Here is a 276,155-nt window from a genome sequence, read left to right on the forward strand (position 1 = left end):
TCTCCCAGCCCTGCCTGGACCTTTTTGCATGCAGAGCATGCTCTTTACCACTGAGCCATGACCATTTCCCAAAAGACAACTTGCTCACTACTGCTTATCTTCCCCGGCAGTGTACAGCTGCAGGAGGCTATTGAGTATGCCGAGGAATCACTCTTGGAGTTGGATAGAGAGCTCGCTCCGAGTATCACTGGAAATAGCTTCCGCTTTATAACTTACCTTGGGCTGTGGTTGTAATGATCACTCCCTGATTATGAGTCACTCTGGCTGGGGCTGTTGGAGTCCAACAACATCTGGAGGGCCACAGGTTGGGGAAGACTGCCGTAGATTAACGGCTATCCCATCATTTTGGCATGGAGAGTTTTCATCCCAGTTTTCTACCTGGATATCTTTCAAGGTGTATGCCTCTGAATGCCATATGCCAGGGGGAGGAACAGCAGGAAGGGAAACCTACTGTTTGTGGGTTTTTCATAGGCTTCTGCTTAGCCACCGTGGGAAGCAGAATGCTGGACTAGATCGGCTTTTGGTTGGATCCATCAGAGGTATTCCCACGTTTTGAAGTGGTAGCATTGGCATTCGCCACAATGGATGCCAGAGTCGTGTGGTGGCCGCTGGGTACACTTGAATGGTTGTAGGTGGGCAAACCATTTGCCAAGAAGTCATGTGTGATTTCGTGGTTCAGCTGATATAGTAATGAGGTTCAAAGGCCCTGGCCAGCGCTCCACCTGAAAGGACTTAAACCACCCAGAATTTTCTACAGTGTGCATGAGTTTCTCAGCAGTCAGATTTCAGTGTTGAAAGGGATCTCTGAAAGCAGAGAGCTTTGGAGCTGCTGCTATTACAGTAATTAACTCATTCATCCTTGGAAGAATCCTGCAAGACAGGTAGCTATTATTCCCAAGGCATAACTTAAACATCATTTTTACACCACTTTAATGTATCTTGGCAGGGTGATGAAAGTTCTCCGTTAGACATCCCTAGGCTCTCACTGAACTATGGCTCCCAGGAGAGAGGAAATTATTTAAGTCTGTCGTGTGTAGGCCTCCCACTCCTAGATAAGAAGCCTGAGAGGGGATGGCTCAACCAAAATCCCCTGCAATATACAACCTGCATCCTGCATGCAGGTGTGGTGCATGTATGTGTGGGACAACATGATCCTTCCTACTGCCAGCTGTGGCTACACCCACCATTTGGCCTCAAAGGGTAGGCAACAAGGGCATGCAGCTCCTGGGTTTCCCACCCCTAACACAGGTGAGTGTCAGGCTTGCATGTGCCTCGTGCTTAAAACATTAAAACTTTGGTGCCAGGAAAAGCAGAACACACCACTATGCTATGTTAATTGAATTAAGAAGAAAACTCTGAATTTGCCATTTTGCAGGGTGAGAAGGATACTGATAGACAACTGTGTGAAAATTGTTTTGAGAGAGATAAGAATCCTAACCCCACTTATCTGGGAGAAAGTGCCACTGAATTCAGTACTTCTGGGTAGACGTTTTTAAGATTGTAAACAGGGAAATGAAATAAAACAAGATGAATATTGGTGCAAACACACCCAACCTTTGAACATGCAAGTGTCTTTGTAGAGAGCAGTACCTGCTTTTTTCCTGATACATTTCCTACAACCTCAGGTGTGTACCTGAGCAATGAATCAGAAAAGATTTGTTTTCTTTCTTTCTTTCTTTCTTTCTTTCTTTCTTTCTTTCTTTTCTTTTCTTTTCTTTTCTTTTGAAAAAGTATAAACCACAAGTTCTCCAAGTGTTGTACAAATAAAATGATAGGTACAACATGGCTAAAGGCCACAAACCAATTCAAAACAAACATACATGACGCCGTCATCATTAAAAACAAAGACAAAATCAATAAAACCTTTAAAACAAACGTTTTTTAATACAAGAAAGATTTGGGAAGGGGGCCGAGGAGCGATGACAGCAGGGCAGCGTTTGAGCATGACATTTACCTCCAGCTGGCTTCTTAATGAGTCTGGGTTGCCCATCAGTCTTTGACTGTTGAATATTTCAAGACTTTCGGAGCTGCCGCAGTGAAGGTTGTGCATCAAGGAATCCACTTTGCAAAGCTGAATGAAAGCTGGTGGGTGGTTTTCTCTGTCCAAGCCTTTGTCGCAGAGAAATGCAGGATTGTGGCGGGTGGGTTTAGAAAAGCTTAAAGCCCTGATTCGTCATCTCCAACCGTACCTAGTACAGTAGGTAACTTGTGCCTGGTTTTTTGTTTATGTGTCCAGATGGTTGGCAGGGCAGTCCAAGTCATGTTTCCAAATGCTAACTGTCTGGCTGGCAAATTCCTGTCCTACTCAAAAACTAAGAGGCCAGTTTTCTACAGAATAAGCTATGAATCACACCAAAGCATTTCAGAGAGGGAGGTGATCTTCCAAGTTAGGTAAAAAGCAAAGCAATACAGCCCAGTATTTCATTTTGAATTCTTTTAACAGACAGCTAAGGAAATGCTGAGACATATATCATTGGTGGCTCTTCTGGTCCATTATTGGAGGGTGGGTCTGAATTCAAACCCACAATCCCCTTTATTAGTCTTAACTACAATGTCACAAAGTTGTGAGTGACTCCAAGGTTTTGTATTTTCAAAAATGGGGGAATAACTGTGATTGCTAGTTGGTTCCTATAGTCCTGGGTGCAACTGCAATCTGGCTTGTACCTGTATCTGAAGAAGTGTGCATGCACACGAAAGCTTATACCAAGAACTAACTTAGTTGGTCTTTAAGGTGCTACAGGAAGGAATTTTTTTACTTCGACTATGGCAGACCAACACGGCTACCCATCTGTAACTGGCTTGTACCTGGTGAGACTAATCCAGTTATGCTTGCGGTGGGTGTAACAAGCATCAGTCTCGTCTGCCTTTTGTCCTTGCTGTTTCTCTGCCAGTTTATTTAGCCTCTGGCCTGATGAAGGGTATGAGTTCTGGAGAACTCAGAAGCTTGCTCCTATAACATTTTGATTGGTCCTAATAAAGGTGCCACTACCCTCTCTCCTCCCCTGCCTGCCCCGTTTTATGTTGTCTGCGTTACAAAGATCCCAAAATTATCTGGGCAGCAGGCAGCTAAAGTGTCCCAAAGGGCCAAAACTGAACAGTAAGTGATTACCATAATCCCTGCCCTTTGATGCAATTTGTCTGTGAAGTAAGTGGCTATATTATGCTCAGTTTTAATGAAAACATGTTTGTAACATGACACCTTGTCAGCTGCAGTCTCTGTAGTTACAATGAGAGTAAGCCCCATTAACCTCAATAGGACTCCTGCGTAAATATGCATAGACTTGCAGCGTACGTTATTTTTGTGTGTATAGTACATATCATTTCTCCTGTGAGTTTTGGACAATGCAGTTTTTCATTCTTGCATTGCTCCTTAAAAACCACATTTTTGCATAGTCCATTGAAATTCTGTTATACGTTAGCCCTTTAGGCGCAAAATATGTGACAGCCCATCTGTCTCCTTAATCTGCTGCCTGACCACTGTGCAGGATCTCTACGCAAAGCTCCAAGACATTACAGACCCAGCTGAAAGAAGCCAAATGTGTAGAGACTGGCAGGGGACCAATGTAGATGGAAGCCATCTACACAGTGGGGTTCGCTCTGTCCCGTAAATAAGTCAGTGAACTATTTATTTTATTTTTCAAATTTTCTAATCCAAACTTAGTTTCTATTCCTTCATCCAAACATGGATTCCAGTGCATTGTACATAAAAAAATATCAAATATTGATACAGTATTTATTGAACAATAAAATGCAAAACAACGCAATAAAATCTGAAACACAATGAACTGGAAAAAACACTCTGTTTTTAGCATCAACCAGCATTCAAATTGCAGCACATGAGCTTTTCAGAATTCTTATTTTAGGCTGGATTTCCACCCGTTTACTTTTTTTTTTTTTTAAAGGGGGGCAGTAAGATGGAAGAAGTAGCAGAACTTGCAGACATGTTTAGGGTAAGGCTCAGCCAAGTGCTATGGTTTCGACTACGCTCACAAAAGCAGCACTGAGGAATGAGAGCTGGTGTGGAGTAGCAGCTAAGGCTGTGAGCTAGAAATTCAAATTTCACCAAGTGGCCTTAATGCAGCCACTTAGCCTTTCTCCCTCAACCCTCTGTTTGCAGTACATGGACACTAAGGTTGGCTTAACTAACAGGGTTGGTGGGAGAATATGCATATGAAATATACAGTGGTGCCTCACAAGACGAAATTAATCCGTTCCGCGAGTCTCTTCGTCTTGCGGTTTTTTCGTCTTGCGAAGCACGGCTATTAGCGGCTTAGCGGCTATTAACGGCTTAGCGGCTTAGTGGCTTTAAGAAAAAGGAAACAAACTCGCAAGAACTCGCAAGACGTTTCGTCTTGCGAAGCAAGCCCATAGGGAAATTCGTCTTGCAAAGCACCTCAAAAAACGAAAAACCCTTTCGTCTAGCGAGTTTTTCGTCTTGCGAGGCATTCGTCTTGCGGGGCACCACTGTACTTGAAATGCTCTATATCAAGGATAGCCAACATGGTGCCCTCCAGAAGTTGCTGGACTCCAACTCCCATCATGCCTGGCCATTGGCCATGCTGGCTGAGACCATAGGAGCCACCTGCTAGGGGCCAAGATACCTTCAGCCCCCCCAATAAAATACTTGAGTGGACCAGCCCCACCCCCAAGTTGATGGGCATTGCCATTCAAATGGTGTGCGTACGCTGTATCTTGCCTGGACTTCCCCTCCAAAAAAATATTTTATTCAAGTTGGCACCCCTGTTGGGACCAATGGTAGTTTGAAATCCAACAGCCTTGGGGGGCACCTTGTTGCCTATCCCTGGTTCAGTTCCTGTTGTTGTTGTTGTTGTTGTTAGAGAGGACTCCTTCTTAACTGTAGAAAATCCATGCAGCCTTAAGATCCACATCTGCTTGTGACTTGCAAATCTGCTGGAGAGCTGAAATTAAAGTGAAGTAGTCCTTATATTGGCAAAGGTTATTTGTTTTAGGATGCACATTACATAAAAAGTCAGTAGGAGCCCATTTGAGTGGGGTTGCCTCATAATTCGAGGACTAGATGGTGCACCTGTTTACACAAAAGAGCTGTCAGGATATACCTGTCGGTAGATCCGGTGCCTGCACTGAAGGAGCTGTGAAATGAAATCCAGTATTTGCTTATCTATACAGTGTGCACAATTCAGGCAAAATCAAGCACCATTGATTTCAACTTACCAAGTTTAAGCCTAGGCTTAGTTTTCCAGTTGAAATCAGTGGTGCTTCACAGTCCTTAACTTCGGCTGAATTATACCCACCGTATTGAACCTCAGCACTTTGAGACACTAAACTTTCAACAGCTAGGTGCTCAGCACAACTGGCCTCCGTGAAAAGGCACAGCACCCTCCCTGTGTCAAGGAGCTTACAATCCAAATTTCAACAGGGCAAGGAGAATGGGAGAGAAGCAGGTGGCCCTGGGGTGCATTAGAGCTTGCGCAGTTACGCTTTGCTTGGATTTCATTTGGGGATAGGGGTTAAGGGGCTAAGCCAAAGATTATGCACAGAAGAGGTAGGTCTTAAGTCGGGGATTTGAAAGGAGTGTTCTGGGAGGGAGTTCCAGGCTTGCGGGAAGCAAAGAGAATGCAAAATCACATAGTTGCATTTCACACATCAGCCTTCTCTCAGTGAGCTTGGGGTGTTCCCATGGAAAGACGAAAAGCCTTTCCCCAGCACACTTCCCACGCTCCTGTTCATGGGCAACAGCACCAAGTCAAGGACTTCACGGAGATGGTATCCATCTGTCCCCCCTGTATGTCTCCATAATTGCCATGTTGGTTTCTGGCAAGATGGGCATGATGCCACAAGGTTGACTTTTTTTACTGTGGTTTGTGAGTTCTCCATAAGGCCCCAGGGACAGCACCTTTCCTGTCCTAGATATTACATAATGTGCTTTTTAATAATACACCTCGAGGCATATGGCCTCTGGATTTTGGCTGTGAGAGCAATCTGCTCAGCTAAAAATAGCTGGCATGCGTAATGCAGTTAGTTGCGACACCTTCTGTTACTCAGGGAGTCAGGAATCACAGCTTCACTTTACAAAGTGGCTTGAAGCAGAGAAGATGAAGGCTGGCCTTGCCTTCAATTTCTTAGCTTACAGCAGATGGGGCCACTTGTGTGTGTGTGTTATGTACACTAGCAGTCTAGTGATGCTATTACCTATATCCTTGACCTTCCCAACTACCACCTGTTTTTTCAGTGTTGCCTTACTGCCACCCCAGTTGCTGACCAGCCAGCTGCAAATAAGGATGCAAAAGGGTGGCAGAACCTCCCCATGATAGTAGCACATGTGCCTAAATCAGCTGCCTTGGCCACAAGCCAATATGTTCTTTCTAAGTGAACATCAAACTGGTCACCAATGGAGATTTTTGAGTCTATCTCTTGCCATACCTAATTTTCTAAAAAGAGAGATTCTGCAGCCCATGGCTGTCTGGTCCTCTGTCTTGGAAGCCCTACAAGGCCTCACTGACATTTTACCCAACTTATCTCTGCTCATGTGACTCTTCAGCCTGGGCTTCTTCTGGAGCTATCTGTGATGCTACCAGTTTTGCTTGGATATTGCCTTACTATATGCTGACCTCCTCTTTGCTCAACTTGGCTTTATTGAAACCTGACAGGTTTACCAGAACTGGAACTTGGAGTTGCTTGACTGTACATTGCTCCCCTTCTTGGGACTTGAACTCATTCCTTGCAGCCCCCCTCTGCCCATGCTAGAACCTCACCCGACTGCCTGGACAAGAACACTGCCCTCTACCCTTTTGCCTATTTTTTGTGCCCATATTTAAACAGCACCTGTATTCACAATCTGCTGTTACTTCAGTGTCATTTTTGGCTGTTGGTGAAAGGATTTCTGGACCGTGTGATCCCAGCCAATCAGGTCTCCTATAGCGAGCACAAGGTCTCAAAGTGCCACATATTTAGTTGTGTGATAATATCATTGATGGCAAAGAAAACCTACCTGTTGCCTTTCCCTCCTGTTGAATGCCTCCCCATTGCCCAGGCAACCAGGCCAGCTCTCCTTGTTTTGTCATGCTGTGCTGATGGCTTCCAGCACTGATTGGGAATCCTTTGCCCTTGATGCTCATGCATCACTCTGAACGACCAGCAGGGGCTCGATGGGGGTAAAGGTGTGAATCCTATTAGGCAAGTAATGCTGTGAAGATGGGTGGGCATCCACATTTAGATATCCATGCATGTATTAAGAACATAAGAAGAGCCCTGCTGGATCTAGTCCAGCATCCTGTTCTCACAACAGCTGACCAGATGCCTATGGGAAACCAGCAAGCAGGATTAGAGCACAAGAGCATTCTGCCTCTCCTGTGGTTTCCAGCAACTGGTATTCAGAAGCATTGCTGCCCTGAACTGTGGAGGCAGAGCATAGCTATCATGGCTAGTAGCCACTGATTGTCTAATTCTCCATGAATTCACCTAATCCTCTTCTAAAGCCATCTAGGTTGGTGCCATCACTGCATCCAAATGCACGCCCCAGTCACCTTCTGCCTCGGCTAGGCATCAGGTTGACAGAGCGCCAGCCCAGTTCTCTCCACCGACAGGAGGCCCGCTTGTGAACAGCTTCGATTCCTTTCACAAAGGAGTGCCCCCCCCAAAAAAATCTGTCAAAGGAGAGGGCACATTTTGTGTGCTTGAAACATGCCTTCTCCATTTCAGCTCACATCTTCTCCTAAGGGCAGCGGAGCAAGAGGCAGATTTGACCCAAGAGAGCACAGTCCTTTGGGAAAGTTCTTCCTCTTGCACCAGCACCATTTGAAAGGAAATGGGAGCAACAGAGCATGGAAGATTCACGAGGGACTTGGCACTTTGTCTTTCTGGGACGTTAACTAAGTTGTCATTGTCATCTTTGTCATTTATCATTTGCAACGATCCCCGTGTTTATTAGACACCATACATAAATAAAAATTACCAGGCTGCTGTCGGCAAGCTCACAATCTAAATGAGCCCTCTCCTAGTTCTGGACTTCTTCCCGCAGTTGCCAACTCAAAGATGGAAAGGGAAGCATTGAAATGGAGTTGGAGTGAGGCTTGGTGGCATTGCTTTTGGCTTCTCCCCTTTACCTTCCTTGGAAGTATGGGGTTGGCATCGTCATTTCAGTGTGATGTGAAAGCCCCTCCCCATTTCCAAAAATGTTTGGCGTTAAGGTGTAATTTCACAGTGCTGTGGGGTGAATGCACTCTGCGTGTTAGCTAATTTTATCTTGTTAAGTGTGCCAGGGCTGAATCCTGGTGTGGCGGAGTGGGAAAACAGGCCCCTTACTGAAGCCTTGACACATCCCAGATTTGAAGGAAAGTACTCACAGCTGCATCTATTCATCCTGGTTTTCTCCTTTCCCTTGTTTGGACCTCTCCTATGCTTCATCCTTCTGCCTCACAACTGTTTTCCACGGCTGGCTAACGGATGGGCTCGGGCTTTAATATTTATATGTTTGCACACTGGAGAGCCATAATAACACCATGAAAAAATAATGATGGCAAGCTGTAATGATAAATCTATGCATCTTAACAGTCAGGCTTTTGCCAACCTGAGAGAAAAGGTGTATCGCCTTTTACAAATGCACGCAGAGTGAGACTTTCAACAGAAGGAGCAGCCTAGTTGCAAAAAGTATTGCTCGGACAGGGCTTAGTTTCCAAGCCAGCTGTCACTGATCAGGTTGACCCCCCTGATTGACTTAAAACCTCCCCCCCCCCCAAAAAAAATCCCACCAGCTGGCAGATTGAGTTCACAGAAGCAACAGGTTCCTGGGGAGGCTGTTTAGCATTACATAAGGGAGTGTTATTGTTATTTTTGTGTGTGTGTCCTATTTATCTTTGAGCTGTTTTTGTGCTTTTGAGACAGAAAGGCAGAGTCTGAAAAGGTTATGTTTTAATAGGCTGTCCTCTGTGCCACATCTGTAAAAGCCTTTTTAGAAGGAAGTTTAGTGGTGGAGGACTCGCACCCACCAGCACGGCCAGCTCATTGCTGCATTTCGTGAGCACACTGCTGGAATTATTCAAATGAGAAACAGGCTGGGTGTCAAGGGGGTTTGAACAAACATTGATCTGGAAGAGGGGTTTTTTAAAACATGGATCTTTGTTGCCAGAATGTGAAATAGAAACTGTGGCATCGCTTGCACAACTCTGCCATCTGCGACGCAGGGAGACAGCTGAACAACTTGGGGGGCTGCAAGAGGTGAATGCAGGCATTAAAAGAATGTTCCTCCAAATCCAAAAGCACAACATGAAATCTACACTAACACACACAAACACAATTCTGCAAAAAGCTAAGGCTGAGACCAATTTTAGGAAGTTTTATGTACAAATCACATCTTAGTGAGTTTTGAGAAGAATGACTAATGCTCCAACCAGACAAATTGGTGGTGGTGGTGGAATGGGAAAAGGATGTGTGAATGAAGGCTAGTAACCATGTTTCCTTGGTAATGTCTAGTGAAAAAGATGCATGGTGTGAAGTTGTCGTGTCCAGGGTTTCCTCCACTTCACTTTCTGCTACTTGCAAGGTAAGCTGGGGAAACCCCAGGTTGCACTGACACATGTGATGTGAAGGAAAACCTCTGTTCCGATTCAGTTCACAAATTTTTGCATGGAACCTGTTGATTGAATTGTAATTCAAAAGTTTCATGCTGCAGCTTCCCTTTGACTTGCCTTTATTCAAGGATAGTAGCTTTAAGATCAGTAACACTTGAGTGTCCTGGAGGCCTGAAACATACCCCCTACCTGATTTTGGATATTAACATTTCTGATGTCAGGAATGATAATGGTGTTGATTAACTCACAGCATTTTGAGTGTGGTTTTTTGTTTTCGACAAAAATCATTTTATTAATGAAAAATAATAAATGCAAATAAATGACAAAACCTAAAGTTACAAAACATAGGTGCAATACAGAGGTTGTGTTTCCAGATAAATAAAGAGCAGATAATATAGAAGAATAAAAGCAGCAAAACACATGATGGAAACCAGATTTCACAATTTGATGGGGGAAGAGAGTTTTGTATATCTGAATTTGAGACCTAAGAGATGAAATCCCACTGCAATATGGTACAGAAATGATTCAAGTCTTCCTTACCCTTCGAAATGTGTAATTTTGAGTTATTTCCTCTGTGATAGACAGAGTCCACACATTCTTGTCCTATAATGTCTTCCATTTGTGGGCCAAATAGAACTTGTTTGGCCCAGAAATGGAAGACATTACAGAACAAGAATATGTGGACTCTGGCTATCATTGAGGAAATAACTTAAAATTACACATTTCTAAGGGTATGGAGAAATGTAGCCAGCAGCTACATAAGAAGTTCCTTAGATTGGAAAATTGCTGTTTGGACAAGTTTGGATATTGCCATTTCTGATGGCAGGGGTGCTGATTATGGTAGTGATTAAGCTCATCGCCTTTCTGGGTGTTGAAAGCACAAGATCGTCCCCGACTAATTAACATTTTTTTCGTTCTCTTTGCAGATGAAACAACATTTGAAGCAGGAGTCAAAGTCCAGATCCACAGTCAGTCTGAGCCACCATTTGTTCAGGAACTTGGGTTTGGCGTGGCGCCTGGGTTCCAGACTTTCGTAGCCACGCAAGAGCAAAGAGTGAGTCCTGCTTTTCTCATACATTTCAGCATTCTGTAGTCATTCCATCTAAGGCCACAAAGAGAGGAGAGGCTGAGGCTGCCTTGGTTAGCTGCCATTTGAGAGAATACTATCCATAAGGCAAGGAGAAGTGGCCACTTGAAGTGGGAGATATTTTAGTAGCATGGACAGTGGCAGAATGGGGGAGAGGTCTGCCTGATGAGACTTAGAATGCTTCCAAACTGTTGCTGTTTTCGGGTGGGATTCAACCACACAAATTCAGGTTGTGCAATTCATCGTCCTTCCTCACCATCCTCAGTTTATTTGTATGCCACCTTTCCACTCAATTGTGCCCAAAGCCACTCACAGTGTATCAAGTGTACAATAACAATTCAAAGCAAATGAGAAACAGTTCTGTAGAAAGAACAGGATATTTTAATGCCATCATCATTATCACCATAGAGGTGTCTATGGAGGGGATATATTCATTGAAAATGCTGTATTGTAACTTTTGAATAATTTTTCTTTTTTAAAGAAAGAAATAGCCACATATCAATAAGTAAAAAAACAAAAAACACACAAAATCCCAGTCCATGCAAAACTGTGTAAAAGAGTAGAAATAAGCTAACCTGGTTTCAATAACAAAATTAACATTTAAAATGAAGGACTGGTGCAGCACACAAATACACAATCCGACTTTTTTGCAGTAAGGAAAATGACAGGAAATGTACTTGAAAGTGTGGGATAACATTTGATTGATACAATGTCATCTAACCTCCCCACAGACAGAATGGATAAATGGCCGACTGTCATCTAACTTCCCTGTAAACTTGGTGCAAATAAATCAGGATGAATGCTTAATAAAACAGGCAGACCAGGAATCACTACAATCCTTTAGGAAGTTCTGCACGACTCCCCTGAAACAGCAGGGGATGTCATTTGGAGTTCCCATCTCAGATGGCAAAATGTTTAACTGTTTTGTTTATTTTAAAATTTTATTTACATGTTTATAGATCACGCTGTCATATAAAATATCACAAGGCAGTATACATCTGAAAAATAAAAAAAACAACAATACTACAGTTGCAACAATAAAAGCATCTGACACATTAGCAAAAGCTGGTTGGCAGAGGATCTTGGCTTTGAGAGGCCTGCCTAAATAAAGCAGTTTTCAGAAGATGCCTGAAAGCGAGCAGGGTGGCAAGGGGCTCTACTGCAGGGCAGTCCCAGCACACTTAAGGGTCCATCCCAGGTAAATGCCAGCCAAGCCTGAGGAACATGTGGGACCACCAAACATGCCCCATCAGAAGAGCTCAGCGATTCAAGTGGAGGATAAGGAATGGTCCAGTCCTGACCGTAGAGCATTCAGCGCAGTGAACTGAATTTACTTAGAAGTGCTAACAAACTTTGCAACCACTGTGTGCATTGTCGGAGGCAGATGTGCAATTACAAACAGCAGCTGTGGGTTGAGGGCAGCGCGACAGGTTCCCTTGCACAGGGCACCAAACCAAGGGGGGGCCTTCCAGCCTCCTTCTCAAAGCCTAGTAAGGGCTTGCTCAGCTTTGGGAAGCAAGCCCTTACTAGGATCCAGAGTCTTGCCCACACAGGACGTCATATTACCAGGGCCCTCCCCTGCAAACAGTGGGGCTTATGATCCATAATTATCCCTATGCACCCAGTATTAGGTGCTGTGGGCCCACAACTAACCTCTGAGTCTCAAGACCTGTGAATGTAAAGTTACCACCTCTTCACTAAACTTGTTTTACCAGTCACACATAGAGACAGAGAGGGAGGGAGTGAAACTGACTCTGTTGAATTCTACACCATTTATTCATTCATCCACATGCAAATTTTTAATAATAAGCATTTGGATATATGTGTCTGGAGGGCAGGTAAGATCACTCTGGTCGCAATTAGGACCAATTACATTCGCCGTGAAAACTGTCAAGTTGAAATGTTGCGTCCCTCTCTGTCTTGGAGGAAACCTTTATGGCCATATTGATGAAAACTGCCCAGCTGCCAGACAGGAAAAGGGGTGGGGATCACAGGGCAGCTGGAGAGGCAGATTGCGGGAGGGCTGAGATGATCCATGAAAGGCTTTGGCACGGGACTTGAAGGAGAAGAAGAAACAGCAGGACAAGGACAGGGGCCAGTGCAGGGGCTGGCCGATATGGGAAAGGGGGAGGCTTTCCAGGCAAAGAGAGCAGAGAAGGAAGAAAGAGGTACCTGAAAAAGACAGTGGGAGATGAGGCTATGAATGTTTGAGAAAAGCTTTAAGCTGGACTCTGTTGCAGGAAATGGCCCTTCTTCAGTATACATTTAAAGCAGCATCATACCACTTTGATGCTTCACTTACCCAGCTTTGGGAAAGCAGCCTGAGGCGGGGGCATCAAATGTCGCCAGGGACCGCCAAAAAATCAAGACCTTGTGTTGCACCACCCTGCTCCAGAGGTTGTTGGACTCCAGCGCCCATCAGCCCCAGCCAGGGTGATCTTGGATGATGGGAGCTGGAGTCCACTGACATCTAGGGAGGGCCGCAGGCTCCCCATCCCTGCCTTTGAGCCTTTCATTATTTATGGTCATGTGATCACATGGAGGAAGCAAGCACAAGAGAGGCACCTGTGACATGAATGAGCGTTCTGACCAATCCATTTTTATTATAAAGAGATTTTCAGGTTTGAAATACTAATGATGATGATGTAGAAGAAGAATTCAAGAAATGTAGGTGCAGACTACTGTACAGTGGTACCTCGGGTTAAGAACTTAATTCGTTCTGGAGGTCCATTCTTAACCTGAAACTGTTCTTAACCTGAAGCACCACTTTAGCTAGTGGGGCCTCTTGCTGCCGCCGCCACACGATTTCTGTTCTCATCCTGAAGCAAAGTTCTTAACCCAAGGTACTATTTCTGGGTTAGCAGAGTCTGTAACCTGAAGCATCTGTAACCTGAAGCATCTGTAACCCAAGGTACCACTGTAACCTTCATGTGAAAATGCCCCCAAGTTTCCAATGTACTCTCTCCAGCACCTATATCACGTTGAAGGGCTTCTGGCTTTCTCTGTCTTCTCATGGCCAGCTCAGGGACATGCAGAACGAGGAGCAAGTCGCGTCCGGGCTGCGTCTGGCATGCAGTGGGAGGCTGTTGTTTTCCTCTGTCCATGGCACAGCTTGTCCTCATTACTTCTAACAAGGGGGTGAGGGGGGGAGAAAAGGACAAAACAGTTTCCACACAGGAAGAGCAGTGTGTGTATGTGTGTGTGTAAGGCTAAACCTTGCTAAGTGCTCCTACCCCACCACCCACAAACCACGAGCAAAGCAGCCCACAGGGCTTGCCTGATAAAAGCAACTGAAAGGGCCTCCAGGCGTTTGCAGGTGACTTTGTCAGGCGTGCAGCAGCTGGAGCAAGGAGGGATGCTGATAAAAGCCTCCTGCTCAAAAACAAAACAAAACAAATCCTTTGTTAGGGATGCAAACTGTCCACACCAGTTACAAAAGGAACGAACGCCTGGGCTCGGGAAACCTTTCTTCTATTGCTCCTCGTTATTCCGCCAAAGGCAGGCATGTTAAAGAAGATGAAATGTTCCCTAAAGCAGCCATTTCTGCCAATTTGGCCATAAAAATTTAAGAGGCTTCAATTAAGCAACAGGTTAGAGATGCTGTGGCAATATTGGGGAGGATGGCTGAAGTGCGCCTTGGAGACTCGTCCTGGTGAATGTTCAGAGCCTGAGGAAAAACGGAAAAGATCCTGGGATGCTGCGGGCTGATTTCTGGGGGGGGGGGGGGGAGGGAGAGAAATGGAAATTGGGATTCTGGTCCAGAAGGCCTACATTGGGCAGACGAGAGCTGGTGTGGGGCAGTGGTTATAGAGAGGGCCAGACCAGGACGTGGGTAGACCAGGGCTCAAAGCATCATTCTGGCATCACTCTTCCTGGGTGACCTCTGCTCACCAGCACCAGGCTCAGGGTTAGATACTTGGTCTGGCTTTTTAACCTGGGACTCTGCAGCTTCCGACTCTGTGTCTTGACTCTGAGGTCATGGCATCACCCCTTCCTTACATAATGTGTGCATTGTCCTTCAAGAGGAGGGGCTTGAAAGAAAAGAGCAAAGATGCTAGATGAATAGAGAGAGGGAGACTTGGGGGCATTAGGCAAACTGAGGCAATTCCCTCAAGCAGTAGGCTGGTAGATTATAATCGGGGCTGGGGGGCTGGGCGTGCAAGACACCCACTCACTAGCCTATTAACCCAATGGCTTCCACCGCCCCAGCTCCTGCGGGGCTCCCCAGGTCACCTGCACCCTCATCCCACACTTTGAGGAATGACCCCCTTCCTCACAGTGAGAAAAAGATAAGGAAGAGAAGCTGCCATAGCTGCTGCCACGTTAGCTCAAGAGCAGCGGTGGTGGAAGAGGAGTGAAGGACAGCAGCAGCTGCCTGTCAGTTGACGAGGATGCTGTGGGGCACAGGACGAACCATAGTGAAGGGCAGAGAAGCAGGGATTGGGGAAAGCAGCAGCAATGGAAGGGCTGGGTAAAATGAGTGATGTTACCAGCCACTCACATTTGGAGGCAGCAGTGTTTCTGAATAACAGTTGCTGGAAACCACAGGAGGGGACAGTGCTCTCGTGCTCAAATCCTGCTTGCATAGGCATCTGGTTGGCCACTGTGAGAACTGCATGCTGGGCTAGATGGGCCATTGGCTTGGTCCAGTGGGGTCTTCCTATGTTTCTTAGCAAGGCAGCTTTGGAGAAGCTGTAGCCCTCCAGTTATTGCTGGACTCCAGCTCCCATCATTACTGAGTATTGGCCATATTGGCTGGGGCTGATGGGAGTTGGAGTCCAACAGCATCTGCCAGGCCACAGGTGTTGCGTCAGCACCAGGGGCAGAGAGCCTTTCATCTGCTTCAAGCTCCTTTGTGATCCTCATCTCCATTATCCATCATCTCCAACTCTTTAGACCAGGCATAGGCAAACTCGGCCCTCCAGATGTTTTGGGACTACAACTCCCATTATCCCTAACCACTGGTCCTGTTAGCTAGGGATGATGGGAGTTATAGTCTGAAAACATCTGGAGGGCTGAGTTTGCCTATGCCTGGTTTAGACCCTTGGCAGAATGGAATCATGTTGTTTTCTCACACTATATTATCTCAAGGTGTGTACTGGGTTGGGGCAGGTTTGAATGGCATCCTGCAAAGAAGAAAGAAAGAAAAATGTATCTGTACATGGAAAAATAACATCTTGGGCACGAATCTATTCTCTGACATGCTATATTTACATCTGCAGGGAGATATTTTGGGTTGGGGGAAACATTCAGGCACACAACCCCCACTGCATCCTGCAGTGATTCAATCCAAGAACCGGTCACCACTTTGATTCTGCAACTTGTATAAACCGGCCGTCTCTGGTCTGTGCAGCAAAGCCAATTTTGGCAAGACACATTATGTTAAATTCCCCATAGAGAAGGAGGTGTGAAGGGAGGAAATTCAAAAGAACCTCGTGAGCTGCCTTCCTTGGGAGATGCTTAGAAGAGAGGAAGAGGGAACTTGCTTTGCTTCCAATAGCTCTGTGCCACAGAGAATGACAGCCTGAATGGCACGCTGAGAGGTGCGCGAAGGATGCTTTTGAATGCCTTAACAAGCGCCGAAACAACGCTTCTTGTGTGATCCCATCCGGTGTCTCATTAACGAACACAATTTCCTCGCCATTATTTCACTTCTGAGCAAAAGGCAAAGGCTGTCTGCTTGCAACTTTGAGGGAAGAGCGTGACAGGCAAACAGCTCCCTTCTGTGGTCCAGGCATGGCAGCGTGCAGAAGCCATAACAACATAAGAGAAGCTCCTGCTGGATTCGGCCGATGGCCCACCTGGTTCAGCATCCTGCTCTCACAGTGGCTGACCAGATGCCTATGGGAAGCCCACAAGCAGGACACAAGTGCAACAACACCTGCAGTTCCCAATAATTGGTGTTCAGAGACATCAGTATCATAATTCTCTATGGGGGAGAAGAATGATGGGCTACAGCAGAAACATGTCGCTTGTGAAGAAGCTAATTGCACAGTGGTATGCAGAACATGCATATTAGATCCCTGATGCTAGTTACTGTTTTTGGAAAAAGCAGCTTCAGGAGGGGGCGGGCAGTTGAAAGTGGAGAAGCAGGGAGGAAGGGTAATTAACCCGTTCTTTGCCTGTCATTTTCTTGTTCCAAGTTCCCCCCTCCTCCCACCAGCTTGAAAACATACAGGTTGCATCCACGCTACACATTTAAAGCACATGGCTTCCTCCAAATAATCCAGGGTACTGTGATTTACCCCTTACAGACCTGCAATTCCCAGTACCCTTAAACTGCAGTTCCCAGGATTCCTTGGGGGAAGGCCTGTGCTTTAAATATGTGCTGTGGACGTAACTGCAGTAGAAATGTTAGAGAGAGCAGCAAGACAGAAGCTATTTGGAGCATGGAAAGAGCAGCATCACTCTTCCGCTCTCACTTGCTGCCCCCAGAAGCGTATTATCTTTCTTTCTTTTTCAAAAAATTGAATTCTGGGCTGTAACACACGTTTGCGTATAATGTGTAGGATAGAGGATGTTTTTAAACCACCTTGAAATCATGACAAAAGGTGGCATGTAATGAAGAGGGTGAGAAGTAGCGCTCTCAGGTGAAAAGCTAATGTGCTGTGAACAAGCGGCGATTGTGCTGTGAATGGGTGTGGGAAAGTGAGGAGAACACTCTTCATGGGGGTGGTATGGATGTGGAGCTTATTGCACACTATGTGCAGGTGCTCATATGAAATTTCCCAGAGCATGGAGATGAGAAAAGTCACTTGTGGAAGGTAGCTTGGTACAGAGAAATGTGGATGAGGAAAGGGTTCAGTACCACCTCACCACTACCACTTCTCAGCTCAAAATAGTTGCCATGCTGAGCGCTGCCCAATGGTAGCCAATGAGGTTAATCCAAGGCATGATTGTTGTTAATTGAAAGCTTTCCTGTCCCGGCCTAAGACAGCACATCCTTTATTGGAGACACAGACTGCCCAGAGCCAGAGGACCTAGGAGAGCAGCCCGAGCCCCCCAACTGCAGCACTGAAAACCCCAGGTTTTTCCAGGGGAAGACCTGACCAGGCCTGCCTCCAGGAGATGCCCCAGAAGCATTCTTAAGCTATTTCCTATCTCACCTATTGGCAGAGGAGCCTCTGATCAAGCCAGAGGGAGAGAATCAGCTATAGAAGGTCCAGGCTCAGGCAGCTGCTTAGTGGAAGAGCACATGTTTATTTTTATTTTGTTTTATTTACCACTCTACTTGGTTTCCTTGGGAGTAAATGCATTCATCAACAGTAAAAGGTTATTGGAAAACACCTGCAGCTGAATTGGGGTGGAATCTGGGAGTCCAGGCCTTATAAACCCTCAGTTGAGGTCAGCAGCATTCAGCTCCTTACTCCTTCAGTCTATCTTTGCCCTGTCTTCTGACAGATCTTCCTACTGCTGACATCTGCCTTAAGCTTTACTTTGACTTGGGACTACCCTTGTTACTGTTCGGCACTAGGTAAAAAGTGAAGGACCTCTGGATGGTTAATGCTAGTCAAATTTGACTATGAGGTGTGGCGCTCATCTCCGCTTTCAGGCCGAGGGAGCTGGCATTTGTCCTCAGACAACTTTCTGGGTCATGTGGCCAGCATGACTAAACCGCTTCTGGCACAATGGAACACCGTGGCAATAGCCAGAGCGCACAGAAACGCCATTTACCTTCCCACCAGCGGTACCTATTTATCGACTCACACTGGTATGCTTTCAGACTGCTAGGTTGCCAGGAGCTGGGACAAAGCAACAGGAGCTCACCCTGTCGTGTGGATTCGAACTGCTGACCTTAGGATCAGCAAGCTCAAGAGGCTCAGTGGTTTAGACCAAAGCGCCACCCGCTGGTGCGATCATACTGTGGACCTGAGCCTGCAGTGGACCCTGTTGTGTGGTCTTGTCCCAGCCTAACTCAGGGACTGAGACCTAACCCAGTAGCCCTCTCCCAAAGCTAAACATCCTTATTAAAAGGGAAAAAAGAATCGAGGCACATTACACAGATTTGTGGACAGCATGCAGTTAAGATAACTTGATAAGGAGAAAGAGAGGGCCTCAGCTCTGGAGGGGCAGAAATGGGTGGGGTGTTATGAGATAGAGATAGGACACCAGGACTGAGAGAAGGTCCATGTTAATGTGGGCTCAGAAGATAGTGTGGGGTTGTACTTGGGAAGAGGTGGTACGTTAATACTGGATTATTTCTACAGGGAAATTTTGCCTTATTTATCTGTGGGTTGTTGCTGCTGCTGATTTATTTATTTATTTATTTATTTATTTATTTATTTATGCCGCTTAATACCCAGTTAGGCTTCTAAGCGGTTTGCAAGAATAAAAACCCAATTGCAGAAGCATTAAAATATAAGCCTCCATAATTGAAATGCACACCAAAACAGTCCTGTTAAAACAACACAGTAATTAAAATGCAGGATGTAAACACACTAGAAGTCCTGTACTATTTTCTCCTGAAATTTGCTTTAAAATGTTAAACTGCTCTGAGACTTTGGAATAGGATTGGATGATAATCCTGGGTAGCCAGGGAGGCAGGGACTTGGGCCGTTGTGGACAGAATAAGGGGCTGCTGTTTGCCTGTCGGTATTCAAAAATAAATAAATCATTCATTGCCTCAGCTCACCCCCAGGGAAGCCAAATAAGTGACAGATGTATAGAGTTGCTGCAGTGTCTTCAGAGTCTCTCTCTTAAGTCACCTGAAGTTAAGTTTGTCTCATAATCTGGGGAACTGGGTTCGCGTCTCTGCTCCTCCACATACAGCTGCTGGGTCACCTTGGGCCAGTCATACTTCTCTGAAGTCTCTCAGCCCCACTCACCTCACAGAGTGTTTGTTGTGGGGGAGGAAGGGAGAGGAGAATGTTAGCCGCTTTGAGACTCCTTAAAGGGAGTGAAAGGTGGGATATCAAATCTAAACTCTTCTTTGCTTTGCAGGCCGTGTCTCCACAGTGTGTGTGAGTCCTGGATTTAGTAGGCTGACACTTGGTGTGATGGGGAATTGATAGATGTTAGACATGCCTTTTGGGCAGTGGGTGTCACATTCTGGTCTGATGCCAGATCCCACAGAAAAAGCGGCAAGGCTGGCCAGTGGCCCACAAACTGGTTATCACCTACTTTTTATCATATTCAAAGCACTTTGAACGTGTTAAGATAGGCCATATAAATGCTAAGTAATTATAATTGTATAATTATAATTTTATTATTCATAGCTTAGTGGTATTGCATGCGGAAGGTCTCAGGTTCTCATTCTCTGGCAACTCCAGGAGTGGCTGGGAGAGACCCCTGCTGGAAGTCCTGCAGAACTGATGCCAGTCAACATGAACTAGACGTGGAGAACCTTTGGCCCTTTAGAGGTTGTTGAACGACAATCCCCATCATCCCTGGCCATCAGCCATGCATGCTGGAGCTGATGGGAGTTGTAGTTCAGCAACATCTGGAGGAGCAAAGGTTCTGCGCTCCCGCTGTTGGCAGCACTAAGGTAGATGGAATAATGACTCGGTATAAGGCAGTTTCTTGTCTTTCCCGCTGCAGCTGATGTTCAGGCTGTGAGTGCCACTGCTTGTGTAACCAAAATGACTCTGCCCACATATAATAGCAGACTTCGGACAGCCTGAAGGTTTGCAGAAGCACAAAAAATATATATATTAAAAAATTGATTCACAGTGTGATGAACCTCAACAACTGTCCCACGAGGACTGAGTGTGCTCAGTGGCCCTAGAAGGCCCGCTGTCTGGCTACTTGTGGAGAACAGAGCATGGGGAAGGGTGACTGCAACAAAGTGGCTGACAATCCTGAACAGCAACACTCTGCACTGCAGCATTTTGTTGCAGGTCCCATTTTGCTTGTTATTACTGCTTATTATTTTAAGGACCTCACTGAGCAGTCGTCCATCCCAGCCATGGGAATGTGTAATTCTTCAGAAGGGAGAATGAAAGGGCCTTGGGCAGCCTTTGCCAACTGGGTGCCCCCCAGATGTTTTGGACCACATCTCCCGTGAGCCCCAGCCAGCACAATAGGGCTTTGGTCTCTCTCACACCCCTCACCACCTGAAATGCTACCTGAACAGAGCACTTCAGCCCCAGCTAGCGGCTTTGAGGGAAACGAAGTGTCTCTCTGTCCTCATCTCTCTTTCTGCGAAGCTTGTTTAAGATGCTGCTAATGGAGACACGCTCGGGTGATAATGCGATTGCTTGAGACACGACAAGGGAGATGGCGAGGCCCATTGATCGGAGTACAATGGCAAAAGCAATGTAATTATTTGGGGGCTTGGCAGTGTGATTCCCTCCCGGTGGAAGCAGCTGAGTAGATAGCCGTCAGCAGAGGAAAAGTTGCCTGCCTTGGAGGCTGCGGGAACTGAGATGTGACGCTCCCCTTCCTCTCAATGGCTTATCTCTGCAGAGAGGATTACTTACACTTTCCCACTTGCACAGTGCCACCGTAGCAGGTTTCCAAATCGGGTCAATAAGAACAAGAAGCTGCCTTATGTGTGGTCACTGACCCTTCTAGCTCAGTATTGCCTACACAGACTGGCAGCACCTCTCCAGGTTTCAGGCAAGCGACCTTTCCCAGCACTGAGTGGAGATGCCTTGGATTGAATTCGAGACCTTCTGCATGCAATGCAGATGCTTTCCAGCTACAGCCCTTGACGTGATCCAACCCACAGTGCCATTAGTAGCAAGGATAAGATATTTTGCCAACACAGTTTGCAGACGACAAGATGGCAGCCCTCCCCTTCTGTGCACTGAAGCTGACTAGTTGAATCGTCCTTCAATATTGCGGTTGAAGCAGAGTCTTTCATGTCACCTGGATGCAGCAGGTGAACCCAGGACAGGCCATGTGATATATACACTCTATCCTCCATTGTCTTGTTGCCACTCCCTACCCCACTGTGTTTGTTGTCTGATGTGGCCACCTAACTCTGCCTAATGGTAGGGCCGGCCAAAATGCTGGACCAAGGCAGTGAGGCTTGGCCACCAACATAGAATTGTAGCTCAGCAGTAGTAGGGGCTTTGTTTCATACAGAAGGCTACCTACCAAGTGGCAGGTAGGTTGGTGATAGGAAGGACCTCTCATTGCCTGAGACCTTGAAGATCCACTGCCAGTTGGGGAGGCAGATAGTTTGGCCCACTGTAACAGGGTGAGGGAACCTCATGCCTGGGGGCTAAATTGCCCTCCAAATCTCAGGACTCTCCCCAACCCATGTCTCACCACCCTTAATTTGCATCCTCCTAGATCGTCATTGACTGGCTGGAATGTTCTTCTTAAGACCTCTTGCTTGCCCAGGTAGAATCATAGAATCATAGAGTTGGAAGAGACCACAAGGGCCATCGAGTCCAACCCCCTGCCAAGCAGGAAGCAGGTAGAGGACAGAGTAGAAAGAAGCAGGGGTTTGCAGTACCAACCTCTCTGATTGGCAGCCAGTATGAAACATTTGGATTGGCTGGGCCTTTTACCTTTGCTTGATTGACAGGTTGTTACTCCAGCTCGGGGAGCAACTGACCTCAGGGGCACCAAGGATACACACTTTAAGTGCAGACCTGGGCACAGCCCAGCGCCGGGAGCCATGTGCATCAGTGCATTCTCTGCAAGAGCAAAGCAAACTCCTTGTTCTTCCCACCTCTGTCAATCAAGGCGCATCGAGGAGGGTGTAATTAAGCATTCAATCTGCGCCTTCCCCACAGACGTTGGGCCGGCTCAGAAGCGACGTGGCTCAAAGCCAAGGCTGGCTAAGCGAGAAACACAGAAACTGAATATGTGATCATTCCATCATTTCCGATCCCATCACCTATGTTGTGAGTGCAATTTAAACAACTTAGAAGATTTGTGTGGAAGCAGGGCTGGTGCAGACGCTGAGGTCAGGAGAGATGGCAATTATTTATTCTCCTTTATCATGCCGTCTGCAACATATGGGTGTCGCTCCCCACTCCAGATGACTAAACGACGGCAGATGCCACACTATTAGCTTGGTGGAAAAACGCAAATGAGGTGTGGAGGCCCTCCGGTGGTGTTTTGTCATTGTCGTAAAGAAAATCTTGATTCTTCTATCTTGAAGAGACTCCCCATTAACAATTCAGACTTTGAGCCTTGAGCCAACCAGAAGTGTGGGGGTGTTGGGGTATCTCATTGCAGCCACTTTGGCCCAGGGCTGCTGTTCTAGCCCTTAAGAAATTGGGGGTGAAGTAACTCTCATATTTATGGAGCTGAGAGGATGCCGACCCAACTGTTAGGCAGAGTGAGGCAGTTGCCTCAGGTAGCAGATTTTGAGTTCACATCCACACCATCCATTGAGAGTGCTCTTCCACCAATATAACAGTCATGGAGAATCTTGGGAAGCATAATTTGACAAGGGTACTGGGCGACTAAGATTCCCAGGATCGTTTGGGGGAAGCCATGACTGTTAAAAGTAGTCTACGTGTTCTTTTAATTTATGGTGTGTATGTGGCCTCTGCCACATTTTTTGTTCATATTTTTACTTCTGTGGAGAGAGGCGCATATGGGGTGATGTTGTTATCATCACCACCACCACTACCATTTATCAAAAAAATCCCAGGGCTGGATCTTTTCTTGCATCGAATACCAAAATAATTTGCCTGATCTTTAGTATGCACCCTGACCTTTTTTTTGGGGGGGGGGGGGGTGCCATTTCCTGTTCCACTTCAGGCAGCAAAATGCATTGGGCCCAGTCTGAATCTAAGTTTGTGTAAATGCTCACTTCAGCACTACCTCTGAGTTTTGTGTGTGAGAGTGTGTGTTTTAAAAACAGCACTTCATTTGAAATCCAGGATCCACGTTGATATAGTAGCTTATGAGGATTACATTATATAATTTATGTCCTTTTAAAATCCTACCATCAGGCAACACCATTAATATGGGTTAAACCAATACGTTGCAAAAAAAAAAAAAAAGTGAGCAAATTCTCTTTCATCAGGCTCACCGTTTAAGCATTGCAAGGTGGAGTGGGGGGAGAGAGAGAGATTTTAAAAAGCCAGCTTGACATTGAAGTCACAAATAACACACTGTGGAGCTACCCTTTGAGTTGGTCTGGAGGCTAGAGCCAGTGCAGAAGGTGGTGGTTAGGTTGCTGGGGGGGGGGGATGATTTCATTTACTTGTTTGTTTATTTATTGCATTTATATCCCACCTTTTTCTCAAAGGAGTTCAAGGTGGTGTACATGGTTCTCCCCTCTTTATTTAATCCCAGCAACAACCCGGGGGGGGGGGGGAGAGATTAGGCTGAGGGGCAGTGACTGGCCCACTGTCACCCAGCAACCTTCATGGCTGAATGGGGATTTGAGCCCAGGTCTCCCAGGTCCTAGTCCAACACTCTAACAACTACCCCAGACTGGTTGCCATATATCACCCTGCTTGTGGGTGTTATATAGAACTCAGAACAGGTTACTTTAGGTAACACCTTATCCCTTATACACCCAGTAGAACACTCTGGTCTGTGGGAGAGTTTCTCCTGCAAGTTCCAAAGATCTCAGAAGCCCCCACACTCCCCAGTGACTCAGAGCAAGGCTTTTATCAAGGCTGCCTGTGGAATAGCAACCCTGTCTAGATATGACAGGCATCTACAACCTGCACTTTCTGGAAGCAGTCAAAGACATTTTTGTTCTGATAGGCTTTCCCAGCTGGAAAAATGGATCTTGACCACGAGTGTCCACTTGTTAGATGTTTAGCGTTGTTTATGGGTTTTTAATTGTTGATAATTATCTTAAGTGTAAATCGCCTTAAAGCAGTGCTTTAGAAGGAAATAATAATAATAATAATTGTCACAGTCTTTAGACAGAGTGTAGGAGATCACAGACTAGGGCTGCAATCCTATAGCAGGTTTCCTGGGAGTAAGCTTACTGAAAGTGGGGCTTACCTTTGAGTAGACATGTGTAAGACTACATGGTTTAGGCTCTAGTAGGTATCATGCAAGTTTAACATAGTGCCAGGTTGTAGATTACTGGGACAGAGATACGCACAGTGGCTGATCCACCAATTTGGAGAGTATAAATCCCAGAAGTTACCTGGATCAGTTTCCTACCTTAGGCAATACACCTAGCATGTTCCTTGTTAGGTAGGGGTCTAGGTAGAGAAACATAGAGGTTTTATGTTTGCAAAACTGAAGATTAATTTTAGGAGATAAAAAATATTAATAAAAGTGAGGAGGACTGCCTAAAGGTTGGATGGAGATGATGTCATCATGGAAGGTTCAATGTTCAATTCAATTTATTCTATACAGTGCCTTTTTCTGGGGGGGGGGGGCACAGGGGGACGCATACCCCTAAACGTTTTGTGAATCTAAGTTTGGCCTCATTGAGGGTCAGTATTTCAATATGAGTAGGAAAATGAGAGTACCCCTAAACACTTATAAAGGGGAAGAAAAGCACTGATTCTATATAGCCAAAGGCCTGCACAGGTTGGATGGAGTGTAACTCTCAAAAAGCAAAATCCTACCTTCAGGTGATAGAAACATCTGCTCCTGAATGGCTTGATTCATCATTCTCTGGGACACACAGAAATCAAAGGGAGCTGTATTGGTCTACTAGAAAAATGCAATTTCAAAACACTCCTCTATCCCTCATAGTTAAAAAGAAATAAAGACAGCCTTCTATATTCTGACTTGAGTCTCCATCTTTCTCTTGCAGCTGACGTACCTTCCACCTCCATGGGGTGAGTGCCGCTCCTCAGACTTTGGCCTGGACTTCTTTCCCATCTACAGCATCACTGCGTGCAGGATAGATTGTGAGACCCGCTACGTGGTGGAAAATTGCAACTGCAGAATGGTCCACATGCCAGGTAAGGTATTCAGGGGTGAGTTTGAAACAGCCTCACATGTGCTTCTCCCCTGGTGTCAGGGCTGGCTCTTGTCAAGGGGCCAAGTCCTGGGTGTAAAGCAAAGAGGAGGGCCCATAGGTCAGGGGGAGAGCACACAAACAGGCCCCAGGTTCAGTCCCTGTCATTCTCAGGTAAGGCTGAGGAAGATCCCTGTATGAACCCCTGCAGATCTGCTGCCAGTCATTGAATTATTATTGGGTTAGTTCAGGGGTGCAGAACTTTGTGCAGCCTGATGCCCAGATCACCTGGGTAGAAATCTCTCAGGGGCTGCATTTTGGGAGTGGGCGGGGCCTGATCCAAAAGTAGGTGGGGCCTGACACAATCACATGCCACCATCTTCTTTATTGCATACTCATCCCTAGCCTACGGATGCTCAAGAGGCCTCTTTGATGGCCTGGCTGAGTAAGTTTTTTGTTCTCACTTTGATGGTCTTGGGCTTGCTGATCGGAAGGTTGGCGGTTTGAATCCCCATGATGGGGTGAGCTCCCATTGTTCTGTCCCAGCTCCTGCCAACCTAGCAGTTCGAAAGCACACCAGCGCAAGTAGATAAATAGGTACCACTGCTGTGGGAAGGTAAACGTGTTCCCGTGCACTCTGGCACTCGTCACGGTCCTCTGTGGTTTAGTCATGCTGGCCACATGACCCGGAAAAAAGTCTGTGGACAAATGCCGCAACCCCATAGTCACCTTTGACTGGACTTAACCATCCAGGGGTCCTTTGCCTTTACCTACAGGCTGAATCTCTGCCTTGTCATCTCTAAGGCTCCAGATTTTGGACAGCATGTGGACTCGAGTCCTGACACATGTCCTCTGTTACAAACCTCGGTTTACATTATCCTTTTATGAAGACAAGCTCTTTCAGAAGTTGCTCAGGTTTGATTTTGAACTAGCCCTTTTTTAATGCTTTGGTGTCATTTTGGACCATGCCCTGGTTTAAACCAGCCTTTTGAAGATGATGTTCCATTTCTGGGATGAATGTATATGTGAAAGAAGCCGCTTGTGGTTGCCACCACACTTTCCATCACTGCCATAGGTAATTGATGAGCATGGCCTACAGTTGTGCTGTTCTACCACCTTCCGTGCATAACTTACTATAGATGTCCAGTGCCGTGTTTCTATGTACTAAGACTCCTCTGGGGGAAAAGAAATGTACTGGGTTCAGCATCCTGCCTTTGGGCACTGAGATAAGACAGTAGAAACTGCTGAGATAATGCATATGAAGATCACTTTAAAATATGCTATTACACACGGCTATTGCTTCTTGTACCTGTTCCCCATTCACTCCCTCACAAATAACCCTATTCATTCTCAACCACTAATTCATGTACCACTCTCTCACACACATAACATTTCACACATTGCCAGACAGATGGCTACTGATGTGATAGTTCTACCTCCTTCCATCTGGTCCCTTGGTCTGGTGCGCTGATAGATTGCTTAGGAGTTAAAAAACAAAAAACAAAAAACCCCAAACCCAAACAATTTGAATGTAAGTAAACATTCTGTTACACTAAAGTGAGAGAAGCCTGCTTTCAATAAATCGAAGCCAGGGCTCTTGCACTCAGTAGCTACAGAACCTCTATTCCTGGTAGTGGGAGTCCTCTTTTGCTTTATCAGTTTATTTGACTTTTGGAGGCAATTTGGCAACGTCACTATTTTGGTGAAAATCTGTGTGCTTTCAGCTATATGATCCTATGCCCATTTACTTGGAAGTAAGCCCCACTGAAGTCAGTGGGAATGACATCTGAGTAGGTATGCGTAGTATCGCTCAGTAAACTTGTTACGTCATTTGGTTTTCTCAGACCCTAGTGATAATAGTAAATCATTTTATTATTTATACCCCGTCCATCTGGCTGGGTTCTCCCAGCTACTCTGGGCGGCTTACAGCATATCTAAAAACATAATTAAACATCATACATTAAAAACCTCCAGATACAGGGCTGCCTTCGGATGTCTTCTAAAAGTTGTGTAATTCTTTATCTCCTTGACATCTGAAAGGAGGGCGTTCCTGGGAGTAGTAGCTCTCAGGTCCTAACCAACTATCAAAAACTGGATTTAGTTTTCATATATAATGTTGTAACTGCTCAGTCTTACTATATTACTCTTACCAGATTTATTACCTGCCCTTCATCAGGCAGGGGCAGGTGGACAGGTCACAACAATTTCTAATTCAAGATTAAAATCAGTCAAAACAGATTACCATCACAAGAATAGGGGGGACGGGACGACGACTCGAAAACACGCATCTCAGATGTCAAAGGCCAGGGTGAACAAGAGCATCTTCAGCATCTGCTGTATAGTGAAAGCTGTATAGTAAAGGTGCCATATGCACCTCTGGAGAGGAAATTCCAAAACTTAAGGGCTGCCATGGAGAATGGCCTCTGCTAGGACACCCCCCCCAAAAAAAAAGACTTCTGAGAGAGATGGAACTACCAAGAAGGCCCCCCTATGCTGATCTTAACACTTGGGAAGGAGGTGGTCTTTCAGATCTTTGGGACCTGAGTTGTTTGGGGTTTTAAACGCTACTGTGAGAACCTTGAATTTGGTTCAGAAATGAACTGGCAGGCAACCAAGCTTTTTTGGTTGTACGAGTTCTAAAGGCAACCCCAGCCAGTAATCCTTGTTCCATTCCCCGTAAAGCAGCCTTTCTCAACCTGTGGGTCCCCAGATGTTGTTGAACTACAACTCCCATCACCCCTAGCTAGCAAGGCCAGAGCTCAGGGATAATGGGAGTTGTAGTCCAACAACATCTAGGGACCCACAGGTTGAGAACAAAGCAAGGACTAGTTTCGTAAACTAGTCAGAAAGAAACTCACTGTTGCAAAGTTTGCATAAAAATGTCCCTGTGTGTTTTTTATTTCCTTTGTGTGCAGGAGATGCTCCGTTCTGCACGCCGGAGCAGTATAAAGAGTGTGCAGAGCCTGCGCTAGGTAAGTTCTGAAGGACAAAGGATTCTCTTACTGTCAGTTTCTCAGAATTATTATTATCCCCCCCCCCCACCTCCAAGGATCTCATTTCAAGCCAGGAATGTGTTTTCAGGGCCTGTGTTCTAGTAACAGCGGGATAAAAAGCACAACTTGTCGCGGGCTTGTTACATGCAAAGGAAGGGTGGGAGGAACCAGCTGGGGAACCCCCCGGGAAGAAGGCTCAGAGCCTGGGGATTGGTGGTGGGACGATGGATGAGTGGTCAGAGGAAGAAGAACGGATGGAGGAGGCGGAGGAAGCTGAAGAGGTGGCAGGGCTTAGTGAGCTTGGGAGAGTCTGTGGCAGAGGAAAGTCAAGAATTAGAGGCAGAAGCTTAAGCAGGAGAGGAGATTAATCCAGCTGGTGAAGAGGCATGCCAAGCACAGGGCTGTCAAAAAGCCCCTTGTGCTGTGGTTCCCAAGCGCCCAGCAGCCACTTGCCGAAGGGACTCTGACAGATGAGTTGTCCTGCCCACGTGTCAAGAGTTGGCCTGTGAGAAGGGGAACAGACAGCGATTTGCCCCATTGGGTCCAAAAGGTTCCCCCACGCCAGCCTAGAATGGACCCTTGATGATGGCGAGCAGAGCAAAAACTCCCCTTACGCTTGCATCTCTGAGCTGGTAGTTCCACAGATAACCCATCTATCTGGTCCCCACTTTGCCTTGCAGTGGTACTTGGTGAAAAGGACAGCAGTTACTGTGTGTGCCAAACGCCGTGCAATTTGACGCGCTACAACAAGGAACTCTCCATGGTGAAGATCCCCAGCAAGACCTCGGCCAAGTACCTTGAGAAAAAGTTCAACAAATCAGAGAAATACATCTCGTAAGTAGGCCCATTCCAGTCGGGGCTAGAATGATGCTAAGCAGCCCAATGAGAGGCTCTTGCTTGTGGGGTCCCAACACGGAGGGTTGTAGCCAGTGTTAGCCCTACTCAGAGTAGACCCATTGAAGCTAATGGACACGGCTGCCTTGCGTCCAGTAATTTTAATGGGTCTCCTCCACATGGAACTCCATGTACATGATGATTGATTGCCAGGCCTCAACTAGGTCAGTCTCTAGGCTGCCTTGTTTGGGAAGTCAGGGAGCTGGCTGCCCGTCCCCTCCAGTGGCCCAGGCAGGGTGCCTAGTCAAAGGCTGCCAGTAGTCAAGATCCAACGTAGCAACAGAAGGGGCTGAAAGCAGTTGCATTGTCCTTTTTTGTAAATAAATTTTTATTTGATTTTTAAAAATATAAACATACAACAAAAACCAATTCAAAATCCAAGATTACTCTGAATCTCCTAATTCCTAATCTCTGAATCTCCTAATTCAAAAACCAATTCAAAATCCAATCAAGATTACTCTGAATCTCCTAATTGCCCCTCATCCCTTCCATGGGTCTTGTTGATAATATTTTCAACCCCATATCAATACTTCTCTGAGTTTTTTGTCTTTCTAAATTATCCATACATTCCGTTACATTACAAGTGTGGTTAAAATCCTGCCAATGTTTTCACCTGCTTACAATGCTCTCGTATATAAATTATAAACATTTCCCATTCCTTTTTAAAGATTTTGTCTTCTTGATTTCTGAGCTTCCCAGTTGAGTTTTGCCATTTCAGCATAGTCCATCAACTTGGTTTGCCATTCTTCTCTGGTCGGGGTTGTCTCTTCCTTCCATCTCTGAGCCAGTAGTATCTGTGCGGCCGTTGTCGTGTACATGAACAGTCTTTTCTGGTACTTTGGACTCTCTGTACCTATAGTTCCTATTAAGAAAGCTTCTGGTGAAGCAGTTGCATTGTCAAAAGGCAGGCAGAGGCCACAATATTCAAGGCAGCAACGAGGCAAGCGGCACAGAAGCTAAGCGCAGTCATTACACTCAGGGCAAGTTACTGAGGCTGAGGAGCTAGCTCTGAGCTCTGGGCTTCTTCAGGCATGGTCTGCTCAGCCAGCCGACTGGATGCTGGTATTGCAAGCTCACCATAGGGACTGAGCGCCGATGGCACTGACACCTGGGAGTTCTAGAGTTACACACACCTACGTGCATGTTGCCCCCCTGGAATTTTGCCCTGTTAGTTTATCACGGGGCAAATGAGCAGCCGGAAAGTGGAAGGGAGAATACTGCCAACCTTAGGTGGCCGAAAGAGAAATCTGCACTATGGCTGTGTACATGCCATACACTTAAAGCACATCCTTACCATGAAGAATCCTGGGAACTGTAGTCTGTTCAGGGTGCTGGGAAGTGTAGCTCTGTGAGGGGTAAAGTACAATTTCCAGGATTCGGGGGGGGGGGGAGAGGTGGTAAATGTATGGTGCATACCAGCTGCGAGCAACTGGTGTCTCCCAACTGAAACTAGTTAGACAAGGGGCAGAAAACGGAAACCAAGATATTCATAGGATTGGAACACATTCCTTATGAGAAAGGACTTGGAAATTGGGGGTGAGCTGGAGAGGTCAGTGTAGTGGCAGGGAGGGGGGAAACCCAGGAATACATTTGGGTGGTGGGGTGCTTGACAGGGGCTTACAAAATTACGCAAGATGGGGAGAAAATTTAGAGAGAAACATTTCTCCTAATAGATTGTCAGGACAGGGCTGTTTTGTTTTGTTTTTTAAGGTACCCCTTCACAAAACACACATCTTTCTTTGGGGACTCGCTGCTATGAGCTACCTGGAGACTTTGTTTTATTATTTATTAAATTTGTATACCACCCTTCATCCATAGATCTCAGGGCAGTTCACAAGCTTAAAGATACAAGATGAAAACAAAACAAAAATGTAAAAAAAAAAAAACAACCCAAAGAACTACAACCCACAAACCATATTGGATCAATCTGTGGAGGAGGTGAGGTCTGTCAGGAGCTAAAAGTCACAAAGGCCATATGGATCTTTCTGGTTCAGAGATGCTGCAACACTGAATTCCAGTTTGGGGGTAGGTGGGTGGAAGGAAGGAAGCAGCTGAGGGGTGTTATTGCCTTCAAGCTCTGCTTAGAAGACTTCTAGAAGTGCCTGGTTGGCTGCTGTGGAAAAAAGAATTATAGAGGGACCTCTGGTCAAGATCTAGTGGGGCTCTTATGTATGTTAATGTATCTGGAATATTTGGTGCCTTGGTTTTCAAGTCCCAAAGGAGCTGGCAGTGTAGCAGCTTACAAGCAGCTTATGTTTTTTAATCAACCGAATATTGTTATTTATTTTTTGGTGGGCGGTGGGGAAGAGCCTTGAGGATGGAGGAGGTGTAAGTAAAAGCAGTACGCTGCGGTTGTCTAGAAGCCGCAAGGCGCGTTGACAGACTCCCTACCGATTACATAATATCTCTTTCCCTTGGGATGGCCTGACCCCCTGCTCAGGCATAACACATCCCTCAGGCTACCCATTTGGAATATGAGTTTTCTCTCGTCGCCGCTCACTCAAAAACGTGCCATGGCAGCAGAAAGCTTATTTGTTTTCACGGATGCAGCTCCTTCCTTTTGATTCTGTCTCTCGGCTGCCCGTGTTGTTTTGTTTTGTTTTCTCCTCAGGGAGAATATTCTTGTGCTCGATATATTCTTTGAAGCCCTCAACTATGAGACCATTGAACAGAAGAAAGCATACGAAGTGGCAGCTTTACTTGGTAAGTAAGAATCCTCTGTGTGTGTGTGTGTGTGTGTGTGTAAAATGAATGGAATTTGGGGGTTTCGGCCCAACTCCCTTCCAGTGGTGGTGGGCAATTTGAGGTAGAGGGGAAATGAGTTTAACGGGGGCGGGGAGATCACCCAGCAACTAGTCACAATGGCTATATCCTACCTCCAGGGTCAAAGGCACTCTTCCTCTGAATACCAATTGCAAGCATGTCCACAGCATGCTTGAAACAAGAAAGTTGCCAACCTCAGCAAGGAGCAGCTGAGAGCATGGGTTGCAAGGCCAATCAGTTTTGTGCAAATCGCTCCCTTTGTGTGCAAAGCGCTGTTCCCTCCCTGTTTCCCATCAGCAGATTCCCCCCCCCCACATGAGCTTATTACACATGCAAGACCCTTCAGCCGGAGAGATGCAGTCCTGTGCTGCTTCCCGTTGCCACCTGGGTTATCGCCTCCCTGTGTGGCATCTATATTCTGCCACTGGTGGCATGCTGTGTGATTTGGCATTGAGTCATCCTATATCCTGTATGCTCTGCTGTGGTGGCCTTCCTCTCATTGAAGTCAACAGGAGGGTAATGCTTTGTGCCATGTCCGTGGACTGGTGTAAAGTTGGCCTGTTGATGTGGCCTGCTCATGGATCAAAAGGGATATAGGGACCAACATATATGGGCATCTCCTTTTGGCGCACAAGGGCCCAAGTTCAATCCCCGGTCAGTGTGGACAAATGGTCTGATTCTGTATAAGACAGCTTCCTGTGTTGCACTGTGTCACCCAAGCCCTGTTTCAGTCACTCTGCTTGCATATCTTTGCCAGTAGAACAGCTCCAGCAATGTTGTTTACTGCCAGCCTACCTGGCATGTTCCACCAGAGGTGTAGCTGTCATGACAGTGGCTTAGCTACTGTTTTTCCAGCATAGTGAGGCTTCTACCCAAACCTATGTGTCATTCTCCTCACACTCTGCCAACAAATCTTTAGTATGTAGAATTACCGCCAGTAATTAGAAATATGAAAGAGGAGAGTGCAAAATATGGTTTGAAGCTCAACGTCAAAAAAACGAAGATCATGGCCACTGGTCCCATCACCTCCTGGCACATAGAAGGGGAAGAAATGGAGGCAGTGAGAGATTTTACTTTCTTGGGCTCCATGATCACTGCAGATGGTGACAGCAGCCACGAAATTAAAAGATGCCTGCATCTTGGGAGAAAAGCAGTGACAAACCTAGACAGCAGCAGGAACATCACCTTGCCAACAAAGGTCCGTATAGTTAAAGCCATGGTTTTCCCAGTAGTGATGTATGGAACTGAGAGTTGGACTATAAAGAAGGCTGATCGCTGAAGAATTGATGCTTTTGAATTATGGTCCTGGAGGAGACTCTTGAGAGTCCCATGGACTGCAAGAAGATCAAACCTCTCCATTCTGAAGGAAATCAGCCCTGCCTGAGTGCTCACTGGAAGGACAGATCGTGAAGCTGAGGTTCCAATACTTTCGCCACCTCATGAGAAGAGAAGACTCCCTGGAAAAGACCCTGATGTTGGGAAAGATGGAGGGCACAAGAAGACGGGGACGACAGAGGACGAGATGGTTGGACAGTGTTCTTGAAGCTACCAGCATGAGTTTGACCAAACTGTGGGAGGCAGTGGAAGACAGAAGTGCCTGGCATGCTCTGGTCCATGGGGTCACAAAGAGTAGGACAAGACTAAACGACTAAACAACAACAACAATTAGAAATATTTTAAAAGGTGAAAGAATGTATATCTGAAAGCAGGTTAGGACAATTTAAATTAGAGTTTATTTCCTACACGTATGCCTGGTTGTTAATTTCCATTCTGTTGTAGACCAGTGGCCTCAGTTTGTCTCCTGCTCCCGCCCCTACCCTGTCGACAGGAGTTTGCCTTTCTATCCATCACAATGAAGAATTATTGGCTCGCCTGACTTGTCAAAGTCAGAATCCAGCCCGTCTGTTATTTAGATGAAAGAAAGGAGAGTTTAATGTCTGTCTGTTTGTCCCAAGGCCTTTGTAAGCAGTGTTTAAGCATATACCCTGTTGTCATGGAGATGTAAGCCTTTTCTTTCTTTCTGAACAATAAGCAGAGAGATTCTTACCAGTTTATATAGAGAATAACTATGATTTTTACTGGCAGGGAAAGGATAATCTGTTCAATAACATATTCATCCCTAGATGCTTCATGGACGTTGAACAAGAACCTGAATCAGAGTAGCAGAAGTAAGCAACAATAACAATTGCATTTTTTAAAAATGCCAATAGAAGAGAGATTCCAGATTTTCAAGAGCACAATAACTGCAAGGCAGGTAGAAATTCAAAAGGAATTTGATCCTTGTATCATCTTCATAGATGGCATATAACAGTACACAGCAGGGCCTTCTTGGTAATGGTAGCAGATCTATGGCACGACCTTCCCAGTTCTGCTCCAATGGCCTCTCACCTTATATTCATTCAAGGATCAGCTGTCATATAGATTGTCATATTCTGTTGCTACTGTAAATTGTGGTTTAAATTTTTTTATTTTATAAACATTGTTTTCCACCCTAGTATCTCTATGAAGAAGGATGGGATATAAGAAATATAATTATTGTAATCAATGATCATTAATAACAATAGCAACAGCTGTGGGAGATTGCTAAAAGTTCCCAAGAACCAAGGAATCAGAGAGGATGGGCAGATAGCATCAGAATTAAAGCTATAAACCTGTACGTATATGATTTCCTGGAAATAAACTCTGTTGAATTCAGTAAGAGGTACTTATCAATCAGCAGTCTGGTGCTACAGCTGAAATGGCCAATGCCATTTTAAGTTGCGTTTAAATTAGCATCAGAAAGCTGTGAGAGGAAGAAGGCATCTCATGGATGCTTAACATGTTTACTGACAGTATGAAAGGAAACAATATGCTTCTCCAGGCAGAGGGTAGGTTTTGGGAGAAGTTGATAACTCTTCTCCAAGCAGCTCAGCCATCAGAACTGAGCTGACGGGTAGATGTGCTTTAGCTTAGCAGAAGGGACAGTCCATATCACCCTTGCCAAATCTGTAATTTTATCCGAGAGGACAGGTGCAGCCTGCTGGCTTAGGGTCAGTGGTGGACAGTGCAGTGGCAGTGCTGACCTGATTGCACCAGTGCACTTGCCCTTTGCCAACCTCCCCTCCAACTCTCAGTAGCAGCAGTGACTCATCTGCTGGGGATCAGGTAAACGCCACCACCTCACTATGCTATCCACTACTATCAAAACTGAGCCCCTCAACCACAAACATAGCTTCTGCGCCCGGACTTCCCACCCACCCACCAAACACACACAGAGCGGACATTCTTTACTCACTCACTTTTCATGGAGGATACGGATGCCCCTGTCATTCTGCTGCATTCTGGTGTTTTCTGTGTGGTCCTCAGATTTTCCCCACCCCCAAGACCAGAGTTTTAGTCTGTTGGGATTTGGGGTGTGTGTGTTATAATAAAGCACAATTGTAGAATTTCCCCTTTTAGTGTGGACAGATGAAGTGCTCCTGAGACTTTTTAAAGTGCTGCTGTGCTTTTAATTAGACCCTTCCTGTGTGCAGGTGGAACCCATTTTATTACTTCCTGATGAATGTGAATGGAGCCATCAATGGCATACTAATTCCTCCTTGAATAACCTCTCCTAATTGTTCCATCATTAGTTTATATTTCCACAGTACTGGCAATGGGGAGGATTTAATTGCCAGTTTTCTTGAAATAAGTTTACTTCACTGTAAAAGAAAGTGAGAGAGAGGAAGGGTCTTTGAACTATAATAGGCAACTTATATTGTTCTGCTGATCACATACAGCCAGGAGCCCAAGATCTCAGGAATGATGCTAGTGTTGACCAATTCAGAGGCTACTGCCTGCCAGCCACAGGAGCTGATATTGCAAATGCCCTTCTGTTTGGTGCCTGAAGAGTACTCTGAGGCCCAAATGCGCTCTGTTCCCAGTAGCTCACTGAGACAACGCCACACAAGACCTTTAAAGCATTTTCAATGCACACATCTGCCTTCCTCCAAAAAGGAATTACATTAAATGCATTTTTTTTAAAAAGGATGCTGGGAATCATAGCTCTGTGAGGGGGAAACTACAATTCCCAGGATTTTGTGGGGAACTGCTTTGAACATGCTTTGGTGCCTGAACAGCCTGGTTTTGTGATAGTGCAAGGTCCAGCCAATCCGCATTCTGCGAAGCTTTTTGCTGGAAACCAAGGAAGCCAGTTGTTCCTGAACTGGACTGCTTGAAGGAGGGTAGCATGTTTTGCCCCAAAAGGTGGTGAGCACAGATCCACAAAAGGTCCAAACTGTGTTATTCTCTACACCCCCATAAATTGTGGATAAAACGTCTGCTTCGGTTTCCTTTCCCTTCTCCAGGTGATATTGGAGGTCAGATGGGCCTTTTTATTGGTGCTAGTATCCTCACCATTCTGGAAATATTTGACTACATCTATGAGGTAAGTTGTGGCCCTCTGTTGTGGTGACATATGTAATCCTGGCATCCAGGTACCATCCAGCCTCTCCTTTCTGACCCCATCAAGTGCCCAGATACTTAAGCTTCCTTTGGCTTCCTTGTATTTTCTTTTTCTTTTGAAGCTGCCTCGAGGTTTTTTCTGGCTAAAAAGAGAGAGAACAGCATGTAAATGTAATAAATGACTGGGGCCTGCAACAAAACGTTGTGGTGTGAAGTGCCCCATTTCATTCTCTCTGCCTCTCCTGGCCTTCAGTTCCCACCCAGCTTTCTCTACAAAATTCATTCCCTGAATTCCCCAGCCTTCTCCTTCCAAGACAAAATACATTTGAAATTCTGCTATCTGCATTTCTTGGGATTTCCTGATTGCAATGAATTTTGAAAACTTGAAGCACAAAATCCAAACCCACATTTCAGGTTTCTGCTATAAACTCAGAAATGGTGAACCAAGTTACAGAAGTGTAAAGCCTGGGTCTTGTGTGCTATCAAGACCAAATTGGGTGCAACACGAACCCTCAGTAATAAATCTGGGCTGCAGAACAATAGCCCCCAAACTTAAATTAGGCTCCCTCAAATGTCAGATTTACAATTTTTAAGAATTGTATGACCCAAATAGATGTGCTGTTTAAATGCTTATTTGCATTATGCATATTTGCATGTTTTATTAAATGCAAATATGAGCCTGTGTGGGTGTGGGTGTGGATGTGTGATAATTATCAGGACTGCAGTAGGCGTGGTGGGGAGATTTAACCATTTCGTCCCCTACCACAGCCCTAATGGAAAATGCTTCTTCAAATCTGCTATTTGCATTGGGAGGAACTCCCACCTCCACCCCTTGGCCCCAGTCTTATAGCAAAGATAAGAAGAAAGCACAGCTGCCACCAGTGGGGGGATTTTTGGGCAATGAAAATAGCAGCTTCAGTGAACAATTTTCCTTTGGATCACAACAGGAGAGAAGAGGGATATAGACTCCCTTCCCACTTGCTGTAATCCCAGTAATTATTTGGCTAATAACCCAGCAATTTCTATTTGCATTTTTTTAAAGAGAAAGCTGAATGTAAAGATGCATTTAAACATGATGTCTAGCATGGCCCTTAGAGAAACCAAGACACAAGAGAGATGTAAAGGGCAGGGGGAGGCAGTCCCTTAGGCCTGGCTCTGTCCCCCCCCCCTTTTAAGTGGCAGCAACAGGAGAGGCTCCCCATTATCCATTGTTCATTCCTGCTTGCTCAGTTCTCTACGCCTTTCCCCCCTGTCTGGGCAGCCCAAGCTGGAGTGGCCAGGAAACTCTTGAGCAGAGGGAAAGATGGGAGCACCTTCCTTGCTCCTAGTTCACTCAGCTTGGTGATCCGCAGGCCACCCTCCTGCACATTACAGAGGTGGGCACTCAATTAATAGAGATAGAAAGTGGGCATAATACCTTTTTAGTTGTGGACAATTGTCCAAGCAATAGAGGTTATTATGTATCATCTGGTGTTTGTTAAGATTGTGATGATTTTAGCATATACGCTTTGACAAAGCTCTGTGGACTGTTTGGAGATGATTCTCTGATTGTGTGTACAGTGGTACCTCGGAAGTTGAACAGAATCCATTCCAGAAGTCCGTTCGACTCCTCAAACATTCAAAAACCAAATCGTGGCTTCCGATTGGCTGCAGGAATCTCCTGCAGCCAATCGGAAGCCCCAGAAGCCCCGTTGGATGTTTGGGTTCCAAAGAACATTCACAAACCGGAACAATCACTTCCGGGTTTGCGGCGTTCGGGAACCAAACCATTCGACTTGCAAGGTGTTTGGGATCCAAGGTATGACTGTAGTTCTTTTATCTTTGTTTTGATTTTTTTTAAAAAATTGGGGGGGGGGGGAGAAAGTGAGCATAATAAGAATACTTTTAATTTGTATACTGCTTTTCTATATTACTATACACAAGGCAGTACAAGCTGAAGAAACAGCAAAGAACACACACCTTATAACAATCTGATCCAATACAAAAAAAATGTCGTGATAAAAATATAACTTTAAAATAAACAACTTATATCAAATAAAGGCATATCCAACAACCTATTGGAATTTAATAGTACAAACTGAAATTAAATAAGGCCTACCCTGCTGTGCCGCAACTCCAAATACAGGGAGCTGCATGTGGATAAATTTGGGCATAGGATCACCTGTGAGGCCCCTGTCTTAAAATACGCTCTGCCCAGCTACCTTTGCTGTGTGCTAGTTCTGTCAGAGCCACTTAGCCAGGGGCCTCGTTCAGCTCAGCTGGATGCCAGCTCATGAGTTTGGCACGTGCGGCTAGGTGCTCTGGAACAAGCAGGCCTCCCTCTTAAAGCAGCTTTTTCTGAGGGGTGGACCGGGAACAGCGGCGGCTGGTGTTCACTGGGACTGGTAGGGTCAGCCAGCAGTAGGAGGAGCCAGGCAGGGCCAACAAATTCTAGTTTTGTCCCCATCACCCTCTCTGCTGAGTTCTACAAGGGCAACAGAGAGACGAGGAGGAGGAGGACGATGCTGACAGCCAGGGCCAGCACCTGGACTGGATGTAAATAAGTAGGCAGACAAGAGGGGTCTGCCTCTCCTTCATTGGAGGTTTTTTAATAGCATTTGGATGACCATCTGACAGGGATTCTTTAGCTGTGATTCCTCCCTTGCAGGAGGCTGGACTGGGTGGATCTTTGGGGTCCCTTCCAATTGCACAGTTCCATGATTTTTTTGGCAGACTGGGGCTGGTGGGGTAGTGCCCCAGATTCCCTAATGGAGCAGCTTTCACAGATGCTGAAGGCAGAAGCAGGCATGCTTCATGGAATCTTCTCTCACACATGCAGACCAGCAGCAGTCATCCTTTGCCTTCTCTTCCCCCAGGAACCCTCACAGACTTTGAAGGTTTTCCATCTATTTGTGTAAAACTGCGTAGTTACGTTTTGGGATTCCTTTCGGGTCGAGCGAGTGTCAAAACCTAAAGTAAAACAGGCCAGATATGAGCTCTGCAACCACCATGCACGCCACTTTCAGCTCCTGCAACACTTGCTTCCCAGTTCCCCAGGCAGTCAGGTCTGGGCAGCCATTGTCCTGCCACAGAACGTGGATTATGGTCCTTCTGCACACAGCGTGGTGCCTGCCACTGCTGTCTGATAACCTGTCTTCTGTTAAAAAAATGGGGCAAGTGTCTAGTCCTGATGTTGATGGGAAAATGAGAAAGGCATTTACTCAGAATTGTTAGCAACTGAGGAAAGGGTTGCTTTCACAGTAGGGACCTTTCAGCTGGAAGCATAATTGAAACAGTTAAAACAGCCCTGTATTCCTTATAAAAATCCTGCAACAGTCTCTTTTTTTGGTAGCTCCCTCCTTGCCCCTTTCTTTTAAAATGGCTTCTTCCTCTCTGCTTCTGCCCCTTTAATTAAACTTCTCCTGTTCACTCATATGACTGAATTCCTGAATCAACTTTTGATTAGCTGGTTCCTGTCCCCTTTCAAGTGAGGGGATCTCCTTTCTGCTTTCTTATTTGCAGCTATATTATTATTATTATTATTATTATTATTATTATTATTATTATTTTATTTTATTTTATTTTGGTGCAATTGCAATTCTAAAACAAGGGGAGAAATAAAAGTGAAATTGCTCTGGCTGTTAAGAAGAAACCTGTCATTATTGCCCTTCTGCCCCTCTCCCCGCAAAAAAGGAACAAGAATTGGCTATTGAAGTGGTGAATGTCAACCATGTGAGTAAACAGAAAGCCACTAATTAAAGGGGCAGAAGCAGCTTTAACATATAAAGGGTGGAATTAAAGGGACAGACACCCTGAGAAGCCTCAATGACATTTTGCCAGTCCCTCCTGAGAAGGTTGGCACTGCAATTGGTTTTTTTTAAACAAAAAAAATACAGTTCCCCAAATGAGGTCTAGAAACAGACACAAGGACAATATGGGAGATGCTGGAATGAAATGGGTCAGCAATCTGGATTCTACATAAAATTAAGCAAAAGGATGGCATCCACTTTTTAATTAAAAGGTCTGTGTGGCAACAAGGTTGGAAGGGAAAACCAACCTTCTCCTTACCGTGATACCCTGCACCTTCTCATCTCTCTTCCTTCCTCTCCCGTGTCTACAATTTCTAAAGTGTAGATCAGATTCCTGTGGTTTCACTCCATGCCTCACTTTTGAAAATTGGCTTCTGGTACCAGAGCTACTCCTCTCAGAGGTGCTGCAAGTTTTACAGTGCTGACAGCATTGAACAATGGGGTTAATGTGACCCACCGCTTGATTCAGCAAAAGTTATTCCATCTCCCACCCATAGTGGCCACTTGTAAAAATGTCACTGGGCCTTTATCAGTGGTCCTCTGACCTGGCACACGTGCTCCTGAAAAGGCAAAGAAAAGGGGGCAAGCTTGCTCGTTCCAGCACATGTGCTGGGGTCTTGGAAGCCGTAGCAAATCAGCAAAATTTCAGCACCAGGAGAGGGGGGCAGGGAGAAAGAGAACCATCTAAAAAAAATAAAGTAAAAGGAGATAGAGGCTGGAAGTATATATGTAGCACAGGAGTGTTTTTGACAATTACCTCCTTGATAAGTTTATTGGGTGGCCATAGGTGAGCAACTATTTTTTCAGCCTCAGTTCCATATCCGCAATATGATATGAACTATCTGCGTGGACTAGCAGAAGCAGAATAAATCATTAGTCTCATATAAAGCAAACAGGACCAGTTTCCCTGCATCTCTCGATGGGTGGGCTGTGCCAAGGCTCTGTTGGGACTAAGAGCCTCCCCCTTTCTCCCATTTCTTTTAGCTGATCAAGGAGAAGTTGTTAGATCTTCTTGGCCAGGAAGAGGAGGAAGGAAGCCACGATGAGAATGTGGTAAGTAAGCATGAGATTCCCTGGGCCTAAAGCAGGTGTAGGGCATACAAGAAGCCCTCGCAAACCAGACTGGTTCATTACCCTGCAATGCTCACTTTCCGTGGGTGGGTAAGAATTGAAGCTGTGATTCATTTCTGCCATGTGAGGCATTTTAGGTTGGAGTTTACCTGACACGGACTCATTGGTCCTGATGGGGTTTTGAAAGTTTGTCGGCTTTCAAGAAAAGTAAAGAAGAGCAAAAACTTTGGGGTATTTCAGGTCCTTGTGAGCTTAAACTAAACAAGCAAAAAGACACATCCATCATGCTGTGTCAAGAGCAAAATAGTTGTTAGCCACAGAAATAAAAGATAGATTAGACCTTTTATGGAATACACTGGAGGATGGAACTGTTTGCATCAGAGCCCTGTGTGCATGATTTATTTAGATTGTTGTTATTTAGCCCCTTCCCACAATTCAAAATAATCTTGGTTTGTTGACATTTTTTAAAACGCAGATGATAGCTAAATACATGTGTCTGTGTGTTTGTGTGTATGGATTTTATATCACCTTCTACCTCAAGGCAGGTCCCAATACGGTAAATAAATAAATCACAGACATGATCCAGCCAGAGTTAAGGACATATTTCTATGGAGTGTGAACCATGTTCTTAAATCCATCCCACTGAAATCAGTGGGTCTTTAAATCTGCAATCCTGTACATATTAGCTGACAATAAGACCCACTGAACAAAGTGGAACTTAACCCTGGAATAAACATTCTTTGGCTTGTATTGCACAACACTTAAACTTGGATGGATTGTGTTCTGTATTTTTACAGATTCTCCGCTCCCTCAGATTTAAAATTTTACCAGTAATTCCGTTTGAGCTGTCAGGTTTAAAGCAGAATACTGAACATGTTTACCCAGTGTGAGATATTTCTGAGTTCAGTAAGACTTACTTGCGTATTTTCAGATTGCAGCTGTTTAAACCCCTAAAGACATTTGCTTTTCCAAATTTGACACCACACACACGCCCACACAAAATGCACATTTCAAAACCGATTGTTTCAGATTTCAAAGCGTGATGGTTTCAAGGTGCAAACGTCAATACTCACAAGCTGATTACTTTGAGGTTCTGTTTATTTCAATGGAGAAATTGAAATAAGTGCTTAACTCACTTCTAGTGGAATGAACAGGCTTTAAGCATGTTTATGGCTCATGTCCAATATTAATGTACATTTTGACACTAATAGTATGATATTTGTTGCCGACGCAAACAAACACATATATACATATACAACACACACATGGTTGCCACGACCATTTCCGCTAGATTTGTTTTTGGGGGCTTAGACTGCCTTGCTGAAAGCCACAGTGCTGCTTTGAAATCTCTGGATTCAGTGTTTGAAAATCACAAGTGCAGCTGTTTCATCAAAAGTGGAAGCTAATCTTACATAAGCTCCCTCCACTCCAAGTTTCTTTTTCTAATCTGTTTCAGTTCTAGGCGCCTTAATAGTATGAGGAATTGGATTCTCCCAGCCCCTAGGGCAGATATTAAAGTAAAACCTAGCATTTGTATATCACTTCTCAGTCTGGTCCAAGCACTCCCCATGCATTGTCTCAGCAGTCCTTACAATGTCCCTGGAAGGTAGGCCAATGTGTTATCCCCGTATTGCAGATGGAGAGCTGAGACTGAAGGAAGAATTGGTTGCCTAAGGCCACCTAGTGAGTTCATGACTGAGGTGAGATTTGAACAAGGCCCTTCTGTGCTTACTGTCTCTTTAGCTCCTACGCTGCACACCACGTTTCCTTCCTTTCTTTCTCTCTCTCTTTCTCTTTCTCTCCTTCCCCAGAGCACATGCGAGCCCTTGCCAAACCACTCCGATCCCATCAGCCACACTGTGACGGTCCCCTTGCAGACGACCCTGGGCACGCTGGACGAGATTGCGTGCTGACAGCAGCCCCTCGGCACCATGGATATCCAGATGGCAGAAACTCTTATCCCCCCCTCTGCCCCCCACCCCCGGAAGCCAGGGAATCTTGCTCCGGTTCGCCGCACAGGGTGGGTTGGGGTGTGGACGACCACGGAGGAATTTGCTATGCATCCAACTCTTCTCTTTCTCTTCTTGCCAAAATCCAGCGAGAGGCGCTTTGGACTCAAGTCGCGTCCCTCTGTCCACGTAGGGAGGGGGGGAGGAGGAGGAGGGTGTGCAAAGGGACAGGGCAGGGTTGTCTTCGCCAGCGGACGCCGCGCCTCGGTTTTTTGTGGTTTTATTTTTTGAACTGTACAAATCCGACAACCAAGGAACCGTCATTTCATAAACTGCCAATGACTGTACAAAAGAAGCCTGCATGCCAGTCTTTTTGATGGCAATATCTCCCCCACTTTCTTCTTTCTTTACAAGCCGTGTCTTAACAGCTGTTACTTTTTTTTCCATGACAAAAGAGGAAGCCACGGCACAGACGTCCCCTACCCCTCCCTGTCTGTCCCATCCCGTCCTGTACCCCCGCCCAAGAGTTCACAATTACATGACACCACAGGCTGAGTTAGGAACAATCAGAGGCCTGACCAACCTTCAAAAAGCCACTGTTCCTTTTGTCTTCGTCTCAATCTGTGAAAGGGTCTCGGAGCCCTGTTTGAGATCCTTTATCTGGACCCAGTCACCGGCCACCAAGGTGAGCAGGCTCAGCTACAAAATGGCTCCCCTCATCTTACCGCTGCAGACCGCCCCCCCTACACACAGGCACCCACAAACACACCAGCCCCGTTGGCACTCGTAAGCCACAGCTTCCGTCTTGTTCAGATTGGTGTGTAACACAACATGTGTGTCTCAGGGCTGAGGGTGGGCCTGGGGGAGGCTGTGTTCAATCGACATTCTGACCTACCCTGCTTCCTCATTCTATTAAAGGTGGTCTTGTGGAAGGGGCCAGTTTCTGCTGCATCTGTTTATTTGCACCGTCGCGGATGCTTGACCAGAGCTGGGAACCTGCAGAAAGGGGGAGGGGTGCTCTTTGCAGACATTCTTTGTTTTTTCTTAACACCAAAAAGAGAAGCATGGTCCTCTGTTCAGACTATTAGTCAGCATGCTCTTAACATTTTAATTGGGTTTAATCCATTGCTGACCAAGTGAGCAGCCCTGCACTCGGACACAGTGGCCTGCTTTGTTCCTGTTTCATAGAACTGTAGTTGGAAGGGACCACAAGAGTCATCTAGTCATACCTACAATTGCAGGAATCTTTTGCCCAACGTTGGGCATGAACCTGAGATTAAGTGTCTCATGCTCTACCTTCCAACTACCTGCCAATCTCAGGTCGTAGCTACGTTGCTTAGTTTCATTTAGCTATGCTGTGGTTTGTTGGAATGTCCAGACCCAGTCCAGCAAACTCACCATGGTTTGTTTTCTGGCAACAAACTGCCATGGTTTGTTGTTAGCTTGCAAACCATGGCTTGTTTTAACAGTAGCTTGACTTTTTGTCCTGACCCATTAACTCTGCGTAACCGTGGTTTGTTTAGCCACTGCATTACAGATACTTGCCAAAATACAGGGGCACTAGGCAATAGCATCTGGAAAATAAACCACAGTTCATAGCAACAAGCTGTGGCTTGTTTGCTTGTCTGTGGCATCAGGTGGTTTCTTGAAATCACGTGATTTCTTCCATGGCTGAGACAAACCATGGCTTAGTGTTATGTGCAAACGCAACCAGTGAAACCACACAGCAACCATTGTTTAGGAATGGCATCATGTTGGCTGTGTGATTTCTTAGTGTGTTGATCAGTGTCATTTTCCTTACTGAAGTTTGATGGCATCCAGTGTCACAACATCCCTTCTCATGTGTGATGCTTTGATTAACTCTGTGGTCCCATGAGCTCTTGCTTCTGAAGTATTTGGTGAGCATTCCAATCTGATTTCTTTGAACAAAAAACAGAACATGATAGGATTTGCTATGGAAAGACAGCACCCAATTTCAACCCAAACAATAGTTCAACACACACACACACACACACACACACACACACACGGTCCTTTTCTGGCTTCCATTAGAAGTTTGAATTTCAGTAAGAAAGCAACACAATAATGCAGGAAACCCCTTTTTCCCCCTTTTCCTTTTAGGTCAGTTGTTTAGAAGGGAATGTCTGGACAAAATGAAAACTGCTTGCCTCTCATGTTGCTTAGGCTAGAAAGCCTACAGATAATGTGCCATTGTGGGACAAGGTGTGCTGGCACATCATAAATACTCATTGGAAGATGCACAGTGTATCAGGGAGCAGTTCCAGGAATAAAAGGCTATTTGATCTATTTCCAAAGAGACCTCTGGCCTGAACAGCTTTTAAGGATTGTGGGGGAAGGATTGCAGCAGGAAGCAGCTCAGGTGGGTAGATTGTCTACAGTTAATTTCCTAGTAAAGATGACACATTTTCCTCATAGAATGCCCAGAAGAATAGAGGAAAAGTGGAAGAGAAGGGGCTTGTGAAATAGGTATATATGAATTTGGTTTGTGCATTGTGTCTAACCAGCTGTGGAAAGAGCAAGCTTCTCTAATGCAGGTAATTTAACAATTGCAAAAGAGCTAGTAAGAAAATGAAGAGTGCAATTCCATCCCTGTCTACTCAAAAGCCCCACTGAGTTCAATGAGGCTTTCTCCCCTATATAAGGGAATAGGATGTGCAGCCTAAGTGGATAGCATTTCTGTATCTAGTAGGTCTTTTTTCAAGCTATAATTAGCTTTCAGGTCTTAAGCCCTAAACCTCAGCAAAACATGCCCAAGAACTACACACAACATGCCTTGAAGAGTGCCCTGCAGCTTCAGCAAAGCTGAAACACCCTTTCACCAAGAATGCCTCCTGTCACCTCCATTTATTTATTTGAAAACTATGTAAATACTACCTAATGTTTTGAAGCTGTGTGTGACACAAAACTATGAAGCACAATCAAAACAATAGATCTGTATAACGACACAAAGCAAAGCAGGAATACGTATGCAATCCCAGCTGATGGCCTGTGTTGTGTGCAAGTAAGGTCTGTGGTCAGCACATTGCCTGTATGAACAAAACATGTTTCCAGCACGTGGCGAAAAGGTAATACGTCTTTCTCATGGGGGGGGGGGCTGTTCCAGAGGGCAGGTGTGTCATTTCTGTAAAAGGCCTCTTACAAGTGGATTCAAAGTGGAACATTGACACTGTGGTGCCACCAAGAGGATTTCAGCTGCTTATCTCTGTTGAAGATATGTAGGATTTTGCCAAAGAGCGTTTGATGAATTGCCATTTTTTGCTCCTTTTAAAAAACAATCCCAGATGCAACATAGCAATATATAATAAAGAACCTCTGCACATATAAGTGCTTTCCCCTTGTGGCTATGCAACTGCACTTGGAATTATTATTATTATTATTAAATTTATATACTGCCCTATACCCGCAGGTCTCGAGGCAGTTCACAGAATAAAAGCATCAGGACTTACTTCCTTTGGCAGATGTGTTCCCCATATACCTGTGTCCTGGTGCCTGCCTTATTTTATATTGTATTTACTGCATTTATCGTGCTCTGCCTTTACTGTTGACATTCATATTTATACGTCCAATTTTATTATTATCATTTCACCCTGTCTAAAACAATGAATATATAACAAAAAGAAACCCTAAAATTATTTAATTGCACCTAACATGCATATGATCTTGTACATTTGAGTTCCAATATGTAAGAAAAGTGCTCCTTTCATCACTGAATATGTCATCAACCTTCCCTCCCTGACCTAGACAAAACGAGTTAAATTGATCATACACGCTATATCCCAGATACTCATTAGCCACTGTATCTCCCCCCCCCCCCCCCATTTATAACTAACAGGCATTCTAACAGCATTCACCTTTAATCCTATTCCAAAATTGCATGGGAGCTGCTGATCTCACTTGACAAAAAAATACAACTTGAGAGCCTAAGGAAAGGTTGCCTCCCCAAACCGTACCCACCTGACATGTGGCATCAGGTGGGTGGATTGGCTACAAGACCAAGTTCCTCATGGGGAGCTTTCTCATAGCCATCCATTCCAAAAGCAAGGCTGAAATCCTCACCCATCGGTTGATGCCCAACCAAGTTCCCCATGGAGAAGTCAGTTGTGCAGCTGATCCCCACAGAAAGCATCTTCGCCAGTTCTATGCTCAGCATGTTACTTCTTTACAGAGCCTCTTGGACTGCAGTTCCCATGTGCCCGACAATCCGCTGGCGGTTGGTGCTGTATAAAGGGCTTTCGACAGGTGGGTTGCCCAGCTCACCTGTCAAAAGTGGGGGCAGATCTGCCTGGCCAGAAAGGTTCCTCACCCCTGGTCAAAGGGAAGATTATAATTAAGTCATTTTCTCTATATTAGGAATTAATTAGGGATTTATTAGATGCAGAACTTTTGGATATTAATTACTTTATCTTTTGGCACGCCCAATAAATTTAGTTTGCATCTGCTCTAATTGCATTGCAGTGCCGAATATGTGTCAGATTTTGAGATAGGTTCAACTTAGTCTTCATGGGGTGATGTGCCATCTAAATCAGGGGGGGCTAACTTGTTATTGCACTCCAGCTTCCATCATCCCTGATTGTTGGCCATGCCAGCTAGAGCTGATGAGACTTGGATCCCTCACCCCTGTTACAGCTACTTGTGATAATGAATTACAAGAAGTTTACGGAGGCCCTTCGAGACCACGGCAGAGCCTTATGCTAGGACAATACTGTATACTTGGCCAAGACCATGTACTTTCATCACTGGTATTCAATTCCTAATTAACAGATTTGCAACCATCAGATTTCATGCACTTCCAAGGCAAACTGCAAACACTTCCAGTTTACTGAGCGTTCAGCCTGATTTGCCTGCAGAGAGATTAGACAATGTGGGCTATTTAATGAGCATTCATTTGGATTTGTTTGTGGGGAGGTTAGAAGACATTGTGTCAAAGCAAGTGCTATTCCCCACACTCCCAGTGTGTTTTGCAATCACTTTGTGATTTTTGTGCTTTTATATTGTAAACTGCCTCGTGATCCCTGGATGAAGGGCAGCCTAGAAATTTAATGAATAATAATAGTAATAATTTGCTCATTCCAAAGCAATCTGTGAACCGAAACACAGCCACCCTTTGAAATCCTTGCTTCACCCACAATTTGCAATGTGCTTCTCCTGCTGGATAATGTGTGCGAATTTGCATATGCTTGGATAAGGTGCGTGTAAAAAAGTATACATTTGCGAAATAACGTACAAAAATGCATTGCATTAGGGCAAATTGGTTTTGCAAAAATGTGTGGAACTCAGAAGAATTGCATGTAAACATGCAATAGGAGAAATTCACGGTGATGCGCTGATGAATTTTCATGAGGGTTTTAACAACAAATAATTTGCAAACTGGTGTGGAACTGCGAAGAGCTGAACTTCAGAATGGAAATGGTCACCCTCCTCTGTACATGTTTCAGCTTGTCAGTATCTTTCTGAGGGAGTATACCAGGGAAGAAGGGCTGGGAAAGAAGATGAGAAGTTCAGTCATGGATCTATTGATGAGTTAGTGCACAGCGAGCCATTATTTCAAACCTCCCTGTCTCCTGGCATCAGCAACTTTTCATGGGATACTGCTTGCCCTGTCTTATTTTCTAGTCCAAAACATTTTGGTACGTGAGACCAAAACAACAAACACCACCACCCAATGATAGGACCCTCTTCCTGATGATGGACTTGTGGTACAATCTAGAGGTTTGTGGACTGCCTCCCTAGGTTCATGTCAATCTGTCTGCAGCCCGGCTCACCCAAATTATGCTGCCTGAGCAGTCAGTCACCCTCACTTTCTTGGGCAGAGCCGTACCACACATTTAAAGCACCCCCCCCAAAAAAAAATCCTGGGTATTGTACTTTTCCCTTCATAGAGCTACAGCTCTCAACAATTATCAAACTAGAGTTCCCCTGATTCTTTGGCAGAAGTCACGTGCTTTAAATGTGCATGGGATGTGCTTTGGATGTATGGTGTCAATCTGCCTATTTCGTGGTGTTTCTGTGCCCAACGTATTTCTGGCTCTCTGTTTCTGTGCCCGGTGTATTTCTAATGGCCATGCATGATCTAAGGCTCCCACTTGCCTCCCCGCTCCCTCCACCAGCCTCTTGCTGCGTCTTTCAAGAGGCTTTAGGCTTCAAGAAAGCTGTGAGGTCCAGCTAATCGGCTCGCTCCTTTGTGACACTGATGTATGGGACATCATAAAGCAAACGAAGTACCCATCGGGGCTGGATTAATCTCCTGCCCCTTTTCAACAACAGGGCCCATCTCTGTGCCAAATCATTCGACGTTACAAGGACATTTTTCTCTGTCTCAGGGAGACATTTCATTTTCAGAGAAGACAAAGTAACTCTCTAGGTAAGTTACAAGCCAGCAGTAGGGGTTGCGAGGTTTCTTGGTCTGGTTCCAGAGCCTAGGGTGAGTGGGTGGATTAATTAACTCTTTGTAAAGCTTTCCTGTTGAGACAAGCCTTTCGGGAAGTGGTGGCCAGAACAGGTGACTCCGTTCACCTCTCCTTGGCAGCAAAGGAATCAATGCCCTAATGCCTAATAACCTGTGGCCATCCTGATGGTGATGGACTCCAGCTCCCATCATCCCTGACCATTGAGCCACACTGCCTGAGACTGAGGGAAGTTGGAGTCCAGCTACATTTGGTGCACCACAGGTTCCTCACTTCTGCCCTAGGTTCTCCAACTTGGGGCAGGCTGTGTGTCTCTCAAGTCATTGACTGCAGTGGCAGCAAGGGAGCCTCCTTTCTCCCTAGTATTTATTTATTCTTATTTATTTATTCCATTTATATCCCACCTTTTCTCCAGTGAGCTCAAGGTGGGATACGTGGTTCTCCCCTCGTCATTTACTCCTCGCGACAACCCTATGAGGCAGATTAGGCTGAGAGGCTGTGACTGGGCCAAAGTCACCCAGTGAGCTTCATGGGCATGTCAAGATTTGAACCCTGGCCTCCCCTCCCCTTTCTCTGACACTCTATAACCACCACACTAGCTCTCAGATGCTGGGAGCTGGCTGGCAGGCTCTTGAGGCAGAGAGGCTCGATTCCTGTCCTTTAGATCAGTATGGAGAGCCACAGTGGGGTGCTTTTTTCAACCTGAGGGCCACATTCTCCCCTTCAGGGAGGCAGGCACATGCTAGCAGCATGTGGGGTCAGAGGCTAAAATGGGCAGGTTACTTTTGTACCTTGGGCTTCTCAGATAGGCCCAGAAAGACCCCGGAGAGCAGCTGCTAGCCTATGTATGTAGACCCATGGTCATCAACTGATGGCCTAAGCAAAGGTGGGTCACAACAGGAGCACTACCACCCTGCAAGAATATGGTGAAAGATGAAGAAATGGGTACCCATATGGTGTTTGGGTTAAAAGTGAACCCTGGGTGTGAAAAGGACAATAATGAGCTAGGTAAGCCAGTGGTCTGACTTGGTACGAGGCAACTTCCTGTGTTCCTATGATGCTCTTGGTATGTTTGAAAGGCCAAACAATCCCAACCTGGAATTTAAAAAGAAAGAAAATGACTTAGGCCTACAAATCTAAAGCTTACAGCTCCCCCTGGTGGTCCAGAACCATTTGTACAGGCAGCTTTAGCTTTTTTCATAGAATTACAGAGTTGGTAGGTACCCCAAGGGTCATCTAATCCAACCCCCTGCAATGTAGGAATATCTTGCCCAACGTGGGGCTCAAACCCACAACCTTGAGATTAAGAGTAACGTGCTCTACCGATTGAGCTATCCACAGTTTTGGATTGTGGTGATTTGTTGCTTCTCCCCATATTATTATTTTTATACTTGTCAGCAGCTATCACAATGCTTTTGCCTGGGTTCTCATTGTGTGGTGAGCCTCTTAGGTTGGAAAGGTGGGATCACTACATGAGCTGGAAGTGAGCAGAGTGAGATGGATGGTGGTGATGTGTGGGCTCCTTGCTCATACTGGGAACTCTGGAAGCAGAAGGAAGAGCTTCTTAGTCCATCTCCTTCAAATCAAAGGCTTAGAGAGCATCTAGGTAGGTCACACCAGATAAGCAGATGGTGCAACAGGGGAAGAAGTAGGTGTAACCACAATGGCACCCTTTAGACTGTGATTCCTATCTGTGACCATTGAGGTTGGTGGAAGGTGGAGTCCAGCAATATCTGGAGGGCACCATTTTGGCCCCTTTTGCTGTAGGATGTAGTAAACAGAGCCTCCAGCTCATGGTCCAGATTTGGCCCTGCACAAGTCCCAGCTGGGCCTGCAAGACTCTTTTCCCCCAGACCATGCCCACCTGCCCCAGCCCTGACATGTGACATCAGGTGTGGGGCAGGTAGAGATCAGGCTCAATGAACTCTATCGCAGAACCAGTTCCTGCAGAAAGCAGCTTTCGTGGGCCTTTAATGTAGATTACTGCCTAAAGGTAAGAGTCACACCCACTGCTTAATTGTTTGTTAAGGGTGCCAAGAGTCATGAGGAGCAGTGGCGGAGCAAACCTGGGGCGGCGTGCGGGGCCTCCGAGCGGGCTGCCTGCCTCCTCCTGCTCAGCCGCCCTACAGCTGAGGGGGAGGTGATGGGCAGACTATTTGGGGCAGTGTGGAGCCTGCGGGCGTGCTGCAGGACCCACAGTGAGTGCCGTCCAGCATTTTGTCACCCCCCTCAGTGGTGACACCTGGGGCAGACCGCCCACAGTTCCCAGAATTCTTTGGGGGAAGCCGTGGTCTAGAGGTGCTTTAACTGTATGAGGGGGCTGTGCCCCTAGGTTCACATGGGAGAAGGCACCTGAAGTGTGCAGGGTGATTGTCTTTGGGGGTTCTGTGTTGGAGCCAGATGGGGATGGCCCTAGGTTGCGGGTTTCACCTATGCCTAGTCTACTCCATACTGCAACGCTCAGCAGCCTTATCTCCTTCCCTATCTCATCTCCTTGCTCTCTTGTTTTGCTGTCTGGCTAAGCTGATTTGTTTTCAGTTGCTTGGCAATCCTCTGTTATGAAATACCCAAGGCTGCCTGACACTGCAGATTCCTCTCCCAAACCCCCTTCATTGTTCCTATGAAAACCACAGATAATCAGAGGAAAGCCTTGCGTGATGTGAGGTTGAGAAAAGAGGACAACATCGTGTTCCGGGTTGACCTCATCATGGCCTAAATGTCGCATTCCCATCATTCTTGACTGCAGCAGCCCCCGACATACAAAGCATCAATTTTCTTAGTATGTGAGGCTTGTTCCAACCTCCTTCCATTCAGTCTTCTAAAGAGAATGACAGGAGCCTCATTTGATGAGGTTGTTGGCATTGGACATAACAAGGATTTGTATCCCGTGGAAGTTTGTGATAACGAGGGAGATGAATATTCATGGAAATGAGAGGTCACACATATCCCACAACTGTCCCAATTTAAGTGGGACATCCTGGAATCACAGAAGCCAATTCCAGCTTCTGATTGCATCCCAGAAGGTCCCGTTTTTTGGTCTGGCGCGAGTCAGCAGGGTCACACCAGAGAGCCAGACTGGAAGGTGCTCTGGCATGACCCCCCAAGTTTGGGGACAAAAATGTTGGAGAGTATGTAGTTCCATGCTTGCTTTCCTTCCCAATACAGGGCTACAAGAGACAGAGAGAGAAAGGTGTAGTGCTTAGAGTGTCAGACTAGAACCAGACCACGAAGCTCACAGGGCTACAAATCTCACTGTTCTTTTCAGCACATTTCTCCATCACTTTCCTAACTGCAAAAGTCCTCTTTTTTAAAAGAAAGAAAGATTTGTTGCAGTAGAGTGACGGAATCCTTTAACCCACTTTAAATACACAAGCCAAAATTTCTGGTATGTGCTTGAATCCCTCACACAAAACAGCAACAGTCTGGAGACACCCAGAGTATTTACTGCATGGGGTAGGCGATAATTTAAAATCAAAATAGAAGAAAGTGATCACTCAAGCTGGTACTGTTGCTGAGGCACCAAAAGTATGTGCCTCAGAGAGGTGTTAGAATCTTTATGTGTGTGGTAACACTGCGGGGTTATTACTACATTATTTTTGTTGTTGGGCAACCCCTGCCCGCCCCCAGCCCTGTGGTGCTTATGTTGACAAGGCACCTTTTGAACAACTAAAAGCCACCTGTCAGGCAGGCAGGGCCAGTGTGTTTGAGCACAGCTCCCTTAGCAACCAGCCTGCTTTGTTTCCTTGCTTGTTTTGGCTGCCACCAAGCAGTCGGGGCCTTGCAATGGATCAGAGGGGCCAAGGGACCGCCTCCCCACCAGTGCACTTCATTCAGCAACCAGTAAGTCATCGTTGCAGGCTGGGGGAATCGAGAGGGAGCCAGAGTTGCGCCCCTGAATGAGCAGCAGAGAGGAGAATCCCTTGGGACTCCGAAAGATCTGATTTATCCTCCCCACATCCCACAAAATAATCCCTAGGTTGCAGTAGGATGCTGGCTGCAGGGATGGGGTGCAAAATTTAAAAATTCTGGAACAGACTATTTTATGCTGTGTCATCACTAAATCTGCAATAATCCCCACAGCTACAAATTGAGGTTGGAAGAATAACCAGAGAGGGTTGGGGAGCTGGTGCTGCTGGGGCATTGAAACATTTGGGTCAGTTGCCCTGTGCTAAGGAAATTAATGAAGCTTTTTTAAAAATAAAAAAAGTTAATTACCTTTGGAGGGGATTCTGCAGGATCATCTAGCAGTTAAACCCTCCTGCCGTCTTCTGTCTCAGAGATAAACCCCATGACCCAATTGGGAGGCAGTCCGCAAACTGCCTCATTGGATCCTGTCAATGAATTTCCCTCCTTCTGCCCTGGACTTCGCATGTGGGAACTGACCCCACACAGCAATTAGGGGTTGGGGAAAACAGTTCCACCACCACCACCCTTGCCTTGAAAATCCCCCAAGGAATAGGATTACACAGCCTCCTTAGGCAAAGGGGAGAGCTACACAGTATATTTTAAAGCTCATTCAACACACATTTAAAGCACATGACTTTGTCCAAAGAACCCTAGGAAGTACAGTTTCACTCTAACAGAGCTGCAGTTCTTGACAAACTACAGTTCCTGGGATTTGGGGGGGGGGGGTGATACATAAAAGTATGGCTTGGAGCCGCCCCAAATGTTGCAGAGCAGAGCCTATGCTTCATTCCATACGCTCTTCTGTATGGATGGATGAGGAATCCAAGGGCAAACCAAGGCCAGAATCTTTGTAAAAGGTGTTCTTGCACAGAGTCACAACCTCCTACACTTAGTGCCAATAGATATATTGCCTCCCTAGACAGCTGCTTGGGTTTCTTGCACAGTCAGACCAGTATTTGGCAAAAGGGGGGCCTTCTCACACACGAAGCTAAGGGGGGCAGGTGATGTAGGGGACACATGAAGTGTCTCCTGGTGTGTGTGTGTGTGTGTGTGTGTGTGTGTGTGTGCACGCACACACTTTTATAAATGTTGCTGCCGTCGCCAAATGTTCCAAAAGGAATTCAGTTGGAAACAGGGCATGCTTAATCCACTCCCAAGGCTGATTTTCTAATCAAAAACCCACCTTGTTGTGCTTCCCCACCCAGAGGGGAAACAATGCTGGGTCCATGGTTTTCCCACCCCATGCTAGGAGAAAATCAGCAGGAGGGGAGGGGGATTATTAGGAAAGAAAAATAGGAAGCTTCCTTATATTGAGTCAAACGACTGGCCCATCAAACTCACTATTGTCTACACAGACTAGCAGCAACACCCCAGGATTTCAGGGTCTCTCCCAGACCTACCTGGAGATGTCAGGGATTGAACTAGGGACCTATAGCATGCAAATCATGTGCTCTGCCATTGAGTGAGCAGACAGTCCATGGGGAAAGGTTTAAGCACCCCATTGGCCCACTGCTGCCCTCATCAGATTTGGAGATCATCCTCCATTTGGTTGCAGAAAATTGTCTGTCTTGCTATCATACCCAGTTTGGCTCTTGCATCAAGACTTCTCATTAAATAAATGTGTAACTTGATGGTAGAAAAGAAAAGAAAAGAGGAAAACCTGGCCCAAGAGGGAGCGGTGAAATGACCTCCTAAGAAGAGACAGGATTTATTTGCGCAGACCGATTCTTTTCTCTGACATTAATTCTCAGATTCTGCAGCAGCCGGAGGTGACAATTCTCCAGCAATTGCCCTGGGCTACATCTGTTCCTCCGACATCCAGCAAGGCAGGGCACATCAGGGAAGGTAGGAAACCCAGCACAAGAAAGCCATGCCTGCCATTAGCAGGAGTGTTTAAAATTCTGCGCCAAAACCCACCCACCCCAAGGATCCGGAAAGGCAGGGCTGAATGTAAATCATCTGCATCCCAAGACAGGCTTTATAGCAGATTGGAAGGCAAAAAATAAATGCACCAACCTCTCCACCTACCCACCCTTTCTAAATACTCAGACCCTTAAATGTGCAATTTAAATGTTGGCTGAATTTTCGTTCTGTGGGCTAAGATCTACAACTAAATTTGCAGAGAAGGTGGTGAGTAGAGTTGCTGCTACCACCAGAGTAATAGCAGGAACAGAAGAAGAAATACTATGTGGACACATCGGGGGGGGGCAACAGCCAGAGTGTATTCGGGGCCGCAGCATTGGTGGCCTGTGCTGAGGGAAGCCTGTTGCTGGTCCTGTAGCCCAGAAAGGAAACAAGATTTACAAATCCACCAGCCAAAAGGAGCACAATATCAAGATGAAATATCACCCCACAGACTGCACCCACCTGCCTCAACTGGGTTTTCAAGGCCTTCTGAAAACCTGAAGTTTGATTATGACTTTACAGGGGTCAGTTGTGAGTCCCAGAGTTGTGGCTTAGACTGCCGTGTGCATAGATGTCTGTCATTGTGATATACCCAATCCTTGTTTGAGAAACTTAAAAGGAGTGATGTCAACTTCCCTTATTCTTTCAACTGCAGGGAAATTGTATTCCCATACAGTGCTACCTCAGGTTAAGTACTTAATTTGTTCTAGAGGTCTGTTCTTAACCTGAAACTGTTCTTAACCTGAAGCACCACTTTAGCTAATGGGGCTTCCCGCTGCTGCCGCGCCGCCGGAGCACAGTTTCTGTTCTCATCCTGAAGCAAAGTTCTTAACCCGAGGTACTATTTCTGGGTTAGCGGAGTCTGTAACCTGAAGCGTATGTAACCTGAAGCGTATGTAACCCAAGGTACCACTGTACAGTATATTAGCTCCTAACTTAGTTCACATAGTCTAAGCATTGGTATCTTCTTAACTAAGCTACTTCTCTTGTTTGTAGAATTTCACTTGGTTAGCTCGCTGTCCCACACTTCACTGTACTGAAAGTGGAGAGATTGTTTCACTGCCCAGCTAATTTACAAGGCTTATATCTGCCATTTGTCTTTGCAAAGTGCCATCTATGGCCCAGAACATTCATTTCACCCTTTCTTTCTGGCAGATTTAATGGATCTCATGATGATACAGAATGCCCAGATGCACCAAGTCATAATGAACAACTTGGCCATGTCAGCAGTGGCGCACTTTGAAAACAGCCCAGCCCAGTCTCTGGCACAGGTAGGTAACTGAAAGGGAAATGCTCTGTTCCACAGATGGAGGAGAATTTTGGTTAGTCCGCATTTTTAAGCAAAGGAACCTAATTTGCACTCCACCTAATTTGCACCAAACTAATCTGTAGGTTGGAATGTAATTGGGAATTTGCACTTCTCTGAATTTTGCAATTCAGCTCATAAACGAACCAAAATGTGTTTAACCTGTTCGTTTTAGGGTAAAATAAGTTTAGAACTGCATGCAACAAGCTAAAATATGCATTTAAGTACATATTTAAATATGAATTTTCATTTGGACTTTAAAAAATGCAGGCTAATGTGGAAATTACGAACAAACATGTGAGACACAGGGCGGAAATAGGCTGATCTGTTCATATTTTAAGTGGGAAAAGAGGTTGACATTTTCTCCTTTCCTAAATAATCCTTCTGCCTTGCACCCCAGACACAGCCCTATCACAGTCTAGCATGGGGTTGGAGGACTTGAGATCAAAGCTGGGATTGGGAGCAGAGGCCTAGCAGAGTGGAGGGTTAGCTTAACTTTTATTTTCTTTTGTCTGCTTCAACTCTGCCCCAACGACTCTTCTCCATAAGAGATAAAATATACCCGGTCGCCCTGGAGGAGGAAAGTGAGGTCAATGTATTCCAGTGGACATTTCTCAAGCCTTTCACCCTCTCTTTCCTGCAGGTATCCCACGTCCCTTGGCAGATAGAAGAAGAGGAAGAGGATGACCCAGCCCCCCTTGTGTTCCACCATCATTATGCCCCCTACCCAAGCATTATTCCATTCATGGGATGGCAGTCTCCATCTCGGGTTCAGCAACAACCTGCCATTCGCCATGTAGGCCCAGACCTTCAGGTGATGGGGAGGCAAGACAGGTCAGTGTAGCTGGAGATGGGTTTATGAGGAAAGGATAGCACAATCAAATGTGGAGGGGCACAGAACTTCACGGCGATGTTCATATCTGCAAATCAACACTCCAAACGTTGCATTCAAAAATATAACACTAGCACAAGTAGTGAGATAATAATAAACACTCGCCACAAGACTTCCGGGACAACGATGAACCTCACAGAGCTGTAATTCCCAGCACCAAACTACAGTTCCCAGGATTCTTTTTGTTGTTGGGGGGGAGTCATGTGTTTGCAGCCAATATCTCCCAACTTCTCATCAGACAGGGCAGAGCCAGCCCAAGGGATTTCACAGCAAATAGTGCTTTGCCCCTGACCCCTCAAAGTCAAGGTGAGCATAGTACCAAAGCCAGCCAGGTTATTCTGGCACGTCAGGCAGAAAATCCTGCTAGGAACCTCTCTCCCTACCTAGCCGTAAAATCACACAGACAATAAATTTAATAACTAACCATTTGCTGCCTTAAAACCAAGTGCCTGTGGTGGCCACCTAATGGTACGGCCAGGACCCTGCCCATCCAAGTTCTTCTGCCTGAATAAATGGCACAGATATGGATACGGGGCCTTTGTTCATGATCCAGCCCCCTTCTTTCAGTCCCGGAGAAGGACAAGGAGGTCTGTAGAGCCCTGAAACCCCTGCACTGTGCAGGCCTTCTTCCTTCGGCCTCCAGCATTTTCACCAGACAACTAGTAAGCATGTCCAAACTTAATTTTTGCTGCCATCATAATAAGGCCTAGAAAAGTGACTTGGGGGGGAGCAAGACATAAAAGATGATACTTTGGGGGTGCAGGCATCTGTAATTATTGTTGTTGTTGCTGCTATTATTATTATTATTATTATTATTATTATTATTATTATTAATTTATTATTTATTTATTTATTTATTTATTTATTATTTATTATTTATTTATTTATTTATTATTATTTATTATTTATTAATTTATACCCTACCCATCTGGCTGGGTTTCCCCAGCCACTCTGGGCGGCTCCCAATCAAATATTAAAAACACAGTACAGCTTTAAACATTAAAAACTTCCCTAAACAGGGCTACCTTCAGATGTCCTTTAATACTAGGATAGTTGTTTATTTCCTTGACATCTGGTGGGAAGGCGTTCCACAGGGCGGGTGCCACTACCGAAAGGCCCTCTGCCTGGTTAGCATTAGCTAAGCTGATTCTCCTACTTGCACTCCTGTGAGGAGTCCTGTGAGGCACACAGAATTTCCAGTGGAGATTTTCGCACCCCAGTTTTTACTAACTCTCCCATCTTGACTTGTCCCAATAGGGAACCAGTCCCTCCACCCCCACCACCAAGCGCCACTGGAACTGTGATGGCCGATGTCCCACCAGCTTCAGGTAAGGGTGGGTGCTGCAGGCTTTGAAGCATCTGTTTCTGAAATCCCCAGGCAATGCTATTATTTTCCCAAGCCTTTCCGTGCAAGTGGGCTTTTGGTATCTCTTTGTCCCAGACATCCTAATGCTGGCACCATGGCACCTTTGCCACCTGCTTAATGTCCTATGTCATTTTAGTCTACTGTGCTAATCCTTTCCCAGCCTGGTGCCGTCCATGTTTTGTTTTGTTTTGACTACAACTCCCATCAGCCCCAGTCATCATAGCCAACAGGATGATGGGAGCTGTAGTCTTAAAAGCCTGGAGGAAACCAGCTTGGGGACAGCCGCTCTACACAAACTTATTCCCTCCAGCTCCACCTGTTCAATACTACTTCTACACATTCCCTGCTTCCCCCAAAGTCCTGGAGCAGCACTACAGGATTTAAAACACTGGAAATAAGTTACTTTCATAATATTTGCTTCATCTACAGATATATAAAAGGAGAGCCTAGGTGGAGGCAAACAGGCACTTCCACAGCAGGCGGCCAATCCATCAGCCCTGCTTCTCCATTTGGCTTATTCACAGCTCACTCAGCGTTCTTCCTTCCTTTAAAAAACAACAACAACAACCCTGCCCCAAATTGTTTTCTAAATTGGCTATAAATGGTTTCTCTTCCTCCTCCCACCAGCGGGAGGATGCCACCTTCCTAAACCCTGATGGGTGCTACAATCCAGGGCTGTAGAGAGATTCCCTGCCAGACATTCCTGGCTGTTAAAGTCCATTTCAATTCTTTTGTTTCAGGACCCCGATTAAGATGGCTCAACTCACAATGCTATTAAATATATCTAAGATAGACAGTGCTTGGGGGGGTATCTGGGGCTACCTTTATGCACTGGCAAGGCTGACATAAGTGGTTCCTCCTTCCAGAATACTATGACTACACTGAGGCACGGAGGTGAGGTGAAAGTCTAACCTGCTTGAGGATTTACAGAACAAGACGCAGGCCTCAAACTCCGCCTGGCTGCCCCTTCAGCATCAGAGACTGAGCAAACCGCACTGCTGTGACATGGATAACTTGGTGGCATATTCCTCCCCTTGTTCGATCGAGGCCTCTGAGTATGTGCATTTGGAATAAACTTCATCAATTTGTCTGAGTTGCATTTAATCATAAGAACGTAAGAATAGCCTGCTGGGTCATGCCAAAGGCCCAGTTAGTCCTGGACTGTTCTCACAGCAGCCAACCAGAAGCTCTGTGGGAAACCCACAAGCAACAGCCCTCTGTAGATCAGTGCCAGTTATCTGAATAATTTATATAACCATCCTTCCTCAAAACTTAAGGCAGGGGTTGCCAACCTCGTGCCCTCAGATGTTGTTGGACTACAGCTCCCATCATCCCTGATCATTGGCCATGCTGGCTGGGGCTGATGGAAGATGGAGTCCATCACCAATGGGAGGGTGCCATGTTCCTACCAATGCCTTACGTGGAGATGGGACAATCTGCCCAGTTCCCCTCACACAGCTACAATTCCCAGGGTTCCCTGGGAAGAGGGACTGACAGCTAAACCACTCTGGAAATTATAGCTTGGGGGGGGGGAATAGGGATCTCCTAACAATTTTCAGCACTCTTCAAAAAACTATTGTTTCCAGAATTATTATTTGGGGGGGGGGCATAACTGTTTAAAGTGGTAGCACTGATTTTGGCAGCAGCAAAAAAAAAGAAAAGATAATTAAGGAGGGGTGAAAATAAGGATCAGCTGAAGTGGGGGCTGTGTGTATGGTACGTTTGTATCCAGCTTCTGTGTATTTCCTGTGTGTGTGTGTGTGTGTGTGTGTGTGTTGTGTGTAGGTGTCCTCTGTGTTATGTGTGCAAGTGAATGTGCATGCAGAATGTGGGATGGCCACATACCCTCTGCTCAAAAAAAAGTTTAGCCACTTCTGCTATAGTGAGTCCCAGCTCACCAACTGAGGACCAATGGACTACATCTTGTTAAAAATAAAAAAGACCTCCCTGGGTTTTAACCAATTTCTGAACATTCTGACCATTTTCAACGGACAAATCCCAGCGGACAAATCACAGGGAAATTCCAGACATATGGCAGCCTACCCCTCTTGGCCTCATTTAGGGAATGTCCAGCACATGGAATAAACTTTTACAAACATGTTCCTTTCCAGATGTTTTTGTTTAACACTGTTATACTTTCCGGTCCTATTGGCTGCATTGTCATATGATTGTCCTCTACATTTACTGGCATCTATTTCAAGTTCACTGAAGTAGTTCAGTATCAGCTCAGTCGTGCTTTCACCGGTGTGATCTTTAAGTTCAAAAAAAAACTCCAAAAGCATTCAACTGGCAATCCATCACTAGAAGAAACTTTATCTAACAATGACAGCAAGTTGATCAACATGGGAAATATTAGATGTTGAATCAAGTGATAATCTAAAATAACCTGCCTGTTTGATGTCGCTCAGTATTGCTTCTCAAACTGTGTTAGCCATCAGCTGCATAACCTCTTCACATGTAGTTTTGGATAAGTGTGATGACTGACTAGAGTCTTTGCCGCCATACTGATTTATGTGAGCACACAGGAAGGGATCAAATTTGGCAATTAATTCAAGCAGTCTAACAAATTTGCCATTGTTTAGTGAACCAAATGTTTCATCATCTCCCCTAAATGCCAAGCCATGTTCTGCCAAAAGGGATATCACTGAAACAACTTGCTGAAGTACATTCCTCCAGTAATCCTGCTCTGCTTTTATTTGCTTTTCGAGTTACTATGTGAGCGTTTGACCATGCTTTCTCATTAAGTGTGTTAGCAAAGAGTTCACATGATTTTTAAAATTTCCATGGGGTTGAACAAGATAAGTATGATGCCAGGCATCAAATCTAATACAAGCTAAAGCTGTCATTGGGGTAAGTTTGGTTTGCATACAGAACAGTAGACTTTTCCTTTCGAGGGAGAATGAATTATTTGAGCAGAAATGGGCTTAGTTTTTGTGTGTTCACTTTGAAGGGTAAAAGGTCCGTCCCAGTGCTGACATTCCGATGGGCCTTCCTCAATCCAGAATGATATTTCTTCATTGTGGCCCATAAGCCTATGTCATTATTGTATCTGTAATGACTAGTAGCAGGAACAGCTGGTATTTTTGTGTGTGCAATGCTATGATTTTTGCTGACATCATTTGATTTGTTTTCCAATTCTTTAAGATGCTAATGAGTTTGAACTGCTACTTTTGGTGCAGCTACCTTGTGGCATGTTCCTTCAGCGCTTTGTGTTAATTCTTTGGCTGTAGGTCTTAACACTTCATTGTCACTTTCTCCAGAAGTTTCTGTACTTGTAGTGGTAGTTACTGACAACAGTTCTCTCTGAAGTTCTTGGGTGGCTGCGTTCTGTATATAATCTGGTTGTTCTTCAGTTAGCTCAGACTGCTCAGCGTGATCTTCTTGATTTCCTTCTGTTTGCAAACACAAATGTTCTGTATCTGAGGGACTGGGTAGGGCTGTTTCTGCTTGTTGTACGAAGCCATATGACATGATTAGCTTTAAATGTTTGAGTATTTCCTTCTGTTCTTCTTCTTGTTTTCTTTTACTAGCACCACTCTCATATTGCTTACTCATTGTTATTTTCACAAAAAGTGAAAGTTAAATATTACTGTGATTCACAAGGATATGTCAGTCAGTCCTCAGTTGCTCTCAGAATGCGTGCTATAATGATAGACAGTGAACTGACCCCAAGTCCCCCTAGATTATGAGGCCTTGGGCCACAGCCCACACAGCCTGTGTGTAAATCTGGGACAGGTTGAGACTCTCCATTGAGCCATAACAGCCCATCCTTGAATTCAACCCACCAGCTCTTGTTCCCTGAGCCCCCTCTTCCTCCAGCACCGGTTGTAAAGAGTGCTGTCAACTCAAAATCAACATGCAACTCTCTAGTGCATGGGTAGGCAAACTTAGGTCCAGGGGCCAAATCCAGCCCAATCGCCTTCTCAATCCAGCCCACACACGGTCCGGGAATCAGCATGTTTTTACATGAGTAGAATGTGCACTTTTATTTAAAATGCATCTCTGGGTTATTTGGGGTATAGGAATTCGTTCTTTTTCTCTCTCTTCAAAATATAGTCCGGCCCCCCACAAGGTCTTGTGAGGGACAGTGGACTGGCCCCCTGCTGAAAAAGTTTGCTGACCCCTGCTGTAGTGAATTGTGTTGTTGCTGCTGCTGCTGCTGAATCATATCATTCTTCCAAGAAGCTCAAGGTAGCGTGTGTGGGTTGTCCTCCCCATTTTATCTTCATAACTAGCCTATAAGGTGGGCTGGACTCAGAGATTCAGCGATGTGGTGATCAGTATTGAAGCTCAGGAGCTCCACGTGACCCAGTGCCCATCTCCACCCCAAATATGCAGGCAGCTGTAGTGATCTTTTAATATATTTATTTTAGTTCCGTTTATTCCACTTTGACAATGTATACATTGCTTAACTATAATTGTCTCTAAGCGTTTGTTTTTTTTAAGGAAGGGTGCACACCACACATTTAAAGCACATTTACACCTACCACCACAAATCCAGGGAGCTGTAGTTTATTCATTACGAAGCTACAATTCCCCTTACAAACTACAGTCCCCAGGATTCTATGCAGCAACTCACCTGCTTTATATGTATGACAGGTATGCAGCCTTAGTTAAAACTAAAAAAATCAGAATAAAAACTGCTGGTTTTTTAAAAATATATATATTTTTATAATTTTCAATTTTAAACATTTCAATAATTTTTTACAATCATTTTAACATTTCAAAACCCGACTTCCTTCCCCCCTCTTTCTGTGGTTCCTTAAATTTATTTTTTATATTTTCCTCATATTCCAAATTAACTTAATCATTTATTCATCTACTTTAAGTGTATACTCTTATAAAACTGCAGGTTATTACAATAATCCTGCCAATGTTCTTATCTGTTTACAGTTTATTTGTAAATATTCAATAAATCATTTCCATTCTTTTATAAAAAGTTTGTTATCTTGATTTCTTACTTTTCCGGTAAGTTTCACCATTTCTGCGTATTCCATAAGTTTTTGTATCCATTCTTCTTTCGTCGGGACTTTTTCTTCTTTCCATTTTTGGGCAAGTAACATTCTTACCGCATGCAGGAATAAATTTCTATACAGTTTGGGTAGTTCTATCCCTATAATTCCAAAAAGGAAAGTTTCTGGTCTTTTTACAAACGTCGTTTTAAACATCTTTTTCAATTCATTATATATCATTTCCCAGTAAGCTTTAACCTTACTACAACATGAAAAGAGTCTATTTTCTCTTTCCATTTCCAACAATTATTTGATTTTGATTTATACATTTTTGCCAATTTACGTGGTGCTAGATACCATTAATATAACATTTTCATTTAATTTTCTCTTAAACCATAGCATGCTGTAAATTTTATATCCGTATTCCACAATCGTTCCCATGCTTCCAGATCTATATTATAACCAATATCTATTCCCCAATGTATCATTGAGGGTTTTACTTGTTCAACCTTTGTCTCCCATTCCAATAGTATCTTATACATTTTAGACAGCACTTTTACATTACATTCCAACAGATCTCTCTCCAGTTTTCATGTTTGTTCACCCAACCCTTGTATCCTATCTTTCTTAAATACTTTGTTCAAATGATGCTATTATATCCATGTTGTTAATTTTCCTGATCCTTAAAGACTCAGTAGGTGTTTTTCTCCCCAGATATCAATTAGACTTAAATTGTCTGTCATCTTTAAAAAAAAAAAGCCTTGGGTAGCTTCCCTTCTTTTGTATCGCTTTTTCTTATAGTCCTATTCCATTCCAGGGAAGCTACACCATTCACATCTCCCATCAAAATTACCTTTTCATTCATATATTCAAATGGAATTTCTTCAAGTCTCATAAAAGTCAGTTTTTTCCTCATTTGGTGCATATACACCTATTAGCAATAGTATTTCTCCTTGTGATGTTATCTGTATCATCAATATTCTTCCTTGCTCATCTTTAATTAATTACTTTGGATCTAATTCAGGTTTTATATACATTATCACCCCTCTCTTATTTTTTACGTCAGAGGCCACAAAGTCCCTTCCCAATCTTTTATTGATCAAAATTCTTCTAAGTTTCTTTCTGATGTGTGTTTCCTGAAATCAAATCACGTCCAAATTTAACCTTTTTTATCTTTATACGTCACAGAGTCTAGGACTTGCTGATCAGAAGGTCGGCGGTTCAAATCCCTGCAACGGGGGTGAGCTCCCATTGTTCAGTCCCTGCTTCTGCCAACCTAGCAGTTCGAAAGCATGTCAAAGTGCAAGTAGATAAATAGGTACCGCTCTGGCGGGAAGATAAACGGCGTTTCCGTGTTCTGCTCTGGTTCGCCAGAAGCGGCTTAGTCATCCTGGCCACATGACCCGGAAGCTGTACGCCGGCTCCCTTAGCCAATAAAGCGAGATGAGCGCCGCAACCCCAGAGTCGGCCACGACTGGACCTAATGGGCAGGGGTCCCTTCACCTTTTATCTTTATACGTATGGCCTGTATAGTTTTTCCATTGCGAAGCTACAATTCCCTTAACAAACTACAGTCCCCAGGATTCTCTGCAGCAGCTCACCTGCTTTATAGGTATGGCATGTATGCAGCCTTAGTTAAAACTAAACAATCGGAATAAAAACTGCTGAAAGTTTTTCTTTTTTAAAAAAAAAACTTCAGTCGGTGCCAGAGGTCTAGCAGGGAGGATGCGCAGAAAGAAGACAACACAGCTTCTCATTCCACTCCACCCCACTTCAGTGCAGAGAGAAGGACTGAATGTTCCATTCACCTGGTGAGCAGAGGATTAAGGGCTGCTAGATCCTGCGGTGTAAGTACATTCCTTACAGATGCTGCCCGCCTTGTCTTCTCCCCTCCTGCCCAAACACTCCACTTTTGGCCAGCCCTGGATCAGTTCAGGTGGGGTGATCTGGGCTGCCTCAATCCAATCTGGCCAAAGCTTGATCCGCCCTGATCGACCTGGTTTCAGTGCCTTCAGTGCATAGTCCTAGTTTGAACTGAATGCAAGAGGAGAACAAGATTGTAAAAGCTGTTAAGTGTAGGACTTCATAGGCTTTGGGGATTAATTTTAAATCTTATTATAATGTGGTCTTCATCAGACAAGGAGGCTCCCCTGAAATGATGCAAGATGGGTGTCAGTGAACATCTAAATAAACTTCCAGCCCCACCCAGTTTTCTCACATGGTTTCTCTTCTGAGGCAAGTTGTACCCTGACTGACCCCTTATCATTTATCCCTGGTTTGCTGTAACCTTCCTTCACCTTTTGTTGTTGTGGTGGTGGTGGTGGTTGTCATTATCTATAGTTTATTAGAGTTTTCACATTATTACAGCTAAAACATGATTTGGGTAATTCTGCCAGCTTACAGACTTATTTTTCATTTCCATATACAGTTAACAAGTTCTATATCGTTTTAAATATAATTTCCCCAAGTTTCATTACCCGGAAATGTTTTTCAGAATGGCATTTTACACGTGAGTAAGGCAACCAGAAGTATGGCATGCAAGATGACTCAGAATTCCCCCCCCCCCCTTCAGTTAAAGACTTCTCCAAGAAAGCAATAAATAGGTTAATGTCATTTTATTGTACTGATTGTTTTGCTTTCTCATTTGGTGAGCTGACATTGATTACAGAAATACATACTTCCCCCGCAGCAACAACAATGAAAATAAAAACCTATGTTTTGCTGTTTTTCTCTTATTTGAATTTCTTAGCATTAAGAAAATGTGTTGAAATATTACTTGCAATGAGTTTTACACGCAGAATTTCTTGTGACCAACATAACACCACAGTGTGCTACATAATGTGTTGTCATGTTTGTCATTTACATCTCTTTTTAGGACTGGCATAATTCCTTCCCTGATAATTTTATAAGCCCTATTATTTGTACCATACCATCAATTTAGTGCAGTGGTTTTCAACCAATGTGCCGTGGCACCCTAGGGTGCCTTGAATGATAGTCAGATGTACCGCAGGCAACACTGGCCTCTGTCCCTCTTTCCTTCCCTCCCTCTTCTGATTCCCTCTCATGTCTCTGCCTCCCAAACGCTTGTACAGCTGTTTATTGCAGCAGCCCTGGTTATAAGCTCCGCAAGCAAATGGTACCTCTGGGTGGCACCTCTATTTTGGACGGGAGGGAGGCAGCTCAGAGACCAGTGACGGTGGCAGCATCTGCCCGGAGGACTCCCAAGGAGAGGGGAGAGGAGAGGAGCCTGAGGGGACTCTCCCCAAGGGAGGGTGTTCGAAAAGGGGTGAGAGGCTGCCAGCTCTGCAAGCAAGGGGTGACATATAATAATAATATTAATAATAATAATAATAATAATAATAATAATAATACCTTTATTGTCATTGTACAACCTATATACAATGAAATTAAACGAACCTCCCCCCCCCAAACACTCAATCTCTTAGCAAACAACACACCACCTCGCAAGTCAATTTCGCTATGTTATTTTCCATTCTTAGACATAACTGGAATCCTAAGCAGAAACAATGTAGTTGGTTAAGGGAGCCATGGACTCAAAAAGATTGAAAACCTCCTTCTGAGGTGGGGAGGTGCAGGTGTTTGAGGCTTATTCTTGGTTTTTTATGTGAGAAGATGAAAGAGTGTAGTTTTCTCTGCCAACTGCGAAGTTGGGTTGAGGGGATCCAGATTGGGAGGGTTTGGAATAGGTAGGTTAGTTTTGGGAGTGTGATCATTTTGATCATGGCTATTTTGTCTGAGAGAGTGAAATTCATGTTATTCCATCTCTTTAGGTCTTTGTTAATTTGTCGCCACAGGGGCTTGTAGTTGTGGAGGTACAATTTATTGAGGTTTCTGGTTATTTGTACCCCTAGGTATCTGAACTTGGTGTGGCAAAGTTTTATTTTGGTGACCTTCGTGAGTTCTTTTTGGGTGTGAGGAGGGGTGTTGAAGCACATAGCTTCTGACTTTGTAAAATTTACCTGTAGGCCCGACACCATTGCAAATGTGTTGAGTTCTCTGATTAGGGAGGTTGCTGTGCTTATGGAGTCTGGTGTTGTGACCATTAGGTCATCTGCAAAGAGCCCTAATTTATAGGTTCTGCGTTTTATTTCCACTCCCTTGATGTCTTTGGCTGCTCGGATGCGGATTGCTAAGGGTTCCAGAGCCAGGGTGAATAGGAAGGGAGACAGTGGGCATCCTTGTTTCGTGCCTCTTTGGATAGCTATAGTATTAGAATCCATATTGTTAGTTCTGCATTTTGCTGAGGCTTGGGAGTATATTTGTTTGAGGATTTGTATGGTACCAAATAGTATGGGAAACAGCCCTACTAGAAAAATTAACTAATAAACTGAAACTGACACGGGGACAAACAGAAGAAGACGCCTTCACCCCGGTATGGCTCCCCTTTATCACATACACAGCCCAACAAGACAATGACAATAATCCACCAACAGCATACAAATCAATATGGCTAACCTGAGCCAAAACACCCACCCACCTCACTCACACACGAAAACAAAGATCACCACAGCCAATCACAAGCAAACAATCACACCCTAGGCCAACCCCAACCTCTCTCACCACCAAAGGAACACAAGTGAACAACACAAGCAACGCTGACACCAAACTCTTTATACATTAAACATAATAGAAACACCGCCACCCGGCCCCGGCCCCATCCATCTTCCCTCTCTCCTCCCCCCCTTTCTTTATTCCTTTTTTTCTTCTCCCCCTAATGCCTCAACAAATGAAACGGATTTGTAAAAATGTTACATGGGGGGGAAAATACGAGGCATTACACTTACTTCTGTAAAACAAGAAAATCCTTAATAAAATATTTTAAAAAAAGAAAAGATTGAAAACCTCTGATATAAAGCACGCCCCCCCCAAAGAAGTGCAAGTAGATAAATAGGTACCGCTCCGGTGGGAAGGTAAATGGCGTTTCCATGTGCTGCTCTGGTTTCAGTGTTCTGTTGTGCCAGAAACAGTTTAGTCATGCTGGTCACATGACCTGGAAAAATTGTCTGCAAACAAACGCCGGCTCCCTCGGCCTGTAAAGCGAGATGAGGACCGGCAACCCCAGAGTCGCCTGTGACCGGACTTAACTGTCAGGGGTCCTTTACCTTTACTTTTTAATCATTATTATTTATTGATTTTTCTATACTGCCCTCTATAAGCTTCATTTGGGAAGCTTATTCCATTTTAAAAGGATGCAATTCTTAATTACAACATATTAACTATAGATATACATTACCACCTCCAGCTATTTCCAGATTCTCTGATAAAAAGCACCTTAAAAATGATATTGTACAGCTGGGAAAAGGGCAGAAAAAGGGCAACGCCCTTTTTATTTTTAAATCACACAACCAGATTCAGGTCTTGGGACACTTAGAGTACACACTTGCCAAGATCTGTTTAGGTTCTTGTCTAGGATTGGCATGGGTGTTCTGATTCCTTCTATTCAGGCAATGTTCCTGGGTTGCTAACATAGGAGCCAACTCCTAGGGGCCAAGGTCCCTTCGCATGTGCCCCCATAAAATATTTGAGGGGCCTGGACCTTCCCAAAGTTGATGGGCAACACCATTAAAATGGTGTGTGCAGGCACATTATGTGATCAATTTTCAGGACGGCGCTTACTTGGGGCCCCGAAATATTTTATCCAAGCAGGGTCCCCCCTCCCGTGCTTTTCCCTGGAAAACCTGCACTTTACCTTTGAATTAGAGCAATCGACAATTGCTGTTTGCTCCGATTCAGCAGTAAAGTGCAGGTTTTCCTGGACAAAGCCCCAGGACCAAACAACAACATGGCGTTTTTAAAGCCAAGATCTGTGCCAAAGGAAATCTGGATGAGCCCAAACCAAAGTGTCCCAGTGCAAGGAACAGTGCCCCTCTAATCCCTACATGAACGAACCAGAAAGATGTGCATCCTCTGGCCAGATCCAAAACATACATTTCCGTAATATACTCAAGCAAATCCACAAAGGGCCCAGGAATACAGTTCTGTTCCTGTGCACTGCATCATTATAAGACACTGGAAACTGACACCAGATTGTCATAAACGACCCAAACTTTGCAGAAGTGTCCCTGACCCTGTGCTTTTCAAACATTCTAAAGCAAAATATTCACCCCATTTAACAACTACGTTAAACTCAATACAAATTGCTTTGGTCAGAATACTGGATAAAATCCTGATACAAAGTCAGACTGATTCAGTGTGCTTTGGCCCTCCTACACCAATACTTTCAATACTCTTGTACACGACACTCCCACAAATCCCTGGACTTAGGATATTTGCAGTATCAATATGAAGGCCATCCCTCTTCTCCACCCTGGGATGTTCAGCTGCTTTGAATGTTGCAACACTAAGAATATAAAAGCACTCGCTGACCTTCCTCAAGGCTGCAAATCTCCACGTTTGCTCTGCTTTCATCTGGCACCATCATGGAGCTGTTCGAGTGGACCCTGTTTTTACTCATCGTCTTGCTAATTGGGGTCCTTTTCTTTTCCCAAAGGAGTGATGTCTACTGCAAGATGGTGCTTTTCTATGGCTGGATTGTAGTGATGATCATCCTAGTGCCCCCTTGGGTAGCTCTAATCAGGGGGTCTAGAGTGGAAAACTTGAAGTGAGTAGGCAGCCTTGGCTGTACCCGCATCTTTTTGGGATGGGCACATCTCTGGGAACAAGGTGGTACTCGGTACCAGGCACATCTACCTGTTCCTCTTGAAACAGGCTAGGGATGCTTGGGAACAGGATAATCATTTGAAATACTGTGTATCCCATTCTGGTTGATACCAGTCAAGAAAGTTATGGTGGAATTAGAAAAAGTGCTGGAAAGGGAACTAGGCAAGGATGCCCTTTATCTCCTTTACTCTTTATATTGGTGTTAGAGATCTTAATGAATAAAATTAGAAGAGATGAGAATATAAAAGGGATTGTGATGGGGGGGAGAGTATAAAGTAAGAGCCTTCGCGGACAATTTGATCACTACTGAAAATCCAATAGAATGTATCCCAAGAGCAATAGAACGTATAAATGAATTTGGACACCTAGCTGGCTTTAAGATAAATTTTAAGCTAGTTGGAAAAATAAAGTAGCGTAACAAGAACGGCTGGAAGTCAAGTCACTTGGTGGGTGTCCGTGGCGGGTAAGTGTGTAGGTATGTTGATATGTACAGTATAGGTAAGTATTATATAGAATAATGTAGGTATGTTTTATGTTATGAAAATAAGGGAGTGTGTTGTGTATGTGTATTGTGTAAATGTACAGTGGTACCTCTGCTTACGTACATAATTCGTTCCGGAGGTCCGTTCTTAACCTGAAACTGTTCTTAACCTGAAATACCACTTTAGCTAATGGGGCCTCCTGCTGCTGCTGCGCCACTGCCGCATGATTTTTGTTCTCATCCTGAAGCAAACATAACCCAAGGTACTATTTCTGGGGTAGTGGAGTCTGTAACCTGAAGCATACGTAACCTGAAGTGTATGTAACCTGAGGTACCACTGTATATGTATGTGTTTTATATGTTAATGAAATTTTTAAAAAGAAAAAGTGCTGGAAAATAAACCAAAATCATCAAGAAGCTGGAGCAGCTCTCCTGTGACGAAAGGTTACAGCATGGGGGTGCTGGACTACAGCTCCCAGAATCCCTGACCATTGGTCGCACCGGCTGGGATTGATGGGATTCGGAGTCCAGCAACAAGGAAAAGCCGCAGGGTCCCCATCTCTATCTTAGTCTGTGAGACACTAACAACCGGCAGCTTTGGCAGCCATTTCTGGGCTGGGACTATTTCCTCAGAGACCTGCTGGGTGACCTAGAGATTCAACAGCAAAGTGGGAGTTGCGACAATTGAAGGTGGCAGGGAGGGGATTGTATTTCCTTCTTTCCACTAATTCATCTCTTTTATTGTATTTTGTACACAGTGTAAGCTTCCTCAATTATTTTGCCTAGAAGGCAAGGTATGAACACGCAAATAAATGCAGTTCCTTGTCCACACTGCCTGCCTGTTTTCTGCCCCCTGCAGGATTCTTTGCTTCGTTATGCGGCAAGTCAGATATTTACTTGGCGTCAAGATTACAGTTCAAGGCTCCGAGAATCTGAATACCAAGGGGCCGTATATGGTTGTTGCCAACCATCAGACCATTCTCGATGTTCTGGGTATGTTGCTAGCCTGTGGCTTTCGCAATTTTGCAGTGAAACGTATTTTGGAAAAGATGTGAATTTTATTAGGAGCATAAGCCAGGCCCAGATTAAAGGGACGGGTGTCCTGGGGGGGCAGGTTGGGGGGGGCAGAAGGCGATGCCCTGCTCTGCTTCCTGCCTATGATGCAGATGAAGTGTGGGAGAAGGAAAGGGAGGGTGTGCTGCAGGACCTGCTCAGTGACTCTTCATCTCCCCCCCCCCCCGCCACTTATCTAACCCCAGCTTCTCTCAGGGCTACCCCACCTCCTTCTTCCTCATCACTGGGATATCAATAGGCCCTCACAGACACCTCCATCAACCCCCCACCATCTTAACCACAAATCTCTTCTCCTGGTCCTCCAGGGGCATAGACACCAACTCTCTGGGGTCCTGGTCCCTTCGGCCGCCCCAATAAAATATTTAGCCCCCCCCCTTTTTCTGCAAATTTCTGCATCCCTGCCCTCATCCCTCTCTTGGGCAGCCAGGGGCCACCGTCTTTTCCTGGCTATCCTACCATTGTTTTTTGCTATTTCCAAGCTCATCTGAGCCAGAGCAGCGGGAGAGGTAAGCAGGCAGCAGGCAGGTGAACAGACAGAAAGGTCTTGCGTACAGGTAGGAGCCAAGAGGCAAGTGGGCAGTGGGGGAGTCCTGCGCCCAGTTGCATACAGCGGAGGAAGGTGTGATCTTCAGAAGTGGGGGGGGGGAGAAAGCAGAGGGTGCCCCCCAATATTTTGTTCAAGTTGGCACCTATGTACCAGGGACACTGGTTGCTCATCCTCCCATCCTGGCCCAGTCTACTGCTGTTCATGGCTCTACCTGAGCCCTGTATGTCTGCAACAGGAGAGGAAGGTGAAAGCATAGGCTTTTGCCCATTGTGGCAAAATTTGTAGATCTGTCACTGTTTCATTCCATCTCCAGCCTCAGGGAGGGAGGAGGCAAGATAGGAGCACAGTATGCATTTGAGAGGAGGCAAGAGATGCGAGCTTACGGCTCAAAATCAAATTAGGAACATTAAATTAAATGTTCCTAAATTAGAAACATTAAAGTCATTCGGTTTTTTTAGATTCTCAATTAAGATGAATCAGATTATCACTGATCATTGTGCTACGGAAGTAAGATGAATGCAGAGCTTTTTTTTTTTCAGCCAGAAGGTGTTCACCTATCAGGTAAACACCATTGCCATTCTAAGAGAACAAGGGAAGTGTTCATGGATGGCATGCCTATCTCGCTTACGAGAAGGCCAAAGTCCATAAAGATTTTACAAATCACATACTCAGGGATGCACTAGTTAAGGTCTGGAACAAATATAAATCACAACTGGAACCACAGACCCCTTGGTGGCTTTCGTCCCTAGAGGTGCATGCTGTGAAAAAACTTAATATGAGAACGAACTGGGCATCATATAGACAACTACCGGAAGAAGATCAATGAAAACTCAGAATAAAACCCTTTGAGGAGATACTACAATTTGTGACAGATAGATGGCAATACCTGCAACTAAGAAGTGTATTTAATTCAGATTTTAAAAAAGGTTTTGCAAAAGAGGATTCTATACTGAGCACCACAGTATTACAAAATAATTTAAAAAATTGCCTAAAATATATAATTTTTTATTGGATTGGGAATTGATGGATGAAGAAGTGAAAGAAACTATGGTCAAATGTGTTCAAGATGTCAGACACATGATATACTTAGAGCAATGGGAGAAATTCTGGCAAGAAGATATACTATTTACCACCTCGTATATGATTAAAGAAAATTTTGTTAAAATGTTCCACAGGTGGTATTTAACACCAGTTAAGCTGGCCAAAAGCTATAAACTGAAATCCAACCTCTGTTGGAAATGTGGCAAAGAAGCAGGAACAACAATACACATGTTGTGGCGTTGTGAGTAGATTAAGAAATTTTGGGGAGTAATACATGAGGAATTAAAGAAAATGTTGAAAATCCCAATTGTTAAAAAACCAGAGGCATATCTCCTAGGCTTGATAGGGAAAGATATACCGCAAGTGAAAAAAAGATTTTTTCTATATGCAACTACGACAGCCAGGGTAGTGATTGCTTCTAAATGGAAATCTCAAATCTTGCCCCCAAAAGAGGAGTGGATTTGCAAATTAAATGAATATTTAGAATTGGCAAAGCTAACCTCAATCATAAGATATCAGTCAAATCAAAAATTTAAAAAGGAATGGAAATGTTTCGAAGATTATATGTTACAATATTGTTCTAAGAAAGATATGCTAATATGACTAGAATAAAAATGTAAAGTATATCTATGAATTGGAAAAGAGAAGAGACAAATGAAAGACAAAGAATGATACATTTGGAGAATGCAAATATAAATGTGGAAATAGAGATTTAAAGAAGTATAATTGTGGCGGAGGGAAGCTGTGGTGGGGCGAGTATTATATGATAAGTATGTAATATTTGTTTTCAATGTTTTTGGATTGTTTTCAATCTTTTTTTCTTCCTTTTTTGTTGATGTTTTGTTTTTTCTGTATTATTTAAACAATAAATGAACAAACATGCAAATAAGAAAAAACATGGTGAGTTCTGGCACCTCTTTTTATAGGAAAATAGCACTGGCGAATGGCAATGTTTGGAATTCCTTTTTCCCCTACAAAAGCTGAATGCATGTCCAGGAAGGTGGGTTGGGAGCAGGGAAAATTCAGAAAGAATAATTTCTAGCCACAAAGCCTTCTCCACCTGGGGATGTCGGAATGACATGTCAGAATGCAAGTGACCCCAAAAGCCCCATTTATAAAGTATTTCTTCCTTTCCAAGGAATAGCAGAGGTACTTCCCGACCGCTGTGTGATTCTTGCCAAAAAGGAGTTGAAGTACATGGGCCCAATGGGCATCGTCTGCTGGCTAAGCAAATTCATTCTTCTCGACCGCAATAATAAGCGCTCAGCCAGAGAAACCATGGATCACATCACAAGGACCCTGCTGCAGCAGAACGTGAGAGCACATGCAGAGAGGGGTGCAGCTCTGGGAGGGGAGTAGCTGGGAAAGGATGGCTGGTGGGAGAGGAGTCAAAGGGACCCTATGAGACTGCAGCAGCCCCTGGGAGGGGCCATCGCTTGGGGTGGGGGTAGAGTGCATGCTTTGCAAACACAATGGCTCCAGCTGCTGGCATCTCCAGCTGAGAAATATTAATTTAAGTAGCAGCATTTGGTGGGGAAGTTTCTGTACCCACGCCCTTGGAGAGATCCTCACCTGGTAGAAGGCAGCTTCCTGGGCTCTGGGGTGGTGAAATATTTTGCTCTGCACACCAGATATTTGGAAGAGGATTTTGCCAGGTGGGTGAGTAAAGAAAGGATGTGTGCCATGCATGACTATAAGGAGAATGTGGAGCCATCTGCCCCAGGGAACAAAGGAGAAAAGAGTCTGCCCTACTGAGAAACTGCAGCTGTTCCTGGGGGCAGAAGGGCATTCAGGGTAGGCATATCCTCAGTCTTGATGCAGTCTCATATTTTCTAACTGGTTTCCAGGTAGACCGTTAGCAGATTAAGTGACAGGCCAAATTACACCGGAAAGAGTGAGGAAATAATAATATTTCACTGTGATCTCCAAAGATGTGGTCCGTGGACACATTTTAATCTGTGGCCGTTTTTCTCTGCCTGTTTCTTATGCAGCTGAGGGTCTGGGTTTACCCAGAAGGCACCAGGAACCGGGCGGCCACAGTACTTCCCTTCAAGCGAGGAGTCTTCAGTGCGGCTGTGAAGGCTCAGGTAAACGTGTGAATTGTGAAATAGATATTTGTCTCATGCTGGCGGATTTCATGGGCTTCCATGAGTCAATCATGCTACATTTTTGGTGGCAAAACGTGATTCATCACTCAGGTTTACCATTCCTGAACATTTGTCACAGTTCCAATCTGAGAGACTTATCAAAATGCCTACCAAATGGAGAGTCTCTCTCTTTCCCTTTCTAACCCTAATAGCTGCGCTGGGTTTTGCTCACCTCCACATTCCTGTTTGCTTCTAGGTCTATTAAAGACTGTGTGTCGGTTGCCAGCCATGCAAATAGATGTGAGATGATGGAGATTAGTGGGCAGGGCTCATGTCAAACAAACAATGATGGGGGCTCCCTAAAGCAAGGATAAAGTTTCATACCCCTGGACTGCTTTGGGGGTAAGAGGGAAGGGATAAGCATTAGCGGGACACTTCGGCAGTCATGAGATTTTAGGTTTCCCAAACATAATACTACCAGGAGTGGCTGGCGTGGTGCCTTGGAGCTCTTAATTTATAAACTGCAGTTGCAGAGGAGGTGGAGGAGGGCAAGGAGAAAGAACTTTGTTGATAAAGCTGGTCGTTATCTGTTTTATAGAGCCAGTGGGAGGCATTTCTTTCTGTTGGGCTCAATGCCATTATTTCAATATTTTGTGGGGGGAGGGGAGGGGAGGGTGGGTTGGCCAGCCCACCCATGAGGCAAGTTGAGGTGACCTCCTCAGATGGCAGGAAGAAGAAGAAGAGTTTGGATTTGATATCCCGCCTTTCACTCCCCTTCAGGAGTCTCAAAGCGGCTAACATTCTCCATTCCCTTCCTCCCCCACAACAAACACTCTGTGAGGTGAGTGGGGCTGAGAGACTTCAAAGAAGTGTGACTGGCCCAAGGTCACCCAGCAGCTGCATGTGGAGGAGCGGAGACCCGAACCCGGTTCACCAGATTATGAGACTACTGCTCTTAACCACTACACCACACTGGCTCTCGCCAGGGGCAGCAGATCTGGCCTCAGGGAACACATCACTCGCTTTTGTTATAACAAGAATACAAAACTGAAAAGGAATGCACTGCAGCTAAATATTATGTTCATTTTTCAGATGGTCTAATCCTTCCCCTGCCCATCCCTCTAATATTCTTAAGAGGGTCTCTTCTCCAGTCTTCGGAGAGTAGCTGGAAGTGGGGAGGCAGAAAAAGGTCCTTTCCTTCCACTCTGTAGTTTTAATCTGAAATCTTTGGCGCAGTACTGCACCCAGAGTTCAGAAACTGCTTGCGCGAATGAAATTCCTTGTCCCAAAATGTGCCTAGAACAATGGGAGTTTCGAACCCTGGCAACATCTGCCGCCTTCAATGCAATGTCGCCTCTTGTCAGATAGGAGGTGCTGCTGGTCTCCTCCAATCCCTAGGGAAGAAATTATGTGTGCCGCACAGTGCTTCAGAGCAGGCCCCTTTGCCCTCCACAGTGGCCTTTGATTCCCACTTCACCCCTGTAACGTAAGGTTGATTTGATTCCCCACCCTGTTCCCAATGTAGATCTTTATTTGCCCCAACCACCAGGGGTGCCAACTTGAAAAAAATATTGGGGAGGCCAGGGGACTTTGCCCAGCATAATTGACGAAGCACACACACACCATTTGAATGGCAATGTCTGTCAACTTGCAGGAGGGCAGCCCCCTCAAATATTTTATTGGGAGAATAAAGGACATCGGCCCCTCAAAGGTAGCTCCAATGCACCCCTCTCCTGCGCCTGATCTTCACTCACCCCTTCTTCTCTGCGGGGCTGAGGGCACCAGTTGGTGGTTTGCCTCACGCACCAAACTGTCTTGGGCCGGCTCTGGTTGGGTCAGCCCCAAATAGAACCCTTGTTCCACCTCAGGTAAGAGTCAAACTCTGAAAGGCAAGACCATCCCTGTAGGTTCACCTTCCCTGTTAAAACGTTGCTTAGCGCCTTCTGGGTCTCTTAATTTCCCACTGTTTTTTGATACACAGATCCCCATAATCCCTGTTGTGACCTCGTATTATCAACAACCCCCCAACCTGAAAGATGGTCAGAGGCCCTTTTTTTGTAGAGGTGAGTGAGTCTAAATGACAGTCTTGCTTATTTGGTTTATACACTTCAACGTGAAGTGGGAATGTATATTTTGCTTGAAAGCCTTTTCCACTTGCTTTAATTTGAATTTGAATGCTGTATAAAAATTACTACCTTAATCACTATATGACTTATTTCTGGGGAGGGGGGTGTTTAGCCACTCCTTTCTCCTCCTCTGTACAACACTGCCATTTTGGACCTGTTCTAAAATTTATTTAAAAATTATTCCTTTATATACTCATGTATAGACCACTGCTTAAGGCATAGGCTTTACAAGGCAATTTCAGCATAGAATTAAGTTACACTGTCTCTCTTTCTCTCTGTTGCTCCCTGCCACCTTCAGATAAGTGGACCATCCAGATTTTGCCCAAGATAGAAACACGAGGCCTTGGCCCAGAAGATGTCCCTGCACTTGCTGACAGCACACGGAAACTGATGCTGGATACTTTCAATGAGATCAGTGGGCACATAGTTTTAGAGAAAGATACCAGAGAATGAGAGCCTCCTTATCATGGAAGCCTGGGAGGACCCACCAACCAGGAAGCTAGACAAGAACTTTGCTTCCGTCCAAAGAAGAGGACAGAGGAAACACTTCACTCCACTCAGACCCAACTAAGACCAGGGCCAGCTAGTGGCTCAGCTATATGACGACAGGATCCAGGCATCTCTCCAGCCCACACCTTTTTTTATTTAAAGGAACGACAATCCATATAGCAGCACTATTGAAATGTCTGATAGTTCCGCTATTCAGTCACTCACCTCCGAATTTTGAGAGCTGTTCCCGGTGATATGAATAGTAAGATTGCTGTCAGTCTTACAAGGCTCAGACAGGACTTCAGAAGATAAGCATGGTTTTTCAGGCACTATTTGTGCATTTGGTGATTGTACTGTCTAAGGGAACACTTTGGTTTCTGCATTTGATCTCAACAGAAGATGACCTGAGTGTTTCATTTTCTCCTTGTCCTGTTGTTGGAATTGGCCCTGTCTTTACTCCAGCAAGTTTGAGATAAACACTTACTCTGAAGTGTGCTGCTTATAGAAACATAAGCTACCTTAGCCTGGCCATTGGCAGGTGCTACTTTGGGCTGAGATTCCTAGAGTTGGAAAGGTTGCTCTGATTTGTCGCCCAGCAATTCTGCAATTATTGTTAGCTCTCATTAATATCTCACCTTTCCTGTAAAGAGCTCAGTGTGATATATCAGATTCTTCCCTTCTCCTTTTTATCCCCACAAGAAACCTATGGTGTAGGTTAGGCTGGGAAACGGGTGACTAGCTCAAGATCAGCCAGTGAGCGTCATGACTATGTTGAGATTTGAACCCTGGTCTTCCACATCCTAGTCCAACACCCTAACGCTTCTCCTATATTCAGGAACTGCTGTTGCCCTGTAACTTCAAACAGCAAGATGTGGGGTCCTTCTCTCTCCAGATTTTGTTATTTCAAAGCCCTAACAAATGGACTCTACCGTCTTTATTTATGACTTGACCTGAATGCATCAGGTGAACACAACCTGTTTTGAGATTTGCCACATCCAATCATCTGCCCAGATATTGCAGCAGTCCAAGGTACCTGAATGACATAAGCTGAAACTTCATGCAAGGCCTGCAAGGTTAAGCCTGCTTCGCCCTCATCGGAAGATCTCTTAGCTGAGTGTGGGAGGTGGTGTCTGGATTTGAACCTGAAGCAAACGGGCAGGAGATTGCCCAACTATGCATGCCAATGGAGATTTCAGTCTGGTGCCAATGAAATGAGTGCAAGGTGGAAGTGGCAAGTATGACCATCCTTGCTAGGGAAAGCTGTGAAACTATTCTACAAATGCAGAGCAAATGTGAGAATCTAGGAAGCATAGCCAAATGCTTCAAAATCTGCACATGTGATTGGATGCCAGTATCATTCTGGCCTGCTGCACTGTCTGTGTGTCAGGCTTAGGCTACACTCACACCATTCATTTCCATAACCTCCAACATGTTCCAGGAGGAAACAGGGACGTGCATCTTTCTGGGCCCCCAAAAACAGGATGCTCCAATTTAATCAGTGGAGTATGCATTTAAAGCAGCATGACGCTTTAAAGTTCATGACTTCCTCCAAAGAATTATGGGATCTGTAGTTTGTTAAGGTTGCTGAGAGTTGTTCGGAGGACCCTGTTCCGTTCACAGAGCTACAGTGGTTTAGCAAATCAACTCTATTTCGCAGGGAACTCTAGGAGGAGAGGAGGCCCCAAATACCTGAAAGACAGCCTACAGATTGTCCTGAGTGTTAAGTGTGGCATTTCCACCCCCCTCAGAATTGTGTTAATTCCCTCCCCAAAGAGGTGAATCTGGCTTCTTCATTATACAGCTTTCAGACAGTGCTGAAGACGTGCCTCTTTCACTTAGCCTTTGACACAGGAAACATTTGTTTTCCAGGCACGCCCTATTCCAGGGACAGTAATTGGTTTTTAATTGCTATAATCTGACCTGGGGCCTGCTGGTTAAGGACATGTAAATAAAGATCTATGATAATAATGGGCCACAAGTTCCCCACGCCTGCTTTAAAGCCCTAAACAGCTTGATCCATTAAGGAACCTACTCCCAACATGCCTGGGATCTTGTGCCACACGTCTGTAATCAGGGGAATGTCAATCAAAGCCAATAACAAAGGGGAGAGGGTTGTTTGTCTTTGCTGTCAGCGCTACTGACAAGAAAAATAAAAGCAGCCAGAGAACAGTTCATGAGAAAACAATGTTTAATAACCAAGGGCAGACACCTTGAAGGGAGGTAACTCATGAAGAGGCCTCTCCACAGACACGCCTGGTGAGCTGCAAGTGGGCCAGGATAGCAAGAAAATGAGCCCAGGCAACGTTGTCCCAATGCACATACAGCTCACACCACCAGCCACCAAACCAAGTGCCAGGAATTCTGAAATTCCATGTGACATCTCAACAAACCTGGTCAGCTGCTGCTTGGAGACTCCTGGGGCGCAGTTTGAGATTCTGACATGTTCAAGGATGGCAAAAGGCCTGCTCGCTTAGCAACCACGAAGCAGCAGGACAAAGTGGTTTACTTCTTCCGCTGCCGGTGTTTTGGCTTCTGCTCCTTGCGTTTCTGGGCTCTCATGTCCTTCTTGAGGCGGCTGTCCACCACTTTGAAGTGGCCCTTGACTCCGGCAGGGCGCCGGACCTTCCGCCCAGCGCCCTTTTTGGCCACAAGGTAGGTCACCTGCCGTTTCTCCTTGCCTATCCCTGCCTTCTTGTAAATGCTGTTGTTGGAGAAGGGGGGAGGGACACAGGGAAAGTGGGGAGTTACGAGTGAAAGGCTTCTCTTCGAACCCTGAACAATTGCTCCTGAGTCTCCTGTGTTTATTTAGTTGCTATTTTACTTATTCAATTCATATCCCGCCTTTCCTCTGAAACAGAAAGGTTGTCGCGCCTTCCTTTCTTTTCACAACAATTCTGTGAGGTAAATTTGGGCTGTGAGACAGTGAATGTCCCAGGGTCACCCAGCAGGCTTCATGGCAGAGTAGAGATTTGAACCATGGTCTCCTGAGTCCCAGACTGTTAACATTGCACCATGCTAGCTCTCCAGTCTCTGTCTGGAAATCTGACCCTAGAAGCCTGGCCCCAACAAAACTAGTTTATCAGGTTCCAAGGGGATTGATTTAGCTACATCTGAAGCACAGCAGGCCTGGCTTTCCCCAGAGCCTGGGTGGTTCATTCGTTTGGGAATGCTACGGAAGCCGCTCTGTGATTGGTTAGGAACGGTGGCTCTAGTAGCCCTGCTGTGGGACTGCAACTCCCATCAGGCCCCACCAGCCTGGCCTGATGGGAGTTGTAACCTAGCAACATCTAGAAATGCCTCAGGTTCCCCACCCCTCCCTGCAGTTGGAAGAATATTGCGATATCTACACACTGCAGACCTCAAGAGGAAACAGAATCTCCCTCTGTGAGCCCTGTGGGATTCATGTAGCAACCCTGCTGTTCTCCACAGGAAGCACCCCCCCCCCAAGCTGAAGACCTACCTGCGCAGCTGAGCAGCTTTCTCACGCTCAGAGATGTCCACGGTGTTCACCACCGACTCTGCTTTCTTCTTCATCTGCTCCAGTTTCTTCAGCATCTGCGGAGAGGGACAGAGCAGTCAGGGCACTGAGGGAGAGGGCAGGCAAGCAGGGTTCCTGTGGGGTTTGGAATAAACCTGGAGATCTGCTGCCACTCAAGGCAATAAGGATGGAGAGATCCTCTGATCTGGAAAAGGGCAGTTTCCCACTCTGTGCGCGTGAACGGGCAGCTTGCTCTCTTGCTTACCCGCCGCTTCTTGCGGGCCTTGGCCTCCGCCACTTTCTTGATGGGCCGGGCATTGATCTCACGCCAGCGCTGGCGGTACTCCTCCACCGTCTGCCGATCCAGGGGCAACGGCTTGCGCCGGTGCTGGTGCTCTTCCTGTACAAACCACTCAGGGAGCTCGTCTTCTTCCTCATTGAAGGTGTATCTGGGGGCAGGAAGAGCAGTAAGCAGGCAGATCAAAACATGCACCTGCTTCCCTCCCCTCCCTAAAATTAAAACTGGAGGCACAGTTCACTCTTTATGATGGGGAAACTTTTCAAGTGTGCTTCTTAGCTCAAAGAAGGCAAGCTCTCAGAACAAGCACTCTTGCAGAGACTCTTCACAGCTTTACCACATCGGGGATGACTGGAGGACCCAACTGCAGCAGGATTACCTGCTCACAGGTGAAAGTAGCCGAAATAAGTCAAGATCAAATCAGCCGGCTCCAGTTAAAGCTGCAGTTGGAGCCCTTCTACCCCCACAAATATCAGGCTTTACTGTCCACCTTCTACTTGGCATTTAGTACCACCTGCTTTTTCACTCCAGTTGGGGCTGTGATGTACTGGTGATCTCTCCTGGTAATTAAAGTGTAACAGAGCATCTGTGCGTCAGGCTGCAGCTCTAGGTGCAAGGTCTTGAAGTATCACACTTCTGCGGCGACACATGCTCACATGCAAATCTCTGTGTTAAAAGGTAATGAGGGACATGTAGAAGCTTGCTAACACCTCCCTACTCTCCATTACCTGTTGAAAGAGTCATCAATCAAATCCCTCTTGGCCTTTTTGGAGGCGGCAATGACGGAGCCCAGTGCCAGGCCCTCAGGGTCCAGAATACGAGCTCGCTTCACTGCAGAGAGACAAAGGCTGCATTCAGATGTGGGGAATATCGGGTTAAGTCTTCCCTGTGGCTTTGGACTGATAAACCACCCCGCAGCACTAGAATCAGAGAACTCTAGAGCTGGAAGGGACCCCCGATACTCATCTAGTCCAACCCCGCGCAATACAAAAATCGCAACTACATAATCCCTAACAGAAGGTCACACAACCTCTGTTTAAAAACTTCCAGTGAAGGAAAGTTTATCACATTCTGAAACAGTCTGTTCTACTGTTGAATTATTGCCACAGAAGTTCTTCCTAATGCTTAACGGGAGTTTCCTTTCCTGCAATTTGAATCCACTGGTCTGGGTCCTACCCTCTGTAGCAGCAGAAAACAAGCAAGGTCCATCTTCACATATTTGAAGATGGCTGTGATATCACCTTCTCAAACTTCCTTTTCTACAGGCTAAACATACCTAAATTTCATTCAGATCACTGGACACTGTCACTACGCACTTTCTGCATATGTGGGCTTCTGTTCCTCTACGAGTCCCACATGAAAACAGCAGGAAAGAACTGCTGTATACTGCTCTAAATCTCTTCGAACTGCTGGGTGAGTGCATCTGCAACAACAACATTTCAGACTGTCTTCCAGGCGGCTTCTCCAGCTCCGAGGTTCAGAGAGGAAGCGGAAGCAACCAGGATACAAAAGCCCCCATTCTTGGCTCATCCTCACCTGGATCATCAATGGGGACCACCTCAATGCCTCTTGGCTCTTCCTCTGACCGGAGCCGTTTTGTTCCCTTGCGTGAGGCTGGCTGCTCCCTGAAACATGGAAAGAGTAGGGAGTTATGAGACGCCTTCGCTCCCACGTCCCATCCACGTCCTCCAAAATAAACCTTAGAAATGTCACATTAGGCATACTGCTCACCAAAATCTAAACAACATGGACAGCTGGAAAGGAACTCCCAGGAACTCTGGGATTTACTTCTCTGGGATCTCTACCAACGCTCCTGCTCCTGAATCCAGCTCTGTTAGGTGGAGGCTAAAGTGTCCTTGGAGGCTAGGAGTGTTTTTTAATGACCTGTTACTGTTGCAGGATTGAGATCCTTTGAACATAGCTGCGAATGCATTGCTAATCTCAAGGCTGGATTACTGCAATGAACTCTGTGTGGGGCTGCCCTTAAGGTTGGTCTGGAGGCTGCAGCTGGTGAAGAATATGGTGGCTAGGTTGCTTGTGGGGACAAACTACTGCCAACACATAATACACCTCACTTGTGCGATTTGCACTGACTGCTGATCCTCCACTGGGTCAAGATGGTTTTGGTACTAACACGTAAAGCCCTGTACATCTTAAGACAAGGGACCTTGAGAGAATACTGCATCCCTTGTTTACCCAGTGGGCCACTGCGTTCTGCCGGAGAGCTTCTCCTTCCAGCTCCAAGGTTATCAGAAGCCTGCTCCACAGTAACTTTTGGTGTGGCTGTTCTGTGGAGCAGCATCACTGCTGAGATATGACAGGTCCCCACAATCAGCACTTTCCAGAAATAACTGAAGACCATTTTGTTCCAACTAGCTGTCCAGGCCGGAGGAGTAGGTCTCTGAAGTAGGTGTCCCCCTTTTTGTGTTGTTTTAAAACTCATCTTCTGCTGTCTGTTGTGCTGTTTTGTAACTGATCTTATTACATGCTGCCTATGATGAGTGTCAAAGCTGAGAGAACCAAATGTTTACCAGCTGCGCCATTGCACAATGTTTAATCCTCTTCAGAGGTAAGGCAGCCTTAAAAATGAAATAATGAAGTAATGCATAGAGCGGCTAAGTCTCACTGACCAAATTAAGGAGATGTCTCTAAACAGACAGCACTCCGCTGCTATATTTTCAATTTAACTGAAAATATTTATACCTCACCTTTACTTGTAAAAAACAACAACCCAGAGGCAGCTCAAAACACAATACACAAACATAACAATAACCAAACATAACAATATAGCAGCAGATGAAGACAGTTGGGAACAGCAGCAATCCCACTGATCCTTGACCACAGCATGATTTAATAGCTGGATGCATGGCATCAGAACTAAAATCCTACTTTGATCTCAGCTGCAACATCATGGGAGGCGATGAAGGTGATTCTAAGAAGGATTTGTGTAAGTGAGGCAACAGGGATTAAGCACGAGAGTGCAATGGAAAGAGAGTGCGTAGAAACAGTGATTTTTAAAAAGAAACCTAGAGCAGCAGCACAAGAGAAATAGAGGACGGTATGTGCAGTCCACCAAAATATCATGACAATATGCGGAAGGACTTTTTGGGCTAAAACACAGGAATGTGATTTCATCTTCTAGAGCAGTGCAGTTGGTATGTTGAAAGATGTTCATGTGGGATGTAAAATTTAAAAATTAATTTTTTAAAAATGCATTTATTTTAAAAGGACTTCACCTTTCGTCATCACTGTCGCTGCTGTCACTCTCCCCCGTGTCAGAACCCTTCCCCTCAGCTGCACCTGTAGGACCTTCAGGCTTTGGGCCTACCTCGAGTGTCGTCTCGAGCGCAGCACCAGACCGGGGCTGCGTCTTTTTCCTCTTTGTATTTTTGGAGGCTGTATAAGAGAAAACCACAGACAGGGTGAGAACATCTCTCCCTCGCCTACCATCAGTCATCCTGAACTAACTGTCCTGGGGCAAGCGTGATGTTGGGGGGGACGGACGAAGAAGGAGGCTCAGCCCCAGAGAGTCAAGATTCACATACACCGGACAGTGGCAGAGTTTCATGCTCCAGTACGGGGGGGGGGGGGGAGAGCAGGTGGGGGCAGGGCTCGCGTGTGTCGTTGGGGCGGGGTGTTGCCACTCACAGGGGCATGGCACGCATCCTGGAGGCATGGCGCGCCGCCTGTGGGGGTGGGGCACGCAGCGCATAGGGGGGAAGCTGAAATGGCACCTTGCTGGCATTGCGTTGCCGGGGGCGGGGTGCTTCCCCCGCACTCCTTTCTCCACCAGTGTACATGGATGCCAAGCTTGGTATACGAAATTCCTTCTTATATGGTGAGAGAGTGAAAAACCAACAGCTTATCAGCAGTCTATATTCACAGGATTTTCTGCAATAGCAAATCAGTCCTCAATCCTGGATTCAATATTAGCTCTTCTGGTTACGGAAGGCAATGTAAATCCTACCACTGTTCAAGAAGTTGCTAGCTCTGCTGTCACCCCTGAAATCAGCAGACACTGGAAGTCTGCATGTAGTCGCTCGAGGACGGATAGATTTTGTCATCCTTCAGGCTCAAATATGTGGCTTACCTGGGGGAGGTTCTGCCCGGTTCTGGGACAGGACTTGTGCCTGCCCAATCTCTAGTGCCTCGTCAGCATCGTCGTCAATCCCAGCAAACGCTTCCTGGCCAGCAGAAAACATAAAAATCAAGGGCACAGCTAGAAGCTTCCCTTGCCCAAACAAGGTGCTGCTTCCTGGAATAGCTAGCTGCCTACTCTAGCTGCAGGGCACCCATCTGGAAAGCTGAGCCAATCTAACATGACACCCCAACAATGATGTTCTTAGCGTTCCCACTAGACCAAGGGGTGGGGAAGCTGCCACCCTCCAGATGTTGTTGTTGAACTCCCAACTCCCATCAGCCCCAGCAAGCCCGGCCAGTTGTCAGGGATCTATGGGAGCTGCAGTTCAGCAACACTGGGCAGGGCCAGAGGTCACCTAGTCCTGAGCTATGCCATCATTGGTCATGGAGGAGGCCAAAGAACCTCCTCCGTATCAGGAGATGCTCACCTTGCCAAACCACAGACTTGCTTGATGTTCCTGCCGCTCCTCCTTGCTCTCTAGTGCCACCAAAAGTGGGTTCTCTGCCTCTGCGCTCTCCTCTTCCTCTTCCTTGGCAACCCTGTAAACACATTGGCCAGAACTCCAGCAGAGCTCGAAGCACTGGAAACACAGCAGACCCACCTGTAGCCCACCGGCGATGGGTAGGAGGGAGATTGGTTGGACTCACAGGTGTATCCCTACTGCTGTTGGAGGACTAGGAACTCCCACTTGGGAGGGATAATGAAATCCCTCCTAAGAGGCATATTGAGGGTTAACAGGCAACTGAGGAATATCTGCCCACACCCTATTGCCTTGAGCATTTGGGGGGGGGGGGGGGAAAGGTTGTAGCTCGTTGACAAGAGCTTTTGATTTGCACGCAAAAGGTTCTGGGTTCAGTCCCCGGCATCGGCAGGTGGGGATGGGATGTCCCCTGCTTGAAATCTGACAGAGCTGCTGCCAGTCAGTGTAGACAATACTGAGCTAGATGGAGCAATGGTCTGACACTGTTTAAAGCAGCTTACAAAACAAAACAAAACCAAAACAATTCCTTTATCTCCAGGGATGGGAGCAGAATAAAGGCAAGCTGGGCTTTCTATGTCAGTGTTTTCGTGGTGTCTTTTTCCTTGTTTCTAGCAATCGTTCTAGAAAGCAGACCCTCAAGGTAGTAACTCCACCTGACTGCCCAGCGCCCCAGCTCCTGTCCTGTTCCTCCCCCCTTTCTCTCTTTCCGAATTCAGATCCTTCTTTTCCACAGAAGGGGGATACATGATCTTCCAGTACATTGCATTCACATTCAATAAATGACGTTGCGGAAAGGAGGTGGTAGTTGGCAGTTAATAGTTACTTGGTTATTTCAAATAATTCAATCTTGGCTGAGAAGGCGAGAGGACTTCATGCAGGTGCTGCTTGGAGGAGCTTGCAAACAACACTTACTGTTCAAATGTTGCCAACCTGACAAGCAGAGTTTTATCTTCAACTATTTGTGTGAGGCATTAAAAAAATAAAATCACAAATAGATAACAGTTTGGCTTTCGAGGTCAGCAAGGTAATAATTCCACCTGATTTTCCAGCCCCCCAGGTTCCTGCGCTCTCTCTCTCTCTCTCTCTCTCCATGCGGATCCTTCTTTTCCACAGAAGGGGGAGTCATGATCTTGCAGTAATTTTCACCCCCAGGTTTAGTGCTGCTCAGGTGAGGAGACCACCCACAGTGTCTTTCTCCACCTCCCTCCAGAATGTCAAGCCAACCTCATTCCTGGAGCCAACCCACCTTGCATCCTCCCACCCCCTTGAGTACCTCAGCTGTGGGGCCTGGGCCCGCTTCATCTGCCTTGACCGCTCCTCAACCTCCGCCATCTCCTCCTCGTCCAACTCGCTGGCCAGAGACATGTCGTCGTCGGAGTCTCCCCCTTCCGAAAGCGAGAGGTCGTCGTCTGCACCTGCTGCTGTCGCCACAAAGGTATCTGCGGCCGCCATGTCTCCCTTGAAAACCTCATTCAGCAACTAGAAGTGGAAGAGGCACAGGTGTGTGTATGGGATGTGTCAAAGGAAGGCGGGACCGTCTTAGAGGGCAGTTCTCCTTACCGCTGGGAGCTGCCGCCACTCTTCCGAGTTGCTCACCCTACGCAGACAGTGTAGTGCAATGGTTAGAGTGTCAGACTAAGATGTGGGAGACAAGGGTTTGAAGCCCCACTCAGGTGACCTTGGGCCCCAGGGCTGCTGAGACGATATTTTATTTTTTTGGTCGGGTGAAAAAGAACCATGCATACAACTTGGAGCTCCTTGGTGGCGTATAAATGTACTAAATGGACAAATATAAATGATACAAGTTCTCCTTGTTTATTAAGGCGTTTTTATACTGCCCTTAATTGCAACAGGCACAGGGCGATGTGCAACAAAACAAGACGCTACAAAACAGAATCATTAGCGTAGCAAAATCATTAAAAACATAGCAAAATCATTAAAACTTAAGACCCAAATATCTGAAGGATCCATCGTTACAGATCCTTTTGTGTGTTATAAATGGGGGAGAGGGACTTTTGGTAGTTCCATGCCCTCAGAAGTAGGAATTCTCCATGGCAGCTCCTAAATTATGGACTTCCTTCCAAGCACATAGGTGGGTCAAGCATCACGGGTTCAACAGGATATGTGAATTAGGAGGAACTTGTATCATACTTAGAACTGGCTTTACTCATCACACCTCTAGAAGCTTGATGAAAGAGGTGTGTCTCCACCCGCTGCCAAAACAAAGATGCTGTAAAGGCACATGACAACTGTGGAGCCACCACCAAAAAGGCTCTTCCACAGGCCCCTGCACTGGCCACCTTCAGAGCAGGAGCCACCGAGTGGGCCTCACCTGCCAGTAACAATGAACAGGCTCATTCTGGCTGGGGGGCAATGGCAGGCAAACACTATCTGGAGGGCATCAGGTGGTGGAAAGATGGACTAAGACGGATCCTCCAGGGCCCGCACTTTGAATGCATGTTTGCAACGCTTCCTGCTTACCTGACTTTTGCTGATGGCCCGGAGGGAGAACATGCCGGTGTCACCGTCATCGGCGACAGAAACGCCGGGAAGATCCATCTTGAGCTCAACACGCTCTCGCTGCCGCCGTCGCTCACGCAGGATCTTGCGTTTCTTCCTGGTGTTGGCGAAGAAAAAGATGGTGACATGGTGGATGGAGACCGCTGGAATGGCTGGGACGGAAGGCAGAGGACCCAAACAATAGTTGGAGCAGGAGCCAATGGCAGGCAGAGCCAACTAACGCTACTTTCATCCCCTGCTGAGTCCATAGAATCACAGAAATGTAGAGTGGGATGGGACCCCTAGGATCATCTAGTCTCACCCCCTGCAATGCAGGAATTTGCAGCTGTCTCCTATGAGGATCGAACCTGCAACCTTGGTGTTATCAGCACCACGCTCTAACCAAGTTAGAGCTATCCAGGCTGACAAGCCAGCTAACCAGCTATCCAGGCTGACAAAGAGTTCTACAAGGGCAGCAGTGAGAAAGAGGAAGATGGCCCACCCCCTGGGCCAACGTTTAAAATTCCCCAGACGCACTTGGCACCTGGCTATCGGTCACTTGTGAACAAGTGAAGATGCCTGGGTACCATGATGGCGCCTGATGTCTCCACCATTTGGAGTTGCATGCCTGGGGACACTTGGATCTTGACTGTTTTCACACAGTAGCAACACTTCTCGTGATATTTTATCTGCACAACCAGAATGAATTTCAGACACCAAAAAGTCATATTGAAAAATAGTACTTTCGAGCTGTCAACTAGGCATTCCGTTTCAGCAACTGTAATCCTGGTTTAAGAAGCCATAAGGGTGCGCAGCTTATATACCCGAGTTTCTAACACTGCTCTCTGGTGGCCTGTGCATGAGTGGCATCTCTTCCGTTCCAGGCTTCCCACAGCCCCCGCCCACCTGTCAACCAGCTTCCCCTAGAAGTTCTGGAACGCCACGCGGTCCCTCCTTGCAGCCCTTTGTCATCAGGCACAAATGGAGCTGGCAATTTGGGGCTGCAAAAACCACCCACCTCTTCAGTTCGGCCATCTCTTGGGCCTTGAGCTCTGCCAGTCTGAGCTCCAGCTCCTCCTCCTCTTCTTTCTCGTCTGGCTCCTCTCTGCTCGGGGTCTCTTGACTCGTCCGCTCAGGCTGCGGTTCGTCCTCTCCTTCGCCCTCCTCGCCAGAGCTCAAGCTGAAAACAGGGAAAAAAGGCTTTGCAAATCCAGCCCACTTTCTTCCCCCAGCCTATATAGCTGGCTGCCCTGTAAGCAGAATGTCACCAGCCCCCTCCCCGCCCCCTTACTTGATATCTATTTCCTTGGCTTGCTCTTTCAGCTTCTTGACAAGAAAGCGCCTCAGCCTCGTCCTCCAGTTCAGCAGGCCCCTGAGCAACGCAAAGAAGACGACAGTCAGACTCTATGCCTGCCCACCTGTTTTCTGGCAGTTGATGGTGATTGCAGGGCCTTGACCAGTAGCTACCATGGAGCTGGGACTTTCAGTGAGAGATTTAGAAAGTCCCTTCTGCTTACTTTTGTCCCAGTTTCCAGGGCTGGGTGTGTGTTTGTGCCACGATTCAGTTGGAGTGCAGAAGCAGTTCATAATGGGAACTGGGTGCATCATTCAATTTAGATTTTTCAAAACAGTTTCTAGCCTTTTTGACTGTGAACTGGAAGTATGTGGGCAATGCCTGGCAAACTAGATGGGTGGTGATCTAGCATAGCTGCTGAAGCTGCTTCTGTGACTGGGACGTGAAAGGTGCCATAATATATAGTTACTGAGTCACACTTGCACGCCTGAAAGAGTGAACCTGCTCAGGTTGCAAGTGGGTGTGGCTTAGCAGGCTCTCAGCTGGTTCTGCCCCCCCCCCGCCCCTTCCTCTCAGCTTACTGGAACAAGCAAGAAGCCATGGCTCTCGGCAAGTGAACTGAATCTCTCTGAAATGAGATTTTAAAGTCTGCATCTTTGCTAACTCAAAGATTGTTTGGAACCTTTTTTCATCTTCACTGCACTGCCAGTGGACGGAGACATGTAACACTGAGAAACTATTGTGAGTAAAACACTCACTTATTTGCAAAGTCAAGTGTCTGTTATTTATTCTAGCCTAAGTTTTCTCATGGGGAACATTTTCTTAAAGGTGGATGAAGGCAGATGCAAATCTAACCGAGATTTAATGTGCTTTGGAGCAACTGCCATTGTGTTTAACTCTTCTGCTGGAGAGTAGGAATCTCTTCAAAACCTCTCTCTCCAACAAAAGGTGGGCTTTGTTCCTCCATTCCCTACACCCCAAGTCCTACCCTTAAAGGAGGAACATACCGGAGCTCCTTACGGCCCAGAACACGGATGTCCCGGCAACAGTGACGCACTTCCTCAGTGGTAGCGCTGTGGCGTTCCAGCTCTTCGCTGTCGAAGACAATCTAGGAACAGCAAGGGGATGAGAGAGGCACCGATTGCTTTATCCATCCAAAGGGCTTTGCCCTATGTTAATGAGCCTCATCAGTAGAACCTGCTTACCCTGCACAGGAAGACCAAACTGAAGCCATATTAAGATATCATAAGCAACGGCAGGATTGGAGCACCTTTCAGGTTCTGGCAGCTAATAACCCCTCCAACTCAAAACCTCCAGGTTCTCCGGTGTCTAATGCTGCTGCCACCCTCCTGATGAACCAGCCGCTGCCACCAACATTCAGCCCTCCCCACCCCACGCTATGCAACTCTCCGGTCACGGCCACCTGGGTGCTCACCTCACTGGCCTTTGCCAGGAAGTCCACAGGGTTGGGGGCCTTCAGGAAGTCCGTCAGTGTGCAGCGGTTATAAAGAATTGTGGTGCCATCTTCGTATCCCTCTGCCTAGTTGGAAAGAACAGTAGATAAAAATGAGGAGAAAAGCCATGAGACTATGGAGCAGAGACGGGCTAGTCGTGCGCCTCCATGCCACTCACCTCAACCTCAACCTCCTTTTTCTCTTGACTTTCCTGATGCCAAGGATTTTATTTAACTTTTATATATAATTTTTATTACATTTTGTTTTACAATTTAGAATACTCATTTAAACATAAAATATCAATGACTTCCCTTCTTCTCTTTCCATGGTTCATTTTTCATATCAAAAAATGCCTGCGTATTTTACACAAACTAAACCATTCAGTATTCCATTATTACATCCATCAAAACTCAATCACCTTCTCAATTTGGCCCACGGACGGTCTGGGAATCAGTGTGTTTTTACATGAGTAGAATGTGTCCTTATATTTAAAATGGAACTCTGGGTTATCTGTGGGGCATAGCAATTTGTTCACCCCCCCCCAAATATAGTCCGACCCACCACATGGTCTGAGGGACGGTGGACCGGCCCACGGCTGAAAAAGGTTGCTAACCCCTGTTCTATATGTTAAGTCTGCAAGCTGAGCATATTCTGTCAACTTAAGTTGCAATTCTTTGGTTGGGACCTCGCTCATTTTCCATTTTGGGACCGCAGTAGTGGCATACATAAATAACCTTTTCTGACACCTGGGAATTTCCGTCTGAAATATCTCCAACAAAAAGGATTCTGTTTTTTGTTTTTTTTGGAAAAGTACTTTTAAACATTTTTTTCAATTCATTAGGATCATTTCCCAATACTCTTTTACCCTTTAACAGGTCCACCACGGGTACCAAGGATTTTAACAGAACCTTGCTGGATGAGGCCACTGACCCATCTAGTCTAGCAACCTGTTCTCAGCATCCAATTGTATGCCTGTGGGAAGCATACAATCGGGAATTGAGCACGACAGCACCATCCCCTCCTACTGTTTCCCGAAAATGGAATTCAGAGGCATAACTGCCTCTTGACTTTGGCAGTAGAGCATAACCCTATATCCTCCATGATTTTGTCCAATCCTCTTTTAAACCCAGCCAAGCTGCTGGCCATCACTGCCTCTTGTGGGAGTTAAGTTCCATAGTTTAACTATGGAATTTTTTTGTTCCCACTGATGCCTCAAAGCCACAGGTTAGCACTGTGCCCAAGCAAAAGCGTGGAAATTTGAAGTCAGTATCCAAAGTAGAAATCTAATGCAAGACGGTCAGACTTCGTAAGCAATCGACACTAGGGCTGGGTGATATATCATCCCAAACCAGTTTGAAGTCCATATTGTGATACTAGTTTTATAAATTTTGACCTGGCAATATACAGTATATCAAATCACGGTCTGTGCGTGCTGTGCAAAAATCGCAATGTGGGAAAAACCGTGAGGCTAGCCAATACAGTGGTGCCTCGCAAGACAAAATTAATTCGTTCTGCGAGTTTTGCCGTCTTGCAATTTTTTTCGTCTTGCGAAGCATGGTGTCGGGAAAGTTTTGGAAAAGCTTCAAAAATCACCAAAGTCTTTAAAAACCTCAAAAAAGGCTACCACACCGCGTTCTATGAGTTGCTCCTCGAAGTCAAGTCACAACTGTATTAACGGTGTTAAGAAAAAGGAAACAAACTTGCAAGACGTTTCCGTCTTGCGAAGCAAGCCCATAGGGAAAATCGTCTTGCGAAGCAGCTCAAAAAACGAAAAACCCTTTCGTCTAGCGAGTTTTTCGTCTTGCGAGGCATTCGTCTTGCGGGGCACCACTGTACTTCTCTTCCTGCGACCCCTGTTAACTGCTGGCCCAGCTTTCCCCCATCTCCTGTGGGGGGCACCGAATCACAAGAGCAGGCTCCAGCAAAATTCACCATGCAGGAAAAGCCGCAAAGCCAGCCAACGCCTCTGCATGGCTCCATCCTAATTTCAGACATTGCAATATATCAGTATACTGCAATGCTGTGAACCAGATAGTGCCCAGCCTTACTCCACTTCCTTTGCAGCTCCTTAACCTTACAAGGTCAGAGAAGGGCAATTCTGGAGCAAAATCAGAGAAGGCAAGGTGGTGGAGAAAGGTCCTTTGGAGGCTGTGTTTTGGCCAGTTAGCTATTTCAAAATGAAGATAAACTGATCTCCTTAAGGTTTGCTTGTCCACTAACCTTGGGCTTCTTCTGGGACACCAGCTCAGTGACGGATTTGGCCTGCACCTCCACTTCCTTGAAGGCGAACTTGGGGTCAAAGAACTTGTTGTCGATTTTATCTGGAGCCAAATAGCCTGGAGGGGGAAAGTGGAAGCAGAAGAGAAAATGAATTTACAGTCGTATCTTGGTTGTCGAACACCTTGGTACTCATCCGTTTTGACTCCCAAACGCCGCAAACTCTTAAGTGAGTGTTCCCATTTGCGAACGTTCTTTGGAAGCTGAACGTCTGGTGCGGCTTCCGATTGGCTGCAGGAGCTTCCTGCAGCCAATCGGAAGCCAAGTCTTGGTTTCCAAACGTTTTGGAAGTCAAACAGACTTCTGGAATAGATTCCGTTCGATGTCCAGGGTACCACTATATACTGAATTTTAGGTATTAGAAACTTCGTATTAACCTAACATGATTATATGTAACTGCATATTTTTGCAGTATTTTTAAGTTGTCTGTTGTCGCTTCGGTTTTCTGTATACATCGCTTAGATATTTTTAATGTATTAAGCAATACAGGAATGAAATGATCAATCAATTAATGCAGTTTGCGAGGCTAAAGCCATGATGCTACCAAGCCTCCCACTGCTCATCTTGTTCTGTGTCCGCCTTGTGCCCACTTCCCCCTCTCTGTGGACTCACCCTGGCAGACCACAAAGATCTCGGCAGACTCATTACGCGAGGCCTGGGGCTTGGTGGCCTGGACTTTGCGGAACAGCTGCTGGAAGATCCACAGGAGGGGCTGGTAGTCCCGGGAACGGAAGACTTTGCTGATGAACCAGCCGCCCTTGGCCAAGAAGTCACAGGCCAGCTTCAGCGCCGACAGTGTGAGGTTTGCTAAAGGGAGAGCAGAGGGGGAAAGGGAATGAGACGGTGCCAGGGAAATGGGTGGCAAGGGCAGCCAACTTGGCATTTAGCTCAATCCACCAGCACGTTTACGCACAAAAACACTCACCCCCCCCCAAATCATTTGCAACATATGGATAACAATACTTACGTATCTTACAGGGTTGTTGTACGGATTGCAAGAGAAATTTATTTTAAGCATCCTTCGAAAGCGCCATGCGCATGCTTAGCATTCAGCTGGCCAATAATAAATCTTTAAAAGCAGCCCCAAATATTATCATTATTAACTTGCTTTCTAAACTTCATGGATTAAGAGTCTTGTGCTCTACCGACTGAGCCACCCTTCATCCAACGACCACACGGCAGCACACAGCGATGAATAAAGTCGTACGCGGTCTCCAGTTTTCTACAGAGCCCCATAATCTCACTTCCAAATGACTGAATAAACAAATGCCCCTGTAGACGGCAGCCAAAAAAAGGACAGTGCTGAGAGGGAGGGGGCAACCAGTGTAGTGGGGGGAGTTCCAAAACTGCAGTAGTCTAACCTGGAAGCAGCCAGAGCATGGGTTTTAAACTACCGCAAGATTAAAAGGCCCATGCTCTGGCACACCCCATATGCTCTGATGCAGGCCTCTCTTTCTCAACGGCCAAGATCAGGGGAAGGAAGGGCAGCACAAGAATGTGACTTTACAGTCCCATCTGAGGCTGAGCTCTCACTGGTGTCAAATGCAGGGTCACAACTCCACCATGTATTATATGATTTGCAGCAGATGGACGATGTGGCCAAGGGGGTTCTTGCAAAACTGACACTACATGCACATTGGGACTCACACGGCCTGTCCTGTGCGCACGAGAATCATTGCTGCTCCTGTACCCAACAGTGATACACAGGTCAGGCGCTCTATGCACGCAGCTCTGGATATGCCGCTCAGCCACCTGCTTCTCCTTCAGGAGACAGCCCGCATGTGCTGCCGGCGAGAAGACCGCCTGCTCCCTCCCAGCACCCCTGGAAGGAAAGCTCCACACCTTGGGAAAACGCATCATGTACCCAGCTGGCTCCCATGTTGGGAGCCCCATCGTTCAGCACAACATCCACTTTCCACGTCTTCAGCTCCTTGCGTAGGGCCTGGGGGGTGGGGAGAGAGAAAGAGAGACTGAATTCAGGGCAATACCTAGCTGAGTATAACACAGAGAAGTATGTGACAGAATTCACCAAGGACAAAACATCTCCGCCTCATTGCAGAGGGCAGGATGTCACTGAGAAAGGAAGGCTCCTAGCCACAACTTCCAGGTGGGAAGAGGGCTACTGTACCCAGATCCTGTTTGCAGGGTTCCCACAAGCATCTGGTTGGCCACTGTGAGAACAGGATGCTGGGCTAGATGGGCCATGGGCCTGAAAAAGCAGGGCTTTTCTTCTGCCATGTTCTTGGTGTGCGTGAGAGAGCAACAGAGAGTGAGGTAGAGAGAGCAGACAAGAACACAGAAGAGTCTCAATCTGCTTTATTAACTTGGCATTTTGTTCTTGTCTTTTTAGACCTTGTTGCGTTTTATGCTTTTATCTCCATTTTTAAATGCTACCTGCCCTGGGATTTATTCATTGAAAAACAAATAAGTATGAAATCCAGTATGTAAATTCTCCAAACAAACAGATGAGAGATGAGGATGGCAAAGGCAGGTGAGACGGAAGACTAAAATTAGCTGTGCAGGGAATCAGGGCGTGGGTACCGGAAAAAGAGAGCAAGTTACCTGGCGACACTTCTCCGTGGTGATGTCTTCCTGCATTGTTACCACACTGGGAATGGGCTTTATGGGAACCAGGTCAACCCCTGAAATCAAAGACACGGGAGGAAGCAGGGAGGGAAATATGGGGGAAGAGGATTATTTAGGGGGGAAAGTGCCAGGAATCTCTCTGCCCAACTTCTGCAGCATAGCCCATTACAGGCAAAACTGCCTTATATACAGAGGGTGTTAATGCGTCACATTCAAAGAGTGTGCAATCAGTGTACACCCTAGCTAAGCTATACACTGAGCTGCAACATTCAACGAGGGCATAGTCTGAGCACAAGGCAGCTGGGCTGTACAGATCAATAAGTACATGTGTACATGTGAAGATACCTAAGCGGACAACAATCAGTGCCTCTAGACCAGTGTTTCTCAAACTTGGGTCTCCAGACTACAGTTCCCATCATCCCTGACCACTGGTCTTGCTAGCTAGGGATGATGGGAGTTGTAGTCCAAAAACAGCTGGGGACCCAAGTTTGGGAAACACTGCTCTAGATAGACCCCCAGGGGAAGCCACGTCGCCCAATTCTGCTGCCACCCTATTCAGGGAAGCAGCAGCAGCACTTGCGTTGGGAAGGCTGCTCTGTCCTACCGCAGGGGCTGCTATTGCACCTAGCCCAGTGCTGCCCACTCTGGCTTGCAGCAGCTTCCCAAGCCCTACCGCAGATGGTCTTTCCTTCTGCTAGAAATCCTTCTAAACAAAGGGTCGACTCTGGGACCTGAGGCACGTACTCTACCAATGTGCTTTGCTTTCACGTGTGAAGCATCAGGAAACCCCTTTTACGCTTTGCGGCAGCGATGAAGGAGCTGTGGCCCTCCAGTTTGCAGGAAGGCAACAACTCTCCTCAGCCCTGGCCACGCCAGCTGGGGGATGATGGGATCTGGAGTCCACCAAAGCCTGGCTCCCCAGCCCTGCTGTAGGGCAACTTGCTCAGTGCACACTCAGCCCCCTGCCACTGCTTCCTTTGCCTGCTCAGGAGAGCTGGCATGACCTGGCAATTAAGAAACAAGGGCTCTGAACCAGGAAATGAACCTGCTTCAAATACGCTCTCTTCCATGGACATAGAAGCCTAGAACTGTAGATTTGGGACCCCAGAGTCATCCAGTCCAACCCCCTGCAATGCAGGAATCTGAGTGGGGATCCTTTTAGGCAGGCCCCTTGCTCTCAGCCTCTCATCAGGGATTTTACTTACCTTACAGAGGATGTGCAAAAAGATAATGTATGTGGAGAGTTCACAATGTTCTTTACTATGCAAATGAAAAGCCATGATCCTTTTGTGTACATCACCCCCCCCATCCTCCCTCCCTTGCAGGGGTAGGGGACCTGTGGCACTCCAGGCTCTGCTGAATACAACTCCCATCATTTCTGACCCCTGGTCACGCTGGCTGGAGTTGTAGTCCATTAAATTTGAGTGAATCACGGGTTCCCTATCTTGGCTCTAGCCAGTGTGTCTCTGAACACCTGGGAGAGCAGCAGTGGCAGAGAGGTTGGATGGCCATCTGTCATGGATGCTTCAGCCGAGTTTCCTGCATTGCAGGGGGTTGGACTAGATGACCCTTGGGGTCCCTTCCAGCTCTACAATTCTATGATTCATGGCCCTTCTTGTGAGCTCCCTAGATACATCTGGGTTGGGAAATGGGAAGCTAGGCAAGATTAGGGCTCTCTTCTTCCCCCATCAAGGCTACTTACCAATTATAAGACTGGACACAGGCATAAACTTTGAAGCCACCTGCAACCTGTTGGAAGAACAGAATCAGGTCTACCTTTGAGCGAGTCAACAATGACACCCAAAGAGTGAGAACAAACCTAGTTCATTTGATAAAATCTGAGTTGCCTCCGCAACTCTAAACCTTTCCTGCTCTTACCCCAGCACCAAGACTTTCTGAATGTCAACTAGCATTATGTAATGATTAAAGATAGTGAGGTGTGATCCAGGAGGCTCTTAATTAAAATCAAATCTTATCTCAAATGAACGCCAGTTAATGTTGCACAGTGGTTAAAGACAGGCTGCTCTGACCCAGGAGGCTCTCTGTCCAAATCTTAAATTAATTATAATAAGACAAAGTACAATCTTCTGGATGCATGTGTGCATTTGTAACACAAAAATATTCTTTCCAGTCTGTTCTATAGGGCTGTTTCGAAGATTACTGATAATCTGTGCAAACACGGGCCTACAAAACATGCTCTGCGAAGGCAGTCAGGGAATCTTCAGGAGAGGGGTGGTCAACCTACAGGCCTGTGCCTAACTTCAAAAGCCCTCCGCTCTTCCCAGAAACCTGAACTGACAGCTAGCAATCTATCCCTCCTTCTGCAGCATGCTGGGTGGGAAGAGAGGTGGTGGCAGAAAAGGAAATAAAAGAAGGGTAGCTCCAACCACTTTTGGCTCTGGCTCTGCCCCACTGCAGGCATGCAGCCCCTGATGAAAGCCTCAAGAGACTTAGTGCAACAGGGAGGAGCCCTCGCCCTTCTCTTCTCTTCTCTTCTCTTCTCTTCTTTTCTCAGAACTGCAGAGCCGGGCAAGAGAGTCCATTTTCCCAGGAACCCTTTATCTTGAGCACAACCTGAAATCAAGCCAACGGCTTGCCCCTTCCTCTGGACTGGACCAAAGCAAGCAAATGTTGGGCAGGCTACCGATGCAAGGTATTTTGTGCCCTTAAGAAAAACAGCAAATATTTGTCTTGGCTGAGACAGAGTCGCACTTCACCTCAAATCCAAAGCACCCTTGCCTCATTTTCAAAGGCCTTTGGATATAAGATCAGTTAACTGATCTTATAACTACTGCTTTTTTATTTTTACTGTTACTACGATAATTGTTTTTGTTTCTGATGTTTTTGATCTGTTTTATGGTTCTATTTTGTAGGCTATCTTGAAAATCTAGATTAATAAAATTGTGGTTTCAAAAAAAAAGCCTTTGGATGTCTTCCCTACTGATTATAATGGGTGGGTGGATGGGTGTGGAGACCAAGAAATGCCTAGACCAGTTTTAGAAACTCAGGTATATAAGCTAATTGCCAAGTGCCACCTTAAACCTGGGTTATGGTCGCCACAACGGAATTTCAGCAGGGTGAGTGCAGAGATTAGGAAGTTATGACTAAAAGACTGCCATTGATCGCATTGTTCTGTTTTGCTATTTATTGAATTTAACTGAATGTTTTATTGATGACTTCTCTGTTTTTACTAATGTATGTCATTGCATTTTTTGTTTTAAACGTTGTATGTACGTTTTTCTTTTTAAGGTTATTTTACTGCATGTTCTGTAAACAGCTTAGGGGTTTTGCGTATTAAGCAATAAATAAATATTATTGCTGCTGGTGACCAAATATGTAGGAAAAGCAGGATACAATGAATAAAACTAAGTAACTCAGCAGAGGGGAAGTTGAGAGAAGTCCAGAGGAGGGGAGGGAGAATAATTGTATATAACATGATGAATGAGATTTGTATCATTATTTGCTATAAAATTCTATATATATAAAGAGAGAGAGAGATTATTTTACTGCATGTTCTGTAAACAGCTTAGGGGTTTTGCATATTAAGCAATATATAAATATTATTGCCTGGTGACCAAATGCTTTTTCTCTTTAAAAATGTTTTCTGCTTCTGACGGGGTCCTTTCTTTGCCCCTCCCAAAAGCACAGTGATTCAAAGTAAAAAATGGAGCCTTGGTGAAGGCATTTCTTGATTGGAAGCCAGTGTTGTCGCTCACAGAATTAGCCCCACTTCCTCTCTGGGTGGTGCTTTTTTTCATTAATGGACAGCTTGAGGGCAGCTGCAAACCTTGGGGTGGTTCTGAAGCCTCAGAGGCAGTCCGCTTCACCTTGACTTCCCCAAATATCTCCACAGTGGGGATCCTTTCATGGACAAGTCACAGGACCAAAGCAAATGAGTATCTTGAAATTTCAACATTATCACTGGCCTATACTGAACATATTTCACTCTTGTTTATCGGAAGCTCTTCCCCAGCTGTCAGAACCACACAGCCTCATATATGTGACCTGTACCAGTAACATGCCAGTAGCAAGACTTCTCTAATCCTGAACAAAACAACCTCCACACGCCCCCTGCCCTTCTTGCCAGTCACTCACCATCCTCCAGGAGCAGCGCACAGATCCAGCAACGCCCGAGACTTTGGAAGGAACTGGTATTTGCGGTTCAACTGAATGAGCTTGAAAGACGAACGGGAACGGAATCCTGGAAAAGGGATGCATGAGCACCATGCCATGCCCAGTTAGACCTTATTCATTCATTCATTCAACGCATTTATATCCCCCCTTTTTCTCCATGGAACTTCAGGTAGTGTACATAGTTCTCCCCCTCCCCCATTAATCCCCGGAACAACCCTGTAAGGCAAAGTCCTATTCTTGAACACTGTCTTATTTGGCCAAGATGAGGGTGGGCCACTAGGGAGTAGTATTTAATGGGCTATCCTGGAGATGCAAGGAGAATGGCTGCTCATTGTTCCAGGGGCTGATCAAGAACAATTGATCTATCTATCTATCTATCTATCTATCTATCTATCTATCTCACTATCAATCCAATACTCATACCCTTTAGTGCAAGACTGAAGTGTGCCTCAAACTTTAAGCCAGAAAAGAATGTGGCCCAGATATCATTTAGCTAACCCAACCTAGATAACATAGGAAGCCGCTTTATACAGCCTGCACCGGCCTTCGTACATCATTAGCCCAACCTCAACCAACTGGCTGGGACCTGCTGCTAGGTTGTAACTTAACAAGGTAGGCCACACCAGCTGCTCTACCACAGTACAAATATAATAGTTAAGATTGAAAGAGTGGCTCCCCAGATGCGTGTTTGTGCAAAAGGAAAGTCTTGGGACTCAAAAGGCTGATTACATTAACACTGACTGACAAAAAACAGCTATCCGGGGTGTGACGGAAAAGTTCGTTTTGCTGGACCGGTTGGATCAAAAACAAAAGAAAGTGTGGGGGGTGTTCTTTCCCTGCCAGCAAATTGTTAATGAATGGCAGCCTCTGATTGGCTGTGGTTCCAGGGGGGAGTTTTTAAAAGGAAAGGATTTGAGATACAGTGGGAGGTAGAGTGAGGTTGGGTGAGTGGGTTGGAGAGGTCGGGAGACAGGTTGAGGTAGAAAGAGTGAATTCGAGAAAGAGTTGGTTCTGGAAAAAGACAACTTCCCTTCTGAGTGTATTGTATAGACCAGAATTTTACTGGGAGGCAGAGGTTGAGCCAGGAGAAGTAGGAGCTGGAAAGGAACAGCCTACTTGGAACTCAAATCTATTCTGGAGGGGAGAGATTCTTCTTAGGAAAAGAAGAAACTCCCAAATCCAGTGAAGGGAGGGGGTGTGGAGAGCCCTTGAGTCTATTGCTTAAGGTACCTCAGGAGCAGGATTGTTAAAGGGGGTGGATAACTGAAAGAAAAGTATCACCAGAACCAAACCTAGAACGCAAAACTGAGGACGAATTAAAGTGTAATCGTACTGTACGCCTGAAGTAACCCAAGTTTAATCCATTTGTGTTATATACTATCTTGCCTTAAATAAATCTTTATTGTTTATTTAAAGAAAACCTGTCTGAGACTCCTACTTACTAAATATCCCCTCACAAAGGTCCCCCACAGGATACTCCGGGCTAGAATTTTAAGAGGAAAGAAAAAGAAAATTTCAAGTAAAGGGTTGTTCAGTGAGATGGGGGAAATTTATCTAAGTGAGAGTGGGCCCAACGGCGTGAGAGGAAAAAGTGCCGTCGTGTCCATCGTTCACACAAGCATCTTTCCTACCCCTACCTGAAGATGCCAAGGATGGAACCCTGGGGAGTGCTTGTGTTAGTCAGTGTAGACCTTTGCATGGAAAGCCTATGTTTTGCCACTGAATTATGGTCCTTCCCTTGAAGGACAACCTGTATCTAAAGCAAGCCTAATGGATACTCACTGCTTTTGAATCGTAACAGCAGCATTGTGTAGTGGTTAAAGAGACTAAGCTATGAATCAGGAATCCCCCAGTTCAAATCTTGCCTCTGTCATAAACTCATTAAGGTGGTCTTAGGTAAGCCACTTCCTCTTAGTCCCTTCCATTTACATTATGGGGAATAACACTTATTTATCTCACAGGACTGTTGTAAAGATGGTAACAAAACACTTTGAACATCTGATAGCACTTATCAAATGTCAACTGTTGTTGCTGCTATTGTTGCTGTTGTTATTAATAATATTTTGCCCTCTGCAAGAAGATTACACAACACCCCCCCCATATGCAAGTTATACCTAAGCATTATAAAGTTCCTCTTAAGAGTCATGTAAAGCAATGGTTCTTCAACAGGTGGGTCAGAATCTGATCCGACGTGTGTTGCAACAGATACACTGCCACCTTGCTAATATATGGTAAAATATTAATAAATCGGTCCCCAAAGTGGAACCTGGGTTTGGAAAGGTTGACGATGCTCAATATAAACTTTAACCTAATTCTACATCCCACAAGTTTAAGTCGGTTACTGTTTACCCAATCCTCAGCAGAAACCTTACAGCTAGGTCTCCCCGCCTCCTCAGGGAATCATAGAATTGCAAAGTTGGAAGGGACCAAGAGGGTCATCTAGTCCAACACCCTGCAATGCGAGAATCTTTCACCTAACGTGGGGCTTGAACCCACGACCCTGAGATTTATTTATTATTATTATTATAAGTCTCATGTTCTATCGACTCAGCTATCCCGGAGTGGAACAGTTTCAACTTCAACCACCCCTCCGGGGCCCCCGTTAATCCACAAATCAATCCCAGCCCAAGACTTAAGCCATAGTAACTACCTCACAGGGCAAAGAGAGGGGAAAGAGTGTCTCTGAACCCACACAGAGTGACTTTTCCTCTCTGTCGAGCTACTATCCCCGCGTATCTGGGAATGAGGGCAAGACATACACTGGGGTCGTTTATTAAGGGAATAAACAAATAAATTAATCAGAACTACACCCCAATTTTCTCACCAGTCTCCTTGGCCAAGTGATAGAACTTGTCCCTTCGGGTCTTCCCTACTTTGGGCTTCTTGCCCATCTTGAAATCAGCAGCTGGGGGTCCCTCCGGCGCAGAGAAGCTGCCACTACACGCACATGTGCTCGGAACTTGATCTGATCCTTCCTGTAGCCCGTAGCACTTCCTCTTCCGGTTTGTATCATTACGTTCGCCGGCATCATCACAGCCATCTTGAGTGTGGCAGAGCCCCTCGGCCCCCCCCCACCCCCGCTCGCCCGCCAAATGCAAACGGACAAGCTCCCGTTTTACCTCCTAGGGGACCATAGGGAATCCGAAAGACAACTGCTGTATGTCAAACTGTCATTCGGTTTCCCTTTTTTTTCCATCTAAGGTACTAAGGGCCCTACCAACATGGCAGCAAAAGTATGTAAAAAATGACTTGATCGGAAGGGGGTACGTACGCATGTGCAGCGCCTAAACGCCACAAGAAAACTAAGAAATATGAATACAAGACGTATCAACAAACGTCGCTTCCGGTTCTCGATCGTAAATTCGTAGAACTCGTCATATGGAGGGGGGGCAATTCTTGCTCCGCCACATATAGAACCCGGCAATCTAGAACTGGAGGTAGACCAATTAAACCTACTGTGGACCGGATCTCTTTGGAGCGGAAAGGGAGGGGGGAAGGAAGCGGCTTCCTTTTCCCAAGAAGGGCGCTCGAGCGTCGGCCATGTTGATTGAGGGCAAGCAACCGGAAGGAGGAAGGAGGCCTCCCCGCAGCTTCCGCCGTTGAGTGAGCGCATGCGCCTTTTAGTGAATGTGGATACCGGCGAGGGGGAAAATGGCGGTTGAAGGGCCGGAGCAGGTAAGCGGGTTCCCGCGAGTGCTGAGTCACTCCGGCCTCCGCTCTCTCTCACTGTTCTCACGGGGGTGTCTTGTTTGTAAAAGTGGGCGAGAGATGAGAGAGGTCCGTTTGCCACTTGCCTGGACAAAGGGGGAAGGGATGGCGGAGAGGCTTTCGTTAAAAATGGTGATGGTGGGGGGTATAAACGGGGAATGAGAAGGAAGTTCGTTTGTGTGAGGATGCAGATTAACTGCGAAAGTGACGGAGATGTTGGCGGGGCAACAGGGGAAGGAGGTGGCCTGACGTTAAAGGGCCCCTGATCCGACAGAGGCGCTTGGTGGTATGAAGGCAATCTGGGTGGGTGTACAATAGTTGCTACTCAGCTGCGTTATTATTATTAATTGAATTTATATACCGCCCTATACCCGGGGGGTCTCAGGGCGGTTCACAGTTAGAAAGCGGGGAAGGTGTGTCCTCCTTTGCCTGCCTTAAAATGATAATATGGGAGGGTCCACGTAATGTGGAGAGGTGGTTTGTAATGTCATGTGAAAGGTTACCGGTACTAGTAGTGATTGTGATATTTATTAAACGTACAAACTGCGGGAGGCAGTGGAAGACAGGAGTGCCTGGCATGCTCTGGTCCATGGGGTCACGAAGTTTCGGACACAACTAAACAACAACCACCGCCCTCTTTGCGTGAAGATCGCAGGGTGGTTTCATGAAAGATGAAGACACAAAATGTATAGCACAATAAAACATCAAAAGGACTGCGACCCATAGCTCCCCCTCCCACACACACATTTTTTAAAGGCCATAGAGTGTTCAGCCCTAAAGGACTTTGGTGTAGACTAGAGGGATGTTTTTTTGCTTGACACCTAAAGATATGTAACAATGGCAGCAGGCAAGACTGTCTGGGTGGGCATTCCACAAATGGGGAGCCATCGCAGAAAAGGCCTATTCTCGCTTGCTGTCACTTCTAGGTGTTGGAGAGGGTGTTACTGCCTATTTTAAACAGTTAAAGGGTGCCTGTTTCTAAATAGTAGGTGTGCTAGCTTATGGGCTGGGGAGAGGAGTGAAACAGCAAATTGTAAGGTAGGGGTGACAATTCATGGTTTGGGTAGTGGGCTGTAATTTAACTTGGGGGGGGGCGGGTGGTGAGCTGTGCCTCTTGTCCTTGAGCTTATCTGTTTGTCTTCTTCTATTTGCTGTCCCAAATCTTTCGGGCAGATGGAGTTGGATGAAGGCAAAGGTGGGACTGGGCTGCGCCAGTATTACCTCTCCAAGATTGAAGAGCTACAGGTGAGATATTCTTGTTTCCTGGAGTGGGAGGATCAATATAGGTTCTCACTTTCTAAATCCTTTCTCAAACGCAGACAACACAACTTTCATATACACAAGTTGTTTTAACATGTGGGGCATACTATGGCTAGTGGATCTTTAGATGATCTCCAGTCTCTTTATTGGCTCACTTTTTTATTTCTATAGTGCCTATGTTAAGGGCAAGATATAGGCCCTCCTCTCAGGTTTATAATTAATGGATGAAGATAGGCATGCATTCTATAATGTGGTTTTGACAAAAAGTTTGCCGGGCTATGGCATGTGTGTGTGTGTTCAAATACATTTCAACACACAGAGTATGTCTGTTTCTTCACTGTAAAAGATATGACACATAAAGGAAGGTGTTTGGAAGGAAAAGAGAGATCTCTTCGACAATACTGGGCGGGGGGTGAGAAGGTTGTGTATTTGCTACCCTTTTCTCACACCTTTCCTCCAGTGAGCTTAAGGCAGTTTACATGGTGGTTCTTCTCCCCCCTGCCCCACTCCTGCCTTGTGAGATAGACCGGCTGAGACAGTAACTGACCAATGCTTACTTGGAAAGCTACACAGCAAAGTGAGGAGTTGAACCTGAGTCTCCTTGACCTTAATCCAACGCTCCAACCACCACATGCTCCTGGTGTTTACATCATGTTTGGAGCTAGCTGCTTTTCCACTCCTTAGGAAAAGATAATGCAATTCTCCCTTGTTTGCCAGCTAGTAGCCAGAGTGCCCCAACTCGTATCTCGGTGAGAATAATTATCTGGTGGCTGGCGCAGGGGGAGCAAACACCCTTAGTTGATGGGGTACTATGCTATTTTGGCGTGAAGTGTCATCTTTCTCCATTTCTTCTTCAAGTTGATAGTCAACGATAAGAGCCAGAATCTCAGACGGCTGCAGGCACAGCGGAATGAACTCAATGCCAAGGGTAAGTTGGGGGTTGTTCAGCTCTCTGCAGTGTTGCTTTTGTGTTTTGGGAGAGGTTTGATGGCTTTTGTTTTTAAATTCTGTTTCTACCCAGCACCCACATTTTCCCCACTGGCAAAAACCAGTATGTTTGCTACCTTAATTTGAAGCAACTTTGCTTTACTGATTATATTTTTATAAAGTGTAATGCTTTTATGTTAAGAATCTGTGGTCACTTTATGTAATCTCATAAATAAAATATCAAACACTGGGTGTATTTATAACTTGAGATGTAAATACTTTTAAATGTAATCAAAATAGAAAGCAGCAGAGTTTTGTGTCCTAAGTTGTACATAAAGCATTTTGTTTCCTTAAGCTGGTAAACTAAGCTTTTGAACTGTTCTGAAACAGATATGCTACTTATTTTTATTTTCTTATTTCTTTTTATGACCCCCCCCCCCCAAGAAATGTTTCCTCCCTTGCTTCTGGAAATGTTGCCTCTCTACGGAGGGGCAGTCCCTGAGTTGTCCAAGATGATGCTGAATTGGGCGACTTCCTCTCCACAGGTGCTAATGCTGTTTTGTTTTCTCTGACCACCCTAGTGCGCCTGCTTCGCGAGGAGTTGCAACTTCTGCAGGAACAAGGTTCCTACGTGGGGGAAGTGGTGAGGGCTATGGACAAAAAGAAAGTGCTTGTCAAGGTATGGTCACCCCCTGCATGTGTGTATCAGATTTGTACATCTCTGTGTGTAGAGGAGGGTTGTCCTTCAAACAGGCTATGATTGTGAGTTGGGAATAATAACTGTTGGCATTTAAACAGCACTTTTCAATATTCAAAGCACAGTGTTAAAACTAGGACTGGGAAGAACATGGGTTCAAATACCAAACTGGCTGGGAAGTTCATCTTGGGCTAGTTGCCATCTCTCACCCGAGCCTCCGCCCCACAAATTTGTGAGCAGAAAATGGGGGTTGAGAAGAGATGCATGTATGCTGCTCTGAGCTCCTTGGAGGAAGAGCAGCATGAAAAGGACAGCTCTGTAAGGTTGAAATTGGAAGACAGTGACATGTCTGAGGCCCCTAATTACTTCATGGTAGAGAAGAGAATTTTAAACTGGGTTCACAACTCATTCTCTTGTTACTTTGATGTTTCTGGACAGAAGTAGCAAAAATGATTGGATATCCAGGTACTTCATGAATCCTGTGTGGCTTCCAAAACTTTTTAATCTGTTTTTACAATAGTAATCATCCTCAATAATATCTTCAGGTTGCTTTGCACTGTAAGCTAGAAGTGTTTTGCCATACGGGTGGAAGTGGGTATATTTTTCCTGTGAGCCATGTTGACTGTTGATTTCTTTGGCTTGACCTGTTTTGCCATTGATGCTGCAGGTGTTTGATTCTTACAGTAATAACTGGCCCTCTATTCCAGGTTCATCCTGAAGGCAAGTTTGTTGTTGACGTGGATAAAAACATAGACATCAACGATGTGAGTAATTGCTGGGCCATGTCTGGTATTCCACAGACATGGGAATACCAGAATGGGAGTAGTGGTGTTTATGTCTCTGTTGGATTTGCATGTGTGCTGTTTTCTTTCCTGCATCTGGGTTTGCTCTATCTTTTAAATGCCCCTGGGGAAACCCAGGGTGGAACATGCATCTCATGTGCCTCTATACCACACAGGTAACTCCGAACTGCCGTGTTGCCTTGCGGAATGACAGCTACACACTCCACAAGATCTTGCCAAACAAGGTGGACCCCCTGGTCTCATTGATGATGGTGGAGAAAGTGCCAGACTCCACTTATGAGATGATTGGCGGCCTTGACAAGCAGATCAAAGAGATCAAGGAAGTGATTGAGCTGCCCGTCAAGCATCCAGAGCTTTTTGAAGCTTTGGGTATTGCTCAGCCCAAGGCAAGTGAAAAGAAATGTTGTGTCCCCACCATATCATGCCTCGCTTTCTCACTAGACCAGACTTTAGATAAATGGATAGATGATTACTCACACTTGACATTAACTACAAATAAGTATTGAAATACTCATCCCACATGAAGAGAAGCAGTCCAGTTTGCTGTCGCCCCCGTTTCCTGGGCCTTCCTTAGGGAGGGGTGCATAGGCTATAGCACATGCCTTGATTCAGAAGGCCAAGGTTCAGCCCCTGACCTCTCCAGTTCAAGGGAAATAGCCTGTCTCAGAATGGAAAACAACTACTAGGGCTAGGCAGACCAAGGGTCTGTCTTGTTATAAGGCAGATTCTTGGGATTCCATGCCCACGACAAATGGAGGGTGGGTAGAAAGCAGGTCTCTATTAAAAGCCCGCAAAAGGATGCAAATTTTCTACACCTTTTGTTTCATTGCCCCAACTGACACCATCAAAGTACTAGACAGTCTGCAAGAGAGGTTGTCGGATGTGCTGTGCTGCCATGAGTTCCTTTCTCTTCCTCTCCACTAAATGGGTTTAGTTCCCTCCCCATACTAATCTGATGTTACACTTATTGCAGGGTGTGCTGCTGTATGGACCTCCTGGGACTGGGAAAACTTTGCTGGCCCGAGCAGTGGCTCATCACACTGATTGCACGTTCATCCGTGTCTCTGGCTCTGAGCTTGTGCAGAAGTTCATTGGGGAAGGTGAGTGAGGCGGGGTGGATGGGAGAGAGAAAGTTTTTATTATTTATCACATTTTTATCCTTCCCTTATTCTAGCCTGGAATTTAAGGCAGTGTGCTTTAAAAAAAAAATATTATACATTTTCCACAAGTTTTTTATGGAGTAGAACCTCTGTTTTCAAGCATCTCAGAAGTTGAATGTTTTGGCTTTCAAATGCCGAAAACCTGGAATTGTTTCAGTTTCTGAATGATTTTCGGAAGCTGAATGTGCCCTGCGGCTCCTGTTTTGAGTTTCCCTACTGTACTGAGGCTTCCACTTTCAGGTTTTAAACGTTTTGGAAGTCGAACGGTCTTCCAGAACGGATTACATTTCGAAAACCGAGGTTCCACTGTACATATATAAAACACTAACCATTACAAGTCACTTCTCTTAGGACTTCCCAGTCCATCTCTCCATGGCATTCCATTCAAACCTTATTAGGCAGTGTGCATGTTATTCTCAGGAGACCCAGCCATCCAGGCACTGACGAGACCCAGCCCTTCTTAGCTTCAGTAAGGTGGCACCTCATGTACCTTAGACCATACCTGGGGATCCATGTATTCTTTCTCCACTAGAAAAAGGTAGCTGCCTGTACAGTTTGGCAGATGACTTGAAAAAGACTGTTTACAATTTTGCAGAGCCTGAAAACGGGAGTTCTACGGTCCTCCAAGCACAGAATTGGTCACAAGATTCCAGTTCTGTGATCAAGTTGCCTCTTTGTCATAATTTTTCCAGGATATGCTTGTTAATTGAGCACTATTCTACCCGTCTCTTAAAAATGCAACTAGGCTCTCTGAGATGGGGCTGGCGGGATGGTTTGTGTTTGATAGAGGGGTAAGGGAGCATATTTAGATAGGGCTGTATGTTTGGGGGACGAGCTCATCTGGCTCTTGGGGCTCATCTACAGTAATTGCTAAAGGATCTTGGCTTGTTTCCTGGTGGCAGGTGCACGGATGGTGCGTGAGCTCTTTGTCATGGCCCGGGAGCACGCTCCCTCCATTATCTTCATGGATGAGATTGATTCCATTGGCTCCTCCCGTCTGGAGGGTGGCTCTGGTGGGGACAGCGAGGTTCAGCGCACCATGTTAGAACTGCTCAACCAGCTTGATGGTTTTGAGGCCACCAAGAACATCAAGGTATGTTGTGAAAGGAACAGAATCCACACCTTCCCATCATTCTGTGGATTATGCACAGGAACGTAGTTCGTATGTTTGAAGAATGTTGCTCTTCTTGACATATTTTTTTTTAAAGAAATACATAATCTGAACCTAGATTGCACTTAAGGCTACGAAACCTTGCTACCATCCGTATGTACATAACTATAGAGGGGCAGAAGAGGCAGAGAGGATTCCAGCTGCAGGAGGAAGAGAAGTAATAGGTGGCTTGGGGAATAATGTTTACTCTGGTCTGTTGATGGGAAGTGGGGATAGATGTAGCATCTGCTGGTATTTATTAGCCAAAACACTGCATATAGGCTTCTAGTGAAATGCTATTTTTGTCCTGTTTAGGTCATCATGGCGACCAACCGCATAGACATCTTGGATTCAGCCCTGCTTCGCCCTGGGCGTATCGACAGAAAAATTGAATTCCCTCCACCAAATGAAGAGGTAACGGAGACTTTGTGGGAGACAGCCATTGCATTTCTCCCTGTAGTAGGCTTTCCCTCGATAGCTTCTCTTACCCTGGCAGCCAAAGTCCCTGTTTGCTAAACTGCATTGTCATTTAACTGCTGCTTCCTCTCTCCTTCCTGTTACTCCACAGGCTCGACTTGACATCTTGAAGATCCACTCTCGCAAGATGAACCTGACACGGGGAATTAATTTGCGGAAAATTGCGGAGCTGATGCCAGGGGCTTCAGGGGCTGAGGTCAAGGTAAAGTAGCAAGTTTGCATCTAAGAATTCTACTCCCCAAGTTTGGCACCCCTTCTGTAACTACCACATGCAGCATTAAGGATCATTTGATTATCAAGGCCTGCTAGAAATTCCTGGTAACACTTTCTGAGGCTTGTATGTTTGCATCAGTGAGTAGAAGGGACTTCAGACAAAGATTTTAAAAATCAAGGATTTCGGAATCTCTTGTGGTGGTGTGTGCACGCACACATTCAAACTAGTTTGATACTCTTGGTTCATATGTACTAATCTCACACACATCCACTTTGACGGCTATCATTTTGTTATCCTTGGGTGGGGCAGAAGCAAGCCTACCTGAACTGTATATTCTCTTGGCAGTTGTGTGGGGCAGCTCAGGTGGGTCCCTTACATATCTGTTTTGCAGGGCGTGTGCACAGAAGCTGGAATGTACGCGTTGAGGGAGAGGCGGGTACATGTAACTCAAGAAGACTTCGAGATGGCTGTAGCAAAGGTATTGTGGGTTGTGGGTATGAGGGAAGGGCTATTCTTTGGGGTGGAAAGAGGAGCCCAAGATGTAGGGGATTTGCATTTTGTTGCTGTGATGGGACGATGAGCTGCTTGTGTGTAAAATCCTAGTCCCTCAGAGTTTGGTCAAGTTTGCAAACCTCTGTCTGTAACGGAGCCCCTTAAACATGGCTCCGTCAGTCGCTGGCAGATTCCGACAGTGGTTGCTTTCGGAATCGCTTCCAACATAAAAGCTCCTTAACGGAAACACGTCTTCTGGACTCTCTGCGTGACAGTTTCCGGCGAGGAGTGGGTGTCCCTACAGGAGGTCCTGAAACCTCCCCACTGTTTTCGCTGGAAGTGTCTCTGAGCCATCCCTCCAGCTCACTTTCCCTCAGCTCAGCTCCTCTCCCCCTACTGGTTCCCTCTTCAGCTGCTGAGTCTCTCCCAACCTGTGTGAGCCCTTTCACTTCCCTTCCTTCCGATGGCAGTTCCCTGACATCCACCTCCCCTCCAGGGCCCCCTTCATCCCCTCTCGCCCCCTCCTCTACGGGCGGTGAGGAGGCAAAACCCCGGAATGAACTTCCTTCATCTTCCGATGTCCCGAACACTTCTCTCCACCTGTTGCGGTTCCTGGTCTCGAAGTACTCCTCCTCCTCAGAGTCCATCTCCCCTTCCCCTTCCGAGTCCGAGAATCCTTCCAACTCCTCCTCCTCATCGGTGGTCCCAAAGTATTCCCTCCGGAACCTCTCCACAGGCTGAGGTTTCCTTGGGAACCTTTGATGGAACGTTTCTATCAATACCTCGTCATTGATATCTTCTGCCATTACCCAAGTGTTTTCTGACTCCGGTTCTCCTTCCCACGCTACCAAATACTCCACCTGATCCCCCTTCCACCTGGCGTCGAGGATTTCTGCCACATGGCTGCTGCATTCCCTTTCTTCTATGACCGGTCCCCGAGTGGCCATCCCTTCTCGTCCCCCCTCATACGGTGACAGTAACGACCTGTGAAATACTGGGTGCAGTTTCATGTGGTTGGGTAACCGGAGCCTGAAAGCCACTGGGTTGACCTGTTGAATGACCTCAAAGGGACCCAATCTCCTGGGTCTTAATTTCTTACAACCTCCTTTGAACGGCAACCCTTGGGTTGACAGCCACACCCTATCTCCCACCCTTATGGCTTCACCTTCCCTTCGGTTCTTGTCTGCCTGCCTCTTGTATTCTTCCTTCGCCCTTTCTAAGTTGAGTTGGAGCTGACGATGGATTGCTTCCATTTCTTCTACAAAATGCTCGGCTGCCGGGACGCTCCATCTCTCCCCTTCTCCCCCTGGGAAACCCCTGGGATGACACCCATAATTAGCCAAGAAGGGGCTCATCCCTGTGGACACATTCTCGGCATTGTTGTAGGCAAATTCCGCCAGCGCCAACTTTTCTACCCAGTCATTCTCTCTGTCATTGACATAACACCTCAGGTATTGCTGGAGGACACCGTTTGCTCTTTCCGCCTGCCCGTTGGTTTCAGGGTGCCGGGCAGTCGAAAAGTTGACCTCCACCTGCAGTAAGCTCATGAGCTTCCTCCAGAACCTGGAAGTAAATTGTTTTCCTCGGTCTGAGACCACCCTCAATGGCACCCCGTGCAACCTAAAAATGTGTTCTACAAATAACTTCGCTGTCTCTTCCGCCGTGACTGCATGCGAGCAGGCTACAAAGTGGCACATCTTTGTTAGTAGGTCTACCACCACCATGATGGCTGTTTTCCCCTTGGACTTCGGCAGATCAGTCATAAAATCTATCGACACTGCCTCCCAAGGTCGTTCTGGGGTTGGTAAGGGTTCTAATAGCCCCGCCGGTGCCCGCCTCTCCCCTTTGGCTCGCTGGCATTGCTCACACCCTCTTACATACTCCCGTACATCTTCCCTCACCTTAGGCCACCAAAATTCCCTGGTGACCAACCACATGGTTTTGTGTTGTCCAAAATGCCCCGCCGTGGGGCTGTCGTGCAACTGCTTGAGTACCCTCCCCCTTAAGTCTCCTTCAGGGATATACAGTGCCCCTTTGTAATACAAAGCTCCATTTCTTTCCTCGAAACCCCCTGGTTCCTCTCCCTCACCCCTAAGACCTCTGAGCTTATTCTGGGCGTATTCATCATTCTCTGTTTCCTCTACCAGTTCTCTTTGTCCCACCAATGCCGCTCCACACACCCAGCGGTCCTCTGGAATGACATGTCTCTCTTCGGGTGCTCCCTCCCCCTCCAAATATTCAGGTTTGCGTGAGAGAGCGTCCGCCCTAATGTTCTCTGGGCCTGGCACGTAACAAATCTCAAAGTTAAATTTGGAGAACTCCTGGGCCCATCTCACTTGCCGTTGGTTGAGCACTCGTGCCGTCCTCCAATACTCTAGGTTCTTGTGGTCAGTGCACACTTGCACCTTATGTTGTGCGCCAATTAGCAGGTGCCTCCATCTCCGGAACGCCTCATGAATGGCTAGTAGTTCTCGGTCATACACCGTGTAGTTCCTCTCGGATTTGTTCAGCTTTCGCGAAAAAAAGGCACACGGTCTCCACTCTGACTCCTCCTTCCCTGGCTGCAGAAGCACCGCCCCAATCGCTCTGTCTGATGCGTCAGTTTCCACTCTCATCGGTTTTTGTAAATCCACATGCAGGAGTTGTTGTTCCGAGGCGAAGGCCCTTTTTAGTTCCTCAAATGCTCGCTCCGCCTCCTCAGTCCAAACGAACTTCTTCTTACTGCTGAGACAGTCCGTAATGGGCGCCGTCAGGTGGGCAAAGTTTCGGATGAACTTACGATAGAAGTTCCCAAATCCTAGGAACCTCTGCACATCCTTCCTTGTTTTGGGTGTTTTCCATTCCAGCACCGCCTGGACCTTGCCGGGATCCATGGCCAATCCCTTGTCTGACAGGCGATACCCCAGGAATTCCACCTCCTTGGTATGAAACTGACACTTCTCCAGTTTCACCCACAGCTGGTTGGCTTGCAGCCTGCTCAACACTTCTCTGACGTCTCTCACATGCTGCTCCTCATTCTCAGAATACACCAACACGTCGTCTAAGAAGGCCACACAATTCTTGTAAAGCAAAGGCCCCAGGACGTGGTTCATAAACGATTGAAAGCACGCGGAGCCTCCTTGTAGGCCGAAGGGCATAACTAAATATTCAAATGCCCCCAAAGGGGTGAACATGGTGGTTTTCCATTCATCCCCCTTCCTTATTCGTATCAGGTTGTACGCCCCCCTTAGGTCCAGTTTAGTAAAAATCTTTCCCTTCCTGACCCTTGTCAAAATGTCGTCAATCCTGGGCATAGGGAAAGCCACTGGTTCTGACACTGCATTTAAGGCCCTGAAGTCACACACAAGCCTCGGCTTGTTCGTGTTTTTTTTATCCACAAAAAACACTGGGCTGCCCCCCACCGCCCTGGACTCTCTGATGAACCCTCTCTTCAGGTTCTTGTCAATGAACTCTCTTAGCTCCTGCATCTCTCTGTCTGACATGGCGTACAGCTTGCCTACAGGGAGCTGTGCCCCAGGGAGTAAATTGATTTGACAGTCAAAGGGTCTATGCGGGGGTAGTTGGTCAGCTTCCCTTTCGCTGAAGACATCGCGGAGATCTGCGTATTGTCGTGGTACCTTCACGTTCTCCGTTACTTCAGTCCCTGCTAGGGTGGCTTGGGCCCCTGCCAAACCCTTTCCCTCTTTGCAGTGTTCTAAGCAATGTGCTGAACCAAAAGAAACCACTCTCTGATGCCAGCCCACCAGCGGATCATGTAACGCTAGCCAGCTCATCCCCAATATAATGGGAGCTCCTCCCAAGGTGGCCACATTAAACGCTATCAGTTCGGTGTGCCTTGCCACCTTCATTATCATTGGGACGGTCTGCAAGCTGACTTCTCCTCCCAACAGCTCCCTGCCATCGATCGTGGTCACCTGCAGGGGGTTGCTTAAAGGGATCGTCTGTATCTGGTGTTCAGCTGCAAACTCTTTGCTCATGAAATTGCAGGAGCTGCCTGAGTCCAACAGCGCCTTTATCTTTAGAGGGTGTCCGTTTGGCAGCTCTAGCGCCACTTCTATCACTAGGGCGGGTTTAGGAGGTTCTGGCGTGGGCACTTTCACTGCTCTTTGGCCTGGCTGCTGTGGCCCGACGGTGGCAGCCAGGCGTTGGCTTTTACTTGCTTCGGTATTTCTTCCTCTCTTCCCTCCACAGCTCCTACCATCCCTTGCCATTCCTTCCTCTGGGGGCAGACTCTGGCAAAGTGACCTGGCTGTTGGCAGAGATAGCATTTCCGGGCGCCTTTTCCCTCCTTCTTTCCCCCCTCACTGGGCTTTGAAACTGCGCGCGCGCGCGCTGTTCCGATTTCCATCGGCTCTGCCGGCGGGAAAGTTGGCTCTGGAATGTCTGGAATGCGGAACTCCTTCCAACGTTCCCCCTTCCCTTCCCGCCTCTCCAATGCTCTCGCCTCCTGGCGCGCTCCTATGGTCAGCGCTGATTTGGTCAGCTGGTCCATAGACTCCGCCCTGGGCGCCCGGGAAAGTTCGTCTTTCACAGCCGAAGAAAGCCCTTCTTCAAAGAGCATTTGAATGGGTTCCGCCGATAGATCCCACCCCAATTTATGGATCAACATGGTGAACTCAGTCCAGTACTCACGGACAGATCGGCTCCCCTGTTTGCAAGCCATTAACTGTCTGCGGACCACTCCCTGTTCAATATCGCTGGAAAACATCAGATCCATGGCGCGAAAGAACTTCATCGTGTCCTTTAGGACGTCACTATTCGCTGCCATCAGGGGTCTAACCCAGTCTCTCGCCCCCTTTTCAAGATGCCCAATCACGAAAGCCACTCGTGATTCCTCGTCAGGGAATTCATCAAACTGCAGATTGAGGGCATATTGCATCTCTGTCCGAAAGCCATGATAGTCTTTGGGCTCCCCCCCAAACTTCTGCACCAATCCTGGTACCTTTCTGACGAGCTGGGTGTCTTTCCCCTTTTTGTCTGCATCCTGAGCCCTCCTCTCCTCAAGCCTCGCCGTCTGCAGCGCTAGCTGGACCTCCAACACCCGGTACCTTTCTTCCAGGGTTGGACCCGCTCCAGCTCCTGCTTCTCCGGTTCCGGCTGGGTTGCTCATGATGCCTTCTCCTGCACAAGCTGCTCACGGAGACTGTCGGAATGCTGTGATGGGACGATGAGCTGCTTGTGTGTAAAATCCTAGTCCCTCAGAGTTTGGTCAAGTTTGCAAACCTCTGTCTGTAACGGAGCCCCTTAAACATGGCTCCGTCAGTCGCTGGCAGATTCCGACAGTGGTTGCTTTCGGAATCGCTTCCAACATAAAAGCTCCTTAACGGAAACACGTCTTCTGGACTCTCTGCGTGACAGTTTCCGGCGAGGAGTGGGTGTCCCTACAGGAGGTCCTGAAACCTCCCCACTGTTTTCGCTGGAAGTGTCTCTGAGCCATCCCTCCAGCTCACTTTCCCTCAGCTCAGCTCCTCTCCCCCTACTGGTTCCCTCTTCAGCTGCTGAGTCTCTCCCAACCTGTGTGAGCCCTTTCACTTCCCTTCCTTCCGATGGCAGTTCCCTGACAGTTGCTCTTGTCATCAGTGTTTGTGTCAGAGCTTGCTTGCAGGTAACTGCCTTTCTCCTAAGGTGCTGCAGAGATTAAATGAAGGAGTGGGTAATAGTGGGGACTTTACTAATGCTGTACTTTTACAGAGAAAGCCTATGTGGTTTGTTCCAGGGCAGGGTAGCCATTACAAAAAAAAAAAAAAAAAAAAAGCCCACATCCATTTTTGTTGTGGGAGGGATATGGAAGGAATAGTGAGAGTTTAATGCATATATTCAGGGTGGGATTGGAGCTGAGACTTCATCTTGTCCAACAGGTAGTATACAAAAAGGTTACTAAATTGTGTAGAATTCGGGTAGCTATTTAACTGCTTGGAAGTTTGATCTCTGCTACTGGCCTTTTTGCCTTTCTGACTTTATTTCTAATGTTCTTTCTCTTTGGCAGGTTATGCAAAAAGACAGTGAGAAGAATATGTCTATCAAGAAGCTGTGGAAATAAGTTGCTGCCCTTACCCAAGCAAGTGAATTCCGACCTCATTCTCCACTGTAATCTTTACACCCCAATGTCCTTCCCCCCTCTTAATAAAACTTAATATTAACAGTTGTGCTTGTAAATAGAGGAAGGAGAAGAAAGCACAGAAATTTTAAAGACTTATCTATTCCTCCAGGTCTACAGAAAATTAGCTCCTAGAAGCAGAGACTTGTCTTTTGGTACAATAGATTTCACTCCACTGACTGTGGGAAGGTAACATGTTGAAGCACTGTTAAGGCCCAAGGTCAAATAGCTTTATTTGAAAAGCCTCTTTAATGCCATTCTTAATTGAATGCTATGTTAAACACCTTAAGTGTTGGTATTTCCCAGTGTATCTTTTCCCCAAATCATGATGAGTGGGCTTGTGAGTCTTTCGACCCATCAAATATCAATTCTCTGTCCTAGAACCCTTATAGGGTTGGTATGAAAAGAGAACCGCCGAGAGATTATGATTTATCATGATCTGTATGAAACAGTGTTATTGTTCAAGGAAGCCTGTCTTTGGAGCACTCAACTAGAAACTGCGATCAGGAGAAATTTTAAAGTGAACTGATTAAATTTGCTGGCCTTGGACTGTTACTCAGATCACACATTTCTATAATTCGGTGTCATTTTAGACAAATATGTGCAAGGGTGAGGAACCTGTGCCCTTCCAGATGTTGAGTGGCAGTTCTCATTGGCTCCAGCCAGCATGCCTCAAAAGGAGGAGTCCAACATCTGGAGCACCACAGGCTACCACTACAAGGCTGCTATACAGCTAAAAAGAAATGGCATTCAGTAGCTAGATTTTGTTACATATAATTTTTGAGTGCTAAAATGAAGCTGCGTAAAAGAAATCTTGGGAAAAAGTAATGCATACTAGGTTCCCAAGTGCTTCAAAGTGGGCAAATTTAAAGAAGTAGCTTGTTGTGAGACAGCAGGCCTACTTCTCTCCATTCTTCCACCTCCAAAAGCCAGAGCGCAGAAAGGTGGCAAGGGTGCAGCAATTAGCTGGAGACCTACTCCAAAGAACTAGTTGTCTGAAATTTTCACATTACGGAAAAAATCGTCACACTGTGGTAGCCAGGACTTGTCTGCTTTGTAGAGATTCTCGCAATGAATTTGGTATTCCATGTAATACTTGTTCAACTGGACCTTGAGTGTAAGAGCTTAGAAGTTACTTGTGTCTCACTTATAGCATGGCAGTGAACCTTGCATAAGCAGAGCAAGGATGTGGCAGCTGTGGTCCATTGGATATCACTGGCGTCCTAATTCGCATCAGCCCTAACCATCATGGCCAAAGATGATGGGCGCTGCAGCTCAACAACGCCTGGTGAACCACAGTTCCCTCATCCTGCTACAGCTGAAAGGTACATCTGCTCCTCGAGAGCAGCCTCCGTTTGTAGGGCAGAAGAGAAATCAGGCAAGCTTAATTCAAGCTGCTGCTTAAGAGTACTTTTATTAGAAAACATTCAACATAGAAACTGGTAACATTCTTGTTCATAGTGAGTGAACATCCCATCAGCTCCTACTTGGCCAACTACATCTCGAGAGGAGGACCAGAAAGCAAGGAGGATATATTCTAGATTTAAGTGCCGAGGGGCCAGGAGCTTGGGGACTGAAGGCACTTGGGGTGGGGGGTGGCAAGAAGGCTCAAGCAAATCTCCCCTTGGCTGGTGGCCTCAAATGTTTCCTGCAGTACATGTGGCCTTGACCGAAGAGGAACAGGTCTCCACTATTCACTTTTTAAACTTCGTGCTGGAGAACCACGAAAGAAATATCAACTGATTGTCATTAACAGAACAGCAAAACAAACAAACCCCTCTTCAGAACCATGCTGTTTCAGAGGGAGGAAGGGCACCAATACATATTAACAACAAACTTCCCATTGCAAAAAAACCAAACCTGCTCCCAAAAAAAGAGATAGTGCAAAGACTAAATGCCAGCAAGCAAGGCTGACAGTTTGGAATGGATGAAGCTTTGGTTAAAAATTGAGCAGCAGTAGCAGCCACCCAACATTGCAAGGGAGGCTGCTGAGACTCAGCTAAGAGGTAGAAGGCAACTCAAAAATTCCCAGTGTCCCAGAGGCAAAGCGCATAGGAAGGGTAAAGGGTGGGGGGTCTGAGGAAGGAGAGGAGCTCACTTTTCTCTCTAAAGGAGGTTTTAAGCCTTGTATAATCCCCAGGTGGATACTGAATAAGCTTCCCCCCTATCCCCAAATGAGTCAATGGGGGCAGAACTCCCCCAGCCCTGATAGAGGCAGAGGATTTTGGACAAGCATTGCCTGGCTGCTGGTCCATTCCAAAGTACCACAAGGTGCAGAAGGGGTGCTGAAGGTGGCAGCGCTAGGTAAGGCGAACGCCAAGCACTTGTTCCAGTTCTTGTCTGCGCTGCTGAACCTGGAAGATACAAGACGGTCACAGTGATGAGCAGGAGCAAATAAGCACAGCCAGGCATACGTTTTGCCTCCCATGGCAGAAGCACAGTGAGGCCTTCCTTGCTCTCCAAGGGCAAGAGTCTGATTCTCAGGTGTACAATCACTGAGGAAAGTAAATGGGAGAAGAATGGAGTAAGTGGAGGCTGCAGATCACTTGCTGGGATCAGCTGTTCAGCAGCAGTACAAAAGGAATCCAGGGAAGGGGCAAAAAGAAAGCCAGAAAGGCGATTATTGGGGTGTGGGGATGTGCTGGAACTGAAAATAACATCTTCCCTCCATGGCCAAGTCCAGGTTGGGAAGATGCCGCATGACTTTAAATAATAGGGAATGCCATATAAACACTTTGCAGAAATAGCCTCTTCAAACCTTGGCAAAGATGTGTCTCCCAACAGCCTCCTGCATCCACGGTTGTTGGTAGAACTCCGCACGCCTCTCCTCTTCAGGGTTCCCAACCACGTCGGTGATGATCTAGAGCAAAATGGGGGGAAAGGGGAAGCTATTTCCTGTGCTGCCAATGTTCAGAGAGTTTCAAAATGGAGACCGCAGCAAGATTACTAAAACTGCCTTGTTCAGTGTCACTATAACCCAGCAATGTGCGCAACAGGCCAATGAGATGCTCACAAACATGGCACTGGTATCTCTTAGTTTCAAAATACCACATTTCCAGCTGGAATACATCAATGATTTACTCTGCACATTTCTGCCAGAATCAAAACGTTCCTGAATTCTTTTAACTGGCAAAGGAGGAAGGGATAGACCAGGTGGACAAAAGACAGGGAACATGTTAGACATGGCTTACATATAGGGAATTGGGCTGAGCACGGAGAGAGACTAACATCAAAGGCCTGGGCATTCCCACTGTCTTGTCCTACAAGGGTCACAAGCGGGAATATAACTTAATGGGAACCCAGTGTTGCTTTTGTGGAACACAGAGATCTTTGGCCTTGCATTTGTGCTATTTTTATTTCTGTGCCAGGCTTTTATTTGCTCTTGTGTTTACTTTTGCTGTTGCATTTGGCCATTTTTTCCCTGTTCCATGGATTAGTGTGCTTGCATATTAATACTGATTATTTCCAAGTGTTCATATCTGAATTATATTTATTGCTCTTCATTTGTTATGTCATGAGATGCCTTGGGAACAATCTTGTGGAAAAGCAAGATGCAAATAAATGAATGACTTCGGGTGCAGCGAGTGGTCTGGGAGCATGTGAAGCTGTAGAAGCTGTAGCACCGAAGCTGTGTCATGCAAGAGGAGCCCCAGCACTACCATGCATATCCTTATGCTACAATCCTATACACACACATCCCTGGGGGTAAGCTCCATTGAACTCACTGGGATTTCCTTCTGGGCAGACATTCATAGAATTGTGCTGATAGTCCTTTTGCACACCCCTACCTGGTTTCTTCAGAGCCCAGTCCCTAAATTTACCTTCAAGTCCCTCTGCTGAGATCTGATCCACTCCTGGATGAAGTCCTGGGGATTGTTGCTGAAACTCAGCATAAAATCTCGCTGTGTCTTCAGCTGGTTGATCGACTCAATGGTTTCATGGATCTAAATGTGAATAAAAGATATAGGGGGTTCTGATGAAGGAAAAGAAGTGCTCCTCAAACTGAATAAGTCCTGACTACTGATTCAGGAGCCTGCAGGTTTGGGCCAGCACAGGGCGACAGGGAAGAAAGCAGTAGAGACAGAAGTATGACATTTGGAGGTAAGAGTAATGGAAGCACTTTCCACCATAAAGCAATGGCTTCATGTTGCCTGACAATTTGGGGTAGGGAAGGAAGACCTAAAGAGAAAGGAGTATCAGATATAGACACAAAGTATTGGAAAGATTAAGTGCCTAGTTTTCTATATCGTTTAACTTCCTCTCAAGCCTGCCCTCCTTTCTTTGTTCCGCCATAATCGCCAGCCCTTCAGGCACAGTCTCCCCCCCCCCCCCCAGGTCTATGTGCATTCACTGTAATTTTTACTAACCCCTTAGGCTAGAGCAAGCTATATAACCAGAGTTCTAGAATGAGGATCCCTGCTTTTTTTTTTTTTTGCAGTACAATACTTTTGCAAATTAGGTTAGCATGCTTAGTCAGCAATGATTATGCAATGGGTTTGCATAATTTTGCAGATGGGAGAAGGTAGAAAAAAGGTGGGAGGAAGAGAGCAAGATAAGGAAAAAATGTATAGAGTAAGGACTGGATGGTCTTGGAGGTGAGATGTTCTGCTGCCATCACTGGTCTCTGTTTGTCAGAGCTAGAAACCTTGTTTAAATCCCACTCCCAAAATCAACTCCATGTTCTGAACACCCTGAATCCAATCTGTCATGGGTTCTGTTGGTTGCCATGCAGATTCCTAGCCCACCTGTTTACAGACAGCAAGAAGAGAGCCAGCCATCTGCCTAGACTTCCAACTCTCCAGATGCCAGTCTTTTCACAGCTTGCCAACTGGCTCCTCCCCATTCCCCCTGCTCTTAAGAGACCAAATCCTACCTACTTGCTGTGTAACAGAGTCAATGCTTTTCTAATAACCCCCAAAAAAGAATTCAGAATTTCAGATTATACAAAACTACTTCAATATGCAGGAAAACAAGACGTGCAGCCTACTCAACAAAAATGGGACAACTTGCACAACCTTGCTTTACTTGCACTGTTTATTGCAAGTACAGAATTTGAAATTAATACAAAATATTAGATTGCCAAAGCCAGGTTGGATGGGTAAATGTCGCACAATCTTGAAAACAGGTAGAGGCATCCCCTGCTTATATTTTGGGGATAAGCTGAGTGCCCCTGCAGGGCAAGGCGAGCATTACAGCACCCCCAAAGTATGTGAGGTGGTATGCTTGATTCTGCTTCCTGCCCCAATGGTCACCAGGGACCTACCTTGACATCCAGGGAGGCAATTTCCTGCTGGTTGGTAGTGGAGGCCAAGAAGTTGCTCATTTGGGCCTTCAAAGGGTCATCCACTTCCACATCAATGTCGTAACAGGCAGTCTTCTTCTGATCATTAGGGTCCACACTGGAGGGGTGGGTAGGGACAGGAGGCTGGGATGAGGGCTGAGAATCTACATCTCCCCAAGAGCTGTTCCTTCACCAGCACCCCACAAACATTAGGGTTAGGAATTGACTCTCTCATACCCAACTGCCCCTGAGGGCTTCAACAGAGGAGAAACAGAGTAATCTGAATGGCAGGGGTACACCCAAATTAGGATGCACAAATACATATGAATCCAAGGAAACTAATATAGCATGTTCCAAAAATATTTTTATTTATTTGAAGTATGCATATGCTGCCTTTCCTGGACTCAAGGAAGAATTATAATATAGAAATTAAAGCAGACAATGAAACCACATCATAGCAAATTTCATAAGCAGGAAAACACATCAACCTCAGAAAGTAAAATAAATGGACCTCACAGTCTTTTCAAAAGGATACTACAGAAAAACTAAACTTTTTTAGGCTTGAAACTAGTTCTGACACACATGCACACACAAAAACCACATTTATATATGCTGCTCCAGTGGCAGAAATCTTCCATCACTTCCTAGATACATCAACAGCATCTCCTTCAGATGCCCCGGAGAAATACTCCACCCAACCCTGATACTAATTTTTATAAATATTTATTGTTTATCTTCTCAAACAGTTCTATGAAGCAAGCCAACATTATTCCCATTTCACAGATGGGAACTCAAGAAGCACATGGCTTGTCCTAAGGGCAAATATGATTGTCCATGGAAGAGGTGGGGTCCCCCCACATATTACCATGATTGAGATTATACTATCTCCCCTTTCTCTCTCTGATGGAAGCTGCATTCCAGAGAGAGATAACAACCAATCAGAGCACAGATGGGGAGCCTCTTCAGATCTGAAACCCTCCAGGTGTTGCTGGACTCCATCTCCCATCAGCCCCAGCCACCAAGGCCACCGATCAGGAATCATGGGAGTTACAGGCCACCAACATCGGTAGCCCCAGGTTCCCACCCCTGAATTAAGAGCTTGCTCAGTTTCAGCTCCTGCCATGCCAGTCCTACCTGATCACATGGTTGATAACAATGGGATCTGGATGTTGCAGGAGCCCCGCCAGCTTCATGGGGATCTCAGAGAATCGCATGCGGATGCAGCCAAAGATCTAGAATGGATAAAGAGAGCATGCCATGAATAAGCCCTGAGGCAAAGGGTGGGGTGGGAAGTAAGAAGAGATGGGGCAGGGAGGCAAGCCATGTATTGACTGACCTGGCGAAAGTATCGGTTGCAGTTGATGTACTCTCGCTCATGACTGTCCTGGAGCTTGTTGTGCTTGATGTAGAGCCACAGAGCCTGCATGATGCTGGCCCGAGTCTGGGTGTGAACGCCCAGAAGGCGAGCCAAACGGGGATCCAGCTTGTACTGGGGAGGCTGCAAGGGTAATATGGCCTGGTTAATATGCACTTGAAGTAGGGTCCTCTGTAACCTCAGACCAATCTGAGTGTTGCAACCTGCTTGCATCTCCGAATCAGGAATGATTAATGGAACCCATCTGAATAACCATCAAGAGAGAGAGACGATCTGTAGCCAAGTGGTTATCCCAGGCGGACTCTGGCCAGGCCTCCGAACCACCCACCCCACCCACCAGTTCTAATCCATAAGCAGAAACATTCATGAAAAGGAAGTCTGTTTTCATACTCCAAATGAATTACAGTCAACAGAAAGTCTGCAAGAGCACCAGCCTCTGAACCCAGTGCCTTCTCATTCTCAGTTCTATCTTCATAGTCCTACTTGGGCTGGAAACTTACTTTTTAAATCACAAGCACTGAGATTAATAGGAATCCAAATTCAGCACAATACTATGGTATCCTCAAGAAGGAGAACAGCTGTACATATAGCTGGAGGAAGTAAAGCCACACGATTTGTGATAATAAAATATGGAGAAAGAAGCTTCTGATCTAGTACTGCTGTATCTCCTCCCATCTCAAAGCTGGATTGTGCCATGAAAGTAATGTGGTTGGGAACCTGATAATTTCAGGGCACTACAACTCGCCTGCTCTCACCACCTACTGGCGCTTGTTCCCTGTTACCTGATGATCCAGCATGAGCAGAAGGGTGCATTTCACATTGACATCGCCCGGGCGCTTGACTTGGAAGCCATCTGTCTCTTGGGTTGTGGCCATCCGGTGCCACTGAGAGGGAAAAAGCCATATTGAGATAGTGCAAGACAAACATGGGGAACAAACTGGTTCATTTTACCACACAGTACAGTGGTGCCCCGCAAGACGAATGCCTCGCAAGACGAAAAACTCGCTAGACGAAAGAGTTTTCCGTTTTTTGAGTCGTTCCGCAAGACGAATTTCCCTATGGGCTTGCTTCGCAAGTCTTGCAAGTTCTTGCGAGTTTGTTTCCTTTTTCTTAAAGCCGCTAAGCCGTTAATAGCCGCTAAGCCGCTAATAGCCGTGCTTCGCAAGACGAAGAAACCACAAGACGAAGAGATTCGCGGAACGGATTAATTTCGTCTTGCGAGGCACCACTGTAGCTGATATTTTAATGGTTGGTTTTCATGTTTTACCCTTGCTCTTCTAATCAGGTGGGGTTACAGAAGTTTTTATACTATTATCATCTCAAATATCAACAGAACACAGATGGGAAACAGCCCAGCCTTATCCACTACCCTTACTCCATCCCCGATAGCTGAAGGAACTATGCAAGCCTCTCCAATGCTGTTCAATTAATCCAAAAGCACTTTAAATGAAGTCACTGAGACTGCCAAATATCGCAGTTTTAACAATGGTGCAAAAAGGCACTGAAGACACTTCAATAGCACCTGTGCTAAAGGAAAGTTCTTTTTTTATTTGTATACATGATGTCAATTTTATGGACACACACACTCGGGAACCTTTGACTACAGTAAGTGTGCCGTTATGTGTCTATGTTGTGTGAAGTGGTGGAGATCACCATATGCAAAGGCTTCTCTAGGAATACTAGCACAGGGCTCCACATAGACAGTGAGTAAACTGTTGGTTTGGACATGGGAGATGCAGTCATTAAGCTCCCATGGTAGCACAGAACCTAGTTTACCAAACAGGTTTGCGGTGAAGATAACCGAGACAGTACTGGAAGCATTCTGTATGCAATGGAAAGTTCTACAGAAATGAACACTGGTTATTGGTGGGGGGAACAGAACTTAGCTAGATAAAACCCCATGATGCCAGTACATAGCTCATCTTAAACCCAATCCAGGAACACCATCTGACCCCTCCTTGGAAACTGTTCTCTCCAGCAATTATGATTCCCGGACCTGACCAATCATCTGCAAATGAGGCCTATCATCCCTCTCGGTCAACAGCACTGTTCTCAGCCCCAGTTGTGTATTTCTGCTCCTCTGAGCTGCCTCCCATTTCCTAGCACGCAACATGCACCAAGTCACCTACCTCCACCAGGTGGTTGTCTGGGCCATACAGCTCTTTGTCCAGCTCAATGACCAAGCTCTTGAAAAAGGATGAGAACTTCCTCTTCTGTTTACTTGGCTGAGATAGAAAGACACAGGAGAAACTGAGCCCCGCCTTTCCCAGAAGCACACAGACAGCACCGCTGCCAAAAACACATCTCTAAAAGTGAAGGACAAACAAGCGGGGCCAACTCTGCCAATGAGGGACTTCATTTAGCTTGCGCAATGTTGGGAGCAATACAGCCACTACTGACATCATCACTGTTATTGTGCTTTTCTGAATAAAATGAGGGCCTTTCTATGAGACTGGGGAGAAAGAAGCTCTGGAAGAACTGGGAATTTTATAAAGTCTACATTCCATGAAGGTTGCCAGTTAAATGAGGAACAGTCCTTAGTGTTGTGGAGTCTGAAATAATGGACTTCTGACTTCCGGGGTGGCGCCATCGGCAATGGCGGACTCCCTCTGAACTGGAGGGACCAGCTCCACGGGAAACGGGTCTTTTCCGCTACGGCGAAGTGGGGACCCATTTAAAAATCACAGGCGGATGAAGCCTGTGACCATGGGACTCGGCGGGCACCTTTAGCGCCCCCCCAAACCCGCAAAGGAACCCACTAACGGGCTCCGGAGCGAAGAGGGGGAAGTGGCGCGGTGCTGAGAGTCAACTGCTTCTTCTGTGGAGCGAAGCTGCACAGCCGTTGCCGGAGAGCGCTGCCTTTTTCCTGGGACAATTTGGCTTTTAAAACAACCACCCGTGAGTACTAAAGTTTTGGACAATTGGACTCTAAATAAGGATTTGCGAGCAGAAAGGAAAACTGGACTTAAAAGTTTAATTTAATTTGGCACTGAAACGGGAAGGTCTAAACAGGAAGTCAGCCTTCCGTTTCTTTGTAGATAGATTAAAGCAAAGACACGGCAAACTAGAGTTCTGAAAATCGTTTCTAAAGGATTAACTTTCATCATTTAAAATTGTTGAACCCCCTTTGGAAGCAGGAGAAGAGGGGGGATTTTTTCCAGACTGTTTAAACCTGCAGAAGTGAGTGTAAAGTAAAGTAACTTTCCACTGTCTTGATCCTGGAGCGGGGTGTCAGGACTGACGTTTTTTGAAGCTCATTGACCAGAGATAAACGTTTCTGACAGATAGCTAAAGGAAGAGATACATAGTGATTCCATTGTTCCCCTTCGCATTTTAAAGGAACAAATATTGACAAAATATCTGAAAAAGGAAACTTTGTTGTTAGATCTGTTTTTAAAAGAAAAGAACAAACAGAAGTTCTTCCCCTAGAGGGAGCCTGTGAAACTGTAACCAATTTTGAATCGGGGAGCCCGCAGCTGTTACAGATTACGATCGTGGGAATAGACTTCTGACCTTGCAGGACAATGTATTCAGAAGCTCTGTTGAGTGCTTTCTGTAAAACAAGTGCCTTATTGGAACAGCTACATGAGAAGATGGATTTTATGACTGATGCGATTAGAAATTTTGGACAGGCAGTGGGAAATTATATAGAGGCCACCCAGGAATCAGATCAGGAGTGTGCCCTGACAGAACAGATGAGGGAAGAGGATGTTGCTGAATCTTGGGCGCCAGAGATGGAGGGAGTTGCGGCCCAGCAGGAATGAACTTGGAAAAAGCCAGATTTGGAAAGATAAAGTTTGGTTTGGCTTGGAAATGGGGGGTTGGATAGACCCCCCTATGCAGGGAGGTCTGGCAATGGGCCGTGAGATGTTTGGGGTTGTGGGGGCTCTCAATTTTGGAGGGACTTTGAAACATGTTCTTAAATACCACATGGAGCTTAGTGTGGACTATGGAAAAGGGGCTGATTTGTCGAGAAGGGTCAAAAGCATTCTCAAGCTGGAGTTCCCAAGAGTGAAAGAACTAGGAAACAAAGGAAAATACAGCTATAAATATGAAGAAGAGCTGCGGAAGGGACATGGAAGGGACTTAAGGGCCTCGGACATAAGGTTACCAGGTTAATGCGCCAGATTGATGGGATAGAAAGGACTGACAAAACCCGGGTCCAGGAGGAAGAGACGCTGGATGAAGATTGGATTGTTATTTTTTTATTATTATTATGATTGTTTTATAAAATTGATGAATGTTAGAAAGATGTTGAAACGAAATTATTTGGCTCTAGTAAAAATGTTTAAAGAATTATGTAAGAATATTATGGTTATGAGAAATTGGTAAAAATAAGATTTAAGTTTTAAGTTTTAAGGTTTTCATAGTAAGATAAGATTAAAATAGATTAAGGTAAAGTAATGACAGAATATTATGAAATATGGAAAGGATTTGCTGCGACAATTAACAACTAGGATACAAAAAAGGGAGGAGGAGGAGGTCAAAGAAAGAAGGAAATGACAGTTAAAGAGTTGAGAATATTGGATTTGTTTTTAAATGTTTGTGACATATTTTTGTTTTTTAATTGTGTTGTGTTATTTTTTGATCTTGATTTTTATCAATCTGTATGGTTTGATTGTGGTTTGTCTTTTCTCTGTTTTTTCTTTTTTTTTTTCTTCTTTGTTTTCTTTTGTAATTCTAAAATTTTCAATAAATATCATTAAAAAGAAATAATGGACTTCTGCTATGTTTTTCAGCAATGAGATCATTTGGATCCTTTCAATTAGATTTGTCAATCCAAACTCTGGGAGGTGGGGATTTATGGTGCTAACATGCGGCCAAGTTGAAAGGGAAACATCAAACTGTCTTTTTCCAGAAGGGAGTCGGAAGAGCTAAAACAAATAACTGTATCAAGAGATGAAGTTCCAGGTCTTACTGACAATTAAAAATTAGCAAATTATCATGTCCATATAGTATATACCCAAGAATTCTTAAGGAACTCAAATATGATCAAACAAAAATATGTAACTTGCCCCTGGAATCAGCTACTGCAGTCAACAAAAGACGTAATTTTTAAAAAATGAATGGGCAGGGGGCAGGTTCCAGGAAACTCCTGCTGAGAAACAACAGCAGGAGAGCTCTATTGCCCTCATGTCTGCTTGTTCGCTTTCTATAGGCATCTGGTTGGCTACAGTGGGAAACAGGATGTTGAACTAGATAGGTTTTGGGTTGCACAAGCAGGACAAGGTGAAGGGAAGACACACAAGACGACTCCTGTATGGACAACAGCTAAGGGTGCAGAGCTGGCTAGCTGAGATAATTGGGTGCGCCCATGTGTGCATGTATGAGTGATATAGGGGGTTTACCCTGAACCAATCTCCAGGGAAGCCTACATCAGCCACTTTCCACAAAGCTACCTATCAGCAGGGATGTTTCAGCCTTACATCGTCTAAGAGTTTGCCTTCCACACGAAGTTCCCACGAAGCGATGCGTTCACTGCCTTCAGATTCTTCCTTGCCAGGCGTAAAGGTATTGGAGATGTAAATGCGAAGCTTCCGCTTTTGCTGAAGTTTGGAGAGAAACATTCACTAAGGACAGCAATAGGATCAATTCAACCACACACCAATTCCTTTCCACAGGTCTGGTCCTTCTTCCCAAGGCAATCTGAGCTGGCAGTGTAAGTTGCTTCTATAACTGAAGCCTCAGGCTGCCAAGGAACACCCCAAAGGAACTGATCCTTTCGCTTTCTCCATCCCTGAAGGACTTGACTAACTCAGTCTCCTTCCATCCCTCCTCACCGTCAAAGGTTTCTTGATTGCCTCCTGGATTTCCATCCTCTTGCGGGCAATTGTCTGGTCCAGTTTGCGCTCAAAGGCCAGCAAATCCATGTAGGCCTGAGACTCTGGGACTAGTTCACGAATCTGTGAAGACAGAGTCTATCAGAATGCCATCTCTATCAAGACAAGCATCCTTTGCCTCTGAGTAATTACACAGAAGGGGAATTTCAATGTGTACAATTATCCAAGATTTGTATCATGTTCTCCATCATTCCCAGCACGAAGGCTGACCTATCCCTGCTCTGCATATCATTGGGAAAAGGGGACAATAAAGCTTTATCCCCCTTTAGCAAAGGGTCAATATCCTTCCATCTCACAATCACTATTGCCCTTTCTATGATTGTTTTGAGGATAATCAGTGAATTACTTTGCAAATTAAAGTTGATTAACAATTGTAATAATGGACTGGAATTCCCAGTGGGAACAGCTGTGACATATGCAGCAAAATGTTCCAACACCCTCTATACTGGGTTTATTATCCTCCCATTCCACAACTACATAGGAACAGCTCACTCAGAAAAACTGCACACCTGAATAATTTTTCTAGAAAGAGCTGGCATGGCCTTGAGCCCTGCAATCCGTTTCTACCCATTTCCACCACATGTGCCTACTGCCTGCATCCTTCATTGAGGCCAAGAGCTCTCTCAGACAAGGAGCACTTACCCTCTGTGGCAGGACCTTGTCTGCCATCTTCCTCCTTTTGAGCCTGCAAGAATTGTGCAAAAAAGCAAGCTGTTAAGAGGCCAAAAACAGTCTAGAATCTGGTGGCACATCACACCTAATATCCACATGTATGGAAAGCCCAAACTACGCAACTGGAATGAATTTCAAACATTTTACTTGTGTGTCCCAGGGAATTCTATAATATAGCTCCACCTGTATCAGCTAAAACATCTTCCCTGCTTTAAAAATAGTGATAAACAAACTCCATGTAGCTTGATTCAGAGTTGGCTTGCAAAGGAAGGAAAACAACTGGCATAAAAGGAAATTATTTTCAATGCATCTTCTTTCCTAGCTCCAGTACCAGCTCTAATAGTAAAAATAAAAATATGTAGCTCTAGTAGCAAAAGCATCTGATTTGCATTTAACCCTGAAACTCAGATGATGAACATTTGTGCAGGGAGTGGGGATCAGAATACACTTGATACCAATCTCTGTTCTTGTCTCCAGGAGAATGTGTAGCTATGTCATCAACGGGGATAGTTTTTTACTACACAATAAGGGGGAAAATCAGGAAAACAGAGGCAGGAAGGATGATTTAGCAAGCCAAGAAAGGTCCTTTGCTTATGCAGCAGGTCAGTCAGATTTGAGGCGTTTCCTGTTGCCTAGTCAGATAAACCTAGGGACTGTATAGCTTTGCTATTCTCATCACTTGGCAATCTCCCTGCATTGTGTTTTGTGGACCTGTAATACACCATTCCCCACAGCTTTGCCTTTTTAAAAAAATCGGGGGGGGGGGGCATGTCTTCTGTCTGAGCTAATATTAGTGTCCAAGAATGGAAGGAACAGAAACCACCATCAATGGTTGTGCGATTTGCTTGGATGTTCAGTGAAATGTTCGATTTCATTAAACATACTTTTTGCACATGTGCAGAATCTCATTGTACATTCCTTGATGGAGTGGAATGTCAGAAAAAATGTTTGAGTCATAATATATCTGAGCATTTTGAGATGTTCAAATTCATATTATGAACCAGCTAACTTAGTACTTTGGGAACATTATGGCTTTTGTAATATTCCTAATAAGTGCCTGTCCTACCCTTCCCTCAAAAATACCGCAAGGGTCATATGCTTTGGCTTTATGCAGATTTCAGCTGATTTATCATTTTCGTGTTGAGAATGATACTCTTTGAAGACTCACTGCCACATTTCAAACTCTATTTTGTAACAGGCCAAACTATTTTTTTTAAAAAATGCATTCACATTTCACCATGTGCGTATTTATTTTTATTTTAAAAAATAAAATAGCTGCTGCTACTCCCACCCGCATCCTGATCTGGATCATAACCATAGCACAGTTGGGCTTTCAACCTCCCACCCACCCACCACCCACACTGCAGCTCCAACAAAACTGCCCCCAATGTTGAAATTTTCCTTGGAGGGGAACTCCTAGATACCAAGAGCAACTTCCCTTCCAAGGCAAATAGCTTCAGGGTGTGTGCAATTTATTTTGTGGCTGTTGTCAGAGTTGTGTTATTCGAAAGGAAATGATTAACCTCTCTTCTACTGCAAGAGGGTGAAGAAGGGGGGAAAGGAAAGGCAGGAGAGAGCATATTTCAGACCCATACAGTGGGAAATGAAACCTTGCCTGCAGCACCACAGAACAGAACTGCGCCTTTAACCCACCACAGAAGGAAAGGAACAGCTACGGAGCTCAAATTAACAAAGGGATCATATTCTGGCATCTGAAATGGCAATTCAACAAGACAATAGACGTACTCCCCCACTTCTACCATGTAGAACATGGCCCCTGAAGCCTGGATGCCAGATGTGTGCAGCTGCTTGTTTCTCTATGCATCTCCTTCCTTGGATTAAGCTGGCCGAGGAGGACTTGCCAAGAAACTGAATGTCATTTGCATCCCATTTGTTTTTAAAAACAGCTGGTAAAATCAGGCCAAGCAGGACTTGTGAGGAGCATGAGAGAAGAACAGATGAAAGTCAAGCTCAGCAGAAGTAGCTTAGCAGAAGGGGAGTGGAGGATATAGTAGTGAAGGGAGTCAAAAACCCCTATCATAATGAGAATGGGGGTGAATGGGGTGCTGCTTAATCTTAGCTATCTGATTTTCCATCAACAAAAAAACATCTGTAAGAGCCACAGAATCTGGACCCACCGGGAGCTGATAATATTACGCAAGTCACTCTTCTTCCACTCTCCCTTCTGTAACAGGAGGATAATGCTGGGATACCTTGCAAAGCTATTTTAAGGATTGCTGAAATAAGTTGTAAGGAGCACTCTGAACACTGGAAATGTAGCCTATAAATACCAAATACGTATATTGTTTTTCAGCTTTTTCTGGGAAAGTACACAGTTATTGCTTTTGAAAACTGTGTGCAGGTCAGGAAATTGGTGGAGACAAGCAGAACCTGCAAAGAAACTGCTGAAGTATCCCCACCCCCTAAGACAAGTACCAAACCAAGCTTTCTCCCAAAAACTGTTAGCTGTTAAGGGTTCAAGAAGGCCAATTCCCTCACTTCACCCCTGGCTTTCCAGCTGACAACTAAAATTATATGACTCCTTGAAACCAACGAGCATACTTGGTCCACACTGGGCTGATCGCCAGGGGAGGGGGAACTTTATGTTCTTTCATTGACAAAGCTTACATACTTCTGCATACCTAGAAGTCTTCCAAGTATGTAGAAATAGCTGGCTAGCTTGAAGAAAGCAGGCAGCCCGAGCTGCCGTTATTCACAGTAACATTGAGCTTAAAAGACAAAGGCAGAAAATGTGCACATAGCAGTCTCCCTAGGCTTAGAGGAGAGGGGTGTACTACAGAGTTCCTGAGATAGGTCACAGAGAATTCAGATTGTCATTAGTGCATTTCTCACTCTCGTTTTGAGTCATTCCATTTTAAACATGCTTCAATTCCAAGATAGATCAGGGGCCTAGAAGGGGTTGGAAAGGCCTGGCAAGTGACCTTGGTTCTAGCTAACTGAAAACAGAACTTGGGTGGATTCAAGGCCCCCAGGCCAACCACATCGTGATGTCTCAGAAGTCCCACCCTTCAGTGCTGGGAACTAGTAGTCACATACAGTATCTAGGGGACGGGGGAAGTGGACATCCAGAGAGAGAAGCAATTTGCACACAAAGAACATTGCCCTAAATCTTTTGGTTCACCTCAGTTGCTGCTATCATGAACAGGTAGAGTATTAAGTCCCAGTATCATTCCTACTGGGGTAATCTGTTCAAAATGAATGGGACACTGCTGGACTTCTCCGCTGCTATTTCTAGAAGCAACTGGGTTTTTTTTTATTGTGAGGGGAAATCCTTGGCTGCTTCATCAAAATGGTCTGTTCTACCCAAAATCGACAAAAAAATGCTTTTTGTGGAGATGCTCAAAGTTACTCTGTTGTCCCCAACATGCTGTTCTTTAGTATCGCTGACAATCTAAGAGTCTGGATAAAGGTAGAGCAGGGGTGAAGACAACAGATTGGGGCTGGGTTAGACAAAGCACTAATTACGGTCCATATGAAGACCTTCTGTGGCAACAAGGACAGCAAAGCACACATTCCTCTCCATCTTCATTGCACTGGCTCAGTATTGTCTAGCGGAGTCATTCCAAGCAATATACGGTTTAATTAGTCCTAGGCTTCTATACTGTACCCTTGACTGCTCTGTAAGCTATTGATATGTTTGCTTAGCATTTAGCAGACAGAATTTCCCACATCCACTCCAATCCGTAATCCCCTTTAATGACAATGCCCCTAGCCAAGCTGCCCTCAGTCTCGTCTTATTGTTCTTGCTTGGATGAATTTCTGTGGGTGTAAGCAGAGTTCATAGTCAAGATCCTTGCAACAGTCCAACAAACGATCTGTGCTTTGGAACCTTGATGTTTTTTGCTAGTTCTAGCTAACTGAGGGAGGCCAGCTGCGCCTATCTGACTGACCATTTACACCTCTTTGTGCAAAGTGTGGTTCCTGGTCCTCTTCACAAGGCTATATTACAATCACTCCTAAAAGAAGCCCTCCTTGGAGCTATGAAATTGTCTACTTGCCTGGGACATGCCTTTTAGAACAATGTTAAGGAACAAGTGATGGTGGTTCAGCTCAGATTCTCTGGATTAGAATGGTTTTCTGAACCCATTTCAGGTGGTAGTTTTGCCCCAATGTGTAGCTTCTTGACTACATTGGCTCCCAAGCTGGTGCAGTCATGCCCTGGCATAAGCCAGCTCCCAATCCAGCAAATTCTTTTGCATCCCGGCTCTGCTCCTTCCCCAAATGCTCTGTTTCAGCTGGTGGTAGCTTTTGCCTACTCTCCTGTCAGCAGCAGAACTGTTCCACTGGTGAAGACTAGAGGATCTGGGCAAGACCATTTTAAACCTTGCCATTATTACCTATTTTTGTACTGTTAAAGGTATTTTACTGGTTTTATTGCCTCTTATTTCAATCTTTAAATTTTCTCCAAGTAGTTCTGAATAAAACATAATATACAGAAGCTGCAGGAAATATTTTCTTTTTGTACATCTTGGGTTAAATCCTTTCCTTTTGGGTCCTACGCACCTTTCTCTGAAAACATCCAAGCCTGCTTCTGTTAAAAAATTAATTAAGAACTGCAAGCTATAAGGCAAGAAGTGGAAAGATAAAGAAGAAAAAGGTGTTCAAGGAAGGAGAGGAGGGTACGTGTGGAGTTCTCTAAAGGTTGTTAATTTGGTGCCCAAATAATCAGATTTGATTTTGTTGCTCCTCCTGTGTATCATTTGTACTTCTGCTGCTGTCAGCTGCTGCAATGCTACACACACTTATTTGGGAGAGTCCGAATGAACTAAGTGGGATTTACTTCCAAGTATATATGCATATAACTGGGCTGCATGTCAGCAAGTGTAGGCAGTAACTAGAGATGAGCAAGCCATCAAGAGCCTAGAGACCAGAGGAATAAAATTGGAAGTCAAGACCAGAGTCAAGTCAGGCTTAGAGGACAAACCAGGATGCAGGAGTGAAGAGTAATATCAGCACTATATTTTTACCACTAGATCTGCACTTGGTATAAATGTGATAATGCCTCAGTCAAGACCCACCATCTGGTAGATATAAGGTGTTGGAATGAATGGTGCCAACAATTATATGAATATACCTCATAACAGCTAGCCAAAACTGCACCATGATCTTGACACATGGCTAGTGGATAACATTGCTGTGTGTGTTTCAATATGCACCAGCATCTTATGGTTTGCAACAACCCTCTTTGTTCTAGATACCAAAAGGTCTGGTAAGCTCCAACATAGCACATTTTTTTGGTATTCGCTCAGCCTGTCAGCTAATAGCCAATATCTGCACACTCCCTTCTGTTTTGTCCGGCTGAGAAGTGTATTTTTGCTCTTTCTAAACTCTGTACTTCAGTTAACAAGTTTAATCAACAAGGAAACACTTTTGCACCATGGAATTTCTTAGATTTTTCTGGATCTCACTGCAAAAGCATACCACAATGGCCAGGAATATAATCAACTTCCAAAATGGACTGAGAGAGGATTACTAGTGGTTATTAAGGGGGGTCAGGGACATAAAACAATCTCTCTTCTTGAACGCAAACCCAAAATATTAAGCAGTGGTGTGGTAAAGTAGTGTGTGTGTGTGTGGAGACACTGGAAGTTGTCTAATGAAGAATGGGAGCTGGCTACTTTACGTATGTTGTAGAGACAGGATGGCTAGGAAATTGATCTTATTTGGAAATAGTACCAATACAGTCTCACCCTATATTCTACATTCACCCCCCTCAAATCACTTAGACACATATGCACTTACCCTCGCCTTTGGGATAGTGATGGAGGCGGTTGGGTCTGTGGAACAAGCAGGCGCTTCCGGAACGGATCCATCATGGACTGTGGCATTCCAGGTCTCATTGGAGAAGGTGATCCATACAGAGGCCCTGAGGGGGATCCCACTTGCAATCCTGCCATGGGCATCCGGCCACCAGGCAGAATCCCAGGGCGCTGGCAAGAGAAAACAAAAGACATTCTAGGAAACTAGGCACTGTACGCACCAGAGTTCATTGGCAGCCGCTTGGCTGAAGTCACTCTACTTCCCATAGCAGGGCAAAGTGCAACAGGCAGAGGCACATTAAAAACGCAAACTGTTTTAATGGTATTCCAAAGAACCGCTTGGGAATGTAGATCACGGACAGAGAGGAAAGACAGGCACCTTTAAGAGAGTTCACGGAGTTCTTATGAAACTATAGCTCTTAGAGCATCCATGGCAATTAAACCAGCTTTAAGTTTGTAGTACAGATGAGTGTGAAGAGAAGAAATGACGGAAGACTGCAAGAATGCTAAGTAACAGCTGTACTTACCTTTGCCACATTTACTTTGTGCCGTTAAAAATTGTACAGATGGCAAACATTTGAGGTAGGCATATTTCTCACATCACCATGATATGCCAGGGGAAGATGCACTTCCCAGCATTCATCCTTCTGTGTATAGGAGGAGGTATAGGAACCCTCTCCTGAATTTAGCAGACAAGCCCAGCTGCTATGTGCTCAAAAGAATGACATGAAAGAGGAAGCAGGCACTCTCTTAACCTCTAATCTAAGTTGGTGGCCTACATGGACAATGGAGCAAAAATGGTTTTCTGTTGGGAAGAACAACCTCAGCCCACCCCGCCCCGGCACATCTGGTGGCTTTCTGCTGCTGGTGGTACAGTTATAAATATAAGAACATGAATAATCAGTTGGGTCATTAACCCACATTTAAGAATCTCAGATTAACTTGTTTTGATCAGATAAAAACAAAATTTACGCCTAATGATGGATGGTATGGAAAGGTGAGTGCAAGAGGCTACAGCCCTCTAGCTCCAGTTTCAGGTAGCACTTGGGGAGAAAAGTCTAAAATGCTTTACTATTCTTGAATGCACTCAGATGAACGTTCCTCCACAAACATTCACACCCTTAACACTTTCCAGTGTCCCAAGAACATTACCATTGAACCAAAGCCAAACAAAAACTGCAGGCAAGACCCTCCCCTCTACCCAACAAGTGAGATTATTCCTCTTGCACAAGAGAGGTCCCTCTGCAGATTCCTTTACAGGTTTCCCCTGCCTAGACATTCCCATAGAACCCTTGGAGATGCACACACTGTGGGTGTAACATACTGGCTAAGAGCCTGAGCTGTGGACTAGGAAAACCCCAGTTCAAATCTCATTTCAAACCACAAAGTCAACAGTAGCCTGCCTGCAGTATGTGTGTAATACTGAACTACTCTGAATGGCTACTTTAAGGAATCCCAGGAACATGCACAAAGCACTTTCAACTTTCTATAGCACTTTATAAGTTACTATTGCAGAGACTTATTGCAAAGCTTTTTGAACTCACCTGAAACATTTGCACAATAGAAACTGCCAACCATACTAACAGAGGATAACAATACCACCAGGATCTTTTGTAAGTTACACAAGTCAAACAGCAGAATCACATCAGGTGTTTGTAACAAACTTGGGTCATTTGGCAAAACATTGTAATTCACCACCACAGATTTTGGCCAGCCTTGATCATCACTCATTGTTTCTTGCACCTAGTGAGGATCAGCTTTTTTACTTTCTGCTCTACCGAGGCACATGACCCTAAGTCTTCATTAAACCAAACCAAAGTCCCATAAGCCAACAAGCAATAGCTTCAGACCAAGGTATGCTGGTGGTAAACAAACCATAGCTTCCAGGTAGGGTTCACACATAACACTATGCTATGGTTTAGTCTAGCATTATATGCAAATTAGGTCACTGTCAGCATGCTGTACCCTATCTAAGACTTTGTTGGCATCCATCTGTTTCAAGAGACAATGGAGTGCACCTCGGGGGTGAAGTCAAACTGCTGGAGAATCACAGTGCCTGCTACGGCTGCAGGGACTGGTAACTCATAATTGCTGCCTCCCGTGTTGTTTTTGCTGTGTTGGCAGTACTGAAGCAACCTCCCCGGGACAGCCTAGGCCAGGCATAGGCAAACTCGGCCCTCCAGATGTTTTGGGACTACAACTCCCATCGTCCCTAGCTAACAGGACCAGTGGTCTGGGATGATGGGAATTGTAGTCTCAAAACATCTGGAGGGCCGAGTTTGCCTATGCCTGGCCTAGGCAGTGTGTATGGAGGTCCTGGGCTGCCCAGATGACAAGATACCATCCAACCGCCTCTGGGACTCCACTCCAGATTTGTTTGGGTTTACACCTTAGTCTTTTCTTCTCCTGGAGATGTTCTGCAAGGCAGCAATCTAGGACTGCCAGGTGATTTAAGTAGCAGAAGCAAAAATGCTAGCACTTATAATTACATTTAAGTAAGTTTGCCTGTTGTCATCCACAACTTTAATGACAGAGTCTCTGAGCCACTCTTTGCCACCAGTACGCCATGGAGCCATTTCTCTAAGGACTAGGCCCAGGATCACCAGACAAAACTTGGCTCTTCCACACTTAATAGTTCTGTGCAGAACTGCATAAAAAGGAGAAACTCTGCCAACTGTTGGGCTCATTATCAAGAGAAGCTACACTGCTCACATTTCTCCGGCCCTTGTAATTATTAAAGGCTTGTCTAGGACTGAATTCAGCAACCCGACATCTGGGGGCAACTGCTAATTTGATTGGAAAAGCACATGCTGGATCTGCCATGATTCACAGCTGCACTTAGCTCAGGTTACCTATGCACAGGGCTTGTTTATTAAGTCCTTAGAGGGGCATTTGATTGTGTATGCGCACACATACACACCTGCCCTCTTGAGCCTGCTTCAGAAGGGATTGCACTCCCTTGCCCTGTGGGATCTGAAACAAGCGTCTGCTGCCAAGGAGCTAACGCAGCTGCCAAAGCCACCAAGCCAGCAGGGCAACATTTCATCCTTCCCCAGCAGGCCCAGGCAGAGCCTCTAGTCCACTGCCACTCCCAAACAGAACTCAGGCAAAGGGGGTTGGGCAGCACCATACAAGTCCAACAGTGAAAGGATTGCCCACAGCAGCGAATACTGGAGAAAAACATTCAAAGGGAACATTATGAGCACGAGAACAGGCAGGAGACAAGTCATGCATAGAAAGGCTGCTGGAGGAAATGGGTATGCTCACTTATGGAAACAAAGATGAAAGGAGATATGTTGACTGTTTTCAAGCATCTGAAACGTTGTCAGGCAGGAGGGAGTCACAGTTAACTAAATCCCACCTCGGCCATGAATTTGTTCTGTGGGTCAGATTAAGCCACACAGTCTCAGCTTCGGCTCCCTTCCTCCTTTCTATCTACAACAGGGGTATTGTAGACTCTACGAAAAGCGATGCTAATAACATTAGCCTACTTAACAAGGTAAAAATTACGACGATAATGTACTGGTATGTGAAACATGCTACATAAATGCTGATTACTGCCATCCACGGAAGATGCTACAAGTGGCAATGGCTGTAAAGCACCAAAAGGCAGATATAGGTTGCAACTGGAGATAAACTTCCGAACTAGGGGAGCACCAAGTCGGTGACGGAATAAGTTGCCCAGAGAGATTGTGAAATCACTTTCCTTGCAGATTTCCCAAACAGAACTTGCAGCATGTATACAGGTCTATAAGTCTCTGGACTGTTATTTTGCTGTTAAATAAACTCCACTTACTACCAAAGATTTATAAAGCATGTTAATATGCTACAAACAACCAAGCATCTGTTACCCCTCCAAGGACCTTTGAGGTTCAATTCTAGCAAGCAGATTCATAAATAACCAGCATCCTCCCAATTTCCCAGACTACCCCTCTTAACAAGAGGCTCCTCCCTCAACACAATTATTTCTTCCCTCCTTTCTCTAATCAATTACTACATATTCTGGGCCAGTGTTGACTTTGGCTGAGGAAAAGGACGGTGTGCAGTTAATCCCCAGCATTCTTCAAACAAATGGAGCAATATTCATTACTCCGCTGTTGCTTGGCTGTGTCATTTTATACACAACATTCTCTCTTCACCCCCTCTTTTATCAGCTACATCACTGCCCACATTCATATAGTTAAAGGCAACTGGACCCTTTGAAGTGGTCATTTATGAGAGATGCCTTTTGTATCATCCACATGCTTTTAAAAAGCAAGTTCTCCTATTTGCTACACAAAGGTCACGCTCTGTGAAATCCTGCTGAGATCCCATACCTCCACACCAATGAGAGAATTTCCTTGGGAAGACTTTGCAGATGGGTTTTCTGTCACGGGCAGGAAAAAGCCTCTCCACATATTTCAATTTTAGGGGCACGTGCAATAAATTTTAAGTGTGCATCTAAACATGTACAGTGTCAGTGTGATAAACATGTGTTTGCAAACATCTGCATTGAATAGGTAAGCTGAATGAATGTATAATGTGGCAAACTGTGCAGTGTGTGAAATGGCTCCAATTGCAACCACTTGGGGGAGGGGGAACCTCCCCAGGTCAAATGAAATCCTAGAAACAGTAAGAGAAAGGATGTGCCAGCACATATGTACCTTTCCCAGCAATGTGTGACTTACTTGCTTGAACCATTTACAATGTATTTGTTTTCTCCTTGTAATATGGAATGTGAGAGTTGACACATAATAAGATGTGTGTGGATGATTCTGCCTTGTTCTGTGGAAGATGAATCTGATGGTCTCCTATAATTTTATGGACTTGAAATTATTCTGCACAGCTGCCTAGGTAGCTTAGATGTGGCTATTATACGTACATAGGCAATTTATATATTTGTCTGCTTGTTATTGTTCAACATCCACTGGGAAACAACGGTCTTAGCTACGTGTTCAGCTGCAGCCTGTTTTTTCTTACCCCCAAGAGGAACACTCAGTTCAGACAGGAGTAGGTCTCAATTGCCACCACATCTCCCCCAAGGAATTAAGACAACCATCTGCAGTTTTAAAAGAGCTGCTACTTTCTTTTACAAGTTTCTGATTACAGCAAATGCTTAGGACCATTTCCTTGGCTTAGAATGTGGTCCTTCCTGGCCACAGAATCATAGGGCTGCAGGTGACCGTAAGTCACTCGTCCACTCCTCTCTGTGTAAAACTACACACACACACAAATACCATCTCAAGCACAGCATCTGATATGACAGCACAGCTACTGAGGAACTACAGTATTGAAAACACTGAACAGAGGAAAAGTGGGAAGAGATAGGATTTAAAAGGCACAGAAAGAAAACTACTGCCCCTGATTACTGAGGACAATCTCTATTTTCCGTACCAGTCTCTCATACAGCACTGTCTTCATTTGTCTTTGGGAATGATGTTGAAGAAGCCTGTGAAAAAATTCTAGAGTGTCCTTACGGTTTCAGTCCCCTTCTCCCTCTAGTCTCTGGAACATGTAATCATTGATGGAAGAACAGGGAGTTTACTAGTACACAAGACAGCTCTTCTTTTCATCTGCAAGTTGTTAGAAAGTGTGAAAGACACTGAACACAAACGTCACACAAAGTGGTTTATGCTGAAGTTTCCTTAGAAGGTGCATCTACACAGCAATAATATGCCAGTCCCATGGTAGGTAAGTCTCAGTCCTTCTCCAACACAAAACCACAGCCAGAGATTCTGCTCGCCATCTAATAATTGCCATCTAATCTAATTGCCACCCTGTGCATTTACTTAAGTAGCAACACGGGTGAGTCAGCATTCAGTTGCCATTAACGGTTTTCACAGGTTTAATGCAATCCAAAGTCACAGCAGGAAGACCAAGGAAAGAAGAGAAAAGCGAGTAATAAAATACTTGACATTAAAAGGTTAGCTCACTAGACACTTGTGTATGGTATCAAACATTTGAGTCATATTTAAAACTCATCCAAGGAAATGCATTTCCAAGATTCTGCTTACAGAACTGCATCTTGTGAATTTCAGCTGGGACTTAAAAAATATGTCTGGCCCTCATAATGAAAATATGCAAGTACTCTCTGTTAAAGGCTTCAAGAAGCACCCATGCCTTCAGAAACGTTCCCTAATGCATGTACTAATTCATCTTCCCTATCCCACGTAGTACATTTATTTCCTGCTTCATCCCTCTAGTCAGAGGCTTGCAGAGCACAACATAGCAGGTTCATCAGGCTGATACTTGCTGAAACTGCTGTACTTGGCTGCTTCTGCTTCCGGCTTCCTTGTTACAGAAGCATTACCACCTCCAAAGGAAGTGCAGGGACTTGAAGGCACAGTTTCTCTCACTGCTAAAAATCCACACCAGACTTTTGAAACTGTCTCCATTTGAAAAGCAAAGCTAGCACTCCTCACATGGGATGCACTCAATATTCACAAGGTGTGTACCTCCCATTGTCTGAAATTGATGCAACAACTAAGCCAATGTCCTCAAATTCTAACCACTAGGGATGCTTGTCTGCTGGTCTTTGTTAATACTTTCACAGCATGAAGAGACTGCTAAGAAGCCAGTTCCAGTTACAAAAGAATAGGGCTGGAAGGGATCAGCAGGCCATTACCGTAAGTCCAGTCCCTTACCCCAGTATCCCGTGCACAATAATTCACATTATGATGAGATACAAGCATAAAATCAGGAGACCACACAGCGTACTACAAAAAGCGCCATCTAAGCCGAATGCTAACTGCGGTGTCATAATACAGAAAAATGCTTTTTTGAGGAAAAGTTAAACCCAAATCTTAAATTCATTCAATACTCTCAAAAGAAAGTTATTGGGACATATCTAGGATTTTGCTTGGAGTTAAGCTAACAGCAACCAGTGTTGATTCAGATGATCTTGGGGGAGGACCCATGATCTCTGGTAGTCAGAAAGTTATTTCTGAATGAAATAAATAACATAAAAAAGGAACTGGCACTGCAATTTTTACAAACTAATATGGGCTTAAAGACAATGTGATTTTAAGGGTTTGTGGGGTGTGAGGAGCTATTCTTACTTGCCTGTAAAGGTGGTGACCATTTTGCATTTGTCCAATTGATGTGCAACTGCTGACGCATGGTTCCTTTAGGACCTGGAAGAGTGGGGCAGAATGGGCTTCTGGGCAGTGGGAGTGGGGAGGAATAGAACCCCAACACAAAATGGTTTATTTTAAGGAGGCAGACAACTCCAGAGAAGGACTGTCATTCCTAGGTGTCTAATATATCCACATTGCGCGCATATGTGTGTGTGTGTGTGTGTGTGTGTGTGTGTGTATATATATATATATATAATTATTATTTTGAGGGTTGAGACAAGGAGTCAAGACATGTCATTATGGACATTTCTCCAGTCCTATCAACAAGAGGACATCTGGAGACTCAAATGGCCCACTCAACACTCATACATAAATGTTTTGAGCTATCTTTTTGAAAATGCAGGTCTTGTTTCCCTGATTACCTATTTTGAAGGCTGTTCCTAATTAGCAATATCCAACCAAGTCAATACTCAGCACAGAACCATTTACATCAATGGTATGGAAATTACATAAGTCCATTGATTTCAGTGGGTGTGCTCCAGGTATGATGTGGCTGGATACCACCCCGCGGTTTTTACCTTCAGTGTTCTGAGGTAATAATCTTGCTATACAAGCTCTGCACAAGTTCAGCAACTCCTTATATTTTACTTCCCTAATGCTTTAGTTTGAACTCATTCAGTCATCTGACGCTACTCATAAGTCCCCAGAACTCTTATTCTATCTTTTTCGTTCCATGTTGTTCTTCCTCCATCAAAACACTTTATAATTTTTCATCTACACTGTATTAGGTTAAAATTAAAACAATATGTTACACAATTTAAATTGCTTCATGGTTTAAAGCGTTTCTCTCTTTTAAGTAAAAACAACAATAACTGAAAGCAGCTTGTAGAGTTTGGAACATATAACTGGCCTCCAAAGCATACAACAACCATGGTCAGAAATAAACCATGGCTTACCATAAGGAGTAATCTGCTGGCAGTTGCTGCTCTTTTTTCTTTCTTTCTTTTTTTAAAAGTAAGAACAGAAAGAAAACACACAATGCCACAATAACAATTCACTATTCCTAAATGTGGTATGTTAAGATAGACAATTGATATGATATATAAATGGGCACAATATATGCTCAAAGGCAGAAAGGGCAGTAAGATCTTCACACCACTGAGTAATGGGTAGTGGGTATTTATCTTTCCAGCCTTGGAATATAATTATCTTTTCAACTATAAGGGCTCAGATGATCCACTTTTGTTGTCCGTTAGTCCCCACATCATAGGAATGTTAAAAGCGCACAAACATCCTCATGTACCAAAGATTTTTCCAAAACAAAAGTTTCTGACCCAAAGATTGAGCATGTTAGCTCAACCAATCCATTCTGCCTCTGACAGAACCAAACCACGAGGCTTCATCTGGCATTAGGTGAACCGGACACTTACAGTTTGTTCAGGAGTAACAAACCATGGGTGGTGGTGAGCCATGAACAAACTACTTGTGGGTTGTTTGGAAAAAACAAACATGAGTGTCAGTTCACACATAACACTAAGTAAAGCACTGTGGTTTGTTTCTCGTGGAGGCAGACAGGGCAGAGCAAAGCGGGAACAACAGACTAGCCAGCACCTGCACTGCTTGTCCACAGTAACTCATGGCTTATTTCTGACAATGGCTTACCATTATGCATGAACTGGGATACTGTGTGCATATTTCTGCCATTCCTTCTTTCTTTTGTATGAAAGTTGCTTCGAACAAATACCTGCTTATCTTTGCAGAAGTGCCTAGCAGACTTTTAGGCACTATTACTTTTGGTTTTAATAGATTACAGTTTTAATATATTTTATATATGTATATAGTTTTAGATTCTATCCATGTTTAATTGTTTTTTAATCATTGCTTCTTCTATGGTTTTAGCGGTTCTTGTTCTTATCTGTAAGCTGCCTTAAGTCAACACATTTTGGAGTGGAACTTCCTTCTTGAGGAGCAAGCTTGGACATTCAGAAGCAGCTTACACAAAGATATTGGTGCCTATCTGTCACTATAAGGAAACCGTTCCTTTGGTGCCAGATAGGCAGCAATATTTGTGTAAGTTGCTTCAAACAGTCTAAGTTTGCTCCTGAAGAAGGAAGTTCCACTCCAAAATGCGTTGACTGCAATAAACATTCAGAGGAGCATTACTTGAAAAAGCTGGTGCCATATATCACATCAGAAGCTGAGCTAATGAATGAACCCATTACGTTATGGATTATTATTAGGCCCTATAACAGAGTTTCCTGGGAAGGTATGAGGACACAATTGGCATGTTTGCTGCAGAGTCTGGACCCTGTGATTGTGTCTGTGGCCTGGTGTTGCTGGTAAGTAGCTGCCTTAGGTTGTCTTATTCCTGGGTACCAGTCCAACTTCATTAATCTTTTTTTAAATTATTATTTCAGTGGGTGAGTATTATTGCAGTCTCAATGCAAATCTGCATGTTGCAAGTGTCTGGACAAATGCTCTTTTGCATTCTACACAGGACTAACAGTTCAATATCTATTCAACAAAATAAGGGGACACAAATCCAACATCAGAAATGGCAATATCCACAAACCAGTTAGAGAACATTTTAACCTATCAGAATACTCTTTAACTGACCTTAAGGTGGCTATCCTTGAATGTTCAGTGTGAAACTGCTGAATTCTGAGTTATCAGGCAATTCAATCCTGCCACCTGGGACTTGACTCAAGATTGTGGTTTTTTTAAAAAAAGAAACACACGTGTATATGCTAATTAGCTAACAAATGTCAGGATGACTGTGTTATCACAAACAGTGCCTAGTTAATTGGTCACTACAATTATTTTGCTTTTAGGTAACTGTCACTGCTCTTTTTGCATTTTATTCCATCGACTTCACTCCCATGCCAACCATGGGTAGATATGCTTGCCCCTTTAGGACTGCATTTCATGTACCTTATGAAATAGACTGTGGTACGTGAAAGCTTTTAGCCTTACACCACAACAAATGTGTTGGTCTTTAAAGTGACACAAGATCCTTTGTTATTAATACCACTAGTAATTACAGTATAGGAAAATAATTCAAACAAAATGAAGCAAATAATAGTTGGCCTACTACAAATTTATATTGCATCCTTAGTTTGCTAAATTCTGTACCAACTGTATTGTGCTCACTCCTACAATTTATATTTTGCAGAAGAGGAACTAAGGCTCAGTGTGTGTGTGTGTGTGTGTGTGTGTGTGTGTTGCCCAAGACTGCAAAATGAATTAATGGAAGAAGCAAATACTGAAATCAAGGTCTTTTAATCCAAGCCCAACTGACCCTGTGGCCCACACTGACTCTGTCAAACTAAGGCTGCAATCCTGTGCATACCTTCTAGGTAGCAAGTCCCGACAAAATCAGTAAGACTTAATTCTGTCTAAACATGCATAGGATTGCTCTGTGAAGCACTTATGTGGTTGTGTGTGAAACACACACACAGTGCTGATATAGAAGACAAGGCAGTATTTTCCTTTTAGTATCATAGCCAAATTTTCCCCCCTAAGATAAGACAGCACAGATCAAAACGACCTCAAAAACTGTGACTGTCTGAATGACAAGTCTTTACCTTTTTAGGTGGTTTATGAACAGGTCCTGCTGACTTATCTCAAATAGGAAGAAATCTTTTAGCCATGAGCACTGAAAAGACTTGTAAAGGAATTTCCCCCTTTAAAAAGTGTTTTATTCAACACATTTGTAATGCAAAAACATTGTATAGAGAACCATATGGTGTTTTCCTACTTTATTTGTTGCTACTTTGATTCCCTTGGGTGATTTTGGGCGTCTTTTCTGGCCTTTTGAAAAATGGAATCGACTAACAAAATTCCAAAAGGAAAGCATCAAAAATAAAAGGAGCACCCTGGACCATACTTTTGTATTTTGGGCAAATTAATCTGCAGTAACTACCATTTCCTGATTCTGTATTAACAACAACTAACACATATTACAGGCCTACACAACTGATGGCCCACCAAGCTGAATGCAGCCCCCCCCCCCAATGCCCACGTACTGTAGCCAGGCAGATATTCACTACACCACGCCAGTTCTTGCAGTTGAAAGCACAGAGTAGGACAAGGTACTTTGGCAAATCTCTGGAGGGCCACTATGCATGGCTGGTGGGCTGCATTTAGATTAGTGGTTTAGAAATTGTACAGGCTTGATGTACCAAAATCCCTACTTTTATGCTTGCAGCATGCTTTTAAAGCATGTGACAAAATCCCTCTTGGCACTCTTTTCATCCTATTTGGAAGCACAGGAGAGTGCTTTAAGCTGCATTAAGGGACAACTGATCTACATCTGTCAGTCTTGAAGATGTACCCATAGTGTGCTTCTCTAAACCAACAAAATATTTTTAACCTCCAGAAGTCCCTCCGCCTTTGTCATTATTGCTGCGTGTCATTGTTCCCTCCCCCGCTCCCCGGTCTGCCACCTAAGATTGTAATACTATCTCCTTACTTCAAGAACTGCTGAGAATACAACTCTTCTAATATACAAAGACTTTTATAATCAAAGGTTGGGTGGTAGGGAAAGCGGAATGCGGCTGGGAATTCTGCTCCAGACTGAGCCACAAGCCAAAAAGTACAAATTCAAGCTTCAAGGAAAATATTTCAGATCTTTCTCTAAGTGACATTATGCTTTCCCTATATTTATTTACCTACTTAATTTATATAGCTGCCCTATAGCAGAAGTACTCTAGGAAGCCAGTGTGGTGTAGTGGTTAAGAGCATCAGACTAGGACCTGAGAGATTAGGGTTCAAATCCCACTCAGTTATGAAGCTCACTAGGTGACCTTGGGCCAGTCATTGCCTCTTGCTTAACCTACCTCACAGGGTTGTTATGGAGATTATGGAGGGGTGTGTGGACCATGTACTTTTTGGAGAAAAGGGTGTGATATAAATGCAATAAATAAGCTCTTCTCCTTACCTGCTTAAGAAAGCCCATGTGGCTCTTTACATCAAGTTCTGATAAACTCAATCAACAGATACAAGCTCTGCCTTCATAGCTAGTTGTCACACCTGGTGCTTAGAGAACAAAAACCAGCATTTTGATTGTACGCTTTCTACATCTCCACACAATCCAAGCCTCCAGCTGCACAAAACCATTGCAAGACTTTCACAGGCTGGAAATCTAAATCCCACCTGGAGTCATACACAGGATTTCATTGAGAAGCCCTCAGTTTGCATAGCAAACTTTCCCCCACCTCCGTTCAGAGACACCTACTTTTGAGTGTCAACCTAAGACCTCAGTTTCCTTCAATGACCCGTCCCCCCTCCAATTTATGTTTAGATTTTAAGCACCACTATGAGAGTTTGTCCTGCCATCCTAGCAGTTCGAAAGCATGTCAAAGTGCAAGTAGATAAATAGGTACCGCTCTGGCGGGAAGGTAAATGGCGTTTCCATGCGCTGCTCTGGTTCGCCAGAAGCGGCTTAATCATGCTGGCCACATGACCCAGAAGATGTATGCCGGCTCCCTCGGCCAATAAAGCGAGATGAGCGCCGCAACCCCAGAGTCGGCCATGACTGGACCTAATGGTCAGGGGTCCCTTTACCTTTACCTTTATGAGAGTTTGAGGGTACGTAAGACTTTAAAATGAACTACTTAAGCCATCATAAACTAACTGGCTAGATTATATATATTTTATATATATTAAAAGCACACCACACATTAAAAGTACAGTACATTAAACAAGGCAACTTAAACTTGACCAAAACACGTTGGGTTTAAAAGGAGAAGAAGAAAGGAAAGAAAAAGAAAAAGTACAAATTCAGATTCCAGCCGGAAGTTTCACAGTTGCTTCTCTCCCACAACCCCCAAATGCCTTTCCGTCTCAGCAGACGCTATCTGATATTGCTCCAACTTCTCGGACTCAGCAACCATCCCAACACTGGGACGTCCCTGCCAAATACAGTCCAGACCCTCTCCATGTAGCCGCACGCACAGCTCCTAAACTCGCTTCTGCCAGGAGGCCTTTTAGATAAAAACTCTTCTTACCTGCTGCCCTCACCGATCTCAGTCATACCCAGCCATTCACACGTTCCTTTTCTCCTCCCCGCAAGCCGCCCCCCTTGAACCCCCATATCCGACTCCTGGAACGGCAACGTCTCCCTTCCAGGGAGTTAGCTATCCCACGTGTATTCCCCACCTGCATTGCTCCCTCCCTCCTCCTCTCTCTCACGCACAAACTGCCACGATCCCTTCACGCGTTTCGAAACCCCGACGTCCCCACGTGCTTGCTCCTCCACCTCGCGCTCCTTCCGCGGCACTTTCGAGAGCGACCCGCAACAACAACACAACACAACACACAACACGCGCGCGAGCACGTGCCCCGCCGCCCCCGCTTTACCTGGAACGGAGGCGCGTGCCCCATGGCCCGGTACGGGGTGGCCCCGGCCGGGCTGGGTCCCCGCAAAAGCCCCGGAGCTGGCGGAGGAAGGGCGGACAGCGCCGCCGAAGCAACCGGAGGGGGGCCCCCGGGCTGCGGCGGCGGCGGCGTGAGAGGAAACCCCCCGCGGCCGGCCATGGGGAGCCGAAGTGAGGAAGTCGGTAGAGGAGGCAACGGCCGTCAGGCGCTCCGAGCGCGCCCCACAGAAAAAAAGGGAAGCGGCGCTGGCTGGCTGGCTGGCTGACGAAGCGGGGCGGCTCTCAACGAGCTGCCCGGCTCCTCCTCTGGGACCGCCTCCTCACAAGCAACCGCCAGAGCCCAGCCTGGGAGGGAGCGAGCGAGCGAGCGAAGCGCCTCTCGGGACCTTCGGGCCCCTGCGCGCGAGGCGCCACTATCGAGCAACCGCCTCCCGAGAGACGGTCGCGCGGGGCTGGGCGGGCTCGCTTCTCCTTCTTTCTCTCACATGGGAACCCTCCTCCCCAACTCCGCATCCAGAGGGGCTTCACACCCTCAAGAAAGTGCGTCTGCGAGGGGGGGGTCCCCTCAGCCTTCAAAGTGTGCTGACCGCACGACCCTGGAGCATTGTGTGTTTTCGGAAGCAACTCTTTCAATCTCGCACTTCACTGCCTGGCACATTTCCTGGGGAGTAAATAAATAAGTAAACAACAACAATTTATTATTTCTACCCCACCCATCTGGCCAGGTTTCCCCCAGCAACTCTGGGCGGCTTTCAACAGAACATTAAAAACAGAATAAAACTTCAAACATGAAGAATGCACCTAAACACAGCCTATCATTTAGTTACCCTGCCACACATCAAATTAGTGTGAGGTAAAATAAAAACAAATACTCGATCCCTTCGACAGCAAGATATCGGTTGGCTAAGCCTGAGCCACCCTAGGCAGTTTTCTCATCTGGCTTCACTGGGAAATTCCCAGTGGCAGAAATGGGACTTGCTTTTTAACGTCGCATGCAGACCTGCCTGGTTACTAAGGTCATGAGGAGCCAGTGAAAGCTCATCTCATGGGATCAGTCAGATAGAGGGCATTTTCTGTTTTGGTGCCCACGGTAGCCTGTGAGGCATGATGTGCCAACTAGGATGTGGTTTCTACACATGTTAAAAATGTACCTGTTTACTTAGGCCTTTGCTGACCACTGAGGCCAGCCATTTTCTGTAATGCAGTTAAACGTACTGGCTGTTAAGGCTGCTGGTGTGTTTTTTGCTTGGTATTTTTAATGGATTTTACTGTAAACTGCCTTGAGATGTTTTCATAAATAGGCAGCCTATATTTTTAATAAATAAACAACCTGGCATATTAACGGAGGGCCCACCTGTTCACCTGTGCCAACGTGCCAATGAGGCAAAACGAGAAAGGCATCCAATCGGGTTCTCATTGCCACTACCGGTGTTTCATCACGTTTCTTTTCATTATTTATTGAATAAGGTGTTGGAAAACAGGTAAATAGCATCTAACAGAGACTGTAGGCCTTTCACATTCTACATGGCCATTTCAGTTTTGAGAATGGATATTATCCTGTCGTTTTGTGGCATGTACTCATTTATTTTTGTCTGGGGAAACAAGAAGGCCAAAGCAGATGTCAGGCAAGATGTCAGGCTGGTGGAGACCATGCCACCAGCAAGCCCTTTTCCTCATTGCTCTCTCCCTCAACCCAGATGGCCGGAGGACCCAGATGACCCTGTGAGCCAGTGTAGTATATGGTCAGAGTGTTGGGCTAGGAGCTGGAATAGAAGACCAAGGTTCAAATCCCCACTTAAAGTGGCCTGGGCCTATATCTAATATATATGTTTATATCAATAGCAATTTTAATTAGGGTTGCCAGGTCAGGATTACCCCAAACTCTTTAAGATTTCAGGCCCCAAACCTGAAACTTAGGGTGATATAATGTTGGGTGGGCCCTGGAGATGGAGGTTAATTGGGAGAGGGTAGTGGCAGGATGCCCGCCCACCCTAAGTGTCTATGCTCTAATTTGCAGTCAGCTCTTGCTGAGCTGAAGTTTGCAAGCTGCCTGTAAATGTCTCCCCTACCTCCCAGACCACCTTTGCCTTATGTGATTGTCTTGTCAGAATGGTATTGCTGTAACACTCTTTTCCTCCAACAGCATGGAGCAGTGTCTCTTACACAGAGGGGAAGCATTCACCCTCACAGGTAGGTAAGCTCTCTGTTGGCAAAGGCCAGGCACTCTGCTTCAACCACTGCTGGCCATAAACTCCTGAGCACTTTGGCCTTGTGGGGTCACAGCTCAGATACAGGCAGCTGAATAAGCTGCTCCTGCACACACCGAGTTCTTCTGGGTATGATCACAGTCCTTGCAGTCTCTCCCTTCACTTATGCGGGTGTGCTGAGACACCAAGCACCGCTCATTCTTTTCTCTCATTGTCAAAGGCTCAGGATAAGGCATTGCTAGAGTGACTGGTTGACCGTGTCACACATCTGTCTTTCCCTTTCACAAATTCCTGCATCCCGGATGCCGGTCAATAAAGTTTATGACATTGCCACACATTGTGGCTTTACTGGGAGTGGTAGATTAGGATCCCTTTGCCACAACCTTCAGGAATATCTGTATATTTGAATACCTACCAGATGGCAGAGCGCAAGTAACAGGAAGGCTGGCCAGATGTACTGGACTAGATGGAGAGAAGTTACTTGCCCAAAGTCATGAACAGAGTACAAGGCAGAGGTGGGAACAGCCTCACTGCATTAAAAAAAAACCCTCATGATGTCCCCTTCAATCAATATCATCCTCAAACCGTTAATTTTCCTCCCTGACCTGTCCAAATAATTTCCCTTTCCAAAATTATTTTTGACTCTCTTTACCCCCACATGTGTTCCATGTTTCTGCCGCCTACATTACAGACCCTTTAGGTTGGCTATTATTATTTATATCATTTATGAATCACTTATTGCGAGGGACCTCAAAGCAACTGGCATTATAATGACATATATAAAACATTTTTTAAAAACTACACACACACACACACACACACACACGCAATTGCATGCAAAACCACATATTTAGCAGGCATTGAAAAGCCAATAGGGTAGGTTCTGTCTGATATGTGGAATGGAGCCCCTGACAGGATAGTACCTGCACTGTGCCTACTCCTACAGAACTCAGTGATGGGTATGTGTAGGATGAGACAATCTTTTAGGTATCCTGCTAGGCTGTATAGGGTTTTGTACACCAATACCAGCATCTTGAACCTAGCCTAGTAGGTCATTGGCAGGCAGTGCAATTCCTTCAGCAGCGCCCTAATGTGATGGTGACGTTGGCTCAAAGTGAGTACGTACAGTATTTGTCTTTTCATTCCTTCCTTCAGGAGGTTTTGAGCTGAAGCTGCCAAGTGTCTATGAGACTCCATAGAAACTGAAAGTGAGGCGTCATCACTGTCTCAAGACACCATCCCTGGCCGGTTGCCTCCACGTTGGGAAGACAGGTATGCAATGCTACCCGCCCCTCCTGCTCTGCCACTGTACCCTGGTACTCCGTCCTATTAACAATAGCTTTTAAAATAAATAAATAAATAAATAAATAAATAAATAAAGTTTTATTGAAGCATAATGACCATTACCGACAACGTAAAAGTACAATAGCAGAGTATGACACCATAACATACCGTATGTAAAAAAAGAGGTCGGGAGTAGTAACACACTAATATAAACCAAGACATCCATTTTTCCTGAGCTGGTGTAGATGGTGCACGTTGGCCATCTATGTCCAAAGCATAAGAAATAAAACCCTGTCAGAGGATGTAGAAGCATTCTGGGTTTCCAATCCCTCTGGAGACCTGCAATTGGTGTGTTATTTTTTCCCACAATAGCCAAAGTCCGTAAGTTCTTATGCCACAAAGAGAAATGTAGTTTCCCCCCCTCCAAAGTTTTCCGTCGCTGGCCTGTTGAAATCCCAGCAGCAGCTAGCATGGATGTCAAAGGTTCTTTAGAGTGCCAAGCTTTTGTGATATCAGTCTGCATATTCAGTAATGACAGTTGTGGAGAAACCTGAACAGGTAGAATCATAGAATCATAGAGTTGGACGGGGCCTTGAGGATCATCTAGTCCAAGCCCCTGCAATGTGGGACTATGCAGCTGCCCCATATGGGGATTGAACCTGCAGCCTTGGCGTTGTCAGCACCATGCTTCTAACCAGCTGATAAGCTATCCAGAAAGTTAACGATTTTAGATATTTCTTGTTAAACTTGGGACCAGAATAATGAGAAATTCCTACCAAAGGTGGGGGACTGTCCTTTAACAATAATATTCTGTATACTTTCATACTTTATATGTTAAATTTGAGTCATTGTACATCTTAAAACAACAGCACGTATGTACGGCCTAAATAGGGTTTGATCAATACAGTACTGGGTTTGTTTTTGTGGAGGATATATTTGGTTTTTTTACGAAGTATAAGGATTAAGCGGCTACAGCATGGCTCCTGATCACTCGGATCCACATGTTGCATTGAGTCTGATCTATACAGTATGTGGAACACAAAATGACTTGGTAGAATCCTTAACCCACCAGTTTCCAAAAGAAGGACAGAAACTTTGAGAAGCAGGAAGAGAGAGCGCCGGCCACCGAGTCCCTTATGCAGGAGAGAGACCCCATCAGCCACAAGAGGGCCTGCTTAGCTGCCGAAGGAGAAAGGGGAGGTCTTTCTCTCTTTATTCTTTTCTCTAGCCAGGATGTGGAATTGAGCTTCCTGGATTTTGCAGCTTGCAGCTGCTTCCCCTAAGACCCCCCCCCTCTCATCCCAGCTCCCTGCAAGGGGGCGAGGATTTCTCTGTAATCGGCCTTCACCATTCTCAGGCAGGCCGCACGTTGCAGTCCCTGGCTAGGTGCAGGTAAATGATCGGGGGTGGGGGGTGGGGTGCAAAAGATCAACCCGGCCTTTACGATCTCCTCTGCCCCCACCCTCCCGTCGCCGCCTTTGCAAGGTCCGATTCACAAGGAGGAAACAATGGAGGCTGTGCAGGACATAGATGGACCCCGAGGTGGAGGGTGCGGGGTGGTAACAGCATTTCGATGCAGCCGTTTCCCCCTTTGCTGCCAGGACTTAAGACATTGCACGAAGATCCTGGACTTAGAAGGGCGGGGGGCGATGTTTCATGCAATGTGGGAAAGAGAGTCAGCTTGAAGGGTGGCAAGGACGGCCCAGTTCATTGCGATTGCCTTTTGTAACCTTTGCACCCATTTGCCCATGTCCCCCTTACTCAATTTTCAAAAGATGCTACCTCCCAACAAAGTACGTCCCTCCCCATAATTTATGGCTTCTTTCCCTCTCTCCGGCTCCCACCGCGCCCCCAGGAATTGCCCCGATTCCTCTGTAACACCCCCACAGCTTTTTGCATGGACTTCTTCTCATAAGTGAGGTAGCTTTGTTTCCACGCTGCATTTTTAAAATTATTTTTAAAGTATCCGTAGAGAGTTAGAAGACATTTAACACTAGCTTGGGCCCTTTGGGATAACGCTCCATGCAGTCGAGGAAGTGGTTTCTAATCCACGAAAGCTTGTGTTACCGTAATATAATTGTTTTGCCTTTAGGATGCAACAAGATTTATATTTGCCACAACAAACTCCGCTGCCCCTCTGGCATTTGCTCATATTTTGTCCTTTGAACGTGCATGTGTTTTTTCACCACCAGACAAGCCAACTGGCCTGGAGGGGATTTTGAACCATGATCTAAAATATAACTAAACAAACAGTTTTGGGGACACAAAGTACTAACAGTACAGAGAAATGAAGAGCTGTTTTGCACATTACACAGAAATCCAGGTTTCCAACCCCCCCCCCCCATAGGGAGCTGTGGTCAGTCCAAGCTTTTCAACAACAAGGTGTGTGATTTGTGTGTTTTTAAACAGTTGTTCATCACATTCACACTTTCGATTTTTAGATGTATACTTGAGGGTGTGTTTTTTAAGGTATATACCTAAAAACCACAGGGTTGTATCCTGTTTTAGTCATACTCAGAGCAGACCCATAAAAATTAATTGACATGATTTAGTACATTAATTATGGAATTATGTAAACAAAACATGGTTGGATATACTGTAATGTCCAAAGTGGCCCAGGTTTCTTTACAGGCATTTTTTTTTACAAATGTAAACAACGGAGAACAAGTCTTAGGTAACTAACTTATTCCCTGTAATTACTTTGTGTCTTATTGCAACATTCCCTTGGTCTGATTTTCCAAGGACTAATAATGTGTAGCGATATATGGACATGTTCATGGTTCAGTTACCTTACAGTCTGGTGGAGCCAGAGACAGCACAGACTTTTGTAGTGTTTGACTGCTGTACAGTGAGATAGTGCACTGTGTATATAACAAAGAGCATCTAACCACATGTAGGTGTGTCAAATGTGTAATCCCATCACGAAGTGTAACATGCTCTTCCCATTCCTTCCTCAAGGATGCCACAATACAAGTTGTGTAATAATAGCTTGTTGATTAGTTGGTTCAGTTCCATTCCCCTTTTTAAATCTCTTGGTGTATTGTATGGTGTACACATCTCAGTAAAAGTCACTGGTTTTCCATGCTGAGCAGTCATTTATTTAAATTTATATCTCTACCCTTGTCCACCAGCTCAGTGGATCCCCTTAAACAAGCCGTTACCTCTCAGCCTCAGTCTTTTCCCCAGCCCATCTGCAACATGGGGATAACGAAGCTGATCTTATATTACCGGATTGTTATGTGGATTACCAAGAGGTTAATGAAGTGCTCTGAAAACTCTTCAGGAGCCATTTAAATGGTATAGTGATTATAAAAAGAAAAACCTAAAAGCCACAGAGTAGCTTAGAAACGCTGTGCAAATATGCTCTGCCAGTCCAACAAAATTAAAAATATAATTGTTCAAAAGAATAAACAGGCCTTAAACCTGGGGACAGAAATAAGACATGACTGAATCCAGTGTTAGTCATACTTAGAATAGATTGCTAAGTGGTGCCCATTCATTTCAGCGGGTCTGCTCTTGAGTTTGACTAACATTGGAGTTGCTTCTTGGTAGGCCTCCCTGGGAGTGCTGTTCCATAATTATGACTCATCTCTTGAGAAAGCTTGGCACCAAGCAGCCATAGAATTCACCTCCCTAGGGGAAAGCACCCACATTAGGGCCCTTCCAGCATATCCCAGAAAATGTACAGAAGGATGCAATCCCAAAGTTTTGCAAGGCCCAAGCCACTTCATCAGACCCGTCCCCATCTCAATACGACAGAGTTTGCCCCTCCCACAACATCATTTTCTCTTTCTGCCCCACCTGCCTCCTCCAATCTCACACCCTTGCTACATGGATATGATTATCAAGAACACTGGGTTGCCGTAGAAAGGTTTCTAAAACGTGACGTGGCACAAACTCCTTCAGTTCTTTTTTTTTATTTAGGTGCTTGTCAGGAGCCTCTTTTGCCAAGAGAAAGAAGAAGGACTCCAGGCATTTCTGGCGAGAGAGTACCCGTGTGTGCCGAGATGCAGGAGAGCTATGAAACAGTGATCTCGCTGGGTAAGGGATCCCACTGCTTAAAATGTCTGTGCCGCCGGACTTGAACTCGAACCTTATCTACCCAGAACTAAAAATAGCTCTGTGGCATCTCAAGTCATCACATGGAAATTGTGTCATGATGCCAGTTTGCCTCAATCACCGACTTTACCTCCAATGGCGCTCTCTTCCCTTGTCTCCCAAGACAGATGAACGCCAACAAAATAGTGGGGACCACATATTGGTTTATATACATTTTTTTGCGGTGGGAAAGAGCTGCTGATTTTTAAGGCCATATAGAAGTCACTACCTTCTCCCCTATATAGGAGGGTTTCCCAAACTTGAGTCTCTAGCTGTTTTTGGACTACAACTCCCATCATCCCTAGCTAGCAGGACCAGTGGTCAGGGATGATAGGAATTGTAGTTTCAAAATAGCCGGAGACCCAAGTTTGGGAAACCCTGCTATATAGCATCCAAAGGCCACTGCCTAACCAAACATTTTATCCTCCAGAAATATCTTGTTTGGTTTATCAACCTGTTTTCTGCTCTTCTCCTCTTAGCGGAAGAAATTGCCATTAGCTGGCCCCGGATAACTGCCTTCACAGAGACCCGAGGGCGCCGAGGCTTGGCTCCTGGTAAGTCCTTTATTCGATAGGATTTTAAGAAATTGTGTGCTACAAATCCTTCCTCTGTTCAACTACCTAAAAGAGTGGAACTCATTTCTCCCTTGTGAGCTGTAAGCCTTCCCTTCTCAAACTGCACTGAAAGGGAAGCTAGAATTTGCTCCCACGTTGCAGGGCAGCAGGAACTTTTGGCTACAACCTTCTGAGGGCCACATGCCAGTAGTGGGTGGGGCCAGGCAGAAGCAGACAGAGCGATGGATATGACTCTTACCCTTGCGTACAGCGGGTGATGCAGAAATCAGGAGTTTATACACGCACACCCCACACCCACCTCTCCATCCAGGCAAACAAGTGGTCAAGGGCACATTCCAGCCAGGCAAAAGCATTCAAAGAGGACATGAAAGAGGGCCGGTGTGGTGTGCAGCCTTGGAAGAGGTAGTATGGCCTGAGGAAATTCCTGAAGGCCCAAAGAGAGCTGAAGGGCCCTGGTGTTCTCCACCTGTGTTTTGCTGTATGAGTTTCTTCCAATCGTGGTCCTAAATATTTCAGTTTGTTAATAGTTGTAGACAGTGTTTGAAATTAGCCAGGCACCAGGTGCATTTGGACCTGACTAGTGGCCACTAGCAGCCAAGTGAAGATGCCTAGGAGCCAGGATGGTGCCTGACATCTCCACCATCTGGAGGTGCATGCCTGGGGATCATTGGATCTGGGCTGTTTTCACACACTAGTACCCCATCCTGTTATATTTTACCTGCACAGTCAGAATGAATTTTAGGAACCAAAATGCTTTTTCTGTGCCGCCTGAGAAGGAGCAGTGACCAACATTACAGTTAACTGCTTTAGCTTATCTTCACTTTCCCAACTCCCACCGCCCTGCTCACAGTTGTGAAGAATATTCTTATGTTATGAATGGTCCATGTCACCATTAAGAAAAAGAGGTAGGGACAGGAATGTATGTGGACTATTCTTCTTTTAAGTTCTCAGAGTTCTTAATCTAGCTCAAGGTTGTCATCTGAACTAGCCAGATGTTTAACTGATAATCACAGTCAGTCAGTCCTTTGGAAAAATAAGACTTTAGAGCCGTCTTGTCCCAAAATGGCAACTAGACATTCCATTTTGGCGACTGTAACCTTGGTTTATTTGAGTTTCTAACACTGGCTGCAGAAAGGATGGAACCTCATTTGCAAACTGTCGGGTACTCTGACTCAGGTGGTGACAAGCGCTCACAGCAAAGTCTGCTACAGTGGTACCTCAGGTTAAGTACTTAATTCGTTCCGGAGGTCCGTTCTTAACCTGAAACTGTTCTTAACCTGAAGCACCACTTTAGCTAATGGGGCCTCCTGCCGCCTCTGCGCTGCCGGAGCACGATTTCTGTTCTCATCCTGAAACAAAGTTCTTAACCCGAGGTACTATTTCTGGGTTAGCGGAGCCTGTAACCTGAAGCATATGTAACCTCCCCACCCCAAGCGAGAGCAGAGAAATTCACCTAGAGCAGAGCCTCTGAGCTGCTTGGCTAAACCGTCAAATTCTCCCTTTACCATCCTCACTCTCCTGATTGGCTGTGTCTCCTCCCTGCCACGAACAGCTCTGGGTCTCCAGGATGACGACCCAACGGCCTGTCCCATTGCAGCAACCCTGGAGCAGACAAAGACAGCCGTCTTGTCTTAACTCACGCCATTTGTCCCAAGGGCACAATCCTCCTCCAGCGTTTCGCAGGCCTTGCCCCCGTGTAAATTAGCTCACGCCTAGAATAGGCAACGGGGCTCCTAGGGCCCTCCATTCACAGCGGAGTCTGGCATTCCTTTCACTTTGTTTCTCTCCCTCTTCCCAGGGCTAGAAATGGAACCTGAGCAAGGGCAACTGGCACCTTTGCAGGGGCAGGCAGCAGCAGCGGCGGCAGCAGCAGCTACAGTCGGCTCGAGTGAAGAAGGGATCCTGCCGGACTTCCGGAGGCAGCTCGGGGTGATCCTGCAGACTGTTGGCAAGGCACAAGTGGAGAAGATGCTGAGGGAGCTGGTGAAGGAGCAGGAGCAGCAGGGGAGAGTCAGGCGGCGCAAGAGGGTGACCCGGAGCCCCCGCCTTGGAGGTAAGGGCATCAGCTGGGGCAAGTGGAACGCTGAGGCCTGGCCACCTTGCTTTGGGCAGCTGAAAAGGGGTGTGGCAGGCAGGATCGAGTTTTGCAGCAATCAGACACTACCATTTAATTCTTAACTGTTTTTAAGATGTGCGGCCAAGTATTTGCCTGCTTTTATTTCAAACCACGATGTGATATTGCTCGAAACCCTCTGCCATCGTGTGCAGTGTGAGCTTTTTCTGGCTTAGCCTTTCCCCTTGGACACCCATCCTTCTGCTCCCTGCCACTTAAACCCTTCTTTTCTGCATAGCACCTCTGCCCTCAAATAAAACTTAGTCATACCTTGGAAGTCGAATGGCATCCATTCCAGAAAGTCCGTTCGACTTCCAAAATGTTTGGAAACCAAAGTGCAGCTTCTGATTGGCTGCAGGAAGCCCCTGTAAGCAATCGGAAGCCTCGGAACCCCCATCAGATGTTCAGCTTCCAAAAATCATTTGCAAACCGGAACAGTCACTTCTGGGTTTGTGGCATTCGGGAGCCAGAACATTCGAGAACTAAGCTGTTTAAAAACCAAGGTACGGCTGTAGTGGAAAACTTCCAGATATATTCAGATTCACCAAATTTACTGCAAATGTGTTGACTTTTAACCTACCCTGGGGTCAAATTTTGGTTTGGTTTGGTTTTTGTTTTTAAGCAAACAAACAGAAACCCAACAATAATTCAGAACAAAAATATCACTAATCCCTGTCTTCTCCTGCAGTGTGGGGAGGAGGAGGAAAAATGCCTTTATTGATAGTGCTTTGGGCCCTGAGGGGTATGGACACCCATGCGAAAGTAGCAGTTAATGTTAAATGCAGTATAAAGGCCTGGTTTTAACCTATGGGGCCTAAATGATGTGAGCCCAATGTACCAACTGCCTCCACACATTCCTAAAGAGCTGTCTTATACCAAGCCAAACCATTTAACCCACATCTCTGCTAGGATGGGGAACCTCAGGCCATGGGAACAAATGCAGCCCTACAGACCTATCTGGCCCAAAGGACTCTCCTCAGACCCCACCCCTCCTCCCCCTGGGATCCCCACACATGTCACCAGCCCTGCTTTTCACCCTCCGTGAGAGTGTTTGCCTGGCTAGAAAGTATCCTTGAACTCTAATAACGAAGGATAGAGCAGGGTGTGATGTGTGTGGAAAGAAGGCTGTTATTACTATAATTTATACCTGCCTTTCACCCTAAGGTCCCAGGGCAGCTTACCTTCACAGAAATAATGTAGGTCCTAAAAACAGGCATCTCAAGTGTCAAAAGCCAGGGTAAAGAGGTACTTACTTGCTGTACAAAGGTAAAATCAGTGTTTGTTGCTCTGCCTCGTTTTTCTCTGGCCCAGACAACCGCTGTCAGCTGGCCCCTGTAGGCTTCCCTAGAAGGGAAAATGGCCCTCAGGGTGCAAAGGGTTCCCTACCCCTGGTCCAGCCTGTCTTTTGTTTTCAAAAAGGTTTTCAGGGTCTCTGCTGGACATCTTTATTACCTGAGATGTTTTGATGGAGGGCTTAGAAATTGAACGTGGGCCCTTTTACATGCAAAGCATTCACACTGCTGCAGAGCCTCTCTTGCGATCTGACCACGAGCACCTTCTCAGGAATATGGAAGAGTGAGTCCAGCTCCCCCTTGTAGACATTATTGCGTTCTCCCCCCGCCCCAAGGTGCAGAAATTTATCCACCTTTCTGTCTCAGCAGGTGATGAAGCAGGTGGGCAGAACAACTCAGAGGCCTCACATGCTGGAACATTGGAAGCACCCACCATCCTGTCTAGAAAGCCAGTTGCGAATGAGCTGCAGGTGCCCCTCTTGTGCCCAGGGCTGGTGGCAGGCCAAAAACAACCCATTTCAGGGAAGATTTTTCATGGGGACGCCAGAGGGTGTAAGAACAGCCTTGTCCACCAGCAGAGCCCTCTGGGAACGAGATGGGGGGCAGGCCTTGAGCCCCGGGAGAGCGTTGGCTGCAGCCCGCACCACAGCATGAGCCGGGACTCCCAGGATGCCGCGAGACTCTGGCCGCCTTTTGGCGAAAGAGCCCAGTTCTTCTCAGCATGGCAGAAACCACGCTTCACCCAGAGACGCCGGCGCCCGCCTGCAGGAGAGAAACCCCACCGCTGCGGGCCATGCAGGAGGACCATTGTCGTCCCGCCGCAGAGATCCAGCTCACCTCCAAATTCCGACTTGGCTCCTGTCCTGGATTCTGCCTCCGCCTCTTCTCTTGCCTTGCCTCTGAACTCTGTAGGGGCAGCAACTACCCAGCTGCCAGGCGGGAACTCTGTTTCAGCCCAGCCCCGGAAACCCCACGGCTGCGAGGAGTGTGGCAAGCGGTTCCGAATCCTCGCCAACTTAGAGCGGCACCAGCAGCGCCACGCAGTGGAAAAGCCTCACCAGTGCCGTGACTGCGGGCGCCGTTTCCGCTGGGGCTGCCACCTGGAGCGCCACCGGCGGTCGCGCCGCTGCGTGGAGTGTGGCGGGGGGTTGGCCACGCCACCTCCACCCCCTTCCCCGCCCCCAGAACCCGACCGGCCCTATTCCTGTGGCGAATGTGGGAGGCGGTTCACCCAGCGCTCGGCGCTCAGCAAGCACCGGCGGCTGCACTCGGGGGAGCGGCCTTATGGCTGCGGAGAGTGCGGCAAGCGCTTCCTGCAGCGCTCCGACCTCACCATCCACGTGCGCTCGCATTCCGGGGAGCAGCCCTACGTGTGCACGGAGTGTGGCCGCCGCTTCAGCGTCAGCTCGAACCTCAGCAAGCACAGGCGCATGCACCGCGGGGAGCGCCCCCACGCCTGCTCAGTCTGCGCCAAGCGCTTCCTGCAGCGCTCCGAGCTCCTCATCCACCAGCGTGCTCACACCGGGGAGCGCCCCTACCCCTGCACAGCCTGCGGGAAGCGCTTTGCTCGCCGGGCGCACCTCAAACGCCACCAGCGCACCCACGGCAGCGTGCCTGCCGCAACCACTGCCTCTCGTCACCAGAGTGCCCGTCTGCTGGCCCCCTCCGCAGCAGATACCACACCCCTTCTTGAACACGAAGGGGCGTCCGATGCCCTGGAGTCACGCCCCTGCTCCAACGCACATGTTGCGGGCCCACGCCCACCAGCATCCGAGCCTGTCTTTTCAGCAGGCCGAAGTCCTGTGGGTGCTGCTTCGCTGGGCCTTCCCTGGGCCGTGACCTCCTCCGCCCGCCTCCCCTTCTGTTCCAGTTCTCTTTGATTTTGCTGTAGCTTTCCTGTATCCCTGCCCTTTGTCACTCCCTCGCGACCAGCAGGCTCCTCGGTTGAACCTCAGAGGCCCAGCTCTGGGTAGATGCAGTAGGGGCAGACCAGTTTCCAAAGGAGCAGGGGAGGCAGCAGGCAGTAGCTCGTATTTTTGGACCCAACCCTTGTTTGCTTGGAAGCCTGGTGGTTTTCTTTTGCTTCCCCCCCCTCCTTGGAGCCTGCTAGGCTCTGCGTAGGGCCCCGATTCTGTGGGTGAGATGGAGGGAGTAAGGTGGGCATGCCAAGACCCTGGGTGAGATGTCAGCTATGTTCCCTGGACTTTTGACTGGGCTCTTTAGCACCAATCAGTGTGACCCTGTTGGGCACATTATTTAAAGTCTGCGGGAGAGGGGTTAGGTAGGCTACCTTTGTGGATTTGGGGAGGGAAGCACCCCGGGTTGATCGCAGCTAACCATTGCAAGCCGTCATTGTTGCTTGCGAGACACAGTAGGATCACCGGCATGCACTTCTGAGACAAACACGCACGGATACTTGCTCTCCTGACATCGTCCAAGCACATGTTCACCTATCCTCCCCCCCCACCCCACCCCTATAATTTTGTAAATGTCATTAGGGCTCCTCCTGACACTCTAACCCTGGGTCTTCTTGGCTGACTGTCTCTCCTTGACCAGACTGCCTTTGTTTCCTTTTGCGGGAAGAAAAGCTCAACAAGGCTTCTCCCAAGTGCTTGGCCCCACTTCCCGAGACGAGATGGCACTCTTGGCCATGCTGTTGAGTCCCTCTCACAGAAAAAAAACGCTGACTGTGGCATAATCTGGGAAGTGGGTTGTGTGTGCAGCTTGTGGGACCCAACACAGCTCGTGCTGCTCTCTTCTGCCTGTAAAGAAGTTTCATGGCAAGGCCCAAGCCCTGGAAGATCTGGGACCACAGTGTAAGAAACAAGCCAAAAAGCAAGGAGGATGTTCACTGATTCTTCAGAGCAGTTCAGAAGCAGAGAAATGGTCCATTCAGTTGTGTCAGGATTTGAACTCGGTTCTTGCTTGTTGAATATGGGACAAAACAGCTGGTGCCTTCAAAAGGGGCTATAGTGCTTCCTTCACCATTAGCTCCCGAGAAAGCAGGCTGACGGAGGAGGAAAAGCAGGAGGGATCTGCTTTGATCAGAATTGTGGACTAGAACAATGGCGGAGTTAGGGGTGGGTGGGGAGTCTGGTTTTTACAGCCTCATATGTTTTCCAGCTCTAGTGAGAATGGTAAAGTTGCTGCTGAGTTGGGCTCAACCCCACATGGCCTGTACCACTCTCTAGGACTGTTTCCAGCTCTATGGTAGTTTACCAGACCAGTGTTAATTCTCCAGTTGCTTGTACATTCCTGGTACCTTTTGGACTGGTGTTTCATGGCTAGGGGTGGGATCAGAGGGCTCTAGAGTAGGGAGGGGGTTAATAATAACTGATTTAGGACTAATACAGTAGAACTTTGTTTTATCAAATCTTAGCATGGAGTGTCTTTAACCAACACAGAAAAACGATGAATCCAAAACTATAGATGTAAATGAATCCAATAGAATATTTTGCAACTCCCTTCCCCCAAAGAAGATATTTTGCACCTCTCAAGACTTAAATGTGAATTTTGTACAAGTATTTCGGGTTTGGTGAGGACAGATCCTCAGAACCCGGGTTTTGCTAGGTTCAAGGTCATTTGCCTCCATTTGACAAGTGTCTGGATGTGGGAAAATGTGTCACTTTTTGAATTTGTGCAGTTTTCTTTTTTTTTTTTGAGGGAGGGGGGTCAAAGTTGTCATTACAGTTGCAACTGTAATGCACATCTTCTGCCACTTTCTGACCTATGTGCGTTTTAAAAACATGAATAGGGAAACAAGTGGTCCTAAGCACAGCTGCAGGAATGGCATTGCTAGCTTGATAAAAAGTGAAAATTTGGGTTCTGTTCACGTACCTTGGATTCCATTGTTTTGGAAGAGTTTAAAAGGTTAGGCTGCAAGCCTTAACCCCACTTATCAGGGAGTAATCCCCAATGGATCCAAATAGGAGTTTCTGAGTAGGTCTGCACCAATTAGCTAAAGCCATTCTGATTGGCTCAATTCTCTCTCCTGTCCTTTAACTGATCTAGAAAAGTAGGGAAATGGAAATATTGTGACAGAGCATTGACAGACATGTTTGTGTTTTAGTGCGAATTGTCAGAGCAAAAAAGTGGTGCTCATCAGCTAGGCTTTGCAGGGTTCTTGGGGAGAGAAAAGTATTCATTTTAGCTATGGAGAGGGAGAAGACCTCGAACAGTATGATTATTTTTAAGATACTGGGTGTGGGTCATTCTTCACGGCCCTCCTTAACATATTCACACAAGGCTTTGCTGCTGCAAGGCGGTTAGCCCATAGGTATTGCCAAAGGAGTTTTACATTCAGTTGGGATAGTACTTGAATGGTTTGATAAAGTAATAGAAACATTCCAGGTCCAAACAACTTGTGGCTACCAAGCTGAACATAGCTCATTAGTGACATGGTGAAAGAACCTGAAGGGGGGGGGGGGAGGAGGAGAAACCCAAGGTCCTACTTGGGTCCATTGATTTCAGTGCGACTAAAATATGACTTAAGTTAGGATCCAAACTGGTTTTGCAATCACAGGCACCAAATTCAGTTTAGTGATTTGCTGGTAGGTTGCGATTTAGGCGTGGTGAGTCGTACGTTACGCAGGCCTGTTTTAAACTTAATAGAGTTGGGTATTCTTGCTAGCCACCTAGAAGAGTCTAGATAGGTAATGGACCATTGATGCAGGGATTCAGTATCAATTCCTGATAGCACCAAGGCTTCATTTGCACATGCTCCTCCCTTCCAAGTTACTAACAAATAACTAGGCCATTTCTAAAGGATGATTTGGGCACTTCACTGGTATGGGTACTTAGCACAGTCACCAAGATAAACCACATCCCACAAAAGGCATGAGTAGATCTAGGGTTTGACCAGTGAGCCTCAACTGAAATGCTCATGATGAATCCATTGTCTCTCCGATGTGAAACTTGGCATGAGACCATATGCTGTGTTCAAAATAAGATTCCTACATCAAGTAAACCCAAATTTTGCAACAACCTGAATTCTCAGATGCTGTGACCTGTGTGAGCTATACAAATTGGCCTATATTTTGTTAATCATGGGAAAGGCGTACAAAGCATTTCCTCCTCAGCACAGGGATCCTTCTCAGTCTCCCTGGCTTCTGAGATCTCACCTAGTTCGTATATCATGCTCATTTATTTTCAGATCTATCTTGACATGTATAAGGACTAGACGCTTGTTTTTAAAACTCAAAACTAACAAAAAGCTAAGATTTTCAGGCTGCTGGATTTTGTGTCCAGTGTTGTTTCATATACACATGTGTGTGGTGCTTATTACAGAATATGCAGAGGCCTTGCTTGGTTCCCCTGGGTAGGAGAAAGGGCCTGACTCAGAGCAATTCTCCAACATATAATTCTTAAAAATAGAAAAGTGCAAGCAGGGACTGGGATGATGGTGGTCTTTATTCAGAGATATCAAAACAAACGCATGAATACCCTCATTCCACTTTGGGGCTCAAGGGGGCTTCCCATGGGCATAAGTTTGGTGCAAACCGAAACAACTATTCAGCGGACTATGGAAATACTGGGTTGGTTGCCTTGCTGAGGTCAGAGGATTTACAAGGCATCAGCTCCTGTTTTGGCGGCTGCTGCAGCAGCTGGAATGAGGAAGAACACTGGAATGGCACTGTTGGCTCCCGCTCAGCATTCTCACAAATGGTTAAAAGAGATGTCCGAAGGAAGGTGACAAGCAGGTGTGATGGGGATGTCCACCTGCTCTTTTCAATCCCCAGGATCAGGTAGTCGGCAGCCCTGAATTCAGAGTTTGTGCTTTTGGCTCTTTGCCACATATGTATCCTTCCTGAACCATTCAGATCCTGTAAAATATGTCAATGGCCAACTCGGCATCTTGTAGCTAGGAGTTCCCAAAAAGAACCTCTTCCTTTGGTTTTGCTTATCTATCAACTCCAGTGGAGGGTTTTGTTTGTTTTTTAGTTGGAAAGTGAACCACCCACCCCTCTGCTCTTTCCACAACACTTGTGTGATTTCGTAACCCTTTCCCCAATCTGTTAGCGAATTGACCAAAGGGCTCCAGACGGCATGGGAAAGTGAAGTAAGCCACACCTTCGAAGAACGGGATGTTGGGGCTGTTGCCGCCGACTTCCTGTCGGTTCAGAGCCACCAGAACCTCCCGAGACTTGCAATTCTAGCCACGTAGAATATGAGGCTTCAGCCAACAGAATGCAGGCGACAATCTCTGGGGACTTCTGAGCCAGAACTCCGGAGGGGGAGGCAACAAAAATCCTGTCTCTTGCAGTTGGCAAGTCATGTCCTGTCCTGTCCCACAACTTCAGCAAAAGGTATTGGCCCCACGGTTCAGAGGAGCAGCCTCAGAGAGCCGTCGACTGCTTGATGCTATGGAAGCTGACGCGCGTTGGGGAGGTGGGGATGGACATGGCCCTGGCGACTCTGGCTCGGATGGAGTGCTTGTCCTGCCACCGGTGCCATCTCTTCCGGACTGCAGAGCGAACCTGGGGGGACACACCACAAATACCCATAAATGTACTGTAAATAAAGGGGTCATCTGCCAATTAAAAAGGGGTGACAGATTTAATGGAGAACAAGGCTTGTGAAGGGATGGGGGACAGACCACCAGCAGCTTTTCAGGTGCTGCTGGACTACAACTCCCATCGTCCCTGTCCATTTGGCTGTGGCTGATGGGAGTTGGAGTTCCAAGTACATCTACAGGAAAGCTTCAGCAGGTGGAAGAACTTTGGGGTTTTGTTCCCGGCGGTAGAAGGGGCTGTACACACTGAAAATATCCTTTCCCAAAGTTATTCACAGCATGGGGTGCTTCTGTGAATCTGTAGGACTAGCAGCCTTCTTGCACTTTATATTAGTAGGCTAAGGTAAAGGTAAAGGGACCCCTGACCATTAGCTCCAGTCGTGGCCGACTCAGGGGTTGCGGCGCTCATCTCGCTTTATTGGCTGAGGGAGCTTCCAGGTCATGTGGCCAGCATGACTAAGCTGCTTCTGGCGAACCAGAGCAGTGCACGGAAACGCCATTTACCTTCCCGCTGGAGCAGTACCTATTTATCTACTTGCACTTTGACGTGCTTTCGAACTGCTAGGTTGGCAGGAGCAGGGACCGAGCAACGGGAGCTCACCCCGTTGCGGGGATTCGAACTGCCGACCTTCTGATTGGCGAGTCCTAGGCTCTGTGGTTTAACCCACAGCGCCACCCGTGTCCCTATATTAGTAGGCTACTGGTGAGTTAATCAGGACTAATGGCCACCTCTGATTCCATAGGGTCGCCAAGGATGAATATGTAAAAAAAAAAATTCCTTTAAAAATGTGAGTGTCACCATGCAGTGTAAAATCTCAACTTTCCTGGAGCTATTCCACCTGAGTCCTACAGACAGCAAGAGAGGGGGCAACATAAAATTCTTCAATTTGAAATGGATTGGTCATAGAAAAATTGCTCAAAGGGAGAGACATCGTAGCATGGTCATTTTCCTGAGCATTCCCCTGCAGGGATGTTTTGACATAAAGGCAGTTTGTACTGCTTCATCCTGTTCTCCTAAGCATGACGTTTCATCCTCTGCTTTGGGTTGATTTGTCTCTGCCCATAGTAATTGATCTTGCCCCTGGGCCAACCCCTTGATCTGGCGATTCATCTGTTTTTCAAAAGGCTGTATGATAGATTGGGCAGCATGCAAGTTGAGACCCAGCAAGCCTCCCCCATCTCTGCCCACTCATTCCCCAACCTTGGCTCACCTCACTGTTCAGGAAGCAGTAGAAGACAGAGACAAAAAAGCCCTGATTAGAGAAGAAAGAATAGCATAGTCAAGCTTTGGGAAAGAGAGAAATAACTGCAGCCTTTTGCACCGTGTTTCCTGTGGGCGCTTCCTATGGGGCTATTTCCCATTTTTAAATGGCAAGTGCCAGGGCTCAATACTTTGATCTGTGAACCTTGCCTTATAATCCAAGATGTTTGGGAGATGGGCTGGGAGTGGGGTGGGGAGAGAGAAAAGACACAGAGTGGGGAATGAGATGCAATCTTCACATAATGAATTCTTTGCATGCTCAACAGCACAATCTCATCACTTTGCAAATACAATGCTGAGATCTGGACCATGCAAGCAGGTTTCCTAGAGCCCTGGGAAGAGGAGGAGGAACATGATGAGGTTAGTAAATAGTCCCTGGAGCTGGGCGTGCAGTGATTCTACCAGAGCCAAAACAAAACAAATTCCCAAATCAGATTTAAGTATTTTTTTGTTTTTGCTACAAATTTTCCATATGAAAGTCAATCCTTGGGAGATAAGCCTTGCAAGCGAATTTTAAGGAAGTTTAATGCTGCTGATTTTGATCTCTCAGTTTGGTTCCTCCCCTTTCTAAAACCCATATATGTCCAACAGAAGCCCTAGTTTGGAATCGCCAGCGGGTGGCGATAATGCGATTTAAAACAACATCTAAAATAAGTACATAAATACACTGAAGTTATTGCAAGCAATTTTGAGTTATAAGATTCTGTATGGATTTCGCACCCCTTAACCCCAAATGCATTTGGGCTCTAGTTTCCACAAGGTTTTCCGTACCTGGAAGGACTCCAAGACAGAGTTGAAGTAGATGAAGACTACCCGGGATATTTCATCTTCACCGGGGTTGACGAAGAAAAGCATGTAGGTAATGCCCAGCAAAGGAAGGAGCACAAGGGTAGCCTTCACAGCTTTTCTGAAGGAAGAGCACAGGACTTAAAATCCAAATCAATTCCAAACCGGCACCCCAGTGTCCCCTCGCCAAAGGTTAGGGTTGGATCTACACATGTAGCAGAATGAAGTGGGAATGAGGTGGTAGAGTCCAAAGGATGGACTGAGGCGAGGATCACAATATATATATATTCCAAAACCACTTTCTGCAAATGGGAAGCTATAGCAGCAAATAGAAGGATAGCTAGAACTTCTCCTGCTGTGCTTAGACTTCCACTTGCAGGGAACCTTCCACAAAGAACAACACTTGAAAATGAAGAAGAAGAGTTTGGATTTGATATCCCGCTTTATCACTACCCTAAGGAGTCTCAAAGCGGCTAACATTCTCCTTTCCCTTCCTCCCCCACAACAAACACTCTGTGAGGTGAGTGAGGCTGAGAGACTTCAGAGAAGTATGACTGGCCCAAGGTCACCCAGCAGCTGCATGTGGACGAGCGGGGAATCGAACCCGGTTCACCAGATTACGAGTCTACCGCTCTTAACCACTACACCACACTGGCTCTCAGTATGATATATCCCAGGCAGCAGTCTAGCAGCTGCATTCTGGATTAGTTGTAGTTTCCGAGTCACCTTCAATGGCAGCCCCGCGTAGAGCGCATTGCAGTAGTCCAAGCGGGAGAGGGTTGGTCCCGGTTCAGAGCAGATTCTAGAATTGACCTCTGGCTCAGAGTAAGCCCTGAGCCTTACTTCCTGCATCTGGGTTACCAGACTCGTGCCTTTTAAAAGTTAAAAGGGCTGGCGAGCAGGGCTTTCTGTAGCTAGGGAGGGCAAGTGGGCCTTCTCTTCAGTACTCTTAACGGTGAACAGAATCAATTAATTCTGCAAAGCAATAATAGAAACCTGATCAATTTGCACAATATATTTGAGTCAAGGAGTCAGAACAGTGGTTTAGCATAGCCCCTATCATAAACTCTAGCCACCCATTCCCCACCTGTGCTCTTGCACTGATACCTGTACTGTATTGTCTCTGAGGTGGTCGAGGCCCGAAGCTTCGTCATCAGGATTCTGACAATGTTGAATAAAAAGATAAAGTTGATCTGGAATAGACACAGAAACGAGATTAACTGGTGGAGTAAGTGTATAAAGAATTGCCTCCACCACCAATGCAAAATGACATTTTGTCAAACCCCCCCCCCCCATCAGGGTGGTGCACACCTGTTCTCTAGGGCAAGTTTTCAAAATCAGTCCGTGCTTGAGAACCACCTGAATGGATCTCAACCAAAGTAACATTTCCAGTCCGGTTTACTCTCTCTTCCGCTAGGGGGAGCTACTCTCTAAGGTATTGCAAAAACAAATGGCCATTATTTCATCTGACAGAACAATATTAATCTGAAATCTAATCTTGCTTTAAAAGTCTTCAGAGCTTAGTTGGACTTCGGAGTCAGTGCTTTTTAGGAGTGGAAATAAGGAGTTTGGGGCGGGGGTATAGTGACAACCACATTCTGGATGTGATGCAAAATAAACCCTCTCAGATAATTGATCTGTCTCCCCAAAATATGCCAAGCTCCTTTATGAAAAGCAAGGTAGGTGTGTACAGTAAAATTATTTACTGATCAGGCCACAGAAATTTGTATATGGCCGTTTGAAATCTGTTTCATTGGCTGCAGAAGCTCCATCTCTCCTTTCAGTTTGGACTGTCCACTGTTTGCGAAGATTAGAGATGTAGAGGGTTTCCTCCCATTTCAAGCTGGGTTGTTTTATTGGCCTGCCAGTAAATGCTGAATTACTTCTTGTTGCAGAGCAGTTTGTTAAAGCAAATGTGATTGATGGTTTTGCTGATAAATTAGGTCAATGACATTCCATTCCACTTGCAGCATTTTGTATTTGTCGAACCCTCTTGTTTTGGCCCACAGCTATAAGTAAAGACAGATCTAACATTTTAAGAGTTGCAGGGGTGGGCTTGACAGCCCATATATATATATATATATATTCCTGCCTTAAGGAGTAATAAATAAACAAAAATGGTTTTGCAGATCCCCAGAGAGAGCTGGGAAGAAGCTGGGTATGGGGGATGCCCAGTGACTATTGCCTCAACACCACCAACTCATAAGTTACCACGCCACTCCCAAGAAATCCCTGCAGCACCTTTTAAACCAGTTTTCAAAACGCTGGAAAAAATTAGGAGGGAAGCGTGTCACAAGAAAGATGCATCTCTTGCTTTGTTTTGTTTTTTTAAAGGACCTCCTTCCATGGGAAGAGAGGAACATTTGAGAACTGGATTCCTTTACCTGGGAAGCAGCCCTCATTTCCATCATTTCACTTGCCTTGTACTTCTCAAGTCAGGTTCACACTATAGGTTTAAAAGCCTACGGAATCCCAAACCCACTTATCTGTGACTTAAGTCCCACTGAATTCAGCAGGACTTACTTCTGAGTAGACATGGTTAGGGTTATGCTGTCACACCCTGCCGGGAAAGTTCTCAAAATGTTCTGTATGTCTTCATAACAAGATTATATGTACACACACACACACACACACACACACACACAAGCACACACACACTTTTACGTTTGTGTTTCGGGAGTGAGATCAGCATGTGAAATGGATCGCACCTATATATGAAATTGAGCTTTCTGAGTTCTATAGTAATGCCACAAAACCCCTCAGAAGTGTTTTTATGCATTTGGCTTGCTTTTTATTATAGCAAGCACTGTAGTATTACTCCAGCCTTGTCAATAAGCCAAAGTTACGGTGGACGCTCGGGTTGCGGACGTGATCCCTGCGGGATGCATGTTCGCAATCTGCAGCATTCACAACCTGTGTCTGTGCACACACGGGTTATGATTCGGCACTTCTGCGCATGTGCAAAGCATGATTTAGCGCTTCTGCGCATGCGCGACCGCCAAAACCTGGAAGTAACCTGTTCTGGTACTTCTGGGTTTCGGCGGTTCGTAACCTGAAAAAACGCAACCTGAAGCATCTGTAACCCAAGGTATGACTGTACTAGTCTGCTAAGAGGCCAGTAGAATGCCCCTCCTGTGCAACCAAGATGGAAAACGCAAGCTGCTAGCCTCTTTGTGGGCTTGTTCAAAAGTTACTGTCTATCAAGCAGACGAGCAGAGGGAGAGGTGGAAGGATCTGTCCTTTCTGCACCAGCCCCCTCACCTATGTGGAGTTTCTCATTGCCTGCAGCGAGCAGGTGAGTGCTTTAAAAAAGATGAAGAAAAGGCAAAAAATAATAATAATGGCCTCTTCTAACATAACAAAGGAATGCTGGGAGGTGATTCAGGGTTTCTGAAGAAGTAATGAAGACCCTACTTTACTTTGTCTCTGACAAAGAGAGAATGAGATTGAGATGGAAGAATGGGATCGAGCCCAGCTCAGACCGAAAGTTCTCCCAGAGAGAGGCTGCTTTGATTTAACATTTGTCCAGATAACACGCGAGGAACCCTCATGCCTTCTTTCGCTCTCTGGCCTCCTCCAGAAGCACTAATCCTGGGGGAAATTAGGCATGAGGATTCAGGAAGTGTTACAAAGTGGCTGCCCAGAGGGCAGAGGCGGCAGCAGTCTCCTCAGGCGGCGCGGCAGGCCCTCTAACTAGACAAATCGCCTCCGACTTTCCCCCCCAGGCCTCTGTATCAGCCTAGGCTGCCTGATAGCGGCTGCTATTATCCTCATCAAATAACATCATTAACAAATTTGCTGGAGGCAGGGGAGGTGTGCGAATTGTGCTGTGTTCAGTTGGTAGCAGTGCCGGTGGTAGTGTTGAGCTCGCGCAAGATAGAAATTGTGCCAAGATGGCAAAAGCAATAAGGAAAGGAAGAGTGGGAGGGATAGATGGAAGGAAGAGCCCAATTAGATGTGATGCAGGAAACCTTTGGATTATTATTTTTTAAATTTAAAAACCATGTCTGAATTTGATGTGGATCAGGTGGTCAAATACAAAACAGGGATGGGGGCCTCCAGCATCTTTAATGGTTGTTTATTTCAGCAGGTGGAGCTTGTCACATAGGCTCTATCGGCTGAAAATTCCCTTTGCTATGCAACTTATTAAAGGTGCAAGTCCCCTCCTTTGCATCAGGCCACCCTAGGTGTGGAGTGCTAATTGTTTAATCACACACTGAAATGCAGAACGCCTGTATGCATGTTGTTAAGGGTGTAACATCGGAAAATTCCACTGGCGTATACTCCGCTAGAAGGAAGCTCTATCTCAGCCTCTAGCTGGGTTGATAATTAACTGTTGTTGTTCTCTGCTAGCACTCACGTGAGTGTTTAACTTTAGATCACATGATTAGGGTATTCAATTGCAAATCTGCCATTTTGAAGGGGGTTGCCTTTTGTTCCCAGGCATAGTGAGAGAAGGATGTAATAAGAAGCCTCTCCAGGCTGGATGCAGTGTAATGCTATGGGAAAGACAGAGCATTAATCTCAGCTCTGGTTATAATTATATATTTAAGAATATATTCTTGGATATGTACATGCTTTATACGACGTTTTGGGTGTACCATTGATTTTTTTGTTCTGTTTTTGAAGAAGTTTGGTTAGTAAAGCTTTGAATAATAATTACGAGTCTGGACAATTTTTATTCCAAAGGGAGTCAGCCTTTATGGAAATTGTCCCCTTTAAACTTTTTTACCTGCAGGGGAAGATATGCTTGGAGCCAATATTCCCCCCCCCCCAACCATAAGTGAAAAAAGCAGTGATCAAATTCAGAGTCCCTTCCAGGAGTGTTGACTCTAGGGAGCAGACTGTCGTCATGCCCCTCAATATTCCTTAGCAGGGGTCTCAGCCCTGCAAATGTTGAGGGGGTAGAGGAGGCCAAACAGCTGAGCCAGCACAGCATCAAAGGCAAGCTCCTCTTGAGTGTGAGAGAGGAGGAACCGTGGGCATTGAAGCTGCGTGGCACTGGGCAAGACCTCCTCGCAACTATGCGCATGTGATGTCACAGGCATGCCATGCTGCTGGGCCCCCCTAATCTTCAGCCCAAGAGGACGTCTCTGGTTCCTTCCCATCTAAGATGTGTGAAGATGAAACTATCAGGCCTGGTTTAACTTCATGCACGGCTTGCATCACATCTAGTTTGGCTGAAAATAAATTTTAAAAGTGTCCCTCCTAGGCATTCTGCAAAAAACTGCAAAACTGCAAGGGGGTTACTTCCAGAAGGACCAGATGCAAGAGAATGACAGAGCTATTGTATTTGGGTAGAACAGGAAATTTTAGTGCAGAATTTCCCACCGACGGATCGGCCCGGCCCCCATGATCAGCTTTTGCTGCCGATGCTTCCATTTCTGCACAATTATGAAAAGGTACTGGAGTCTTGGCCTCTTTTGTTCTTACATCACCTTAGCCACAAAAGCAGCCTCCACCCCCAGCACTGTACCCCGAGAAAGTATTGAGAGTGGGAAGGAAGGGACTTCCGCTCTTACCAACAGCACCAGTATCATGGGACCTTGGTAGATGTAGTCAGTATAAATCCCTGCTCGTTTTCCAAACCAGCACCTGTAATTCGGAATGCAGAGCACAAAGAAACCACAGTGAGGATTTAACTTCATCCACGGTTGAAGCCGAACCAGAGTCCAGGCCTCAAATCCATTTCTGACGCAGGATATAATAAAGAAAGAGCATCTCTGGGCATGGGCAGAGTGCTTTTCCTTGGCCAAAACCTCCTCCTAACACATGTAGGATAAGGAAGAAGAGCTTCAAGACTGGAAGACCATGACCTAAACTGGATAAAATGAAAAACGTACGGCACATTTCACACATATCTATTTGATGAAAACAAACAGCCGGCATATTTAAAGATAGGTAAGTGTCAGGAAGTGCCAGAAGGGGTGGTTTTTAACCCTTCCTCCCATGCCATGGTCCCAATGAAAACAATCACCCACACCCCAATACTGCTGTTTGCTCCCAGAAGGAAACAGCTGCTACCACCAATGCCAGGCTTCCCTGTCAAAACAAATAGCAGCTTTGGGGAAGAAAATAAAACCAGTGCAGTTGGGAAGGAGGAGTTGGGAGAGAAAATGAAACCACTCCCTACCCATGCATGGTACCCCTACCCTGATCAGACCCACTGTCTCATTCCTGCTATTTATTTTCTTTCTTTCCAAAAGCAAGACACATGAAACCATGCATTTATTGCACTGCCCAGCTTGAACCTCATAATCTGTGTTACTATCACCACCCCTCAAGACTGTAGTTGCTGGGAAAGGTAGGGAAAGGTGTCAGGGGAAAGAACAATTTTTTAAAAACCCGCCAAGAAGACCTTTCTAAGTGGCTTGGAACCCCAAACAAGAGGGTGGGTGACTGGTTTCAGCCAGAGCCACAGCCAGAACTTACTTGAAAGTGAGAAGCCATGGCTGATAATTAAGGCAAATGGCGGCCAGCCCAAATCAATCCTGCTCGCCTGCGTGATTAATGGCCATGGAAGCAACTTGCCAGGGGGCTGCTATGTCCTCCATTAGCAAGTCACTGGGAAAGCAGGATCAAGGGCCCAGAGGGAAAAGCATAAGACCCTCTCATTAAATCCCAGGCTGCTTTAACTGGGGGGGACCTCCCACAATGGTGTTTCATTAGCAATGCCCAGTGCTGTGTTTACACTTTAAAAAAATAAATCACCAAGTAGTTTAATTCTGCTACCTCCATAAACTGTGCAAATTTGTCTGGATTTGCTGAATCTTCCTATTTTAGTCTACTTTTTCTAGCTACTGAACAGAGAATCGAGGAGCGCGCTGAATGTTCCTTCCTTCACCTCTGCTCAACCCACTACGAAGGGCCAAAGGATGCAGAGATGTTAGGAAATTTGGGGTGGGACCTCTAGCTTGTTCAAGAATTCTGTTTCTTATAAAAGTAGCTGCAGGGGGTGGGTGGGGAGAGCAAGCTGGGTTTGAAATGCAGCACTTGGGAAAAGAGTGGGTTAATCCCCTTCCATTCCCGCACTGCTTTCCTGATTCTAAGTTGCTTGCAACACTCCCACAAGGGGCCGCCCACTTGCCAATCACCTGACATCATAATCATGTCAGGTGAGTTGCTTTTGCCCTGGGTGGATGATGATGATGATGATAATAATAATAATAAATAAATTATTATTATTACCGAGGGCCTTCTCGGTAGTGGCGCCCTCCCTGTGGAACGCCCTCCCACCAGATGTCAAAGAGAACAACAACTACCAGACTTTTAGAAGACATCTGAAGGCAGCCCTGTTTAGGGAAGCTTTTAATGTTTGATGTATCACAGTATTTTAATATTCTTTTGGAAGCCGCCCACAGTGGCTGGGGAAACCCAGCCAGATGGGTGGGGTATAAATAATAAATTATTATTATTATTATTATTATTATTATTATTATTATTAATATTAATATTATTTTATTTATACCCCACCCTTCCCGGTTCAGAAAATCAGGCTCAGGGCGGCTAACAACAAATTTAAAACACTTAATTGATGCAACAAAGAACAGCACAAAATACAGTATAAAACGTGAATAACAATAAATTCAGAAGGGAAAAATCAATTTAGGGGGAAAATCCATCCAATAAACATTAGATGATCATCAGGGCTAGCTGACTAAATTAGTCCTATTTGGGCCAGTGAAGAGACCAGGGGAGAATTAGCTGTGGGATCCCAGAGCGGGTAATCTTCATAAAAAGGGGAGGGGGAGGGAAGGAAGGGGAATAAAAGATCAGACTAAGTTCAAATTGAAAGCCAGGCAGAATAGCTCTGTCTTACAGGCCCTGCGGAAGGAAATTAAATCCTGCAGGGCCCTGGTCTTATGGGACAGAACATTCCACCAGGTCGGAGCCATCACTGAGAAGGCCCTGGCCCTGGTAGAGGATATTCTAACTTCCTTAGGGCCTGGGACCTCTAAACTATGATTATTCATGGACCTTAAGGTCCTCTGCGGGGCATACCAGGAGAGGCAGCCCCGTAACTACGAGGGCCCTAAGCCACAAAGGGCTTTAAAGGTCAAAACCAGCACCTTAAACCTGACCCGATACTCCACCGGGAGCCAGTGCAACAGATACACGGCCCTCGAAGCCCTGACAACCAGCTGACTGTTGGCGCTAGGAGAGAGCCAAGCAGGGCACTCACTCTACACAGATCCTTGCACGTACCACTGATCCTACAGGCTTCTTTTCGGCCCAGCTGTTGCTTTACCTGCCTCACATCTGACATGTGACATCAGGTGGAGGGCAGGTGGGCTTGGCAGAACAGCCTCATTGGCCTAATGGGAAGTGCCTAATCTGTCCCACCGGTCAGAGGTTTCCATTCCCTGAACTAATCCTATCCATTGGAACTAGGATATCCCTGAAATTTAAGCACCTACATCCAAGGTTCTCAAAGTGGATGGTACTACCCCCCAGGGGACGGCAGGATTACTTAGCAGGGTGCCAAAAGGTGGCAGGGGGTGCTGGAGACGTAAATGACTATCAGACTTTGAAAAGCTGGTATCACTGGATCAAGCATTCATCAGTTTTGCTGATTAATTAAACTAAGTAATTGGGCTTTGAATGCACGTGCAACTAATTGCCACTGTTTCAAATTTCATTGAATTATCATCTCCCTTGGTGGGTGGTGCATTTCAATATTCTGAGTAGTGCTTTTTATAGGTTAGGGGGCCCTGGGGGTGAGTTTATGGAACGAAAGGAGCGGTGGCCTCCAAAACGTTTGGAAGCCACTGATTCACATTCTTGGTGCAGGTAAACAGCTTTTTGTTTGGTTCATGGGCGGCTGGGGTGGTAGTTGGCAGAGTGGGGGAAGAACACTGCCTGCCTGCAAGCAAGGCCACTCCTGATTTCTTGCTCGTCTGCTGAAATCGCCAAGTCTGCTCCTGATTGCCTTTGTGCAAAGCGGAGAAATGCCAGCAGAGCTTCCCTCCTTCCACCCCCAGATCCCTCCGTTAGCACCCACTCCAAGGCTGTGCAAGCCTGCTCTAGAAGCCATTACCATAGCAGCAGAAAAGCAGGATGGGGGAGAGAAAGAGAGAGAAAGAGAGAGAGAGACTAGGACTGACTTACTTCTCATTGTCATAGTAGAGTTTCCCAATGGCCCAAGCGATGATGATGGGGAAAGGGATGCCTGTGGATGAAAGCAAAGACAGGTCTCAGGGCATCCGGTGAGGAATGACCTGGCATTAAGGCAAGGGGTTGTGGTAGTTGGGGGAGCAAATGGGATATGTGGCCTCAGCTCAGGGACCCACCCATACCGAGCGAAACTATCACAGTGCTATTTCCTAAGCTCAGACGCAGAGCCTGTTATTTCTTGTGTGAGGGCTCAGTGCTCCTATAATGAGTGAGAATGAGAGTGCTTCTGAGCATCTGCAGAGCGAATAGGTTAATTTGTGCCCCTGGAATCATCGCAGCTCAGCCTCAGGCCCTGTTGCCCATACTAGAATGCATGGTGGTGCCTCTGAGCGTATAACAAAGGCACACTGGGTCCCTATGGCTTAACTCCAGAATGTGCTTTCAGATTCTGAAAAGGTATACATGATAAACAAAAAAGTACTCCTGAACATCAGCGGAGTTCTGAGTCTAATCCAACCCCCTTGAATCTTTCGGCCAACATGGGACTCGAACCCACGACCTTGAGGTGGAGAGTCTCATACTCTGAGCTATCCCTTTGTCGCCTGGCTACCCTGCAGGATATGCTACAGCCACCCCTCTCCTTGCCACTCACACCAGCCGATGCAGATGAACATCCATTTCCTCAGCTTGTCTGTCGAATAGGTGAGGACAATGGCTGTGTGAAGGTAGCAGCCCTCGCCAAACATCCAGAAGAAATTGGTGACGTGGAAGTAGTTGTAGGCAGCTGTGACGAGGCGGCACCAGGGCTGTGTGTGGTGAGGAACAGGCAGAATGGATGAATTAAGAGGAAACAGCTCCCCACAATCCTAGCCATAAGCAAGCCTACCCTACCTCTATGAGGACACAGCTCACAGCTACTCTGAACAGCTTAGCATCATCCCCTCTCGCCTGCTAACGGCTGAACATTCATAAACAGTGAGGCTGAGGCTCCATCCTTTGGCTTTAAAATTCCCAACCCTTCAGATCGAAGCAAAGCCAACTGCAAGATAGCTCAACTCATCTGCAAATAAGCTACGGCATCACTCTCAAGATGCTAGAGCTCATGGAAATTCAACTTCCTTTTCACACACTAAGGAGACCTCGGCTGAACCTCAGCTGCCGGGTAGCTCAGATCAACAGACTTGAAAGCGTTCCTTGGCTCAGCCTTCAACAACATGGCACCCTCTAGAAATTAGGGGCGGCAATTCCACCCAGCCTCAGCCAGGCTGCCTTAGCTTCTGCTAACAAATCCAACAAGGAGATACCTGGATTAGAATTTCATTTTTGGTCGTAGGACCGGTCATGGTGAAATACCCTGCAGTTTAACTTGCAAATATCTGACAGGTTTATGGGCCTGATCAGCTGGCTCTTTCAAACTCTTAAAGACATGCCAATGTTTTCAAGGTGCTAAAGTAAAGTGATCATGATCATGTTGGTCTATATACTAATTGGTAGCATTTCTTCCTAGGCCTACCTGGAGAAGCCAGGAAGTGATCCTGAAACCTTCTGCATGTTGCAAAATGCTCTACCACTCAGCTCCAGCCCCTTGCTTATCACCTAGAGATTCCATATGTCTGGATTTTTCCGTACATTACTGGGATTTCAAAGGAGGAATTGACATTGGAGTGGGGGGATTTCCAAAAGGCAGCATTTTGTTCTGGATCTTAGGCAAGTCAATTGAGAAAGCGTGTTTTTTTGGTATTTTTTTGTGGGGGGAAGCTCAACAAGTTTTGGGGTGTCCTGGTTTTTATTTTTTGAAATATGGCAACCCTATCATCACCAGCTCACAATATCTTAGGGCTTTACACTATAGATCAGGGTTTCCCAAACTTGGATCCCCAGCTGTTTTTGGATTACAACTCCCATCATCCCTAGCTAGCAGGACCAGTGGTCAGGGATGCTGGGAATTGTAGTCCACAAAGAGCTGGAGACCCTGATAGAGATGTATGTTTTCAAGGCTTGACTTTCATATAACAGGTCAAGAAGCAGTGACCTCAAAAGTCAAGGGGAAAGTTTCTCGATCCCCCTTGCTTTTTTTGTTTTGTTTTTCAAAGTCCAGCAGGCATCCAAGCCAAATTGCTAGCACCAGATTTGAGGCCAGGCTGAGGAGAACCTACCACGTTGCTTTCATGGACTTCTGGATTCATGGTGAGCTGGACCACAAACCACGTGGCGTTCCGCAAAATGAAGGCAGTGATCAAGTTCCAGTGGATAATGTTTCGTAGGCACCGGATGCTCCTGGAGGAGAAAAGGAAAGAGCGTGCAAAATGGCAGCACAGGCCCAAAGGATGAACTGCCCCACTCTCAAGGCAGAACCCCTCGCCTCGCATGTTACTGCCTTGTCCCTACCTCTCTTTAATTTTTAGATCAGCCTTCCCCAGCCTGTCACACCCTCCAAATGCTTTTGGGACTTCAACTCCCATCAGCCCCAGCTAGCATGGCCGTGTAGTGTGTAAACATCTGGCCAGCGGCAGGCAGGCGAGGGCTGCTTCAAATGATCTCATGGGCCCTTTGGCCTGACTCACCTCAGGCGCATGAAGAGGATGAAAGCAGCTATCAGTGCTGCCAGGGAAATGCAGTGCCCAAGGTAGTTGATGATGACAGCAACATGGTAGTGCAACTTGCTTCTCTTCTGTAGGGGGAAAGGCAGGAAAAGGTTCAGCATTGGGCCACAATAGTATAGTAACTATCATTTGCAGTCCAATTCCTTCAGACCTTTTCAAAGATAATGCCACAATAGTCTTACTTTCTTTTTTTTTTTTTTTTGTAAATAATTTTTATTTAAGTTTTGAACAACAAAGGAAAAAAAGAAAAACATACACAATACATATCTCAAAAAAAGAAAAAAAAGATAAGAACACGCAAAAAAGAACACAATTCAACAATAAAAAACAAAAAACCTAACAATTAAAAACAATATCTCTTTTCCATTTCCGTTTTTTTAGTTTACTTATTTTCTGGACTTCCTCATACCTCCCTCTTTTGTATTCCAATCCAAATTGTTTGTCCAGCTATTTCTTTTCAACTTTTTTAATCCCAATCTTTAACTTTAATATAATATTGTAATATATATCTTCAATTTCTTTAAGCCCGATCTTTAATCTTAATATAATATAACATTAAATTTTTCCCTCTTAGTTGTCAGATTTCCATTTCTTTAAACATTTTTAATCCTAATCTTAATCTTATTCTATCATTAACTTTAACCTGTACAGCTGGAAACCGCTTATTTTCAGTCCAACATCACTCTAACATTCTTTAATTTTACAATGTTTCTGAAGATAGTCTTTGAATTTTTTCCAATCTTCCTCCACCGACTCTTCTCCCTGGTCCCGGATTCTACCAGTCATTTCCGCCAGTTCCATATAGTCCATAAGTTTCATCTGCCATTCCTCCAGTGTGGGAAGTTCTTGTGTCTTCCAATATTTTGCGATGAGTATTCTTGCTGCTGTTGTTGCATACATAAAGAAAGTTCTATCCTTTTTTAACACCATTTGGCCGACTATGCCCAGGAGAAAGGCCTCTGGTTTCTTAGGGAAGGTATATTTGAATACCTTTTTTAATTCATTATATATCATTTCCCAGAAAACCTTAATCTTTGGGCACGTCCACCAAAGGTGAAAAAATGCACCTTCAGTTTCTTTACATTTCCAACATTTGTTATCGGGCAGGTGGTAAATTTTTGCAAGCTTGACTGGGGTTATGTACCACCTGTACATCATTTTCATAATATTCTCTCTTAAGGCATTACATGCCGTAAATTTCATACCCGTGGTCCACAACTGTTCCCAGTCAGCAAACATAATGTTATGTCCAATGTCCTGTGCCCATTTAATCATAGCCGATTTTACCGTTTCATCCTGAGTATTCCATTTCAGCAGCAAGTTATACATTCTTGAAAAATTCTTAGTTTTGGGTTCTAACAGTTCTGTTTCTAATTTTGATCTTTCCACCTGGAAGCCAATTTTCCTGTCCAATTTAAATGCCTCCATTATCTGATAATAATGAAGCCAGTCTCGCACTTTGTTTTTTAGTTTTTCAAAACTCTGCAATTTCAGTCTATCTCCATCTTGTTCCAAAATTTCCCAATATTTCGGCCATTTGACCTCCATATTGACCTTTTTCAAGGCTTTCGCTTCCATTGGTGACAGCCACCTTGGGGTTTTGTTTTCTAGCAAATCCTTGTATCTTAACCAAACATTAAATAACGCTTTCCTGACAATGTGGTTTCTAAATGCTTTATGTGCTTTGACCTTATCATACCATAAATATACATGCCATCCAAATACATTGTTAAAACCTTCCAAATCCAAAATGTCAGTGTTTTCAAGAAGTAGCCATTCTTTCAACCAGCAAAAAGCTGCTGATTCATAGTAAAGTTTGAGGTCTGGCAGGGCAAATCCGCCTCGTTCCTTTACATCCGTTAAAATTTTAAATTTTATTCTGGGCTTCTTGCCCTGCCAGACAAATTTAGAAATATCTTTCTGCCACCTCTTGAAACAATCCATTTTGTCAACGATCTGCAAAGTTTGAAACAAAAACAACATTCTAGGCAATACATTCATTTTTATCGCAGCAATACGGCCTAGCAGTGAAAGCTTCAAATTTGACCAAATTTCTAAATCTTTTTTCACTTCAGACCAACATTTTTCATAGTTATCTTTAAATAAGTTCCCATTTTTTGCTGTCATGTTGATCCCCAGGTATTTAACTTTCTTAACCACTGTTAAACCTGTCTCATTCTGAAACCTCTCAAGTCTTACTTTCTTTCACTAGTCAGTGGTGGAAGCAGCCTCCATTAAACAACGAGAATCTGCTTAGCCATTACCCTGAATCCAATGCTTTCCCTTTCCTCAAACCAGAGATGGGTAGATCTGGCGCCCTCTAGGCATTGCTGGACTACAACTCCCATCAGTCCTAAGCATGGGCAACGCTGGTTGCAATTGGTGGGAAACGGACTCTTAGCAACATCATGAGAGCCACAGGTCCCTTTAGCTCCTTTATCGTCATGCTGACCTTTAGATCATCTGTGAAATGATCTCCTCCTCCTCCTCTTCTGGGTTTAGCTAACAATCTTTTATAAGGAGCAGCATAAGTCAGTTCAAGAAGTTGCTTTATACTGAGCCCAACCATTGATCCACATAGCTCAGCGATGTCTATACTGGCTGACAGCAGCTCTCTATAGTTTCGGAGGGAGACATCTTCCCAGCCCTCTTAGAGACACCAAGAGCTGAAATCTGGAACCTTCTGCATAAAAAACATGTGCTCTACCACTGAGCTACAACCATTCTTCCTGTTCTTTACATGCGTGGGAATAAGATGCTTCCTTTTGCCACTCTTGAACCATCTTCCCATAGGTTTTACTAAGTAATCCAGGGATACTGAGCATCAGAGGGTCTGAGAAGAACTGTGCACAATGATCGATGGAAGAGGACAACAACAAGAAGAGTTTGGATTTGATATCTCACTTTATCACTACCTGAAGGAGTCTCAAAGCAGCTAACATTCTCCTTTCCCTTCCTCCCCCACAACAAACACTCTGTGAGGTGAGTGGGGCTGAGAGACTTCAGAGAAGTGTGACTAGCCCAAGGTTAACCAGCAGCTGCATGTGGAGGAGCGGGGAAGCGAACCCAGTTCACCAGATTACAAGTCTACCGCTCTTAACCACTACACCACACTGGCCATACCCTCCAACAATGAAAAGAGGGATGTCACATTCCATAATGATTATTTTACTATTTATACCCCACACATCTTACTGGGTTGCCCCAGCCATTCTGGGCAACTTCCAACATACATAAAAACACAATAAAGCATTAAACATTTTTTTTTAAAAAAACCCTTCCCTAAACAGGATTGCCTTCAGGTGGCTCGGGGGTTGGATAATTCTATACCCTCCAACATTTCTCCAATGAAAATAGGGACATCCTAAGGAAAAGTGGAACATCAAATCAGAAACCGGGATAGCTTCTCTAAATCAGGGACGTCCTTCAAAAATAGGGACACTTGTAGGGTCTTCAATGTTTTTCCAAGAGTAGTATTTGGACTTGATAGGAGCGATATAGGAAAGGGAAGCAGCTCCGGAGCTGACTGGTCAGCAGGGTTGGTCTGTCACATTCATTAATTCATTCAGCTTTTATTGGCATAATGTCTTGTCACATGAAAGTGCTTGTAGAACAGGGCTGCCTTTTCCTGCCAAATGGGCTGCAAGAGTACTTTGACATTGAACCTGAGGGCCACACAGTGCCTTGTCGCACCAGGGGAAGGGGAAGCAAGGTCAAAACTGGGTGCCCTCCTCCAGCCTTTGTGCCACCTTTTGAAAGCTGGCTAAGTGAGGTTGCCGGGCTTTGGGATGGAGGTGCAAGACTCTGTCAGGGTCCTAGACCATCTCATCTACTTCCCAAAGCTTGGAAAGTGCTAGCTAGGATTTGGGAAGGAGGCAGGAGGACCTTATGACCCTGTCAGAGCCTCATGCCTGTTTCCCAAAGAAGAGTTTGGATTTGATATCCCGCCTTTAAGGAGTCTCAAAGCGGCGAACATTCTCTTTTCCCTTCCTCCCCCACAACAAACACTCTGTGAGGTGAGTGGGGCTGAGAGACTTCAAAGAAGTGTGACTGGCCCAAGGTCACCCAGCAGCTGCATGTGGAGGAGCGGAGACGCAAACCCGGTTCCCCAGATTGCAAGACTACCGCTCTTAACCATCATACCACACTGGCTCTCACTTACCAAAGCCCAGCACTACTGGGCAGGGGTGTCAAATGTTGCTGAGGGCCACCAAAACAGGCCTCAAGGGCCATATGTGGCCCCTGGGCTGTGCCTTGGACCATCCTGTTGTAGAAGGAGGGATCCTCAGAGATGTGGAACGGAGTACCATGTGGAGAAAAACAACTTGCAGCCTTCTGATGTTTAAGATGCTACTGTCCTCTCACAAAGGGGGGGGGGGCACAGCTATTTCTCTCTCCACCCCCCCCCAACATTAATTGCTAATTCACAGAATGGATGAAAGCTTCACAGCAAGACAGTTGGCTAATTTAATTATCCAGCCACCCTCTCCTGCGACTTCAACCCAAGCCCCCAGGGACAGTCAAATGTAATTGCCGCTGCGGATATATCATGTTTCCAGGAACCTTTTCTAAATTCTAATTAAGTGACAGCCTTCTGGGATTTTCCAGATAATGGCTACACCATGAAAACGCCTTGCACACCTCCTTCTCGTGCCCCTCCACTAAACACACATGTGTGCGTACAAGCTGCATAGTCAGGAAATATATGCACCAGCCACTGGCTGTTGCTACGCAGCTGCAGTGACACTCTGCCCCATGGCAGAATCCATGGGCCAGGCTTAAGAGTAGGGACCCAAATCAGAAGGTTTAGAAGGTGACCACAAGCCTGAGATGACCCCACAATGAGGCGTGGCAAAGTGGTACATTCTGGGTACTATTAAGAGCAACAGAGAGAGAAGACGACAGATCTGATCTGTAGAGCTTAGTTCATTGAGAAAGTCTCCTTTGCATACTCACTTGATATATCCATGGAGATTAAAAGGCATCAATAAAACCAGAATCAGTACCCCAACTTTTGGGTCATTCAGCTTTAGAGCTAAAACAAAGCCAGCAGGTGTAATCTCTGCTTCAACTTTATTCTATTTATAAGATCTCTTACTTGCTCTTCATCATGAGGTCCCATGGCAGGTTACAACAATATAGTCATACAATTATGAAGACAAATAAAACAGTTCTGAACAAAAATGGAACAGTCTAGAGCAGTGTTTCCCAAACTTGGGTTTCCAGCTGTTTTTGGACTACAATTCCCATCATCCCTGACCACTGGTCTTGCTAGCTAAGGATGATGGGAACTGTAGTCCAAAAGCAGTTGGAGACCCAAGTTTGGGAAACACTGGTGTGAAGATTAAACAAGAACAACAAAAAAAGGAGGTGGATCCCTGGAAGCAAAAGCCAGGGTGAATTTTATTTATTTATTCCGTTTATATACTGCCCTTCATTCTAAGAGCTCAGGGCACTTCACAAGATAAGAACACAGGTAAAGTTATACTCTCAGAGGATTGCATCCAATGGTAACCCTGCTCAGAGCCACTGAAATTAATGGACCCAAGTTAGCCATGCTCCTTGATTTCAATGAGTCCAAGTAGGACTAATATTTGAGTAGGGCAATTTCTTTGAGGGAAGTTGTGAAAGTTAATCTGGCCCTTTATATAGAGAATCCCAGGGACTGTGTTACTCAGGTGGTAGTAAGGCACGGTATGGCTGCTTTATAATGAAATATAGCCCTACTTGAAATGTATGGCAGTTCATACCTCCTCGGTGAGGATCTCCTGACACTGGGAGTAATTCACACGGATTGCCCAGCTCCCGTTTGCAAAGCATTCTCTGTACACATTGTCTGGAAAAGAAAAATGCAGACAAAGAGATTGAGAGAGGTCCTGGGAGTGTGACACAAGCTATGTGAGAGACTCGTTGAAGTCGCAGCGGTGGCCAGCCCTCCAGGACATTTGGCTGCCTGAGGTCAACAGCAAATGGAGCCTCTGCCCAACCCCCTTAATTAGGTATTATTATAATATTTAAGGCCTTTGTATACTGCTTAATCATGAGCATGTCTAACCTTAAGTACTCAAGGTTAGCCAAGTTATTTTCGTACCTGAGGCATACAGTCCCACAGGAATCTCTCCCCATCCCTATCAAAGTACAATGATAATAAATCAAACAACTAATAATTTGCTGCCATTTCATGACACTCGGAATCAGTAGCCTGAGGCCTCAGTTGCCTCTCTCTAACCAATAAGAGGGCTAGAACAAGATATGCTGACAGAACAAGCAAAACAATCCCTGGCTTTCTTATTTGAACCAGCCTGAAGTTCTGTAAACACTAAGGAAGCCCTACTGAACAATGTGGGATTTGCCTCTGAATAAACATGCGTAGCACAGGGACATGGGTGGCGCTGTGGGTTAAACCACAGAGCCCAGGACTTGCCGATCAGAAGGTCGGCGGTTCAAATCCCCGCGATGGGGTGAGCTCCCATTGCTCGGTCCCAGCTTCTGCCAACCTAGCAGTTCAAAAGCACGTCAAAGTGCAAGTAGATAAATAGGTACCGCTCCTGCGGGAAGGTAAACAGCGTTTCCGTGCGCTGTTCCGGTTCGCCAAAAGCGGCTTAGTCATGCTGGCCACATGACCCGGAAGCTGTACGCCGGCTCCCTCGGCCAATAAAGCGAGATGAGTGCCGCAACCCCAGAGTCGGCCATGACTGGACCTAATGGTCAGGGGTCCCTTTACCTTTTAAACATGCGTAGCAGGTGGTGGGGAACATAGTCATAGAATCATAGAGTTGAAAAGGACCATGAGGGTCATCTGGTCCAACTTCCTGCAATTCAGCAATCTTTTGCCCAACGTGGGGCTTGGACCCACAACCCTGAGATTAAGAGTCTTCTGCTCTACAGAGTCGCTGGACTCCATCTCTCATCAGCTCCAACCAGTGATGCCAATGGTGAAGGATGCTGGGAGATGTAGTTCAGGGCTACAGGTTCCTCATTGCTGAGGATTATCTTGTTAGTCTATAGAACAAGGGTGGGGAACCTTTGGCCTTCCAGATGTTATCAGATTACAACTTCCATCATCCCTGGGCTTGCTGGCTACTTGTAGAGTTGGGGTCCAACAACATCTGGAGAGCCACAGATTCCCCACCCTGTTACAGAAGTTAAGCTTTCGAATGACATGCTCTAAGTGTCAAACTGTGGTATTTAAATGTTTCCAGGTGGGTATTTATGGCAGGGTCAGTGCTTCACATGCATGCAGGTTTGATTCTATTTCTTTAGCTGTGGTTCCTGCATTGCAAGTGGATGGGCTAGATGACTCTACAAGTCTATGATTTTTTTTAAAAATTGGTACTGTCCACACAACAATGTTGGCCTCAAAATTCCAGCCCGTATCCCTGTGCCCTATAATCCTGATCTACCGTTATTGGGAAAACCCAATAAGGAAATAAAATTGCTGACAATGACGTGTTTGTGATTATCTCACTGACCCATTTGCAAATTAAGCTCCTTCTTAATCATTCCCCACCCCCCAAACAATAAAACAAGATGTTACAAATTCAGGCTGAAGACTTATGGCTTACACACACATGTATCGCTGAGTGTCTCATAACTCGAGCCACTCAGCTGCAGTGCACTCAGTGAAAAGTATTGTTCTTGAGATAATGTGAAAGCCCAGCCTCTGATGTTTGATGAGTTTTCGCAGCCAAGTCAGTCTTTGATGCTTCTGCAGTCATTGTCTGCTGAAAGCGCCTCCCGCTCCCTTCAGAACGCAATTTGAAAAACACAGTTGATACAGAACATGTAATTTGGCCCAATCTAGTATTCTTTAGGACAAAGGTGGTCTGAGCAGCCGCGGAATTGGATTACACATAATCAGAGGGTGTTTTCAAATCGGGCAAAGTTCTTACACAATTGGCCTGTGACATAACCATGGATAAGGTGGAGAAAATTGAATTTGCGCCTGCTGGCTTCACCCTTGACCTTGCGTTCATACTTTGGGATGAACTTGTGCTGGCTGCAAAGGGGTGGCAAGGAACTGTATTGGCGCCCCTCCCCCTGGGAAAACCACTTTGCTGCAATAGCCACATTAGAAATTACTGCAATTTAGACGATCAAAGTGTCCCAAGTGAGGGCAAGGCGAGGAGGAAGGGTGAAGAAACTGCACACCTTTATATTGCGGTGCAAGAAGGACAGGAAGTTTCTTCTGCATTTGATCTTGCCACAACACTCGCATGTCCTATATATATCATACCCTCCATAGTCTCCAGCAGTCTATCTTCACACCACCTTGCCATTTCTCCTACCCTCAGCTTTCAGCTCTTGTCTAAACTCACAATCTTAGACAGGGAATCTTAGAGAGACAACCTGAGACAGATTTCTGAGGTGATTCTTGTATCTGTGCTGGGCCTGCGCTCCTGGCAGGGGCTGGTTTCACTAACCCCTAGTTAAGCCTCTTGGGGTTGAGCTTTTCTCCCAGCTTTGGTGAATTCCTCAGAGCTTCTTGGCCCATTTTATTTTCCTCAGGAGTCTTGCAGATAACCTTAGCAAAGATGGGAATGGCTGTGGCAAGTGAAGGTCTTAATAAGCTTTAGCCCCTGGAGAACGAGATGGGGGGGGGGGGCACACGCATTGCTTTTCCCTCTTGACAGGAGAAAGGAGGGAAAGGGGAAAGCTAAACCTTTGTTGAAACTGTGTGACAGGATCGTTTTTGCTCACATGACAGCTTCATTGCTGGCCGTTCATCCCCTCAGAAACTATGAGGCTATTCCCACTCATTTCAAATCAAAGCTGTCAGGTCAGATTGGAGGGGTGATAAGCCATAGCTGCTTCGGCAGAGCAAGCCAAGTGAAATGTGGATAGACTTCAAATAAGCAGGGTGGTGAGGCATCCTGCTGTCTCTGCCATTTAGCTCCTACAGTGTTGGCAAGGGCCTGGCTTGGACTCAAAGGTAGCGTGTGGCAGGCAGTATTCCTGCCACTAGGCCCAACCAACTTGAACCCCTGATCCCATACCCCACAAGTGCCCTGGAAAAATAGGGACATCCCATTTCTCACCCCCCCCCCCACAAGAGCATGGCGGCCATTTTGGGTGCCGTGATATCACATGATTTCGTGTCGAGATCTCGTACTGGAAAAGCGCTTTTGGAGGGGCTGCGATCTCACACAGGTCACGTGACTCGCAAAGGGAGCGCAGACAGGAAGACGCATGCCCCGGTTTTGGGATGCAACATGTTGGAGGGTATGTGATGCTGGTGGCCAAGATGGTGGCAGTGGACAACATGAGGCTTGCCAAGGCCCCTTGCCCCTCCCAGTTTTTATTCCTGCTCCCTGCCCGCCCCCCCAATTCCTAGCGGTGCTTAAGAACTGAACTGGAAAAACAGGACACCATCCAAAGAGAGCAGGAAGATGGCCTGCTTTCTTCCCCAGCATGATGTTCAGATTTGTGACACGACCATGGCTCTTCCTGACAAGCTGGAAATCAAGCAGAAAAGTCTGCAAAGAGGTCAGCATAATCCAACCACTGAGGAGGCAGTATAGAAGATCCCCGTGATTCAATTTGCACGTTACATGTTAATACTAGTGCAGTGACCTCTTTTTTATTTTTTAAGGTGGAAATTTAGAACACAGAAGTACGGGGCAGGAGGAGTGGAAGAAGGGAGCTCCTTTCTGTACTTGCTGTTTCCCTGCCCGAGACACACACACACCCCACACACCAGGGGTACCCCCAATTCAAACATGCATTTTGAACCCTGCTGCCACGGTGAGCGGCAGGAACAGTGGGGGGAGTAGGTGTGGAAAGGGTTAAGCAGTGATGGACCTTGGCATCTCAAATTTCAGTGGTGCCCTGTGCAGTGTGCCAAAATCCATCGCCCCCACCTCTTGCCTTCCATTGGATATCATAGTTGCAGTACCTGTTGCAGCGCCCCAGAAGCTCTGCACACAGTGCAACTGAAGCGGTTACACTCCCCTAGAGTTGCTTTGGAGTTAGGCATGACACTCCTCACCCCCATTTCTCTGTTCCTGGCCATTCCCACTCCCCACAAGGTATGGTTCTTTCTTTTTAGAAACGGCTTCAAGGCTATGTGTTTGGCACTAACAAAAAGGAGGACTTCGGTTGTGTACATATTCTGGTTTACTCTGGCTCCTGTGTACTCTCACTGCTAGTATTTGAAGGGCCCATGATGTTAGTCACAACCCACATCTATCGTGTAGTTCCTTGAGAAATACTGCTGTTTGATGTGCTTTCCCTCAAGCTAGATTCTATCCAATTCATAAACATCTGCTGTGTTCATTTTGCAGTTATGCTGAGGTGTGTACAATTTGAGGCAGCCATTGTGCATGTGCCGATAACAGCTTTATTGAATAGGATTTGTGTAGGGCGTGTGTTTGCAAGCGTGTGTTTGCAAGGTTTTTCTTTTGTCCTGCCTCTTTCCCCGGGAAAACCCTCTGTTACTGCTGAATCGGAACAAACATCAATCTGCAGTAAACCTGATTGACATTTGTTCTGATTCAATAGTAAACCACAGATTTTCCCGGGGAAAGTGGTGGGACAAATGGAAAAACCTCTTGGAGCTGTGTCTAGAAATTGCAGGAAAAATGTGAGCCCACTGAGTACTTTTTGCAAACTTTTGCTTAAAGGAACTGAAGGCAACATGTCGAATCTCCAGCCCACGAATGAAAATAGGCTGATCTGTCTATCTCAAGGTGCCCTCCTTGCAGCCCCTCCTCTTCCGGCTTACTTGAAGTGTTGTATCGCACTCCGAAGAAATACTCGGGACAGGGGCGGGCCACCATCTGCCCTGCTGCACTGCGAGGCCAACATGTCCCTATCAGATCCACCAAGGCATAGCACTGGGGACCTACAGGGAAGAAAGCAAAGAGGAATTAGCAAAATAGTCACAATGACATCGTAATTTATTTATTTTTACAAGCCCATCCAGAGGCCCAGTAGGCTAGAATTGTACTGCCAAAGAAGCGTAACTGAGACAATTGCATGGATGCAGAAATTATCTAATGAGAAGAATTTGAAACAACCATCACCACATACCCTCCGACATTTCTCCAGTGAAAATAGGGACGTCCCATTCCATACTCTGGGCAGCTTCCAACATATATAAAAAATACTAAAACATTAAACATTAAAAACTGCCCTATACAGAGCTGCCTTCAGATGTCTTCTAAAGGTTGTACAGTTACTTATCTCCTTGGCTCAGGGGTCACATACTAGGGTTGCCATATTTCAAAGACTGAAAATCCAGACAGAAAAGTTGTCAAGCTTTTTCTGGCAAAGTTGTCGAGCTTTCATTGCCAGATTTCCCCGGACATTTCAGCAATTTCTGTCCAGACGTATGCCAGCCCTACCTATTTCTCTGATGAAAGTAGGGATGTTCTAAGGAAAAGCGGGATATTCCGGGATCAAATCAGAAACCGGCTGGCTTCTGTCAGCCCGGGACTGTCCCTGGAAAATACACACGCTTGGAGGGTCTGTAATTCCTAGATGAAAGTGTCTCCTGCAGAGAAAGGTTTGAAGGATTTGAAGCAACCCTCAGCGGATGAGGTTTCGTTTTGTTCTTGCTGAGGACGACTGCCATATTGGGGGTTAGGAAGAAAAGTTCCATCCATTGACTGGCAATCTTGGTTTGTTTGCCACTTGACTGGTGTGTGGTTTGACTCCCTTGCTTGAATCGTCTCGGGAGCAATTTGCTCTGCTACCAGCACCATTTCTGAAGGGCAATTGCTCTCTGCTTGCAGAACAGCACAGCCTGGCTGGCGCAAACTGGAGCAGGGAGGAGGGTAGTTTAATGTGGCCTACATGACCTTTGGTCTCTTCCAGGATTCTATGAATTCCGATGGCTTTCCCACGCAACTTCTGTGCCTCGCATGTTTCCCCCCTTGTTTGGTTTGACACCGGGAGGGGTTGGGTGGCAGCATGCAGCTTGTCACATCTGCAGAAAACACCCGGGTCCTACTGTTTAATAAATGTCATTTTGTGGTTCCTTCCCTCCCTCTGGAATGCTGAACCTAATTAGCCCGTGGTCTCTGTTATTAAGTGAGTCATTTCTGAATGCTTCTGGAATTAGCTCCTTCAAATTACTTAAGACCATGCTGAAAACAGCAGCCTCTCCTCTGGTGTGCCCTAGAACAGGCAGTTCTCCAAAACAGCAAAAAAATAAAATTAAATAAAATTATAAAATCCATCGCCAAGAACATTACATCTCTGAACTTCATCCCACATGGAGCCATTCACCTGCTTTGGAGGTGGAGAGATTCAAAACTCTCTGTAATTATCTCTATTTGGACCACCACATTTGGGTTTTTTTTGTTTTGCCACCACAATTTTTCTTATCCTCATAAGAGGCATAATACTAGAGATAAGGAATTGGAAGAATAGTTCCCTAAAACCCTGTGCCTGATGGCAGCAAGGAGAGGGAGGTGAAGACCTCTGAGATTAAATTAATTTCGGGAAGTGTTCTAACACCTAGATTGTTTGCAAAGATGCATGATATAAATCCCACTAATTCAAATTGTGTGTTTGTGTGTGATGCTGTTGAGTTTAGAAAAGAGGATTTGAAGTACAGAGTTCAGCAACTTGATATTATTTCCTTAAGCTGCATCAACAAGACTTACATGTTGAACATGATTTGATGCCGACTTGGGTGGGCCTGGGCCACTTAATGTTCACCCTGGACAGAGACTGAGCCATGCATAACTCAAAATGACCTGGACTCAGGAGTCCGTGCATTGGAGTAGTACTAAGGTACCTAAGACCATCTCCCTGGACCAGCACAGGAAAAAAAGTGTCTGCAGAGCTTCCTTCTGCCAAGATATCCACAGATGAGAATTAACCCTCCAGGGGCCATGCTTTCTCCATCAGCACTGCCCCCCCCCCGGAATGTCTCCCTGCTGATATCCCCACATATTTATAGCATCTTTCCAGACCTCACCACACTGGTCCCAAAGGGACAGTAGTGAATATATTTGCAGCACACTCCTCAAAACCAGAATGCAACCCAGCTGTGCTGAGCTTTAAAGAGGTGGGACCAAGACCACCCTGCATGCCCTCAGAACAGTGGTAGCCACACAAGACATGTGGTGCAGGACAGCCCCAGGCTCTAGGGGGGAGGGCACCAAAAACAGAAATATTTAGAAACTGTTGCATGCAGTTTCATCACACAAAGTTGTCATACGACAATTTTGGTTTGGTTCATCATAATTTTTTATCTCTAAGCAGAAGCTATGTAATTTCAGATACTAGTGTATAATTAAACAAATTGGGAGAGCCTTCCCTGCACCCTATGCACACACTGGCCTCAGATAGCTTGTTTCCCATTCTGTAGCACTGACATAAATAATCTGTTTCCTGGCTCTTGCCTTCACTGTATTCTGTCCAAGGTCTCGATGCCCTTCCTGCCATCCTACACACCTGACTTCCACCTTCTGCCCAACATTGTTGCCTTATTGCCTGCTGGCGGTTCCCTGGACCCATTGATTGACAGGACCTAAGATTCTTCCCACAACCCTCCCCTTTGCACCACTGGGCAATGGCTCTTTCGCACAGATCCTTGTATGGATGACTGTATGGATGGAACACCTGGTCTCAAGCAGGAGGCTGGCCAGAGCTTCTGTTCATTGGCTTCTATGTGTGTCCTATCTTCACAGCTCACACATTCTGATGATTATTTTTTTGGATACACCTCAATACACCTTGCCTTTCCCCTTCCTCCTTTATGGAAATAGCAGCTTTAGGGACACATTTAAATTGGGGAAACAGCACAGGGGTACACTATTCATCTTCTCCCTCAGCAATGCAACCCTGCTCTTAAGAAAAGGAAAATATGTTGAGAAATATTTGGAGAGTAGCCACCTAATGACTATTGCATTATATTCATAAGAAAAAGCTCTGTATAGGGTGAAAAGATCATACCTGCCTATTAACCCTGTGCTTTATCCTCAAGGTATAACTTACGCACAACTAGATGGTCTTGACCTAAACAGAGACATCCTTGCTTCTACCTTTTTCTTTTTTGCAGTTCTGTGGATAAGACTAATTGGTCAAACTGCCCTGTATGGAGTTTGGTATTCGATAAAAGTGTTGAAATTAACCTTTTGGTACCTCCCAGGTGACCTCTTCATAATATTACAGAGCCTTGGAAAACCCTTTGTTATGTACTGAGTTGAATAGGATCCAAACTGTAGCAGTCTGATTGGTCCTAGAACAATAGGATCCAAAAGGCAGCAGTCTGATTGGTCCTAGAACAATAGGATTCAGAATGCAGCAGTCTGATTGGTCCTAGAACAATGCAGCAGTATGATTGGTTGGCAGGAACCACCCAATCCTGCTCCAGATAGAAGTGAATCCACAACCTGATTGGCTTACAGTAGAATTCCAGAATTAGCCAATCATGTGCAGCCCATTGTGTAAATAATGTATATAAAGCAGATACTGTGAGGGGACATTATTCATTCCTCCTCACCACTATGAGCTGAATAAAGAGCATGAAATCACTTTGCGACTCTGAGTATATTTCACTGGCGACGAGGATGGGATCCCGCTGAGCTGACTGCCACACACAGCACCGCAGCACCGCAAACTGCCGCACCGCTGCCTCGCACCGTGTATCCAGGCTTCAGCTCCGGGGCACAAGGAACTCAGAATGGCAGCCAACAGCAGCTTCTCGCCATTCAACCCAGCATCTGGAGACTGGGAAGCGTACGCCTCCCGTTTCACCTTCCTCCTAGAAGCCAAAGGGGTCACCGACGAAGAAGACGCCAAGAAGAGGGCGATATTCTTCAGCGTCTGCGGAGAGGAGACGTTTGAAATCGCCCGGGCTCTCCTTGCGCCTGAAGACGTCGCTACTGTTCCATACAAAACAATAATGGAACAGCTGAAGGGGCACTTTTCGCCGCAGCCCTCAGTGGTGGCTCGTCGAAATGCCTTCTACGCAAAGCGGCAAGCCCCTGGGGAAACCATAACTGGGTTTGTGACCTCTCTCCGCCAAGCCGCCCGGTTCTGCAACTTCTCAGAGCTGGAGAACATGCTTCGTGACCGCCTCGTCGGTGGCCTGAAGGATGAGAAGCTGCAACGGCGCCTCTACGCTAAGAAGGACCTAACGTTCCAGGTCGCTCTGGAGGAGGCCCTGGCAACAGAAGCTGCCGAGAGGTCGACCCAAGAGGCACGGCCGAGCCTGCCATCCCAACCGAGGGTCCACCATGAAGACCTCACCGACGACTCAGGATCCGACAGGGAGGAGGTGCACCGAGTACAGCAGCGCACTCAAGCAGCGCACAGACCACAGCTGCCTCGACGAGAAGGAGGGAACTGCGCAAGCTGCGGGGAGAGTCACGAGAGGAGGACCTGCCGTTTCCGCAACGCAGAGTGCAGGCAGTGCAGAAAATCGGGACACATCGCCCGGGTGTGTCGGGCTCGGCCCACCCGACACCAGGCATCAGATGACCAATCCAAGAGCCCCAGGTCCCGGGGCCCAACGCACCAAGGCAACTCGACGGAGCTCACGGACTTCCAGGTATACCAGTTGCCCCACCCCAACGTAGAGAAAATTTATGTAGAGGTACAGATAGAGGGGGCCCCATGCCGCATGGAGCTTGACACGGGTTCAACTCTATCCATAATCTCGGCAAGGACCTTAAGGAAACTGTGTCCCACTGGGGGTCCCAAACTCAGGCCGGCCCCATTCACCCTCCGGGACTTCCAGAAACGTAAGGTCCCCACAATGGGGGTGGGGACCTTCAGGGTGCAATACCGAGGGCGGACGCGGCAACTGGACTTGCTTGTGGTCAAGGGCCCCTACATTAGCTTACTGGGATTGGCATGGTTTGGACCACTGGGGCTAGCTGTCACCGGGGTGAACCACACTAGCTTACAAGTGGACGTGGACGCCATATGCAAGGAATTTCCAGGGGTTTTCGATGGGAAATTGGGACAGTATACGGGCCCCCCCATTGCGCTACAGCTTGACCCCGCAGTACGACCGGTCAGGCTCAAGGCCCGCCGGGTCCCGTTCGCCTTGAAACCCCGTATAGACGAGGAATTGGACCGACTCGTAGAGCAAGGAGTGCTGGAGCCGGTGCCTAATGCTCCCTGGGAAACCCCAATCGTCACACCCGTCAAGCCTAATGGTTCGGTCCGCATCTGCGCAGACTACAAATGTACCATAAACAAGGCCCTCACGGCCCACGCATACCCAGTGCCAGTGGTCAGCCATGTCCTTGCCACCCTGGCTGGGTCGAAAATTTTTGGCAAGCTGGACTTGGCCCAAGCATATCAACAGCTGCCAGTAGATGAGGCCACAGCAGAGGCACAGACGATTGTGACGCACAGAGGAGCGTTCAGGGTAAAGCGGCTGCAATTCGGTGTCAGCGTGGCACCAGGCATATTCCAGAATATAATGGACTCTCTCCTTAAAGGGATTCCTGGCGTCACCCCCTTCTTCGATGATGTGTTGATTGCCGGCCCCACACCAGAGGAGTTTGAGGACCGCCTCCGCACCGTTCTGCACCGTTTCCAGACGGCGGGTCTCAAGGTGAAGCGGGAAAAATGTCTACTAGGAGTGCCTCAGGTGGACTTTCTGGGATTTATGGTGGACGCAGAAGGGGTCCACCCGACTGGGGACAAGGTACGGGCCATTTGTGATGCCCCAGCGCCCAAGAGCAAGACTGAACTTCAGGCCTTCTTGGGACTATTGAACTTTTACCATTCCTTCCTTCCCCACAAGGCGGCGGTAGCGGAGCCCCTACACAGACTCCTGGACAAGCGGGCCCCTTGGGTGTGGGGCCAGCGCCAGGAGGCCGCATTCCAGGCAGTCAAGGACTTGCTTGTCTCAAACTCGGTCTTGGCACACTTCGACGAGAGGCTGCCGGTGGTGCTAGCATGCGACGCCTCACCCTATGGCATTGGAGCTGTCCTGGGGCACCAACTCCCGGATGGAAGAGAGGTACCGGTGGCGTACTTTTCCCAGACACTCAACACAACCGAGCGGAACTACTCGCAAATCGACAAGGAGGGTCTGGCAATCGTAAAGGGAGTAAAAAAATTCCATGATTTCTTGTACGGGCGGCCCTTCACCGTGGTGACTGACCACAAGCCGTTGCTTGGCTTGTTTGCCCCCGAAAAGCAGACCCCCCAAGTGCTGTCTCCTCGCGTCCTCAGGTGGTCAATTTTCCTTGCCAGCTACCAGTATGCACTGATTCACCGACCTGGGAAGGCGATGGGCCATGCGGACGCCCTCAGCAGGCTACCACTACCGGAAACAGGCCCTGACCCAGCACCTGCACAAGAGGTTATGAGCCTGGAGCTGCTTCCCGACCGCCCCATTCAGGCACAAGAAGTTGCACACCATTCCAAGAAAGATAGGGTCATCTCCCGGGTCCTGGACTGGGTGTGGAGGGGATGGCCCAGCAGCAGCCCCGGGCCAGAATTCGCCGGCTACACAACCCGCAAACATGAACTGTCGGCCCACAAGGGGTGCCTGTTATGGGGAAGCAGAGTCGTTGTTCCCCAGCCCCTCTGCAAAAGGGTCCTCACAGCCCTACACGAGACACATCCAGGGGTAGTAAGAATGAAGGCCCTTGCCAGGAGTTATGTGTGGTGGCCGGGGATCGATGGAGAGATAGAGGCCTGGGTCAAACACTGCCAGGCCTGCCAAGAATCCCGCCCAGATCCCCCAAGGGCCCCAGTCCAGTCCTGGGAGTCCGCCCGAGCACCATGGTCACGCCTGCATGTGGATTTCGCTGGCCCCTTTCAGGGGAAAACATTCTTCATAGTGGTGGACTCCTACACCAAATGGCTGGAAGTCGCACTGGTACCGTCCACTTCCACGTCCGCAGCCATCCGGGTACTACGCAGGCTGTTTGCAACCCACGGGCTCCCTGACACTCTCGTCTCAGACAACGGGACTGCATTTACGTCAGGAGAATTCCAAACCTTCACAGCGCAGAACGCCATCCGCCACATCCGTTCGGCGCCATTCCACCCTGCCACCAATGGCCAAGCAGAACGCATGGTGCGGACCACCAAGGACACCCTTCGCCGCATGACGCAAGGGGACTGGGAGTACCGCCTTGCCACATTCCTTCTAGCACAGCACAGCACCCCCAGCTCAACGACTGGCCGGAGCCCCGCTGAACTACTAATGGGTCGGCGCCTTGCAATCAGATTGGACCGCCTTCACCCCGATAGAGCTCAGGATGAGGTAGTGGTGGGGGAAGGCAGGAACCCCCGGACCTTCGAGGCCCAGGACCCAGTGTACGCAAAGAATTTTGGGGCAGGCCCAGCATGGGTACCCGCCACAATCACCAGGGTCACTGGCCCCGTGTCGTACGAGGTGCTAACGGATGGGGGGCAATGCTGGCGCCGCCACTGCGACCAGATACGGCGACGATTCCCGGGAGAAAACCAGGAGGAGGACAGGTCAGAGGAGTCCCAAGGGAACAGCGGGGCAGTGAGGCCCATAGAGCAGGAGGGGCCAGCAGGAGAGGCAGAATCAGTAAATACAGAGAGGACCCGTGAGGCCGAAAGGACACCGGAACCAGAACCACGACTGAGCGAGCCGGTTGCACCAGACCAAACAGCCGCATCACAGCCAGCATCCTTGGAACACGAGCCAGAACCCGGAGCCCGGACCAGGGAACACCCCAGGCCACAACGCACACGTAGGCCGCCGGCATACCTTGAGGACTATGAATGCGACCTCCCGGGCAGGACTGGAACTTAGAGGGGAGGGGTGTTATGTACTGAGTTGAATAGGATCCAAACTGTAGCAGTCTGATTGGTCCTAGAACAATAGGATCCAAAAGGCAGCAGTCTGATTGGTCCTAGAACAATAGGATTCAGAATGCAGCAGTCTGATTGGTCCTAGAACAATGCAGCAGTATGATTGGTTGGCAGGAACCACCCAATCCTGCTCCAGATAGAAGTGAATCCACAACCTGATTGGCTTACAGTAGAATTCCAGAATTAGCCAATCATGTGCAGCCCATTGTGTAAATAATGTATATAAAGCAGATACTGTGAGGGGACATTATTCATTCCTCCTCACCACTATGAGCTGAATAAAGAGCATGAAATCACTTTGCGACTCTGAGTATATTTCACCCTTGATGTATTTCTTTGGAAGACCAGCTAGGTCACTGCAACAGAGGCAAAAAGAGGATAGAGTCTGATAATGATTTGATGGATTCACTTATAAGAGATATGCGACTGTGTGTTGTTCAAGTACAGCCTGTACGTAGGCAGGATCAAATTCAGAAGCGGTTTATCCAGTTTCCATTCATGCTCTTGATTCATTATCTGTGCCCAAAATTGGTAACATAAGGCTGGCACAGCTATTTCTGAGCCTTCCTTCTTCTAACCGTCAAAATGGCGTACGCATAAGGAGCCAACTGGCAGAAGGTGATCTTTTCTTTTGGCATCAGATTTACCACTCCATTCACCCGAGTCAGAATGCACAGATCCCTGTATGGCTGACTGTATGGATGTAACACACCACTTGAGCAAATATTACAGAGAGACGGGTGCAAGCATGCAAGTATAGTGAATACTTGAAACTGTCTAATACCAGATGAGTTCAGCTGTCTCAGTACTGTCTACTTTTCTTAAATCAGGGAGTGGGTGCTCCCAGTCCTGCCTCTTGAGATCCATTTTTAAGTGGGAAATGCTAGGGGCTGAGATTTAGAATTTCTGCATGCAACACGAGCTCTGCTTCTGAGCTACGGCCACTCTGCCTATAGATAAACATAACCTACATTGCAAGGGGGTGGAATAGATGACTGTTGGGATCGCTTCCAACTCTACAACTCTATGATTCTATAGCCCATGACCACCCGCAGTCTAATATGCTTTGCACCAGCCAGATCAGCTGCTGCTGGGATTCCAATCTCTTTGTGCACAACCTAAGTAAAATAACTAGCTTCAGTTCTCACCATAATAGGTAGATGTGAGGCACACTCAAGATATTTGGAGCAGCCCAGTGCACATAGTCCTTCGTTAGGCAGCAAGCCACACACACACACAATAAATATGGAAAGCCACTTTTCGTGACACAGCAATGCAACTCCCAGAATATATTCAAATACACAGCTGGATTATTGGATGTTGAAAATCTAATCATTATTCATTTCAGATCCCATGCATACTTCATCTGTTCTGCTGCCGTGCTCTTTGATTTTAGGAAACTTTCAAAATTAACTGGTTTCCAGTCCAAAACACATTTGTTTGGAAGAGAACAATTATCGTGTGATAGCAGGCTTGCTTCATAATTATCATGCTACAAAATTGCTTCCTTGGAAAATTTCTATGTAGCTACGTAGCTTCTGAGGCTCAGTGGCCAGGAGACACACTTAGCATTCAATACCTGGGTCCTTCTGAAGCACTTGCAACACTCTCAAGAATCATATATGCAACACTCTAAAAGAATCCTGCTTCTACACCAACCTGAGGGTGCAGGAAGCTACTGATGCCTGCTTTAACCAAGTCAGCACTAGGGGAAAGCTCTCCTTCCACCAGCTGCTCCTACTTAAAAGAGCATGTTGCAAGCAATATGCCGTCTTGGTGGCTGGAGACAGATTCGTTACAGAGCTTCCTTCCGCAACTAATTGCCCACTTAATCAACTTTGATTGTCCTTGTCATCTGACAGGCTTCCCTGTGCCCAAGAGCAGAGGACATCCCTCCACACCTTGCATGAGAGAAATCCATAGCAATTACAAGATGTAAATGACAGGGAGGAGCAGAAAACGTACTTTTGGCTTTACCTAGACTCTTAATGAAGTGTAGGTGGGTTCCCACGAGACAAGACACAGTGATAACAGCAAAAACCTTTATTGAACTAACAGAACTGGACAACAGGTGCAAAGCAACTTCTTATATACGTTTCTGAAAGCCTGGGCCACTCCCACTCCCAACCTGATTGGCTGTCTAAACTTCCAAGCTGCGAATCGTGACTCAGAGTTGACATATGTTCTGATTTTGCAGTAAACCGCAGGTTTTCCTTGGGAAAGAGGTGGGACGAAAGGAAAAAGACTCTCATGGGCCTAGTAATCATGGGGCAGAACCCCATGATGTGAACTCCCACACTGAGAGCCAGTGTGGTGTAGTGGTTAAGAGCGGTAGTCTCGTAATCTGGGGAACGGGGCTCACGTCTCCACTCCTCCACATGCAGCTGCTGGGTGACCTTGGGCTAGTCACATTCTTTGAAGTTTCTCAGCCCCACTCACCTTACAGAGTGTTTGTTGTGGGGGAGGAAGGGAAAGGAGAATGTTAGCCGCTTTGAGACTCCTCAGGGTAGTGATAAAGCGGGATATCAAATCCAAACTCCTCCTCCTCTTCTTCTTCCTCTTCTTCTTCTTCTTCTTCTTCTTCTTCTTCTTCTTCTTCTTCTTCTTCCAACTCTTAGCCCTGAACTTTTACTGCAATCATCACCTCCAATGACAAATGGCTGCCGGGAGGAGTGTGTGTGCAATTTTGGGTGGGAAGTTGGAACAGGTTCAGAGACAAGGAGCATGCTCCAGATAGGTGTGCTTTTCCTTCAAAGCAAATGTGACCTGTTGAAAGCACACTTTAAAAACAAACAAACATGAGTAATGTCATGTTTCTCGTGGCCTGTCATACACATCCTGCCCAGCTCGTCACAGATGCCCATGACTTTTCTGTATTTCACACCATAAAAGGGAAAAAAGGACAGAGGTAAAACGCTTTGTGGCTAAAGGATGAAATAAAGCTTGCATGAAATCATTTTAACTTCATTGTACTTAGAGTTCCATTAAGCAGATTGTATGGGTGTATCATTTATATTTTACTTGGAACCGGCTCTGTGGTTTTTAAGTTAAGTCCCTGCTGTGTTTATTTCGTTACTAGCCATTGTGGCAGGGAGGAAAAGAACCTGTGCCTTTTGAAAGCTTTTGAGTGCCTGCCTCTGTCAAAATTGGATTCTGATCCTGCTGGAAGAAAGCTAGACGATAAGGAATAAAAATAACCATTAACCACAGCTCTGGGCCCTGATGTATTTTTAAAAAACTTATTCATAGCCATTTCTCTAGCATTTTTCTTTGTAAAAAGTGTTTCCGAACTCTAATTTCATTTATATATACATACCACCACCTTCTGTGGTAGGCAAAGGATTCTCTGTGTGACCGGCCAGGCACCACCTGTCTCAAGTATAACTTAGGCTGCAAACTTTTGCATCCTTATTTGGGGATAAGCCCCATTAAAGCACAGTGAGACTTAGTAGTCGTGCCATTAGGGCAGAACTTTAGGGCAGCTGGATAGCTGGACAGTAGAGTTGGCTTAGCATACAGTGGTACCTTGGTTCTCAAACTTAATCCGTTCTGGAAGTCCATTTCAAAACCAAAGCATTCCAAAACCAAGGTGCGCTTTCCCACAGAAAGTAATGCAAAATGGATTAATCCATTCCAGACTTTTAAAAACAACCCCTAATACAGCAATTTAACATGAATTTTACTATCTAACAAGAGCATTGATCCATAAAATGAAAGCAATAAACAATGTATTGCAGTCACACAATCCATCAGTAGCTGAACTGGGTTCCACACAGTCACAAAAACAAAAAAGAGCCGCAAAAACACAAAATAAATAGCAAAAATAGACAGACCTCAGCATAACACTCAAAACGGAAGTGTGGCGCTCAAAATGACAGTGTGGCACTCAAATCAGAAGTGTAACACTCAAAATGGAGCATGTTCAGCTTCCAAAAAAAGTTCGCAAACTGGAACACTTACTTCCGGGTTTGCAGTGTTTGGGTTCCAAGTTGTTTGAGTACCAAGGCGTTTGAGAACCAAGGTACCACTGTATTTTGAAATAAGTGAAACAATGCACATTTACCATCTAAAGACACACACAAACACCCCGCCACCAAAAAAATTAAGTCCACAAAGTCCAGAGTGATAAAAATTAACTAATTGCACCACTGGATACTTGGGAACCGCAACAGCTTTTGCAGAGCAAGCCTATGCATGTTTACTCCGAAGCAAGCCCCACTGAGTTTGCTGGGGCTTGCTCTCAGCTAAGCGTGACATTGTTTGAAGCCTCAGCAGTTTAATTGATTTCCAGCGGCACACCCATGTAGCTTGTCGGTAGGGCTGGATGAGAGAACTGTTGTTGTTTGATTTTAATGAGAAACTACCTTATTTGCAGGGACGTGGGTGGTGCTGTGGGTTAAACCACAGAGCCTAGGACTTCCCGATCAGAAGGTTGGTGGTTCGAATCCCCATGACAGGGTGAGCTCCCGTTGCTTGGTCCCTGCTCCTGCCAACCTAGCAGTTCGAAAGCACATCAAAGTGCAAGTAGATAAATAGGTACCGCTCCGGCGGGAAGGTAAACGGCGTTTCTGTGCGCTGCTCTGGTTCGCCAGAAGCGGCTTAGTCATGCTAGCCACATGACCCGTAAGTTGTACACCGGCTCCCTCGGCCAATAAAGCAAGATGAGCGCCGCAACCCCAGAGTCGGCCACGACTGGACCTAATGGTCAGGGGTCCCTTTACCTTTTTACCTTATTTGCATGAATGTGAGAATCGAAACACAGCTATCCTTTGAAATTTCCATTCCTCCAAATTTTGCAAGGCAGTTCTCCAGCCAAACAGAAAATACAAAATGAATAATATTAGGGGGAAAGATGCACATGGGAGTGAAAATTACATGCAAAGCGCCTTGTATCAGGTGAAACTGCTTGCAAAAATGTTAAAGTCGCATTAAAAAGGCTGTATATTGGAAGAAACACACACTAAAATACGGACAAGTTTTCAGGAGGATTGTTTAAAAATAAATAAATCATAACATACTGCAGAGATGTGGAAAACCGAATTTAAGAGTGGAATGATGAAAAACATGGGGAACTGAAATTGAAGCGTTTCTTCCATCCTTGCCTGTCAGTCACACTGTTTGGCAATTTAAGACCATAGGAGAATGACTCCATATTCAAAATTTCCCAAGCGCAATGAAAGAGGAAATAATATCAAAGAAATGCAGTTCTCTGAGTGTGGATCCTTATGTAGTCAGAATGGCACTATCCATGCACAAGAAAGAGGCTGGCAGCCAGTGGGCTTGGAAGAACCCCAAGATTTGCAGAAGTACAAAAAATTATTTAGAATCCTTCCGAAAGTGTTTGCGTGTGGGGATATAAACAGCCCAGTGGGAACTAAGTATGCCTCACTGGCCGCAGAGTGCTGGCAGCAAGGGAGGGGGATGGAAAAACAGCAGGCAGGAGGAATGTAATGGAGTATCCTGGAACAGGACATGATAGGATGGACCCTTGAACAGGAGCATTCCACACTGCAACATTTCATTGCATGCCCCCACTCCCACGCCCCATAGTGGGTCCTAGCTTTTGCTTATAAAATACCAAGTCACCTCACACTTAAGTCTGTCCCCTTCTGGGCCCTCTCCAAAGGCGTACTGATTAATGTCAATCGCAGTTTGCAAATGGGATCAATTAACAGATAGAGTCATTCATTAAAAGCCTGAGAATTAAATATTTATTTATTTAAGGTAAAGGACCCCTGGATGGTTAAGTCCAGTCAAAGGGGACTATGGGGTTGCGGTGCTCATCTTGCTTTCAGGCCGAGGGAGCCGGCGTTTGTCCACAGACAGCTTTCCGGGTCATGTGGCCAGCAGGACTAAAGCGCTTCTGGTGCAACGGAACACCGTGACGGAAGCCAGAGCGCCCTCCCTGCTTCAAAGTCTCTGGAAGATTATGCTTTTTGCTCAGGCTTTCCTGGGTTGTTAAAGGTGGAGACTGCCCTTTTGTATTTTAAGAGGCTATATTTTATTTTTGTATTTCATGGCATGTTTTCAGTGTTGTTATGATATGCTTCGGTTTGCTCTACACCACTTAGAGATGTTTTTATAGTAAGCAACCTAGAAATAATATTACAGGCCCCATACCCCCTTTCCCCCTGGAACCCATAGCCATGCCATAAAGAGAATAAAAAAATGCAGGCAGCTGCATTCTTCCACTCAATATAGACTGCTGTGTTGATCCTATATATCATTATGGGTATACAGATTAATAAATATGGTATATAAATGAACAGCAAAAATTATTTTTTAACTTTTAAAAAAGCCGTTTTAATTATAATGTTTTGCTTTACCATATATTTAAATTAAGGATGTTTTAGTGCCCCAATGGACTTGTTATTGGGTATTTTAGTTATGTATTGATTTCATAGTTGCAAACACCTTAGAAGCCAATCTGGCATATTAGTGGTACATAAATTAATATATAAGAAAATAATAATAATTACAAACAGACGCATGAGCAGCAATACATAGCACAATACCCAGTTCATTAGAATCAGCATGAAGGTAATTATATAGCTTCCTGGGAGTATAGTTTTGCTTTGTTTTCAATTCGTTTTTATTAAGGATTTTCTTCTGTTACAAAACAAACAATGAAATGTACATACCCTGGGAGAATAGTTGGATGTAATTGTATAGTTTTCTGGGAGTACGCTGCAACGTACTCAGTGGTGCTTGCTTCTGACAGCACAGATTCACCTTGTAAAACACACTGATTTTAAGGCAGCTGAAATGCGACATTTAGCTTTTAATTAGAAACGCAAACAGTTTTGTAAAGAAGGGTTATCATTAAAACTCCGTGGCTGAAGTAGGGATTCCATCAAAGGAAAGGAAAGAAGTGCCTAGCCTCTGCTTGGCTGTTTCCCTCATTCTCTATGCTAATCTGTCATAAATAATAGTAAAAGTGGAAAGCTTCATGGTCAAATTATTCCCTCATCAAACCACTTGCCCTGGCCCTCTGGAAGATAATGCTATCACTCCTGTTCTAAAAAAAAGTTCAAGAGCTGCACTCCTTTATTTTCCCTCCATTGATGTTATGGAGCACTTCCACGATTAATTTAACTCAGTGGTGCCACCAGAGCAGGACTGGGACTCAGCAGAATCAGCAGAATGAGCAGGAAGGCCCCTAAACACAGCAGGGTTGGCATACCTGATTATGAAGTTAGTGGAATAAAACACACAATCATCTAATGAGGGGGGATGCTCCTGTGAAATAATTTAAGACTGGAAAAACCGGTGTCACCATTAAGTCCAGAGTCTAAAATTATGTAACAGCACCACTGATTTAACTTAGGACCCCCAGGGCTGAACATCTTGCTAATAGTTCCCACCAGCACCACCACTCTGCCATGTGACGGGCAGTTTGATTATGGGTTGGCTTGCTTGTGCATCTTCCCATCTGCTTGCCGCTTTCTTTGCTGTATCAATCTTGGCAGGCGTGTAGCAAGCGGCAAGCAAACAGTGCATCACCCAGACACTCTCTGGGATATTAATGGACGAGGAGCCCAAGAAGCCACTGGCACTATAGGTTTGGGCATGACAAATGGCAGGGGAAAGCAGCGGCCATCCATCACGCCTGGCACCCAAGGGCACGCGGCAGCTACCAAAGCAAAAGGAAAGAGGTCCTTTAGGGTGGAAAACAAATGAGAAACAACAAGGCAGGTTCCTTTCCCAGCCAAAGAGGGGAGGGAAGCATTTCGTCACATCTTTACTGGACAGATGACTCTAGTTTAGAAGCTCTGGAGCTTTGTGGGAAGCTGTGAGCATCCTCAGTCTAGATGGTTTTCTGCTACTGGGAAGATACTCTGTGCATGCTAAGAGGCATTCCTCTTGAGTCTGCCTGGCTGAAAATGTGCGGGAAATAAATTCACAGCTCTGAGACCTCCAGTTGCGGTGGAACTGTGCATTCCACCCTAAGATTCTTCAGAGGAAAGCCAAGATATAAATTAGGTAGAGCGGTTGGCAGTAGTGGCGTGCGCTGAAATTTTCTGTAGGGCCAGAAGCGCCAGCTTGTGAGGGAGATTGGGGAGGGGGCGCATGACATCTTGATGTCCTGGCATCATGCATGTGGGCATCGCGCCTCCATCCCTTAGCCAGGCAGAAGCTTCTTGGGCTTTGGGAAGGAGGTGCCAGGGTTCTGATAGAAGAAGAAATCCAAGTGACGGATTGTAGGGAATCAAGATATGGGAGGGTGGAGAGCCCTAGCTACCTTCATGCACACCTCCTTTTTGATGCTAAAATTTGATCCAACTGTGTACATCAACAGAGGTGAGTGGTGCAAGGGCACCCTCCATGTGGCGGTGACTCCCTCCATCATCGATCCAGATCTTGATATCCTATCAATGAGCAGACATACCTCTCCAAACACATTCTTTAATACTAATCTAATACAATGTGTTCAGTGTCTGAAGAGTTTGCGAGCCGCGTTTAAAAAGCGTTGCCTTTTCTCAAACAGATATATTTCTCCTTCTTCTCGGTATTCATTGATCGGTGGGTATATACAAATAGGTTGATACATGAATTCGGATAAGATGAATCTATTGTGTGGGGTAAATAAGGAAAAGTGTGAAGGAGAACACAAATCAAATCACAAAAGGAAAAAGTAATGGATAGATGACATAAGGTTCTGCACCAGTTTAAGACCCAGCAGTATTTTGAAGTTTTAATTTATGGGTTTCAAAAAGTGCCATATTTTGCTTTTCAAGTTAAAGAGAGATTAAAAAAATATATACTAAGCATGGCATCCAGTGGTGTTTTTTTAATGGGGAAAAAATAATAGAGCAAGTAGATGTTTAGGAAGCTGGATTTATGCTCATTTTTTTCTTGTGCACCTGCAGAATCACAGTTTACCCACAGCCCTGGTTTTCACTAATAATAATAATAAATATATAAATATTATTTATTTATACCCCGCCCTCCCTGGCCAAGGCCGGGCTCAGGGCGGCTAAAACCAAATATATAATACATTAAAAACACAAAACCAAACAACTGATTAAAACACAGCTCAAAATCACAGTAAAACAAAAATAAAATTAAGTGGCCAACCCACGAATCACAGCCATGAAGGTAGGAATATTAAATATTTTCCAGACCTGGTTACCCGTGCTGGTCCCATATGGGCCGATAGAAAGGGCCAAGGGGGCCACTTATATACAGGGCTTCATTTATGGCATGCCTTGTAAATAAAGTCAGAAAAGTTACTAGCCAACCATTTGTTACTAACGCTTCCGCTTCCACACGACAGTGCTAATGATGTTGGTCTATGTGGAGAGGTTCGCTGACCATTGGCAGGCCAGAGGTAAATTATGTCTGGAGAAATGGGGGCAGGGAAAGGGTGACCTTATGGTTCTCCCTGCAGCCTCTTTCAAACGGGACTGACTCACCTGCTGAAAATGCCAATACTTAATTTCAGGCAACAGTTTTGCAAAGCCCTGTAAATGAGCAGCTTGGCAGAGACATCTATCATCCGCAATCCGTAAGGCCCATCCATCAACCCCAAAAACAAGCCCACGATTCCTCGGCCAGTGGCAGTGTTTGGCCAGGTGTTTTGCAAGCACACATCCTCCTCTCCCTCTGTCTCTCCTCCCCAGCACTGGTCTTTCTACTGAACTGGCCTAAGGAGGCTGCATACCTGTAATGCCCCTGGTTGGTCTTCAGCTCAGTTTTGCTCACAGCAGACTCATAAGAATTAGGAGGACTAAGTTAGGTCCGTTCGCTTCATTGAGTTTATTCTGAGAAAAATGTAGTTGGCTGCCACTATCTGGAGTTTTATCCTCCCTCGCCCTCCCTGCCCAACCCACATCCTCATAGATAAGTGAGTAAAATGGATCTGAAACCAAAGGAGGAAAAGCAAGAAAACGTTTGTGCATATTTTGTTGCGTGTGTTGGAACCTGTATCCACAGAGGGCCTGGGAATCCCAGGATAGACTGTAGCTTGGTGTTAAGACACCGGCTTTGCATGCAGAAGGTCTCATCTTCAATCCACTGGTGTGCCCAGGTAGAGTGGGGGAAAGTGCCAGCCAGAAACCCTGGAGACCTGCTGCCAGCCAGTGCAGGTAACATTGTGCTAAAGGGATGCATGACTCTAACTCATTCTAAGCTAGCTTCCTGTGTTTGTTAGCTATTCCATTTATATACCACTTTTATCTCCCAAGGATCTCAAGGTGGTGTATGTCTTCATCCTCACATCAACCCTGTGAGGGAGGTTAGGCTAAGAGATGGTGGGCTGGCCGAAGGTCACCCAGCGAGTTTCATGGCCAAGTGGGGATTCAAACCCTGGGACTCCCAGGTCCAAGCCCAACACTCTAACCATTGCACCACACTGGCTCAGCGTTCTTCACATTCTGAAAAATGACCCCTGGCCGCAATGCTGGCTCCAAAAATCTGGGGATCCTTAGGCAAGACGCATTCAACCTGTATTAGGTGATGCTTGAAAACTGTGGGTTTAAATACTGCCTTTGGGTGGAGAGCATTTGACCCACCTGCTCCATTTCCTTCCCTACCCAGATGCCTTTGCCCCTCTGCATACCAGGACAGAGAACCATTGAAGCAAAAGCAATAGGGTGACCAGTAATGCATCGCCAAAGAAGAAGGTCTTTTATCACCCCCCTCCCATAATGATGGGGGGAGAGGAGAAAGAGGCCACCAATTTGCATTTAATTTGCACATGAGAATTCATATGCGTAGATGGGAGATTTAGAAATAATTGCTATAATTTCAGTAGAAATGCAATACATCTCACCGTAACGGCGAAGACACCAGGCGACTTGGTTGCAGGCACCAGCTGCTGCCAGCTTCTGATGGGCAACTTCAAGGCTCCTGCTTTCCCTTTTTCTAGTTCCTTATCTTCAAACTGACTGGACAGTCCTCAAACAGAGGGCACCATCAAACATTTATTCTACCTGTGATGGATTTCCACATGAGGCCTCCAGGAGGAAAGGAGAGAGCACTGAGCCACAGCTGCAAATCCGATAAAAGGCCAGTTATAACGGAGGGTGTCTGGGATGTGGGTGGCGCTGTGGGTTAAACCACAGAGCCGATCAGAAGGTTGGCGGTTCGAATCCCCGCGACGGGGTGAGTTCCCGTTGCACGGTCCCTGCTCCTGCCCACCTAGCAGTTCAAAAGCACATCAAAGTGCAATTATTAAATAGGTACCGCTCTGGTGGGAAGGTAAATGGCGTTTCCGTGCGCTGCTCTGGTTCACCAGAAGTGGCTTAGTCATGCTGGCCGCATGACCCGGAAGCTGTACCCCGGCTCTCTCGGCCAATAAAGCGAGATGAGCGCCGCAACCCCAGAGTCGGCCACGACTGGACCTAATGGTCAGGGGTCCCTTTACCTTTACCTTTTAATGGAGGGTGTCATGTACTTATCAAAGGAGCCCTGACAGATGAATAAGGCCCTGGGGAGGAGCAACTAGCCAAACAGGTCTCGCTTTCTGTCTCCTGCCTAGCCTAGAACACTCTCCATTCCCTTTACACTTAACCCATGACCCAAATCAGAAACTCTTCATGCGAGCGTGCTTTATAAAATTACTCAGTATGATTTAATGACTTGGCAGATGCAATCCACACGAAGGAGTAGCTGCGGCAAAGCGTGCTCCTTAATTAGGCAGGAAATTAACTTGTAAGTTAATTAATATGAATTTAATGAATGCCATTTACACCGGGCATTTCTGGTTTGGGTGGAGGAGAGTCTTGACTAGTATGATTCTAAGCCCAGTGTTGTCACACACAAGCTGGAGAAGGGAGTTTATCCATACTGTGTCCTCGGGTCTCCTACCCCACTGCACACAAATCACTGAACTATCCTCAGGGCTAGGAAGCATAACAATGGCTCCTGCCTCACTCATGAGTCAATATCAGCCTCATTCCCCATTCTTTAGGCGATTAGAACCTAATCAGGACTGGGATGCAAGGGCGGAAGAAGGGGTGTGTGGAAGGGGGTGTCGCCCTCAGTGTCACCACTGAGGGGGGTGACAAAATGCTGGGCAGCCCTCACTGTGGGGCCTGCAGTGCACCCGAGCCACGCGTCTCACAAATGGTCTGCCTGCTGCCTCCCCCCCCCAGCTGTAGGGCGGCTGAATGGGAGGAGGTAGGCAGACGCCTCGGAGGCCCCGTGGAGCGTCCTGCCCTGGCTCGCCCCGCCCCGCAGGCCACTGGCCTTGGCCCCGGGAGCAGGGCACGTGCACCACCCTAGGCACCCGATCGGCTTGCTCCGCCGCTGCCGGGATGAACCTTTTTCAGTTTGAGGGTGACATTCCAGGAACCTATAGTTGGAAAAGTTTCAGGAAAGGAGCATTTGAGGATTGAAATAATGTTTGTTTATAGAAAGTGGCTTTGTTGGCTTTCATATTGGATCAAACTGCAGGAGGCAGTGGAAGACAGGAGTGCCTGACATGCTTTCGTCCATGGGGTCATGAAGAGTTGGACACGACGAAACGACGAAACAACAGCAGAGTGAATATTGTTTCTTTTACAGCGAACAGATGAAGAATTGGAACTTCTTTATTTTCTGAATCTTATTTTTCTATCTTTCTCTCTTAACCTCTCTCTCTCTCTCTCTCTCTCTCTCTCTCCCATTTTTGTGTTTTTATTGTATCTAGATCAAAGTCTTGGTTTGGGTTTTTTAAAAAAATAAAAAGGGAAAAGATATTAAGTTTTGTATTTTTCTCCATAAACCTTAAGAAAATATTTTTTAAAAAATAAATGAAGGGGACAACCAAAGTGATCAAGGGGTGGAGCGACTCCTTTTTGGAGAAGGTTTGCAGTATTTGGGACTTTTTAGTTTACAGAGAAGGCAGGGAAGAAGTGACATGATAGAAATTTGTAAAATTTACGCGTGGAATGGAGCAAGTAGACAGAGAAGAGATTTTTCTCTCTCTCCCGTAACACCAGAAATCATGGACATCCAATGAAGCTGAATGTTGGAATATGCAGCTTATTATGTACTCAGTGGTCTGTGTTTGCCTGAGCTTGAGTCTGGACTAAGGAATCGGAGCCCCTGTGTTCTGATTTGATACATGATATCCAATCCCAGAACATTTCAAGACTTGGGCCTCTGCCATTTGCCCTTAAACACTAAGTTATGATTCGCAGCTTGGACGTTTAGACAGCCAATCGCGTTGGGAGTGGGAGTGGCCCAGGCCTTCAGAAATGTATATAAGCAGTTGCTTTGCCCCGGTTGTCCAGTTCTGTTAGTTCAGTAAAAGTTCTTGCTGTTATCACTGTGTCTTGCCTCGTGGGAACCCACCTACACTTCACAGCTGCCCCAACCTTAGCGTTATCACCACCACACTGTAGCCAACTCAGCTATCCAGGCTCTAGATGGCCCCCAACTTAGACGGCTTTAAAAAAACATTGGACATATTTGTGGAGGAGTCTAACAATGGCTACTAGCCATGATGGCTGTGCTCTGACTCCACAGCTGCAGGCAATAATGCTTCCAAATACCAGTTGCTGGAGATCACAGGATGGAAGATTGCTGTGATTCAGGTCCTGCTTGAGGGATTCCCCTACTTCTTGCAATCTCCCCTCTCCATCCATGAAAGCAGGAGGCATCATCAAAGCTCAAGAACACGGTCCAGCCAGGCAAAAACTGAAGGGGAAGCGGGGGGGGGGCTGGAGAGTTCCAGGGGCTGCATAGAGAGGCGTGGGCTGGATCTACACTGACCTGTTTAACGTTATTAGAACGGTATTGGATATATCGTTCTAAAACATCACAGGGCATACTTGGGGGGGGGGGAGTGTTTCTTATCTCTGTCAGAATGCTGTTTCCCTACTGCTAGTTGCTGGTTGCTCTGCAGCAAAGGTGTCACATTTTAGTAATGCATAATGAACGTTAAAAGTAGAATGTCATGCGGCCATATGGTTATCCAAACCATTCCTTAACCCTTCCTTAACATTAAAAACATAGCATTGTTATCAATTTACCCCATTTACGATGGGGTGGAAGGTTCACAGGCTATGAAGGACTTGCTCATAAATTTATTGACAGCTGCACATATTATTGTAGCTAGGAAGTGGCAGGGGCAAGCAGAATGGTATAAAGAGGTGTAGGGTATAGCAATTGATGATAAATTAACATATGCCATTAAGGTAAGACGGGGAATATGCAGGAGAAATTATTTTGAGGAGATATGGAGGGTGTTTGTAGAATTTGTACCGTTAAAACGGAAAGGGGTCAATCCATCGCAAGAGGTGTTGAAATTTTGGGAGGTTGGATAGTTACAAGGGAAGGGTCTCAGTGGTGGGGTGAGCGTTTTTATTCTTATTTATTTATAATTATTACTTTGTCAAAATAAAATTAAAAATTAAAGAAGAAGAAAAAGAAGAAATTAAAAACCATGAGTGTAGATCTGTCCCTGGAGTGTCACTCACGGCCTCCAGGCCTGAAATTCCCTACCCTTGGGTCTTAAAGAGTCAGGTTATCCACTGCCAACCATTTACTGAAGCCAGGCCACTGGGCACAAACCTTAGTCTCAAAACACAGAGATCGACCTTGTAGTCTCAAAACCTTGGTGAGTGCTTGCATTTCCCCTGTCCACAAAGCAGGATAGTGTAATGGTTTTCCGGAGACAAGAGCCAAATAGCAGGAGCCCACTTACCAGTGATGTTGGTGTCCAGAGAAAGGTTCTCACAGTGTTCATCCTGGATGGAAGCTGCGGCAAGGTTGATCCAGAAGAGAATAACCTGTGTGAGAAGGAGAGGCTAATGCCGTGAGGCTGCAGGGGAGGAAATGGTCTCTATACCCTTCCATTCTCTGTCCTATTCCCTCTCTCAATTGATAGTTTTGGGGCAAGGTCCTCCAGAGGTGAGGCAGTCTCCTTTGCCAGATGTATTCTATTGAGGGGTTCTGTAGGTTGTTAATTGACTCATTAGTATGCTCAAACCTTTGATGTGCTTTAAATGAATTGCTAACTGGAATTGTCGTGTTGTAGCAGTATTAAAAATGTTATTGTGGGTTATGACTTTTCTGCTATTTTCTGTGAACTGCTCTGGGTGCAGTAGATTGGAACCAGAGTAAGGCTGCAATTCCTATACCAACTTACCTGTGATCAAGTCCCATAGAAGTCAGTGGAGCACACTTTGGAGTAATCATGTATTACTCCAATGTATTACTAGCGCTGTAAGCTAGTTGTACTTTGTTCCCTTTGGAATCAATGGGTCTTAAAATTAAGTCATGACTAGCTTGTTGAATTGATTGCACTGAAGTGCGACTAACTTAATTTGGAGCCAATCCAATGCACTTGAGGAAAATGTGGCTTGCAGATAACTGGACTGGACTGGACTGGACGACCTCTGAGGCTGCTTCCAACTCTTAAAATTCAGTAATGTTATGAGTCTATGGCAGCTCATTCTGAAAGGCTGAGTGGAGTGTAGGAATGACTGCAGTAATGTGGTTTTTCATTCCACCAGCACAAATGTTGGAGAGCAGAACTGTGAGAAAAACTGAAACAAATATCCATGAATGTTCAAAATTGGCAAAAAGGAGACCTTGTAATTTAAACGCTGAATGGTGGCTTTTTAAAAAAACAAACGAGCTAACGTTTCCGAAGGTACTAAATGTGCATTTTTATATATTGGCATATTTTAATTGCTTTGGCAGGCCCCACTTAACAAGGAAAGCTCATGTAAATGTCCAATATTCTGTTATACTTGGGACATATTTGATCATTCAGAGTATTTTCAGCATGGGAATTCCTCTATCCATTTTCCTTCATCCCCCACTGATTGCCTGTAAAGTGCCATCTCTCCCCTCAATGAATATTCCTTTTCAAAACTGCAGTGAGGTTCACAAGCAGTGTGAGATGATGATAGCAGCCTGCTGTAAGTAGGGTTGCCAGGTCTGCTGGATTCTGGGTGGAGAAATCTTTCCATCCTTTTCTTCGCTCCTGTTTATAGCGCATCGTATTAAAAAATAAAAATGAAAGCGCTGTCCTCTGATAGTGTAATTACCTGCTTGTGGAGCGAGCAGGCACCTATATTGCTCAGGGTAAACCTTGAAGGTGCTATGACATATGAAAGGCAAATGTGAAGGAGGATGCCTTCCTTCAGCCTAAGTAACACTTGCAGATATATGCTGATGAGAAGGGTACACTGTTGGTCCAGACATTTCGGTGTCTGCAACAAGATGTGATTGCTGTGTCAGGAAGTGCCCTGACAGCTCTGGAGAAGGAAGATGGATGGGGTTGCAGCTTCGGAAGAATTCGCCAACAGGGCTCTGGACACTCTCATTACAAGATAATTGCCGCACTTTATTGGGCAAATAATTCTTCCTGCTGTTTACAGCCAAACAGAACAATGTCTCTGGGAGAGAGGGGGAGAGATGCTTGAATTAAAAAGGCAGAATTTGATTTCTAAAAGGAAAGATGTCACAGCTCTAGGCTCTCTGAAATGCATGCCCTTTGACCAGGAGACCCGCTCTTGTAATCTCTGTGGTCTATGCAGCTGCATTCGGACTGCACAATAAATAATAATAATAATAATAATTTTTATTTATACCCCACCCTTCCTGGTTCAAAAACCAGGCTCAGGGCGGCTAACAACAAATTTAAAACACTTATTTGCAAAAGCAGCATAAAATACAGTATAAAAACGTGAACAACAATAAAATTCAAAATTCGGAAATCAATTTAGGGGAAATAAGCATTAGGTAATCACCAGGGCTAGCTGGCTGAATTGGTCCTACTTGGGCCAGCGAGGAGGCCAGGGGAGAATTAGCTGTGGGGTCTCAGAGCAGGTAACAATAAACCATGGTTTAGCCCTGGAGTGTATTAAATAGTAATAATGAAAATGGGGAGACTGAGGACATAATGCCTGTGTTTAGATGTCAGGATAAAGTATGGGTTTAAACATGCTGTAGCCCAGGAGTATGTGAAACAGTAATAAAGAAAAAGAGGTATCTGAGCATATACAGGCTGTGTTTGGGCACCACAGTAAACTACGGTGTAGTGTGATGGAAACATGCCTAGCTGCTTTCAGTCTCATGTACTTCCCCTCCTCTTTTAGCATGGCCACAGGGAGAAGTCTGGAATTTTTTGCTTCCATTTCCCATTAACTGAACCCAGCACATTGTGTTTGATCTTAACTATGGTTTGTTTGAAAGAAGCCAACTTCCAACCATGATTAGTGAATCCATCTTAAAAAACGAAACAAAAAAACCCATAGTCAACATTAACCATATTTAGGATTCAGACTAATCCTAAACTTTGCTGAACTGAAATCAGAAGTGAAAGCTTCTGATCTACACCTTGCGGGGCGCATGCAAGTATAGGGAGGAGCCTCGTTAATTCCCATTACAGCAAACTATCATTAACCATGATGTCCAAATACAGCCTCTGTGAGCTCATCACCCTTATCCTTATTGCTATTTCACATGCTCCAGGGCTGGAGTGAAGCCCCAGCTCAAATGAAACCCAAGAATGAAGATTTACGTATTCTGGAGGTGAAACAAATGAAGAAGACAAGGCAATGATGGGTTAAATTATCTTGTTGAACCCTACTTGTATCCCCTGCACTTTTTCATCTGACAGAACCACTAATGGATAATCATGAGAGTTTGATTGAATAAATGTGAGCACATGAATGGCAAGCTGATTTCTTTGGAGTGTCACCCGTATGCCACACGAACTGTAGGATAAATCTGAAAAGTTATTAACTCATTTGAGCAATTTGGAAACAAAAAAGAACACCACCCCAGGTCCTTTTCTTCACTGAGCCATGGCTCAGTTAATTCTCATTCATGATGAGCTTCCCCTGAATGCTTTTTTTTTTTTTAATGGCCTTTGCAGTAGAGTACCTTCTGCTCTTATGAACAGGGATTAAAAGTGATGGGCTTGTTTAGGAAAAGGAATCAGCAAGCTTTGAAGAAGGTTGGTGGCAGGTCACCTAATACAGCTGACAAACTGGCCTTTAACTCTTAATTAAAAGGGAGGAGGGAACCCAACATGGCAATACCAAGAGTTGCTGCCAGGGTACCTTAGTTCACTTCCAGACAACCTGTTTATTATGCATTATTCTTTGTTTGTGGAGAGGTTATACATCATCACATCAAACATTTTTATCTCCACACTTTCAAGTGCATTTTCCCGTCACTTTCCTTACAGTTAAATAGAGAGAGGAAAGAAAGTCAGATTTCTCTGGGTAGGCAGGTTCTCCAAGAACACAAAATCATATTTAATTGTACAACCTGAAATTCCCTGGAAGTAGTCTTGGGAGGGCATGGTGGCAGACTTCAGAAACACACAAGCCTTTAGGGGAAAGCCAGCTCCCTTTCTGCTTTTAGAATGAAAGTTGGTGTTATACCGTATTTTTCGCCCTATAGGACGCACCATCCCATAAGGCACATCTAGTTTTTTGGGGGGGAAATAAAGGGGGAAAAAATTATTTTTCCCCCAGGCGGGGGCTGGGGCGGGGGAAGCCTGAGCTTCCCCCAACCCCAGCCCCCAGAACAGGCCGCTCTCTCGAAGCCGTGGGAGCCCAGTGCCGGCTCCCGCTGCTTGCGGAGAGGTGCGCGAAGCTTGGACGCACTGAGCTCAGCGCGCCCAGGCTTCAGCATGCAGGCAACTTTCCGCAAGCAGCGGAAGCCCAGCGCCGGGCTCCCACTGCTTGCAGAGAGGTGCGCGAAGCCTGGAGAGCGAGAGGGGTCGGTGCACACTGACCCCTCTCGCTCTGCAGGCTTCAGCGAAAGCCTGCATTCGCCCCATAGGACGCACACACATTTCCCCTTTATTTTTGGAGGGGAAAAAGTGCGTCCTATAGGGCAAAAAATATGGTAAGTTGCACACTCGATGAGGTCAGGGAATGGATCTGATTCTCCCTCTCTATGGGATCCTTTAAGCTGAAAGGGCTCTGTGCCTTCACAGCCCCTTTGGGGTGGTTAAATGGGATTACAGGGGAAGCACATTCTCCCTTGAAATTTAACCTCCTAAAGAGAACTACTAATTCATGTTCTAAAGGAACCTGGAGGGGGAATTAAGTTTGGTGGATGCAGTGCCCAACCTGGTGATAGTCAGAGTTGTTTGACAGTGGAACAGACTACCATGAGAAGTGGTGGACTGTCCTTCCTTGGAGGTTTTTAAGCAGATGTTGGCCATTTCTCATGGATGCTTTAGTTGAGATTCCTGCATTGCAGGGGGTTGGACTAGATGACCCTCGGGATCCCTTCCAACCCTACAATTCTATTATTCACATACCCAAACTGTTGATTTAAGTGCACTGTGTAGTCATCTTCTAATGACGAAAGGGTTAAATCTGGATCTGAATCAAATATGCTTTCAGAACTCTTCCTTTCAAAATTTCAAGGTCAAATATTCACCATCTGTTGTCTGATTCTTTGAATATTTGTGGATATATACACTGCTTATGTGCTATCTTTTACAAGCAATGCTTTTTGTTCAGTATTCGATACTTGGCAATATATGACAGTTGACATGCAGTGGCAGTTAGTATTTGTCAGTATTTGGTAGCAACCACTGATGATGATGATGAAGAAGATGATGATTTTATTTATACCCCACCTATCTGGCTGGGTTTCCCCAGCCACCCTGGGCAGCTGCTTTGGGCACAGAATTGACCTGCACCTTCATGGACATGTGTGAGTCTGAAATGACTCCCAGGCTGTGTACCTGGTCCTTCAGGGGCACAGTTACCCCATTCAGGACAAGGGAGTCCCTCATGCCTGCCCGCCACCTGTTTCCCCAAAACAGTACTTCTGTCTTGTCAGGATTCAACCTCAATCTGTTAGCTGCCATCCATCCTCCATCTGCCTCCTCCATCTGCCTCCAGATAATCACACTTCCACTGCATTCACAGGATCAGATTTGAAGGAAAGGTAGAGCTGGGTATTATTTGCATACTGGTGAACACCCAGCCCAAACCCCCTGATGATCTCTCCCAGCGGCTTCATACAGAAGTTAAAAAGCATGGGGGAGAGGACAGAGCCCTGAGGCACCCCACAAGTGAGAGCCCAGGGGTCTGAACACTCACCCCCTAACACCATTTTCTGGACACGGCCCAGGAGGAAGGAATGGAACCACTGTATAACAGTGCCCCCAGCTTCCAACTCCTCTAGATGGTCCTGAAGGATGTCATAATCAATGGTGTCAAAGGCTGCTGAGAGATCCAGCAGGACCAGAACACAGCTTTTACCTCAGCCCCTGGCCCACCGGAGATCATCAGCTAGAGTGACCAAAGCAGTCTCAGTCCCATGATGAGGCCCGAATTCTGATTGGAAGGGATCCAAGTGGTCCGCATCCTCCAAGCATGCCTGGAGTTGTTCAGCGACCACCTGCTCAATCACCTTGCCCAAGAATGGAAGATTTGAGACTGGGCGATAGTTGGACATATTGGCCGGGTCCCAAAGATGGTTTTTAAAGAAGCGGTTTAATAACCGCTTCTTTAAGCAGGTCTAGGAAGACTCCCTCACAGAGGGAGGCATTCGCCACCCAGCAGAGCCTATCGCCCAGCCCTTCCCGGCTCGCTTTTATGAGCCAGGATGGGCAAGGAACAAGAAGACAGGTGGTCAGTTTCACTCGTCCAAGCAGCCTGTCCACATTCTCAGAGGTAACAGATTGGAACTGATCCCATGCAAATTGACCAGACACTCTCCTGCCCTGGCCCCACTACCACAGTGGAATCTACCTCTTTCTGAATCTGAACAACTTTATCTGCAAAAAACTTTGCAAAATCATTGCAGGAGATCTTGGGGTCTTCACCAGACCCCGATGGCAAAAGTGGTTCTGTTAGATTGCGAACCACCTGAAAGAGTCTCCTGCTGCTGTTTTCTGCAGATGCAATAGAGGCAGTGAAGAAGGTCCTCTCCGCTGTCGCTATCACCACGTGGTAGGCTCGACGTTGAGCTCTAACCCATTTTCAGTCTGATTCAGAATGAGTTTTCCTTCACCGGTGCTCTAACCGTCTCAGCGATTGTTTCATCGCCCTCAGCTCTGGGAAAACCATGCAATCAGAGAGGACGCTTCAGAGCCAGACAGCCAATAGCCCTGGTTAACTCTGCATTCCAGTGGGCCACCAGAGAATCTGGTGCTTGTCTTTGCACTTTATATTAAACACATGGCTGCCAGTAAAACTATGGCAAAAGTTCATTTAGCTCTCCCTCATTGATGTCTAGTACAGGAATGGCTAACATTTTCTGCCTTGGGGCCACATTTGATGATTAACCACCCTCTGGGAGTCATGGCAGCAGTGGGCGTGGTCAAAGCATATGCACACGCGCACACACAATGTATACAGATATACAGACCACATCTAATACATATACAGCTAGGGATGGGGCAGAAATTTGATTCAGTTCGCATTTAAAGGTGAACCTACCTAATCTGCACTTTCCCAAGTAGACAAGAACCATCCACTGAAATTCACACTTCTTGAAATTTTGCAGTGCAGTTCTCTGGCCAAGCAATGTGTACAAAAAAAGCATATACCAAAGTGTGCAGAAAAATGCACATAGTAGTGAAAATAGCATACATTAGAGGAAACTGCTTTGCAAAAATGAGTATATTAGGCAAAATTGCATTCAAACAACTGTACATTAGGAAAACAAAGACTAAACACTGATAAATCTTCAAGAGGTTTTTTTAAAAAAATAAAATGCAACCTGATGAGGAAATGTGGAAGACTGAATTTAAGATTAGAAATATGAGAAATCGAAAGTGACACATTTGGCTTTCCCTATATTCAGAAAACACTCTCAGCAGCCACATATTTATTGTACCATCTACACTGGCCCATAGTTGTACACAACAAATGCTTATTTAGTTAATTATCTGCTTAGAAATCAATATGTCACTACTGTTGGAATAAATGAACATGAGAAGGGGTTGATTTCATTCATGAGCTGAAAATAACTGAGTGGATGAGCTAATCACAGGTGCAAGGTCAGCCAAGCCATTTGCTATGTCAAAGGCCGAGTACCCTGACTATATCTAAATAAAAAAAATCCTTCCAGTAGCACCTTTAAGACCAACTAAGTTAGTTCTTGGTATGAGCTTTCGTGTGCAAGCACACTTCTTCAGATACCTGAAGAAGTATCTGAAGAAGTGTGCTTGCACACGAAAGCTCATACCAAGAACTAACTTAGTTGGTCTTAAAGGTGCTACTGGAAGGATTTTTTTTATTTTGACTATGGCAGACCAACACGGCTACCTATCTGTAACTGACTATATCTGTGATTAATGTATGTCAGCTCCGTCAGTTTGTCTGTGAGTTGTCAGTCTGTTGGTATTACCTGTCCATGTTACATTTTGAATTACTGCAGTTTATTTGGAGCAATGGAGATACTTTGCACTTGTAAGTAACTGTATATGTCTGTATCTATGTCCAGAACTATTTTACTGAGCCTTATCTTCTACCACATTAATTTGGACCTTACACTGCTTCCTTGTGGTGAATGGTACTGGGAGCAACTGTGTGGGTATCTCACCTGAAATTCAAAACAACTATCTCAGGTACCATAGGCACGCCGTATCTTTAAAGCACATTCTTTCCCTCATAGAATTCTGGGCAATGTAGTTTACCCCTCACAGAGTCACAATCCTCAGCAACCCTTAACGAACTACAGTGCCCAGAATCCTTTGAGGTAAAGAATGTGCCTTGAATGTGCTTCAAAGGTATTGTGGTGCAGCCTCAGTTCAGGTGATATTTCCAAGCTATTTAGTGGTGAGGATGGAGAGAAGAGTTTCTTTTTACTAAGTGGCACAAGCAAATAATTCACTGTGTGGGAAACCTTCAGCCAAGCAATGCATAGTGCTTGTTTAGCAACACTGCCATTAGCTCCTTCCCCCACCCCACCCCATGGGGTACTACTGTGATTAACAGCCCACACTTTTAATCTGCAATTAATCACGGCAATTAAGGCTTTTAGTCCTAGTCCTAAGAGCTTTCTTTTCTTTCTTTCTTTTTAAAAAGATAGTGCTCTGGACTAGTAGAAAAAGTAGAGATAGCACACAGAGAGCACCACATACAAAAATGTGATGCCCACTAAGGCCTCGTCTGCACCAGAGATTTCAAGCAGTATCTTCAAACAGTCATGGCTCCCCCCAAAGAATCCTGGGAACTGTAGTTCATTAAGGGTTCTGAGGGTTACTAGGAGACCCCTAGTGCCCTCACAGAGCTACAGGCCCCAGTGTGATTTAACAATCGACCCCTCTTCCCAGAGAACTCTGAGAACTGTAGCTCTGTGAGGGGAAGAGGAGTCTCTCAACAAAGTCCAGCAAACTACAGTTCCCATGGTTCTTTGAGGGAAGCCACGACTGCTTAAAGTGGAATAATGCTGCCTTAAATGTACTGGGCAGAAGAGGTCAGAATGTTTTATTACATGTTGAAGTGTCCATGAGCATTTTAACTTCTGTGAAGCCTTTTCCTTCTTCATGCCCAGCACTGAAATGCAGTCTACTAGGCTAGCAAGGAAGCAAACAAACAAAAAAGCCGACTTCCACCAGATGGGCTGGGAGAGGAGGATCAGGTCACCACACACACACCCCGCTCTGCATTTCCATACTGGTCATGGAGGAAGAAGAGACTTCCCTGCCTTCAGAGCTAGCATGGAAACAGAGAAGGATGTTGGAGTTGGGACACAACGTTCCGTTCCTCTGCCAGCCCACTCACTCATCTGCATGCAGTTCCTGGTCACAAGTTGTTAACACAAGGCTGCTCCCAGCAACGTAAATCCTCTAAGTCTAAGAAGAATCTTCCTTGCTCCCACATGAACCTGCCTGAATGATAAGGCCGTCTTTCTGAAGCTCTTCCATGGATGGGTTGGCCAGGTTGTGAGAAAGCACTGGGCTTAAATCTTAAATTGAGGCTCAAACAACAAAACAATAATATTTAGAATATACTGGACCCCCTTGTTGGAGACGCAATAGGGATAATGCTTCTTTAAAACATATGTTTTTCCATTGTCCTATAGTGAAAGGTTTTTGGCAGAAAGTAACCGAAACCATCAACAGAACTGTACGGAACAACCTTACATTTACTGAGCAAAATATCCTCTTGAATTATATACCCAGCACATGGAACCTTGCAAAAGGACAGTATAAGTAGACTCTCCGTGCCCTTACCACAGCAAAAAGACTGATACTGATAAAATGGAAAAATAAAAAGGCTTATACTGTAAAAACTTGCAACAAAGACTTATACTGTACAAACTCGCAACATATGAACAACTTGCATATAAACGCAGACTTGCCATGGACTAATTCAATGATATTTGGAATCCATTCTTACAAATACTGTAATAGGTTAAGATCTGGTGAAGTACAATAATAACCTTGTAAAAGATACAGTTTTTCCCCCTCTCCCCTTTCTTTTCCCTTCTACAAGGGCTCTGTTTCTCTTTCTCTCTTTCTCTTTTTTATTTAAGTCTCACCATGTTTAGTACACATATAATTATGTAATTTTTGAACTTTCAATAAAGATGTTAAAAAAGAAGAAGAAAGCATTGGGATGCCTTTAATATACAGTGGGTTTGGGGTATTGTAACTTACAAGTGCAGGTCAATAGATAAAGGATGATATACTGTCTACTAAGTTACTTAGGTGGTTGAGTTTACATCAGCCTGGAGGTGGAGCAGAGCCCTCCAAAATCAGCCAGTGGCTTCTACATATTTGGGGGGACACCCTAGCTTTCCAGTGGGGCATGAGTTTGCGAAGTGATTCACTTTTTTTAAAAAAAGTGGAACAAAACTGTGATCTTACGGGATGTTGTTGGGAGTTGAGTTCACAGAAAGATGGAGGAAATTACAAGTCAGGCAGAGTGCAGCCCTCTTCATATGTAGATTACATGCATGCATTACATTCATATGTAGATTACATACATGACTGAGTTAGCCCCACTTGCAACATAGACTCATAGAACTGCAATGCAGGAAGGACAGCTAAAGTGTCCCTGACAGATGGTCATCCAAACTCTGTTTAAAAACCTCTGATGAAGAACCCCATCACACCCTTGTTTTGAGTGTGGACCTGGAGCTTCTAGGCATGAATAGCTGATCCTGTGCAGATAGCTCCTTTTCAAATGCCTGCACTCACTGGGCAGATACCCCTGGGCAGCCGTCTGATACCAGGGGTAGGGCCAGACTCCCAGTCCCAACCCCAAGGCACCACGTAAACCCCATTCAGGTGCATAACACAATACACGGGCATGTGGGAGTCTGTGGTTGAGAGCAGCTGCAAGACTTGTTCCTGTGTCAGTTTAAAACAACTCTGCCCACCCACCCAGTAAAATGGAGGACAGAGGCAAAAAAGGGGGATTAACCCGGCTCCCAAATAGAAAGAAATGCCTCAGAAGCATGTGTAAATATAACTGTGGGCGAGACTCAAAGAAGCACACCCTATGGGGGAAACAAGGGAACGTTGCATTCAGAAGCAAAAATGTTAAATCGTTTTTCACGATGGCAGTGCAGACACCATTTAAGCATCTCGCTTGCCTTGTAAGCAAGCTGTAACTGCTCAGAAATCTCCAGGAAGAATGAGGGGGAGGCAAATAACTTGTTTTTGCCCTGTTAATCATTCCCTCCTCCACCACAACATTTCATCTCTCTTTCCACTACCGCTGGAAGATAATTTCTTTCACAGAAGAGGTCACTGTTTCTAAGCTGGATGCCAGCATCAGAGAGAGAAAGAGAGAAGAAAAAAGAGATACATGGTGTCTGCTGTTCTTTTCTCCTCCCCTCTCACCAAAATCCTAGCCCTTAATTACCAACTCCAGGATCAAGAGGGAAAGAGCTTGGGCCAGACGATCTCATTGCACTTACCTCTTCCACACTTTGTAAACTGTTTAGAAACCTATTTTGGCATTAAGCAGTATATAAACGTACTATCATTGCTCCTGGTACTGCTAATAATATTGCTCCAAACAGAAAATGGTGTCTGGGGAAAGGTTCTAAAAAGTCCAGGTACCACTTTTTCTTATAATCTCAGTGGTTCAGACCATATGCGAATCAGATTTCTTGCTACTGTTCCTTTACGACATACACTAACAGTCCCCACCCCAATCAATGTAGAAGTGTATACATGTCCAGCTTCCAGATTTTTCTAATAATCTGACGTCTTGGGCTGCGTTTGTCCAAAATTGCAGATCTGCAACATGGAAGCATAATGGGCCAGCAAGCCGTTCTCTCTCTCACAGAAACAAACACACACACAATCAGCTACAGGACTGCACAAAGGATGACTTGAGATGAGTTGCTGATGGCTCCTTAATGGTGCTAATGGCAGGGAAATTACTGGAGATATTTCTGAAATATTCTGAACCAGAGAGCTACCAGAAGATGACTCCCATTGATGGAGAGAATGAAGCTGATGGGAAAGTCTCTGTGTGAGGGGTAACTAAAGAAGCATTTTTCTGACTGTTGGAAAGTGACTCCAGACTGAAGAGGAGAGGAAGAGTGTGAGCTATATGATAAAAGCAACTTGGGTAAGAATGACTCTGAGGATCTGAAAGCATTCGGGTGGCCAGCTGTTGTCCTTTGCAGAGGATAAAGGTAAAGGTACCCCTGACCATTAGGTCCAGTCATGGATGACTTTGGGGTTGCGGCGCTCATCTCACTCTGTAGGCCAAGGGAGCCAGTATTTGTCCACAGACAGCTTCTGGGTCATGTGACCAGCATGACTAAGCTGCTTCTGGTGAACCAGAGCAGTGCACGGAAATGCCGTTTACCTTCCCGCCGGAGCGGTACCTATTTATCTACTTGTACTTGACGTGCTTTTGAACTGCTAGGTGGGCAGGAGCTGGGACCGAGCAACGGGAGCTCACCCCGTTGCGGGGATTCGAACTGCCGACCTTCCAATCGGCAAGCCCTAGGCTCTGTGGTTTACACCACAGTGCCACCTGCGTCCCTTGCAGAGGATAGCCCCTCTGTTTGAATGGCTGTCCAGCCAATATCTGGTTTAAAGGTAAAAATAAAACCCTAAACAGAGAGAGGGAGGGGCTTCATCCAGAAAGTAGTCCCACTGAGGCCAGTGGAGCTTACAGTACTTCCAAGTAATTGTGCATTGAATTGCAGGCTTATCCACATATTATAAAACCCCGTAAGTCTCTAGTGATCTCTTCTTCCAAGGGAGCTAATTCCTGGTAACTTCTCATCATTCACAGTGCCTGTATAGGGCCAGCAGAGATCTGTTGTAACTCTGTACATGAACTTTAAAAGTTATATTTCCTTGAACATTGATCCTATGCATATTCACACCAAAGTTAAGTTGTGATCTCTTTGGTGCTTACTTGCTTGCACTAGTGACTGGTGCTTCCTGGGTAGGGTAGGAAGGAAGGCAGAGAGGTCAACAGTACTTGGATCCAGAGCCAACAGGAGGCAGAACCAACTAATTCTAGTTTGGTTCCAGTTCTTCTCCCTGCTGAGTTATACAAAGGCAACATCATGACTAAAGAGGAGGCAGTTGACAGACAGGGCTGCCTGCTGGACTTGTTGTAAATAAGAAAGCAGACAGGTGGGAGCAGGCTGAGAGTAGGCAAAGGTTGGTGGGGCAGTGCCCCATTTACCCCAATGGGGCAGCATCCAATGCTTGCCATACTCTCCAAGACATGGGTCTTGGACAACTGTCCAAGAATGAGGACAGTTTTGATTACTCAAAACAGGCTTATTGTCACTGTGCTATACAAATTGCACACTTCAAGTTCGCCCCACCCAAATCAAACATTCCACCAGGATGAAAGAACACAACACACCAATACACAATCTCAAATAATACACATATCTCTCAATAAACCATTGAGCTTGTTTAACCCACACTGAAAATCTCCTACAACATTTCAGGGCCTAGTTACAGAGTGCTGTCTGGTGGTACCATTGACTGCCCACAGACTAAAATTACCTCAGAACGGTTCATTATAGCCTAGCCTATTTTTTGGTGACAATTCTCTCTGCACGCATGCAGAGAGAGTTCTTGAGAGGGCACTATCCATCATGATGCAAGTACTACAAGTGAACCCAAGCCCTAGTTCATTGGTAGGCAAGGTGGTGTCCTCCAGTCATGGAGGGACTACAACTCTCATCAACCCCTAGTGGCTGATGGGAGTTGTAGTCCAAAATGTCTGAAGGGCGTTAAGTTGGCAAAAGCCGGTGTACACAAACAACTGAGAAGCAGGGTTCCTGATAGATGCTGGCTTCTTTCCATATACAGTGGTACCTCGGGTTACATATGCTTCAGGTTACATTGCGCTTCAGGTTACAAACTCCACTAACCTAGAAATAGTAGCTCGGGTTAAGAACCTTGCTTCAGGATGAGACCAGAAATCGTGCTCTGGCGGCATGGCAGCAGCAGGAGGCCCCATTAGCTAAAGTGGTGCTTCAGGTTAAGAACAATTTCAGGTTAAGAATGGACCTCCAGAACGAATTAAGTACTTAACCCAAGGTACCACTGTAATCAGTAATCCTCCTATGTATGTATGTAGGCTCTGGGCATTTCTCAAGTCCACACCCACCCATAACATATAGAAATGTCGTCCTGTCTGCTCTTATATTAAAAGTGATGATGCATTTCTGTTCCCAGTTTCACATATGTTTGGATACTACCTATGGAAGACAAGAGTTCTGATGTTTATTGACGAAGACACTGTACTGTTCTCCTCGGCTTTCCAGAGCAATTCTGGGCATCTGCTTTTGCCTCCAGAGTCCCACCCTCAGAAGTCAGGCAGCAGAACGACTGCGAGGCGAGAGCCTTCCTGAGGTAATTTTGCTAACAAGCAGACAGCTGGTGGCATTTTCTTAACTGTGCCTTGAACAATTTGGAACAGGTTAGCGTTAACTGTGTTATGAGAGACCACTCAATATATGTTTAAGTGAGAAGAAGGGATTTGGGAGGGAAGCGGTAGGTTGATGTTATTTGTAAAGATTTATTATGTGGCGCTCAGCTCTCACCTGTGGCTCCTAGTAGCTGACAGTCGCCACACCCTGGGAAATGACTTTATAGGATCTAGAGTCCATCAACATCTGAATGGCAACAGCCAGGTTCTCCATCCCTACAGTTATAGGTATTTATAATCACTGGATGTAGTTGTTTCATTTAACTACAAATCACCATGACTCTAAAACAACTGTAAATCTTTTAGACTTCCCTTCTCCCCTGAATTAAGATGGGATAGACCGGTAATTCGCAACCCACTGCCATTATTACACTAGCCTGTGCGGGATATTCAGTACCCATATTCCGGGAGGCAAAAGCCACTGTAGTTTTTCTGAACATGGAAAGCAGAGATGTGGCTCTGCTGTGCTCTGCTTGTTTGAGAGATGTTAGCTTCAGAGCATTTTTGAATTGTCAGTTTTCTTCCGACAAGGGAAAAGGGCAGTGGAGATTTACGGTAGTTTTGTAAAAAAGGAAATAATAAATCAATTTGCTCGTAAGTTACAGCTTGCCAGTGAATGAGAGGCAAACAGCAACCAGAACAAGCAATGTCAGTACTAAAGGAGACTGACCTCAGGGCACAAAGTCTATCCACAGTTGACTTTCCATGAATCATTAAGGTCAGCAGAGTGGGAAGACAGGTGTTTCAAAATCTGTTTTACTGGCAGATTTGTGGGTTTTTTTCCTTGTACTAGTGCGTTTCATAGAATTGTGGCGTTTGGAAGGGACCCTGAGGATCATCTAGTCCAACCCCCTGCAATGCGGGAATCTGCAGCTGGCCCATATGGGGATCGAACCCGCAACCTTGATGTTATCAGCACTATGCTCTAACCAACTGAGCTATCCAGTTGTTCTATCTTGGCATAGCGAATTTGACAATGCCCATTGCACACCGGCTTGGTATCCATAAGGATGAAGGGCAGTTTAAATATATTTTATGCAATAAATAAATAAAGATAGGGAGATTGAACCCCTGCGGGAGAATCGGCTACTACGTTCTTGGCCAGCTCTCATTCCTCTCCATTAGACTTCCACAGAGAACTTTGCAGCTGATTTTGCTCACATGCAGGAGAGGGGTCGTACTTTGACATTTCTTTCTCAAGACACACAAAAAAATGTATCGGGTTAACTCCAAATTCTACAAACAAGAAAACTACAGCTCAAGCATTTCTTTTAGAATCTATAGCGGTGACCCTCCAGATATCTTAATTCTATTTATTAAATTTATATCCCCTCCTTGCTCCCAAAGGAGCCTCAAAGTGGCAAAAACCACGTTGTTGGACTCCAGCTTCCATCAGCCAGTGGTCAGGAATGCTGGGAACTGGAGTACATCATCTGTATTTCACCCCCCCCCCTTTTCATTCCATTAACCTCACACAGCGCCACACTTAAGTATGTGTGCATATGTGAAAACCAGTACAGTGGTACCTCGGGTTACATACGCTTCAGGTTACATACACTTCAGGTTACAGACTCCGCTAACCCAGAAATAGTGCTTCAGGTTAAGAACTTTGCTTCAGGATGAGAACAGAAATCGTGCTCCGGTGGCGCGGCAGCAGCAGGAGGCCCCATAAGCTAAAGTGGTGCTTCAGGTTAAGAACAGTTTCAGGTTAAGTACGGACCTCCGGAACGAATTAAGTACTTAACCCAAGGTACCACTGTATCTCACTAAAATCAGCATCTTGTGCTGTCAGCCATGCATAAAACCCATTCAGTGGACTTAGGGAAGCCATTATTTTTTTGTTAACCTCAGCCCCCTGAATCTGCCGCATTTATAAATATTGATCTACCTATCAGAGATGTGGTAAGGACTTCTGAGATAATGCAAGCGAAGAATTTGAACATTCCTTTGTTTCTGTTATAATACCTTCCCTTGAAAATGCCCCAGTCCCTATTCCCAACCAGGATCCATATCCAGTTTTTAACAGCTGGGTTGTCAGGTTTGTGTGTGTATACAAATAATAGCCATACACACATGTGATGAGTGACTTTGGTGCACCAGTGCACCACTGGCTAATTTCTGGTGGGCTATCTAATGCCTGCTGTTTGAGGGTATTCTTGCAAATAATTCTGGTTTTCGCTCTGATATGATAAGGAAAGTACTTCCTACATTCTTAAGCCAGGGTGAACACTTGGGATCACTTAATACAGATGAGGAACGTGGGTGGCGCTGTGGTCTAAACCACTGAGCCTCTTGGGCAGGCACACCCAAACTCTGCCCTCCAGATGTTTTGGGACTACAACTCCCATCAACCCTAGCTAACAGGACCAGTGGTCAGGGATGATGGGAATTGTAGTCCCAAAACATCTGGAGGGCAGAGTTTGGGGATGCCTGCTCTTGGCCTTGCCAATTGGAAAGTTGGCAGTTCAAATCCCCACCACGGAGTGAGCTCCCATTGCTCTGTCCCAGCTCCTGCCAACGTAGCAGTTCGAAAGCATGCCAATGCAAGTAGATAAATAGGTACTGCTGCAGTGGGAAGGTAAACAGTGTTTCTGTGGGCTCTGGTTTCCATCACGGTGTTCCATTGCACCAGAAGCGGTTTAGTCATACTGGCCACATGACCCGGAAAGCTGTCTGTGGACAAACGCCGACTCCCTTGGCCCGAAAGCGTGATGAGCGCCGCAACCCCATCTTTGACTGGACTTAACCGTCCAGGGGTCCTTTATCTTTTTACCTTTTACTTAATACAAATAAACTAGTAAGAGGTCTTGAATATGCATCGTTCTTTTGCAAACATAAAGCACATTGGTGGAACACAGGGGGAATTCTATTCTCTTTTATATAAAAAAAAACCTTGACCGCACAAGACCTGAAGTCAACTCATGGCTTCTTCAGGCACTTTGCCATATTCCTTTGCCAAGGCGGCCTGCAAACTATAATCATCCTCTCACATATTCATGCTTTCGACAGCATCGGATGGGACTCGAAGTTCTCCTCAGAAAAGGGTATCTTTCCCAAGGTGTAAAAATAACTGCCATTGTTGATTTGCATTCATTAATTCCTGTCTGAATTCAGAATGAATATATGTTGGGGGAAATTATGCCAACTATATTTGCTCAAAGGAATAATGGATGTGTGTGGATTATGCACACCACAAAATGCATTAATTCATCTGTGGAAACTGGGAGCTGCCTGCTGCTTTCATCTTGAGGAAGGAGAGAGGTGCTGGGGCTTCAGTCTGCTTGAAAGCCATACCTCTGACCTGGATGATGTTGCCTCTAAACCCCAGAAGTATCAGGGCACATCAAAGAGTATGGTTACTCAGAGGGAGAGAGAGACACTCTGCACATTGTTAATTCAAATGTTCCAGAACTGAGATATGGCATGGGGGGGGGGAATGTGTTCAAAGGCACAAATTATATTTTGGAACCCACCTGAAACTCTCTATGTTACCAAAGTAATGAGGTGACATTTCCTATGACTTCATCCCATGACTTCACAGGAATGTTTGGGAGCTCCATCCATGTTTGTGGAGCCTATTATACTTCATCCAAACAAGGGGGACACCATTCACACATTCTTACATCACTGTGGGATCCACTTCCACAACAGTCTTCTTGTGCTGCTACAATATATGTATGAATACCAGCAATCACATAGCCAGAGCCAAATATTTGGGTCCTTTCTGCTCAATTGTGTCTCAGCCAGGAAAGTGCCTGACAATCAAGTGGAAAGAACGAACCCATGGGATCTGCCCTGCCCATGCTGCTCCAGATTCCAGATGTTAATACAGTGGCAGGACCCAGGCCAGTGTTTGAAAAGCTATTGAAAAGCTCTGGAACCTAAGTTACGGGCACCACAACAAAATGTCTAGTCGCATTATTCCCCCCCCCCCCCCCAATTCTGCCAAACTTTCAATTTATATTTTTGAAACACATAAACTAATACACAGTTCACATCAGTGACACATTGTTGATATCACATTTTTAATAGCAATTTTTAATTGGACACCACAAACGTAAATGGGGCTCGGCCTCTGCAATAGTGGCCAAAAACCATAAGTCAATTGAATAATTGATATTTACAAATGCTGACATTATTATTTTATTTTATTTTATTTTATTTTAATTTAATTACAGTGGTACCTTAGTTCTCAAACGTAATCCATTCCGGAAGACCGTTTGAGTTCCAAAACATTCGAAAACCAAGGTGCAAATGGCTGTCTGCAAATTTAATTGAGAAAATGGAAAAGCACACAGTGGAAGCCATTCAACTTCTGAGGCATGTTCAAAAATGGAAGCATTTACTTCTGGGTTTTCTGAAATGTTTGTCAAAGGAGACATTCTAGAACCAAGGTACCACTGTATAATAATTATTTTATTTTATTTTTATGTAAAGTGTTGTGCTAGATTTGAACTTACATGATTTTGGGGAGTGGGGCAGCAAAGCATCAAAGGGAAGGGAGCAGCCAGCTATCTCACTTGCATGCAGGGCATAGAAGCATTTCTCCTCCTGCACCCTCAGTGATCAGTGGTGGCAATTTTCTTCTGGAGTCTCAAGTCGCCACATGTGTTGCCAAGACTTCTCAAAGTGCTTGCAATCTGCCAATCCCCGGTTGCAAAATGTACCTCGTGCCTGGCTAACTTCGAACCGTGCCCAGGACACATCATTTTCTGGAGAAATGTGTGTTGTTGAGCATGGGGGTGGGGAACATACTGCAGAAGAGCATAAGAATACAAGAAGACAGAGGAGGTGGAACATAGGCATTGTGGCTACTAGCATGCCCCATCTGAACTTCAGAGCATGGGAAATCACCCAAAGATAAAAATTGGTTTTTTGAATTGTATTATGATTTGGAATATTTTTTTATGTGGTTTTATTGGATTGTTAAAATGGAAAATTTAATAAATATTAATTTTTTTTAAAAAAAAAGAGGAGGTGGAATATGGGCATTGTGGCTACTAGCATGCCTCATCTGCAATTTGTGTCCCGTATTTATTCCACAATTATTATTGTCCTCCACTACTACGACCATCACCAGGGAAACATGAATGTGTTTGAGAGATGGAGAGATCCTTTTCCTGCAGTAAAGTTATACCTAATCACATAGCAGAAACGTGCTCCAATCTCAGCAGTGGTGTTCTGTTTTAAGCTTATCTGACAAGAATGCCCTTTTGTTTTCCTTTTGTGAAAACTATTGGTTTGATTTCAATTCAGACTTTGCATTTTTAACATACCTTGTGACAGTGCCTCACACCAAAACTACAAGTGAGCTTAAATGCACAGTTGCAGCCAGCAATGGCAATGATTTGTCCAGTTCCCTGCCCACCCTGCTTTCCATAATGCCTAGGACAATTTCCCTGTAACTGGGTGTCACAGTGCCGTGCATTTTCCCACTAATGATGTGGGATGGGGAAACCACAACACCACCGGGTCATGACATGGGTAAGCTGTCCTAGACGTTACAGAGTGTGGAATAAAATGCAAGGCTCCTGTTTTGAACACTTTGCACTTGAATGATCAAGGCACACCGTCAGTCCATGCCTGGTGCCAGCAGTCAACTATATCAGTCACTGGCCAGGGCCCCCAAGAATTTGGAAGGGTCCCTCACTGGCCTGAACCAGTCCTGCTGCCATTCACCACCCTCCCCACTGATCCGATACCCAGGTGCTTTTCAACAGTGGGCAGTGCACCTTACGATCTGCTTGTGGCAAACAGAGGATTGTGACAGGGCCAATGCCGGATTTTGCAGGGACCTTGGCACAGGGCTGGTGATGGGGCCCCTCACTTCCCCTAAATCCCACCACCACCACCAGGTCGGAGTCCAGTTTTGCTTGTGGCAACGGTAGCCGCAAATTTCTCTGCCACTGTTACTGCTCTCGACAAGGATATTCTTCAGCTCTGGATGGAGTAGCGGCACTTTTGAAGAGGAGCCACACTCCTCTCCCAACAGCCTTTTTAAGTCATCGAAAATGTGATGCTCCAGCCTATAGTATGGGTCACAGGAGCCGACTCCTAGGGGCCAAGGTCCCTTCGGGCCCTTTCCCAATAAAATATTTGAGAAGGCTGCCCCCCCCCATTGATGGGCATTGCCATTCAAATGGTGTATTGTGATTGATTACACAGGGCTGGGCTTATCTACCCCCCCCATATTTTATTCAAGTTGGCCCCCCTGATTTGGATTTTGTTGATCTGTAGTCTAAAATGTGAAAATTTCATAGATCTGTGAGCTGCCAGGGCACTCCATTTGGGGTAACTTACAATGACAGGTAACCATCATAGAAGGCAGCGAAGCTTATCTCCCATTCAAAAGTGCCTCTACCCAGGGCTTGGCGTTGAGGCAGGGAGCACCTCTGCTGCTATTAAAACAGCAATGGCAGCAGCAAAAGCACAGGGGCGCTGCCACCATCACAAGCAGGACCGGAGCCTGCCCTTCATTGTGTGTGCAAGTGTTGGGTTGTGGGGTGGGGTGGGGGCACCCTGCCAAGGGTCCTCCCAAGCCTGACACCAGTCCTGCTCTAGTCCTTCTCGTGCCGCAAGCAGAGAGCTGTTGCACTGCCCAAAGCTGCCCGCAGAGCAAATAATTTCATAAGAATGCGCTGAGTCGATCTGCTTGCAACAGGGGAAGGCTTCGAAAACTGGGACCACCAGTCAATGACCTGGAGGGGGGACTGTTCTGAGGTGTATAAAAATATAATATTCAAATCGTCAACACAAACAAAAGCCAGCTAGGGAGCCTTTGCAAATGCGTAGTGTTTTGTTTTTTTAATTGGGTACAATCCGTCCCCATATTTCTGAAGAGTTGCACAACCTTGCATCCCATTATTCCAGCACCATCCATGTCACATGGAATGCTGAGCAGAGCAGTGGCTCTCACGTTCTTTGCTGAAAGTCTATCAGGGATTCCTCAATGGGAAGCTCAGTAATGGCAGCTGAGCTTTCATAGAATCACAGCATTGTAGAGTTGGAAGGGACCCTAAGGGCCATCTAGTCCAACCCCCTGCAATGCTTTGCTGAAGGGCAGCTTGCCCACCAATGCCAATTTTCCCGTTGACGTACAACCGGCGGGCAGACCCTCGGTTCACCACTTATGAACAGTCTCTGGCCCAACAAACCATGGCAAGGCTCACCTGGCCAGACTGTGAATCGCTAGAATGTGCCCCAAAATCCTCTGCAGTGTGCAGTGGTCATAAAACAGATACTTAAGAACAGCTCCCACCGGCTTTCCACAGTTGTCAGGCCTCCAGTGCTCCAGCAGGGTTCACGGTTAACACCTCTTTAAAAAAACACACAGGCTAGCCACTGTTTCAATTTCCCACAATGCTCTGGAGTCCTATTATGTCTGGGGCATTGTGGGAAATTAACAGGGGAACTATATGGAACTGCCCGGCGCTGCTCAGAGTACTGCGGCTGTCTCCTCTGTTGGAAACAAGGTTCCCCCAGAGTCTCCCCACCCCACCCACACAAACTTGCACTTAAGGGCTCCTTGGAAGCTGTGTGGAAGAAAAAAGGCATTTCCTGAAGGTCAGAATTCTGAAAGACACCAGGTTAGAGTACATAGTAATATGGCTGATTTCCAAATACAGTATGTGAATCTTCAGTTTGCCGTGGCGTTTTGCCTTTCCTAAAATGCTACACAGATTTCTTGGTCTGTGTGGAAGAAAGCTACACACTCACACACTCACAGAGAGCGAGAGAGCTATCAGTTGCCCTGATAGGTTCAACTACACTTCCTTCCTCGTAATCAGGGACATTGCATGTTTAGCGGGGCTGAGTGGAGATTCTAATCTGTGTTAGGGATCATTAAGTAATGGAGCAGTTATCACAGATTAATTAACCAGGATTTATTTATTTATTTATATATAAGATCCCATCATGAACAGCACTTCGCTCCTCAGCGTGCTCACTCCATGGGTTACTCAGAGGCTGGGGTTTAAGTGAGACTTGGACTGGAAAGCTGGGCTGGCGTTTTTTGAGGCGCTCCAGCAGAGAGGCAAAAAAAGCCGGGGGGGGGCAGTGATGGAAAAGGAGGAAGATGCTCTGCTCCCGGCTTCACACAATAAAACACACAAACACAGACTCCGTACCCACAGATGGGTGGTGTGAATCCAGGAGAAAGGGGAGGGGAAATTAAAAAAGAGAGGGAGGCGAGACTCCCCCTCTTCCCCCAGTCTCCACTGCCCATACCAGATCAGAACACCCCTAACTCACCCCCGGTTTCGCTGCCCACCCCGGGGTTGGAAGGCTGAATGAGGAAGAGAAGGGGCAGGAAGAAGAGGAGAAGGAAATGGGGATCTTCTCTCTCTCCCACCCCCCCACCCCGCTCTCATTTGCCAGTCTGGTGTGTGTATATCCCCCCTCTTGCCTCTGCCCCTCTTCCCTTCAACGCCCCCAACCACCACCACCAGCGTACCCCGGGGAGTGGAAAGTTGAATCGAGGGGGAGTGGAAGGGATCCAGAACCCTCCCCCCCCTCTCTGCCCACTCTAGGTCAAACCGCAGCCCGCCTCTTACCTGCAACCCCCTGCTCCGGGCTTCCATCGCTCTGCAGCTCAAGTCGTCCCCGTCCAGTCCAGAAATCTGCAGCAGCCGAGCCAAACTAAGCTAAGAGCCAGGCGAGCCGCCGCTGCCGCCGCCGCCGCGGCAGCCTCCTCCCCCGGCCTGCCCCGCCCCCACCTGCCTCCGCTTCATGTCTTGGGAAGGGTCTGCCTACAGGCAGCCTCGGGTGGCCTCTTCCCCGCCCCCCAGCAGGAGATTGCAGGGCCCCTGCAGTTTAAGAAGCAGGCGGAGACACTCCCCCCTCTCCTACGCACACCTGAGCTGGAGGCGAGGATGCTCACATCGCCCGGGACACCGCTCTGCAGTCACCCACCACCTGCTTTTGAATGCCATCTGATTTGGGCTTGAGAACCGTCTCTCTCATTTCACCCCACTGTGCCCCAGTAAAACTACTCAAGTTCCAGCTCATACCTGACTCACCTGGACCCATTTGTTCTGCAGGCGTAGGAACAAAGGAGGCTGCTTGAGTCAGACCACTGGCCCATCTAGCAGAGCATTGTTTCTAAACTGGTGGGCAGTGGAGCTCTTGGATTTCAGACAAGGTTTCTCTCTCTCTCCCCCAACCCTACCTGGAGATGCCAGCGATTGAAGCTGGGACCTTCAGATGCTCTGTCACTGAGCTACAGCACTTCCCCATCGTACACCTGTTGGTGGCTTACTGCACACATTGTAGGGCAGGGATGGAGAGCCTGGTGCTCTCCAGATATTGTTGGACTACCTCTTTGGCCCTTAGCTCTGCTGGCTGGAGCTAATGGGAACTGGCATCCAACCACACCTGGAGGGCCACAGGTTCCCCATTTTTGCTATAGGTGGAGAGTGGGGAGGTGGCCTGGCTGTGCCTTTGGGGAGGAAGCCATCATATAATAATAATATAATAATTTATGATTTATACCCCAATTGGCTGGGTTTCCCCAGCCACTCTGGGCAGCTTCCAACAGAATATTAAAATACAATAATCTAGTAAAAATTAAAAGCTTCCATAAACAGGGCTGCCTTCAGATGTCTTCTAAAAGTCTGGTAGTTGTTTTTCTCTTTGACATCTGGTGGGAGCGCGTTCCACAGGGCGGGTGCCACTACTGAGAAGGCCCTCTGCCTGGTTCCCTGTAACCTGGCTTCTCGCAGCAAGGAAACTGCCAGAAGGCCCTCAGCATTCGACCTTCATATCCGGGCAGAATGATGGGGGTGGAGACGCTCCTTCAGGTATACAGGACCGAGGTTGTTTAGGTCTAATAATAATAATAATAATAATAATATCATGGCCATTCAACCCCATTGCTTCTCTCTGATGGGCCTGTGTTTGTGTGTGTGATGTAAACAGAGTGCAACCATGAAGCACTACAGAATTAGAATAATGGAAAGGGAGAGTCAGACTTGTTGCCAGTGCAATAAAATCAGCCTACCTGCCTCGAGATGAACCAAGTCTCAGCTGGCCACCGAGTTCCAGATTTCTGTTCTGGAGCTAGATCACTGATGAACCATCCCAGATTAAAGGTAGGATCTCAAACCCAACCTGAGACAAAAGCCACACAGTCTCTGTTAAAAAAAATAAATCATAATTACATCAATGTGTGGTGTGTTTTAATGGTGCCCAACACCTGCCATCTAAGGCTACTTCACACTCTGCCTAATGGTTTGACCTTTCCATAGAAGACCTTCAAGAGGAGGTTCCAGATACTTCCAAGGCCATGAACTGCCCTATTAGTTAAGAAACCTATCCTGGCATTTGGCTCAAATCTACAGTCCTATAATTTGAAGCTGCTGCTCTCTGTCAAGTTCTTCGAGTGGAAGTGGGAAATAATAGGGAAAGCACTTGTCTATCTAGCTGTTTCACATGAATAGCATTGCATATGAAAGGTGTTTTAGAATTTCCACCATCTCTGGTTATTGCCCATGCTGGCTGAGGCTGATGTGAGTTAGAATCAAGCAACATCTGAAGGACTACAAGTCTCCCTTCCCCTGTCTTAGAGGATAAGGTGCATTAATGATTTCTCTCCACTTTGGGACAGACTTTTAGTTGTCACCCACATCCTGAACCTACTCCCCTCCTCCCAGACTGAACACACACCCAAGCCAGTGTTTCCCCAACGTCTGATAAACGAGGCATGTTTTCCCCTCCACAAATGAAAGGACTTAGCTTGTAAAATCGAACACTATGTACCTTCATAGGAGTATGCCCTCTGTGTTTCTGCACGAGTCACTGATCTGAGCATGCTCAAGATTAGAAGGAAGGAAGGAGTACTTAAACATGCAAAGAGGCAATGGGCAGTGGCTACTTTGATCCCCACAGTATATGATTGAAATAGTTCTTTTTGCAAGCACATGAGCAGTTCTCTTTCAGTGCGTTATTGTGCCCTGTCACACAGATTGCAATTTGCTGCTTCAAGCCTTTCCTCATAGGGCTTGTCTCCAAGTCTCTTGTAGATCTCCTTTCAACTCCTCTTCCCAGTTTCGCAACATCCTCCTTGAATTAGGGCCCCCCAGACACGGATGGGACACAGGTGGCGCTGTGGGTTAAACCACAGAGCCTAGGACTTGCCAATCAGAAGGTCGGTGGTTCGAATCCCTGCGATGGGGTGAGCTCCCATTGCTCGGTCCCTGCTCCTGCCAACCTAGCAGTTCAAAAGCATGTCAAAGTGCAAGTAGATAAATAGGTACCGCTCCGGCAGGAAGTTAAAGGGCGTTTCCATGCACTGCTCTGGTTCGCCAGAAGCGGCTTAGTCATGCTGGCCACATGACCTGGAAGCTGTACGCCGGCTCCCTCGGCCAATAAAGCGAGATGAGCGCCGCAACCCCAGAGTCGGTCACGACTGGACCTAATGGTCAGGGGTCCCTTTACCTTTACCTTTAAACTGAACAAGGGACTCCCAGGGTGGGAGTGTGGTTGTAGATTCTTTTTGCACGTGAAGCTTAAAGGAAAGAGGGTCTTGCCTCACCCACTTTGCAATATGAGCTTCTTTGCTTTGCACTGCAGATGCCTCTCTTTCCGCATTAACATGATCAAACATCCTTGTAAATAGTGTAAGAAAGGCCCACGGCCATATTTAAGCTTCACATATGAAACGTGCTCTTGGAGCTGCTAAGTGTGGAGCTGAAATTACCTCCTAAGAGCTGGATATTTTTGCATTTACTCATTTGAACCAAAAGGCCCCCTTTTTGCTACAGCATCACATGGTCAGCTCATGCTCAGCCCCCTTCCAATTTTCAGCACCAGTTCTGCCCAGCCAGTTGGCTTTTGGGGCCTCGTTTTGGTCCTCCCCTTGAGCAGAAGTGTGCATTTATCCTTCTGCAGTTTTATTTTAAAGTTGTCAGCCCAGCTCTTCAAGTGTGTCAAGTTGCCTTGGGATCCCCCCCCCCCGTCCTCTAAAGTGTTCACTGATTCCTCTCAGTTTTGTACCGTCTGTGGATTTTAGGAATGTGTTGGCCATTCCTTTCTCTTAGAGCTTTCTCTTAGAGCAGATGTGGGGAATCCCCAGCCCATGGGCCCAGTTAGGCCCTGCCAGGCTTCTCCATTTTGTTTTCTAGAATCAAAAAATTGTAGAGTTGGAAGGGATCCTAAGGGTCATCTAGTCCAACCCCCTTCAATGCAGGAATCTTTTGCCCAATGTGAGGCTCGAACCCATGACCCTGAGATCAAGAGTCTCATGCTCTACTGACTGAGCTATCCCGTGGGCTTGCAAGGCCATTTCACCCAAGCCACACCCAGCTGCCCCACACCTGACATCATATATGACATCAATGTCTTGGGCAGGTAAAGACGTGACTCAGCTAAAGAGGCGTCCACAGATCAGCTGGTGGGTAGCACATGCCAAGCGCTAGCTGTGCAAAGCACTGTGCCTGGGGCTTTGCAAGAGGCCTTGGCAAAACCCAGCCACCAGCTTGCAAAGCTCCTTGCAAGAGCTGCAGAAGAGAACACTTGGCCGGGGTTTAGCAAGCCTGTACGATCAGGAGATTGGTGGGTCTTGCTGAGCCCCTTCAAGCACTCTGCAGGACAGCGTGTTAGGGCCTAATCAGACCTCAGTTTAATGTGGATCATGAACCCCTTGGGCCTCCCTTGATCCCCCCTCGTCCACGTGGCGTTCTCCTCCAACTACTGTTGTCCCCACACTTTCTCCTCCCTAAATCTGGAGTTTTAGCTCTCCTATTCGGGTTTTCAAAGAATAGGAAATCTCCGGATTTAGGGAGGACAAAGTCAGTAGTAGTTGGAGGAGAATGCTGCATGAAAAAGGGGGAATTGAAGGAGGCCTAAGGGGTCCACAACACCCTTAAAAGTGTGATAGAGACTGTGCAAAAGTCCTCCTTCAGAGAGAGTGCTGAAGGTATGACAGACACAATGCCTGTCATTTACCAACTCATCCCACTATTGCTGCTGATAAATGGAATGTTCAGGGTTGTGTGGTCCTTCAGGTATCTGCAAGACTGCTTAGCTTGCTCAGAGACAACAACAGAACTAAAGAAATGAATGTATATGATAGCTGTGGGAACCGTCTGGTCCTCCACCAAACGTTGGGACTACAACTCCCATCGTCCCTGGCCATTGGGCTTGCTGACTGGGGCTGCTGGGAAATGGAATCCCAACAACAACAGGAGGGCTACAGGCTTCCCTGGTGCAGGACAAACTATTCTGGATCCCTTGAAAAGGTTATTGTCATGAACACATCTGCCCCAAGTAGAGAAGCATAGCATGAGTTAGAAAGCAGTCAGACAGCTGAGAGCAGTTGGCTGTCTACTCCCCCTCCCCCTGACATTGGGATATTGATAAGACGTTAGCAGAGAGTGAGATGAAGAGAAGACAACTCACTCAAGAAGCACAGGCAGGCTCAGAAAGCAGGAGGGGTAGCATTTCCTCACCGGAAGAGGCGGCAATTAATCCCCTGAGTCCAAAGAGTAGACGTATGGGAAAGGTATTAGTCAGGAAACAAACCCAGAAATGTAAGGGTCATAGGTTCGGGATATTCTGCAGAACCAGGAAGAACTCCTCAGAAGGGTCAACTGAATCGTAAGGTATAGAAGCTCCGATAGAGCGTCCGAGACTGATTGTTTGTTTTGCAATAAATCTTCAAGCTAATTACGACTTGTGTGCTGCGTTATCAAGATGACAGCCTGGGCTCCTGACAGTTATGATATCAAAATTTTGGATAGTTGTGAAGTATTGTTTGTAGCACGTATGTGGAATGATGTGTTCATTTTGCAACAAAAGAGGCAAACAGTGAGGGATGTGTACAAGACACATGTAATTGTGCCTCCATCATCTCACCTCCACTCTCCTGAGAAGCTGTTGCCTTTTTGCAGTCTTTGTTTTACAATGAAGATGTGAAACAGAAGCAGACCAGGAGCCTGTGTATTTGAATTAATTTATGTTCCCCTCGTCCTTTGGTAGCCCCAGCTCTGTTCCTACTTTCCTCGCCATTCTCCTAACACTCTTTGGGGAGAAAAGATGACACACTTGTTTGTAACACGATGCTATCTAAGTGGAACAAAATGGACAGGTAACTGATTTCTGTAGGGCGATGCAGTCTTAAAATTGGAGCTGGAGCCCAGTCGGCAAAGCCCTCTCACGGCATGCAGATCATGCACATAACAACACCACTGAAAAGCTCATATGTCATTCCGGGATGACATCGTGTCCAGGCTTTTGTATAGCTTCTTTGATAGCAGATTGGCCAGTTGATATTTGTAGAACCAGGAATGCTCATGCCTACCTACGAAAGTGTGTCTGGGGTGGTGGTGGTGGGGGGTGAGATCGGAGCATGGACCTGAGGAATTTCGAAGTTGGAAGGTTGCAAAAGCAAAAGCCTGTTTCTCTGGTGTGTGTGCTCCAGCTGCATGCTGTTTCTCTTGGGGGACAAAGACTGATGCCACTTTAAATGTCTGGCACTGTCTGGTTGCGTACCTGCCCCCACACGCTGTAGATCAGCAGATATTCTGAAAAAAGCGTGCATCTCTTCAGTCCTCTTACTTCCCACAGAACCCCTCCTCCCTTGCAAAATGCTGCCCCTGAAACTTCCTATCACTTGGGGGAATCGAGGGACGTGAAGCAGTAATAATGAGGCAGGCAGGAGACTGGTCTTTCATACCTTCCTATCCTCATTTGCTCATTGGTTTTAGAAAAAGGTCACCTGTGGCTGGTGCCCATTAGGGGCTGGTAGGGTAGAAGTCAGGAAGACCAACACTAGGGGGAGCCAGAGCCAATGGCAGGCAAAGCCACTCAGCTGATTAGTTGTAAGGAAGAAGGTAGGCAGGTGGGGGCAGCTTGAGGGGAGGGAGGCAGTGCCCCATTGGCCTCAGTGAACCAGCCTCCGCTGCAAAAGAGCAGGAATTTATCTTGCTTGGACACCTCCAGTTTGGTTGGCACTCCTTCCTTGGCTAAGGATTAGTTCCATCGCTTCCTTGCAGCTCCTTAAATCTGGTACCTGCAGCACAATGGCAAGAAGCACCTTCACAGTCCTTCCTAGTTCCTCACTGGGTGGAAAAGGTCTTCAGTGACAATTTTTTGTGTGAAATATTGGCGACAGGGGGGCCAAGAGATATGTGGGGGGTAAAGAGAGAAGCACTCGAGAACTATTTTTAGTCAAGGAATTGGTTGCCAGGGACATTAAGCTAATTCCATCGCCATACATCAGGGAAATGACTGCGGAGCTGTTTTGGAGCCTAATTGAGGGGATTTATAGCAAAATGCAACTTGTCAGAGGTGGCAGAGGCAAAATAAAACACTCCCAAGGATGAGGCAAATCAGTCCATTTGTCATGCTTAACTCTGGATTCCTTGGCACAGCATACAGCAGATTGAGCCGGGAGTGGGATGGAGGAGGGAGACTTTGATCATGCCATCGACCCTGCTGGGCGTTTTCCAAAAGCCTGTGTGGGTTCTGCATTTGGACCAGGCATGTGCTGGGCCCAGAATTCAGCACCCTTAGAATAACACCTTACTATCTTCTTTTAAATGCAAGCTTCTTGTGTTCATGGATGTGAAGATATCATGATGGCGATCAACATCTGTTCCCTTAAAAAAACAAATCACAATATTGGTGCCTCCAGCTGTAAAACACTTGTCTCCTTCCCTGGCCAGAGTCCAACAGCTGGACCACTTCTCCCCAGCCTGTACTCAGGGAGGTGGGGCGTGTCATACCTAGGAACCACCAGCCATCAAAAGCTGTTGAAGAAAAATCTTCCAAGTCATTAGTGCCTAATGCAAAAAAATCATTAACTGCTTCCTAAACAATTAAAGGAAAGGTCATCTTCTCCCTCGATGGCTGGGAGGCTCTTTAAAAATGCAGACAATAGCTGGTGGAATTTATGAAGGGAAAGGTGAGGTGAGATTTCATGCAGTTAGAAAATGGGATTTCAGTTCCCTTGGTAGGTTTATTGCCTTTCCAAACTAGAATATACACATGTGATTTGCACACTTGCTAGAGGTTGCAAAATGCAGCTTGTCATAGTGTAAAAATGATATTATACTAGTGCAAGTTGTTGTTGTTGTTATTTACAGAGTATGTGGGTAGTAAAACTATAGTTAATGGGTAGTAAAACTATAGTCCAAGCCCTTTGATTAATTTGTCCCTTGCCTAGAACCACAGACAGCTTTATGTGAGATAATCTTCAAGTGACTATTGAAAAGTGGGGGCCTAGGTTGGCTTGTGTGGGATTATGTGCTTTACAGATGCAGATTTGTGTAGGTGATCTCAAAGGTACAGTTGCATCCCTGTGATTCACAATAGTTTCTGCGGTACAAAACTGTCGCCAGCAAGGACATTCTAACCTCACTTGCAAGATCTCTAGCCAAGGGATGTGCCTCACTCCTGCATTCTGAATAGCACCTGGAGAGCTGACTAGATGTGTTACATAGACATCTATCCGCATCAATTCAATGGCTCAGCCCATTGTACCAGCAGTAATTAGGAGGCATTAATACAGAATGAATTTCTCACGTCATAATTACAACCGAAGGTGTGAACCAAATTTTCATCGGGCTTGATTGCAAACACTCTGGAGTAGTTAAGCTAACAGTTCAAAATGATCTCTACAAACCGAATCACTGTGAGTAGCTCAGCACCACTATAAGCCATTGGGGTTGCAGGAAGGACTGTCTTGGGGGGATTTTAAGGGGAAAGGGGGTGTTTTGAGCATGCAATAGGTCGCCTTGGTTACTTCCACTATCTTTTTAGACCATTTGTCTTCCTTGTAGTGGATTTTGACAGTCCAGCTCTCTCAGGTCACAGACCTGCTAGGCTGCATTAGCAGTTGAGTGACTGTGTGAAGGCCCATCAGTGACTGTGGTGTGTGGAACAGTTTTATTTAGGCAATCTGAATGGCATGGCAGAAGCACAAGGCAGAGAAAATAATGGCAAACCACAACAAGACCCTCCAAATCCCCACATTTCCATCTCCCCAGGAAGACTCCGTTGGTAGCTTTTTCTTTTACTTCCAGGGAATATCAGATTGCCCAATTTCAGGCTAGCAATGAAAATTCCCTGTAGCCAAATTGTTGGGCTACAAACTAGTAGTTTCCTGTTTCATGTGTGATGCAGATTGCTGCTGAGGTTTATTTTCAATATTTCAATTATCTACCTTGATTTGTTGGGGCTCAAGCCAGCTGGGAAACTTTATTCTCTTGCTGTTATTATTAATATTAATATTATAATCTGTTAAATTTATGCCACCCTTCATCCATAGATCTCAGGGCAGTTTACAACATATTACAATATAAAAACCTCAAAATACATAAATGTTTTCGCCTGGCGCCTAAAGGTGGATAATGAAGGCGTCAGCCGAACCTCTCTGGGGAGAGCATTCCACAAGCGGGGAACCATAGCAGAAAAGGCCTGTTCTCATGTTACCTGGTGGTGAGCCTGATGCACTCTGCACATGCTTGGATGCACAATCTTTCCTATTGCTTCACATGTTAGAACAGGATGCTGGACTAGATGGGCCATTGGCCTGATCCTGCTGGCTCTTCTTATGTTCTTACATTGCACAGAACAGCATTCATGCCTGTTGTGGCACATCTTATCTGTTATTAACAATTATTATTTATTTTCTATTTGCAATTAGTTTCTTATTTCCCACACGTTTCTGGCTCAGAGCATTATACATCTGGCTCCTGTACAGTCCCCACATCCATGCAGCTGGCAGGACCAGATTAGTTTAGTTTCAGTCTTATCACGAGCCTTCGCACCATTCTCTGGGCCCTCCTGATGTCTGGTATGGATTTTTATTTGGCTCTAGCTGTTGTTCAATGTTGCAAAACGTCTTGACTCACAGGGCTGGCTTTGCAGGTCTGGAGGTTTCGTCAATAGTTGTCCTCCCTCCCTTTGTTCATTTGCAGGTCCAAGCTAATGGCTGCCTGGGTGGGTAGACAGGTCTTTTTCACCAGATCAGTAAATTTTACACACGGTGGCAAATTGGGGGAGTTCAGATATTACAAAGAGGCACTCCCTGAGGTCACTTTCATGCCATACTATCCTTCTCAAGTCTTTAAGATACGAGCAGAGGGAAACCAATGCCCCAAACCTCATTGCATCATGCTGAATTCAGCCAACCTCAAAATATAAAAGGAATAGGAAAAAATAGCTGAGAGGGGAGAAGGAGAGAAGGAGAGGGTGGCGGTGGTGGTGATTTTTAAGGGCTTTGCCGATGTCAGAATCTCCTTTTCCACCACTCTGTCTTTCAAAAGTGACACTGCAGAGTTGGAAAAGGTTCAGAGATTATGCATGGCATGAAGAAAGTGTACAGGAAGTACTTAAGGTGTCCATGACATCACCTTAAGGAAGACACCCCCTTCTACCCATCAGAATAATTTTGAACACTTGACACCCTATTTTCTTTTTAATTCCTTAATTTTTTGTGGTTTTGGTATACACAATCTACTACTTTTTTTTAAGTACTGCCTTCTCCACCAAACATTAAAAAGTTACCCTTGCCCTTGTACAGGAAACTGGGATATCATTTAACCTATGTGGAACAATTACATGTTAAGTAGCTATCACAGCAAAAAAAGAAAAAGAAAGGACATTTATCCAGGAAAGACTTTTGAGGAAGGCTCTGTGTACATTCCCTTTATATTAGCCATAACCCATATTGTTATTTCTTAGGAAATACTGCATTTTGACGTGTGTCCCCCCCCTCCCCAAAAACCCCAGTTTGGATCAGAACTGAGAAAAAGAGCAACGTAGCTGTGTTTTAAGCTGGCAATGTGCACGCAACCAAGTGTGTTGCTCTCCAGGGTCCTGGAATGGACTATTCTTTGGGAATCCTGGTTTAGAACACTAAAAAGCGTCAGTGGTGGTGGAGAGAGAGGATGCTTGAGAAATCTGGTGTGCCCTAGACAGACAGTGCTCATGGTTATTTTCCTCCTCCATACCCTGGTCATAAATGAGTGTCTGATACTACTCTACATAGGGTAGACATCTTAGGCTGCTGCGGGGGGCGGGATCTGTAAAGAGCCTTGTGCAACATTACAAACATGAGCAGATTTATGGTGGGTGCATAAGCTTTTATGGACTAGGGAGTCCACTTCATCAAATGCAAGATAGCTCCAGTCTCCCAGAGAGATGACAAGCATTTCATTATATTTTTGGCAATGCTTTATGAGGCTTTTCTGGATCCAGAATTTGAAGTGGGATTGGGGCCAAATGATGCAATCAAAATTAACGTTATGTGTATGGGTAGGTGTGGGATAGAAGACTTTTAGGTCTCACACAATAGCTCCACATGAGGCAGGAAGGTTGCCCTCTGCTGTTGCGCCAGAACTTGTGAAACTTGCTATCATGTTACCTTAAACTTAGCTGATGAAGGCAAAACCAAAACCAATGACTAAGGATGGAATTTTCTGAAACTCATGTTGAGTGTATATGCACAGGGTTGTTTCCCCTCCCTCCATAATTGCTACCATGTTCCTTGATCTCGAGGAGAAGTGGGTTAATTTTTAACAGGTTCCATTAAAATGCATTTTAAAAAAAACATATTAAACACATACTATATATGTACATGATCCAGGTTTCCTAAAGCAACCAGATGCATGCACGTTACATGCAATGGTATAAAAATACTTACGTATTCATATTTATATAATTATGCATGCGGATCAATGCTTTAATACAGCGCATGGGTGACTCAGACATAAGCAGACACTTCATTGGGTCAGAACCATCAAATTCAGTGTATAAATCTGTTTAAATTGGATTCCGCCTTCATTGCTACCAACTCCTATTCATTCCTCACATGTACAGTGCAGTTTCACTTTCCAGGCTTCCAGCTCCCTCGGTCCTGTTTTCGCTTGCAAGAGTTGTTTCCAGTGCAGTGGAATTTCCCCTCTCTTTTTTATGAAGGGCATTAAAAACACAGCTTGGAAAGCAGCCCTCGTTTTATCACTGGGGAGGCTGTACATCAAATGCCAGGTCCATTTCCCTGTCCTGTGACTCCTGTTGTGGGCATTCTCCCCCCCGCCTCCCCATCCTCCTTCCAAGAGGATGGTGCACATTCCCAAGTGGATATTTGCAATTACTATGCCAGAACGCCTTTGTCAAAGACTAGTCACACTAGAGAGTGATTGTGCAAACAGTGCCAACAAGCTTTGGGGTGAAGTGGCAGTGTCCAATAAACTTGAAAACAGGGCAGAATGGATCCTGCAGCTAGGTTTGAAGCTAAGAAAGTGTGTGTGTGTGTGTGTGTGTGTGTGTGTGTGTGTGTGTGTGTGTTGCTGGGGAGGATGAGGCTAAGGGCACAATTGGAGGGACTGTCATAAATAGTATAGTAACGAAAAGGGGAAACCAAACATTCCATTAGCTACATAGCTGCATCTAAAGGCAGTGTGTTTTTACATAAATTGCCGGCACAGGGACACTGATCCAGATCGTGATGCTAGTGGTGGGATGTAAAGGTAAAGATAAAGGGACCCCTGACCGTTAGGTCCAGTCATGGCCAACTCTGGGGTTGCGGCGCTCATCTTGCTTTGTTGGCCGAGGGAGCCGGCGTACAGCTTCCGGGTCTTGTGGCCAGCATAACTAAGCCGCTTCTAGCGACCCAGAGCAGCACACGGAAACGCTGTTTACCTTCCCGTCGGAGCAGTACCTATTTATCTGCTTGCACTTTGACGTGCTTTTGAACTGCTAGGTTGGCAGGAGCAGGGACCGAAGAATGGGAGCTCACCCCGCCATGGGGATTCGAACCGCTGACCTTCTGATCAGCAAGTCCTAGGCTCTGTGGTTTAGACCACAGTGCCACCCGCGTCCCTAGTGGTGGGAAGTAGCAGGGGCTTCATCCTCCCCACATTGCTATGGCCCTGATCCAGATGGAGAACCCATGTCTGCAATTTACACGGTGGAGGAGGGGAACATCTCCCGTTGTAGAGCACTGGAGCTCAGACAAGACTATTGCTATTTACATGTTGCAAAGCTGAGAGAGTGGATGAAATCCCATGAAAGAGTCTCTGTGGTCCTGATTTGTAGTATGGCTGCTCTCTTACCTTAATTATCTGCACGAGGTGCGCTGTCCTTGTCTCCACTGGCCAGTTGTTGGAGTGGGGTGGCGGATGCTGTTGGGTGTTTTTGACCAAGTCCCAACCCAAGGTGAGGTACGTGTGAAAGCTCTGAGAAGAGGCATGTTGACGTTGTGCTGAAGTTCCCAGGGGTGATCAGGCTGTTTGCAAAGTGTCCTTTCTCCCCGTTTCACATCATCAAGGTTCTCACTTATAAGCTTGAGGGGACCTTTTCCATTGGACATTCATGATGAACTGTGCACATGACGTTATCCTGTCACAGTCTGGTTCACGGGTGATCGAAGTCCCGGCAGGGGATGTCAGGACCAGGGGCAAGATGGCAAGGTGGGAGCAGGAATGGGGATCCAGAAGCCAGGAATCAGGAGCCAAGAATCTGAGGGTCAGGAAGCAAGGAGTCACGAAGTCAGGGGTCTGAGGATCAAGGATCAAGAAGCAAGGAGTCAAAGAGTCAAGGGTCCGAGGATAAGGAAGCAAGAAGCCCAATGCAGCAAGGCAGGAAGTGTGTTGTTGTGGCAAAGAGCCGAAGGGAAATGCTGACCTTATATCCCTTCCCAGCTCTTGCCACCAGGTGCTGTGAGTTACCAATCGGCCTCACCTGTGAGGCCACGCCTTGCCTCTTCAGAACAAACTTAGGAAGGCCCCAGTCCTGCAGAGTCCTATTGGTCACAGGGCCTGGCTCCTGCATGCACACCTGACATATTGCGACAGTATTCCCACTTTCAGTACCCTGTTACACCTGGCAAGGTTTTGGGGTGGGAGCACTGCTTTGTTCCCAGTAACTACGTGCCTTGCAATGACCTACTAAAATCCCATGACTTTTTATACGACAAATGTTCTGGGGCTGTTGTTGTTTGTGCCCCACCTTTGTGGTGCTAATGTGTGAGAGTGCCCCCTCCAGATAACAATTATGCAGCAACACTGGGGAAGCACCACAGAACCACCAATAAAGTGGAGCGATGTGCTGACGGTCCAGTTTAAATCCACTGCTAACACACTATTATTGCATTAGTGGCATCAAAATCTCCCTCCCTATTGAACTCAGTGTAAGGAATATTGCTTGCACTAAGTTGTTCCAAGGACTGGCTGGGAGAGGGAAAGAGGTTTCCATTCAACATATTGGCAGCCATTTCCCCATGTGCCAGGCTGTGCCCATATGGGGATCAGCATTGTGGTATTTATCTATATATTTATGGTGTTCACTAGCCAGAAGATTTGACTTCTATCTGTATCTGAAGCTTTGAGAAATAGCCTGCTCTGCTTCAGAGTCTCCCTGTGTCTTTCCAATTCAACACGTTATTTGGGGTTGAATTAGACCTATTAAAAAGTGGAGCTCTGTCTTCCCATCTTCTATTCACTATAATGGGGAATTTTAAAAAATGCTATAACTCCTCCCTTGCTTTTCACAGAATTGATTGAAATTTGCAGCTATAGCTGTCCTTCTAAAGCGAATTAAGCCTCCTGGGTTATAGGCAGGTACATCCAGGGGTTTAAAGTTTGATGTTGTTTTATTGGGATTGGATTTATTTACTGCTTTATTTGAATGGGTTTTATCTACAACTGGCTATAATTTCGAGGCATGGTTGCCCCTTATGATGAGATGGAGCCTGCCCAAGTTCAGAATGGTAGCTACAGTGATTATCCTGCAAGGACAGACTTCACTACTTTATTGTGGGTACAGTAAGAATCATAGAGGTGTAAAAGGGAACCCCATGAATCCCAAGGAATTGCTGGGGTGGGGAAAATGTACCTCAGTCAGGACCCAGGTTGTTGATGTCCCCCCTAGATTTTGGGGGATACAGCTTCTTCTCCCTAGGAGAGAGAGAGAGAGAGCTCTCTGTTGACTTGCACGGGAAAGAGGGTAGTGGAAAAATGACTATGAATTTGTAGGGAGGCCCCCCCTAGCAAAGATCCTCCTGCTACCCCAAGAGTCACTGATGGGGTGCAGATTTCTTCTTCCCTAACCCTTGGGAGACAGCCTCTTTTGTTTGGAAAGAGATATATCTCCCTTGATTTTCATAGGGGAAGCGAATGAAGGAAAAATAAAATAAATCCACAGGAAAGTCTGGGGTGTGGCAAACATCATCCTTGCCTGAGCATGGACCCTATTATTCCAGGGGCCACTGGTGGGAGGTGGCGTTCTGTCCCCTCCCCACCCCATTCATGGACTTTTGGGGAATACAATGGAGATATCCCCATTGACTTGCGTAAGGGAAGGCACAGATTCTCGTGCAAAGCAAATACCACATTTAATCCCTCCCCCAAAATTGCTGTGTTTGGGGGCAGTGAGGAAATAATTCATTGGGATTAAAAGTTAACCCTGTCCATCAAAATAAAAGATCCCACTACTCATTTCCCCACCCCCTCCTGGGCTCTTGAGAGTTTATCTAGCCAGCTTGACTTTGGGCTGTGTGTGTTGTGTGTGTTTGACACCTGAGGCCAGAGAGTCACTCAGAAGCTCTGGAAGTCCCCAGGTTGATCTGAAACGCTTTCTTAGTGGCATGATCCAATTCAGAAATGTGAGAATCTGATTTGCTGTGCCATTCAGGGTACACGCAGAACTGATGCTCATTCCCTACTATCTATTTATCCTTTTTTTAAAAAAAAAAACTTTTGCAAACGGAATGATCCAAGCATTCAGACTTTACCCAATGTTTTGAATAAACGGAGGTCTGTTTGTTTGTTTTGCTGTCAGCTGCCGGTTTGAGTACCAGCTGCTTTTTCAGAAGATAAGAAGTGCAGCATTGCTAACCAGACGTAGCAGTGTCAAGGATCAAAACAGGAAGGACTGCAAGCAGGTTGTTGCTGGAATTTCGAGAAATCTAAGTGGGCTGCCAGCGTAGCCTGCAGCCTCGGCAAATATGTGTTTCTTCCTGATTTGAGTGAGACCGGTTGATCTGCCCAGTGCCTCCTTGTGACAGAAAGTATGGAAGACGTTGTGGAACAGAGAGAGCTGCCTTATACTGAATCTCGCTCAGCGTTGTCTACAGTACATCATCTGACAGCAGCTCTCCAGTGATTCAGACAAGGGGCACTCCCAGCCTTATCTGGAAATGCCGGGGATTGCACTTTAACCTTCTGCATGCAAATCAGATGCTCTCCCACTGAGCCACGCCTCTTCCCCTTCACTCTGCGAGGAATCCACCACCTAGCTCTTGCCCAGCTGGAAAGGTTGACTCTTTCGTTGAGCCGCTTGCCTGTACCCTGAAACCTTTCGCTGCAGCAGGCTTGAGACTTTTGCCTGGCTGGATTGCATCTTATTGTGCAAAGGACAAAGAGTCACATCCACTGGCCACCTCTGGCATGCGGCCCCTGGTAGGTTACCAATGAGGGAATGCAGCTCTCGGGCTGGAAAAAGTTCCCCTCCCCTGTGGTACGAGATGCTGTCATACACTGGGATGTAGATGGGACCAGGATCAATGAGAAGATGGGATGAACAAGAATCACAAACATTTCAGCCTCCTCCTCCACCTCTTTCCCCCTTTCTCTGTGGTTTCCTCTCATCTCGGATTCTCTCGGTGTCTCCCGCAGCTTAATTACGAGGCTGGCATTTGTCAGGCCGTCAGCCCCCAAAACGGAGAGATTCATGGGAGGCTGTTGTCGCCTCGCAAGAACCAAAGGGGTGTGTGAGCGTGCAAAGGCCACTGCCTGCTTAGCAGCATCCCCGTTCCATAGGCAGTGGGTTTTCTTTCTCTTTCATTCCCCCTCCCTCCCTCCCTCCCTCTCTCTCTTTTTTTTTAAAAAAATCAGCAGCTATTAATGGGGAGCAGAGGTGAAAATAAAACATTCACACCCACAATGAACTAACATTTTACAGCAGTAAATTTTATCTGCATGCAGGAAAATACAGAGGGATGGGGGAGGGGAGCGGGAGGCTGGTTCTTAAATTCTCAGCTGAACTGACAAATGCTGCAATAATGCAGACATTAAACACTGGTCAGAGATTCTTTTGAGCAGGGCATTCTCCTCCATTAGCTCCACCAAAGCCAGGATGGTACAGATAGCCACCCCCCAGTCTTTTCAAGATATTCAAGGTCATTTGGGAGTGGGGTTGTCTGCCATAGTGGTTAAGAGGAATAGATATGAACCAGGTGTGTGGGGGGGGGGGACCCACTTCAGATTTTGTTTACCATGAACTAGGGATGCTTGAGGGTTTCATTTGGTCAGCAATTAACATTGAGGCAAATTTGACGTGATTTGCTCTTCCTGGAATAATATGTGAATTGGAACATAGTTGTCTGTTTGATGGCTGAGCTTTGATAATGAATACGTACCTTGCCGATGATATGCTGCCACATTCTGCCTGTATGAAGGCAGATAAGGGCATTAAAGTTCCGTTAGGTTCTTCTCTGCTGACAGTCTGAATTCAATTTCTTTCAGACTTTCCATCTCCTCTTCCCCACAACTCCTTGTCTTCTTTTAGAGAAGTAGAGAAGGTGCAGTAAAATACGGGCAGATAAAATGGTATTGGAGGAATGGTTCATTATCTGAACCAAGGTGTGGGCCTCTAGATGTTGCTGAACTACAACTCCCATCAACCCCGACCAATGGCCATGTTGGCTGGGGCTGATGGGAGTCGGAGTCCAGCAACATCTGCAGGGACACGTATTCCCCATCCCAGGGTTATTCTGTGGTTATATTTTCAAAGGGTTATGCAAGTCCTCCATGGCTTCCTTGTCCCCAAGCAACTCTGACAATATAATATGTAACTTGGCACAAGACTTAATCCAATGAAGACTGCAGAAGTTTCCTCTGTTATCGCCTTGTGAAATAAACCGCACACAGGATTTAACAAAGTGCTCTTTCAAGGAGACATCTCTCTCTCTCCCCCCCCCCCGCCCCGATCCTCTCTCCTTACCTTTAACATCCGGCTTGGGAAAGAGTTGTGTAACTTGGAAAAAACACACCTTACAGTGCATTGTAATCATCGCTTGGGCCTAATTCACTGATCCTGTGAATGGATCGATGCAGCTGTCAATACAGCCATTTGACTATTCTTAGAAAGAACAAGTGAGGTGTTTTTTTCACGGGGGGGGGGGGTGACAAGAAGGCATAGAAGGAGAAAGTGCTCAGACAGGACTAGTCATGATAGCACCATCTAACCTACCTTACCCGAAGGAGCATCTCCACCCCCATGTTGAGCCCAGACACTGAGGTCCAGCTCCGAGGGCCTTCTGGCAGTTCTCTCATTGCAAGAAGTAAAGCTACAGGGAACCAGGCAGAGGGCCTTCTTGGTAGTAGCACCCGCCCTGTGGAACACCCTCCCATCATATGTCAAGGAGATGAGTAACTATATAACCTTTAGAAGACATCTGAAGGCAGCCCTGTATAGGGAAGCTTTTTAATGTTTAATGTTTTATTATGTTTTTATATATGTTGGAAGCCGCCCATTGTGGCTGAGGCAACCCAGTCAAATGGGCGGGGTACAAATTATTATTAATATTATTAATTACAGAGTTGTTGTGAGAGTAAAAGGGTGGAGTGGCATGTAAGTGACCTCAGCTTGCTTGGCAAAGTGCAATGAATAATGTTTAAAAGTGATGAGTGACACCAAGAAAGCAAAGTAGAAAAAATACATTCCCTTTCTCCCTGTCTATCTCTCTCCCTTCTGCCTCCTGTCTCATAATTAAAAAAAAAACAAAACCAGTCATCCACCGAAACTGATAGGCAGCCTGGGAAGAGCAAACAAAACGATATACTTCTTGATCTTAATGGCCCATTTTATCACCAATGGTTCTTGCTGTTGACTATTTAATGTGAGCTTGGCTCCGTCCTACGTGGTTTTAATTCAGGCATTGTATATGCTTTCAGCGGCTTTGTGTTTACCTTTTTCTCGATGAGCTGCCTTGAGTTCATTTTGAAAGAGAGGTAGGACATGAATGTTTTAAAAGACTAATACATAATTAAAGTAAAATTATTCACCCAATGTTATGAGAAGCCCCGGCAGAAATTGGCTCAGTCTGGTGGTTGATGACTGCATGATGGAAGACGGGTCTATCAGTGACTAGCTATCAGCTGTGCCAACAGGTGGGGGCTACTTCATTAGGGCTAATGGGACACTGCCCCACCAACCTCTGTCTGCCTACAGTCAGCCCCCACCTGCCTGCCTGCCTTCTTACTCACATCCAGTGCAGGGCAGCTTCCTCCTCCTCAGTCCCAGTGTTGTTGCCCTTGTAGAACTCAGCAGGAAGGAGGATGGGGCTAGAGGCTCTGCCTGTCCTTTGCTCTGGCGCCACCTACTGTTAGCCTCCCTGCCTTCTGCTCTATCAGTGTGCATCAACCACTGCAGATGGTACCAAAAATTCAGAACATCCACCTGCAGCATCAGTAATCTTCCCCTCTGACCACCACATGCTGAGAGCTAACAGCAGGGAAGTGGAACCTCAGGCCTGGGAGTGGGGGTGAAATATGGCCTTCCTGTCCTTTCTGTCCCCTGTCCACATCCCCACTCCAGCCACACCCCATCACCCACCTTGCTTCCTTGAGTGGTTTTGCCTGAATGGAATGTTAACATTTAAACCTCCCGTCCCATGTGTGTGGGAGAAATATGAGAATAATCAGGCAGCGAAGGCCTTTTTAGCAGAGCAAAAACACTTACACACTTTTGCAGCTTACTGAAAGCTAGGAATTAGGCAATTACACATTGTATCCCTTTTTCCTGGTCTGTCCCCATTGCTAAGAATAAACCACACATATCTGTAAGAATAAAAAGGTTTACTTACATTCAATGCAGGCAGCTAATACCTCTAAGCAATATTTGGGGGGGGGGAGGGAGGGAATGCTTCCTAGTTTCAAAATACACAATTAGTTTCCAAAATGGAGTTTGGGGTCTGAGCAGAGCCCAGGCAGGTATGTCTTCTCACATTCCTGGCTTAAAGGAGAGAGAGAGAGAGAGAGAGAGAGAGAGAGAGAGAGCGCACTCAGGCAGGAAGGAAATACATTGGATTATTTCCTTTGTTAGAAATGCCAACCGAAACATTAAAGAAGTGACCTCATACAGTCCCTTCTATATTGATTCAGGAACTCTGAGTGTCAGCCCCTCATGTGACTGTCTGCCAATCATGCATTTGTGATTTTGACTGGAAATCCCACAGCAAGTGGCCTCAAACGGGAATGTGAACCTCAGGCTGAAATAGCTTCCCTCCTTCTAGGATAGATATAAATATCATGCTTGCGGATCTCTTGTCCCCGTGGGAAAGTTTGTAGCTGCTCCTGAAATGCAGACGATACGTCCGATAGCTGATCTGGTGAAAACAATCCTCATGTTCTAACCTTCTAATATAAAATGCAGTCTGCCTGCTTTAGATGGGCTATAGAAGTGATTCTGTAGCTCAGGGATGGCCAACTTGTCACCCACAGGGACCACCTAGATTGCAAAGCAATTTCAACCTGGAAGACCTAATAAACTGAATTCAAGGTGTGTCTTTGAAACAAAACACCAACAAACAAGCATTTGTGCCCAGAACAGGCAAAAGAGGCTAACAATATTTGTTTTTGAGCCTCTCTGCTAGTTACCTGAACAGCTGAATGTGTGTTGACTGAGCCTGGCAAGAGATGGACTCCTGTGTACAGTGGTACCTCAGGTTAAGTACTTAATTTGTTCCGGAGGTCCGTTCTTAACCTGAAACAGTTCTTATCCTGAAGCAGCACTTTAGCTAATGGGGCCTCCTGCTGCTGCCATGCCGCTGGAGCACGATTTCTGTTCTCATCCTGAAGCAAAGTTCTTAACCTGAAGCACTATTTCTGGGTTAGCGGAGTGTGTAACCTGAAGCGTATGTAACCTGAAGCGTATGTAACCTGAAGCGTATGTAACCTGAGGTACCACTGTATATCCAAGTGGAACAAACTACTCATTGCACCATACTTCCTCTTGCTTTCATCATGACAATAAGTAGAGTGGGCTCATTTAGGGACACAGGTGACAAAGGCCCACAGAGGCCGTGGAGGGAGTAGATACCAATTAATGGCTGAAGTCCCCTCCCTCGTGCCACTCAAGACCCCAAAAGAGGAAACGTTCTCCACCTTTTCCTACAATACCTCCTTCCAAAATGCCGAGTTGCCCTGCTGTTTGCCACCTTCTGAGTAATGGGTTTCTTTGTCAATGAAGTTAATGAAATGCTCTAATTTAGGAAGGGATCCAAATAGAACTGTGGAGGATGGGAGCCACAATAAACAAACCATTAAAAAGGCTTCCTGGAACCAAAAGGAGCCTCCTTCCTTGCAGGCAAAACAATTTAATTCATTTCAGGCACCGAGCTCAACCCATCCCCTTTCACGGGTCTTTTAGGCGTGACATCTGATGTGGCTCCTGGTGAGACATGAATGAGTCAACAGTAGTGTCCACCTTGTACAAAGAACCATGGGCTCCATGAAGTCACCTTTGAGGCAGAGGGTCACCATCATTTTAAAGTCCACAGAGCTCTGTGCATATGTTTTTTAGAGTGGCTGGTCCTCACCCTCTGGATGGGTATGACAGGTTCTTCAGCTTCCTTCGACCCTCTGCCCATCTCCATGGATGACAAGCAGAGATGCCAGAATGCAGCAGCTAGACTGGTGACTGGGAGCAGCCACCGAAACCACATAACACCGGTCTTGAAAGATCTACATTGGCTCCCAGTACGTTTCCGAGCACAATTCAAAGTGTTGGTGTTGACCTTTAAAGCCCTAAATGGCCTCGGTCCAGTATACCTGAAGGAGCATCTCCACCCCCATTGTTCTGCCCGGACACTGAGGTCCAGCGCCGAGGGCCTTCTAGTGGTTCCCTCACTGCGAGAAGCCAAGTTACAGGGAACCAGGCAGAGGGCCTTCTCGGTAGCGGCACCCGCCCTGTGGAACGCCCTCCCACCAGATGTCAAAGAGAAGAACAACTACCAGACTTTTAGAAGACATCTGAAGGCAGCCCTCTTTAGGGAAGCTTTTAATGTTTAGTAGATTGTTGTATTTTAATATTCTGTTGGAAGCCGCCCAGAGTGGCTGGGGAAACCCAGCCAGATGGGCGGGGTATAAATAATAAATTATTATTATATTATTATTATTATATGATGGCCTCCTCCCCAAAGACACAGCCAGGCCACCTCCCCACTCTCCACCTATAGCAAAAATGGGAAACCTGTGGCCCTCCAGGTGTGGTTGGATGCCAACTCCCATCAGCTCCAGCCAGCAGAGCCAAGGGCCAAAGAGGTAGCCCAACAATATCTGGAGAGCACCAGGCTCTCCATCCCTGCCCTACAATGTGTGCAATAAGCCGCCAACAGGTGCGCGATGGGGAAGTGCTGTAGCTCAGTGACAGAGCATCTGAAGGTCCCAGCTTCAATTGCTGGCATCTCCAGATAGGGAGAAAAAAGCTTGTCTGAAATCCAAGAGCTCCACTGCCCACCAGTTTAGAGATAATGCTCCGCTAGATGGGCCAGCAGTCTGACTCAAGCAGCCTCCTTTGTTCCTACGCCTGGGAAACCCAGCCAGATGGGCGGGGTATAAATAATAAATTCTATTCTTCTATTCTAGAGACCAATAATACTGATGGAGAAGCCACTGGAAGCCATTTTGTGTGTCCTTAGACAGAAATGTGGACAAAAATTGTAATGTCAAGTGAAATAATGACACCTCAACTCCTCCCATCTAAAATGACACCACGTGGGTATTGTTTTGTCATCCCATCAGCTGGAACTACACCATACATACTGTAGAGGTGTCCAAATCATCCACTATGTCTGGAGCCAGCATGGTGTAGTGGTTGGAGTGTCCATCCAGGACCTGGGAGACCAGGGTTCAAATCCCCCACTCGGCCATGAAGCTCACTGGGTGACCACTTCTCTCAATCTAACCTACCTCACAGGGTTGTTTTGAGGAGAAAATGGAGGTTGGGGGGGCGGAAGCGATGCATGCTTCCTTGAGCAACTTGAAACAAAGGTGGTATATAAATGTAATAAACAAATATCCCAAAAGCTCATCATTCTAAACAGAAGCCACTGCCTCTCTGTTCAGAAGCGGTGTTCCAGATACACAGCAAACAGACACCAGAAATAGATTTTAATTAGCTGTAGTGAATAATTTGAGAGAAAAAGACAACAATATTTAGAAATTGCGAGGCATAAACCTAGGGCATAGCCCATCAGGAGGCTCTTCGCTGTGTGTTTTATGGAAATCAGTGGGAGTGCCCTTGAAGCAGGAATATTTCATAGTGAATTGCTTCCTTATTCATTTAAGCAAGCAATTCCGGGCTGGGTAGTCTAAATTTAATTGTCTTCATATCATCACAGAGCAACGAATGCACAGCAAACTCACAAAGGGGAAGGGCAGATCTTTTGACGAGTTGAAGACAGCAGGCTTCTTTTTCATATTCTACATTTCTGGATCCTACCCCTGCTTGCTGCATTTCCTACCTCTACCCATCTTGGATCCAACTCGTGTCAGCTCTGGAGCCCCTCCCAATGGAGTTTAGGTTTCTGCAGGTATTTCCTGCAACTTGTCATTGATGCAATCCTCCCGCATTAGCGGTGGATTTATACTGGAGCACCCACACACCATTCCGCTTCCGTAGCTGTTCTGCGACACTTCTCAAATCTTACCGCATTATTGTGGTTCGAAAGAGGCGCAGGCAACAGCAACAACACCACCACCACCCTCAGAACATTTCCGGTATGAAAAATTACAGGATTTCTGCAGGAAGCTGCAGCACATGGCACCGCTAGGAAACGAAGCAGGGTGTCTGCCCTGAGACATTTGCAGGCTCAAAACAGTATTGGAAGCAGAATCACACATGAGATCATGAGCACAAATAACCATAAATGCACGAGAAAAATTCTGTCTGGAGGAGCCCCTAAAAGTACTCGATTGCAAGGCAAACCCACAATGAGGATGTAATTCCACTTCTAAAGTGATCCTGGCTTCCTTGGGAAGCACATATCTGGACACTTCCCAGCTTTGAATCTCCCTTTTCTTGGTTTTTGCTCTGTCTCACATCATGTAGATGAGATCCTGGTATGTTCTTGGTGTTCTACCAGTGCCTCCTCTACAGTGAATGAGGCAGGGGGAGAGTAAACGCATCAGCAGCAGCCAAAAAAGGGAGCTATTAACCTCATTATTCCACTTAGGAGCCCTGGACCCGGCCAAAGCCAATTTCATGACTTCTCCAAGAACATGACACCCCTAATGCATCACTGGTGTAATTACCATGCATGGCACAAGCAGGTGATGCCAGGTCCAGGGCAGCCTCACTAATGGGAGAGGGGGTTGCTCAGTGATTTTAGCAAAACATTGAATCAACAGGAATGCAGATTCCGTTGCAGGGACAGCAAATGCCATTCAACAATGCACTGACAGCATGCACAAGATGTGGGAGAAAACCAACCCCTTTGAAATCTCAGCTGGAGATCCAACTGACATATTTTATGAAGGGCATAAGAGGACTGGAGAAGACTCAAAGAACAGCACTGCAGAGGATGGTCATGAAAGGCTTGTGAGTCATGTGACATAAGGCACCCTTGTCAATGTATTAAAGTGGCAATTGTGTCTCCCTTGATCACCCCCCCCCCCGCCCCGTGAGCTAAATGGGTCTTTGGGTTTCCCAGAGAGGCTGCAATTTTAAGATGCTGGAAAGGTTCTAGTTCAGAAGAAGAACAGTTCCACACTGGTATCGTGAGACATGCTGTTCTCCTTTGCAGAGAAATCTTCCCTTTATGTTTTGTGTGGGAAGAATAAAAATCCCCATGATCCACATGTGAAGAGTAAATAACAAAAGAATCAGCTGGGTGCCTAGATTCAAAACACAGGGCTAAACTCACTCTCCAGCAGGAGAGAGCCCCTGTAGCAGAGCTTAAACTCACAAAAGTCAAGCAGAGGTATAGCATTAGGCATACAGGTCACTGCACTGCTTGCAAACAGTGACCTTCTCTTTCTACCCCTCTTGCAATAAACAGACCACACTGCACTAAGTAAGCTTAAAATGCTTTACTTACAAAACGTTTCAAAGGTCAGATTCATGCATTTATCAAAGTAGCAGCAAGGAGAACACAGGCAGAATACTCTTGGGTAGAAAATACAGAAAGACAGCTTCAAATGCATGCTCTAAGCTTGGAGCTTGCTTAGGCACTTCTTCCTTGGTCAGCTGCATGGTGTGAAGAGAGTGAGGAACAGGAAGAGAAGCCTCTTCACTTCCTCTCTCATGGAGAAGAGGAGGCATGACCTAGCTGAGTCTAGGAACAGGACTCTCTGGTCTTAACCCCTTCATGCACTAACTGGCACTCATGCATAGTTATGTTTGACTGCAATCTCCCACAAACCCCTTCTCAGACAAATATAACAATTGCACACACAATTTAATAAATTAGTGGTGGTATCTTGCCTTCTCCTCGGGCAGCAAAATGTCTCCATCCAGCCCTGTGCTTTCCCCTTGCTACTGAGTTATATCAGCCACATGCCTCATTCATCTGGGATGTGGCGAAAAGGTTTTAGGATCAGAGCATGTGGCTTTTGAACGGACTTGAGCCCCAGCACCTCTCAATTTGGAAGCTAGCTGAGTCCTCCCTCCTCCCGCACCCAGAGGCAGCCACACAAGAGGCCCTCAGCCAGAACAAAAAGGTTGAAGAGGAAATTAAAGAGATGAGCAGGAATCCAAGGAACAGGCGAAGTGCAAAGGGGCATCAGCTTTGTGCGTTTCAGCCTGAGCATTGTTGAAGATGCACGTGGATTTCTGTCAGCTTTCTCCTGAAAATGAGGCCATTTAGCTGATGGAGGGGAATTATCCAGAAAAGCTCCACTAATCTGTTTTGACACGCTGAAACAGTTTACCACAAATTCACTCCTCGGCTTCAGCTCGGTTCCAAAGGGAATGAGTCAACCTCTGTCACTCAGTAGAGGAGCAGGCATTACAGAAGCTTGTCTGACTGCCTGGGCACCTTAGATCAGGTCTGGGTGCACACCTCTCTCCAAGACTTGCTTTTTAAGGGCTGCTTCACAGACCAGGTGTACATCACTTGCTGACTTAGGAAGGAACACAGGAAGCTGCCTTATACTCAGTCAGACCATTGGTCCATCTGGCTCAGTGTTGTCTATACCGATTGGGCAGTGACTCTCCAGGATTCCAGGCAGAGTTTTCTCCCAGAACTACCTGGAAATGCCAGGTAAACACAATAAAACATCAAACTTTAAAAACGTCCCTAAATAGGATTGCCTTCAGATGTCCTCTAAAAGTCAGGTAGTTGTTTATTTCATTGACATCTGATAGAAGGGTGCCACCACCAAGAAGGCCCTCTGCCTGGTTCCCTGGAACCTCACTTCTCACAGGGAGGGAACCGCCAGAAGGCCCTCGGAGCTGGACCTTAGTGTCCGGGCTGAACAATGGGGGTGGAGACGCTCCTTCAGGTATACTGGGTTGAGGCACATGACTTCCCCAAAGAATCCTGGGAAATGTACCTGTGAATCATAGCTCGATGAGGGGACGACGACGACAAACGTGCTTTGATTGTATGGTCTGGATCTGCCCATTGTGTGCCATTTGGGGGTGCTCTTGTTCATTCTGCATTCTGAGCGGGGCCCTTGGCTTCTGCGGCAAAGCCCTGGCTTATTGGTACCATTGCACTCGACACACTACTTTCTCCTGTTATTACTGATTCTGTCTCTCCCCGGTTTCTACATGCTGCCACCAAACAACATCTGAACAGTTCTGCCTCCCCAGGGGACTCGATTAGCAGCTGACAACTTTAGCAAAGCTTGGTTGATCAGCGCCCACCTTCCCATTAAGGCTGACAGCCTTATCCTTATCAGTTGCAGCCACAGAGATACCTCCACTCCTCCACCCCTGCAAAGGAAAGAAATCTCTGGGGCGCATCTGCTTCACTTCTGCTTCAATTCTAGCAGGTTATGTGTAAGCTAAAATTCTCTCTCACCCATCAGAAAAGGCCTTTCATGTCTCAATGGGTTGGCTGGCAGGAACCCAACAGGGGCAGGGGGACTTTCTTCATCATGTAGGGACAGAGGAGAGATTCCGTTCAATTCCCACTTAAAGGTGAACTGACCTCATTCACACTTGCTGAAACAATCTACGAACCAGAACGCGGCCATCCTTTGAAATTCGCACTTCTGTGAATTTTGCAATGTAGTTCTCCGGCCAGGTAATGTGTACCAAAATGCATATGCATTGTGTGCAAAGAAGTAAAGTGTGCACTTTCTGCAAACTGGAACACGGCCATCCTTTGAAATTTGCCCTTCTGCGAATTTTGCAATGTAGTTCTCAGGCCAGGTAATGTGCATATGCACTGTGTGCAAAGAAGTAAAGTGTGCACATAAATGCACATATGAGTAAAAATAGCATACAAAAAAGGCATTGCATCAGGGGAAATGGCTTGCAAAAATCAATGTAGATTATAATTGCTTACAAAACTCTGTTTATCAGGAGAAATTCACTGTAAAAAAAAAAATGCTGCGAGTTTTCACGAATAACTAAAATTCATGGATTGCTGCAGAAAGGTGGATAACTGAATTTAATAATGGGGGAAATGAGAAATTGAGCGGACAGAAATTGACCGGACTAGCCAAAATGGCAGCCTGCAGATGATGCTGAACTACAACTCCCATCAACCTAAATCACTGGCAATGCTGGCAAGGGCTGATGGGAGGTGTAGTCCAGCAACACCAAGTGGGCACCATTGGCGTCCCCTGGTTTAGGAGGTCCGACAATAAAAAAAAAGTGAAGTAGCTATACGACAGATGAGTCCCTTGCTACCAAAGGCTTCCCAGCCTCCTGACTCCCTATCTGAGTGATTCAGCTACTCCCTCTCCCCAACCCAGCCAGTTCTTCCTATTCAGCCTGATGGGGCTGCAGCTCCTGAGCAGATTTTCAGCCCAGAAGAGGAAGGATGTGGGAGGCTGGATTCCTGCCCTAGTGATTTCTAGGGATCTTGGATGATTACACAGTTTCCTGCCTTCTCTTCCTAGAAGCAGTCATGTCCCACAGAGTACATAGGCCTACAAATCTGGCAGCAAGCCTCATTTCTTTGCACTCTCACCAGCTTTCCCCTCACCCATGAGCATTACTGAAAAGGAGGCTAATGGAAGGGGACGGGCTGCCAGACTTTTTTGCTGGCCCTGCTCCTGTGCCTTAACAGCAACTTGATGCATGGGCATCAGCAGGTGGCTGAAGCTTGTTCTCCCCACTGCAAGAAAGTTGTTCAGATTTCTGCAGATCCAGCTGTTGTGCGAAGGGCAAGGCAGCAACCCAGGGTTTTGTCCAGCCCAGTGAGATCCTTGCAGAAGGCAATTAAAAATAAAACAAAGGCGGGAGCGGGGGAGGCTGGCGTTGGCACCGGGCATCTCTAGGCTAAAGCCAGGTAGTGGTGACTAAGAGGCACCATTTGAAATTTCCCACAATGCCCCAGAGCAACACCCACTGCTGATTGGAGGATTGCTGCCGCTAAGCATGCTGGGAGGCCCATTGACATATGAGGGACACATCACAGAGCACGATGAAAGGGGGGGAGGCCAAAGATGCGTGGAGCCAGCCTGAGCTGCCATTGATGTGGATCTGAAGTAATCTGTAGCTATGGCTGCTAATTTAGATGGTAATAATAATAATAATAATAATAATAATAATGGAATGCATAATAGATCTGAAAAAAGGAACAAATTCTTGGAGGGAGTGTTATGTACTGAAGTTCTCACCTTGGGCCAGCAGAGGGATACTGTAGATAGTTATGCAAATGAAGGATAGAAAGTGACGTTCAGTGATTGGATAGTTTTAGAAAGTTGTTACAGTAACGTGGTACTGGAGCTCTATATAAGCAGGCTGACTGAGCCCTTCAGTTCAGTTCTGTCCTGGCCTGTGAATAAACAAGAGCTGTTTGAAGAATCGCTGTGTCATCTGATATGTTCACCCACAACTTAACAGGGAGAATCCACGCATGGCTAAAAGTCAGCTAAAAAGAGCTTCCATGTTCAGAGGCAGTGTCTCTGTATACCAAATACTGGAGACAAACAGCAGAGGGTAGTCACCACCAGCTATCACTTCTGCTTCCCTGAGGTATCTGACAGGTCATCCTTGACCACTATACTAGACTAAGTGGGCCTCAAGTGCCATCCAGGAAGACAGGTCTTAGGTTCTTAATCTGAAATGCTGATAACATTCAGACACCTTATATCGACCAGCCTGAATAATATGGCGAAAGACTGCCGATTAAAATGGGAACAGATTTGTCTTTGTGGTAGCTTAACCAATGTGAATCGCTGGACCATGTGGGATCAGCAAGGTGAGCAGCTAATATAAGAGAACCTAATGATGATTGTTTTGCAGAAGAATGGAAGCCCTTTTCAGACTATTTATAGAAGTATTATAGTGTGATGAATTCACGAGCAGGATTCGAACTATGAGCAACAGAAGGAACGAGAGATTATTGTCTTATTGCAATGATATGAGAGAGAGAAGATAGGGTGCTGCAAGGGGGAAGAAATAAAAAAACAAAATGGAAAATGGGACGGGAAGTTGAGAAAACAGAAGAAAAATCTATCACATATACTGGAACGTATATGTGAAATTTCTGAAAATATAATAAATTATAACTAAAAAACCCACCAATGTGAATTGCTCACCAAAGGCCATTGGTTTGCAATTTGAAGCCCTTCAACCAGGTTGACAGGCAGCTCCCACGACTTGGAATAGGTGTCCTTAGGCCAGGGATGGGGAACCTGTGGCCTACCAGACTACAACTTTCATCATCCCTGACCCATTGGCCATGCTGGCTGGGGGCTGCTGGGAGTTGGAGTCCAACAACATCCAGAGGGCTACAATTCCCAATGCCTAGCTTTAGAGGTCACACAAACGGTGGCTAAAGTTTGTGTAGGCCTGAGGAGGAACATGGAAGCCACTTCCTTTCTCTTCGCTTCCACCCTTTGCATGCCAGCAGTCGCTATGCATCTCAATGGACCTCTGAGTGGGATCCACAGAGGCCAATCCATCGAAATCCATCTAGCCGTGAGCAGCTGAATCAGCTTCATGAATATTCAGAGGTATCTCTGGCAGATGTAAGCTTTGGCACGCTTGTGCAGAAGCATAATACAGTCACTTCACTCCTCCTCCTTCTTTCTGAGAAAGAGGAGTTCTGCCAGTAATATGAAGGCTGTGTGCAGATTAAGAATTTTCCAGAGATTTGAAGTTAATGAGCCCATGCAGTGCATCGGACACACCTTCTCTTTTTTGCTGCTCTTGTGTGTGGTCAAACACATTTTGCAGGGCTTTGAAGTGCTACAAAACCTGGCAAGACGCACGTGTTTAACCAGGGAATGCGGCAGGATGGAAAGCAGGAATATTTGGTTCTGGAGACACCACTGAGTACACCATAACTCTTTCAAGTCTTTGGGGAAAAAAATATTCACATTGGTCAGACAGGGAGAAGCCAAAAAGTCTATTTTTATATTTTAAATGTGATGTTGGATTCATTAATAAGCATATGGCATTCAGAACTGCCTGTTTTCAACTGCCTTCCCAATAAAAGTGTAACAATCTGACATGTAACACGGAGAACTGGGATTATGGTAATAAATAAGAAAGGATGTTTAAATCAATTAAGTTTGAGCAAGTGACACTAATAGTATAACCGATAAAATGGCAGCAGAGCTATGACTCAACACAAGGGGCTCCACCACGGATCTGCCTCAAGAGTCCCTGTCAGTGGTGAGCAGCAAGCAATCTTCACATGCTCAGAGACACTTTTAATATTATTGTCCAGGAACATAGAAAACTGGCCTGAGCTCCAGTGAGAGACGTGGTTCAGATTAATCCCCTCCAGATGTTTTTGCATATTTGGTGGTTGTGTGATAAAATCAAAGGCTTCTGGGATATGGTACATGAAGAACTTAAGAAAGTGTTCAAACAAAATTTTGCCAAGAAAACAGAAGCTTTTCTCTTGGGGATATTGGATATAGAGATAACGAAGGAAAATAAGAAAATATTTCTTTATGCCACAGCGGCAGCGAGAACATTAATTACCAAAAATTGGAAAAAAGAAGTAACACCGACAAAAAAAGAATGGCAAGATAAATTATTTGATTATATAGAATTGGCCAGAATGACAGATGCAATTAGGGAGTCAGAACAAACAAAAATTCCAAAAAGAATGGGGGAAATATAGAGAATACCTTAAAAAGCAATGCCCTCAAATTAATACTTGGACCTGTTTTGATTAACTTTTGCAAAACGTATTATGGGGTAAAAGCTAAAAACAGAAAGAAAAAGGGGTAAAAATGAAATGAGAAGGAAACAGTTTACTAAAGATGAAAACAGAACCGTGCTGAGGATGAAGGAAGTCAACTGGAAGAAAAAAGAACAGGAATACAGTGGTACCTCAGGTTACAGACGCTTCAGGTTCCAGACGCTTCAGGTTACAGACTCCGCTAACCCAGAAACAGTACCTTGGGTTAAGAACTTTGCTTCAGGATGAGAACAGAAATCGCGCAGCAGCGGCGCAGCGGGAGACCCCATTAGCTAAAGTGGTGCTTCAGGTTAAGAACAGTTTCAGGTTAAGAACGGACCTCCAGAACGAATTAAGTTCTTAACCCAAGGTACCACTGTATGCATATACATATTGTTTAATATTTGTTTAGTGTAAGTTTTTGTATTTACCTTTGATATTCCCCCCCCCCTTTTTCATGATCTTTTCCCTTTTCCCTTTTATTAGCGTGTGTGTTTGTGTTGCAAAATTAAAATGGAAAATAAATTGGGGGGGGGGGGGAGATTAATCCCCTCTGGCCTAGTGGAATGTGAGCTGTCTCTTTCCTTTCTTCCTCTGCATTCCACCAGCCTCGGCCTCATTGTCATGCAAAGGCTCCCAAACACTGTCTTTCTGAAGAGATGAGTGATTGAAAGGCCTGCTCGGGTCTTGTCAGATAAAGGCTGCAGGATTTGTGTTTGGGTTCCTGCGATTCTCACCCGGACAATCAGTTTGATTCCCCTGCTGCCTTGACAGGGGATGCTTGGAGGCATAAATCTTAATCAGCTGCTGCCATGGGCAGAGACTGGAGCTAGCAAGGTGAGAGTACACAATAGGGGAAGTGTCCTTTCACGGCCCTTTGTGCTCTTGGCCCCTGGGCGGGTTACGCAAAGCATGGATTTCAAAAGGGCACAGAGCGAGAGAGACAATAAGGGGGAGAAAACATAGCACACGTGAGGCTGTGCAACCTGCCGCGAGTGCGCCCAATTTGGAGCTCTGGGTTTATGTCTCTGCGTGAGCTAAGCTGTGTCCCTTCAGCACAACCGAGCCCTATAAATAGCGCAACTGTTTTGTGGAAAGGACACCAGGCAAAAAATACTGGGAACTTCCTAAGGAGTCGAATGAAAGCTTATTGTTCAAGCCATTACACAGCTTGAACATTATACAACCTGAGTTTTCAGTTGGCCAATGGCCAGGACCTCAAGCAAAGAGCCATTGAAGCATTTCCTTGAGGGCTAGTAACTTGCTTTGGAAAATAAACACAACTCAGTGGGCCGGATGCAGACTAAATGAGCAGAACATGGGCCCCGCTGAAATTAATGCGGAAAGCGAACCGTGACTTAAGTTCTGCTGATCTCAATGGGAATGGGAAGTGCAGCAAACTTAGGCTGCAATCCTAACCCCACTTACTTGGGAGTAAGGCCTGACGAATTCAAAAGGACTAACTTTGAGCCTTGCCCTGGTCACAGCCTAACCTTTCACCTTAAAAATGATGTGCAAGTCATAGATGGCAGGATTGTGAAGACAAGCCACTTCCACAGCCTCCTGTTGCATGATTTGCAATTCATTGAAATGCCTTTGCGGTTTCCAAAAGGGTGAGTCCCAAAGTCAGTAAATCAAGGGAGCCGTAATTGCAAATTGGAGCTCTGCAGATCCAGTCTGTTTTAGAAATGTTTATTTGTAGTCAAAATAGCTGTAAAGGAGAAAGGTGTGTGTGTGTTATGTGTGTTTTCGTGCTTCCTGTGAGAGGAATCCCAGCTCTCAGGCTATGGAGGAGTAGAACCTGAGCGGTAATTTCCAAAGTTGGAACGTTAATTGGCTTGGCTGTATCAGTCAGTGTGTGGATTTATGAGGAGGGGAAATGAGCAGCCGGGGGGAGCTAGCTGGTGAGATGAGGAGGAAACCAGCGCATTGAGGCATCTCTTATGCACCCCTAAGCAGCCATCACAACCCCCCCCTTCCCCTCTGCTGAGAGACTGTCAAAATGCTAATGGTTCCAGTTCTACCTGCTTGCACAAAATAGGTGCTTTAAATCACAAATGTGCCTTCAAATTGTGGGAGTTAAAAAATAACTAGTTCCAGTTTTCTTACTGCCTAGGAACTTAGATGCTGGATCAATCCCAGGGAGCCATCTCATCCGACATTCTCCTCCCAACAGAAGTCCTATAGGTGCCTCCCAGCAAGGCACAAAATCGGTAGCCGTCCTCTGTGGTTTGCCTCTAAATCATGGAAGACCTGGGAGGACATTCCAGGCAGGAAGCTGGACAATAACTTTATGGTGTCTCTCTCAAAACAAGCACGAACAGACACAGGAAGCTCCTGACTCCACCCGGAAACAACTGCCACCTAGTGACTAAGCTGTAGAATTGCACTATCCACAGGAGCACTGAGCACTCCACAGAGTACTGCAGCTTTCTAAATAAGCACACAAATGTTACTGAAATCTTTTTTATTAACCTGCTGAGGGTTGACAAGGGAGAGACTGAGAGCACAATATCCTTCCTCTGTGCAATCCATTTGCCTGCCTGCCTGCAAGCCCTTGCCACCTAGTGCTTAAATATAGGGCTGATATATTGCCTCTGCACATGGAGACTCTTTCAGATACCATGGCTCATAGCCACTGTGAATTTGTCTCATCCAAAGCCACCTGGTCCCTGCCTTCCCCACTACGGTGAGATGTCATTCTGTTTAAATTATAAGAGATTATTTCTACATTTGCACCTCTGCAGATAAATCTATTTTATGCCAATTTTATGCAAAGGGGTGTCCTCTTTCGTTGTCTTGTTTGGTGACGCATTTCCTTTGTTTTCCTTAGTGACTGACCCAAGGTCATCCAGCAAACTCCATGGCCCAGCAGGGATTTGAACCCTGGTCTCCCAGGTCCTACACCATGGGTAGGCAAACTAAGGCCTGGGGGCTGGATCCAGCCCAATCGCCTTCTAAATCCGGCCTGTGGATGGTCTGGGAATCAGCGTGTTTTTACATTAGAATGTGTGCTTTTATTTGAAATGCATCTCTGGGTTATTTGTGGTGCATAGGAATTCGTTCATTTCCCTCCCCCAAAAAATATAGTCCGGCCCCCCACAAGGTCTGAGGGACAGTGGACCCGTCCCCTGCTGAAAAAGTTTGCTGATCCCTGTCCTACACCCTAACCACTATACTATACTGGCTGTGAGGGCACACTGATGGATAAGGGGCCATCCTACTGATGGAGCTGGGGAAACATTTTCTCAGCCTCCAATGCCACCACCCTGCTGTAATTCAGGGTCATAGCAGCTCCTTTTAAATATCTTTTAAAAAAAGAAAACATGGGGAGAGCCACTCAGAAATCTCCTCCTGTGTGACGTTTGATTTGGCCCTCAGAATCAAGCTTCCACGTAACAGTGTACGGTCCTGACTGGAACTAGCCTTGTTTTAGCCTCTGCCAATCACATGCTGGCTAAGATTTTAAGAGGTTTCCCCTCTACCCACCCTGCAAGCCGCTTAATTGACGGGAGAAGCCCTCTGAGCACAGACCTCTTCCGACCTTGCTTCACGCTTCAGCAGTTCTCTCACTTTATTAAGAAACCAATAGCCAGGGTAACCCCCCTTAAAAAAACTCCTTCAAAGTCTAATTTTTCTCTTTCCCATTTGGATGCTTGTCACTCTGTCCAAGACAGGGTTGGGGGGGGTGATAACCGACCATGGGTAGAAGGGAAGATGCAAAAAGCAGAACAAGACAAATTGGGATTAAAAAAGAAATATCCATTTGGGATTTACCAGGGCCAGGAAATTTTTCATTTTCCTTCCGCCGAGATGACAGCAGAGAAGAAGCCAGAGAGCAGAATTGCAATCCCGTAGAAAGCTGTTAATAGTGGTTCATCGCATCTATATTTGGAAGAGCAAATATATTCACCACCTTTGTGCTGCTGCAACCAAGCAAATTGTATTTTTGGTATTCAGCACAAATGTTTTATGGAACAATCCGATGCACCGCTTCATGCATGATCCTGTTGCTCTGTGTTCGGTGGGGCTTACTGCCTAGTAAGGGGTCGTCCAAACATCTGCTCACCCCATGCTCAGAAAGCATGGGTCCAAGCAGTTTTCTGTTTGCCCTGGGAAAAGCCACTCTTTTGTGCTGAATCAGCACAAAAGTCAGTTTGCAGAAAACCCCATGGATGCTTGCTCTGATTCAGCAGTAAAGATTGGGTTTCCCTGGGGAGTAACGAGGGGACAAGTGGATGTCTGAATGAGCCCTTCATGTGATTAATGGTGCAACTTTGCTCAGAAATAGTAAGAAGTATTTCTGTGTTGCTCACTCCCAAGCAAATGACAGAAGTTTGAGAAAAGCAGAGGTGGGGAAACACTGAGAGGAAAAGAGCTGCTTTATAGCAACAGCAGAAATTTGAGGAAATCAGGGATGGACCAACACTGAGGTGGAATCTACATACATATTAAAAATGTTCTGGAAATGCTATTTTTAAAAAGCATTTTTTAAAAAAATACATTGAATTTTCCATAAGTTTCACCATCGCCGTCTTAGTGTCACGTTGTATATTGCACTTAAAACACACGTCAAACATTTTATTTGCAGCTGTATAGCCGAGTCCTGAGTTTAAAAACAACAACAACCCCCAAACAAACCAGTTTTAGGAAGGAGAAACAGCAGAGATGGGTACAACGCAAAAGCTAAGACCGAAAAGCTACTGCAACAGAGCCTTTTCAACTCCTTTCCTGCTGTACTCAAACCTTGCCATTCCCTCCCAATGTCACCCCTGCTCATTCTACTTACACCTCGACCATTGTTTAAAATGACCACTTTTTTCCTCTTTCCCCATGGTGCCCTGCAATCAGTCTCACTTCCAGTTTTTTACAAGCCTGTCTGACAGCCACATTATCTTCTGTCCTTGAGTCCCTATTCCCTACTGCATACACAGCCTGTACATTTAAATCACATGACTTCCCCCAAAGAATTCTGGGAGCTGTAGTTTGTTAAGGATGCTGGGAGCTATAGCTCTGGGAGTGGGGGGGTGGGGGTGGGTAAGCTGCAATTCCCAGGATTCTTTGGGGGACGCTACATACTTTAAAATATGTGGTGTGCATGCCACCAAAGGCAGATGAGGATCAGTTGTTTTTAGGTAAAGGTAAAGGGACCCCTGACCATTAGGTCCAGTCGTGACCGACTCTGGGGTTGCGGCGCTCATTTCGCTTTATTGGCCGAGGGAGACGGTGTACAGCTTCCGGGTCATGTGGCCAGCATGACTAAGCCACTTCTGGCAAACCAGAGCAGCGCACGGAAACACCGTTTACCTTCCCGCTGGAGTGGTACCTATTTATCTACTTGCACTTTGACGTGCTTTCGAACTGCTAGGTGGGCAGGAGCAGGGACCGAGCAACAGGAGCTCACCCCGTCACGGGGATTCAAACCACCGACCTTCTGATCGGCAAGTCCTAGGCTCTGTGGTTTAGCCCACAGCGCCACCCGCATCAGTTGTTGTTACTCAACTGTAAATCCAAGGCACTCCGCACATGCTCAGAAGCACCCAAGGGCTAAGCCCCTGGCATTGACTACAATTTTAGGGTTTAGCCTTGGTGAGCCCTTGCTCACACCAAGTCTTGGATCGAAGGTCACAATCTATTGCCCATTCAACACTACATTATCTTCTCTCTTACTCAGCAAATTGTACAGGTTCTCAGTGTCAGCATCGCCCTAGAGCCAGTGCACCAACTGGACTCATGCACCTCAACCCCGACTGGGCTAGGCGAGCTGGGTAGCACCGCCAGAGACCTCCTTCTCACAGGAAACGGTCACAGTGCTGTGGACTCACAGCTCAGAGCTGAGAGCACCGGATTCACTGTCTCAATAATACAGTCGTTGCGCAGCAGAGTTTTGCAGAGTCTTGCAGAGTATAAACCACTCGGAGAGCAGCTCTGTAGAATATCTTCCTTTTATTCTATAACTACAACTATGATACAAAACTATATACAGAGCTGAATATTCTAAGCATAAATCAATGCTACACTGAGAGTCTGCAGCTGCTCTAACAGCAATCTTATCTCTAGGATCTCCAACACTCTCACTCTCTCCGATACACTGACTGACTGTCTCTCACTCACACACACAGATATGTTGCTGGGCAGAATAAGTAGATAGGCAGGACACGCCTCCTTCTCTCTGGAGAGTCAGCAGAGACCATCAGGAGATGATCAGGAGATTCTTGTGTATGGGAGGGGTGAAATCTCCTCATCCTCCCCCATTTCATCCGACCATTTCAAGAATCTTTAACATAACTGCAATTTACACATACACTCCAAAAGTTGTTCTCTGCTTACAACCTTGGTTAACATATCTGCAGGTATCTCTCTCCCGGCATATAAAACACTTTTACAATACCATTGAATAAGCAGCTTCTAGAAAAATCTTCACACACATTTCTTCCTCTCAAATGCAAATTGACATTTCTAATTAGGCAGATTTGAACAAACCACTTTTCAGAACTCAAATACACGCTTTCCTTCAAATATCAGGTAAGGAAATAAATACAGCGTTTTGTGCTATTACTCTCAGCACACTTCATGCCTGGTTTAAAAAACCCACCAGAGTTGCTCGTGACCGCAGTCTTTGCAAACTCTTCAGAAAACCTTTTCGGTGGTACACCCTTGGTTGTTCTTTCGGATCTGCGCAAAACTCTCTGATCCTCTAGTTCTGGTGCTTCCTCCTCTTTGGGAGAATGGGGAGCTAAAGTATATGAAGCTGCTAAATCTGAGTCAGCGTCAGACTCACCTGAGGCTTTTGGGCTCTGATAATCTGTGCCATCATCTGGAACTACATTGGCATCAGGATTATCACCACCAACAACACTTGCCTCCCTCTTAACTTTC

The 276,155-nt window shown here is 45.9% G+C and overlaps 8 protein-coding genes across 32 annotated transcripts in view; 5 read left to right on the forward strand and 3 right to left on the reverse strand.

Moving 5' to 3' along the window:
- Positions 1-49,690, forward strand: part of LOC308462057 (acid-sensing ion channel 2) — a 382,247-nt gene extending 332,557 nt beyond the window's left edge. For 2 of the 5 annotated variants that reach the window (XM_080979376.1, XM_080979377.1), the window contains 9 exons: positions 10,475-10,602; positions 25,277-25,427; positions 28,339-28,395; positions 29,097-29,250; positions 31,922-32,013; positions 34,197-34,241; positions 36,399-36,478; positions 41,268-41,336; positions 43,166-44,239. In XM_080979376.1, coding sequence (XP_080835502.1) covers positions 10,475-10,602; positions 25,277-25,427; positions 28,339-28,395; positions 29,097-29,250; positions 31,922-32,013; positions 34,197-34,241; positions 36,399-36,478; positions 41,268-41,336; positions 43,166-43,267 — 878 coding nt within the window. In that variant the 3' untranslated portion in view covers positions 43,268-44,239. Of the gene's footprint in view, positions 1-10,474; positions 10,603-25,276; positions 25,428-28,338; positions 28,396-29,096; positions 29,251-31,921; positions 32,014-34,196; positions 34,242-36,398; positions 36,479-41,267; positions 41,337-42,990; positions 43,055-43,165; positions 44,240-45,424; positions 45,684-49,588 lie in introns of those variants that run through there. The other 3 variants (XR_013978988.1, XR_013978989.1, XM_080979378.1) reach the window with 3 other exon arrangements.
- Positions 49,589-65,885, forward strand: PRR29 (proline rich 29). Of its 7 annotated transcripts, none has more exons than XM_080979537.1 (6): positions 49,589-49,685; positions 55,386-55,479; positions 56,695-56,810; positions 57,489-57,679; positions 58,995-59,065; positions 65,755-65,885. In XM_080979537.1, exons 3-6 carry the CDS (start codon positions 56,700-56,702, stop codon positions 65,868-65,870), a joined length of 489 nt encoding a protein of 162 aa, XP_080835663.1. In that variant the 5' UTR covers positions 49,589-49,685; positions 55,386-55,479; positions 56,695-56,699; the 3' UTR covers positions 65,871-65,885. The 7 variants fall into 7 exon arrangements, with proteins under 7 accessions (XP_080835663.1, XP_080835664.1, XP_080835666.1 ...); XM_080979538.1 differs by lacking the exon at positions 49,589-49,685 and adding an exon at positions 50,708-51,721; XM_080979540.1 differs by lacking the exon at positions 49,589-49,685 and adding an exon at positions 51,788-51,926.
- A 4,230-nt stretch (positions 65,886-70,115) lies between these two features.
- LOC308462099 (1-acyl-sn-glycerol-3-phosphate acyltransferase alpha-like) lies at positions 70,116-79,026 on the forward strand. Of its 2 annotated transcripts, none has more exons than XM_080979499.1 (6): positions 70,116-70,677; positions 72,077-72,210; positions 75,024-75,193; positions 75,871-75,966; positions 77,948-78,029; positions 78,391-79,026. In XM_080979499.1, exons 1-6 carry the CDS (start codon positions 70,496-70,498, stop codon positions 78,543-78,545), a joined length of 819 nt encoding a protein of 272 aa, XP_080835625.1. In that variant the 5' UTR covers positions 70,116-70,495; the 3' UTR covers positions 78,546-79,026. The 2 variants fall into 2 exon arrangements, with proteins under 2 accessions (XP_080835625.1, XP_080835624.1); XM_080979498.1 differs by having other exon boundaries at positions 70,166-70,677; positions 75,018-75,193; positions 78,391-79,018.
- A 1,725-nt stretch (positions 79,027-80,751) lies between these two features.
- Positions 80,752-104,217, reverse strand: FTSJ3 (FtsJ RNA 2'-O-methyltransferase 3). Its single transcript, XM_080979317.1, has 21 exons — positions 104,048-104,217; positions 101,185-101,290; positions 98,792-98,838; positions 97,066-97,145; positions 96,346-96,445; positions 95,116-95,310; positions 94,447-94,562; positions 92,208-92,312; positions 91,780-91,880; positions 90,770-90,850; positions 90,497-90,658; positions 89,461-89,596; positions 88,253-88,458; positions 86,926-87,037; positions 86,448-86,541; positions 85,594-85,753; positions 83,894-83,982; positions 83,086-83,188; positions 82,325-82,508; positions 82,042-82,136; positions 80,752-81,282 (listed from the first exon to the last, which is right to left on the reverse strand). The coding sequence occupies exons 1-21, from the start codon at positions 104,112-104,114 to the stop codon at positions 81,084-81,086; spliced, it is 2,538 nt and encodes an 845-aa protein (XP_080835443.1). The 5' UTR covers positions 104,115-104,217; the 3' UTR covers positions 80,752-81,083.
- Positions 104,218-104,755: 538 nt separating this feature from the next.
- On the forward strand, positions 104,756-118,253 carry PSMC5 (proteasome 26S subunit, ATPase 5). The gene is made up of 12 exons (XM_080979441.1): positions 104,756-104,898; positions 106,105-106,176; positions 107,050-107,119; positions 107,700-107,797; positions 108,523-108,579; positions 108,774-109,004; positions 109,592-109,718; positions 110,681-110,871; positions 111,244-111,342; positions 111,497-111,607; positions 112,011-112,097; positions 118,098-118,253. Exons 1-12 carry the CDS (start codon positions 104,851-104,853, stop codon positions 118,149-118,151), a joined length of 1,245 nt encoding a protein of 414 aa, XP_080835567.1. The 5' UTR covers positions 104,756-104,850; the 3' UTR covers positions 118,152-118,253.
- A 1,350-nt stretch (positions 118,254-119,603) lies between these two features.
- SMARCD2 (SWI/SNF related BAF chromatin remodeling complex subunit D2) lies at positions 119,604-150,748 on the reverse strand (the record flags this gene model as incomplete). Of its 3 annotated transcripts, none has more annotated exons than XM_080979380.1 (13): positions 119,604-120,562; positions 120,967-121,068; positions 122,030-122,152; positions 123,472-123,607; positions 124,624-124,721; positions 124,826-124,987; positions 125,647-125,748; positions 126,994-127,089; positions 130,291-130,410; positions 130,645-130,767; positions 131,347-131,389; positions 137,140-137,327; positions 150,572-150,748. In XM_080979380.1, the coding sequence occupies 13 exons, from the start codon at positions 150,746-150,748 to the stop codon at positions 120,509-120,511; spliced, it is 1,524 nt and encodes a 507-aa protein (XP_080835506.1). In that variant the 3' UTR covers positions 119,604-120,508. The 3 variants fall into 3 exon arrangements, with proteins under 3 accessions (XP_080835506.1, XP_080835505.1, XP_080835507.1); XM_080979379.1 differs by having other exon boundaries at positions 123,472-123,676; XM_080979381.1 differs by lacking the exon at positions 150,572-150,748 and adding an exon at positions 149,151-149,183 and having other exon boundaries at positions 123,472-123,676.
- Positions 150,749-151,151: 403 nt separating this feature from the next.
- Positions 151,152-165,654, forward strand: LOC308462044 (uncharacterized protein). Of its 7 annotated transcripts, none has more exons than XM_080979340.1 (7): positions 151,152-151,268; positions 152,732-152,778; positions 153,951-154,067; positions 158,004-158,120; positions 158,657-158,731; positions 160,551-160,805; positions 162,524-165,654. In XM_080979340.1, the coding sequence occupies exons 4-7, from the start codon at positions 158,087-158,089 to the stop codon at positions 164,035-164,037; spliced, it is 1,878 nt and encodes a 625-aa protein (XP_080835466.1). In that variant the 5' UTR covers positions 151,152-151,268; positions 152,732-152,778; positions 153,951-154,067; positions 158,004-158,086; the 3' UTR covers positions 164,038-165,654. The 7 variants fall into 7 exon arrangements, with proteins under 7 accessions (XP_080835466.1, XP_080835467.1, XP_080835463.1 ...); XM_080979337.1 differs by lacking the exon at positions 151,152-151,268 and adding an exon at positions 151,326-152,213; XM_080979339.1 differs by lacking the exon at positions 151,152-151,268 and adding an exon at positions 151,326-151,441.
- A 1,891-nt stretch (positions 165,655-167,545) lies between these two features.
- Positions 167,546-238,683, reverse strand: LOC308462075 (corticotropin-releasing factor receptor 1). Of its 6 annotated transcripts, XM_080979442.1 has the most exons (13): positions 238,564-238,683; positions 215,842-215,926; positions 193,156-193,275; positions 188,183-188,268; positions 182,394-182,500; positions 181,986-182,106; positions 180,482-180,635; positions 179,824-179,884; positions 176,238-176,310; positions 171,823-171,908; positions 170,701-170,836; positions 169,880-169,921; positions 167,546-168,633 (listed from the first exon to the last, which is right to left on the reverse strand). In XM_080979442.1, the coding sequence occupies exons 1-13, from the start codon at positions 238,588-238,590 to the stop codon at positions 168,493-168,495; spliced, it is 1,239 nt and encodes a 412-aa protein (XP_080835568.1). In that variant the 5' UTR covers positions 238,591-238,683; the 3' UTR covers positions 167,546-168,492. The 6 variants fall into 6 exon arrangements, with proteins under 6 accessions (XP_080835568.1, XP_080835570.1, XP_080835572.1 ...); XM_080979444.1 differs by lacking the exon at positions 215,842-215,926 and having other exon boundaries at positions 238,564-238,664; XM_080979446.1 differs by lacking the exons at positions 193,156-193,275; positions 215,842-215,926; positions 238,564-238,683 and adding an exon at positions 191,802-192,329.
- Positions 238,684-276,155: the final 37,472 nt, after the last annotated feature.

The sequence above is a fragment of the Podarcis pityusensis genome (assembly GCF_964106645.2).
Source record: "Podarcis pityusensis genome assembly, chromosome: 13".
NCBI classification, from domain to species: domain Eukaryota; kingdom Metazoa; phylum Chordata; class Lepidosauria; order Squamata; family Lacertidae; genus Podarcis; species Podarcis pityusensis.

Coding starts and splice junctions, on each gene's coding strand:
- LOC308462075 (XM_080979442.1), bottom strand. CDS start 238,590: ATGGAAGCCCGGAGCAGGGGGTTGCAG. Junction 176,311..179,823: donor CTCTACTATGACAATGAGAA/GTAAGTCAGTCC, acceptor TCCGAATTACAG/GTGCTGGTTTGGAAAACGAG. Junction 171,909..176,237: donor CCATGATACTGGTGCTGTTG/GTAAGAGCGGAA, acceptor TGTCTATTCCAG/ATCAACTTTATCTTTTTATT.
- PRR29 (XM_080979534.1), top strand. CDS start 53,512: ATGGATCAGAGGGGCCAAGGGACCGCCTCCCCACCAGTGCACTTCATT. Junction 56,811..57,488: donor CAGCCCAGTCTCTGGCACAG/GTAGGTAACTGA, acceptor TCTTTCCTGCAG/GTATCCCACGTCCCTTGGCA. Junction 57,680..58,994: donor GTGATGGGGAGGCAAGACAG/GTCAGTGTAGCT, acceptor TTGTCCCAATAG/GGAACCAGTCCCTCCACCCC.
- PSMC5 (XM_080979441.1), top strand. CDS start 104,851: ATGTGGATACCGGCGAGGGGGAAAATGGCGGTTGAAGGGCCGGAGCAG. Junction 106,177..107,049: donor CCAAGATTGAAGAGCTACAG/GTGAGATATTCT, acceptor TTCTTCTTCAAG/TTGATAGTCAACGATAAGAG. Junction 109,719..110,680: donor GCAGAAGTTCATTGGGGAAG/GTGAGTGAGGCG, acceptor TCCTGGTGGCAG/GTGCACGGATGGTGCGTGAG.
- LOC308462099 (XM_080979498.1), top strand. CDS start 70,496: ATGGAGCTGTTCGAGTGGACCCTGTTTTTACTCATCGTCTTGCTAATT. Junction 72,211..75,017: donor GACCATTCTCGATGTTCTGG/GTATGTTGCTAG, acceptor TTCCTTTCCAAG/GAATAGCAGAGGTACTTCCC. Junction 78,030..78,390: donor GAGGCCCTTTTTTTGTAGAG/GTGAGTGAGTCT, acceptor TGCCACCTTCAG/ATAAGTGGACCATCCAGATT.
- FTSJ3 (XM_080979317.1), bottom strand. CDS start 104,114: ATGGGCAAGAAGCCCAAAGTAGGGAAGACCCGAAGGGACAAGTTCTAT. Junction 88,459..89,460: donor GGGCCATCAGCAAAAGTCAG/GTAAGCAGGAAG, acceptor TTCCACTTCTAG/TTGCTGAATGAGGTTTTCAA. Junction 87,038..88,252: donor GCCCAGGCCCCACAGCTGAG/GTACTCAAGGGG, acceptor ATGTGTTTACAG/GGTTGCCAAGGAAGAGGAAG.
- LOC308462044 (XM_080979340.1), top strand. CDS start 158,087: ATGCAGGAGAGCTATGAAACAGTGATCTCGCTGG. Junction 158,121..158,656: donor TGAAACAGTGATCTCGCTGG/GTAAGGGATCCC, acceptor TTCTCCTCTTAG/CGGAAGAAATTGCCATTAGC. Junction 158,732..160,550: donor GCGCCGAGGCTTGGCTCCTG/GTAAGTCCTTTA, acceptor CCCTCTTCCCAG/GGCTAGAAATGGAACCTGAG.